The sequence below is a fragment of the Polypterus senegalus genome, chromosome 7 (genome assembly GCF_016835505.1).
Source record: "Polypterus senegalus isolate Bchr_013 chromosome 7, ASM1683550v1, whole genome shotgun sequence".
NCBI lineage: Eukaryota > Metazoa > Chordata > Cladistia > Polypteriformes > Polypteridae > Polypterus > Polypterus senegalus.
In genome coordinates, this window is record NC_053160.1 from 189176227 (window position 1) to 189464584 (window position 288358).

Sequence of the window (288358 nt, forward strand, 5' to 3'; positions counted from 1 at the left end):
AGCAGCTGGAGCCCATCTGGGTTCCTATAAAAGGGGCCACCTCCCTCCAGTCAGGGGCGAGAATTGGGTGGAAGAGGACGGAGCTGAGAGAGAGGACTGGAGGCGGCCAGAAAGGCATTGAACTTGTGAGGCCTGGACAGTTGGGGGAACGGTGCTGGAGGCACTGGGAAGTGCACTGAGTGAAAATATTGTAAATATTGTGTAAATAAACAGTGTGTGGTGGAACCAACGATGTCTGTCTGCCTGTGTCCGGGTTCAAGTTCACAATAATATATATATAATAATCTATCTAATAGATAGATAGATATTTTAGTCTAGTTGGCAGGATTAGATAGATTATTGTGCGCAAGTATGAAGTTCACTTACTCCATTCATGGGACAGTAGCACAAGTAGATTGACAGACAGATCAATATGAAAAGTGTTTTAGATATATTTATATTAGAAACATTGGAAATGCACTAACTGCTGTCTATTAGATAGATACATAGAGGACAGCACAATATCAGACACATAGTCAGACCTCCAGGGTCATTTCTGGCCACATCTCCTGGTGTCAGGTAGTATCATGATGTTTCCAGCCTTCAACACTCTCTGGGGCCCTTTGGTGCCCCTGCACCCCCAGGGTTTCTTATATCCTTTGTGGACCTCCTGCCAGTCCTTAAAAAGCCCACTCTTATGAATGAGCTGACTGGCCCAGTATTCCCTGCAAGTGGCTGCATGCTGCCACCTGTTTCCATCCAGGTACTCCTCACAGCTCCTTCATTTCTGCATGAAGCACATCATTTTTACAAACGTAAGACAGATTAGCGTCAGCGTAGATGGTCGGTGGTGTGGGAGGGCCACCAATGTTTTTATTTTTTTTCTGTTTTTAGTTTCTTCAGATTTCTTTTTCATGACTTAATAATAAGACGCACAGCTGTGTGAGAACAAAGCTTGTGTATGAATGTGCCTGTGCACTGGTATGTCTGACATTACAACGATTTTGGCAGAAGTTGTAAGTACAGTTGGCACAAGTCCAGTACAGATGGTCAATCTGAAGTGACTGAAAGAATATCCGCCAACACTGAACTCCTGTAATATTAAGGGGGGCACAGTGCTTAAAATTCATGAATCTGGGGCTGGGTTTGCCATCTGGTGGAGTCTGCATGTTCTCCCTTTGTCTGTGTGGCTGCTTTCTCCTACACTTCCAGTCAACCCCGCAGCAAACCCGTCATTGTGAATTTCTCCTTGGGATTAATAAAGCATCTATCTATCTATCTATCTATCTATCTATCTATCTATCTATCTATCTATCTATTATATAGTGCCTTTCATATCTATCTATCTATCTATCTATCTATCATATAGTGCCTTTCACATATCTATCTATCTATCTCAGTTATATAGTGCCTTTCATATCTATCTATCTATCTATCTATCTATCTATCTCAGTTATATAGTGCCTTTCATATCTATCTATCTATCTATCTCAGTTATATAGTGCCTTTCATATCTATCTATCTATCTATCTATCTATCTATCTATCTATCTATCTGTCTATCTGAGTCTTAAGGTGACAGGGTTATCTAAATTGGCTCAGGGTGGGCAAAGGTAGGTTTGTACACAAGTGTCCCCTTCACTATACTGGCATCTCCCAGTGTTCTGTTACAGCCTTAGTCGACCTAAACGCCAGCTGGAGTTCACATCTGTTTTTTAAATTTTTTTATGTTAACATTGTTGTTCATCTTTATTCCAAAGTTTATTTTTCTATTTATTGTGTGTTTGTTTTACAGGTGGCCCCGCAAAAGCTGCAGCCACCTGCACATCACAGTCACATCTGTTGGAATGTGTTTTGCAATGTACAGTGGGTATAAAAAAGTGTCCCCCCCTTCGAAATATTTCCATTTTTCTTTTGCTTTACAGCCTTAAATGTACAGTAAACACCATCCATCCATTATCCACCGCAGCTGCCTAAGAAGGGAAGCCCAGACCTCCCTCTCCCCGGCCACCTCTTCCAGCTCCTCCGGGAGGACCCTGAAGTGTTCCAAAGCCAGCCGGGAGATATAATCCCTCCAGCGTGTCCCGGGTCTGCCCTGTCGCCTTCTCCCAGTGTAGCTTGCCCGGAACCAGATGGTGCATCACAAGGCACATCACAAACATTTGTAGCAATAAAATGCATTACATGTTTCATTCAAACAGATGTCATGTCATTCTCTGACCTGCTTTATCCAGATCAGGGTCGGGGTGCTGGAGCCTATCTCAGCTAGCTTAGGGCACAAGGCAGGAATAAACCCTGCACAGGGATTCCAACAGATGACACACACACCACAAACATTTTAGTAATAAAATGTATTGCATTTGCCCTTCCAACAGATGCTTTTACAAATCCCATATCAAATGGCATATAGCAGGAACAAGTACAGCGACTTGCAGTAATGTTTGTCCCCTCAGCTGGGTGACCCCCTCTGCCTTTCACATGGGAATAAGTGCAGATTACATGAAAACAGACAGGTCAGAGCATACGTTTTTATTTAAGGAAGTGCTGGATGGAGTGACGTGTGAGCGGAGGGCTTAACGTGAGCCGTAGCCCCCATTGACTTGAACAGTTTAGGAAGGCTTTGAGCAGGTGGGTCCAAACCAGGCAGGTGTGCCTCTGTGATCAAAACAACAACACAAGAGAAAAATAATCAAAGAAAGCATCTGTCATGGATTAAAGAGAATAATCTTCTTATAAAGGCCTGGAGAAATGAATTCTCGGGTCGAATTAAAGCACACACCATCGACACGGCGATTTAATCTCGGCGTCTCTTCCGGCGGGCCACATTTTTGAACTGCAGCTTTAACCATTTCAGTTCTGCTGAGAACATCTTTAAAGACGCAAGCACAAAAATCCGGTAGGAAACTGTAGGAAGCTGCAATAGGGAAACCCTCTAAAGTGTGCTAGATTTCATTTGGTAGTATAAGGCTCATTACAAAGCAACACGACATAACAAGGGCAATTAGAAAATAATTCTTGATGGCCACACATCTCTCCTTTTTCCTTGAGCCAATTTTTTTAATGTATGGGGTGGAGAATTTCATAATAGCATCGGGTGCAAGGCAGCAATCAACAGTAGGTGTCCCTGTTGGTCTGTCTGTGCAGGAGTCCTGCTGCAGGACACACTTTTCCTGCAAATTTGAGTGATAAGCTTTAAGTCTTGATGAGAAACACACTGGCTATGCCAGAATGGTAAGTGGGATACCACCAGGGGGCGATAGTTTTATTACTGTTGGCAGATTGGCTTACACTTCCTACTGGTTTACAGGGTCCTTATTGTCACATATACTGTAGAGACTACAGTGAAAGTCCTATTGCATGTGCTAAATCTAATACATCACACCATTACTCACAAGCACCATGGCTAGATATAAAAAGTGCTTTAATGGACAGAGAGATGTGAAAGGTACTTTATAATAAGATAGATAGATAGATGTGAAAGGCACTATATAATAGATAGATAGATAGATATGAAAGGCACTATATGATAGATAGATAGATAGATAGATAGGTAGATAGATAGATAGATAGATATGAAGGGCACTATATGATAGATAGATAGATTAGATATGAGAGGAACTATATGATTGATGGTTAGATAGATAGATAGATAGATAGATAGATAGATAGATATGAAAGGCACTATATGATAGATAGATAGATCTGGGGTGAAGTTGTGGCTCTGAGACGAAGGATCTGTGCTGATATCCAGAAGGCTGCTGGTTTGAATCCTCATCACTGCCAAAAGAGATCCTACTCTGCTGGGCCCTTGAGCAAGACCCTTGACCTGTAATTGCTCCAGGGGCGCTGTACAATGGCTGACCCTGTGCTCTGACCCCAAGGGGTATGCAAAAACTAACACATTCCTAATACACGAAATTGTATAAGGCAAAATAAAGAACAAAAAAGAAAATAAAAATCGATTGATAAATAGATATTCTTGCAGAATAAATCCTTATTAGTGCTGGGGACTGAGCTGTCAACATTATCCACTACGGCTGACACTGCACTCCGCCCGTCCCCGATCTGATGATGAGTTGTGGCAGCTAATACTTTATCGCAGATGACTCTGTCTATATGTAACTCTCGGCCGTGACACAGTGTAAACCGCTTATTGATCTTATTACTGTCAATGCACATACAAATAAGAACAAAGAACATGAATAGTTTAAGAAACGAGAGGAGACCATTCAGTCCATTGAGGTCACTTTATTGGTTCGTGACTTGTTTGTCGCAGCATCTCTTACAGACACCTCTGCCACCGTCTTTTGTCTCGGATTCCATGTGTTTAAAGACAGTTTGCCTTAATTCAATGGTGCACGTACTTCTCCCTTTCTTCCACTAGGTGTCCTCATTCTCACGATTCAACTTTACGCACATGAATGACTTTTGCGGCTGAGCTTTCTCGACACCTTTAAGAATTGCGCAGAGCGCGATGAGGTCCCCACGTCGTCTTCTTTTTCAGAGATTGAAGCAGTGTAATTCCTATGGCCTGTCACAGTCGGATATGTCTTTTAGCATCAGCGACACGCAAGATTTATTCCTTTCTTTATTGTGTGTAAGCACAGAAAAAGCCACGTATCCATGATGGATGACAATACTCTTAAAAACGGAGTCTGAGAACGCAGTATTGAAGTTCCTAATCTCCTACGTGCAGTAGACTTCGTGTTTGTTCTCCCAGTTTTCTGAGTGACGAGTGAAATAAACGCTCGTGACGTTCGGTGCAGCGCTCCGCTGAATTGGTGGTACAGCATGGAGGCTTTGTCGAGCCCGCTTAATCCAATGTGAGTTTGTGATTAGTGGGAAACGAGGGACAATGCAAACTCCACACAGAAAACGACAGCACTAACCACTGTGTCATCGGGCCTCCCCGCACCACACTTCTCAATGCGAAAGAATCTGTGGGGTCTTTAAAGGTTTGTCCCCTTGTTGTGTAGTCCTGTCCTAGAATGGCCCTCACTACCAGGTCTGCATATCTGCGAAAATACAGTATGCGGTTTGTTGATGGGTTTCTTTTAGTAATTTATATTTTGCACATTTTTTCTTACTCTAATCCAGAACCTTTTCTTTCATGTGCTAATCTTTTATTTGATTATTTGATATCTATTATCTGCGGTGGGTTGGCACCCTGCTCGGGATTGGTTCCTGCCTTGTGCCCTGTGTTGGCTGGGATTGGCTCCGGCGGACCCCCGTGACCCTATTCGGATTCAGCGGGTTAGAAAATGGATGGATGGATGGATATCTATTATGTAGCTTCTTTCATATCCGTCTGTCTTATAGATAACAATGAAATGTACTGTGTTTAAGAGGTGGATATGAAAGGAGCTATATAATATATATGAAAGACACTATGAAAAGAGTTTTATGATAGATATCTATGCAAGGCACTATACAAGATAGATATTAAAGGAGCTAGATAATAGAGGTGCAAGGCACTAGATAAGATATATAAAAGGAGCTGCATAATAGATGTGAAAGTCATTATGCAGAATAGATAAAATGAGCTTTAAGACTGATAAGACAGCTAAGAAATGAACTATATAAGATATATTTAATGAGTTATATTATAGATGCACAGGGCACTGCATAAGATACATGTTAAATGTGATATATAATAAATATGAAAGGCATTATATAAGATAAATATTAAATGTGCTCTGAGATGGATAGCTGTGCAAGGCACTCTATAACATGGATAGGTGTAAAAGGAGCTAAATAATAAAGGTGAAATGGACTTTAGCCCTGCGGTGGGCTGGCGCCCTGCCCGGGATTTGTTCCTGCCTTGTGCCCTCTGTTGGCTGGGATTGGCTCCAGAAGACCCCCGTGACCCTGTAGTTATAGGATATAGCGGGTTGGATAATGGATGGATGAAATGGACTTTACAAAATATATAAAAGGAACTGTATAATGAATGTGATAGCTGTGTAAGAGGTGTGAGAGGTAATTTGAAAGATGAATTGAGCTGTAAGATAGATAAGATATATGAAAGGCACTATATGAAATAAAATAGATATGAAAGCTGCTATATGAGATGGATATGAAAGGAACTGTATTATAACTAAAAGGTGACGCGTAATGCATAAGTAGATAGATTGATAGAATGATGTGAAAGTCACTATATAATAGACACAGTGGCTAGAAAACGCTCGTTATGATAGATAGGCGCTTCTCCTATATTTCTAAGATAGTTGGATTGAAAGAAAAACGGACACAGACGTGAAAGGCACGATATAATCGATACAGAAGACAAAAAATGTCCTTTATGATAGATAGATAGATAGATGAGAGGCACTATAAGATATGCATGTAAGGAGCTATATTAGATACATATAACTGTATTCATCCTTGAAGCGATATTTACTAATCTAATGTATGATTTTCCTTTTTATTCAGTGTTAATTAATTTGATCATGATATGTGATTTTATTCCTTTGGTGCAATTCTGAATATTTGTGAAGCGTTTTGCGAGTGAGAACGGCTCTATATACATAACATACATTATTATTATTTATTTTTGTATTCGTTTTGCTCAGAAAAGCTCGATCTTTCTCCTAAGCGACCTGCTCCACCGCACACGTCACAACGGCACAAGTGCGCCCCCTGCCGCTTTAGCGTTCGCATGGCGCATTGGAGGCGGCGCAGCTGTCGCTCCAGAAGGTTGCCGTGCCACTGCAGCCCTGACGGGACCCGCCAGAGGGGTAGGTGGCTTGTCCCCTTTATGAACGGGGCCACGCGTGTTCGTCGTCAACCGCAGCTGCACCATGGTCAGCCCAGTGACCGCACGCGGCGGCTTCAGCTTTCGTCGCTTTGTTTTGTTTCCCTAAACGAACTTTTCCCATCCCTGACGCGCCATCCGAGGACTTTCGTGTTGTCTACAGGGAGGAGGAGGAGGAGGAGGAGGAGGAGGACGTCGTCCTTACAAATTATAAGACGCCGAGACGCATCGGTGCAGCACCATGGAGAAACTGAACGGATTTGAGGTTGAACGGATGGAGGCTTGGCTAGACGACCACGGAGACTTCGCTCATTCTTACTTTGTGAGGAAAGCCACGAGGTAAGTGGCGCGGCTTGTGGGCACTTCGGAGGGCTGTGAGGTGAAGAGGCGCACCTGCACCTGAGCGCTTCAGGTCAGCCTAGGCGGACTGCCCCTTGTAGGCAGACGTAACACTGCGATGTCTCCGAGTCCACAGGTCGAGTGTGCGAGACGCACTTTGGACTTTTGGTGTCCAGTGCCACCGCTCCTCGCGTGCGTCAGGAAGCCGCCGTCGTGTGACAGCTGTGCTGTTCGCTTTCAAATTATATTTCTGTAGTGCCCATGACCTTTGTTTTAGATTCTAGTGACCGCCATGGTCTCTATGTCGAGATGCGTGTAGGGTTCGGTTTAATTGTCCAGTAGCAGTGTCGCTGTTCGTCACCTCAGAAATAGCAGGCGCGCTTTGCTGGACCAAAATCGGGAGCCTCAAACAAGCGGTCGTCCACCTCAAACCTTATTTGTTTCGTGAATGTCAGCGCTCAGCTTTATTACTGTGTGAAGTTTTAGGGAAAGGAAAATGATGGCTTGTTGTAATTTGAAGCTGTTAATGTCACCGCAGGCATTATCGGGCGCGAAGTGGGATTCCAGTGTGGAGGGATGGCAAGAAAACGAAGTCGATTTAAGGCGGGCGAATTCGGAGCTCAAACTCACTCGTGTCGTTGTGTTGTTTTCCAGTCTCATTGTCTTTATTCTGGTATTCCGAAGAGACGACCATGTCAGGTAACCCCAAACTGACAGCCTTCATCCTAGTGGACCCCCGGGTGCAGCGACCTATAATTTGAAATTACTATTAGATGGACTTCTTTATCTAAGACCGCTTACAATATTTCAGATACACTTGTTTCCATTTCTATTGTTTTCTCAATTAGAGTACAAGCAGGTGAAAGTGACTTGCTCGGGGTCACACAGTGGCTAGTGGGGTTTGAACCCGCAACCTCGGGGTTTTTCAAGGCTGTAGATGAAGTCGTGCGACATACAGGAGACTGTTAAGAAAGAAAAAAGGCGCCACTTAATGATGTGGCATTTGACATCCAGCGCCCGAACAGGACATTAATATTTGATTGAACATGGCAGAGCCGGCTAGGCCACCTGTTAGCACTTCGATTGATTTGCGCGAGAGGCCGAGAGAGCCATCGGGCGACGAGCCGTTCGGCGGCCTGCTGCGATGGACTCCGGCTGTGTCCGTGCCTATCAGCCCAATTAACCATCTGTCGGAATAACAGCGACCGCTGCTTTAAGCGTCGACAGCAGCCATTAGTGTGGGATTAACCGCATGCAGTCACACTGAAAAAAGTCTAACATTGATGTTGTTCATTCAATGTAAATTTACTCTTTCAAGCAACTTAAGATTAGTCATTTAGTGTTGCAGCTTGAAATATTTGGTTTCAGATCTCAATCAAAGTAAAAAAAATTGTTTGTACCAAATTAAGTTATGGTGGAGGGAATAAACATAAAAATCCTATTTCATTTAACTTAATATTTTAGGTTGTTCATGTGCTGTGTTTGAGGGGCCGTTTGTATATTCTTTTGGTCGAACTTTCCAGTTTGATGGCTTTCCAACTGCCCAAAAAGAAGAACAACTTAAAAATAGATTTACTTCAGTAAAAAAACAAGTGAATTGCACCCAATCACTCTAAATGATTTGCCTCAACTTAAAAATTGTGGGATCAATAAGCTAAAAAGAATTATATTGGTTCAGATTGAAAATATTAAGTGTGAATCATCACATTTTTTTTTTCAGTGCAGTGCGTGTGTGTGTGTGTGTGCGCAGCAGCATCCAACATACGTACTGTCCACACACACGAGCCAACATCTGTGTCTAAACTGCTGGGACCATAGAGGTGGCCGGGGTTTTATATCCATACGGTTATATAACCACCATCTAGCTAGCTGATATATAATATGGTGCCTTTCACATTTGTACATTATGCTTGTTGTTTACTGCCCTTCACATTGATCGACCCATAATATAGAGCCCTTCAAGTCTATCTGTCTGCCTATCCCATAACTTAATAAAGCGCCTTTCACGTCTGTCTGTTATATAGTGCTATGTATCATTAGGGGCCATTCAAGTCTATCTACTGAATCTATGAATAGTGCCTTTGCGATCTTTCTATCAATATATCTGTTATATATTACCTTACCTATCAATTTACTGTATTTAATTTATAGAGCCTTTCATATTTTTTATACTTTTAATTTGTACCTATATTACAGTACTCAGTATGGGTCTTTGTACAGGTATATAGTGCTTTAATATCTATTTTACATAAATAGGAAAGGTACTATTTATCTGTTTAATTTCTTTTTATTTCTGTAAATGTGACAATAATTACCCTATAAACCTATAGTAGCTATCTACTGTAGCTACTATATTATACAGTGCCTTTCACATCTATCTATTGATCTATAGTGCCTTTCACTTTTATCCATCTATCTATCTATCTATCTGTCTATCTTTCTATCTATCTATCTATTATATAGCGCCTTTCACATCTATCTATCTGTTTATCTATCTTATATAGTGCCTTTCATTTCTATCTATCTATCTATCTATCTATCTATCTATCTATCTATCTATCTATCTATCTATCTATCTATCTATCTATCTATCTATTATATGATGCTTCTTACACATAACTACTGTATTGTGCCTTTCATATCTCTGTATCTATTTGCCGACTAAACATCCCTCCATCTTTTCATTTTCTTAAACCCGCTATCCATCTATCAATTATATAGTATTTTCAGATTCATCTATCATGTATATAGTGCCTTTCACCTATCTATCTATCTATCTATCTATCTATCTATCTATCTATCTATCTATCTATCTATCTATTATATAGTGCCTTTCACATCCATCTATCTATCTATCTATCTATCTATCTATCTATCTATCTATCTATTATATAGTGCCTTTCACATTCATCCGGCTACAGTGTCTGATTTTGTGCCTTTTCTTTGTACTGATTTATTAAGTGCCCTTCAGATCTTTCTGTCCATCTCTATATCTCTCATATAATGGTTTTTCTATCTGTCTACTGTATGTATTTTAAAGTGCTTTTCGCTATCTCCCTGTCTGCCTGTCTGTCTATATTATATAGTGCCTTTCACATCAAACTGTTTTTCTTTTACGTCGTGCCTTTCATTCCTCCTGTGTTGTGCTCTCCTTGCAGTTCTCGTCACACATCTTTCCTGTGCTCTTTCTTTGGCAGTCTCACACTGATGGGCCCCCAAGCCCGCAGTATCCCAGATATTTAATTTGAGGTTTGGCGTGCCACTCTCGGTACCCCAGGTCACTTTCCTGCCCAGGTGGCTGTCACTGGAAGTTGCCACAGTTGGTGTGCCATGGGCTGTGACGGGCTGTTTTTTCTCGTTGTCGTGTTCTCTTTTTGTCTGACACTCACATGGCTGTCACAAGCCCAGACTGACCATTTACATGTCGCGATGTCCCACACACTGTTTGCTGTTGTCCTGTCTGGACGTGTGGTCAAAGGCACCTTTCCTTGAGTTGCCTGCTCTTGGAGTGAAGCATTTCAGTGCTCACGTGACATGCGCCGTTAAACAAATGAGAGCTGTGAGTCTGGACTGTCTGGATGGTGTCTTATATGTTGTCGTGACCAAAGGGGCCCATTAACCTCCGAAGAAACTTCCTATAAAAATGAAATATTTATTCAGTTTCTGATTACCGGAGGAAATTGAATGTCACAGCCTGGCATTTTCGCTCAATGACTCACTTTTGCCTCTTTTTCTAAGCTCCCTTTTAAAGTGTTTGACGCTCTGTTCTATCCACGTGTTTTTATGAAGTTTATAAATTACAACTTCAAAAAAAGTGAAGTGAAACTCCTACTAAGTTATAAAAGACAGCATCTGAGGCCCAGAGGCACGTGTACTGTGCACTGCAGAAATGCTCAACTTCCACAGGTTCAAATCCCAGCCTGGCCACACCCTGGGTACACGTTGCAAGTTCTCTCCATGTCTCTGAGGGGTTTCCTCCATCCTCTCCAGCTTCCTTACACATCCCATAAACAAGCAGTCTCAGTTAACTGGGCATACTAAAATCACCGGCGTCCAGCTCAGGGCTTCACCAGTCCTGCACCCACCAAGTGATGGCCTAATGGCCCTCAACCAGCTTGAAAATGGACATATGAGAGTCCATGAGGAGCTTCAGACCGTTCAGACCAGAGTGGAGTCAACCTACTTGGGTGGAGCAACTCAGGTGACACGGTGAAGAAGAAAGTGAGAAAAAGCAAAAATAAAAAACAAAACGAACAAGAAGAGGAGGAGAGCAGCCGGTGGTGTCATACAAGAGCAGAGAAACGCATGTTTCTGGAAAGTTCTTAGAGCCAAAAGTTATTAGAGTGCCAGGACCTTCGTGACAGAGTGAGGCAAAGCAGACTTTACTGAGCCGCCGTGAGCCGAAGAAAAAGAAACAAAGGAGCAGCCGAAGGAGCAGGATGGGAGACGAGCTGCTTGGCCTTTAGGTGTGCGCTCTGTGGATACTGACGTCGCTTTCTGGCTATTGACCGATTAATTGCAAAGCTCCTTTAGTATCTGCTTACTGTATATAGTGCCTTTCAAATCAAACTGTTTCATTTCTGTCCATTATTTAGCTATTTTAATATCTATTATATAGTGCCTTTCTATCTGTCTATATCTATCTATCTATCTATCTATCTATCTATCTATCTATCTATCTATCTATCTATCTATCATATAGTGCCTTTCTATCTATCTATCTATCTATCTATCTATCTATCTATCTATTATATAGTGCCTTTCAAATCAAACTGTTTCATTTCTGTCCATTATTTAGCTATTTTAATATCTATTATATAGTGCCTTTCTATCTATCTATCTATCTATCTATCTATCTATCTATCTATCTATCTATCATATAGTGCCTTTCATATCTATCTATCTATCTATTATATAGTGCCTTTCTATCTATCTATCTATCTATCTATCTATCTATCTATCTATCTATCTATCTATCTATCATATAGTGCCTTTCTATCTATCTATCTATCTATCTATCTATCTATCTATCTATCTATCTATCTATCATATAGTGCCTTTCAGATCTGTTTCCAACAGGTAGTGCCTTTTACATCTATCTGTCTCCTTGTCCTGTCTATTAGGTACAACCCTTTAACATCTTTCTATCTGTTATATAGTGCCTTTCATTTATGTGTGTCAGTTTGCCCATTATATAATACCAGTAACGCACTGCTATAACGATAACATGCAGTGAATACACTTGACTTGACCATTCCTAGTTTTCAGACGCTCTCTTTCTCTGTACGTTCATCATTCCTTCTCTCAGAGGTTGATGAGCTTGCTGCTTCCTGATCAGCTCTTCTTTTTTCCACTCTAGCAGCCCGCTTCGTCTCTTCTTTCATCAGCATCTTTTCACGTTAAGACTGATTAAGTCAAATCTTGCGTTGGAATTACTTAGTACATTTTCCTTAATTTTTCACTTAAGCTGGCACTTAAGTGTTCAATCTGCCTCAAGAATGATTTAAGATATGAAGTGGTATGGTAAGTGATGGCGAAGGTGGTAGGGATGAGAATGACGCCTGTACACATGTGCCACACGGCAGCTGAGAGTTGATTCTACAATAAAATAAAATAAAAATATCTATCTATCATATAGTGCCTTCTATCTATCTATCTATCTATCTATCTATCTATCATATAGTGCCTTTCACATCTATCTATCTATCTATCTATCTATCTATCTATCTATCTATCTATCTATCTATCTATCTATCTATCTATCTATCTATCTATCTATCTATCTATCTATCTATCTATCATATAGTGCCTTTCATATCTATCTATCTGCTCATGTAAGATTTATCTGTAATTTAGACCCAATAGTGAAAAGCGGCCTCTTCCTGTTTTGTATATAGCGCCTTTCCAAGTGAGTGGCACCCAAGCCACTTTACAAGTCCCGTGTATCTGTTTTTTCATTTTCCCAGTAGCGGATGCTGGTTGCTCATAGTTGTCTGTAGTCAGAGATGAACTGACGTTGTCTGGCCTAGCGAGGCGTTCAGGTGGGCTCTGTTAGCCAGGAATGTTTCAATTCATTTCAGGACCCCTGTAGCTGACTGGCTGTGTGCAAGTCCACCTGTGACTCTCATTTAAAGTGCCTTGTTACCTTAACCTGCCCCAACCTGCACAGACAAGGATCAGGTGGGGGGGTTTGAACCTGGGATTCTGGATGTGTGACACTGTAATATGATAACCGTTTGAGAAAGGGGATGGATGTGGTCAGTAATACTGCTTATGTACGCTGTGGCATACTTATTAGAAGGCTCAGTTGAGTGCCAGGAAAGGTGGCACAGTGGTAGCACTACTACCTTACAAGAAGGAGCCCAGGGTACCCCTCCCCGCATGGTCTTTGTATGTTCTTCCTGTGTCTGCGTAGTTTCCTCTCACAGTCCAGACATGCAAGTTTTGTGGTTTTGGCGATGCTAAATTGGCACCAGTGTGTGTGTATTCACCTTGTGATGGACTGGTGCCCTGTGCAGGTGCTGTCTGGGATTGGCTCCAGCTGCCCAATAGCCCTGCTCAGGATAAGCAAGTTTGGAACACTGGCACACCTTCATGTGACCAGTAGTGGCCCGCCAGTGCAGTATGGATCTGTGGGTGGCCACTGAGGTTGGTCAGGTGCTGCTCTTCTACTTTTCAGTCATCCAGTTTTTGTCATCACAGACAGGAGCGAACCTCAGTGTGGTCATCGGCTGCTGTGGGGTCTGGCGTGTGGTGGGTTCACAGATGCCCTTCTGTTAGCCTGACCGAGTCTGGCCATTCATGTCTGTCATTAACAGACCTGCACTTCACTGGATGGTTCTCGTCTGTGGCACCATTCTGTACACCGTAGTGCATGAAAACCCCAGGAGGGCAGCCGAGTGTGTGTGTGTGTGTGTGTGTGTGTGTGTGTCCTTTAATAGCTTGTGCTCCAGTGTCACCTCGAGGTCTGTGCCATTATTAAGATCTGTTAGGAACACAACTCGCCTTCCCCGTCATTAAAAGCACACTGGATGTTGACAAACAGGTGCGTGTGGCAGGCCATCGACAGAGAGTGTCAGCTCAGCGCAGAGGGTCTTTTATCAAAGAGAAAAGTGTTGAAAAAGGGAAGACGGAAAGAGGACGGATTACGACAAGCAGCAGCTAGCCAGGTGATATCGGCGCGGTGGTCATTATTTAGGGCAGAACTCGTTAATTAGAGTCTCCATCATTATAGTCCATCAAATACGGATCCAGATTACGACCAACTAATGTCACATATAATGATACAAATAAAGCGATTGATAGGAAAGGCACTGCATGGAACATTCCAGACGCCATAACAGGTAGAATGGCACCCCAACTGGACTGAGGGGTGATTCGTAATGGATGGGCACGATGGAGGGTTCTCGATTGTTATCCCAGACAGGGTGCACGTATAATGGATGGCCTGGTGGGGGGTGGGGACTGTCTGTCAAAAAGCAGTTCCTTCTCCAGTATGATAGATAGCACCATCCCAGTATGGACACCTGTAGGGTCACATGGCACTCATAGTCCAGGATGACAGCCCTGTCAGGGTCCTTGGTTTGGGTGGCGCAAGTGGGCGCTGCTGGGAGAAGACCTCCCTGTTTTGTGGTGTTTCTGTGTGACCCTGAATGCAGTCCAGTGACGTTGGCACCAGAAGTGCTGCCGGGTCCAACATAAAGGAAGAGGCAGTCAGAATCGGGAGGAGGAGGAGGACAAACAGCACGTGGGAGGAGAGGACTCTGTTTGTGTTGTGATGGCTGCAATGAGGAACCTGTTAATAAACATCTGGTATTGTGTTGGGGACATTGTGTCTGGGAGTTTGGGGCTCAGTGTTGCCCCCTACTGGCCGCAGTAGATAGGACAGGTACTATATAATAGATAGATAGGCAGATAGATGTGAAAGGCACTATATAATAGATAGATAGATAGATAGATAGATGTGAAAGGCACTATATGATAGATAGATAGACATGAAAGGCACTATATAATAGATAGATAGATAGATGTGAAAGGCACTATATGATAGATAGATAGACATGAAAGGCACTATATAACTGAGATAGATAGATAGATGTGAAAGGCACTATATAATAGATAGATAGATAGATGTGAAAGGCACTACATTAATAATATATATGAAGGGATCTATAGATAGATAGATACCATTCTGTGAAAATATAAATGCACCTCATGGAAACTGTTGACTTTTTCAACATATTTGAACTGGCAAACCCACAGGTAAAGGTGGTCTACTTGAACAAATGACACGTCAAATCGACATGGTGTATTTATTCTCATAATCTAAATAAACAAAAATGCAGACTTGTCATATGGAAAAAGTGAGTGCGCCCCTCCATTGATCACAACTTCAGATTCATCCAATTAGTCTCAGGTGTTCCAGGTGAGGTTTCCATGATTAGAGCCTTGTCAGGGAGTCTGTAGGCAGACCTGACTGTCGTATTTAAACCTTAAAAATATCGAGGGTCCGGTGTTTGGTTGCTGTTGATGTGTGTTGAATTGTGTCTCTCTCGCTCTCTCTCTCGCTCTCTCTCTCGCTCTGAGTCCCCGCCCCTTCTGTCAACGGCTCTTTTTCTGATTCTCTACCCCTTGTGACCCCTCCCTCTTTCTTTCTCTGTCTGAGGCTCCACCCCTCTGACCCCCATTTCCATGTGGCCCCATTAGAATTTGTAGTGAAGTGGAGACACAAACACGGCCAAATGGTCTTGAAGCCTCCAGAATGACCATAAAGCAGGCCAGCTCATCAGCAGCTGACGTCAGAGCAGTTCATTCCTGACAACTAACAGGCGACTTCCAGCCTAGCAGGCCCAGGAATGAGAAGCTGGCTTAGAAAATTCCCAAAGACTACATGAGCCTCAAAGTATACAAAAATGCCTTATAAGGGAGAGGAAATTGTGAAAACTCTGGCTTGTAATGAAAATCCCAAAGTGCAATCTTTGTTTATTTACACAAAACAGAAGCAATGACAAAAATACTTTGAATAGCAGGAAGGATTGGGCCTTAAGAGCCCTAATTTGAAAACCACAAGCAGATTCCAAACACAGAAGCAGAAAATATCAAAGAAAACAAAACGCCTTTGTCATCTCCCAATGATCCACAAAAGTGTTTTGTTAAAAAACGGGAACTAACTGTTAGATTTCCTAATCAGTAGAGTGTTGTACCGTGTTAGCCATAGATTGATACAGGAGAAAGTAGGGTGAAGTGACACCTTTTATTGTCTAACGCAATAGATTACAAATGCAAGCTTTCGAGGGAGCTAATGACAACACAAAGTGCAGGACCCTGGGCTCGCCGCTCGCTGCGTCTCCTCACCCAGCTTGAGATGGCTCTGGTAAAGATAAAAGACGGCCATAATCATTAAGGATCTGAAAGTTTAAATGCCGGCGATTAAAGGCTTTAGACTCATTAGTAGTAAATGAATCGACACGCCGAGATGGAGATGAGCCGCATGAATTATTGATCATCCCTGGAGGGTACCAGCAGAATGCTGAAGCAGCTTCGTTTATTGCGTCCTCATATTCTGTAACTGCACACTCCCTTTCGTGAGATGATGGCTGTGCTTTTAATTATTTTGTTTTTATGTGCGTAATTGCCAGATCATTTGTGACGGGTCTGCATTCACCAAGGGACTCATTCATGCTGTGTATAAAAGTGTTAAATCATTCATTTATTATATGTAAAAATTACACTTTTACTCTTTAGGAAATGACACAATCAAGGGAAGAATACAGTGGAAAGGCAGCCCACCCTGAGTCGAGTCGTACTTAGCGCAGGCTCCAGTCCACCAGTAGTGGATAAAGGGATTTTCTGGAAATTTCCCAGCATTTGAACCCGCTTCTGTGTGGAGGCCGCCTGAGCTTCCAGTGCCAGATGGACTGGTGACGCCACGCTACTCCGGGGTCATGGAGTGTGGCGAGGTCAGCTCAGAGAGGAATGAGAGAAGGTGGGCAAGTAAATCCAAATAACAGGGTGGGATTTCATTGTGAGATATGTTAGAAATGAATGAAAGGGTTATATGATAGAATGAGTGAGACAGTCAGGTGTGAAAGACAATATAAAATAGATAAATACAATGAAGACAATATATAAATGACAGACGGGAACGGCGATAGATAGATAGACAGATGGATAAGAGAGACACTATATAATAAAGATAGATAGATAGATAGATATGAAAGGCACTATATAATAGATAGATAGATAGATAGATAGACAGATGGATAGAGATGAAAGGCGCTATATAATAGATAGATAGATAGATAGACGTGAAAGGAACTATATTATAGATAGATAGATAGATCGGGAGAAATTTGGCTTTTCACAGAAGTTCAATAATTCTTCTTATTCTTTTGGTTGCTCCCGTTAGAGGTTGCCACAGCGCATCATCTTCTTCCATATCGTCCTGTCTTCTCCATTTTGCTCTACCACAACTGTCACCTGCATGTCCTCTCTCACCACATCCATAAACCTTCTCTTAGGCCTTCCTCTTCTCCTCTTCCCAGGCAGCTCCATCCTTAGCATCCTTCTCCCAATATACCCAGCATCTCTCCTCTGCACATGTCCTCACCAACGCCATCTCGCCTCTCTGACTTTGTCTCCCAACCGTCCAACCTGAGCTGACCCTCTAATGTCCTCATTTCTAATCCTGTCCATCCTCGTCACACCCAATGCCAATCTTATCATCTTTTACTCTGCCACCTCCAGCTCTGTCTCCTGTGCCACCATCTCCATCCCATATAACATAGCTGGTCTCACTACCGTCCTGTAGACCTTCCCTTTCACTCTTGCTGGTACTCGTCTGTCACCAATCACTCCTGACACTCTTCTCCACCCTGCCTGCACTCTCTTCTTCACTTCTCTTCCACACTCCCCGTTACTCTGTACTGTTGATCCCAATTATTTAAACTCCTCCACCTTCGCCAACTCTCCTCCCCTCATCATCATCACTCCACTGACTTCCCTCTCATTCACACACATGTATTCTGTCCTGGTGGTCCTACTGACCTTCATTCCTCTCCTTTCTTATCTCCACCTCTCCAGGGTCTCCTCAAACTGTTCCCTACTCTCCCTACAGATCATAATGTCATCAGCAAACATCACATAGTCATATAATTTGATTTCATTGCATAACAGATAAGCAGGTGCCAAAGATATTACGTAATAGGCAAACCGATACAGTAAATGAAAGGCTCTATATAACAGGTAGATGGGCGTGAAGACCCTCCTGACACGGGGGTGTTTTTTAACGTCGTCTTTCTGCTCACGTCTGACGCCCGTCTCCTTTGCTATCCTCGTCTTTTCTTTTTATTTTCCTCCGTCTTTGATTAATGACGGCGGCTCGCTGGTTTTCCGGCTCTGCCATCTGAAGTGCAGGTGGCGTCTCTGGCACAAAGAACGCCGATGTATGCTGGAGTGCACTTCACGGCGCGCTTCGCGTGTTTTAATTTCCGAAAGCACCCGAGGTTGTTTTTAATGCACATCCTCTCAGAATTCTTGACGACAAAACATTTCTTGCAAAATTCTATTGATCTTTTCAGCGTATATAAAAAGTGAAGTCTGCAAACATGAGGAGCGTGTCATTAAAACGGGATCAAAAGCCGAAGTCACGGGCTCTCAGCTGGTGTGCTTGTGTGTGTCTCCTCTTTTTAGCTCCTACAGATTTGCTGGGATTTCATCACATTTTCTTTTTTTCAGCGTTTTTAAGGTTTTTAGCGTCACGGTTTGGACACAATACAATACAATTTATTTTTTGTGTAGCCCAAAATCACACAAGGAGTGCCGCAATGGGCTTTTACAGACCCTGCCTCTTGACAGCCCCCCAGCCTTGACTCTCTAAGAAGACAACGGAAAAACTTTGTTGGGAAAAATGGAAGAAACCTCCGGAAAGGCAGTTCAGAGAGAGACCCCTTTCTAGGTAGGTTGGGCGTGCAGTGGGTGTAAAAAGAAAAAGGGGGTCAATACAACACAATTACAACACAATACACAGAACAGAACAAATCCTCAATACAGTATAAAAATAAAAATTTTAGAAGTACGGAGTAGAATTTAACAGTAGATGATATCCCATAATATGAGTCCTGGAGACCTCATCCATCAAGCTGCCTCCCCCATTTGGCCATTCCACAGCTGAAATAGCGCTAATCCAATGAAAGGACCCCTCTACCCCACGATTCCTGCGATCCTCCATCAGGGATGACTTTACCATAGGCAGGCAGAACAAACTTGGCAGGTGGGCCGTGGGCACCGAGTGCCACATTTGAGTACCAAGAAGAGAAACAGAATAGGTGAGGGTTAGTCACAAATTATAACTATCATGTTACTTCTGTTTTAATGACTGACAACAGAGATGGAGTCTGTAGAGTTAATCAGCAGCTCTAGTCAGGGTGTGCTAAACTGAAGTGGTGAGTCTTCAGCCTGAGAGTGAAGGGGGCATCTCTTATTGTAGCAGGCAGACCACTCCACAGTTTAGGGGGTCCTGTAACTAAAAGCTCGACCTCCCTCTGTTATTTTATTAATCCTTGGAATCACAAGCAGACCGACATCTTGAGATCTTAATGTGCGCTCAGGTTTGTAAGTCATGATAAGTTCAGACCAGTAAGCCAGACCTCAGCCATTTAATACTTTATATGTTAAAAGGAGGATTTTGAAATCTGCCCTAAACTTAACTGGGCGCCAGTGTAAGGATTTGAGAACTGGAGTTATGTGTTCGTACTTTCTAGTTCTTGTAATAATTCTTGCAGCAGCATTTTGGATTAACTGTCAGCTGAATTAAGAACAGTTTGAACATCCAGTGAACACCGCATTGCAGTAGTCAATCCTACTAGAAAATATCCATGAATTAAATTTTTGAAATCAATCCTGTTAACAACATTTTTAAGATGTAAGAAACCTGATTTGTACAACTTTGTGATGTGCGCTTTAAGTGACCTGCTAGAGTCAAAGAGAACTCTGAGATTGCGGGTGACTCAGTAACATTAATGGAGACTCCAACTGAGTTAAACGATGACAGAATATCGTTGTGATCAGCGTCACTCCCTCCAACAATTAACATCTCTGTGTTTAAAGACAAGTCGTTCTCATCCATCCACTCCTTTAATTCACTAACACAACTAATTAAAGATAACATCGGAGAAACTTCATTTGATCTAAAAGAAAAGTAGAACTGGGTGTCATCTGCATACGAGTGAAAATGAACATCTAATGAGAGATCCCAGTGGAGGCCTGTAAAGTGAGAACAGTGACGGTCCGAGTACTGAGCCCTGCGGGACACCATATTGGACTTCTGTGTAATGATGGAGTCCTGTCAGCACATTTCTGTACGTATTGGAATCGATTTGATAAATAAGAACTAAAGCAAGCGAGCACGGGGCCTGTGAGCCCAACGTCATTTTCTAGCCTGTGCAGTAAAATCGAATGGTCAGTGGTGTCAAACGCTGCGCTTAAGTCTAACAACATCATTACAGTGGAGTTTCCTTCATCAGAGGATATCAGAATTCCGCGTTAGTGCCGTTTCTGTGCTATGACCAGTGCAGAAACCGGACTGGAATTTCTCAAATAAATTGTAATGCGTAAGGTGTGACTGAAGCTGACTGGCGACTACTTTTTCTAGTATTTTAGAGAGAAACTGTCAATTTGAAATAGGCCTGTAATTGTTTAGTATGTGTGGGTCTAGGTCTGACTTTTTAAGTAATGGTTTAATGAGCAAATGACACCATTTTGTCATTTGTCCCCTCCCTAATCTCCTCAGCCCTTTGGACAAAATGCAATGTGAGAGAAAGGAGACCTGAGGGGACACAGCATACATACAGCTTGTAAATCTGGACCTTCTTTATTCAAGTTATCCAACACTTCTGTCAGCCGTGTGAAAAAGTTATTGCCCCCATACTTGACACTCCTTTAACACTTAGTATAATCTCATCTCCGTCTTTCTCATTGCCCAATCGACTTGGCAGAACTGTGTTCAGTCGGACGCCTCAGTAGGTTTGTGAGCGGCCACTGCTCACTTCGGGTCCTCTTTCTGGTTGAGGACTTTGGTAGACCACTCCAAAACTTCTGAGCCGTTCACTTGTAGACGTCCTTTTGTGTTTTGTCTCCTTGTCCTGCCGCTTAATCCAAAGACGCTTCAGTGTCAGGTCATGGAGTGGTGAGGGGGCATCCTCCTTAACTCTTTCAGGGTGGATGTCGTCATTTGTCGAAATTCAGGGGTAGAGGATGGTAAACAGCCGTAAATGGCGACAAAACTCGCTGATCCGTTTTAGATTGACTCTTGTTCCTAGAAGGAAGGTTCGTTTTGTTCATTGCCTTTGCGTGAATGAGTAGCGAAGAGCAAACATCCTCTAAAATGGCATTGACATATGGCGAGAGACCAAAGCAAATGTGCAAAGCAAAATGCTCCGCGGGTGACATTTTGTGTGTTACCGTTGAATTGTACTCTGATTTGTTGGACTCGAAAGTGAATTTGAGGTGCCAGCATTAGCTGAACGCAGTGCTAAACATGTTCACGTAGCTGATGTGCCCGTTAAGGGCAACATTTGCTTAGGAGGATACTGGGGCTTACGATGACAGGAGGTACAAATTAGACTGCATTGCACTGCCACTGCCGCCATCACACAAGGATAGCCAGGCAGCCGGCCCGCCACGGCATTCCCTCTGGCCATTGAGCTGCTGCCAGAGACGACAAACAGGCGCCGACAGCAGCCACAGCACACAGCAGCAGACATTTTAAGTTGATTAGCATGTGAAACCATTGCTTTGTTAGCTTTTTATTTTGGAAAAATATTCATCCCTCAAAGAGTTAATCCTTCAGTCTTCCAAAGGACCCCCACACCCTGTCACAGCGGCACCTCTATGTTTGATGGTTGGTCTGATTATTCCTTCTGTTGACCACCAGACATAAGAGCCCTATTGTCATCCATAGATTTCTACTTTGGACTCGTCTTCCATTATCCCGAAAGGCTTGAGGAGCATCCCAGCATTTCTACGCACAGATGCTCCTCTTGGATAGCAGAGGTTACCACCTTACTTTTCTCCCATTCCTTTCCTCCATCTCTGTCTTAGTTATGGACTCCTGAACGCTGACCTAAGCTGAGCGTAGCTGCGTTTATCCAAAATGACCAAAGTTCTACAGCTTTAGCACACTTCATGGGATTCTGGCCAAAGCCTGACACGTTGAAATGATTCCACAGACACAAGCATCTTCGTTTTTAAAAGCTTTAGTAAAAATTCAGAGGAAAACGATTCACATAAAAATAGGGAAAAAGTTGGTATTGCAAAGTAAAGAGAAGTTCTGTTTACGGCTTATATACAGTATTTTGTTTCATTCTTTAAGTTTTCCCATACAGTTGAAAAACTGCAAATGGGCCTTTCAGTCCCTGCTAGCAATGAGCCAATGAGCCAATATCAAACACACACTCACTTAATTAACACTGTGGACATTAGGGGGCACTGCTGCCCCTTTCAACCCAAGAGACAGACACCCAGGACACAGGGTACAAGCAATGAGAAGTATTTGAATGTCCAAAAGCACCACAGCCACAATAGACGAGCAATTCAATAATAATAATAATCAATCAATCAATCAACATTTATTTATATAGCACATATTCATACAAACAGTAGCTCAAAGTGCTTTACAAAATGAAGAATAGAAAAATAGAAGACACAATAAAAAATAAACATAAGTCAACATTAATTAACATAGAATAAGAGTGAGGTCCGATGGCCAGGGTGGACAGAAAAAAAAAAACTCCAAAAGCTGGAGAAAAAAAATAAAATCTGTGGGGGTTCAGACCACGAGACCACCCAGTCCCCTCTGGGCAATCTACCTAACAAAAATGAAACAGTCCTCTTTGTATTTAGGGTTTTCATGGAAGGACCTGATGATGATGGTCACGTAGACTTCTGGCTTTCAGTCCATCAATGTTGGAGCATCAGGATGCCTTGAGTAGGTGGAGGTGGCGCAGGCCATCAGAAAAAGAAACAGAAAAGAGAGTTGTGGTCAGTACAGATTTTAGAGCCACCATGAATAGTTATTATGATGAATTGAACATACAGAGTATCAGGATTAAGTTAAAGTGAAGTTATAAAAAGGCCATGTTAAAGTAATGTGTTCTCAGCCGTGTTTTAAACTGCTCTACCGTATCAGCCTGGTGAATTCCTATTGGCAGGCTATTCCAGATTTTGGGTGCATAACAGCAGAAGGCCGCCTGCCTCACCACTTCTTTTAAGTTTAGCTTTTGGAATTCTAAGGAGGAAGATCTGAGGTTACGATTTGGAATATAACGTGTCAGGCATTCCGATATATAAGATGGAGCGAGATTATTTCAGGCTTTATAAACCATAAGCAGTATTTTAAAGTCAATCCTGAATGACACCGGTAACCAGTGTAGTGACATCAAAACTGGAGAAATGTGTTCGGATTTTCTTTTCCTAGTTAGGATTCTAGCAGCTGCATTCTGCACTCGTTGTAACTGATTGATGTCTTTTTTGGGTGGTCCTGAGAGGAGTGCGTTACAGTAATCTAGTCGACTGAAAACAAACGCGTGAACTAATTTCTCAGCATCTTTCAATGATATAAGAGGTCTGACTTTACTTATGTTTCTTAAGTGAAAAATGCTGTCCTAGTGGTCTGATGAATATGCGATGTAAAATTCAGATTACAGTCAACGGTTACCCCTAAGTTTTTTACTTCCGTCTTAATTTTTAATCCTAGTGCATCAAGTTTTGAATCCATTATTGCCAATTACTAAGATTTCAGTTTTCTCTTTATTTAGTTTGAGAAAATTACTATTCATCCATTCAGAAACACCAGTCAGACATTGTGTTAGTGAATCGAGAGAGTCGGGGTCATCAGGTGCTATTGATAAGTACAGCTGTCTGTCATCAGCATAGCTGTGGTAGCTCACGTTGTAACCTGAGATAATCTGACCTGACGGAAGCATGTAGATTGAGAATAACAGCGGACCAGGATAGAGCCTTGTGGACCACCATATCGGATATCATGTGTAATCAACATGAATGACTACAATTCTCTCCTCCACACCTCCCAGCAAGCTCTGTTCTACTCCTCCTGACTCCGTCTTCCTTGCTGGGTCTTCAGCAGCATAGACATAGAATTACTAGACGCCGCATGACCAGCAGCATCGTACATCAACGTCGCCGCCATATTGCGAGTGGCACTGCTGTGGAGTGAAGTAATGAATAAAGATCCATCCATCCATTATCCAACCCGTTATATCCTAACTACAGGTCTGCTGAAGCCAATCCCAGCCAACACAGGGCGCAAGGCAGGAAACAAACCCCAGGCAGGGCACCAGCCCACCGCAGATATTATATTATATTATATTATCCATCCATCCATCCATTTTCTAACCCGCTGAATCCGAATACAGGGTCACGGGGGTCTTCTGGAGCCAATCCCAGCCAACACAGGGCGCAAGACAGGAAACAAACCCTGGGCAGGGCGCCAGCCCACCGCAGGACGCACACACACACAATTTAGGATTGCCAGTGCACCTCACCTGCATGACTTTGGACTGTAGGAGGAAACCCACGCAGACACAGGGAGAACATGCAAGCCTCCATGCAGGGAGGACCCGGGAAGCGAACCCCGGGCAAGGTGCCAGCCCGCAGATGAATAAAAATGCCTCATGCATGTGCTGCTTGGGATTGTGCAGACCGCTGTACGCTCCAAACCAGATCCCGGGGGATTGCATCTCATAGGTAAGCCTGAACAATTGTTTTGGTTATATTTGGCCATTAGAAAATCCCGCTTTATAATCTTAACTTTAGCTACGCCAGGCTAAGCTAGCAATGTGCTCAAATGAGCCTCCAAACAGCATTTTGGCTAAACGTATTTAGTCACTAACTATGTAGATTGTTATTAGCTGTTAACATTTCTCAGACTTTGAAGGTTTCCCAAAGAAATCCACCTCAGGAAGCAATGGGAGGTCAGGTAGCCCTTAGACAGGATTTTGAGAAAGCCGCCCTGTGACGTGTGCCATGCTAGTTTGGTAACATACGCTGTACTGGCATCATATGATCAAAGCTACCACTCCCTCACATTAAAAAACAAAGGAGGTTTGATGATTCCTTTCTGAGGGTCCAGTCAAGGTGGTCAAAGTAGCTGAGCGTGTTATCTAACAGTCGACATTCGGGCAAGCTGTCAGCGTATCGTTGATCAATCAGTTTGTTCGGGCTGAGACTGGTTCAGATGAAGGAGCACATCAAGGAAACACAGTTTGAAATTGACAGCCATCATTTTATTTTCATGTCTTTAGATGTGTCTGTCTTCCACAAACTAAGGCTGCACCACATTGCCAGACTGAATATTCTCAAATGACAGGATCTGAGTGAGCGAGAGGAGTGCCAGTCTGGAGGAGATCAGTGAGGTGTGGAGAGCTTTAAATGTTCAGAGCGGTATTTAGTATTGTATTGTGTGGTGAACAGGGAGCCAGTGAAGTTGAGAGAGAATCGGTGTGATAGTCTCTTTGGATTTAGAACAGCAGGTTATTATACTGGCAGCAGAATGGTGAAGATGTTGTAAAGGATGGATACGTTTTGGGGGATGCCAGATAGAATAGCATTACAGTAATCTATATGTGAGGGCATTAACCGATACTTCAGTACTGTGTTGTGTAAGAACTGGACAAAGTCTAGAAATGTTTCAGAGATGGAAGAAGGCAGTCTGAGAAATTAGAACATTAGAACATTAGAACACTCTGGACGAGAACAGGCCATTCAGCCCAACAGAGCTCGCCAGTCCTATCCACTCATTTCCTCCAAGAAAACATCAAGTCGAGTTTTGAAAGTCCCTAACGACTTACTGTCCACCACACTACTTGGTCGCTTATTCCAAGTGTCTGTCGTTCTTTGTGTAAAGAAAAACTTCCTAATGTTTGTGCGAAATTTCCTCTTCACAAGTTTCCAACTGTGTCCCCGTGTTCTTGATGAACTCATTTTAAAATAACAGTCTCGATCCACTGGACTAATTCCCTTCAGAATTTTAAACACTTCAATCATGTCACTTCTTAATCTTCTTTTGCTTAAACTGTAAAGGCTCAGCTCTTTTAATCTTTCCTCATAATTCAACCCCTGTAGCCCTGAATCAGGCTAGTCGCTCTTCTCTGGACCTTCTCTTGTGCTGTGATGTCCTTTTTGTAGCTTGGAGACCAAAACTGCACACAGGACTCCAGATGAGGCCTCACCAGTGTGTTATAAAGCTTGAGCAGAACCTCCTGTGACTTGTACTCCACACATCAAGGCGCTATATAACCTGACATGCTGTTAGCCTTCTTAATGGCTTCTGAACACTGACTGGCAGTTGATAGCTTAGAGTCCACTATGACTCCTAAGTCCTTCTCATAAGGTGGACTCTCGATTTTCCGACCGCCCATTGTGTATTCAAATCCAACATTTTTACTTCCTATGTGTAATTCTTTACATTTACTGACATTAAATTTCATCTGCCCAAGCCTGTCTGCTATCCAAGTCCTTCTGTAATGATATAACGGATTTCAAATTATTTGCTAATCCACCTATCTTGGTATCATCTGCAAACTTAACCAGCTTGTTACTTATATTCTTATCTAAATCATTTATATATGTTAAAAATGTTACTTATATGAGAAGAATTATTTAATAACTAGGCTGACCCGCCTTTTAAGGAGACCGACTTTTAAGTTGACCACTTCTTAAGGCGATTCAATATGTCGATCAATTTGATATTTTATACAAACTCATTAATTTGGTTATATTGCATTTGGGTGGTATTACTTTAATGCTCGTAGTTTCTGTTATTTTTCTGATGAAATTCAAACTTTTTTTCTATATTGTGGTCGCCTTTTTGAACCCCCCTGATATTTACTACGCGGTGAGGCATTTGTACTCCATCAACATTCATTTCCAGAGACATAATTTCGTCTATTTTTCCAGCACATCTCGCACAAAAGCAAGGGAACGATAGGAGCACCAGAACTCTGCTCACATCGCGTCGCTTCGTACCGCAGGCTGCAATTAGTAAGTCTGTGATAAGTGGGATACCACTACGCTTTCCACTCACGGGACGGAAGGACAATCCCGACCGCTTTTATATAGTAAAGAAGATAATAATTATTATTATTATTTAATAATTGCCATTATTAGTGTATAAATGGATATAAATAATTGCGTGTAAACGATTCTCTAAAATCTGTTGTATGTAAACGATACCGTTTTAAACGTTATTGTTTTTTCATCAGAAAACCCGGTTTCCACATCTACCGATATTAGTTTAAATGGAACTTTTGCCACTTGCAACATGGCGGACGTGCTGATGTATCGTGTCGACTGGGCAACACACTGAATGCGGCGTCTATCTATATATGTCTATGTTCAGTAGTCCTTGACCCGGAAGTGCTTCTGTTCTTCCTCCCACATGACTTGCCAGCACTTCCGGGTCAGCTGGAGAATTCAAGTTCTTTGAATCAGCCCGGAAGTACTTCAGGGCTCCTGCCCACGTGACTTGGTAGTACTCCTGGGGTATGGATGAGGCATGGCTCCTCCGGTCCTCTCACAGCTCCTCCTGGTGGCACCCACGGTTTCCCAACAGGGCTGAGCAACCAAACTCCAAGTCCCAAGATGCCGCTGCACCGTTACACTCCAGGGGAGCTACCATCTAGTGTTTTGGGGGTGGCAGTGTCCTGGAATATCTGCCTTCCCCCATCCTTCCATCGCAGGGGCGTCCCGGCCGGCTGTCTCTTATAACACACTGTATCACAGGTATTGCAAAGAAACATCGACCTCATATTCACTTACAGGGTTGAAGTCTGTACCGTAATCTATCTCTATAAAAGAAAATTAATATTCTATTGCAACTAAGCAAACACTAATACGAGTTTAATTTAAAGCATTCACTTTCTAAGGTTGGCTCTTACAGTGAGGCTGGGCAGGCATGCAGTTGTCTGGATGTTCACCTGGCATCCTCTGCCATGTGATGAGTGAGTTGTCGCTGTGCCCCTGGGGTCATTTGAGAAGGGTGGCCTTACCTGAGAAGTGTTCCCCGCTATTCAAAATGTTCTCCATGTGGAGTCCCAGAGCGAGCCTTAGAAATGGAAGTGGCAAGATTCCGTCATTTTATTGTGCTTCTCTTCCGGCATTTCCTTCTGATTGAGGCCTGGTGTTGTGATACTTTCTTTTTGTAGAGGCCGGTGTTACCATTTAGTTTCATCTCATCTCTTCAGCTCAAATCAGTTCTCCTGGTGAGGCCAAACAGGTGGGTCGAGACTTCCCCGTCCGCAGCTGTACATTCCAGCTCTTCCAGGAGAATTCTCGGGCGTTTTCAAGTCAGCTGAGAACTATAATCCCTCTAGTGTGTCCTTGATCAGCCTCAGGGTCTCCACCCAGTGGGACATTCCCAGAGCAGCTCCATCATATCACCCTTGCCTAAACCACCTCAAGTACGTCCCCTTGATCTGGTGGTGCAGCAGCTCTACACTGAGGCTTGTGTTGGCTCAGTAATCCTGCACATTGCTCTCGTGATTTCATATATTTGCTGATTCTTGTGGTGACCTCTTCACTCTTGTGGAGAGCTTCGGATTCCACCAGGGTTGGCTGTCAGTGGAATCTAATGGTTAGTGAACTAAGGGGGCAATTACTATTTCACACATGCTTTACTGGTGTTGAATAACTTTAGGACTGACATACAGTGGATTGATTGATTTATTCAGACCCCTTCACTTTATTATGTTATAGGTTTAATTTTTATCTTGGACAAATGTGCCAGTTTAGCCCATCCGTCTACACTCGATAACCCATCGTGACAAAGTAAACACGTTTTCAGAACGTCTGCCAAATCCATTAAAAATCCTGCAAGTATTCAAACGCCTTTGGCAGCAATTCCAGCTTCAAGTCATCTTGGTGAGTCGCTACAAGCTTTGCACACCGGGATTTGGGCAGTCGCTCCCATTCTTCCTGGCAGATCCTCTCAGTCTCCCATTCGCCTGCATGGTAAACTGCCTTCCTCAGGTCTCGCCACATGTCTGAGCGTTGGCCTGGCCGTTCAAGAACACTCCGAGACTTGTCCCAAAGCTGCTCCAACGTTGTCTTGGTTGTATGTGTCAGGTCATTGTTATGCTGAAAGGTAAACCGTCACCCCAGCCTGAAGTGACGTGCACTCTGGAGCAGGTGTTCTTCAAGGACCTCTCTCTGTTTGGCAGCATTCATCCTTCACTCGATTCTGACTCTGGTCTCCCTGTCCCCACAGTTGTGACGCTGACACCACTATCCACTATAGGGATGGCGTCAGGCAGGTGGTGAGCAGTGCCTGGTCTTCATCAGTCATAGTGCTCTGAGTTTTGCCCAAATTTATGTCTCCTCATTTGTCCAAGCAGGCCTTTTACTCAAGAATGGCTTCTGTCTTATGATGGAGTGCTGATAAGATGGACCGCCATCTCAGCAATGGGCTTGGAGTGACCATTGGGTTTTTGGTCACCTCCTTGACCGAGACCCTTCTTGTTGGGTTACTCATTTGGGCTGATAGGAGAGTCCTGGTAGAGTCCTAAACATCTTCCATTTTGCAATTCTTCAGGCCACCGTGATCCTGGAGTCACTCGAAGCTTCACAAATGGTTTTATCAGCTTGTTCTGATGTTTGCCTCATCACAATTTGATGGCAGACGTCTACAGAGAGTCCTTTGCATATCATGGCTTGGCCTTTGTCCTGACTTACATTTACATTTACATTACATTTACATATTTGGCTGACACCTTTACCCAAGGCGACTGATGACATTTATGATACAATCGGTTACTTTTCTTTTGGGTTTCCAGTGACTTACTCAGGGTCACACAGAGTCAGGAGTGGGATTTGAACCCAAAACCTCAGGGCTTGAAGTCCAAAGCCTTAATCAGTACACCACACTATGAGCAGTCTTCTGTACAAAGGTACACGTGTGCCTTTCTAAACTGTGTCCAGTCATTTCAGAGGTGGACTCCAGTCAAGTTCAGGACATATCTGAAGGAGAAATAAAGCAAACAGGAGGCACCTGAGCACAGTTATGGAGGCCCACCACAAATGGTCTTTCACAAATACCTCAAGGGATGAAAGTTCTCACTGCTGGATTTTTAATACATTTAAAGACCTTTAAAAAACATGTAAACATGTCATCACTTTGCCATGATGGGGTACTGAGTGGAGATTGTTGGGTGAAAGTGGCAAATATATCCATTTAAAATGAAACCAACAACACAATAAAGTGGGCAGAACTTGAAGGGGTCTGAATGCACTCGGAGTCAACTGTATATTAAGGAGAAATTCAGAAATGGGCTTCTGAGTCTCCTGTGGCTCACTTGAACTGTCATGACATTCTGTCCAAAGATCTGAAGCCATTTATTGTGACAAAGATCTAAAAATAGAGGATCTCAGGAAGGGGGCAAATATTATTTCACAGCACTTTCTATCTCCTTTCATATCCATTTATCTTGTATAGTGCCTTTCACATCTATCTATCTATCTATATATCTATCTATCTATCTATCTATCTATCTATCTATCTATCTATCTATCTGTCTATCTATTATATAGTGCCTTTCACATCTATCTATCTATCTATCTATCTATCTATCTATCTATCCTATAATGCCTTTCATATCTATCTATCTATCTATCTATCTATCTATCTATCTATCTATCTATCAAAGTGACCTGCGGAAGCAAATCACATCAGATTTTGATCTTCGTTTCTTAAAGTTATCCAAGTGTCCAACTTATCATCCATCCTTCCATCTATCCACTTTCTTTTCTCATCCCTCCGCTTCCTAATTCAGTTTGCTATTTAAGGGCCACAGGGGGAACCAGGGCCTACCATAGAAACACTGGGCAGCCCTGGATAGGACACCATTGCATGGCAGAGGACATCAACACACACCCACCCAGATTCACTCATACTGGCCAGGGATACACAGTATGGGGCCCCTTGGGGAAAGTGGGACCCTTAAAGTGCTTCACTTACTCTCATGTGGCCACATGAATAAAATACATCAGTCTGTGTTGAAGGGACCCCCACCCCCAAATCCCAATGCAAGGTAAGGGTGGTCTAAGGTGCATCACCCTGTCTACAAGGGGGAGAGTACAGTGGTGGACTAAACATGATAGATAGATAGATAGATATGAAAGGCACTATATAATAGATAGATAGATAGATAGATATGAAAGGCACTATATAATAGATAGATAGATATGAAAGGCACTATATTATAGATAGATAGATAGATAGATAAACTCGTAGATAGATAGATAGATAGATAGATAGATAGATAGATAGATAGATAGATAGATAGATAGATAGCTGTGGTGGGTTGGCACCCTGCCTGGGATTGGTTCCTGCCTTGTGCCCTGTGTTGGCTGGGATTGGCTCCAGCAGACCCCTGTGACCCTGTGTTTGGATTCAGCAGGTTGAAAAATGGATGGATGGATAGATAGATAAATAGATGGATAGATAGATAGATAGATAAAAACTGTAGACATGCCGGCTGGCCGGCCGGCCCCTGGTGCTGAAATACGGCAGCACTTCTGCTCTTCCCTTCTCAGCAGTTGGGGTTATTTGAGCTCCGTTTTCCTGCTTTCAGCAAACAGTCATGTCGTGCTGTGCTGACTTTTGCACTTTTAGCGTTGTTGCTCTGTTAAGGTCAGCACACTTCAGGCTGCCTTCGTCTGCTCGCCTCCAGCGATTGTCTTACGACATTTTTCAGGTTATCTGATTTAATTGCCCTGCGTTCATCTCCTGTTACTTCAGACACGCATTCCGTGACCCCTGGTATCAAATTTGATTACAGAAGCTTACTGAACATTGAGGAGGGATTACTGGATTAGGATCAAATCGTATTAGCATTGAGAATTTATCTTTAAAACCATTAAGTGTGAATGAAATTCTAAAGAAAAGACAACATTTTGTTGTCACTGTACTGCTTCATTTTTGTCATTGCTTCAGATTAATTGGTCTGGGATGTAATAGAAAATGGACAGGTATGACTGAACGTTTGAGGTGCATCCACCTTAATAAAATGCCTGGTTGCTGTGTCTCTGTCATTCCAACAGATGGTGCATCACAAACATTAACCCTGTTTTTACAGATTCCATACCAAGTGGCATATTCCAGACATATGCATTTCATTTGTCATTCCAACAGATGGTGCATAACAAATATAAACACTTCTTTTATTAATACCATATCAAATGGCATTTAACAGAAGCATATGCATTTCATTTGTCATTCCAACAGACGAGGCATCACAATCATTTGTAGTAATAAAATCATTTGCATTTGTCATTTCAACAGATGGCGCATCACAAACATTAACACTACTTTTACAAATCCTTTATCAAATGACATATACCAGAGACATATACATTTAATTTTTCATTCCAACAGATGGTGCATCACACATATAAACACAGTTTTTATGAATACCATGCTCAATGGCATTTAACAGAAACATATGAATTACATTTGTCATTCCAACAGATGGGGCATCATAAACATAAACACTTCTTTTATGAATACCATGCTAAATGACATATAACAGAGACATATGCATGTTATTTGTCATTTCAACAGGTGGTGCACTGCAAATATTAATGCTAAAGTCAACATTGAAAGATGAGGGTGTGAAGATGCCAGACTGCTAGCATATGACGAGACCTGCCCCAGTATTCTGGCACAGTAGGGAGCAGCATTAACATAGCTGTGAAAAAGTGTTTGTCCCCTTCCTGATTTCCTCTATTTGTACTTATTCCTAATTGCTTTTGACCTCCATGCAAATTCCTCTATTGCCCATATTTTAAGATCATAAACAATCAAGTGTTATAAATAAGCAAAACTAGAGGAAATCATGAAGGGGGGCAATACTTTTTCACATCACTGTAAACTGGTAAGGTGACAAATAAATGAGGAGTATCGTAACAGACGGAAGAACTTATCAGTTGCGTGGGGCCAGTACTGGATTACGCCTGGTTTATACTTGACACATCTGTGGGGTAAAAGTGACGTCAAATGCAGAGGACCCCAGACCACCCAACAAACTAGGTTTCCGCGCTGCATTTTTGTCGCTGACACAGCGACGTGAACACGGCACAGTGTATCCAGAGGCTGGTGGCTGAAGTGAGATGTTAAAAAGCAGTTTGGGGTGGGGTGAGAAGAATATCCCACCCGTTGTAATTGAGTTGGGTGGGTCATCCACTCAGCCAGACCCAACTTTTCTTCTGGCCGCTTCGAGCTCCATCAGCCTCAAGTGTAGCCATCTCTTGCTGAACAATCTGGTAAACAACTCGGTTGTTATGTGTTCGGGATGGATGTCCAAGTGTTACCATTTAGTTTCATCTCATCTCTTCAGCTCAGATCAGTTCTCCTGGTGAGGCCAAGCAGGTGGGCCGAGTCTTCCTCGTCCTCGGCTGTAGATTCCAGCTCTTCCTGGCTTGAACTATAATCCCTCCAGTGTGTCCTTGGTCTGCCGCGGGGTCTCCACCCAGTGGGACATACCCAGAGCAGCCTCCAGAGAAGAGCCGTCGCGAGGGGCATCCTTGGTGGTCAGCCCAGCGATCCTGCACATTGTTCTAATGATTTCATTCTTTTGGCGATTACTCCCAGACTGCTCAGGACTGGCGGTCAGGAGAGTACACAGTGAGTGACCCCGACTCACTCAGATTATGTGGTGTGACAGAGCTTACGTCTACCCCAGAAGGTAAAGAGACCCCTCTACAAAGTGCAGTCATGGAACGTATTCAATTCCGATTCAGGGTCTGCACAGCTGGGTGCAAATCCAATCCAAATTCCAATTCAGGATCCGTGAATTGAGTCAGGGTTTGCCACGCATTCTCAGTTCCATTCAACTGTGGGGTCTTGTGGCCCCCGGGCAAAGCAGTGCACTACACAACTACGCAGCAAGTCACAACAACATACATAGATTAGCATGGGGCCCCTATGCGTGTGGGGACCCCCAGGCAACTGCCCAGCGTGCCCATGCATTAAGATGGCACTGGGGGGTCTTCAGCTTCCATGGACTTAACTGGATTGTCTGCCTCTGAGTCACAAGGCAAAGAGGAAAAAATAAAAAGTCTGTCAGAACGTTCCGGAAGACATTCCTGCTGCCAGTCACACTTGGCATACTGCGGCATTTCAACTTCATAAATGGACTAGAGAGGAACAGCACATTCCACAGTGTCGCGTGGTGCTTGTTTTCTGCTTCCTCATCACCAACTGTTTATTCATTTTGATCCCGGACTGTCATGTGAATCACAAAATACCCTTTTTTGGGAAAAAAAAATGAAAAAGTAGGCATTTATTAGGAATGAAAAGCGGGAGAGAAATTGCAGTAGAAGAGCACATGCAGGAGTTAAGTGAATTGGCAGAGCCCGCTGACAGCTTGGCTCCTTGCAGTTTTTTGGCCTCGGCTGCAGCTCTACAGCAGGGAGCCCAGCGGGTACCACAGATGGCATCACTCGTCGTACCCTCCTGACCTCTTATGTCACACTGCTGGTGGACTTTGCCTGGCGAGCTACAGCAGACATGCATGGTAGTGTGGAAAGATGAGATGAGATAAACTTGAATAGTGCCAGGGGCACATTTAGAAGCAAATAGCATTAGAAATTTCTATATATATAAATATAATTATATATAATGATTCAATCAGAATCGTGAGACTTATTCTTAGGTAATGATGAATTGTCAAATCAAATGAACAAGAATCCTGCCCCAAAACAAAAAGTGTCATCTTATTTTGTGCAAATTGTTTTCTGATAATGATTCAGTTCAAGAATCAAGTGAATGAAAATCGTGTGCCTCATTCTTAGGTAATGATTTGTTTGAACGAGAATTGTGAGACTCGTTCTCGGGTAATAATTGAGTCCACGAATCAAATGAATGCGAATGGCAGGTTTTGTTCTTGGGTAATGAGTTATTAGGCATATAATAACATAAGTATATAATAACATATCAATTGTTAAATTATATATTTTTAGTGTGATCAGAAAGGACCCCCAAGGAGCACCAAACCCCATCCTAACAAATTCTACCAATCAAATGAATCTGAAGAGCTGAGTCACTTGAATGGTTAGTTTGAAAGAATCAAATAAATAAAGTGAATCGAAACGCCAGTCACCAGATGATGTGTCCCAGCACACAGCTGGCTATTTATCGATGCCCTGACTTGACTTTTGGGACCCCCCCCAGCAATCAGCCATCGTATCATGGCCTATGAGAAAACAAAATGGTGGCACAGCTAATCCAAAACGAATGATGACTCATTTCTATTATTCAAAACCAACGTAATCAATCCTCATATTCATAACCTTAGAAAACTGACCTGGAAGTCTGTAAGAAGAAGTCCTCAAATGACCAAAGTCCTGAAAATGATAACTTTTGCAAACACCAAGCGTCAAAGTCCTCACTTTTCCTTTTTATTTTTTTTCGCAGAGAGATGATTAACGCCTGGTTTGCTGAAAGAGTCCATTCCATCGCCGGATCCAAGGAAGTCATAAAAATCCAAGCCGAGCTCAGCCCCGTGCATCAAACCTCCCGGTCAGAAAGCACGTCTCCCGGAACCCCCACCAGAAAAATCTCCGCCTCGGAATTCGATAGACCCCTGCGGCCCATTATAGTCAAAGACTCTGAGGGCACCTTGACCTTTGTTAGTGACTCTGAAAAAGTGCCGATGCCCCTAAAAGCACAGAGGATCGGAACGGGGGACAGCCAAGTGACCAACCGGTGTACAAGGCTCTTGGATCTGGTGAAGGATATTTCGACCCACCTGGATGTCGCGGCGCTCTGCCACAAAATCTTCCTCCACATTAATGAGCTCATCGACGCCGACCGCTACTCCCTGTTCTTGGTCTGTGAGGACAGCTCCAATGAGAAGTACCTGGTCAGCCGGCTCTTTGACCTCGTCGAAGGCTCCACGATAGAAGAAGCGTCAAACAACTGCATCCGTCTGGAGTGGAACAAGGGCATCGTGGGCCACGTCGCGGCAACCGGGCATCCGCTAAATATCAGAAATGCTTATGAGGTACTCTGGGTGGGGTTTGTTATATTTCTGGGGTTAAGGTGATGTGGTGGGTCAAAACCCCAGGCCGGTCATTGTGAGTTTTCAGGATCTTCTTGCAACCCTAACCCTAATCCCAAAATGTGTCCTTCCCCTTTCGCCCATCCTAACCCTAAAAGTTAGTTTTTGAGGCCCTGATGTTAATTATTACTCGGGTCCCTAATATTAATGACGCCTTTTCAATATAGCTCCCATCCCTTCTTGGCGCAGTGGTGGCTCTGAGTCTAGGGATCTCCACTGGCAATTGGAAGGTTGCCGGTTTGAATCCCGTAAATGCCAAAAGTGACTCTACTCCGTCGGGCCCTTAACCTGCAATCGCTCCGTCCTGGGTATGACGTTAATCTGCATCCAGCCCTGCAGCTAGGCCCTCCAACCTGCAGGGAAAAACCTGGGGTTTGGTGGCAGAATTGGCACTCCGGCCACCATTAAAAACCTCCCACTGTTCCACTCCAGATGAAGTAATGTGGTGCTGAGATGTCACCCATTGAGGGCTGCACTCGGTCCTAATCTGGGATCCTGAGTTGCTTTGTCACGTGGTGGGTGCGGCAATGCACTGTATCAGCGTCTGCTCTTAACCGCTAACCTTCCCTTCTCCCTATCCTAACCCTAAAAGTTTGCTTTTTTTAGGCCCTGATGTTAATAGTTGACTTTGATCCCTAAGGTTAATGACACTTTTCCCTATTCTTAAATGTTTTGTAACCCTTATGTTCCTTTACTGTCATGACCTTTGCCCTTACCCTGATCTTAAAGTTTGTGTTTTCCCGGCCAGATGTTAATTACTACACTCAGGGCCGTTTGGTTCTTTGTAGCCCTAAGATGTAAATGAGTATATTAGGGCCCAGGTCTTAATAAAATTGCTTTGGGTCTTAAGTTTTATCCCCCGTTAGGATATCCAAAATATAATAATTATAATACTATTTATAAACTTTTATTAAGGTTTTATTTACTTACACTATTAAAGTCCTGTGGTGGGCTGGCATCCTGCCCGGGGTTTGTTTCCTGCCTTGTGCCCTGTGCTTGCTGGGATTGGCTCCAGCAGACCCCCGTGACCCTGTAGGATATATAACTGACTATTAAAGTCTTTTTTATTGTTGTCTTTTAAAATACCTGTAAAATATATTTTATAATTTTATTAACTATATTTTAAAGATCTGGAAGACTTTTAATAATTTTAGCTTCTGGATATTAAAATTCTATTTATTGTTTTTAGAAAATTGAGTATGAATATTTTTATATAATCTTATGTCAGCAATGATTAAATAACTTTTTAGTAATATTTATCTATTTAAGTTAGTATTATATGTCCTGGTTGGTTCAACCTAATATAATATTATATGTAGATGAGTGTGCCCATGCCCTAGTGTCCCCTAGGGGGCAGTAATCTCCACTACCCTAACCTAATCCCAAAATGTGTGCATTAGGCTAATTGGTGAATTTGGGACAGAGGTTCCCAACTTCAGTCTGGTGTGTTAGACTGGCTTTCATCCCAACCTGTGTCACAATCAGGGAGTCATTTAGCCTTTAATCAATTGAACTTCAAAAACTTGTGCACCCTGTGAAGGCCAAAGCCTGCCTGTTGTATTTTGGGTTAGGCTGCCTCTGGTAAGGCCTACCTGGGAGAGCAAGACCTGTTTTTTTTTGTTCTTTATTTCGCCTTATACAATTTCTTGTATTAGGAATTTGTTAGTTTTCGTATACCCCTCGGGGTCAGAGTGCAGGGTCAGCCATTATACAGCGCCCCTTGGAGCAATTACAAGTTAAGGGTCTTGCTCAGGGGCCCGGCAGAGTAGGATCTCTTTTGGCAGTGACAGGGATTTGAACCAGCAACCTTCGGGGCACCAGCTCAGATCCTTAGGCAAAGGGCTGGTCTGGCTTGTGGATTTTTAAGGCCCACACGTCTCTTTTTACTTCATTGTGGCAGGGATTCAGCCGCAGACCCCCACAGCTGTGCAGTCAATTTGCACCCTTCCGACGTGGCTAAGGCGTTACACGTCAGTGATGTTACACAACAACATTCATTTCTGTCGCACGTTTTCATACAAATGATGGAGCTCAAAGTGCTTTACAGGATAAAGAAAGAAAACAATATAAAAGTAAAATTAGGCAATAGTAATCATCAAAAAATAAAGTGAAGTCTGAAGGGGTCCTGAGGCCTCTAGGCATTCAACTTAACATAAATGACCTCAATCAGTCCTCAGGGTGTCCAGGCTTCATGTGGAAAAATTAGGTGATGACGGTCATGTGGACCTCTGGCCTTCAATCCATCAATGGAGGGACTGCATGGCGCCCTGATCAGGTGGTGGGGGTGCAGATCGGCAACACAGAGAACTGGAAAAAGAACAGCAGAGAAAGTAGGGTTAATGTGGAGTGCGCAGACCATGATAGAAATGATAATTAAATGTATGTACAGACTGTGGTGGGCTGGCGCCCTGCCCGGGGTTTGTTTCCTGCCTTGCACCCTGTGTTGGCCGGGATTGGCTCCAGCAGACCCCCATGACCCTGTAGTTAGGATATAGCGGGTTGGATAATGGATGGGTGGATATCAGGGTTACACTAAAATGAAGCTATGAGGAAGCCATGTTAACATAAAGTGTTTTCAGCAGTGTTTTAAAGTGCGCCACAGCATTCGCCTGGCAAATTTCGATCAGTAAACTCGTATTCCAGATTTGAGGTGCCTAACAGCAGAAGGCCACCCGGCCGCCTCACCACTTCTTTTTAAGTTCAGCTCTTGGAATTCTAAGCAGAAGATCTAAGGTTACGATTTGGAGTGTAAGGTGAGAGACATTCTGAGATATGGGATGGAGCAGATGATTGAAGGCTGTGTAAACCGTCAGCAGTGATTTAAAGTCAATTCTAAATGGCACCGGTAACCAATGTAGTGACGCTAAGACTGGCGTGATGATGTGCTCCGATTTTCTTTTCCTAGTTAAGATTCTGGCATCTCCATTCTGCACTCGTTGTAATCGATTGATGTAATTTTTTGGGTGGTCCTGAGAGGAGTGCGTTACAGTAATCTAGCCGACTAAAAACAAAAAAAGCGTGAACTCATTTCTCAGACTCTTGCAAAGTTATAAGGGGGGTCTAACTTTTGTTATTTTATTTAGGTGAAAAAATGCTGTCCTAGCAATCTGATTAATATGTGATTTAAAATTCAGGTCAGAGTCATCCATCCATCCATTGTCTAACCCGCTGAATCCGAATACAGGGTCACGGGGGTCCGCTGGAGCCAATCCCAGCCAACACAGGGCACAAGGCAGGAACCAATCCTGGGCAGGGTGCCAACCCACCGCAGGGTCAGAGTCAATAGTTACCCCTAAATTCCTTACCTCTGTCTTGACTTTTAATCCTAATGCATCAAGTTTTGTTTCTAATACCCTCATTATATCCATTTTTGCCAATCACTGACTGACTAAGATTTCTAATTTCTCCTTATTTACAACACACTCAATCCTTGTCGTCTTACTCAACATGCCCATTCAAGACGTACCTCGTGCATCGTTCATCTTTACGCCGTGGTTAAGGCCAACACTGTGAGAGGTGATCATAATCAGGAGTAATGGGGACTATCAAGTGGGCGTGTCTTGTAATATGCATTTCCTGTAATTGGATGGTGTCTTGTGGTGGGTGTGTCTTGTAGTGCTGCGTGCCACAGTCAGGCCCTTCTCGACATTTCTACTGTGCTAATCATGTGACAGAAACATGAAATCTGATTGGCTGCTCAGCAGAGCTCTGGTGTCAGGCTCTTCTCAACTCAATACCATTGGCCCTGATATGTCCGTTACTTAAAATCTGTTTCAATAAAATAAGATTTTGGGGGGAGTGAATGTCCTAAGAAATAATTGATCTGCTCAGGTCCAGCTACAAAACATGTTATGGTCAAAAAAGAAAATCAGAAAAAAGAAAAACTTAAAAAGGTCTGATATGGAAGAATCACAGCATTAGCAGAATTAAATTAGGAGTTTCATTAACAGTTAAATGCTAGGGAGAAGGAGACCCTTGAGCTTACTGGCTGTCTGTTGGCTTTCCTCGTCTCCCATTAGATCAAAATAAAAGTCGAGGTAAGAAAATGGTGGGACACTGTAACGTTCAGGTGCATTCAGAGATGTAGTTAATAAGAATCAAGTTCTTTCTTCTCAGACATGGCGTATATGCATATGAAAAAGTTTGGGACCCCCTCTCAGCCTGCATAATAATTGACTCTCCTTTCAATGATAACAGTGGTGTGTCTTTCATTTCCGAGGAGTACTGCGGTGTTTTCTGAACAAAGATTTTTAGTGCCTCAATATTTAGTTGTATGAAATTAAATCAAATGTGACAAACTGGCTGTGCACAAATGTGTGCCCCCTTGTCATTGTGCTGATCTGAATGCCTGTCACTGCTCAATGCTGATTACTTGATGAGCTCGTCAAGCCTTGAACTTCATAGACAGGAGTGTCCAGTCATGAGTGGTCAAAGGTATTTAAGGTGGTCAATCACAAGTTGTGCTTCCTTCCCTTTGACTCTCCTCTGAAGAGTGACAGACAGCATGGGATCCTCAAAGCAACTCTCCAAAGATCTGAAAACAAAGATTGTTGAGTCTCCTGGTTTAGGGAAGGCTACAAAAAGCCATCTCAGAGGTTTAAACTGTCAGTTTCAACTGTAAGGAATGGAATCAGGAAATGGAAGGCCACAGGCACAGTTGCTGTTAAATCAACTCAGCAGGTCTGGAAGGCCAAGAACAATACAGGAGTGGCATATGAAGAGGCAGGATTGTGAGAATGGTGACAGACAACCACAGATCACCTCCAAAGACCTGCAGGAACATCTCGCTGCAGATGGTGTATCTGGACATCGTTCTACAATTCAGCACATCTGTATGGCAGGGTGAGGAGAAGAAGCCCTTTCTGCACTCACACCACAAACAGAGTCGCTTGTTGTATCAAATGCTCATTTAGACAAGCCAGATTCATTTTGGAACAAAGTGCTTTGGACTGATGAGACACAAATGGAGTTATTTGGTCAGAACAAAAAGCGCTTTGCATGGCGGAAGAAGAACAAGAAAAACACCTGCTACCTCCTGTCACATTTGGTGGAGGTCCCATCATGCTGTGGGGCTGTGTGGCCAGTTCAGGGACTGGGGCCCTTGTTAAAGTCGAGGGTCGGATGAATTCAACCCAATATCAACAAATTCTTCAGGATAATGTTCAAGCATCAGTCACAAAGTTGAAGTTACTTAAGCAGGGGTTGGATATTCCAACAAGACAATGACCCAAAACACAAAGGCATTCACGCAGAGGGAGAAGTCCAATGTTCTGGAATGCCGTCACAGTCCCCTGACTTGAATATCATCGAAAATCTATGGGATGATTTGAAGCAGGCTGTCCATCAAATTGAACTGAACTGGAGAGATTTTGTATGAAGAATGGTCAGAAATACCTCCATCAGAGTCCAGACACTCATCACAGGCTACAGGAGGACAGCGTCGAGAGGCTCAAAGGAGCAAAAGGAGGCTCAGCTAAGTATTGATGTCATATCTCTGTTGGGTGCCCACATTTATGCACCTGTCTAATTTTGTTATGATGCATATTGCATATTTTCTGTTAATCCAATAAACTTCATGTCACTGCTGAAATCCTACTGTGTCCATAAGGCATGTCAGATATTTAAAGGAAGTTGTTACTTTGAAAGCTCAGCCAATGAGAAACAAAAATCCAAAGAATTAAGAGGGCTTCCCAGACTTTTTCATATGACTGTATATACATTTGCCACGTGCCAGAGTTAAAAAACACAGAGCCTGTCCAATGGAGGCTGTGGGGCACGGAGCCCACACAGATAACAAAAGCCTAAAAACTTTCCAGATGCGTCCGTTTTCAAGCCCAGACCGCTGTTGAGCATTGATTTGTGTCTTGCGATTACTCACACACTGTTAAAGAGCGTATACATTTCCTCCAAACCAAAAGTAACACCAGTAATATGAGATTCTGCCATTTCAAAAGAAGCGTTTTAGAAGAATGGTCTTTTCTGCAGCCACCTTGAGCTTTTCTCTTGAAAGATCAAATCACAGAAAACCGTTTGTACCACGCGGCTGGCGTCGTGTTGATTGGCTCCCATATTCACGTGAGAACTCCTCCGCCACACAAGTGAATGGGACGCGTATCCTCACCTCGGGAAAAAAAACAGCACCAGGAATATTCAATAAAACGATTATTTCCAGGCACCTTGTGTTGTCACAAACGTGCGTCAGAAGCACAGAAGGAATGTTTTCTTGTATCGAAACTTTTGCCACTTCAAAATGGACATATTTGGTACGTTTTTATGCTTTTATTTTCCGTTGCTGCCCTGTACCACAGAGCCTCCATTATAAAGCACCAGTACGGGCAAGATATTTTATGAAATTTCTAGAGAACACTTAACTTTAGAACACAATTTCGCATGGGAAATGCATAAACGCCACGTTTGAGAAGAATGAGCTTCAACTTGAAAAGCCAAACATTCCCCTTAACTGTTTAGAAAGTTGGGGCATTTTCAAAATGTCTCATTACTTTAGCATCAAGTCCGTTTGCACAGTTTATGACAGCGAGTCCTGTTAGAAATGGGGATGATATGAAGTCATTTGACATATTTGTAGAGTGCATGTAGACAACATCATATGGCTGTGTCTGTGAGTCTTCATCTTGATATTAACAATCCACCTTAATAAAAGGATAAGCGTCTGTCTGTCTGTCTGTGTGTCCATCGAGCTGCTATGTCTCTGTCATTCCAACAGATGGCACATCACAAACATTGACACTGCTTTTACAATGCCCGTCCCAAATGGCATATAACAGAGACGTACGCATTGCTTTTATTATTCCAACAGATGGTGCATCACAAAACTCTGCATTTACTAATTCCCATTCCAAATGGCATTTATCAGAGACGTAAGCATTACTTTTGTTATTCCAACAGATGATACATCACAACATATTTTCACTGCATTTACTAATTCCATACCAAACAATATATAACAGAGAAATATGCATTGCATTTGTCATTCGAACAGATGGCACATTATTAATGTTAACACTCCTTTTTACGAATTCTATACCAATTGACATATAACAGAGACATACCCTTTGCACGTGTCATTCCAACAGATGGTGCATCACAAACATTTAACACTTCTTTTATGAATCCCGTATGAAATGGCATATGACAGAGACACATGTATTGCATTTTGCGTTCCATCAGATGGTGCATCATAGACATTTGTGGTAATAAAATGCACTGCAGTTATCTTTCCAACAGATGGTGCGTCACAAACATTAACTCTACTTCTATGAATCCCATACCCAATGGCATATAACAGAGACATAGGCATTGCATGGTGCATAGCAAACGTTAACGCAGAGGTCTACATTCATTATTTAGATTTCATCCTGTCTTAAATGGGTAGCACAGCTAGTAATTAAATAAATTGATTAATAAAAATTGTTCCAACAATAAAAGAGAGAGAGAGAGCTCCTGTAAAAGACAGCCTCAAGCGCACTGCCCAGAAGCTTAACTGGTGTATCACAGGCTTCACACTTGTTTTCAGATTCATGGCAGTCAATGGAGTCTTTTCATTGTATTTTTGCACATTTTAATGACGCCAGACTGTTTTGCCAAAGAGGAACTCCAGGCGCGTCCTCACATGTGTAAGCTGAGGTTTTCTAGAAAGCAGGTTTCTGCCTTCACTGGGCTACTCACGTTATCCCGGCGTAAATGCATGCATTGAGAGCTAATGTGTGCAGAAAGTGCAAAACACTGCATTTCAATAAATAGTTCAATAGATCCGAGTACCTTACAGTCGGTGCCTTTGGGTGCAAATAAATAAATACTTTTAAATCACTGATCTCCTGCAGGATGATAAATCCACACAAGCAGACCACCTCATCCTGGTCCACTATGCAGACCCAAACCGCCACTTCAGCTGGTGATCTGCAGCTCCCAGGGCGCCTGGTCCTTCTCTGGGTGTCGCCATGTTGTGGATCTGCCTGTGTCTCCGTATACTCTCTCTGTCCTCATCTGTTTCTCAGTCTGCCACACACCAGAACCTCCTCTCACCCAGCGGTCCTGCTGCCTTCAGAATGAACCGCAGAGCCGATGCCGCCTGCCCTTCTCACCCACCATGCAATAAGCCAAAACGAGCGAACATTTTCTTTCCTTTTGTTTCCTTTCATTGTTTTCTCTCCTTTCATTTCTCAAAATGTCTCCTTATCAAAAGCTTCTTTGTCTCTCTCTGCACCAAGCCCACCTTCTTTAAGCCTGCCTGTCTCCCAGCTGGCTAAACGGTAATTACTCAATTACCTGTGACTCTCACACCTGCTGCCAGGTTGTTCTAAATTCAATTAATAAAACCACTCATACATTACGGGTGGCACGGTGGCACAGTGGGTAGCGCTGCTGCCTCTCAGTTAGGAGACCCTTAAAGGTTCACTTCCCAGGTCCTCCCTGCGTGGAGTTTGCATGTCCTCCCCGTGTCTGCGTGGGTTTCCTCCCACAGTCCAAAGACATGCAGGTTACGTGCACTGGCGATCCTAAATTGTGCTTGGTGTGTGTGTCCTGCAGAGGGCTGGCACCCTGCCCGGGGTTTGTTCTTGCCTTGTGCCCTCTGCTGGCTCCAGCAGACCCCTGTGACCCCATGTTAGGATATAGCAGGTTGGATAATGACTGACTATCTATCATATAGTGCCTTTCACATCTATCTATCATCATATAGTGCCTTTCATATCTATCTATCTATCTATCTATCTATCTATCTATCTATCTATCTATCTATTATATAGTGCCTTTCACATCTATCTATCTATCTATCTATCTATCTATCTATCTATCTATCTATCTATCTATTATATAGTGCCTTTCACATCTATCTATCTATCTATCTATCTATCTATCTATCTATCTATCTATCTATCTATCTATCTATTATATAGTGCCTTTCACATCTATCTATCTATCTATCTATCTATCTATCTATCTATCTATCTATCTATCTATTATATAGTGCCTTTCACATCTATCTATCTATCTATCTATCTATCTATCTATCTATCTATCTATCATTATATAGTGCCTTTCATATCTATCTATCTATCTATCTATCTATCTATCTATCTATTATATAGTGCCTTTCACATCTATCTATCTATCTATCTATCTATCTATCTATCTATCTATCTATCTGTTATATAGTGCCTTTCACATCTATCTATCTATCTATCTATCTATCTATCTATCTATCTATCTATCTATCTATCTGTTATATAGTGCCTTTCACATCTATCTATCTATCTATCTATCTATCTATCTATCTATCTATCTATTATATAGTGCCTTTCACATCTATCTATCTATCTATCTATCTATCTATCTATCTATCTATCTATCTATCATCATATAGTGCCTTTCATATCTATCTATCTATCTATCTATCATCATATAGTGCCTTTCATATCTATCTATCTATCTATCTATTATATACTGCCTTTCACTCTATCTATCTATCTATCTATTATATAGTGCCTTTCACTCTATCTGTCTATCTATCTATCTATCTATCTATCTATCTATCTATCTATCTATCTATCTATATAGTGCCTTTCACATCTATCTATCTATCTATCTATCTATCTATCTATCTATCTATCTATCTATCTATCTATATAGTGCCTTTCACATCTATCTATCTATGTGGCATGGTGGCGCAGTGGGTAGCGCTGCTGCCTCACAGTAATGGGTTCACTTCCCAGGTCCTCCCTGCGTGGAGTTTGCATGTTCTCCCCGTGTCTGCGTGGGTTTCCCCCCACAGTCCAAAGACATGCAGGTTAGGTGGACTGGTGATCCTGGTGATTGTCCCCAGTGTGTGCTATAATAGATAGATAGATAGATATGAAAGGCACTATATTATAGATAGATAGATAGATAGATAAACTCGTAGATAGATAGATAGATAGATAGATAGATAGATAGATAGATAGATAGATAGATAGCTGTGGTGGGTTGGCACCCTGCCTGGGATTGGTTCCTGCCTTGCGCCCTGTGTTGGCTGGGATTGGCTCCAGCAGACCCCTGTGACCCTGTGTTAGGATAATGACCTACTGACTCCTAAATGACTAAACACCCCCTGGTCCCCTCCCAACACAGGCCCAGTTTACGGCGCCTAATTAACACATCAAGTGCACATCTGGGAAGCAGCAGGAAACCCAGAGCACTCTGGGAAAGGGGGAACAGGCCAGCTTGACAGAGCGCATTTGAACCCAGAGCTCTGGAGCCCAGCAGCCCTCCATTCTGAAACAGCAGTCTTTTACATTTGACCATAAAAAGCTGCACATCCAGATCCAAAGGAGGGAGGCTTTTGGACGTTCACCAAGTGTGCTCTTAACAACGAGGCCGTGATGGATGAACAGAAGGAGAAAGCATAACAAACGGACGGAAACGTTAGCCGTCTCGCATGTGCCGTTAGCCAGAGGGATTTATTTCATCCCATCCTCGCAAATCCCACACAGACACGTCTTCCGACACTCAAGTGCAGGCGCCACGAGTTTTAAACAGACTTCAGAAATCCACAAACGTAGAAAGTTTACACAATCCACCTGCTTTTCCATGAGTTTTCACAAACTTCTTTTAACAGTCAAAGCAAAAAGTATGTGAACCCCTAGGAATTCTCTCTAATTCCCATATAAAACCTGACGTATCTTCATGTCAGTCCCACACACCGTCTCCTAGAACTGAAGACACACAGATTTTCAGAGAATTGATGACCGTATTGAATAAATCATTCAAACTGTGAAACCGAAGGTTGGAAAAAGTAAGTGAACCCCAAGCGAAGGACTTTTTAAAAAGCTCACTGCAGTCCATATTTAGCACACGTGGAGTCCATTTAATGAGACGAGTTCAGAGGTGCGGCCCAGAATGACTTTGATTGCTCTGTTAAGCTTGACTTGCTTGTATGGAATGTGATTTGATTTTAATAAAATCAATAAAATGCAAAACAAAAAAGAAATTAGAGTCAAATAACTATACAAGTATCGAGACTCTTAATTTTCTATTTTGTAGAAATCTCTGTTGGCAGCGAGTCCATCTTTGAGTCTTCTTGGGTAAGTCTCTGCGAGCTTTGCACCCCTGGATTTGGGCAGGTCACCCCGTTCTTCTTGGCAGATCCTCTCCAGGATGTGAAGCGTCTGTAGACGGCCATCTTCAGGTTTCTCCACAGACGCTTTAAGTCATGGGTTTGGCTGAGCCTCTCCAGCGCCATCTTGGCTGTGTTCCTCAGGCCACGGTCGTGCTGAAAGGTGAACCAGTGATACACCCACTTGATGGCCTTCATTACTCCACCAACAACCGTAATCTTAGCCCCAGGCTAAGGTAGTTCTTGTTCTGCCTCCATGGGACAGAGAGATTTCAAAGTGAAGGGATCAGAAGAGGGCAGCAGGGTCAGTGAGAAGCCAAAGTCGTAACCAGAAATCAAACCGCTCAATCATCACATTTAGATTGATAAGCAAAATCTGAAAGAAAGTTTGATAACCAAAACGAATTTCAAAAAGCAAGAATATACACTAGGGCGGCATGGTGGCGCAGTGGGTAGCGCTGCTGCCTTGCAGTTAGGAGACCTGAGTTCATTTCCCGGGTCCTCCCCGCGTGGAGTTTGCTTGTCCTCCCCGTGTCTGTCCAAAGACATGCAGGTTAGGTGCATTGGTGATCCTAAATTGTCCCTAGTGTGTGCTTGGTGTGTGTGCGTGTGCCCTGCGGTGGGCTGGCACCCTGCCCGGGTTTGTTTCCTGCCTTGCGCCCTGTGTTGGCTGGAATTGGCTCCCCGTGACCCTGTAGTTAGGATATAGCGGGTTGGATAATGGATGGATGGATGAAGAAAGTACACTGAGTGGCATAGTTACCCAAGTCTTGAAAGTTTGCGCCAACTATGCCACGTTTGTGGTTTGTGGGTAAATTACGTTAGCAACGGCCGACAGGACTTCAGAAAAATAGGAGCACCGATAAGGAAAACAAAATGGCGTCACAGAAGGAGGAGGAGGAGATTGGGAGCACCCACCACATGACAGACCACCCAGATTGATACCTGGTGCCCATTGCGTCACAGGAGGGCATGGAAAATTTGCAACTGACTGCCACACCGATATGAGATGGAATTTCAGTTAAACGTTGGTACAAAAGGAATGCGTTATTTTCTGGGATTTTTTTTTTGGCCCGCTGTTGTATTGGGACCCCACCTCTGCTAAATTCACCTCTGTGGCAGCCCCCATTGTAAAGGCCTAGTGGTGTGTTGTCAGCCTTATTAAGCCCAAGCAAAGCATTTTGAGATGCACCTCAGCTCCTCCATTTCTCAAGTGTTGCCCCCTTCTTTCTTTTCAGGACCCCAGGTTCAATGCGGGCGTTGATCAAATCACCGGCTACAAGACCCAGACCATCCTCTGCATGCCCATTAAGAACCACAAAGATGAGGTAAGCTGGGGGGCTTCTTGACTGTTTTCTCTTTTTTCTTGCCCACGTGACTGTGACGCTCCTCACCTGGCATTATGAGATGGACTCCTACCCACTCGGTCCAGTTCATTGTCTTTCCGTTGTGCAGTTTAGAGACAACAATGGGAAAGAAATCCAAGACTAGCAGGGGATCAGGGGAAAAGTGGAAGAAGTACCCTGAAGATCTCAACTTCAATAGTAATTCCCATCAATCAGGTGACGAGAATGGAGACGTAAAGCTGGAACCTGGCATTCTAGACGCCGAGATGGTTTGGGCAGTGACCCAGCTGCCAACATGGAAAGCACCCTGGCACCGATGGAATTCCAATCTGAATTCCTGGCGTCAATGCCAACTAATGTTTAGCCATGTCTCCACCAAGAAATACGGAGAACCAGAGACTGGTTTGAACACACTGGAGAGGTGCCATCAAAAACGACCCTGGTGTGAGTGTGCAGTCGCTAAGGGATGCCACTCAAGACAGGAAGTCATGGAGGAAGCGGCCCAGAGAGTCGCCGGAAACTGGAAACGACGAAACGGAAAAAACTCCCATGAAGTGTGCGTCTTGGCTGACCTGCCACTGTGGGTCAGCTCAGCGCCACCAGTGCCTGCGTCTGCCATGATGTGACTCCTGGCTTTGCTTTTGCCATCCACTCTTTGGTCATTTTATATTCTTTGTTAATCACATTGCCTCAGATGTTTTTACACTTTCATTTTGTTCATTATCTGCCATTTCCTTTTTCTTTCATTTCAGGTGGTGGGTGTTGCTCAGGCCATCAACAAAAAAGGTGGACACACTGGCACTTTCACTGAACAGGATGAAAAGGTGGGCATACTGGCATATTTCTGTGTTTGTGTCACGTGCAATTTTACGCTTTATTTTTGAACTCTGCTCTCCTTGTATTATTTCGCTTGTGTCCGTCTGTGCTCCATATAAACTGCTATAGCCCCCCGCAACAACAGCGAGGAATCCTGGCAGAGGTTTGCTCTTAGGCTTATCTTCAATTCTTCAGTGTCACCCATTATCGACTTGTGGCGTTTGACTTTGTTACTCACCGAAACTGCATTATGACACCACCATATTACACCACCTCTTTTGTTCACTTCAAGGTAAACCCATCCATCCATTTTCTAACTCGCTGAATCCGAACACAGGGTCACGGGGGTCTGCTGGAGCCAATCCCAGCCAACACAGGGCACAAGGCAGGAACCAATCCTGGGCAGGGTGCCAACCCACCGCAGGACACCCACCAAGCACACACGAGGGCCAATTTAGAGTCGCCAATCCACCTAACCTGCATGTCTTTGGACTGTGGGAGGAAACCCACGCAGACACGGGGAGAACATGCAAACTCCACGCAGGGAGGACAAGGGAAGCGAACCCGGGCCTCCTAACTGCGAGGCAGCAGCACTACCACTGCGCCACCGTGCCGCCCGTCAAGGTAAACCTCTCGATAAAATGAAAAGGGCACATACAGAGTAGTGGCGACCAACACAAACGGCCTCGGGGGCCAACGCACAGAAGCAGAAACATCGACATCACGCCAGACCAACCAGCACGGGTGAGATGCCTTAGAACAACAAAGACAACGGGCAACAAACCACAGAGTGACATTAGCTGAAGATCAGCAGGCAGCAAGTCTCGTACCCAGACAGTGAACGAAAAACGAAGCTCACGCACGACCCTTCTGAAGAGACAACGAGAAACAACTACAAGTCATTCCCTTTATATTACGCCGTTTAGCATATTGTGCGACTTATCGGCAAGACAAACATTTAATGACGGCGGAGTTTATTTGCCAGGCCCTGTTTTTACCCGTGGCCGTTTCTACATGACATTTTCCAGAGAGTTACATCGAAACCCGAGGTAAACGTGCAGGTAATTGCGGGTTACTCACGGGGTAATGTTTTCGCTGACAATAACGTTTATTGAAATGAGTTTCTGGGGGCGGTATGGTGGCGCGGTGGGTAGCGCTGCTGCCTCGCAGTTAGGAGACCCGGGTTCGCTTCCCGGGTCCTCCCTGCGTGGAGTTTGCATGTTCTCCCCGTGTCTGCGTGGGTTTCCTCCCACAATCCAAAGACATGCAGGTTAGGTGGACTGACGATTCTAAATTGAACCTAGTGGGTGTGTTTGTGTGTGTCCTGCGGTGGGTTGGCACCATGCCCAGGATTGGCTCCAGAAGACCCCCGTGACTCTGTGTTCAGATTCAGCGGGTTGGAAAATGGATGGATGGAAATGAGTTTCCCTTAAAGATTGGGTGAGACGCTCAGTCATCCGGGAGGAGCTCCGAGTAGAGGAGTCAGATGAGGTGGCTTGGGCGTCTGATCCCTGGCGAGGTGATTCGGGCACATCTAACTGGGAGGAGGCCCCGGGGACGACCCAGGACACTATGTCTCCTGGCTGGCCTCGGATTCCCCCGGAAGAGCTGGAAGAAGTGGCCGGGGAGAGGGAAGTCTGGGCATCTCTGCTCCAGCTGCTGACCCCACGACCCGACCTCGGATAAGCGGAAGTGGATGGATGGAATAACGTTTATTGCAACAAATTGCGTTTCCTGTCAATTCTTATAGACGTCGGTCTCTTACACTTCACACATACTGACTTACAGGCGCCCTGCGTTTCCCTTCTTCTTATCCAATATGTTGTGTTAAGCTGTTTATGTGACACTTTGCATTGCTGTAAGTGACTATAATGACATCCCATACTAATCATGTGACTGTTCTAATAGTCTCAAGTCACTACTTATTAAAATAATCTCCTTTCTTACTGTAACGTGTCATGTTCTTCTCTCCCTCATCATCATTTCATTAACACTTTGATTCTTGCGACATTTTCGCCAGCACAGTTTGCTAGTATTTGTTGAAGGTGGCTCAGTGGTTAGAGCTGCTGCCTCACAGCAACAGGATCCTGGCTTCAAAGTCACAGTTGGCATTCGGTTTACATGCCCACCCTGTGGTCGACTGGGTTTTTCTCCTACTTTTCCAAGCTATGTTTTTATCAGGGTGTGAGTAAGCGTACCCTGCGATGGTCGGCCACTCTGTCGGCGTCCCGTCGAATGATCCCTACGCTTTCCTCACGTTTTACCAATCTCTGTGTCTGCAAGTGCAGCGCATGTCCACACTTTTTTGGTGTGTGGATTTTATTTTTCACTTTTACTTTTGTTTTTTGTTTTTTTGATAGTAGAATTTGAGGAAGTCACTTTACATTTTCCCTTTGCACCTTTCATCAATAAAGTATCTGTCTATCTATCTATTGGGGGCGGCACGGTGGCGCAGTGGGTAGCGCTGCTGCCTCACAGTTAGGAGACCCTAAGGGTTCACCTCCCGGTCCTCCCCGTGTCTGAGTGGGTTTCCTCCCACAGTCCAAAGACATGCAGGTCAGGTGAATTGGTGATCCTAAATTGTCCCCTGTGTGTGCTTGGTGTGTGTCTGTGCCCTGTGGTTGGCTGGTGCCCTGCCCAGGGATTTGTTCCTGCCTTGCGCCCTGTGCTGGCTGGGATTGGCCGCAGCAGACCCCCGTGACCCTGTGTTAAGATATGGCGGGTTGGACAATGAATGACTGACTGAGTTTTAATAAATTTGCACACCCAAGTGGCTGGACCAGGCCAAGGGGATGCCCACGTAACACTTGGCTGCTGCAGATAGAGGGTCATTTCTGGAGGGTCTGCCTGGGTGGGCTCCCAACCAGGATCCGGAGCTGTTTTGTCGTGTGGTAGGTGTGACAACCCGCTGTACCAGGACAGGCTCCCCAACCTGACGTGACCTCTGAAAACCTGGTGTCATTTTGTCATTATGGGTTATTGAGTGTAGATGTATGGGCAAAAAAATGGTAAATGTGTCTGTCTGGCGCCCTGCCTGGGGATTTTTCCTGCCTTTCACCCTGTGTTGGCTGGGATTGGCTCCAGCAGACCCCCGTGACCCTGTGTTAGGATATGGCGGGTTGGAGAATGACTGACTGGCTGACCTTTCTATTGTAAGGCACTAGGGGTCGCTGTTGCCCCTTTAACCCCAACAGATAGACGCTCAGGACACAAAATAAAAGCACTAAGAAGATATTTCATTGTTTTCTTCTTAACAATTGTGCCCTCAAAGCACCACATCCACAATAACACAGGCAAGTCCCCACAGTGCTTCCGGGTCAGATGGAGAATTCAAGTTCTTTAATACTTCTGGTCTGTAGGGAAAGCACGTGTCCCCAGGTCCTTCGACAGCTCCCCCTGGCAGCACCCAACAGGAACTGAACTCCAAGTCCCAGGATGCCCTGCTGGAATTCGGGGAACCGCTACACTCCAGGTAAGCTGCCACCTAGCGTTTTGGGGGAGGCGGTGTCAACAACTAGCTGCCTTCCCTCATCCCTACATCTTTGGGGCGTCCCAGATGGGTTGAACTGCCAGCCGTCTCTCGCGCTATGTATTTTCTCTTTGTGAAATCTCCATGGGGGACCCCCCACTCCCCAAACTGTATTCACCCCATTCTATCACTCTCCAATTTCCAAGGGTGGCCCCCCTGGTCTTCAGTGGTCTGTGCCTAATCCAAAATGGTGTCGCTCGATCACACGTGTAGCATTTTGAGGTCACATTTTTCACGACAACATAATATGATGCAGCCTAACCCTGGCATATGACATGACGTGACATCATTAAATAATGTGGCATAACATGGTACAGTATAATATGACACGACATAACAAAACATGAGATATAATACTTAATGATATGACATAACATGACAACTTTATATAATGTAAATGTAAATGTAATGTAAACCACCACCTTCTCAAATCGATTTGATCCAATTCAGGAAATGGAAGAAGATCTCGCCAGACAATAGCCAGAGGGTCTTTAATCTAACCTGTTTAAACACAAAATTTCAACCCGTGTGCTCAGTGCCGCCCCTCCGAGGCTTATACTCTCCACAGATTCCGCCGCCATAAACTCAGTTTCATAGCATACTGAATAAGATGACAAATTTGGGACAATCTGGATTTGATTCACTGTGAACGATGAATCCCCGGACTTATTTTCCGACATCTACGGTCCGCTCCATGTTTGTGTTTGTGGATGAGGTGCTTATGTCTTATTTGCCTGTTAATGGGGGCACAGCAGCGCCTTCACTTGCTTGAAGCTGCACCATCTGGAGTGCCAGCGTGCCATGTGCTTGTGAAGAGAACAGCTTGGCTCTGATGGTAGCCTTTGGACAAAATGTTCCCGGGATCTGGAGGCCCACACATCACACTCGGTGCTTCTGAGGAGGTGCCTGGTCTTCAGGGCTGAGCCTGCCACGGTCAGTTGCCATATTACAGGAAATCCTAAAGACGAAATCTAAACTCCAGGTAGGGTGACCTGGGAGGTTGATGGTGACAAGTTCAAGCTCAAATGTGATGTCCTATAAGTGCAGAGTGGCACCGCGGGGTGGCCCTGGCACTGCAGTACTCCTTCATGCGCACCTTCATGTTGTACTAAGTGACTTGAAATCCTGTGACCTCTTATGTGGGACACAAGCCACAGCAGGCAGTGGACATAAGACCCTCACAGTTGATGGTCCACTAGCTGTCTACATAATACAATCTTTATTTATACAAAATATACTCACTGATACTGTGTAGCCACTTTGAGACCCTGCGATGGACACACACTCCTTCCATAGATGCTGGCACAAGCTTCTCCAAGCAGTCCACGACAGACAGATTTGGGTTTGAGCCATACTGTCCTGTTCAGGGTCACAATGCAAGGTACACTAGAGTGGCATCCGTTCTGCCTGAATAAAGCTGCTGGGACAGCACGAGGCCTTGTGACTCTGATCTGTATTAGATGGGTGTGACGCTGCAAAGACACGGACTTGACGGGGATGAGGACTTGTGCCATCACGTATGCTGTGCTTTATATTTGGACCGCAGTTCAGAGATCTCATTAAAGCGTCGTTTTTGGTCCATCACAAAAGCCAAATGAAGTCCACTGGGCTTCAATCTACTCTCTTTATATATAAAATCCTAACCCTAAAAGTGCAACGATTTGATGTCACAATTTAATCTCACGTTTTTAGTCGTGCTTTAAATCGGGCTTATTGTACAGCCTACATATATATGTTTGGTATCATTCTTTTATTATTTTTTTTTTATTACACATTATTATTCCCGAAGGAAATTACTTGGTTTTCGCATACCCCTTGGGGTCAGAGTGCAGGGTCAGCTGCGCCCCTGGAGCAATTGAAGGTTAAGGGTCTTGCTCAAGGACCCAACAGAGTGGCAGATTCGAACCGGCAACCTTCGGGATACCAGCGCAGATCCTTAGCCTCAGAGCCACCACTCCGCCTTTTCAGAATTTATTGAACATTAATGTGATGTTGTTAGATTTTCAGATTTTTATTCCGTTTTTAAATTATCCATCCATCCATCCATTATCCAACCCGCTATATCCTAACTATAGGGTCACGGGGGTCTGCTGGAGCCAATCCCAGCCAACACAGGACGCAAGGCAGGAAACAAACCTGGGCAGGGTGCCAGCCCACCGCAGGTTTTTAAATTATAAAGTAAAATATCAAGAAAGTCGTGGTTTTTATTTTTGATCGAATAAACTGTCTTTCACAGGGACAAACTATTAAAAAAAATGATCTACTCATAACACCAGTGTTTGTATTTAGGTGGTTTAGTTAGCTGAAAGTTGAGGCGCCAAAGGTGCCAGGGGGGCTTGCCCCCATAGTATTGTATAGCAAGAAAATGGGAGAACGTCCAAGGGGGTGAAGACTTTTTATAGGCTGTGGATGCCTGGACGGTCCACGAGAGGGACGATATCTCCCCTGGGCCACATGAGGGTAGCCGCCCGGGTCTGCTTGGGGGCCACTGGAATATGGAGCTGGGAAGCTCATCCCTACGGGAGGATGTGGCCACTGCAAGGGGGCGCCCAGACGGTTATGGAACTGCCACACCAGGAAGTGCTGCCAGAACAACAACAACAACAACGACATTTATTTCTATAGCACATTTTCATACAAACAGTAGCTCAAAGTGCTTTACATATTAAAGAATAGAAAAATGAAAGACACGATTATAAAACAAAATAAATCAACATTAATTAACATAGAATAAGAGTAAGGTTCAATGGCCAGGGGGGACAGAAAAAACAAAAAAAACTCCAGACGGCTGGAGAAAAAATAAAATCTGTAGGGATTCCAGACCACGAGACCACCCAGTCCCCTCTGGACATTCTACCTAACATAAATGAAACAGTCCTCTTTGGATTTAGGGTTCTCACGGAAGGGCTTGATGATGATGATGATGGTCACGTAGACTTCTGCCTTTTAATCCGTCCATTGTTGGAGCATCATGAAGCTTTGAGTAGGTGGTGGAGGCGCAGGCCATCACCACAAAGAAACCCGAAAAAGAAACAGAAGAGAGAGTAGGGGTCAGTACGGATTTTAGAGCCAAAGAAGAAATTCCAGGGGCACCCGGAAGCACCCTGGTGCTCTCGTGACACTTCCGCCACACCTGGAAGGGTCGTCAGACGGAGCACCTGGAGCCCATCCGGGTCATTATAAAAGGGGACGAGCCGGAGTTGTGAGGAGGGGAGTGGAGGTCAGAGAAAGAAAAGAGACAAGACCATTGGTGATAAGGCGTTGTGGTGCTGTGTATTAATACACGGGTGTGCTTTGGACATCCTGGTGTCTGTCTGATCCCTGGTGTCCGGGGGCTCTCTTTCCACAAGGCACTGTGTCCATGTACAGCGGGGAAAATAAGTGTTGAACGCGTCAAACGTTTTTCTCAGTAAATGTATTTCTAACAGGGCTGTTGATATGAAATTTTCACCAGATGTTGGTAACAACCCAAGTCATCCACACATACAAAGAAATCAAATCATCATGAAGTTATGTGTGATAACAAGTAATAATAAGTTTAGAGCACGTGAAGAAAAGGAGGTGCAGAAAGGCCTGGAAAGCCATGAAACCAAGTGATGTCCTACTACAGACTCCTCAGTCAGACATCTTGTGAGGAGCCCCTGGTCGTGGCCAGTTTGGGGTGAGATGATCTTCTTTCCACTTCCGGGTTACGGTGCTCAGTGGAACATTCAGAAGTGCGTCAGTCACCAACGCCATCGACAGTAAGGTTGTGAAGGTCTTGAGAGAGCTCTGTGCTCTAAACCATCATGAGATGCTTCTTGTGTGACACTTTGGGAATGACAGCGGCGGATATTCATTTGCACTGATGGAGGGGCTATCAGGATTGGCAGACGTCAGCTGCTTTCTCGGCTTTCCAGGCCTGTTTGCACCTCCTTTTCTTCACGTGCTCTAAACTTATTATTACTTGTTATCACACATAACTTCATATGCGGACTTATTTGCTTTGATTTCTTTGTATGTGTGGATGACTTGGGTTGTTACCAACATCTGGTCAAAATTTCCTATCAACAGCCCTGTTAGAAATGCATCTGTACTGAGAAACACGTTGACGCGTTCAGTACTTATTTTGCCCGTATGTTTGTTCTTTGGGATTTTAATTTCTTTCTGCACTTTACAGTAAATTGGCTCAATAGATGATGTCATTGTGACCTTATCTCCTCCATTGTAACATTTTCTACTTTTCTGCCTGCAGGACTTTGCCGCCTATTTGGCTTTCTGTGGAATCGTCATTCATAACGCCCAGCTCTACGAGACGTCGCGGCTTGAAAACAGACGCAGCCAGGTAGGTCATCGGGCAAACAGTGGCTTCGTCACAGCCAACGAGAAGCATAGGAGATGATGAGGCCGCCGAGTTTTGAGGTGGCTTCTCCTACAGGAGACTTCTGGTAGAACTGGGGGCGCTGGGCACCAATTGCATCTTGAGCTCCGTGTTCCTCCATATTTTGGTCTTGACATTCCTCACCTTGTCTTTGATGATCCGCCGCCCTACACGAGTCCTCTTTCATTACTTAGGGACACTTCTGTGGCCTAATGCTGCGTTCCGTTTACCTCTGAAGTCGGATGTCAGAGCTGGGAATGACGTCACACAACAACGTGAAAAGGTTCGGGGCAGCACCCTGGTGACCCTGTTAGCACAAAACCAAAAGTAACACAAAAAAGTTCTTCTCAGACTTGAGTTTGGAATCAAAGTAACTCCAGGATGGTCAGACTGCTGGTCATATGGTTTCCAGGCAGGAAGGGGAGGATCCAGGAAGGTGGGCAACAGAAATGACGTCACAGGTGGAATGACTTGTCACTCTTCTGTTCTGCAGAAGGGGAGCAGAGAAGACATTGTGGCACCACCAGTGGGGAACCAGCCACCCAACCTGACACAGACAGACGCAGAGGCACAACTCCAAAGCACACATCCATCCATCCATTATCCAACCCACTGTATCCTAACTACAGGGTCACGGAGGTCTGCCGGAGCCAATCCCAGCCAACACAGGGTGCAAGGCAGGAAACAAACTCCAGGCAGGGCACCAGCCCACCACAGGGCACACACACACACACATCAGGCACCCAGACACAACAGGGATCATGGAGCCGACTCGAACCATCACACAATTCACCTGACCTGCATGTCTTTGGACTGTGGGAGGAAACCCACGCAGACACGGGGAGAACATGCAAACTCCACACAGGCAGGGAGGACCTGGGAAGCGAACCCTTAAGGGTCTCCTAACTGAGAGGCAGCAGCGCTACCCACTGCGCCACCGTGCCTACCCCCCAAAGCACACAGAGCTTTTAAATTTCTTTTCCCTTGTGGGAAACGCTTTCCCCGTTCCTATGGGGAAGTATAACACAGTCCAAAGCATAAATACTACAAAACAAAATGCTCTTCTTCTTCTTCTTCTTCTCTTTTCTTTTCTTTTTCTCCTCCTGACTCTGGCTCCCCCAGTAGTGTCCGCTCTCCCCTTATTTAAGGCACCCGGAAGTACTCCAGGTGCTCGATGATGGACTTCTGGGTGCGGTGGAAGTGCTGTGCTCCAGGGCTGTGCGTCTGCTGCAGTGCCCCCCTAGTTGCGCCCATGGACCCCAACAGGGCTGTATCAAACTCCAACTCCCATGGACCCCTGTTGGAGTCCCGGTCACCGCTGTCATCCAGGGCGGCTGCCACCGAGAGTCCCGGGGAGGTAATGTTCTGGCCACATCTCCTCCCCTGTCCCATCTGGAGTGGAGGCGTCCTGGCCGTCCACGACAACATTAACAAACAGCACCAACGCCTGCTTCTGCGGGTATCTACCATCACCTGAGCCCTGAAGCTGTCTCCCAGTCTCACACTTGTGACGCCACATTCCAGTAAAACATTTGAGAAACCAATATGGACGCATCCAGGAAAAGCTTTGTTCAGAATAAACAGCAGTTGACCACAAGACATTATGTGGTGCTCAGCATGTCCAAACACCATAACAACATGTCCACAGGGAGAAGCTGGACAGGCTTAATGAGACACAAGCAGACAGAAGTGCTAATAAGCAGCACACTACTACCGCTGTCACTGAAGTTTGAGGTGCACGTCCCCATTTTGGATTGATGACATAATCTGAAGTCAGACTAAGAGTTGGAAATCCAACTTAAACGGGCTCTCCAGTTGAAGGTTTCGACCAGCAGCTCAGAAATTCCTGACTTTAATTGGAGCGCAGCATTATATACAGTTAGACTCCGCCTCTAATTTGGCTCCTCCCCATGGACAAGGGACTGTGGCTGAACTTGGAAGAAAAGAACTGGCGGTGTCCCCTGTTGTTTTGTCTTCATTTGGCTTCTCCTCCTACAGAAGGTTGGATTAAGACCCCCCTAAAACAGAACCCTGGGGGTCTGATCAGATCTTTAACGATGCGGCACACGGACACCGAGTCGTTACTTTAGATGTTGGCGTGAGACTCGACTGCTTTATTGTCACATCCCTTCCTCTCCTGGACCCCGTGATTATTTTGGCTACTGGATAGTCGATCGTTTTATTGAGAGACCCCCCTTTGATCGTTGAAGTGCACACATACTTGATGATTTCATTGAGTGGTAGGGGGGTTCCCCTTACTCATTTCATGGAACACTTTAGCCCCCAGAATGCCTTGATGGTGGATCCAGCCCTTGCACCTACACATATAATGTTCTTCATTCAATGCTGATATTACAGTTTCTTTAGGGACAGAGGAGTGGTGGGGTTGGGAGTTCAAAAGCTCCGGTAAAGGACAGGTTTTCTTTGTAAATACGGGTTGCTATTGGGGCGAAGTGCCTTAACGGCCCACTGCAAGCACCAGGCAGAGGTGAGGAGTCCATTGGGGAACCTGATTTGTGTTTTCTGTTACATAAACTCAAGTTCTGAATTGTTGCCCACTCTGGGATGTGGTGACGTGTTGCAGGTTGGTCAGATGTGGGATTTCACAGGGTTGGTCCCCAAAGCTGCCCCTGTGGCCTAACACTGCTGCCTCCCAGTTTGGTGTATTCACAGCTGACCTGTACGTCTGCTTGTGGTTCTCCCGTCCACCATCTTGGCCTCTGCCCAGCAGCTCAGGCCTGTCTTGAGACTTTTGTTTTTTAAACAGGCTGCAGTGCGTCCCGTTCTGCTAAAAAAGGCAGAATTAGATCCTGGAGTTTTAGCCAATTTTTACCCGATTTCCCAATTGCCATTTCTGGCTAAAATATTAGAAAAAATGATTTATAATGAATTGATTGATCACCTTAACTCCAGTTATTTACTTTGAGATCTGCCAGTCTGGCTTTAGGCGTTATCATGGCGTTGAGACGGCCCTCCTGAAAGTATTCAGTGACATCTCTATTATTACTGACTCAGGTGGCACTGCAGTCCTTGTCCTCCTTGACTTGTCCGCTGCCTTTGACACTTTGCTGTTGCGGCTGAAACATCTTGTTGGGCTTAAAGGGGCCGCTCTTAACTGGTTCAGGTCCTATCTAACTGCTGGACACTTTTCAGTGACTTTAAATTCCTCTTTCTCGTCTACTGTCCTCTCAAATACGGTGTTCCTCAGGGGTCCATTTTGGGTCCTATCTTATCCTTTGTCCTACTGGAGCGATTTTTAGGAAATGTAACATTTCTTTTCACTGCTATGCTGATGATACTCAGGTTTATATTCCCGTCTGCAACTCTGCAATGAGTCAAGAGCACAACTCGTCTCTCTGAACTACGATCCTGGATGGCTTATAATTTCCTTGATCTGAATACAAAATAAAACGGAGGTGCTAAAGTCCAGATTGGTCTTGGACTTCTCGGCTCTTTCTCTGTCAAGTCCACAATCCTGGTGTTATCTTTGACAGTAACCTCTCTTTTGAGTAACAGATTCATTCTGAAGTTGAGTTGCTTTTTCCAGCTTCGTCTATTAGGTAAGATCGGGCCTTTTTTGTTATCTTCTAGGGATCTTGAGAAAGCTACTCGTGCTTTTATCTTCTCTCGCCTCGATCACTGCAACTCGCTGTATTCTGGGATTAGCAAACCTCTGATCCGCAGGTTACAGTTGGTCCAGAATCCTGCCGCTCGCTTTCTGGTTGGGACAAGAAAGTCTGACTCTGTTTCTCCAATATTAGCTTCTTGTCACTGGCTGTTGCCTGTCAGTTTTCAAATTGATTTCAAAATCTTGCTGCTAGTTTTTAAATCTTTACTTGGGCTCCCTGCTGCCTATTTATCTGAATTTTGTGCTTTACACCAGCCATGTAGAGTGTTGAGATTGTCTGGTCGGTTGTCTCTCGTTGTCCCTCATAGCGAGTGTCACACTAAGGGGGACAGCTGTGGCACCTCATCTGTGGGACTCTTTACCTCGTCACATAAAGGAGTCGTCGACAATTCAAGATGAGATTAAAGACGCATTTCCGTGACCTTCAGTAATACTGATGGTTTCCTCATGGTGATTATGTGACATTACTTCTGTTTATTATTTATTTTATTTCATGTTAATTGTAGGTTTTTCTTTAATTCTATTATTGTAAAGCACTTGGCTGTGTGCTGTGAATGGCCGCAGCATTCCTATGTTGCTTTAAATGTGCTATTTAAATAAAGTTGACATTGACATTGACTCAGCTGAGTGGCTCCCGTGTTCTGTCGACGGGCCTCCCTGGGTAACATTTAGTACGGTGGCGTTATGGAGCCGCAATACTACGAGAGCAGGCCCGGCCTTAGGCATAGGCGAAGTAGGCGACCGCCGGGGGGCCCGGCCCCCCACCCCTCCCCTCGCATGTTTAAATCACGTGGGCCAGCGGGGGCGTGTCCGCGTGGGCGGCTGTCTATAAAAGCGGAGCGGTTTGAGTCAAGATCTCTATGGGTCGAACGTCCACATCAGTGAATCAGCCCTCATCATCATTCGTCGAAGAAGAAAGAAGAAGTCAAGATCTCATAAATCGTCAGTGGCAGCAGGTGGCATGGGAGCGGGAAGGCAGAACCGCAATCTGGGTTGCGAGAACGAACGAAACCCCCTGTCTGTCAGTATGTCCTTGAAGCGTAAATACGAATCTGGAGCAGCTAAGCGAAAGAAAAAAGCCGATACTGATGCTTTCATTGTGTCTCAGAGAGGAGCTTTGCTCAATTTTGTGAGAGTTGGTGCTGGTTACAGCAGTAGTCGCAGTATGGAGAGCAATGAAGGCCCAGGCCGAGGCCCCCACAGAGAGAGTGTAATTTTCACGCATTTCGCAGAGATTCCAGGGGGGCTCTGGACCCCATAATACCTAAGACCGGGCCTGACGAGAGGAGTCCTTTTACTTCATTTCTCCCGTGTTCATTGAGGTCGTAGCTAAGCAGCCCCCACATCTCATCCTGACCCTTCTTAAAGGTTCTCAAGGTTTCTTCTCCAACTCCATGTCCCAGTCGTATGTTCCAGATTCCCACAATTCTTTACATAAAGAAGCATTTCCTGGCCTGAAATCCCAATCTCATTTCCACTGCCGTTACAAGCTGATGGCCTTGTTGACTTTCCTCTCCCCGCTGTGCTCTTTAATTTAGGTGCTCTTGGATCTCGCCAGCCTGATTTTCGAAGAGCAGCAGTCCCTGGAGGTGATCCTCAAAAAGATAGCAGCGACCATCCTGTCCTTCATGCAGGCCCAGAGCTGCACCATGTTCATTGTGGATGGAGACACAACAGTAAGGCTTGAAACATTTCTGTTTGTTGTCATTGATTCTTTTTGTCCGTCGCAGCTTAATTGTTGTCATAAACACGACAAAGAGCCACACAAACAAAAAAAAAAGGTTTGGGGCCGCCACCCGTATGTTGTTCCTGGCTGCAATGGATAGTTGTTAGGGTCAGACTTGTACAGAACTGACTTGCTGGCACAAAGATGGCGGCTTTAAGGGTGAGCGGAGGAAGTGGCATCATCAGTGGGGCTGGAACCGGGAGTGGCATCATTGGACCAGTCAGGATTTCCTGTAACTATTACAATACAATACAATACAATTTATTTTTGTAGAGCTCAAAATCACACAAGAAGTGCCGCAATGGGCTTTAACAGACCCTGCCTCTTGCCGGCCCCCCAGCCTTGACTCTCTAAGAAGACAAGGAACAAGTCTTGTAGGAAACAAAAGGAAGAAACCTCAGGAAAGGCAGTTCAAAAAGAGACCCCTGTCCAGGTAGGTTGGGCGTGCAGTGGGTGTCAAAAGAAGGGGGGTCAATACAATACAATACAATACACAGAACAGAACAAATCCTCAATACAGTACAAAAATAAAAAATGTAGAAGTACGGATCAGAATTTAACAGTAGATGATATCCCATAATAGGATTTGGATTTGTTTAGAGTCCTGGAGACCTCATTCATTAAACCTCCTCCCCCTATTGGCCATTCCATAGCTGAAACAGTGCTGGGCCAGCCAATCCGATAAAAGGACCCCTCTTTCACATGATTCCTGTGATCCTCCATCAGGGATGACTTCACCTTAGGCAGGCAAACAACTTGGCAGGTGGGCACCGAGTGCCACATTTGAGTACCGAGAAGAGAAACAGAATAGGTGAGGGTGAGTAACAAATTCTAACTCTCATGTTACTTCTGTTTTAATGACTGACAACAGAGATGGAGTCTGTAGAGTTAATCAGCAGCTCTAGTCAGGGTGACCTAAACTGAAGTAGTGAGTCTTCAGCCTGAGAGTGAAGGGGGCATCTCTTATAGTAGAATAAGAGATTATTATTATAAGAAATTAATTCATGCATTTACCTCTAGTAGGATTGACTACTGCAGTGCGGTGTTCACTGGATGTTCAAACTGTTCTTTATTCAGCTGACAGTTAATCCAAAATGCTGCTGCAAGAATTATTACAAGAACAAGAAAACACAAACACATAACTCCAGTTCTTAAATCCTTACACTGGCGCCCAGTTAAGTTTAGGGCAGATTTCAAAATCCTCCTTTTAACATATAAAGTATTAAATGGCTGAGGTCCGGCTTACTGGTCTGAACTTATCATGACTTACAAACCTGAGCGCACATTAAGATCTCAAGATGCCGGTCTGCTTGTGATTCCAAAGATTAATAAAATAACAGTGGGAGGTCGAGCTTTTAGTGACAGGACCCCTAAACTGTGGAGTGGTCTGCCTGCTACTATAAGAGATGCCCCTTCACTCTCAGGCTGAAGACTCACTACTTCAGTTTAGCACACCCTGACTAGAGCTGCTGATTAACTCTACAGACTCCATCTCTGTTGTCAGTCATTAAAACAGAAGTAACATGAGAGTTAGAATTTGTTACTCACCCTCACCTGTTCTGTTTCTGTTCTCGGTACCCAAATGTGGCCATTGATGCCACGGCCCATCTGCCAAGTTGTTTGCCTGCCTGTGGTAAAGTCATCCCTGATGGAGGATCACAGGAATCATGGGAAAGAGGGGTCCTTTAATCGGAGCAACATTTCAGCCGTGGAATGGCCAAATGGGGAGGCAGCTTGATGGATGAGGTCTCCAGAACTCTAAAAATATCCAAATCTTATTATGGGATATCATCCACTGTTAAATTCTGCTGCGTACTTCTAAACATTTTATTATTATGCTGTATTAAGGATTTGTTCTGTTCTGTGTATTGTGTTGTATGACCCCCCTTCTTTTGACACCCACTGCACACCCAACCTACCTGGACAGGGGTCTCTCTCTGAACTGCCTTTCCCAAAGTTTCTTCCATTTTTCCCTACAAGTTTTTTTTTGGGAGTTTTTCCGTTGTCTTCTCAGAGAGTCAAGGCTGGGGGGCTGTCAAGAGGCAGGGTCTGTTAAAGCCCATTGCGGCACTTCCTGTGTGATTTTGGGCTCTACAAAAATAAACTGTATTGTAAACTGTATTGTATTATAGCAACAGGCAGACCAGTCCACAATTTAGGGGCCCTGTAACTAAAAGCTTGACCTCCTACTGTTATTTTATTAATTCTTGGAATCCTAACCAATCCAGCGTCTTGAGATCTTAATGTGCGCTCAGGTGTGTAAGTCATGATAAGTTCAGACAAGTAAGCCGGACCTCGGCCATTTAAGGCTACTTGCCTGCAGAGAAATGAGAGAAAGAAGTCAGGGCACTCTGCCACCCCCGGGTCTTGCATGGATTTACTCTCCTTCAGGCCCTTTCGCTGCCTCCCATGCACACACGTGTGTGAAATCGTACAAAACATTTATAACAGAATCCGGACCCTGATGACTCCTCCCTTCAACTGCTCACCCCATCCCGAGTCACGGAACAAACTTTCGAAAGAGACTAAGAATTGAGAGCAGGAGAGCACTGAACTAATGGGGACAAGTAAAAGGGGACAGAAAAGGGACGGCGTGAGCGAGGAGCAGGCTTGCAGGGTTTAAAGGACCAGACACCGGTGGAGCGGCCCTCTGCAGTGTGCGTGGATGCTGTGGTGATTCGAGATGCGGAGAGCTCCATACTGTATGTAACACACTGAGAAATGAAGAGACCCACCCCATTATTATTAGTGACACTCATGGGGGATCACTAAACGTGAAGCAGGGAGGAGGCGACTGCAAAGGAACACGCATCATATCTGTGTATATAGCGCCTTCCATTGCCTTTTATTATCAGTCTCTTCTAAGGGGAAATTTACTTATGGTCAAATAATTAAGGCCACAGCCCTGATTGAGTCGGAGCATTTGGATTTTATTATGTACCAGTTTTACACGAGACACCAAAGCTCATATGTGTTAGCCAAGCACCTCGACAGCATCCTACAGCAGGGCCCTTCACCTTCTGCACACTTCACCGTGTCGTGAATTTGATGTTAAATGAGTTTCAGTTTCTGCGGTCGGCTGGCGCCCTGCCCGGGGTTTGTTTCCTGCCTTGCGCCCTGTGCTGGCTGGGATTGGCTCCAGCAGACCCCCGTGACCCTGTAGTTAGGATATAACGGGTTGGATAATGAAAGGATGGATGGATCAGTTTTGCCCGTCGATCTACACTCGATAACCCACTACGTTTTCAAAAAGGTTTTCAAAAACTCAAATCTCTCATTTCTAGAAACGGGCAACGCAGGTAGTCAACTAGGACGCCGTCATGTGAGGGGCGCCATTTCTAAAAGTAAAGGGGTGCGTACTCTGGACACTGAGGGGGACCAGTGGGCCATAGGTGTGCGATAAGAATGTGTGTGGTTTGTACACAAAGGCACACACACTCTGGACATCGAGGGGAAGGCCGTCGAACTCCGATGATACCCGCTGGGTGTCGTCTATGAATGTAAAAATGCGCCTGCTCCTTTCACCAAGGGCCACGCGCTCCTTATAGTCCATGGTAAATGCACAATATGGCGCTGTCTGTGCTGCTGAAGGGGTCCATGCTCTGGACACTGGCCCCCCAAAAAGTCGTCAAAGTCTAATAACACCAACAGCCTGCTATGGACAACGAGGGCCAACATCTATCAACCCCACCTAGGGCTCCAAATTGGCGAGAAGTATGCAGACCCTTTGCTGTGGTCCTCCAAACTGTGCTCAGGCGCCTCCTGGCTGCTTTCATTCTTCTCGAGATGGGTCCAGAACTTGAATAGAATCCATCTGACATTAAAGAGTCTTTTTTTCTTTTGGTCAGTTTCCAAAAAAACTAATTAGATCCCCTGCAATTCAATGTTGCATAACAAAGAAAATGTAAAAATTCCAAGGGGGTGAATGCTTATTATCGGCATTCGTACATTTTTACATTTTGGCCATTTTTGAACCCAGAGCTGAACTTTAGGAATGCCAGTAACCTTGCAACCCAAGTGAACAGAACGACAGGCGTCAGTGGTGCTAATCGAATTGCAAAGGTTTCTCTAATAACCAGTTAGCTTTTATAAGGATAAGCTAAGGGAGTTGACTGAAGGAGACTGAAGGAATTGCTGCTGCAGCCAAACGTGAATACTAAACTAAAAATCATTTGTTTCAAGTAGTAGTAGCCATTATAGACAGTGGTAAGGCGTTGCCTGTATTTTTAAATCAATTTAAAGGTACCTTGATAATAAAATGTGTCAAAAAACATGAACATTTCGGAGTGAATCCACATTAGTGTATGTATTGTATGCTTATTTTTAATGCCTGTTTTCTCTGGGTGGAGTCCTAGGAGGTGGGGCCACAGTGACATCAGCACTAAGGGACCGCCCTCCCTCTGCCTTTACAGCTCACACTGAGGAGGGCGGACCTCAGAGGTTCATTGATTGTTGTGCAGGATGAGGATGAGGCTAAAATGTCTTTTTCGATCTTCTAATAAATCACACAATGAAAATTTTGTGTATTTTTATTTTTTTAGAATTCGTTTTCCAGTGTGTTCCATATGGAGCATGAAGAGTTAATTGAGTCATCAGATTTCCCAAAGAGGTATCATTCTAAAATCTGTTGGAAATAAATTATGAAGAGGCCTAAGATAATACATTAGATATAAATGTGTATAAAATTGTTTTTATGTAATGGCAAAATGAATGAATGGCAGAAATTAAATGTACAGTATGTAAAATTTCCTTTTTTCATATATATATTCAAATATATCATAAAATATAGTTTACATTTACAATATTACTTCTAAAATAAATGTGTATTTTACAGTAAAAAAAATACATATACATTCACTATCAACGTTTATCTACCGTAATAAAAGGACAAGTTGTCTATGTGTCTGTCTGTGTCCATCCAGCTGCTATGTCTCTGTCATTCCAACAGATGGCACATCACAAACATTAACACCGCTTTTACAAGTCTTATTCCAAATGGTATATAACAGAGACATAAAAATTGCTTTTATCATTCCAACAGATGATGCATCACAAAATATGATCACTGCATTTACTAATTCCATACCAAACAATATATAACAGAGAAATATGCATTGCATTTGTCATTCCAACAGATGGTGCATTACAGATGTTAACACTGCTTTTACGAATCCCATACCAAATGACATAACAGAGACATATCAATTGTGTCGGTCATTCCAAAAGATGGCGCATCACAAACATTAGCACTGTTTTTTACGAATCCCGTAGCGGATGGTATGTAAAAGAGATATATATACTGTACATTGCATTTAACATTCCAACAGATGGCGCATCACAAACAATAACTCTGCTTTTAAGACTCCCATGCAAAATGGCATAACAGAGACATATCAATTGAATTGTGCACTGCAAACATTAATGCTGAGGTCTACGTTGATGACTTAGATTTCATTGTGTCCTAGACGGGTAGCACAGCTGGTTCATGTAGGACAAGACATGTAGTCCTGCTATTCAAGAATTTAATTTGATTCCAAAGATTAAGTCAGAAATTCAACAATATGCCGTAGCGCCACTGCAGTGCTCACCAGCAGCAACCCAATGAATTTTCGCTCTTCAGACGGCTCTTTTAGGTTCCTCGTTGTCCACTTGCTGTTGCCGCACTTTGGCAGGCATTTTTAGGCTCCTCTCCTTCGGCTGGCACTGAAGCTGCTCATTTGCATGACGAAATGCCAGCTTGTACTTTTGGTGGCTCAGTGCGTCACATAGCCCCCCTTTTGAAGTCGCTGTCCGCAGCTCCTCGCAACAGTGCACCAACTCTTTGAAATAGCAGGGTGGTCTTTGTTTCCACAGCGGTTGTGGAGCAGCAGAGGTGTCAAGTGCAGTATGCCGTGTGGTGATCTGTTGATTATATGCGAGCAGGTGACCCTTCTTGTGTGGAGCTGCAGATCTACTGGTCTCACTGGACCAGGACACTGCATCTCCACAGCTGCTCTGTAATGCCACCGCAATCTGCTTCGTCCTTTGCCTACACCGCCTTGTCGCTGGCGCTGCCACGCACTGCTAACCTGGGGTCTGTGGCATCTCAGTCTGGCGCATCTTGTCTCATCTCCATGAGCTTGAAGCTGCACCCGGGCCAATAGACTTTGATAGACGGAGAGTGTGATGATGACGCACATTTTATTTTGCTCGATGATTTTGTACCAGGAGGATTTCATTCTGTAAATTTATTTGGAATGTTTTCGCTGTCATTTTGTTGTTGTTGGTTTTATTCTTTAGTTGTCTTTAGGCTCCCAGGAGTATTTTTCAGTAGTTATCTTATTTTTTGGGCTTCTGTTTAACGTTTTGCAGTGTATGCATTAACGTGTATATTTACAGTTGGTTTATACGCCATTTTGTGACGTTGATGAGATATGGGAACATCTTAGCTATCGGCTAAACAAGTGAGCTTGGTAAGGTGGCACAGTGGTAGAGCTGCTGCCTCGCAGTAAGGAGACCAGGGTTGGCATGTTCTTCTCGTGTCTGTGTGGGTCTCCCCCCACAATCCAAAGTCGGGTGAATTGGCAATGCTAAATTGTGTGTGTGCACTCCTGCCATGCGCCCTGTGCCAGCTCTGTTAGGCTCATCCTGGTCTGGACTGAGCAGGTTAGAAAATGACATGACGAGCTGGACAAGCCGAGTGGTCCCCGCTCATTTGTCAGACTTCTTGGGGTCTTGTGTTCTCACGCCTGTTCTCCTAGTTGGGTAAAGACTTGAATAATGAACTTGGATTGTCTGTGTGTTGTCTCACCCAGGGAGTGCGACGCAAACCAAATCAACTACATGTTTGCTCAGTACGTGAGGAACACCATGGAGACCCTCAACATCGCTGACATCACTAAAGACAAGAGGTTTCCCTGGACCGTAAGTACAAATATTGTATACAGTAAAATAAAATACAAGACTTGGCTTTTTACTAGGACATTTTTCAAAAATGTCACCTGTCACACTAAATGTAGCTGCGGGTGGGTAAGGCAGGATCAAGCACGGGTAAAACCTGCACCGAAAGAAATCTCGGAGTCCAGAAGTGTGTTTTAAAAGATTGAGTGAAAATTCAAAGCAAACAGTCCACCCAAGAATAAAAAAAAAGATTGTTACACACGTAGAATAAAGGGCGGAAAAAACGTCTCTTCTCTAAACTTAGCTTTTCTTGTTAAACCTCAGTTGTTTCTATACTTAAAGATGCTTCACTTCATCTTCAGTGCGCTCTAACGTACGGCGCCGCACATTCAATGGAGCGCGTTAACTTTCATACAGTTGAGCACGTAATGGCCCTCCATGCCTTACACACACCAAGGCAGGTCACTAACTGAGACCAATCTATAGTCAGATGGGCAAGAAGTAGTTAGACCACCAATTCAGTTCAGCTTGTGAGGGTTATAAGAGCCTCCCATAGACTATGCACTAATCTAGACTGTAGGCAAGTATTTAATGTGACTTCAGTAACTGGCAAAGGCCTCTCATTCTGCACGTTTTTGGATGTGTGGCCTTTATTGGGGGCAGGTAGACGTGTGCCCGTTTCCTGTGTCCCTTATGTCCATCCATCCAGTATCCAACCCGCTATACCCTAACTACAGGGTCACGGGGGTCTGCTGGAGCCAATCCCAGCCAACACAGGGCGCAAGGCAGGAAGCAGACCCCGGGCAGGGCGCCAGCCCACCGCATGTCCCTTATGTCTGATCTTTTATTTGCGATCTGCACAGCGGATTCAGTTTGTATTCAGACCTCTTCACCTTCTGCACTCTTTACTGTGTCGTAAATTTACAGTCGTATGAAAAAAGTCTGGGAAGCCCTCTTAATTCTTTGGATTTTTGTTTCTCATTGGCTGAGCTTTCAAAGTAGCAAGTTCCTTTTAATATCTGACATGCCTTATGGACACAGTAGTATCTCAGCAGTGACATGAAGTTTATTGGATTAACAGAAAATATGAAATATGCATCATAATAAAATTAAACAGGCACCCCAACAGAGATATGACATCAATACTTAGCTGAGCTTCCTTTTGCTCCTTTGAGCCTCTCAACGCTGTCCTCCTGTAGCCTGTGATGAGGGTCTGGACTCTGATGTTGGTATTTCAGACCCCATTCTTCATACAAAATCTCTTCAGTTCAGTTCAATTTGATGGACAGCCTGCTTCAAATCATCCCATAGATTGTTGATGATATTCAAGTCAGGGGTCTGTGACGGCCATTCCAGAACATTGTACAGTGGAACCTCGGGTCACAACCGTAATTCGTTCCAAAACTCTGGTCGCAACCTGATTTCATCATGACCTGAAGTGATTTCCCCCATTGGATTGTATGTAAATACAATTAATCCATTCTGGACCGTACAAGCTGTATGTAAATATATATATTTTTTAAGATTTTTAAGCACAAAAATAGTTAATTATACCATAGAATGCACAGTGTAATAGTAAACTAAATGTAAAAACACTGACTAACACAGAGAAAACCTTGAACACCAGAGAAAACTAACCTTGCGGTCCCTTTAAAACCAAGTCTGGTGCCTTCTTTAACTGCCTTCTCGCTCGCTCTCTCTCTCTCTCTCGCTTGCTCTCTTGTGCTCTCTCTCTCTCTCGTGCTCTCTCTCTCTCTCGCTCGCTCGCTCTCTTGTGCTCTCTCTCTCTCTCTCTCGCTCACTCTCTTGTGCTCTCTCTCTCTCTCTCGCTCGCTCGGCTCTCTCTCTCTCTCTCTCTCTCTCTCTCTCTCTCTGCTCTCTCTCTCTCTCTCTCGCTCTCTCTCTCTCTCTCACTCGCTCTCTCTCTCTCGCTCACTCTCTTGTGCTCTCTCTCTCTCTCTCTCGCTCTCTTGTGCTCTCTCTCTCTCTCTCGCTCGCTCGCTGCAGAGGGAGAGACTGAACACGTGCGGAAATCATCGGCGTGTACGAACAGGAAGTGTGTGGCCGTGAACAGATGCACAAGTTTGGCAAACTTTTCGGTTGTATCCCGATTTATACGTGTTCAGAGACATTCATGACCCGAGGTTCCATTGTACTTCTCCCTCTGCATGAACGTCTTTGTAGATTTCCAACTGTGTTTTGGGTCATCGTCTTGTTGGAATATCCAACCCCTGCTTAAGTAACTTCAACTTTGTGACTGATTCTTGAACATTATCCTGAAGAACTGGTTGATATTGGGTTGAATTCATCCGACCCTCGACTTTAACAAGGGCCTCAGTCCCTGAACTGGCCACACAGCCCCACAGCATGATGGGACCTCCACCAAATGTGACAGGAGGTAGCAGGTGTTTTTCTTGTTCTTCATCCGCCATCCAAAGAGCTTTTTGTTCTGACCAAAGAACTCCATTTGTGTCTCATCAGTCCAAAGCTCTTTGTTCTTAATGAATCTGACTTGTCTAAATGAGCATTTGATACAACAAGCGACTCTGTTTGTGGTGTGAGTGCAGAAAGGGCTTCTCTCTCCTCACCCTGCCATACAGATGTGCTGAATTGCAGAACGATGTACAGATACACCATCTGCAGCGAGATGTTCTTGAGGTCTTTGGAGGTGATCTGTGGTTGTCTGTCATCATTCTCACAATCCTGCCTCTTCATATGCCACTCCTGTATTTTTCTTGGCCTGCCAGACCTGCTGAGTTGGTTTAACAGCAACTGTGCCTGTGGCCTTCCATTTCCTGATTCCATTCCTTACACTTGAAACTGACAGTTTAAACCTCTGAGATGGCTTTTTGTAGCCTTCACCTAAACCAGGAGACTCAACAAGCTTTGTTTTCAGATCTTCTGAGAGTTGCTTTGAGGATCCCATGCTGTCTGTCACTCTTCAGAGGAGAGTCAAAGGGAAGGAAGCACAACTTGTGATTGACCACCTTAAATACCTTTGACCACTCATGATTGGACACTCCTGTCTATGAAGTTCAAGGCTTAATGAGCTCATCAAGTAATCAGCACTGAGCAGTGACAGGCATTCAAATCAGCACAATGACAAGGGGACACACATTTGTGCACAGCCAGTTTTTCACATTTGATTTTATTTCATACGACTAAATACTGCGTCACTAAAAATCTTTGTTCAGAAAACACTGCAGTACTCCTAGGAAATGACAGACACACCACTGTCATCATTACTGGTGAAAGGAGAGTCCGTTATTCTGCAGGCTGAGAGGGGGTCCCAAATGTTTTCATATGACTGTAATTGTAAATGAATACATTTGCCACCCCCCCCCATCAGTCTAAACTTACAAACCCATAATGATAAAGTAAGGACATGTTTTCACGTCTCATTGAAGTGTTCAGACCCTTTGTTGTGGCACACCAGATTGTGCTCAGGTGCCCCCGGTTGGCTTTAATTTTCCATGAGATGTTTGTAGAGCTTGATTGGAGTCCACCTGTGGCAAACTGAACTGACTGGGCATCATTTTGAAAGGCTGTAGAAGGTCCTTCAATTCACACTGCATGCCAGGACTGAAACCAAGTCCGAGGAAGTCTCCGTAGTCCTCGGCAATCAAATTGTGGTGAGGCAGAGATCAGCACAAGGCCATCAAAGCCATTTGTAAAGCTCTGAGAGTTCCCAGGAGCACAGGGGCCTCAAGAAATGAGAATTTAAAGAAGTTTGGAACCACCAGGACTCTTCCCAGAATTGGCCATCCAGTCAAAGTGAGTAATGGGGCAAGAAGAGTCTTGATAAGGGAGGAGACCAAGAACCCAGTGGTCACTCTTGTAGAACTTCACAAAGTCCTCTGCTGAGAAGTCCAACGATCTGAGCATCAATCGTGCATTTATGGTAGATTGGCCAGATGGAAGCCAGTCTTGAGTAAAAAGGCTTTTGACAGACCACTTGGAGTTTTCAAAAAGGCACCTGAAGACTCTTGGACTGTGAGGAACAAGACTCTGTGGTCTGAAGAAACCAACATTGAACTGTTTGGCCTCCATTCTGAGCATCTGGAGGAAAGCAGGCACCACTGATCACTTGTCCAGTACCATTCTGACAGCGAAGCATGGCAGTGGTGGCACCATCATTTAATTGGAGGCTAGTCTGGGTCGTGGGATTATCTGGAGGCTGGTCCGGATTGAGGGATCAATTGGAAGTTGAGTTTTGAAAGTCCCTAAAGTCCTCCTGTCCTCCACACGACTTGCTCACTTATTCCAAGTGTCTGTCGTTCTTTGTGTAAAGAAAAACTTCCTAATGTTTATGCGAAATTCCCCCTTCACAAGTGTTCTTGATGAACTCACTTTAAAACACAGCAAAGTACAGAGACATCCGTATTGAAGACCTGCACAGAGTGCTCTGGACCTCAGTTCAAGGGTCAAGGGTCACAAGGAAAACACAACACAGGAGTGGCTTACGGAAAACTCTGTGAATGTCCTTGAGTGGCACCAGCCAGACCGGAGACCTGAACCCACTCAGACAATAGCCGTGGTGCCCCATTGGTCTCCATCACACCTGGCACAGCTTGAGGGGATCTGCGCAGAAGAATGGCAGAAAATCCACAAATCCAGGCGTGTCAAGCTTGTTGAGTCAAAACCAAGAGGGGTCGGAATGCTTGTGTTCGATGGGATATTCCAGATTTCTTGATTTTTAATAATTTTGTAAAACCAAATCCTTTTTTTAATTTTGTCATTCTGGGGTATTGGGTATTGCTTGATGAGAGAAAAAAATGAATGTAACTGTTTTGCAGCATAAGAAAATGTGAAAAAAGTTATTAGAGGGTGTTAGGTTTGGGGGGGGGGCACTATATAAGAATGCATTAAATTACGTGCCTTAGATAATTTGCTTATGTGCTACTTAGATGACAGATGGCACCACACAAGAATACGTTCATTTGAAATATTAGCCTTAGGCAGCTTGCTTAGACGGCCTCGATTTTGGGGCTATGTGATAAACTGTCCATACATCCATTAATAACCCACTTATCTAGGGCAGGGTCACAGGACAGCAATCTGTGGGCAAAAGGCAAGAACAACACCGGGACTGGGCGCCAGAAAGTGTGATAAATTAGAATAAAAGGAATAGAACCACCAATCGGTCTTCAAAGCCGGAGCGGGGTCTTGAGAGGATAGGACCAGGAGGCTCAAGTCGTTTATTTGTGCTGCCTAGATGATGCGGGGCGCTATAAAAGAATGAATTGAATTGGAAGACCAGCCTCAGATGATTTCCTTATTCTGTCTTAAAACATTAAGTCAAAGTCAAAGCGAACTTTATTGACATCTCAACCATATGCAAGTATACAGACAGACGAAACTGCGAAGCTCCGGGTCCACAGTGTAACAACATGAAGTGCAGATAAACAATTAAACATTAAAATTTAAAATTTTAATTTAGGGTGGCGTAGTGGCACAGTGGTAGCGCTGCTGCCTCGCAGTTAGGAGGCCTGGGTTTGCTTCCTGGGTCCTCCCTGCGTGGAGTTTGCATGTTCTCCCCGTGTCTGCGTGGGTTTCCTCCCACAGTCCAAAGCCATGCAGGTTAGGTGGACTGGTGATTCTAAATTGGCCCTGGTGTGTGTGTGTGTGTGTGTGTGTGCCCTGCGGTGGGCTGGTTTGTTTCCTGCCTTGTGCCCTGTGTTGGCTTGGATTGGCTCCAGCAGACCCTCGTGACCCTGTAGTTAGGATATAGTGGGTTGGATAATGGATGGATGGAAGAAGTTACATATAAGCAACTTGATCGTGGGAAGAGGGCTATGTAAGTAAAATGTTTTATCATTAAACAAAGACAAGGGTGGCGCAGTGGTGGCGCTGCTGCTACACAGTTAGGAGAGCTGGGTTCACTTCCCAGGTCCTCCCTGCGTGGAGTTTGCATGTTCTCCCCGTGTCTGCGTGGGTTTCCTCCTTACAGTCCAAAGACATGCAGGTGAGGTGGATTGGCGATCCTAGATTGTCCCTAGTGTGTGTGTGTGTGTGACCTGCGGTACGTTGGCACCCTGCCCAGGATTGGTTCCTGCCTTGCGCCCTATGTTAGCTGGGATTGGCTCCAGCAGAGCCCCGTGACCCTGTGTTCGGATTCAACGGGTTGGAAAATGGATGGATGAATTTAAATTTAAAAATGAAAACACAAACAAGACAAAGAAATAGCAGCAATACTGACGTGTAGTAAGCAATATGAACACGGATGCAATGTATGGCATTGTGCAATCTAGATACTGTGATAAAAGGCGCTATATAGGTGCCCGACCTGGCACAGACTCACACTGAGGCACGTGTAAAAAGACACAAAATCTTTATTCTTCTTCAGCTGGAGGGCACGTCTTCCCCATGAAGCCCCCCAGCCACAACACAGCCCAAGTAAGCACAGTAGCCACAGCAAACACTCTTCTTGAACCAGCACACCTCCCGACTCTGGCCATTGAGTGGTGGTCGCTGGCCCCTTTTTATTAGGCACCCGGGTGGGGCGAAACCAGCGCCCAAAAGAGGCCAACTGCTCCTGCTGCAGCGCCCCCTGGCGCCGCCTGTGGAACCCCACAGAGCTGCACAGAACTCCAACCCCCATGAAGCCCCGGGGGGGTCCGAGGCTCCTCTGCAACCCAGGGAGGCTGCCATCTAACGTCCAGGGGGAGATACTGGGCTTCCCACCCTTGTCCCCCTGGCAGATGTGTAGAAGGGGCGTCCCGCCACAATACATAAATATAGTCAATAAATATAATAATAATATAATAAATAAAAGATAATACAGCACAGTGTGAGGCAGTGACAGATGTTCAAGACGTGTAAACAATGACAGGTCAGAATGTTTCACAGCAGAAGGATATCAGGAGGGTCAAAGTGCAAAATCCTTAAAGGTCAGTCTGAGATTTTCAGTTCTTTTCCACCTGAACACTCGTCTTTGCAGGACAGTAGCTGGCATGTATAAAAGTTCTGTTTTTAGGGGTGGTTGAGGCCGTGTGGAAGGTCCCAGGGAGCAGCCTGGTGTTAAGGAGTGCGACATTGAAGTATTAGGGCGCTCTCGACGAGGACGGGCCATTCAGCCCAACAAGCCTCACCAGTCGTATCCACCTCATTGTTCAAAATAACATCAAGTCGAGTTTTGAAGGTCACTAAAGTTTTCTTATCCACCACACTACTTACTCCAGGTGTCTCAGGAAGAACTTCTTCATGTTTGTGTGTCATTTCCCCTTCACAAGTTTCCAACGGTGTCCCCGATGGTCTCATTTTAAAGTCACCGTCTCGATCCACTGGACTAATTCCCTTCATCATTTTGAACACTTGCTTATTTACAGTAGATGATGAAGTATTAGTTGATACTCCATCTTATTTTTTTTTTCTTTTCTCTCCCTCATAATAGAATGAAAATGTGGACAATTCAAATAAGCAAATGAAGAGTTTGCTCTGCACACCAATTAAGAATGGAAAGAAGGACAAAGTGATCGGTATGGACCTTTTCTTCTCTTCTTCACTGACATTTCTATGATGAGGAATTGTACGTTGAGTTCATACTGTTATTGTAATTGCATGTGGATATTATAAATGGCATTGCAGTGTGCCACCTTAACCTGGAACAAAGAGTGCCAGGGAGTCCATTTTTTTTTTCAAAAATCTGATTAATTAAATTAAAAGCCTACAAAGGATGGCAGACCAACGGGCATAAGGCAAAAGCATCAGGTCAGACAGACTACTGAGGACAATGCTGGTTGCCACCTGAGAGCTGCCTGTTGAAGGCATCCAGTGTGGAACATTAGAACACTCGAGACGAGAGCAGGCCATTCAGCCCACCAGAGCTCGCCAGTCCTGTCCACTCATTTCTTCCAAAAACATCAAGTCGAGTTTTGAAAGTCCCTAACGTCTTACTGTCCACCACACTACTTGGTCGCTTATTCCAAGTGTCTGTCGTTGTTTATGTAAAGAAATGCTTCCTAATGTTTGTGTGAAATTTACCCTTCACAAGTTTCCAACGATGTCCCCTCATTGTAAAGTCACCGTCTCGATCCACTGGACTAATTCCCTTTATAATTTTAAACACTTCACTCGGGTCTTCTCTTAATCTTCTTTTGCTTAAACTGTAAAGGCTCAGCTCTTTTAATCTTCTGTCATAACTCATCCCCTGTAGCCCTGAATCAGCCTAGTCGCTCTTCTCTGGACCTTCTCTTGTGCTGTTATCTCCTTTTTGTAGCCTGGAGACCCAAACTGCACCCAGGACTCCAGATGAGGCCTCACCAGTGTGTTATAAAGCTGAGCAGAACCTCCTGTGACTTGTACTCCACTCGTCAAGGCGCTATATAACCTGACATGCTGTTAGCCTTCTTAATGGCTTCTGAACACTGTCTGGAAGTTGACATCACCTGTGTGACAGATAGGAGGCGCTATCGCTCCCTCAAACCCTCTGAGCAGACACCAGATAAAAGTCCAAATTATTAATTTATTTGAACTAAACAGTGTACAGAGCACCCTCCTCTCCACAATACTCATACAATTCTCAATACAATAAACCAATCCTCCACTCCCAGATGCGTTGCCACCCTTCCACCCAGCTCAGCTCAACATCTGGGATTTATATTGTCTGACCCAGAAGTGTTTCCTACCCTTCAGTCCATGTGATTTCCTATCACTTCCGGGTCAGATAAAAAGTCCTCTTCTTCATCCTGGAAGTAGGCCATTTCCCCTGTCGCTTTGTCTACGACGTACTTCCGGGTTATGGGGCACATACGATTCTCTTGTCCTCCCTGCAGCGTCCTTTGTTGGCATCTGTGGTATCCAGCAGGGCTGGAAAGGAAAACTCCATTGTCCATGACTCCCTGCTGGTATTCGGGGCACCTCCATGCTGCAGGGACAGCTCCACCTGGCGGCCTGGGGATATTGGCCGGGATGACAAGCCGGCCATAGACCACATCTGACATTCTGTTAGCCTTCTTAATGGCTTCTGAACTCTGTCTGGCAGTCGATCGTGATGCGTCCACTACGACTCCTAAATCTTCTCATAAGGTGGACTCTTGATTTTCTGACCGCCCATTGTGTATTCAAACCTCACATTTTTACTTCTTATGTGTAATTCCTTACATTTACTGACATTAAGCTGTTAAAACTTTCAACTCCTTCAATCTTTCCTCCTAACTCATCCCCTGTAGTCGCTCTTCTCTGGACCTTCTCTTGTGCTGTTATGTCCTTTTTGTAGCCCAGAGACCCAAACTGCACGCAGGACTCCAAATGAGGCCTCATCAGTGCATTATAAAGCTCAGCAGAACCTCCTGTGACTTGTCCTCCACACATCAAGGCGCTATATAACCTGACATTCTGCTAGCCTTCTTAATGGCTTCTGAACTCTGTCTGGCAGTTGATAGCTTAGAGTCCACTATGACTCCTTCATCCTTCTCATAAGATGTACTTTCAAATTTCAGACCTCCCATTCAATATTCAAACCTAATGTTTTTAATACCTACATTGTTATACTTTACATTTACTAACATTAATCTGTTAAAACTCCTTCAATCTTTCCTCCTAACTCATCCCCTGTAGTCGCTCTTCTCTGGACCTTCTCTTGTGCTGTTATGTCCTTTTTGTAGCCTGGAAACCCAAACTGCACACAGGACTCCAGATGAGGCCTCACCAGTGTGTTATAAAGACTTGAGCAGAACCTCCTGTGACTCGTACTCCACACATCAAGGCGCTATATAACCTGACATGCTGTTAGCCTTCTTAATGGCTTCTGAACTCTGTCTGGCAGTCGATCATGATGAGTCCACTACGACTCTTAAATTCTTCTCATAAGGTGGACTCTCGATTTCAGACCTCCCATTGTGTATTCACACCTCACATTTTTAGTTCCTACATTTAATACTTTATATTCACTTAGGGATAAACTCCCTTGACTTGTACTCCACACATCAAGGCGCTATATAGCCGAATATCCTATTAGATGTTTTGATCACTTCTCTCCTCTGCCTACACATAGACAGTGACCAGTCCACTATGACTCCCAGGTCCTTCTCAATGGAGACCCAAACTGCACACAGTACTGCAGATGAGGCCTCACCAGCATGTTTTAAAGCTTAAGCAGAACCTCCTGTGACTCGTACTCCACACATCAAGGCGCTATATAACCTGACATTCTCTTAGCCTTCTTAATGGCTTCTGAACTCTGTCTGGCAGTCGATCATGATGAGTCCACTATGACTCCTAAATTCTTCTCATAAGGTGGACTCTTGAGAACCGCCTGTGATTTATATACATTAACTCAAATCCTAATATCCTCTGTCTGGCTTTAATATGTTTTTGACTTTGTTTGATGTGATTGATTCATTTTGCACAATAATCAATCAACATTTATTTATATAGCACATATTCATACAAACAGTAGCTCAAAGTGCTTTACAAAATGAATAGAAAAATAGAAGACACGATAAAAGATAAACATAAGTCAACATTAATTAACATAGAATAAGAGTAAGGTCCGATGGCCAGGGTGGACAGAAAACAAAAAACTCCAAAGGCTGGAGAAAAAAATAAAATCTGTGGGGGTTCCAGACCACGAGACCACCCAGTCCCCTCTGGGCATTCTACCTAACATAAATCAAACCGTCCTCTTTGTATTTAACGTTTTCATCGAAGGACCTGATGATGATGGTCACGTAGACTTCTGGCTTTCAGTCCATCAATGTTGGTGCATCATGAAGCTTTGAGTAGGTGGTGGTGGCGCAGGCCATCAGAAAAAGAAACCGGAAAAAGAAACAGAAGAGATAATGACCTCATTTCAGCCCTCAGACTACATCTTGTCTGTCTGTGTATACACCAACTACGCAAAAACAACCAAAAATGTTCACAATTGGATGTGGGTTGCCGTTAGTCCAACTTAAAGTGCAGGCCATGTGGTGTTTCAAACATTTCATCATGGAGGGTGGCATTGTAATGGAGGAGACACCGAGAAACTACGCATTAGGCTGTGTTCTTATTGCTGTAGTTTCAGGTCCATAGATACGCGTGTGTGTGTGTGTGTGTCTACATGCACGTCTGTTTGGTTTTTTTGTTGATTTTATGATTTTATTGTTTCTATGGTGTCCTTGGGTGTTTAGAAAGGCGCCTTGAAATAAAATGTATCCTTAAAATCAATTAATTATTATTAATATTATTTCATAATGGCCGAGTTCTTATTCAAATTTAGCATATAGAATGAAGCTGAGCCAACTTAAAAGTCGTGCTGCATGGCGTTTCTAAAGTTTCATTGGGAAAGGTGGCAGAAAAATACGTCACTCCAAAACGACTAAATTGAAACTTTGCGACATATTTTTGTTGATTCAACACAAAATCTCGACTTTAAAGCCTTTCGATTGTTCAAATCGAGAAAAAAGGCCGTGATGTTTTGGAGGTGAGGGACGCATAACCAAATCCACATCATCACGCTAACACAGTTCACCCAATGGGAATACATTTGCCAACTCGTTCAGGTCTGGCCCAAAGTTGTGTACCACTTATGTCGGAGTTGGGAATGGCGTCACACCCGAGTTGACCGCGTTGCAGTAAAACATTCGGAGAACTAATATGGACGTGTCCAAGAAAACATTGTTGCAGATCCAAACACCGTAGCAACATATCTACAGAGAGACGTTGGACAGTACTGTGTGTGCGATTGAATATGATTTACTAGGTGTTGTACCGTGTTAGCCATTATGAGTGTAGTGAGACGTCAGGCAGAACGAACCCTTTTATTGGCGAATTAAAATGATTACAATATGCAGGCTTTCAAGGCAACTCAGGCCCCTTCTTCAGGCGAGATGGAATACAGAAAGTGGAGTCTCCTGGGCTTATCTGCACATCAGGACAAGAAACAACAATGGAAAACCTTGAAGTGAGAAATCTTAAATGTGAAAAATTAATAGACCTCCTCTGGCTAAGATTCATTTAACAAGAGAGAAGAACAATGGATGGTCAAGATCTTTGGATAAGATAACTGTCCAACAAAGTCTTTTGAGGTTTCTAATGTAGATAGATAGATATATAGATAGATAGATAGATAGATAGATAGATAGATAGATAGATAGATAGATAGATAGATAGATAGATAGATAGATAGATAGATAGATAGATAAAGGCACTATATAATAGATAGATAAATAGATAGATAGATAGATAGATAGATAGATAGATAGATAGATAGATAGATAGATAGAAAGGCACTATATGATAGATAGATAGATAGACGTGAAAGGCACTATATAATAGATAGATACTTCATTAATCCCAAGGAGAAATTCACATAATCCAGCAGCAGTATATACTGATACAAAGAAACAATATTCAATTAAATAGTAATAAAAATGCATGTAAAAGCAGACAATAACTTTAAATAATGTTAACGTTTACCCCCCGAGTCTCATAGTGTGGGGTCTCCTCAGTCTGTCAGTCTGTCGCTGAAGCTGCTCCTCTGTCTGGAGATGATCCTGTTCAGTGGATGCCGTGGATTCTTCATGACTGACAGTTGTCTGCTCAGCGCCCGTCGCTCTGCCACAGATGTCAGACTGTCCAGCTTTACTCCTACAATAGAATGATATAATTTACTGATATAACGGGGCACAAAAAGGCAGAAGTGTTAATAAACACTTTAATACTGCAGCTCTCATTAAAGTTTGTCATGTAGGTCGCCATTTTGGATTGACGTCATGATCAGAAGTCGGACAAACTTGCACTTGACAGACCAGCCCTGAGTTTCTGAGTTGGAAGTCCGACTTAAGGTGATGTTTCAGTTGAAAATTCCGAGCAGGAACTCCAAAATTCCAACTTCCCACTTCAGATGGAACACAGCACTACTTAGAGCTATGGTGGCGTGCCACGTCAGTGATTCAGTGTGGTGTGATGGGGGACCAACACAATAATTGCACATTTACTCAAAAACGGCAAACTTTTGTGTTCACATGATTGATCGTGACGTTTAAACTGTTGTGTTCGTGGAGATTTCACTGAGGAGTAATAATGGGTGAGCCAGCGCCAATAAAACTACGTATTGCTCCATTACCACAACACAGCCGAGCAGACGTTCAAAAAGCGTTACGTGTTTTTTATAGTTAACCCAACTTAACATAAAGAGTTCACGGAGTTTCAAACGTTTCATCTTGCACAGAAGGAACAACACAAAGAAGCTTTCATGAACCATTCATTTATTCCACAGGCCGTCCAGTTTATTAATGAGGGATTCTTCAGGGAATACAAAGACGTTAGTGCCCTGCGGTGGGCTGGCGCCCTGCCCGGGGTTTGTTTCCTGCCTCGCGCCCTGTGTTGGCTGGGATTGGCTCCAGCAGACCCCTGTGATCCTGTAGTTAGGATATAGCGGGCTGGATATTGGATGGACGGATACAAAGAAGTAAAGTTCATGGTGCCAGCCCAGCCAAGGCTTGTGGCGATGACGTGCTGCCCTTTTAAATGTTCATCCACCCCTGGTACTTTGTGGGTGGCCACCCTGACATCACCGCTGCTGCGTCCTCCCTGTGCCTTTGTGCTCAGGTCAGAGATGAGGACCCAGCAGAGGGTCATTGAGTTTGGAAGGAGCTCTTACTTGGAATTATCGTTTTTGTGGTGTGGTTTAGTCGCTTTGGACTTTGATTTCGTGTTGTGGATTGCAGTATTGTTTGCTCTTGGATTGCCTTTTAGGAAGACGCTTTTGCCATATTTGCGTCTTTTTTTCTTACTTTTCTGTCCTCGCTAACAAATCTTCAATGGTCCACTTTCTGTTCTTTGCCTCCTTTCACTTTCCCACTCTGTGCGTTTCCATCCTCTCCCTCATTTCCCGATCCTTGTCGCTGCTGCAGAGTTTATTCGTTAACATCGGGATCTCTTTCTGTGTTCAGGTGCCTGTCAGCTGGTGAACAAGATGGATGAAATCACCAGAAAGGTCAAAGCCTTCAACAGGAATGATGAGCAGTTCATGGAAGCCTTTGCCATCTTCTGCGGGCTGGGAATCCAAAACACGCAGATGTATGAAGCTGTGGAGAGAGCCATGGCCAAACAGGTGGTCACACTTGAGGTGAGTGGGGGCCGCCGGGACGCCTCTCCAAAGGGGGGCCATTTGCCTGATATGGTGCCATACTGGTAATTAGTTTACTTGCTCCGGCCCAGGGGCAGGACAGCCTCAGGGGGTCTTCTTTGTTGAACTTGACACGTCTTCAGGTCCCTCGGGTTTGTCACAGCCAATTATCTGAATGCAAAGAGTGATTTCTCAGCATCATTCCCTGCCAGCTCAGACACGCACTCCTCTCTTAAGGTCCGTCTCAAACGAATGAACGGGACCCGCCGCAGAGGGGTGGATGGAAATCTCTGACGTCTGCTGGACGTGCAAACGCTCGGGTTTCAGCAGGCGGAAGGAAGTGCACTTTCTAGTCGAGAGCTTCCAGTTTTGAACTGGCACGCTCTGCTAGTCTTCTCCCTGCCGGGGGTCAGCCGTGTTTCCTCCTGGGTTTGTTTCTTTAATTGAGATCCAATTTTCCATAACAAATCAACCAAAGGAAGCAAACTGTAAAAGTGCAGGTGTGAAAAAGGTAAGGCGAAGAGTTCAAAAGGGAACGAAACTTGATGAATATAAACTAGAGACCCCTCCTCGCCACCTAACCTTTTCTTACCCCTGAAACAAACACTCGGGGGGTATAAGTCAGTGTATTATCGTAGTATTTCCCTCTACTTGCCCTTTACCTGTTTTCTCAAGGGTAAGTGTACTCGTCAAGTTCGTTATCGGGTTGGGCTACCGTTTCACTTTAAGATGAAGACACAGACCTAAACACACCAGTGCCCCATGAATGACACACAGACAGACAGACAGACAGACAGACAGGCAGACAGACAGGCAGACAGACAGGCAGGCAGGCAGACCCTAAACACAACCACAACCACAACTGCAGTTACGAAGAATAAGGAGAGCAGATATTTTGGACCTCACAGACAGAAGAGAGGCTCGCCTATTGGATGTCTTGTGCTTTACGTCCCACGACAGAATAGAAGAATGGACACCAAAGGAGGGCCAAGCCTGTTGCTGAACTTACTGAACCTGCAAAGCGTCCAATACAGCACCAGCTCTGTCTGGCAGCAGGCTTATTATTATTATTATTACCGCATGTACTCGCGTTTACGTTCTCCCGTGGATAAGTCTGGGCTTGAGTTTACCATAGAACTTCTGCTATTTTAGAATGTCGGTCGTATACGTCGAATGCGGAAAATTCACGCTGTTGGTCCTAGAGATTGTGATCTGCTAACACCCACCTGAGAGAGTAGCCACGGGGCACACTGCCTTTATTTTCTATGTATTGTGCCTGCATGACCACACGGTAATACCTGAACTATTCTGAAGCGACGTCTGCACTGCTTTGTGTTTCTCACACCCTCATACTCCTTTATTGTAAGAGCATCCCTTACCTACGATGGAGCGTTCGATCAGAAGGAAATATGAAGCTGGTTTTAAAATGAAAAGTCGTCGAAGTGGCAAAAGAAATTGGTAACTGAGCTGCTGCAACAAAATACGATGTGTCTGGTATGAGATTGGAGGAGGCAAGAGGATTAAAAATAAATAAATAAATAAATAAATAAATAAATAAATAAATAAGTATTTTTGAACAAGCATATAAATTGGGGTCTGATTTTATGATTGAACTTTTTGAGTTTCAAGACCCAACTTATACACAAGTAGATACAATAATTTGAATGTATCAGTCAGGTAGAGGGGTCCTTTCATCGGATTGGCTGGCCCAGCGCTGACTCAGCTGTGAGATAGATAGATAGATAGAAAGGCACTATATAATAGATAGATAGATAGATATGAAAGGCACTATATAATAGATAGATAGAAGAAAGGCACTATATAATAGATAGATAGATAGATAGAAGAAAGGCGCTATATAATAGATAGATAGATAGAATTGAAGAGTCGCATAGTGTGGGGTCTCGTCAGTCTGTCAGTGGAGCAGGATGGTGACACCAGTCTGTCTCTGAAGCTGCTCCCCTGTCTGGAGATGATCCTGTTCAGTGGATGCAGTAGATTCTCCATGATTGACAGGAGTCTGCTCAGCGCCCGTCGCTCTGCCACGGATGTCAAACTGTCCATCTCCATGCCCACAGTAGAGCCTGCCTTCATCACCAGTTTGTCCCTCTTCTTTATGCTGCCTCCCCAGCACACCACCGTGTAGAAGAGGGCGCTCGCCACAACCGTCTAGTAGAACATCTGCAGCATCTTATTGCAGATGTTGAATGACGCCAGCCTTCTAAGACAGTATAGTCGGCTCTGTCCTCTCTTGCACAGATCATCAGTGTTGGCAGTCGAGTCCAGTTTATCATCCAGCTGCACTCCCAGGTATTTATGGGTCTGCACCCTCTGCACAGTCTCCTCTGATGATCACGGGGTCCATGAGGGGGAGAATGGCCAATAGGGGGAGGCAGCTTGATGGCCGAGGTCTCTGGGACTCTAAACAAATCCAAATCGTATCATCAGATACCGTAATGGCGCACTGTTATAACGAGAATGTGCAGTGAACACACTTGACTTACTGTATTGTCTTCATTCTCTTTCTCTGTACATTTAGCATTCGTGTGCTCAGAGGTTGATCTGATTTTTGCTTCCTGAGCAGCTCTTCTTCTCTCCACCTTAGCGGTCCGCTTCTGCTCTTCTGTCGTCGGCATCTTTTCGCGTTGAAACTGATTAAGTCTGTGTTTGTGTTGCAATTACTTAGTACATTTTCCTTAATATGTCACTAAAGCTGGCATCTGCCTGAAGAATGATATGAAGGGGCTGGAGAACTGATGGCAAAGGTGGACGGGATGAGAACGGCGCCTGTATGCATGCGCCGCCCAGCCCGAGAGTTGATTGTACAATAAAATAAAATAAAAAACAAGAGAAATAATTCCAAAACTCTGCGGTGGGCTGGCGCCCTTCGCGGGGTTTGTTTCCTGCCTTGTGTGCTGTGTTGGCTGGGATTGGCTCCAGCAGACCCCCCGTGACTCTGTAGTTAGGATATAGTGGGTTAGATAATGGATGGATTATTATTATTATTATTATTATTTTAAGGTTTAAACTATAAAAAATGTTTATTTAAATGGTCTTTCTATATTGCGGATTTTCTCCTGTTGCTGATGGGTCTGGAACGTAACTTTCATGACAGGTGGGGGGTCACTGTAATTTTCCCCCCATGCTGGGCTTGTTCCTGCCTCACACCTGACGCTGCTGGATTAGGCTTCATGTGATCAGCTATTGGGGTTAACAATAGAAACTCCAAATGAAACTTGAGGTACACGGCAGCACAGTGAGGGTTGAAGCTTCCTTATGGTAAACTGGTAATTGCTGAGGTAATGAAGGCTGGAAACAGATGCGCTTAATGGGCCTCGGAGTCACAAGGGGCTTGTTTGTTTTCTTTCAGGTCCTCTCGTATCACGCCTCAGCTGCCGAGGAGGAGACTAAGGAGCTGCAGGTAACCGTGGTAAATTCTCTTTTATTCACTTCTTCTAATTCTAATCTCGTCGTAGGTGCTTCTTACGTGCGTGTCGCGGCACATCTCTACTCCAGCAGTCGAGCAGTAATGGAGGACAGAGGGCTGTTGGGCTCTGTGGGGGTCAAAGCTGGTGGTCCTTCTTTCATGGAGCTTCCCTGCCTCCCATAAGGCCTGCCTGGTCGCCATCTGTGCTACATGTGCATGTTCTCCTGATCAATCCGCCATTTATCGTATATAGCGCCTTCAGACAGTCTGCAGACCCCCTGTCACTTTTGTCACATTTTCTAATGTCGCAGCCTTGTGCTGAATTTTGTTCATTTTTTTTTCCCCCCTTCGAGCAGCACTCCATACAAAGCAGAAAGCGGATTTTAGGAATTTGTCCAGATTTGTCTAAGTAAGTGGCCCGTTGACACAGTCACACAGACCGTTAACTCGGTTCCTTGGCAGCCATCTCATCCTGGAGTCTCCTTAGATCAGACTTGACAAGCTTTGCACTTCTGGATTTGGGGAGTCTTCTGCCATTCTTCTCTGCCGATCCCCTCAAGCTCTGTCGGGTGGGATGGAGACCACCGGTGGACAGTATGATCGTCTTGCTCTCCATCTTTTTTAATTTGTCTTAAGCCTTAATGACACAGTGGATCTCCGCCATCAGGATGTAAGCAGCTCTGTACCCTCAGGGCGCCGCTCCGTAGCTCCCGGGGGGCACCCTGGCTAATTATTTCCTCCATGACTCTGTCCCATTGACTCAGTTGGCAGCGGGGTATTTGTTTTTTAATTCTGTGTGCTCCTCAGAGATCTCAGCTGGATTAAACCTTAAAGAGTTTGTCTTAGGACCCGATGCTGCACTTTTAGGTGGTCTTCAGATCTGTCCATCCACAGCTTTGATAGGACATTGTGGGGTCCAAGCGGGTGGCCTCAGCTGTCTTGCGTTGCCTCCCTGCCCCCCTTTGAAGTCAGGATGCCGGCCCACCACATCCAGCCTGTAAGTCCCGTCACCTGATGAATGTGTCTGTATTGCAGATGGCTGTAATTGGGTCAGGAGGAGCAGAATGGAGAAGCCCCCCTTGGGATGGTGCCGTGCATTAACGTGGCAGATGGCAGCTACTCTCCTCCGCCGTACAACAATGGCTCTTCTTAAGTTACTCCAGCACTTGTTTTCCCCATTGCTGAGGGTCTGTCTAAAATACTAGGAGTCCCCTGAGAGACCCTTGGATCAAAGCAGAGGGGGCCTGACAGATGCCCTAATGATTGGACCCGTGGTGCCAGGTCAGAACTCTCAGACAACTCCTGCAGTCCTTGAAGAGAAAAACGACGAGAAGCGTAAGAGGATGGAGCCGACTCTGTGGGAGGTGGGCAATGTGACTGGAGACCCCTGAATATGTCAGTTAACCTGCCTGAGCACCAAATGGATAAGATGGGTGGAGAGGATCCAGAGGCTCTTCTGGAACGTTAAGCAGGTGCCAGCTGTAAGAATTGACCGACTCTGAGAAGACAAGAAAGGTTGTGGTGCCACCCTGGTAGCCCCGCTTAATAACACATGAAAATCAGCCACAAATGGCGCAAAGATAAAGCACACGTACAGTAAATCAATTCATCTTTCTGGCAGGGGTTAGCAGCTGGAGGTCTGTCTTCTGGAATAGTCAGCTGGGCATCTGATGCCATCTTCTGGTAATGAGCCAACAGGAGGGGGCGGGGTTTTTTGGGTGGGGTGGAGTCAATTGTCCCTCTTGGGTGCGGTAGAGGAAGGAGATGATAAGACTTGCGTTAGCGCCCCCTCTTGGACCAGGGTGGTATGCACCAGATGGTTTCTAAACGTGTATGCGAGACGCAGTCCACCACTCTCTCCCCCACTGAGGTTACTCAGAGTCACCCGTCCGCCTACCACATGCAATTATGGGACGAGGAAAAGGAGACAGAAGTACACGGACATGAGGAGGTCATGGGGAGGTGAGGCAGAAAGTGACCGGGGAAGGATTTGAACCTGGTGGGGATATACTGGTACAGAAATGTAAGGCACGTGTGTGTGTGTGTGTTATTATATTCTGTTCATCACTCCCCCGGTGGTCATCCCTGCATCCACGTTTGGTCAGAGGTGTAACTGGTTGACCCGTACTGCTTATATAAAGTATAGACGCCAGATAGGTCACCCCTTCGTCCCATCTGCAGCTTTCTCTTTTTATCTCCATCGTTTTCCAGTTCCCATTCTGTTTCTCCACAGGCCGCCACGGTGCCCTCAGCGCAGTCGATTAAACTTGTGGAATTCAGCTTCAGCGACTTTGAACTCTCGGACACTGAAACGGCCCTGGCCACCATTCGGATGTTCACTGACCTCGGCCTCGTGCAGAATTTCCAGATGAAGTATGAGGTACGGAGAAGGAGTTCATAGAGCCACAAGGAAAAGTCGTCGAGAAAATCTGTTGATCGGTTGTTTTGATAGGTGAAAGGCACCATAAACAAGAAAAAGAGGCTGACAGATGATAAGAAACACACTACTGTATATAAAAGAGAGGCGGCACTCTAGAAATGATCAATAGCTAGATAAAGATGAAAGACACTGCATAAGATAGATAGGAACAGCACTATAAATAAGGAGAGATCAACAGCTAGAAAGATATGTAAGGCGCTATATAATAGACTGACTGATAGATGTGAATGGCAGTATATAATAGATAAAGTAGATAGATGTGAAAGGCACTATATAACAGATAGATAGATAGATAGATAGATAGAAAGGCACTATATAATAGATAGATAGATAGATAGAATGAAAGGCACTATATAATAGATAGTTAGTATTTGGTGTAGTAGGCAGGATTAGATAGATAGATAGTGAAGGGCACTATATGATAGATATATACATAGATACATAGAATAAAAGGCACTATTAATTGATAGATAGGAAAGGCACAATATATAAATGTTAGATAAAAAGGCACTATATATTTAGGTAGGAAAGGCACTATAATAAGGTAGATAGATAAAGATGAATATTGCGCCTTTGCCCCGTACTTTTCAACAAGATTCTTTATTTATTTTTTTTTTAATCCGTCCCCTGACTTTGATTTTTTATTTTCTTCTTTGGCAGAGTCTGTGTCGCTGGATATTAAGCGTAAAAAAGAATTACAGGAAAACGGTGGCCTACCATAACTGGAGACACGCGTTCAACACGGCACAGTGCATGTTTGCTGTGCTCAAGTCAGGGAAAATGCAGGTAGGCTGGTTGGCTGGTAGGTGAGCTGGCGGGTCTGCTGCCCGTTTTTCTTTAGTCTGGTGGGCGGCTGCCCCCTTTGACTACTCATGCGGGTTCCATTTTGTAAATTATTGTTTCTTACCGAGTTGGGCTGGGTACTGGGTGCTGGTTTTAATTTGGTAATTTCACAACCTCTGTTTTCTTTAGATGGCACTGTGCTGCCACGGTTAGTCGTGCTGCCTTAGGGGGTCTTACACTTGCTGGTTGTTGCCCATGTGGCGTTTGCTTGTTCTCTTGTGGGTTTTAAATGTGTATGTTGGTCATCTAAATTGGACCTGTGAAGTTTTAGCTGTGAGTGGATGTTATTGTGGAGTGGCATCCCACCCGTGACACCCAGTGCTGCCAGCATGTGCCCCAGCGTGGCTTTGGTGACTTTAAAAACGCTACGTTCTGTTTCAGAGCACAGCAGTGTCGACTGTTAACCGCCTTGTGACGCACTTTCTTTTCTTGACAGGGCAAACTGAGTGAGTTGGAAGTTTTAGCTTTGATGATTTCCACTTTATGTCACGACTTGGACCACCGAGGAGTCAACAATTCATACATAAAAAGGTAAAAGAGAATACGTCTTGCTACCGAGGTCACCATGTGGCTCATTGCTGACTAAACAATTGGGACATGAATGACAATGTGTGGAGTCACGTATGACAGTTTGATATGCTGTATAGTAAACGTTTGTCTATGTGGTAGAAGAGCAACCTGAATTGTGTTCTTAATGACAGCGGATTCACAACGTCTTCAGACGCCTTCGCTTTCTGCACACTTTGTTTTGCAGATTTCATTTTAAATGAATACAATTGACATTTTCCCATCAATCTGCACTTAATATCCCATAATGACAAAGTGAACACACATTTACAGAATGGCTCATAAATTTATTAAAAATTAAAAACTGACATTTCTCCATCATAAACCTATTCAGACCCTTAATTCAGATGTTTGCAGAAGCCCCTTTGGCAGCAATTCCAGCCGTCTTGGCTAAGTCTCTACAAGCTTTGCACACCTGGATTTGGGCAGATGACCCCATAATACCCAGCAGATCCTCTCAGACTCCCTGAGATTGGATGGGACGTGTCTGTGAACTGCCATCTGCCATCAGGGGTCTACACACGTGTTCTATGGGGCTCACGTCTGGGGTCTTCAAGGACATTGTCCTGAAGCCACTCCAGCGTTGTCTTGGCTGCATTAGTCACCGAACCACCAGCCCATTCTGAGCTGGCAGATTCGGTTCAAGGACCTCTTTGTATTTAGCATTCATCCTTCCATTAATTCTGACCAGTCTCCCTGCACCCATAAAATGATGGCTGCCACCATCTTGTTTCACCATAGGGGTGGCATTAGGCAGCTGATGAGTACGGCCTGGTCTTCTCCACACACGGCGCCTGGATTTCAGAACAAAGAATTCAGTTTTTGTCAAATCAGCCCAGAGATTCTGTCTCCTCATTCTCTCGGGGTTCAAGCAGGCTGTCATATTCGTTTTAGTCAGGAGTGGGCTTCTAGCTAGCCATCCCACCATAAACGCCTGAATGATGGAGTGCTGCAGATAAGGGTGTCCAACAGAGGACATCTGAAGCTCCGTCAGACTGAAGGCCATTAGGTTTACCCTGAGCCTCACCTTCACCTTCTTACCTGGTAACTCAGTTTGGCTGGACGGCCAATTGTAGGGAGAGGCCTTGTGGGATAAAAGACGTCACGTCAATTATGAACCTGCTTAATTCAGACCAGAGGCGGGTGGAGGGATATCATATGATCTAAGAAAATGATATTTAGATTTCAAATGTAGGTTTAATGTCCTTGTGCGTCAGTGTGTGTGTCTGTGTGTGTGTGCTTATGTGTTCACCCAGTGGTGGGCTGACACCCTGTTCAGGTTTTGTTCCTGCCTTGTTCTCAATGCTTGCTGGGTTAGGCTCCAGCTTCCCCACCACCCTGCTCTGGATAAGTGGGTTTGGAAGATGGATGGATGGATGGATGGAGGTTCTCTGGACATTTTCTGATGAATTTGAAGTGTTTTTAAACCAGACTGACGGGTTTATTTTTTTCATCTTCATTGTTCCTTTACCTCCTCAGGAGTGAGCACCCCCTTGCCCAGCTCTACTGTCACTCCACCATGGAGCATCACCACTTCGACCAGTGCCTTATGATACTCAACAGCCCAGTAAGTGCCGTGTGTCACCGTGTCCCTGTGCCTTGTGTATGTGATTTAAAGTTGCTAAGATCAATGCAGGTGCCATTCCTGGCCTGGTTGTTGTTGATGTGGAGTCTCAATGTCCTCCCTGTGTAGATGAGGTGATGCAGGTGCTCAGTGCTGTTGTCTCGCAGCTCCCGACTTCTCGGATATTCAAGTCAAGTATATTTTCACACGTAGGCAAGGCAGCCGTCCATCCGTCTTCCTGACCCGCTCATCCAGGGCAGGGTTGTGGGGCGTCTGTGCCATCAATCGCCTGGCACGAGGCAATAATAACTTCTGGACAGGGTGCTGGTCTATCACAGGGTGAACACACACACACACACACACTCATTAGTGACAGTTTAGCATCACCAGTCCACCTAACCTACATGTCTTTGTGTAGTGGGAGGAAACCAGGACACCCAAAAGGAAACTCGCGTGGACACTGGAGAAACTCCACGCAAGGGGGGCACGGGGCACACAGATCCTGGTCTCCTTGTCACACAGCATTAGCAGCGTTACCACTGTGCCACCGTGTCGCCCCACAAGTGCTCAGTACAATGAGAGTCTCCTCTTAAGAGCTGACCATATTAGAAAATTAACAAAAAGACCCACACACAGTAAAGGATAAATAGCCTCTGTGGTCGAGGGAAGAGTCGAAAAATGTTGGGGTGCCAGCCGGGTCACCACATTTAATATGATCTCGAAAACACACAAAGCTGAAAACAATAGAGAAGGGTTGCCTCAAAACAAGCATGGCTTGCTGTGTGAGTGGGTCTGGTGTGGCGTGGCGTGGCATGGCATGGCTTGGTGTGGCAGAGCTCCATCCTGCAGTCACCTCTGGTCCAAGTGAGACGCCTCCTTCCAGTACCAGTCGACTTTTATAGGCCTCTGTGGGCGGGAGAGGCGGAGTCAGTTGCCCTCAAGGGGTGCTAGAGAGAGATGACGCTGTTCGTGAGAGTGCCCCCTTGTGTCCCAGAGTGACAGTACATATCTTTGACAAGCCTGGGAGGCAATCCCCCGACACACACGCATGGCACGTGTAACATAAATAACATATTGTGGTCGTTGGAAGAACTGCAGGTTCACACGACAGAAAATATTAGCAAGCCAACCTTGTCATCCTGGCATAATAAATGCGAGTCCAACAAAACATTTGCTCGAGGGTCCTAAACAAACGAACGAGAGTGGCATCCCGTCGACCCTCATAAAGTCACAATAGATTGGAGGTCCGTCCTGCGGTGTGTTCTCACAATGAGAGGCGCCGTCTTCTCAGAACCGTGGAGGGCGAAGCAGAGGATAAGGTTAGTGCCAGCGCCCCCTCTCAGCCCAGGGTGGAAGTTCATACCTCAGAAAATGGCCAGAAGATGATCCACAGAAGCACATGTGTGACAATACTGCATTCCTAAGTGTCAGGGCTTGAGAATGTCATTTGATGTTCCCCTTAACACCCGAATGTTTAGTTCCTCGTTGATTTTAAACTGGAATGGAACTTTTGTGGGGACCTGAGGTAGACTGGCACCCCATCCATGGTCAACTCCTGTCTTGTGTCCAGTGCTGCTGCCACCTGAAACCCTGAATTAAGTGAAGTGGGCATTAAAATTTGGTTTATAAAAGCTGTGGGCTTCTACTGCACATCACCAGAAGCTTCTAGAAAGATTGTGACAAACGCCCGTCCATCTGTTCCTTTTCTTAAGTCGGTGCGTCCACAGGCTCGTTAAAAAGCTGGGCACAAATCTCTCTTATCTCCCTACAGTGCCCCCCTACTGTAGGATGACAACGTGACAACTTTTCATGAGCTGACATAATTAACACTCACCATTGTCTTAGTTTTTTTTGAGTCCTCATTTCCTTTTTTTTTTTTTCCAGGGAAACCAAATTCTGAGTGGCCTTTCCCTGGATGAGTACCGGACCTCCCTGAAGATGATTGAGAGGGCCATCCTGTCCACCGACCTGGCAGTCTACATGAGGTGAGCTGCCCCGTGGCGCGGCGTGGCCAGCTGTTTGGCGTCTGAGGTTACACTTCAGGGGGACTCGTAATGCCTGTCACGCACACACACGTGTGTTTAATTTGCTTGAGTCGGCCCTTGTCTGTCGTTTGTCACTTTTTAAAGGAGAACTTTTTAAAGTTATTTCTTCGCCATCAGATCGTACACTCGATGCCATTCGCCGGATGGAACTTCATTCAGACGCAGACTCATTTTTTGGTGCCCCCTCACAAAAAAGCAGAACCCACAGTTGTCTCTGAAAAAAATCCCGGAGAGAAACATTAGGGCGACGAGACGCGATCTTCAGGTTAAGATCACAGAAGACGCTTAAAAGACCCGCGAGACTAGAGAGATCGGCCATGGAGCGTCTCACAGGGACCGTAAACATGAGACTTTGTGCCAAGAGATCGACCGTCTCGCGATGACGTAGAACACGAGATTCTTACAAGACACGCCATACTTATAAATTAATAAGAGCTCAGGCAGCCAACAAACACACGCAGTCGTGTAAAGGATTTGAGCCGACATAGTGAGGGCTCTCAGCGCATGTGAAGCGTTATAAGGACAATACGTTATAAATGAAACGTAGACGACTAAGTGAAGAGGAAAGCAGTGCAAAGAAAAGACACTCAAAAGCGTTGGAGAGACAAAAAAGAAAAAGAATAATCAGGGTGCAAATTCAGAAAATAAGGAAAGTAACTGAACAAGTGGAACTGAAAAGAAAAAAGAAGGTCCAATCGGGCTCAGAATTAAAAGACAAAGCAGAACTTCATAAAGACGTTCACAAACGTTGGCGCTAAACACATGCAGAGCAGCTTAGAGATTATGAAAGCAGTGGAATTCGTGAGGCTTTAAAAAAAAACGTTGGCATGATGGAGAAAGTTAAAGAATATGAAAGTAGGAAAATAGAAAGTATAAAAAAAAAGAAAGTAAAGATCGCAGGAGCGCCAACAAATGGAAATTATTACTCAAAAAAAGGGAAAATAATCACCACAGACCAGGAGTCATTGGAAAAAACAGCAGGACAAAGTGAGATCAGAAATAAAAGACAAAGAGTAGAAAACAAAGTAAAACGTCATAAAGAGGTTCAAAAAAACATGGGGGCCAAACACGTGCAGAGCAGGTTAGAGAAAATGAAAGCAGAAAAAAAAGACAGTGAAAAAAACAAAGAAAGTAAAGATCACATTAGCGCAAAGAAAGAGAAATGAATACTCGGAAATAACGAATAGAGATCAGATATGTGGACACAGGTGATATGTCAGAAGTATTGAAATATTGTAAGGCTTTGAAGTTTAAGTCAGAGAATTTCAAAAACAGAGTTTACCTCACATGCATTTATTGGTTATTTTACAAAAAAAATGATGAACTGCTGATGATGAAGATCCTCGTGTTGTCTGTGCTGAAATTTCAAACGGAGACACCTGTCCTGAATTAGGGTACAAAGTCATTAAACACGTGTGTCACTGACCTCGTTTAAAAGATTCAGCATGTTGGGACTCGAAAGATCCCAAATATTGATCTTAACGAAGTTCTGAAATAAAAGTGAAACTAACGAAATAGCAACAATTCAAAGAAAAAAAAATCTTAAAAGATAACAAAAACGGGGGTTGGCGAGCAAAGTGAGCGGGGGGGTGAAGCCCCCCAGTTCATTAAAGATATTAGGCAGACTGTGGAAAGTCAGGGTGTGTAGTAAACGTGTCTGCAAACCAAATCTGTTCTCTCCGCTCTAAACGTAACGTTCTTTATCAGCCACATACGGTGCATCTGGAAAGTATTCCCAGCGCATCACTTTCTCCACATATTCTTATGTCACAGCCTTATTCCAAAATGGATTAACTTCATTTTTTTCCTCAGAATTCTACACACAACACCCCATAATGACAACGTGAAAAAAGTTTACTTGAGATTATTGCAAATTTATTAAAAATAAACAAACTGAGAAATCACATGTCCATAAGTATTCACAGCCTTTGCTCAATACTTTGTCGATGCACCTTTGGCCTTGGCAGCAATTCCAGTCTCAAGTCTTTTTGAATCTGATGCCACAAGCTTGGCACTCCTATCCTTGGCCAGTGTCGCCCATTCCTCTTTGCAGCACCTCTCAAGCTCCATCAGGTTGGATGGGAAGCGTCGGTGCACAGCCATTTTAAGATCTCTCCAGAGATGTTCAATCAGATTCAAGTCTGGGCCACTCAACCACATTCACAGAGTTGTCCTGAAGTCACTCCTTTGATATCTTGGCTGTGTCCTTAGGGTCGTCGTCCTGCTGAAAGATCAACCGTCGCCCCAGTCTGAGGTCAAGAGCGCTCTGGAGCAGGTTTTCATCCAGGATGTCTCTGTACGTTGCTGCAGTCATCTTTCTCTTTATCCTGACTAGTCTCCCAGTTCCTGATGTTGTCACCACCATGCTTCACTGTAGAGATGGTATTGGCCTGGTGATGAGCGGTGCCTGGTTTCCTCCAAACGTGACGCCTGGCATTCACACCAAAGAGTTCAATCTTTGTCTCATCAGACCAGAGAATTTTGTTTCTCATGGTCTGAGAGTCCTTCAGGTGTCGTTTGGTAAACTGCACCCCATGTGCCTTTTACTAAGGAGTGGCTTCCATCTGGCCACTCTACCATACAGGCCTGATTGGTGGATTGCTGCAGAGATGGTTGTCCTTCTGGAAGGTTCTCCTCTCTTCATAGAGGACCTCTGGAGCTCTGACAGAGTGACCATCGGGTTCTTGGTCACCTCCCTGACTAAGGCTCTTCTCCCCCGATCGCTCAGTTTAGATGGCCGGCCAGCTCTAGGAAGAGTCCTGGTGGTTTCGAACTTCTTCCACTTACAGATGATGGAGGCCACTGTGCTCATTGGGACCTTCAAAGCAGCAGACATTTTTCTGTAACCTTCCCCAGATTTGTGCCTCGAGACAATCCTGTCTCGGAGGTCTACAGACAATTCCTTTGACTTCATGCTTGGTTTGTGCTCTGACATGAACTGTCAACTGTGGGACCTTCTATAGACAGGTGTGTGCCTTTCAAATCATGTCCAGTCAACTGAATTGACCACAGGTGGACTCCAATGAAGCTGCAGAAACATCTCAAGGATGATCAGGGGAAACAGGATGCACCTGAGCTCAATTTGGAGCTTCAAGGCAAAGGCTGTGAATACTTATGTACATGGGATTTCTCAGTTTTTTGATTTTTAATAAATTTGCAAAAATCTCAAGTAAACTTTTTTCACGTTGTCATTATGGGGTGTTGTGTGTAGAATTCTGAGGAAAAAAATTAATTTAATCCATTTTGGAATAAGGCTGTAACATCACAAAATGTGGAAAAAGTGATGAAGCGCTGTGAATACTTTCCGGATGCACTGTATGCGCCTTACTGACCGATGTGTGTAAAGAATGAGATGAGATATGAAACATAACCAGTAGGCAATGTGCACGCTGGCTGCCAAATGAACTGTGAACCAGCGACTCTTTGGGGTTCATATATTTGTAAATCTGACTCTGAAGGAGTCACCAGCCATGAACCTCACCGCACGTCACCGACCCCACGGCACATCTGTCTGCCGCTCCAAGCCATAGCAGAACTTAACCACAGAAGAGGGAGAACTGCAGAGACACACAGCCCGAAACATCAGGGATTTGGTGAAGAGGGGATGTCAACGCTTGACCCACAACTCCCGGCGTGAGCGCAAAGCTCAATGTTACCTCAAGAAAACCTCTGATCAAATCTCTTACTTCCTCTTCACGTTCATCTCAGGCCCGTTTTGTTAAATCAGAGCCTCTTCTCCCTCGCAGTTGACTTTTGTTTTCACAGTGGGACCCCCCAGTACCCTTAACCTCCATTATAAACGCAAGTACATGTTATGTGTTTTGTGGAATTGATTTTAACTCTTTCAGGGCTGATGTCGACTTTTGTCGAAATTCAGAGGTGGAGGACGGTAATCGGCTGTAAACTACGACAAAACTCACCCTTGCGTTTGACTCTCTTTGCTACAAGTAAAGTTTAGCGGCTTTGTTGATTTAACCTCGATTCCCTGCATGAGTAGCGAAGAGCAAAGATCCTCTAAAATGACATCGATATCTGGTGAGAGACTAAATACTCCGTGGATGTTTTACATATTATCGGACTCTGACTTCTTGTTGGACTTGGAATTTGACGCAAGTGATCAGAAGATGGACATCAAAAACAAAAGTGAGGTACCAGCATCAGCTGATCGTGGTGTTGAACACGTTTGTGTAGCGGATACGCCTACAGCAGTGTTCAACCTGGGAGGACCACCGCTGTTGATGACAAGAGGTACAACCCATATTGTGTCACACTGTGACTGCCACTGCTGCCCAGCGGATGCACGAAGACAGCCAGGCAGCCGACCCGCCGTGCATTCCCGCTGGCTATCGAGGTGCCCCTGCGCAGCCACTGCTGCCAGAGTTGCTGAACGTGCGCCAACAGCAGCCATTTTTTTGGGAAAAATATTCAGCCCTCAAAGAGTTAAAAAATGCTTCACTTTAGAATGCACTTCGAGTGGCAGACTCATATATCTAGCTGTGTCTTAAGGGACCCCTGGGCACGGCCATCAGCAGGGTGTCTGTCTGCAGAGAGAGTGGCGACCGCGTCATTGAGAGGTTTACTGACATTGGCAGTGACAGTCATGTCTTTGTATGGATTGGGAGAGCATGAGGGGTCAGAAGGTCACTGGAAAGGGGTGTGTGGTGCCCCCCAATATCTCTGTAAAAGGACGAAGGTCCAAGTCTTTAGAGTCCTGGTGCCCCCTGTTTGTGACACATGGATGAAGACTCGACTCCTTCATGTGCGTCTCTTCGGAGAAGCCTTGGGTCTCACTGGTTTGACTTTGTGTTGCTCACGGAGTCCCAAATGAGGCCCATGACCTGCATTGTGAGGGAGCGTCAGTTATGACACTACGGCCATGTGGCGTGATTACCCGAGGGTGACCCTCATTGGTGAGTGGCTGGACCAGGCCAAGGGGATGCCCACGTAACACCTGGCTGGTTATTTCTGGAGGCGGAGACTGGACTGCGTGTCTGCCTGGGGGGCTGCCAAACAGGATCCTGAGCTGTTTCACCATGTGGTGGGTGTGGCGATTTGCTCCCCAGCCTGACCTGCCCCCTTATTCGTGGATTATACGCTCCAAGACCTACCACGGATGCCCAAAACCGCAGATAATTGTCATCCCTGTATATGAGTTGCTTTTCGTTTACATGATAAAGTTTAATTGATAAATTACACACAATAAGACGTTACTAACACTAAATAATAATCAAATACATAGTATGTTATGTCGGCGGCACGGTGGTGCAGTGGGTAGCGCAGCTGCCTCACAGTTAGGAGACCCGGGTTCTCTTCCCGGGTCCTCCCTGCGTGGAGTTTGCATGTTCTCCCCGTGTCTGCGTGGGTTTCCTCCCAAAGACTTGCAGGTTAGGTGCATTGGCGATCCTAAATTGTCCCTAGTGTGTGTGTGTGCCCTGTGGTGGGCTGGCGCCCTGCCCGGGGTTTGTTTCCTGCCTTGCGCCCTGTGCTGGCTGGGATTGGCTCCAGCAGACCCCTGTGACCCCGTGTTAGGATATAGCGGGTTGGATACTGGATGGATGGATGGTACGTTATTATACAGGAACACGGCGGTTCGCCCGCGCAGTTTTTGCCAAATGTCGGTCACAGAATGCACTGATGCCGACCCGCTGCCGTTTATCCAAAGTGGTGAAACAACTGAAACTTAACAATCGCTTATTTCTAGAATGTCTGTCAGTCAGTCAGTCATTGTCTAACCCGCCATATCCTAACCACAGGGTCACGGGGGTCTGCTGGAGCTAATCCCAGCCAGCACAGGGTGCAAGGCAGGAAAGAAACCCAGAGCAGGGCGCCAGCCCACCGCAGGGCACACACAAACCAAGCACAATTCAGGATCGCCAGTGCACCTAACCTGCATGTCTTTGGACTGTGGGACGAAACCCAAGCACCCGGAGGATTTAATGCTGCGCTCCATTTGAAGAGGGAAGTCGGAATTTCTGAGCGCCACCGTGCTGCCCTTTCTAGAATCTTCTATTTATTATTTTTGGACCACAATAAACCGCGGATAATTGAAACCACGGAAACCAAACTCGTGTTTACGGGGGGGAGGGGTTCTAACACATTATGATTAGGAAGAAATAAGTTCAACTTGAAAAATACCAAACTTATCATTTAAATAGAGACAACGCACAGGCAGGAGTCGGGCACCAAAGTGACAACATGTGACATCAGACTTGAACAGGCACCCTCAAAATTCATCAACTGTTTTATTTTTTAACGGAATCTGTAGGCGCCGCAGCGAGTTCTTTGATCTCGTGAAGAAGAATCAGTTCACCTGGGAGGACGACGGTCACAGACACTTGCTAAGGTAAACGCTGCCTCCTGTTTGTCACTTCGTGTCGCCGCAGTCTGCCGATATTTGCTGCTTCATTCGTTTGCTTGACCTTTCAGGGCGATGATGATGACCGCCTGTGACATCTCGGCCATCACTAAGCCCTGGCCCGTCCAGCGGAGGGTGAGTACGGCGAGCCGTTTCCTGCTTGACCTTGGTATGCGTGTTTCATATCCTTTATTCAACTAAATTGGCGAGGATTTGAGGCGATCGTAACCGCTACGCTTCACTGAGCTTATAGTGATAAATTAATGTCGAGCCCAAACTGTCTTCAGACCCCTTCCCACAGCACCGAAAATGACATCCACTAATCAAAGTGTATTTTACACAAATGACCGAGAGAAAAAAAGGTCAGTCATGACTGATATGCAATCCCACAAACTCCCCGGATATAAGCCGATTCTGAAAAAAACATAAGACAATAAACAAATACCATAAAATCTTCTTCTTCTTGTTTCAGGTCTTCTTCCATATCTTCCTATCCTCGTCATCTTGTTCTGTCACCCCCGTCACCTGCATGTCCCCTCTCACCACATCTATGAACCTCCTCTTAGACCTTCCTCTTCTCCTCTTCCCTGGCAGTGCTATCCTTAGCACCCTTCTCCCAGTATACCCAGTATCTCTCCTCCTCACATGTCCAAACCAACGCCATCTCGCCTCTCTGACTTTGTCTCCCAACCGAGCGGACCCTCTAATGTCCTCATTTCTAATCCTCGTCACACCCAATGCAAATCTTAACATGTTTAGCCTCCTGTGCCACCTTCTCCTGCCTATACAGTGGTGTGAAAAACTATCTGCCCCCTTCCTGATTTCTTATTCTTTTGCATGTTTGTCACACAAAATGTTTCTGATCATCAAACACATTTAACCATTAGTCAAATATAACACAAGTAAACACAAAATGCAGTTTTTAAATGATGGTTTTTATTATTTAGGGAGAAAAAAAATCCAAACCTACATGGCCCTGTGTGAAAAAGTAATTGCCCCCTGAACCTAATAACTGCTTGGGCCACCCTTAGCAGCAATAACTGCAATCAAGCGTTTGTGATAACTTGCAATGAGTCTTTTACAGCTCTGGAGGAATTTTGGCCCACTCATCTTTGCAGAATTGTTGTAATTCAGCTTTATTTGAGGGTTTTCTAGCATGAAGCGCCTTTTTAAGGTCATGCCATAGCATCTCAATTGGATTCAGGTCAGGACTTTAACTAGGCCACTCCAAAGTCTTCATTTTGTTTTTCTTCAGCCATTCAGAGGTGGATTTGCTGGTGTGTTTTGGGTCATTGTCCTGTTGCAGCACCCAAGATCGCTTCAGCTTGAGTTGACCAACAGATGGCCGGACATTCTCCTTCAGGATTTTTTGGTAGACAGTAGAATTCATGGTTCCATCTATCACAGCAAGCCTTCCAGGTCCTGAAGCAGCAAAACAAGCCCAGACCATCACACTACCACCACCATATTTTACTGTTGGTATGATGTTCTTTTCTGAAATGCTGTGTTCCTTTTACGCCAGATGTAACGAGACATTTGCCTTCCAAAAAGTTCAACTTTTGTCTCATCAGTCCACAAGGTATTTTCCCAAAAGTCTTGGCAATCATTGAGATGTTTCTTAGCAAAATTGAGACGAGCCCTAATGTTCTTTTTGCTTAACAGTGGTTTGCGTCTTGGAAATCTGCCATGCAGGCCGTTTTTGCCCAGTCTCTTTCTTATGGTGGAGTCGTGAACACTGACCTTAATTGAGGCAAGTGAGGCCTGCAGTTCTTTAGACGTTGTCCTGGGGTCTTTTGTGACCTCTCGGATGAGTCGTCTCTGCGCCTTGGGGTCATTTTGGTCGGCCGCCACTCCTGGGAAGGTTCACCACTGTTCCATGTTTTTGCCATTTGTGGATAATGGCTCTCACTGTGGTTCGCTGGAGTCCCAAAGCTTTAGAAATGGCTTTATAACCTTTACCAGACTGATAGATCTCAATGACTTCTGTTCTCATTTGTTCCTGAATTTCTTTGGATCTTGGCATGATGTCTAGCTTTTGAGGTGCTTTTGGTCTACTTCTCTGTGTCAGGCAGCTCCTATTGAAGTGATTTCTTGATTGAAACAGGTGTGGCAGTAATCAGGAAATTGAACTCAGGTGTGATACACCACAGTTAGGTTCTTTTTTAACAAGGGGCAATTACTTTTTCACACAGGGCCATGGATGGGTTTGGATTTCTCAGTGCCAGAAGACTGAGAAGGTGCAGGGCGATTCAACGACATCGTGTGCGTTTAAGAAGAACAAAATGGAAAACACGAGGACACTCCGCTGGAGACGCGTCACAGGGCAGCAGCCAGTCATCAGCAAGGAGTAATGAAGAACACTCTTGGATTGGCTGCTTTCACCATCCCAAACCGCGTTTCCCTCGGCGGAATCGCATTGCCACAAAAAATTGCGGAGGATGTTTGCGCTTTCCGCTAACAGTTAATAGTTAGGTTCTAAGGAAAAATCTGCGAACGACTGAGTCCGCGAACCCTGAACCTCGACATCGCGGGGGTCTACTGTATAAACAAATACTATAAAATCACGTACCCAAAAATATGCCACAACGTCCACTCACTTTAGTCTCTTTATAAGATAATCGTATCTCCCAATACTTCAGACGTGCCAGTCCCACAATAAAAGATGATTTGTTGCCCACCCTGATCCCATCCACTGTCTCAGTCTATCAGGATTCTTCGAGGTGGCCACCCCCAAACTCTCCTGGCCTTAGGTGGGTCACGTCCTTCCCCTCCGCCATAAAGCCCAGACTGTCGTTCCTCTCTCTTCCTGTCTTCTCGCGCTCCGTTTCCATGGCAATCGCAACGACAGCCCCATTCCTCACCAGGGTCCCTCCCGATTTTCATAATCCAAGCCGCCCATCTCATGCTATAGTTGTGCTCAGACGGAGACAGGAGTCACATAGAGAGACGTGTATGTGGCACTGCTACTGAGTTGTCACCCACATTGTGGCGCTTATGTAAAAGTCGCTCCGCCACACAGCAGTGAAACAGGACAGAAATTAAAAAATCAATTCAAAAATAAACAACAGAATGTAATCATTTGTATAGCTTTTGTATCTGAGGGCCGCCTGATATTCAATATTTTTGGTTTTGCTATCGGGGTGAGAATGCGGCTGTGATCTCTTTGCCAAAAATATAAAAAGTTATCAGGGTATCTTTGGCCCAGCGAAGCGGAAGGAAGGTACACTCTGACGTCAAATGCTGGCACTGCATCTGATCGTGTTCAGAGAGCGCCCCTCACATCTCTGCCAATCAGCAGCTACCCTCTAAAACACGCGGAGCTCTGATCTCACACTCTCAAAAACGTCAAACATCACTCCTTAACGATCTCTAGATGATAATGTCTGCTGAACGAACGGGTATCACTAGCTCAGAGGAGGCGAGGTGCGCTCCAACATGTGGCGTGAGGCACAACGACTTGAACAGAGGCTGGCGCGTGAGTGAGGGGGGCCCTGCCCACTTTGCCCCCTCCCCTTGGCACGCTGTGTGTCTCTCAGATTCACGTGAATAAACCGGTGCCACAACCAAACTCTGATTCTTTGCGCAATGAGAGAAGTCGCAAAATCAACCGGAATGTTCAAGCAAATTCTAGAAAAAAAAAAAACAATCTTAAGTCCGTGAAGTTGTTCTCTCGTGAAAAGCAGACGCACAGACAGACAAGACAGGGTCACGGGGGTCTGCTGGAGCCAATCCCAGCCAACAGAGGGTGCAAGGCAGGAACAAATCCCCGGGCAGGGCGCCAGCCCACCGCAGGGCACAGACAGACGTTGGATTTTATACACATACAGTATAGAGATGAGACCTTTATTAATCATCATTGTTGCCGTTCAATATATTTTATGCAAGTTTGTTTGTTACATTTCATTACTTTTTCCGAGTCATCCCCAGTTTTCCAAATAATAATATTGAGAGTGGTCCATGGAGGTCAGCTTACTGGTGCTTTCATTGGGGGGGTTTACTCCCACTTGGACTGGATAATGAAGACGTCCAAAATCCAATGGACACCCTTAACTCAACCTGAGGATCTGCACTTGGCTGATGAGTTGGCCCTGCAGTCTCACACCCACCTGACAGAAGACGAGGTGAACGCCTCAGGGGCAGCTGGTCTCGGCCTAAACAAAGAAAAGACCAGCGTGCTGTTGGCCGAAGCCTTTATCTACATGGGAAGTGACATTAGGGGTTTTCCCACTGCAGGAACGTAGTTTGCAGGAACCAATGAGCTCCTGTATGATGTTGGCCCTGGGCCACTTTCCAGTCCCTGGCCACTTCCACGTGTTGCGTTCCCACTGCCAGATTCCATTTCAGATGGCACATCGCAGATACAGTATTTGTAGTAGTAAAATCTATTGCTATGAAGTTATGTGGTGCATTGAAATGACAGATACAATGCAATTTATTACTATATACTGTAATGTTTGTGATGCGCCAACTGTTGGAATGACAAATGAAGTGCATTGTATTACTAAAAATGTTTGTGATGTGCCAACTGTTGGAATGACAAATCCAATGCATTTTATTACTACAAATGACAAATGCAACACCATTTCGCATGGGGATTCATAAAGGCAGTGTTAATGTCTGTGATGCGTCATTCGCCTATCAAAAGTCTTCAGCCCTCTTGGATGTTTTCCCATCTTCTTGTCATACAACATTGAATCCCAGTGGATTTCAGCTCTTTAATTTCTTAAGTGAAAACAGATCTCTGCAATGCGGTCCAAATGAATTACAAATATAAAACACCAAATGATGGACCCCTTTGTAATATGACACCCATAAGTTGCCACTTTTAGATTTAGAGGTCCCATCATTAGTTCAGTGGAGGTCACCTGTTTGGGGTTTCAGCTGATGGCATCAGGAAGGCTCACCTTGTGGTGAGTCCGTATGGTGGTCAAACCAACACAATGATGAAAAAAGACCCCCCCAGAGAAACTCCATGACAAGCACATGTCAGGGGATGGACACCAGAATATCTCCAAGTCCCCGAAGCAGAAGGAGAGGCACACAGTGCTAACTTCCTGACGGCCCCCCAACGACTCCACGCTCTCTGCTTGCGTCAAACCCACCAGGCCAGTTAGTGACATCTGAGGACCCTCGGCTGGAAGTTTCTTTTTGATGTTCTGCTTTTTAGTTTGTTGTGTGCGAGTCTCTGAGTCCTTCCCTGTCACTCGTGTCTTCCTCATAAATTTATTTCTTTATTTCCCCTTCTTCTGCAGATAGCCGAGCTCGTCGCTACAGAATTCTTTGAACAAGGAGACAAGGAGAGAAAGGAGCTGAACATCGAGCCCATCGTAAGTGTGAAGGCGCTATAAAACCTGCTCTGTGAAGAGCCAGCTGTGTCGCCCGCTGACGTGTCACTCCTGCTGTGTCATTTCTTCTAGGACCTGATGAACAGAGAGAAGCGAGATCAAATTCCCAGCATGCAAGTGGGCTTCATCGACACCATCTGCGTTGAGCTGTATGAGGTATGGCCTTATGTGACCCCCATTCCAGTTTTTGACCACAATTCCGACCCCCTTTGCTGTCTCGCCAGATCTTATTATAGTTGAGTCCCCACCCCGCCCCCGCTCTGTCCTGAGGACCACCGGGGGCTTCTCCATCAGTCAGTCCCGACTCTCGATTCCTGATGGACCCTCGTCTCTGTGCACTCCGTGCGCTCATTGAGCTCCTGTGTAAGTCACTCGGCCCCCAGCCTTCATTTGGCCTCCTGAAATATCCGTCCGGAAAATGAGGAAAAAAAAATCTGATTTCCAGAAATAGATCCTCCCAGAAGACTAAAGCAATTTTTCCAAAAAACATCTTCCAGGAAAAACCCTTCCTTAAAGACTAAAGCAATCCTCTCAGAAAACAGAATTCCAAGAGAAAATCATTCTAGAAGTAACCCAGAAAAGTCAAGCAAATCTTACAGAAATTATAATTCAAGGAAAATCTCCTTCCTGAACACTGAAGTGATCCTTGCAGAATAGCAAAGCGATCCTTTAAAAAAATATTTCAGGAAGAGGACACTTCCTGAAAATGAAAGCTATCCTTCAGAAAATATCATTCAACGAAAAGATCCTTCTAGAAGTTAAAGCAAACAAACCTCCAGGAAGGTATCTTTCCCGGAAAAGACCCTTCCGGAAAACTAAAGCAATCTTCCCAAAAAATATTCCAAAAAGAGATCTGTTAAGAATATCAAAGAGATTGTGTTTGAAAATATCAATGACAAGGACAAGATCCTTCCAGAAGATATCATTTCAACAAAAGATTCTCCCAAAACATGAAAACGATCCTCCTGGAAAATATCATTCCACAAAAAAGATCAGTCCAGAAAACCAAAGCATTTTTTCCAAGAACATATTCCAGTAGAGATTCTTCCAGAAGAATACAATTCCAAGAAAAGGTCCTCCTAGAAGTTAAAGGAATCCTCCTGGAAAATATAATGAAGAGAAAAGATCCTTTCAAAAAACGAAAGCGATCCTTCTGATAAAAGTTTCGGCAAAAGACACTTTCGGAATATTAAAGCAATCTTCTCAGAAAATATATAATTTCAAGAAAAGATCTTTCTGGAAGTTAAAGCAAACTCCTTGGAAGATGTCTTTCCAGGAAAAAATCCTTCCAGAATACCAAAGACACCTTTTCTGAAAATATCATAAGGACAGGATCCTTCCAGAAGATATCATTTCAACAAAAGATCCTCCAAAAACATGAAAACGATCCTCCTGGAAAATATCAATGCAGAACAAAAGATCCGTCCAGAAAACCCAAGCATTTTTCCAAAAACATATTCTAGTAGAGACCCTTCCAGAAGAATACAATTTCAAGAAAAGATCCTTCTAGAAGTTAAAGGAATCCTCCTGGAAAATATAATGAAGAGAAAAGATCCATCTGGTAAAGGTTTTGGAAAAAGACTCTTTTGGAATATTAAAGCAATCCTCTCAGAAAATCTATAATTCCAAGAAAAGATCTTTCTGGAAGTTAAAGCAAACTCCCTGGAAGATGTCTTTCCAGAAAAAAGAACCTTCCAGAATACCAAAGAGTTATTTTCTGAAAACATCATATCTAGGAAAATTTCTTTCCCAAAACAGAAAGGTTCCTTCTGTAAAACGTCCCTCCAGTTGTTAGTGTGGTCTTCCTAAACGGGACCATTCTGGTGCCGCCCCCTCGCTCTGTGTATTCATCGTGTGCGTCTGGCAGCTTCTCGTGCCCTACAAGGGTGTGAACACTGAGCTGCCGTCCCATCCAAGGTGGGTTTCCTGCCAACCCTTGCCCTCAGGACTGAAATGGTGGGCCGTAACCCCACCCGAGGTTGGATTTTGCAGATCTGAGCACGTTGTTGTCTTCTGTTGCGCTCCGTGTTGACGGCTCTGACTTCTCTGTCTCCACCACAGACCCTGGCCCACCTGTCAGAGGGCTGCTCGCCGCTGCTTGAAGGCTGCAGGAAGAACCGGCAGAGCTGGAAATTACTGGCGGACCAAGGAGAAGCAGCGACGCTAGTTAACGGGAACTCATAAGGTGGCGAGGCGTCCATCGACCAAACGAAAGCCGGGCAACTTTCTGTCCGAGTCTGGATGCTTGGGGCGGCGGCGCCTCCGTGTCACGTCTGATAGCTGCGTCTGAACAGCTGCTTTAGGTCACTGTCAGCTTTGGGCATTCAAGAGGGGTTTATTTTTTATATGTTTTTATTTTTTTACAGAATACGTGTAATATGTAGAAAGCCAAATATCAGCAGTTACGGAAAATTAGTCTGATGATGTCACTGTGTTTTTAGGGGTGGGAAAGCGATGTCACGTTCCTGTCACAAAGTAGCCCTGAGCTAACGCAAATGTAAGGTCCTCTGTCTTTACTAATAATGTATAAAGATGAATGAGGTGGCACATTCATGACGTGTAGGCTGCTTTGTCGTCGCCATTTACCGACATCTGGACATCCAGACTGGGAGAATTGGTGGGCGAGTGCCTGTCGAGGTGGGCCCTGCGCTGGACTGGCATCTCCCCGATGCATGAGCTGGAATTGGACAATGTGGACTTGAGGACGGTGTTATGTCACCTGTTTGGGCCTGTGGCCCCACTCTCTCAGGCAGAGGGTCCAATACTCGTAGCACTTGCAAGGACAGCAGGCCACAAACACATGAAGCCCCTCAGAAAGAACCTTCTCAATCACCGAGCAAAGGCAAAGCTCCTGGACTGCCTGGAATTGAGCCCCCCAAACAACAGAATGCCTTTTCTATCGATCTAGCGCCTTTCATTCTCCCCAATGCTAGGACATACAGGTAAGACTTTTTCTGTCCTGTGCACACATGCCAGTATTATACGGTGGTGTCTATTATATAGTGCCTATTCATAACAATCCACTTCGTTATTGCTCCATTACTGCTCTGTTCATATCTATTACAGTTTATAGTGCCTTTCACTCCTTTGCACAAGTGACAATCTTATACTATTTATCATAGTTCCTTTCATAACTGTCTAATGGTTGCTCTATAATATAGTGCCTTTCAACCTTAAGACTTTCTTTCCCATGCATAAATGACAATATTAAACTACAGTATCTATCGCAGAGTGCCTTTCATAACAGTTTATCTAATTGCTGTTCTATATAGTGCCTTTCCTATCTCTCAATTATGTACAGCCTTTAACTTTTCAGACTTGTCCTGTTGTCTGTACATACGCCAATATTATACCATCTTTCATATAGCGCCTTTCATGTCTATTTATATAATATATAGTGTGTCAAACTTTTGGGGGCGCTGTTGCCCCATAAAAACCCAACAGATAGACGTAGACACGGTAAAAGCAATAAGATCCATCCATCAATTATCCAACCTGCTATATCCTAACTACAGGGTCACGGGGGTTTGCTGCAACAAATCCCGGGCAGGGTGCCAGCCCACCACAGGGCACACACACACAAACAAAGAAAAATTTTGAATCGCCAGTGCACCTGACCTGCATATCTCTGTACTGTGGAAGGAAACCCACACAGACACAGGGAGAACATGCAAACTTCACACAGGGCGGAAAAGCAATAAGATGATCTTTTTAATTCTTCTTTTTCCTTTGTAGTGCCTCCAAAGCACCCCAGCCACAATAAACAGGCAATACGATAAATAAACCCAAAAATTCTCTCCTCCACCCCAGCTCGCTTGCTGAGTCTCCACCAGTCCTTGTCCCTGAAGTGCTCCTGCCCTTCCTCCCACGTGACTTGCCAGCACTTCCGGGTGTGATGGACTTTTTAATCAGCCCGGGAGTACTGTGGGACTTTCATCCTCATGATTCTCCAGGACCTTTCACAGCTCCCCCTGGCGGCACCCATCAGGGATGAGAAAATGTCCCAGGATGTCATGTGGGAATCCAGGGCACCGCTACACTCCAGGGGAGCTGCCCTCTAGTGTTCTGAAAAAGCTGCCTTCCCCCATCCTTTCATTTCAGGGCATCCCGACCAGGATAATCTGCCGGCTGTCTGCCACAAGTGACGTTCTGTCCTCTGCACACGTGCCCATGATATACTCTGTGATGCAGTGCATTTCCTATCTCATATAGCGCCTTTCATAGCAATCCATCCGATTGTTGCTCCATAACTTTCCTATCTGTTACAGTATTTGGGGTCTTTCACTCTTAAGGCTTTTCCTCTCCTCTACACACAGCACCGTTCATATCTAACATAGCACCTTTCATTGCTGTCTAATTGTTGCTCTACATACTGCCTCTCCTATCTATTATGTGGTGCCTTTAACTTTTAAGACTTTGTCTGTCATCTGCACACATCACATTATTATACTGTCTAATATAGTGCCTTTCATAACAACCTAATTATCGCTACGCTGTCGGTGCCCGTGGTCCTTATTGTGCGCCTTTCTTAGCATTTAGCAGTAGATCATACTGAATAAGAAAAGAGAAATCAGTGGGCGGTGTGGTGGTTAACGCAAAGGTTTCCTTCAACTTTCTTTTAGCCCAAACCTTATACAATGTCTCCATTCTTCGTTTTCATTAAGGGTTGGCACTTTGTTGATCGATTCTTAAGGCACCTCCAAATATCTACTCCATTTGTTGCGTGAAAACGCAGATATTCAACTCCCTTGTAACCGAGAATTTACTTGCCTTGCTGATTGGTCGAAAACTCCATCTCGCTTATTCAAAAAAAATGTCGACTTGCCTTGCTCGAAAGTTAGGGAAGATTAAAGAAAACTCTGTGTGGCCTATTTATAGGACGACCTTTACTTACTTGCCGTAATCAAAACTATAAAACCCTAATTTGCCTACCTGTGGAATAAGAAGGTATAACAAATTCTGAAAACTATTGTAAAGAATAGTAATTTCCTTGAAATGGTAATTTTGGCACAACAATGACAGAAATAAAAGGATTAATGACTATTTGATTTTATGGACAAGCCAACAGCCCACTACCCCAATCAGCACAAATTAAAACATACAAGCTTATAAATACGTTTAGTGAACAATTATAAAATTTCGTTTATTGCGATGTATAATTTTTTTTTTCCTCTTTGCATACACGCCTTTGCCGTTTGCGCATTTTTCAGGTCACCGGAGAATGTTACAGGTGATTCATTTATTCCAGGAAATAGAAAAATTTGACAACAGTGCCATCTGCTGGTCTTCATCATATGTGACACTTATTCTTAGTTCCTGTGTTGTCTGCAGGGGCACAGCAACTCCCCAAAACCGAGCCAGACAGACAACAGGCACAAGTTCAGCAACGCACACAGGTTTTATTCAGTGGGAAACACTTCTCAAATCATTTGCCACAGCACTTTTCTTCCTCTCTCTCTCTCCCCCCTCTTCCACCTCTGGCAAGGTTTGCCTTCTTGCTCCTGACTCTTAACAGCACAGCTAAGTAAGCACACTTTAGATTTAGCCTCGACTGAGTGGCACATCGATGACACAACACTAAATACACAAGAGGCCCACGTCACCACCCTACAGTGACCCCCCCCTTCAGATAGGACATCCAGGCCCAAAGGTCCCCGGGGTGCAGCACTAGGTGCCTAAATCTCCAAAGGGTAGCAATGCCACTCACTTATGGTTTTAAGTGAAGGCCCAGGCCCAGTTCCTCATGTATAGTTCCCATATAAGACTTTAGGATTAGTTCAGAGCGGACACCAAAGATGACAAGGTGGTCTCATCTTCACAGAGCAACTTATTTTTGACATTTTTTTTTTTTTTTGAAAACTTCCACCCAATGAATCCCATCTTTAAAACAACAGCAGCATCAACGATACAATTTCAGTAAAATGGTGCAGTTTCAATGTTTGCTACAGACCCAGGCCCCCCACTGGCAGATTTACATTGTTAGTTAGCAGCAAGGAGGCAGCATTCATACTGGGGGGGTGGGGTAATAAGTTACAAGGCTCACCATTTTAGACTTGACTCAAAGAAACAATCCGTTCACGTCAAGGGGGCAAAAACTGAAAGCAACAAATTGTGGCCCCTCATCCCCCAGGACTGACTTCCAACTCTCGAGATATATTTCACCCAAACTAGGGGACAGTTGGGGTCTCTAACAAGTCACTCTATCTGCCCCCTGCCAAAGACCACCCTAAAAAGCAGGTCACAGTGGTCCTTGTAAATGCATAGGACTTTGTTTTGGGCCTGCGCCCTCACGGTACATGCAGACCTCGTACTTCACCCTGAAGAAATCATAAAAATGTGAACAGAAATGAAGTCACAGGAGTCACCGTGAATGGGAAAAAAAGCTGAACAGCCCTTAGTGCCAAGGTTAGGGGGTTTGGGAATGTAACCTTGTACAAAAAAAAAAAAAAAGTTTTCTCCACTTCCACAAATGGGCTTTAAAAAGGAAAAACAAACATTTTTGTGCTTAGATTAATATTACAGCCGTAAACATCAATGGCGATTACCGAATTTAAATATGAAACCACTTTGAGAATGAACCTCACAGATGGCATCACTTTGGAAAGGCTGACCCTCAGAAACCAAGCACAACAAAAACATGGCTGTGTAATCCATAAACTCCTCCTACTTTATATAAAGATTTCTTTAACGTAGAAATGACTCACAGGTTCAGGATTCAACTAGAAACAAAAGAAAAAAAAAAATCCATAACACTTGCAGTTGGACGCTCAGAAGCAATTGCAACCCAAAACCTTTGCATGTTTGGTTTTTATATTGATAAAAGTCAAGTACTCCATATCATAAAAAGACAAAAACACAAAACAAGCTTTTCACACGATGGTGGCTCAAATAAAGACTTAAACAATTGGAGAACTCAAAGAGAAACAACAAACAGAGAAGGAGTCGTCGGAGAAATATGTACAGAGTGGGGATGGGGACAACGATAAACTAAATAGTATCAATTTTTTTATAAGCCACCATGCTATTCACTTTGTGGATGGTTGTAGTAAAGGAACGAAGGCGGACTTCTTCTGAATTGTTGACCATCTGAGGGCCCGATTCTTCCCATTTTTCTGGTACCTCCAAATCTTTGTCGGTGTAAATCAGTAAATCAAATGCACCTACATAAAGGGGGAGGGAAAAAAAAAATAAAATTAAGACTGACGGATATGAAAACATTTGCCAAAAAAAAAAAGATGACGGAATACTCGGACATCTACTATATGTGTGTGTGCAGCTACACGGCCCACACTGAGTCAGACAAATCCCTGGCCATTTGCCGATAACCCCAAGGATATTTTTTTTTTTTAAAACGAAGCTTATATCAAGTTAAAAAGTGTACAAAAAGTAAAAAAGTTTCTCATACACTCGTAAAAAAAGGTGGGTGCTTTTCAATCAACATTATAAAAAAAAAACACTTAAAATCTTAGCAAGTGCCCACATTTTATTTTATGATTGATGTTTGAGAGACTTTACTTTTTAACTTAATACAAGTGTGACTTTTAAAAAGTATATATATTTTCAACTTTAGTCTTAGGTTTGTTTTAGTATAATTTTGGAATCAATATTTTAAACACTTCCTTTAATATTTCTATCCATTACTAGCACCATCTATTAGTGAAATCTTGACCTATTCTTCATATGAAAATTTCATTTCTTAATTAACATTAATTGATCAATCAGGAAACTGATTATTGATTCATGTATTGTCATCAGATGCGAGTCAGTGAGCAAAATTTCAAGTACTTTGGACAACAGAAGTGGGTTAAATATCAATTACAAGATTTGTACCAGACAAACAAACAGGTGAAGTTAAAAGCAGCATGATAATAAAAAGAATGGCTCACACTGAAGGATCAGCCTTATGGTCGTATACATTAATCACTGGAGGTATTTCCATTACAAGGATTAACAAGTGTAAATGTGGTGACAATTTAAGGGTGTTTCATGTGCATACACATTTGAGGATCCTCAGCCACACCTGTGCATGTTTTACTTTCCAGCAGGTGATTTGCATGAGCCATTTGACAAAGAGATTTACAAATCAGCTCTATCCGATACACTGTGTGTGTGTGTGTGTGTATGTGTGTGTGTGTGAATACATAGCATGATGTTGATACATACAGAACACCATTTCCTTACATTTCATGACATGCAGCAAGTCAGATTACTTACATGCCGTTTCAAGAAGGGGTAAAAATGTCACGCTGGCAGTGATCTGACGGATAACTGAACGGATTTCATCCTGAATTACTTTGATAGACTTCTCTCTTGGAGTACTGAGGCAGGGGAAAAAAAATCCAATGAATTACGAAATATTGAAGAAAATAAAAAGATGAATTTTCAAAACACAAAAATATTCACTCAAGGAAAAGAAAAAAAAAAAAGATACAGGATTAGATTTATGATTTAGGTCAAAATGTCACTAGAGAAACAGGACAGATTAGGAGAAGCTGAGCCTGGGGTGGAGACCGTAGGAAGCCAAAACAAAATATTTGTGCCTGCCTGGTTTCCATACTTGCTTCACAGAAGAGCACAAATAAATAATGTAATAAAAATCCACCCACATTTCCTCAGTGCTGCTGAAATGGGAGACCAGCCTCATAATGATGGGTGACAAGACTTTCAAAACACAGAGAACCATGCCAAGATACTTCAATTGTTGTGTACGTTTTGTAGATATATAAAGTAGACTGTCATGTGTTTTTGCTTTTAATTGGTATTCATATAAATATCACATTGACAATTAAGTCAGTCATCCAATGCTATACCCCAGTGGCTCCCAAACTCGTTCAAGGAGACCCCCTGCGGCTGCAGGTTTTTGTTCCAACCAGATTCACAATTGGTGAGAAGGATCGATAACAATGAATCTCAATTAATTAGATACTTTATTAATCCCAAGGGGAAATTTACTGGTCTTTTACTCTTCTCTTATTCTGCATTCTGAAAAACTGTGTTTTTCTATATCTATAAGACATTTAGAAATACTTCTATTTTTTTTCTAAAGCTATAAATGGTTAACTCTTCTGTCGTTTTCCATTTTCCTGTGTAGCTTCATTTAACCCTAATCGTGACAATTAACCAGCATAGCGACTTCAGTGTCAGACCTGCTAATTAGTAAAGAATCAATAAAATAACCAGAACATCTGGAAAAGCAGAATGAAAATTAGGTTGAAAATACTGTTAATGACTTAAACTATATTCCACACAACTGCTTATTATATTTTAATAAAAATCTACCAAACTTAGTTTTTAATTTCTACAGTTACTCCTAAGCACAGAAACTGAGAAATAATGAGTTGCTTAATTAGGCTAAGAGTCCAATGAAAAATGGGAGTTGGTTAGAACAAAAACTATCAGTCACAGTGAGGGTCCCCAGGACTGAGTTTGGGAAGCAAGGCCACACCCTATTCAAATGAAATCCAACATCCCCAGTCCTACCAATGCAAAGAGTAAGAAATCAAAATATTGAATATGAAGTAACAACTCTGTTACACTGAGGCACTCTAAAGCTGGTGTCACATTACACGACTTCCAGTTGGAGGGGACGTCAGACTTGACGACACCTGCAGTTGATGATCTTGTCGTCCAAGAATGTCAGATTACAAGACTAGAAATCACAAAGACAGACAAAGTTTCACTTTTCCTAGATATCCTTCACTCACCCCTTTCTCGGACCGCTTTTTGACAGAGCCAATGCTGCATGAATGCTTTGTGGGTTCAGCCTCAGTGTTGACTCCTATTTTTCTTTACTCTAACATAGTACATCACCCAGAGAAGCCCCCTCTCCTGCTCGCACATTCCTTACAACTCGTAGTCACATTATGCCACTTCTGGCCGTGCACCCACTGGTTCCCCACACAGAAACACTGAAACTCTGTGACGGTGCGTCTTAGTCACTTTTTTTATTCAAAGGCAAAAGCAGACATTCAGTTGTCAAAGAACGATTGTTTTACTTGTACTAATTCTGGCATTGTGTTATTCCAGGCGCACTATGCAAACCCACAGCATTTTACTGATCTGTTTTTGCACTTCACTTCCATAATCAGATTTTCTGTAATTTTTAAATGGTTGACTATCTTTATTCAGAAAACTTACCAAACTCAGACCCCTTCACAAAAAACACACATTGGCACTTTAATCTGCAAGCGTACTCTGAAATTTTTCTAACTGCTCCTCAGGTGGCCTAAAAGTATTTTGCATCCGATTCAGTCTCATTCACTCCAAACCTCCATGACCGTTGTTTAATGCTATGATCTCATTAAAGCTAATGAAAAATAACTTCTGTGATTTTGATTCTCCTTTAACAACAATGCTTTAAATCCCAAACTTTAAAGAACCTCACCACACAACAATGTGTCCCACAATTAGTCTGTATGTCTTACGTGACTGCTGGATTGACACACAAGGTCTAAAACAGGGGTGTCAAACTCAAGGCCTGGAGGGCAGCATTGGCTGCAGGTTTTCATTCTAACCATCATCATGGGTGACCAGTTTTCTCTGCTAATTAACTCCTTTTCCCTTCATTTTAATAGGCCTGTTTTTAAGGATTTAGTCCTCTGAATTGGTTTGTTTCATCATGAAATGGCAACCAAACAGAAATAAGACGTGAAACGAGCCAACAGATGAGCAGCTAAACTGGAATTACAAACTCCAACCAATCTATTAATGAGAAGCTGATTCTTGCTGTTAATTATGCCCGTTATTTAATTCTGTGGCCTGTTGCTGCTCTCATTCTGCCACAGCAGACATTTCCAAAACTGTTGATTTTCTGTTCGTCAAAATGTTTTGGTGACCCAAGAGAAAACAACCTTACTGAGGCCTTCACTTTTCTTTATTTTCAGATATTGTGTAATGGGTGCAGGTGAGCTGGTCATATGGCGGCTTATTGTCTCATTGTTTGGCTGCTAATTAAAAAAAAAAAAAGACAACTAAGGGTCCGAGTCAAGCTAATTAAAACTAAAGCAAAAGAAGTTATTTAGCAGCAAAAACTGGTCACTAATGAAGAAAATCGTTAGAATGAAAACCTGCAGCCACTGCGGCCCTCCAGGCCTGGAGTTCGACACCCGTGGTCTAAAACAACAATGTGTAATTAAAAATATTCAGGTCATCTGTATTCAAATTTTTTTACATCACTAAAGGAGAGAAGAGTACACGGATTGTGCAGACCCAGACTACATACTGCAACAAGCCACACAGGAGCCACTTCCCTGGGCAAGTCCAAGGTGTTGAATGGATTTTCTCTCCCTTGAATGCCACAAATTAAATGGCACCCAGTCTATGCCCAGTGGGCACCTCAAAAAGCCTGCCTCATTACTACACTCGCCAGTCTCACTCTGTCACTGTCTTACTAACTCTGCTTGTGCCCATTTGGCAGCAAGAAACATCACAGGACCCCAGCTGAAAATAACAGTGCAGTGAAGCACAGTGCCATAATGTGCGGCTCATAAGGATTTCAGCTCCTTCTTGTGGTTGCTTTTATGGCTCGTTATCGTGAGCACTTTCTCTCCCAACCATAAGTACTTGACTGCAGATATGGCTCTTAGAATTAAATAACAGTTGCACAAGTAATGCTAGATTTTTTTTTTTGCTGTTTGTGTTTGTTCTGTGGCTGTCAGTGCTGCTATTACCATAATACAAATATATTAAAAAAATCTGCACAAACCTATATGTAGCATCCAGAATCTTTAACATAATATGCCCTTTAATTTGAATGTTCAAACCTTATTTTTTCTGTGGTGGGCTGGTGCCCTGCCTGGTGTTTGTGTCCTGCCTTGCACTCTGTGCTGGCTGGGATTGGCTCCAGCCGAGCCCCCGTGACCCTGTAGTTAGGATATAGCAGGTAGCATAATCGATGGAGGGAACCTTATTTTTTGGCTAATCTGACAGCCCTAGTCACTAGGGTTATCAAACTATACAACTGGGAATAATGGGAGTATGCCGTGAGTCCAGCTTCCCTAAGATTATGTAAATAAAGCCTGTGCTTGAAAAACTGCTGGAAGTGTCGTGTAATGTGACAGGAACTTTAAGGTTAGTGCAAGTTCAAAACAATTATTAACAAATGTCTGTCAAATTTTTCAGAAGTTTTGAAGAGGCACTCAGAAAGTCAAATTTGAAATAAATAAAACAAGTAAATAGGCCACCCTCTTCTCCACTGCATGACCGTTAAATAAGGTAGAATGCTAGCCACACAGTGTAAGATGACACAGTAGATCAGTTCATTAAGCAGATAACTTGAATCAGGTGATACTCCAAAGATGCCAGACAGTAAACGATTATTGAATGAAAATCTAATACAATTAAAGAAAAATGTTATTTCAATAAGTTTTGGGCAAGGCATTTCCAAAACATGTGACCTAATGATGTACACGACAGTCTTGACGCAGACCATTATGCACAAAATTTTTTTTTTTTGGTAGCCGAGTTCCATTTATTATTTAAAATTCCATTGGAAAGATGCAATCTTATTGGGATTGAAAAGAATGGCAAACTTTTAGGGACATCTTTATATCAATTATGTTACATGGCTATAGGAGAAACAGAGAAGGAGAGGAAAGTCTACCAGGATTTAGAAAAGTCTCCAGCTTTCATGTAGTAAAAGAAATGTGTTAAGATTTTTTTAGAGATGTAGTTATTCAAAGGATGTAAACATATTGACCATACTAAAACCTTCAAAGACCCTAATGCCAAGCACCTCGAACATGTTTAAAACAATGCATAGCTTAAAGATGAAGAGAACAGGATTGTAGAGGTGCATTTTAAGATTTTAATTTCTACTAAAATACATTCAACTTACAGGGAAAACTAGGGAGTTGATGGCAGGACTGGCACTCCAGCAACCGTGTTTTTAAAAAAAAAAAAAAAAAAAGAGTTCCTGTGTGATGTTAAAGTGTCAGCTGCTACACTGGGGTGCCAATCCAGGTGGCTCATTATGTGGTGGGTGCAGCAACGCACCATCAGCATGTGCTCCCATTAAAATGCCTCCTGCACTGATGTCACGTAGTGAGTGGGTGATGAACTATCAGACTACCGACTGCTTAGTTGACAATAATTAGTGGTGACTGGAATGCAAAGCGTAGCACAATTAGGACATGGTTTCCTCTGCATAGATAAAAGCTGTTACCGTCTAATTTCTTCTCCATTCCATGCTTATTATTCACTACTATGCAGTGTTGTTGTAAGTTCTCAAAAGTATCAAAATATCTGTGTTGCTGCTAAGCAAGAACTAATGGTGTATACAGAAGGGGGCTGCTGGAAGCACACAAAACAAAGTCCACAATAATGCATAATGTTCTGTAGAAAGGGAGACCGTCCTCGTTAACCATCTGGACAAAGATTTCACTCTGCAACAAAAGTGCTCAAAAAGCAGTAAATTTTGCAGTCCGAATTCAAATGATGCTTAAGAGACTTATGAACTTTCGTCTCTTAAAACAGGATTTTGGAGAGTTTAATGAATCATTGCAAGTTTGAAAAACCAATTTATTTTTAAAATTAATCCAAACACTTACCTATTTTCTGTTGCAGTTTTGTCGCATTCAATATCAAACTGCCATCGCTCCAAAACCTCGTTGGTTTCCAAACTGGTAATAACTACAACCAGTTTCTGTACCGTACACTGGAACAACCATTCTAAAATAGAAAGCAACATTATGAAGACCAAATTGCTTATCTGCACTTTACCATATCTATACAGAAACAAGTCCAACAGGCATGGTTGGAAAAATAAATTAAAATAACATTTGACAGTAAATGAGGTTTTAGTTTACTTAAATGAAGATCTCAAAAGTGGACAAGCACCTACACTTAAACTATGTTTCATATTAATAGCTAGTGTCACAAAACACAAAAGAAAAGAAGCAGAAAACAGTAATATTACCTTTGAGCTGAAGTACAACATTGTTCAGGTAACTTTTCAATTTGGGATCTGTAGTCACAAATATGCTCAGATTGTACTGAGTAACACGGGTGAAGGTTTCAGGTGGGTAAATCCCTCGCTGATACAAAATGCTATTGATACCAAAGGCTGCAAAAGTTAAAGGCTTAAATTAGAAGAAAACACACACCCCCACTCTTGTATTGTTGCACACTCAAATGTTTTAAATGAAGGTAAAAATTTTACATATTACAATTAGCTTCTCAAAAAACCTTTACCTGAAATCATGCATGTTCCTCATCTGGACACATTTAAAAAGATTTGAATGAAAATAAAGAGAACCTGAGCACAGAGTGGAACTCAGATTATGTGATATCCAAGTGAGCTCGATGGACTGAATGATCTCCTTCTGGTCACCGAGCTGCCAGCGCTCAAAAGTCATAGCATTTCATGCTGGGACCTTCAGGTGAGACCACCAGCCTGTTTAAAAACTACCGAAGCCTGACAAGGCAAGGAAGCCTATTAGAAACCTCTGCATTACAAAGCTGACCTCTGTGATATTACCCGATTATTGAGAAGGTGAAAACCATAGAAAAATCAGTGGCAATAATTGTTTTATTTTCAAGACACACACCAAGATTTACAGATTACCTGCTGTTGTCTGTCCAGTAAGAAATCTATGATCACACTTCCTTAAATCAAATATTTGCTAACATCAGATGGAATATTGTTTTTAAATGAAGCTCTTGCTGTAAATTTCTCAAATAGACGTGGCTAGCAAGAAAAAAGCAAGAATTTTAGGTAACAATAAAGGGGAACACAGTATTTTTTTTTTTTTTAAATGGGCTGTCTTTATCACCATCATTAGCATTTAGAAATATCCACATTACCAGATAGATAAAGTTTTTTGTCCCAAGAGGGAAATTTAGCTTTTTACAGAAGCTAAATAAGTAAATATGATGACAAACAACAAACCCACTCTCAAATACACAGCATTGGGATTAACGAAAGAAAACCAGACTTGGATGAAGATAAAATAAAGCAGTCACAGTGAGGTATTATGCAGGCATATTGCCATAGGAATAAATGATTGATGGCGTTTATTTGTATCCAAGGGGAAATTTAAACTTTACAGATGCTCAAAATAGAGAAAAAATATTCGATATACACTTGGACTGAAAAGTTTACATTTTAACACGGCCACACGTACTAAATATGACGGACCACGATTTTTACCCTGTGAACTTTCATACAAGTTAATTTCAGTCATCAACTTGGAAATTCTGAGTAAGCATGGACGTTGTGGCCTTTTGATGAGCCGGAGTCCAAACTCATCACTGGTCACCTGAACTCCTGGCTTAAGAGTGGACGGGTGGATCTTCCACTTCATTTATTAGCAACTCTTTTATGGTTTATATGACATCAAAGCTTTTAAGCCTCTGCAATTTTAAAACTTTTGTCAGTGTGGCACAGGCATGGAAAATGTAAAAGTACGTCAAATTATCTCTGGGAGAAACCCACAATCACCAAGATGTCTTTAACTTAAGTCTATTTAAGAACAAGAAGGATTTATAAACCGGAGGGCAGAAGACAGGGAGGCTACGCAGTAAAAGCAAATAATGCAACTTTATTATAATTGACTGCCTTCTCTTTTACTACAATGCAACACGGCGTTTAAGTCCCTACTGGTTGACTTTACATATGGGAATTAAATTAATTGTACCACAAAGTTAAAAACATATCCACATTAAAAATTCACGTCATATCGTATTTACAATTAACTTAAACTTGTAAAACTCGGAGCATCATGCAGCCAGCCTAATAATAATCAGCATCGCTCATTGTACAGATCCATAGATGCCACGACAAGGCTGAAGGATTCAAAAAACTGAAGAGCGACACTTCCGCTGTGGGCGGGGTTTGTTCGCATGCATACCAGTGGAGTCGGCCCGGCTGGGCTTCAGGCTTCGCCGTTGTTCTAAACGGGAGCAGAGGCCCAAACGTTTTCAGCTGAATCAGCAATGCAACATAGTTGTTAAATTTTTAACAAGAATATCACAATTCAAAACTTTTTTCCCGAAACACTTTGCACTAGTTTACTGCAATAACCGGAAAGATACTTTTTTTTTCTTTCAAACATGTTTGACACAGTATTCGTTTCGGCGGCGTTTTAGATAACCAAGTTTCCCTCTACACGCCCAAAGTAAAAGAAAATTATGATAACTTACAAAAAAACTCCGCCACGAGCTCGGCGCTTCCTTTCAGGGTAATCCCTGAGAGAGTACCTTGTTTAGCCATAACAAATGGCGTACGGCCGCTTTACCCGCCAGTCCGTTTGAAATCTGCAGGCGAAGTCGCGGATGTAGTCGCTCAGCACGCACTGCGCGTGTGCGCTGGATGTTGTCTCGCACGAACTTAATCCTCGCGACACAGAGACGCGACTGAGGGGCGGGGTTATCCATTTCCATGGCGGAAGTACATTCTCAGAACTTGTCTTGTTAAAGCGCTCTGTTATTCTGCCTTAGTCTCGCCACGGATTTCATGATTTAGGATGAATTAAAATATTCGCATATAAAGGCGTGATCACAAAAAAATAGATTACTGGCCGAAGAATGGTTTGATACATCATAAACCGTCTGGACGCCGTTCCTTCAGGATGCTGACTTGAAATAAAAGATGTAATGTAGTTCAAGTTTATTTTCACCTGTAAAGAATGCGATGAAATTCAGATGAATGGAATGTCCAAACACCTGTTGAACTCCATAAATGAAATACTGTATAAGGTAAGGAGGGATGGAATACAGGGCCGGATTAAGACGAAATTGGGCCTGATGCTGCAGCGCAAAAAGGCCCATTTTTTCTCGGCATTGGTGCGTGCGGCACTCACCGCACATGCGCACTCAGACCGACCGCGGAGCCTTAATTGCTTGCGACGCAACCAGTCAGCCTTTATTGAACATGAATAATTATAACGACATAATATCGTAACAACTCGAGATTACCATCAACATTCAACAGCAATTGTCTGAAAAGTGCACTTAATGCAGAAAACCTAACAATGAAATACACTAAATTTCGCAATTCTCTTACGAAACAGAGAAAGAAAAAATGACTTTGCAGAGACATTGGGTCAAAGTGACTCAGTTCAGGCTCATGACCACGATTTAAATTTCATAATAGACCAGAATCCTGTCAAGGATTTTAAAAATTCTAAACATCCATGCCAAGACCGCAGGCCGGCTTTTAATTTTACCTTTACAGATAACCATTTAAGTAGCCATCGATTTTTCCTGTACAACTAACTTTCAAGGTGAAAAATTGACTACGTGGCACTTATCGAACAATAATAAAGTGGCAAAAATCCCCAAGGTATTGCAAAAAAACGCAGCTAAATTACTAAGTAAACTGTTTAACATAAAATTGATAGCATTAACTTGAAATCTTCGGTTAACAATAAACACAACAAAATTATAGTTACGTCACTCCAAATTTCATTCTAAGAATTATTTTGAGGTTAATATAGCAAAGGAAAACTGTTCAGCTTCCGGAAAATTCTCGTCTGTTTTCACCTGGGCCTATTTCAGGAATGGGCCTAATGCTGCAGCATCAATAGCACCCACCTTAATCCGGCCCTGATGGAATATAAAATAGCGGTGCTTCAGAGAGGGTCTCTACCTGAACGTGTCTCTAAGCGAGTTGTACACAGATTGGTGATAATTATTGATAACTGAAGCACAAAGTAGAGTATATAGGGAGGAATTCAAAGAAGACTTTCTTTCCATTACTTTCTGTGTCATCTAATCCACCTTAATAAAAAGATGTGTCAGTGTGTCCTTCTGGTTGCTGTGTCCCTGTCATTCCAACAGATGGTGCATCCTAAACATCAATACTGCTTTAATGAATCTCATACCAATGGCCATATAACAAGATGTATGCGCTGCATGGCGTATTGCAAATGTTTAACACTGAAGTCTAAGGTGGTTACTTTGATTTCAACCCATCTTAAATGGGTAGCACCGCTAGTTGTTTCATACAGTATACTCACAACCCAGCAGTAAAGCTAGAAGTCGGCTAATGTCCTGCGCTTCCAGTCTTTCATTCAATCAGCCAAAGTAGGCACATGTCACTGCTCACTTCACATCACTACCCTGGCTTTCCCTATTAAGCTCAAATCCTTGTCTGCTTATCTACAAGTTGGATTTTGTGGACACAACAAGCTGGACCTGTGGAACATCTGGACAGGTCTCGCCATCCTGCTACCACCTCCAGCCCTGTTATTAACAGCAGGTGCAGCAGCAGATCGTCTTCATTATCCAAGCTACAACTTCTTATGTCAGTTTAGGGTGGTGTTGTTTGTTTCTTATTAGAGGGAGACACACAGATACACACCAATCAGCCACAACATTAATACCACCTGACTAATATGTGTAGGCCCCCTTGTGCCACCAAAACTGCTCTGACCTGTCAAGGCCTGGACTTCACAAGACCTCTGAAGGTGTCCTGTGGTATGTGGCACCAAGACGTAACCAGCAGATCCTGTAAGTCATGTGCTGAGGCCTCTATGGACCAGACTTGATTTTCTCCGGAACATCCCAGAGATGCTCCATCGGATTGTGATCTGGGAAATTTGGAGGCCAAGTTCACAACTTCATCTCTTTCTCAAGCTCCTCAAACCATTCCTGGAGAATATGTGCAGTGTGGCAAGGGTGCATTATCCTGCTGAAAGAGGGAGGATGTGCTCGGCAACAATCTTTAGATTGGATTAGATTCAATTACATTACATTAGATGGGACTTTGTTAATACTATGGGGAAATTCAAAATACTGTAGATATTCAATTAAAAATGTTGGTAGGTGGTACATACCAAAGTAATATTCACATGAATGCCAGGAGCAAAGGTTTCCCAGCAGGACATTGCCCAGAGCAACAGACTGTTTCTGCCGGCTTGCCTTCTTCTCTTAGTGCATCCTGCCGCCATCTCTACACCAAGTAAATGACACACACACACCAGCCGACTGCATGATCTAAAAGAAAACGTAATTGATCATGCCATGCCACCTTCTTTCATTGCTCCAAGGTCCAGTTCTGATACATTTGTGCCCGTTATAGGGGCTTCAGCAGTGGATAAGAGTCAGCATGGGCACTTGGACCGGTCTGAGGCTGCACATCGAGCTGTGATGCACTGTGTGGTCTGACTTGGCCATTGTTACGTTTTTCAGTTATTTGTGCTTCAGTCGCTCATCTGTGGGAATGCACAAACCTGGGCGAACCTTCACTACTCACCAGTTCCAATGAGTCTTTGGTGGCTACAACCCCATCAGTCACCAGCTGTCCTGCCCTGAACCACGTTTGGTAGGTACTGACCACTGCAGAGCAGGAACACTAAACAAGATCTGCCATTTTGGAGAGCTCTAAACCAGTCGAGTAGCCATCTATCTATCTATCTATCTATGAATCGTTATATAGTGCCTTTCATATCTATCTATCTATCTATCTATCTATCTATCTATCTATCTATCTATCTATCTATCTATCTATCTATCTATCTATCTATCTATCTCAGTTATATAGTGCCTTTCACATCTATCTATCTATCTATCTATCTATCTATCTATCTATCTATTATATAGTGCCTTTCACATCTATCTATCTGTTATATAGTGCCTTTCACATCTATCTATCTATCTATCTATCAGGCAAATACAGTGGAGCAATTTAAAACACTGCTGAAAACACATTACTGTAACATGGCCTTTTTATAACTTCACTTTAACATAATCCTGATACTCTGTATGTTCAATTCTTCATAATAACTATTCATGGTGGCTCTAAAATCCGTACTGACCCCTACTCTCTCTTCTGTTTCTTTTTCCGGTTTCTTTGTGGTGGCGGCCTGCACCACCACCACCTACTCAAAGCATCATGATGCTCCAACAATGATGGACTGAAAGCCAGAAGTCTACGTGACCATCATCATCAGGTCCTTCCATGAAAATATGATGATTTATGTTAGGTAGAATGCCCAGAGGGGACTGGGCGGTCTCTTGGTCTGGAACCCCTACAGATTTTATTTTTTCTCCAGCTTTTGGAGTTTTTTTTTGTTTTTTCTGTCCACCCTGGCCATCGGACCTCACTCTTATTCTATGTTAATTAATGTTGACTTATGTTTATTTTTTATTGTGTCTTCTATTTTTCTATTCATTTTGTAAAGCACTTTGAGCTACATTTTTTTGTATGAATATGTGCTATATAAATAAATGTTGATTGATTGATTGATATCTATCTATCTATCTATCTACTGTATCTATCTATCTATCTATTATATAGTGCCTTTCACATCTATCTATCTATCTATCTATCTATCTATCTATCTATCTATCTATCTATCTATCTACCTGTGTGTCTACCTAGGCCTGAATTATTCACTTTTTAGAATATTTTTGGAAAATGTAAATATTTGGGAACAGACTTAATTACCATAGAACGTATATTAGGACAGTGTTGGCAATAAAATGTACCTAAATATTGATTTGGTCTTTTAAAAGTGTTGGACTTTTGGATACTAGTATGATGATGATGATGATGGTGATTTTTCGTATTTTTAGTATTATTAGTATTATTAAGACATTTCCCCTTAAAAGTTCGGCTTTGCTGCTTTGCAGCCCGAGTCTCCGCTGTGGCCTCCCGGTCAGTAGGTGGCCCTAGTGCACGTTTACCGTTACGTTGTTTTGCCGACCACCATGAGATGGAAACGGGTACTGGCGTATCGGTTAAGTTTGACAAAGATTATATAAAAAGACGAGGTGAGTGCCAAATACATAAAAACCAATGAATGTGTACAGCCTTTAAAAATTGGTATTGCTGCACTTTCTGGAGTTTTCACATTTAGTTGACGGATCGGCCGCCGTGCCCTTTTTATTTTCCTTAATGTAAACATTCGTTTTTAACCAAAAAATGAAATCCACATAAAAGATGCTACACTTTTTAAAACGTTTGCCAAGGTGTCATTATTTCTTACGTGCTAGTAACAGAATTTTAATTCAGATTAAGTGGAAGACGTCCGCAGTCATGCAAAGCGCGCTCTCGGCTGCGTCACAGCAGCTCCCGCCTAAACTGAGCTCATTTCCAGACATCCATCCATCCATCCATCCTCTTCCGCTTATCCGAGGTCGGGTCGCGGGGCAGCAGCTTAAGCAGAGAGGCCCAGACTTCCCTCTCCCCGCCACTTCTTCCAGCTCTTCGGGAGAATCCCAAAGGCGTTCCCAGGCCAGCCGGGAGACATAGTCCCTCCAGCGTGTCCTGGGTCTTCCCGGGCCTCCTCCCGGTTGGGCGTGCCCGAACACCTCACCAGGGAGGCGTCCAGGAGGCATCCTGATCAGATGCCCGAGCCACCTCATCTGACTCCTCTTCTCTACTCTGAGCCCCTCCCGGATGACTGAGCTTCTCACCCTATCTTTAAGGGAAAGCCCAGACACCCTGCGGAGGAAACTCATTTCAGCCGCTTGTATTCACGATCTCGTTCTTTCGGTCACTACCCATAGCTCATGACCATAGGTGAGGGTAGGAGCGTAGATCGACTGGTAAATTGAGAGCTTTGCCTTACGGCTCAGCTCCTTTTTCACCACGACAGACCGATGCAGAGCCCGCATCACTGCAGATGCCGCACCGATCCGCCTGTCGATCTCACGCTCCATTCTTCCCTCACTCGTGAACAAGACCCCGAGATACTTGAACTCCTCCACTTGGGGCAGGATCTCTCCCCCAACCCTGAGAGGGCACTCCACCCTTTTCCGGCTGAGGACCATGCTCGGATTTGGAGGTGCTGATTCTCATCCCAGCCGCTTCACACTCAGCTGCGAACCGATCCAGAGAGCTGAAGATCACGGCCTGATGAAGCAAACAGGACAACATCATCTGCAAAAAGCAGTGACCCAATCCTGAGTCCACCAAACCGGACCCCTTCAACACCCTGGCTGCGCCTAGAAATTCTGTCCATAAAAGTTATGAACAGAATCGGTGACAAAGGGCAGCCCTGGCGGAGTCCAACTCTCACTGGAAGCGGGCTCGACTTACTGCGGCAATGCGGACCAAGCTCTGACACGGTTGTACAGAGACCGAACAGCTCTTATCAGGGGTCCGGTACCCCATACTCCCGAGCACCCCCACAGGATTCCCGAGGGACACGGTCGAATGCCTTTTCCAAGTCCACAAAACACATGTAGACCGGTGGGCAAACTCCCATGCACCCTCCAGGACTCTGCTAAGGGTGAAGAGCTGGTCCACTGTTCAGCGACCAGGACGAAAACCACACTGTTCCTCCTGAATCCGAGGTTGACTATCCGACGGACCCTCCTCTCCAGAACCCCGAATAGACTTTTCCAGGGAGGCTGAGGAGTGTGATCCCTCTATAGTTGGAACACAACCTCCGGTCCCCCTTTTTAAAGAGGGGGACCACCAACCCGGTCTGCCAATCCAGAGGCACTGTCCCGATGTCCATGCGATGTTGCAGAGGCGTGTCAACCAAGACAGTCCTACAACATCCAGAGCCTTAAGGAACTCGGCGTATCTCATCCACCCGGGGCCCTGCCACCAAGGAGTTTTTTGACCACCTCGGTGACTTCAGTCCCAGAGATGGGAGAGCCCACCTCAGAGTCCCCAGGCTCTGCTTCCTCATTGGAAGGCATGTTAGTGGGATTGAGGAGGTCTTCGAAGTACTCCTCCCACCGACCCATAACGTCAGTGAGGTCAGCAGCGCACCATCCCCACCATATACGGTGTTGACACTGCACTGCTTCCCCTCCTGAGGCCGGACGGTGGACCAGAATCTCCTCGAAGCCGTCCAAAGTCGCTCTCCATGGCCTCTCCAAACTCCTCCCATGCCCGAAGTTTTGCCTCAGCAACAACGAAGCCGCGTTCGCTTGGCCTGCGGTACCTATCAGCTGCCTCCAGAGACCCACAGGACAAAAAGTCCTATAGGACTCCTTCTTCAGCTTGACGGCATCCCTCACGCGGTGTCCACCAACGGGTTGGGGATTGCCGCCACGACAGGCACCGACCACCTTGCGGCCACAGCTCCGGTCAGCCGCCTCAACAATAGAGGCACGGAACATGGCCCATTCGACTCAATGTCCCCACCTCCCTCGGGACGTGGTTGAAGTTCTGCCGGAGGTGGGAGTTGAAGCTACTTCTGACAGGGGACTCTGCCAGCCGTTCCCAGCAGACCCTCACAACACGTTTGGGCCTACCAGGTCTGACCGGCATCTTCCCCCACCAGGTGGTGATCAGTTGACAGCTCCGCCCCTCTCTTCACCCGAGTGTCCAAGACATATGGCCGCAAGTCCGACGACACGACCACAAAGTCGATCATCGACCTGAGGCCTAGGGTGTCCTGGTGCCAAGTGCACATATGAACACCCTTATGCTTGAACATGGTGTTCGTTATGGACAATCCGTGACGAGCACAGAAGTCCAATAACAAAACACCGCTCGGGTTCAGATCGGGGGGGCCATTCCTCCCAATCACGCCCTTCCAGGTCTCACTGTCATTGCCCACGTGAGCATTGAAGTCTCCCAGCAAAACGAGGGAATCCCAGAAGGTATGCCCTCTAGCAACCCCTCCAGAGACTCCAAAAAAGGGTGGATACTCCAAACTGCTGTTCGGCGCATACGCACAAACAACAGTCAGGACCCTTCCCCCCACCCGAAGGCGGAGGGAGGCCACCCTCTCGTCCACCGGGGTAAACCCCAATGCACAGGCTCCGAGTCAGGGGGCAATAAGTATGCCCACACCTGCTCTGGGCCTCTCACCGGGGCAACTCCAGAGTGGTAGAGAGTCCAGCCCCTCTCAAGGAGATTGGTTCCAGAGTCCAAGCTGTGCGTCGAGGTGAGTCCGACTATATCTAGCCGGAACCTCTCGACCTCGCGCACAAGCTCAGGCTCCTTCCCCTTCAGAGAGGTGACATTCCACGCCCCAAGAGCCAGTTTCTGTAGCCGAGGATCAGACCGCCAAGGTCCCGCCTTCGGCCACCACCCAACTCACACTGCACCCAACCTCCTTGGCCCCTCCCATAGGTGGTGAGCCCATGGGGAGGAGGACCCACGTTACCTCTTGGGCTGTGCCCGCCGAGCCCCATGGGTGCAGGCCCGCCACCAGGCGCGCCATCGAGCCCCACCTCCAGGCCTGGCTCCAGAGGGGGGCCCCGGTGACCCGCGTCCGGGCAAGGGAAAACGTTGTCCAAAGTTTTTACTCTTCATTGGAGGTTTGTTGAACCGCTCTTTGTCTCATCCCTCACCTAGGACCAGTTTGCCTTGGGTGGCCCTACCAGGGGCATAAAGCCCCGGACAACATAGCTCCTAGGATCATTGGGACACGCAAACCCCTCCACCACGATAAGGTGACGGTTCAAGGAGGAGAAGAAGACGTCCGCAGTCGTGCAAAGCGCGCTCTCGGTTGCGTCACAGCAGCTCCCGCCTAAACTGAGCTCATTTCCAGACAGCAACGCTGAGTTCAGCCAATGGCCAGCAGAGGTCGCCAGAAGACTGGGATATTAAAACTGTGACGGGGCCGGGAAACCCTTGAATCGCGTGACCCTCTTGATTTCCATTTACAGCTGTTGTTTGTAATGTGGCGGTGTTGTCCCCTGTTGTGTATGTTACTGTTGTTATATGCATGGCTGTAATAGCAAGGCAACTTTTTAATAACTCACATCTCTGTCATTGTTAGTCAGTAATTCTAAACAGGACACAATTTGCTGTCCATGTTGCACACCACGACATTGGGGTGCAGGAGATGGAGGAATAGAATTTGTCTTTTGACACCGATTGTTGGCGAATGGTCCTGAAAAGGACCATTGGCAACTTCAGTGTTGTTTCTGCTCGCCACGTCACTCACTCCCACCTGCTTGTCCCTTTGTCCCTTCATGCACGCCTAGCTCCACCTCAGATGGTGTCAGAGACGAGGCGTATGCCACCCCTCTCTACCCAAGTCCGGGGTTCAATCCGAGGCACGGTTTCCCGAGGTTACTGGATCCTTGATTTGACTCTCCATATGCGGCCAATATGAAGCACACTTAGTTTTTTTGGTCCCTTACCTAGGAGTGATTTGATGTGATCCTGCTGGCATCTTTGGGCTGTGACCTTAGACACACACACAGGGGTGGTTAGTGTGATGAAGATCAGCACCTTTGATCTGAGGTTACTCATTGTTCTCAACCAGAGAAGGGTGGAGTGCCCCGTCCAGGTTGGGCAGTGGGTGCTGCCTCAAATGGAGTTGTTTAAATATCTGAGGGTCTTGTTCACAGGTGAGGGATGAAGGAAGCAGGAGATCGACAGGCAGATGTGGCCATTGCTTTGGTCAGTTGCGGTGAAGATGGAGTTGAGCTGAGAAGCAAAGCCCTCACTTTACCAGTCAATCTGCGTTACCAACCTCGCCGATGGGCCGTGACCACAGATACAAGCGGTGGGCCTGAGCGTCTATCACAGGTGGTGGGGCTCTGAGGAGTGAGGGGTGCAGACATTCAAGAGGAGCTCAAAGTAGAGCTGCTGCTCCTGGGCATTGAAAGGAGCCAATTGAGGTGGCTTTGGCATGGATGCCTCCCTGGGGGACTGGAAGGAGACCTTGGCACAGATCCCGGACACGCTGTTGAGACGGTATCTCCCGGCTGGCCTGGGAACCCCTCGGTAACCCCCAGGAGGAGCTGGTGAAGAAAAGGGCTGTCTGGCCATTTTTTGCATTGATTGCTGCGCACGTGACCTGAACACGGAGAAATGGCAGAAAATGGGATGTGCATAACGTCAAGAAAGAAGCATAAAGATTTGGGGAGCCTTCCCAGTGTAATGTCTGGACTGGTTGTAATGAATACAGCGGATAACAAAATACACACTGGGTGGAGATTTGATCTTGAAATGGCGGGGAGGAAGTTAAGAGAATTGAGGAACTGGAAATGTCATTATCGACGGAAATGTAAGTGATGTCATCTGAAGGGGGGGGCAGACGTGATGTCATCGATTGGACCCGGAAGTGACATCGTCGGAGGGAAGCCGGCAGTGACGTCGTCTGATTGGGACAGAAGTAGAGGAGAACGATTATTCTTGCATTGTTCTGTCGAAAGAGGGAAGAAAACCCCTAGTGCTCGTGTCCAACCCCTTATCTCTTGTACTTTCATTCCCGTTTGGACCCTTTGGCTGCCCCCTGATCGCTCGTGGGCGACTATATATATCTATAAATATATTACATTCTTAATATTGAATCGCGTTGTGATTATTTCAGTGGTTACCTACCTAGCAGGTAATGCTGTACTCTGATTGTCACCCTGCCAGATAAGCGAAGTGGCCACCGTGGTGTGACATCAGAGGCTCCGCCCCCAGGTGCTGACGTCTGAGGTTCGATCCCCGTGAGGAGAAGCAAAAGTGCGTCCACCTGAGAGCCCCAAAAAGGGCGACACACGGCTTGTGTACTCGGTGTATTATTTCACAGATATTGTATCACATAGGGTGGCACGGTGGCACAGTGGGTAGCGCTGCTGCCTCACAGTAAGGAGACCCATCTGGGTTCGCTTCCCGGGTCCTCCCTGTGTGGAGTTTGCATGTTCTCCCCGTGTCTGTGTGGGGTTTCCTTCCACAGTCCAAAGACATGCAGGTGAGGTGCTTTGGTGATCCTAAATTGTGCTTGGTGTGTGGGTGTGCCCTGCGGTGGGCTGGCGCCCTGCCCGGGGTTTGTCTCATGGTCTGGAATCCCTACAGATTTTATTTTTTCTCCAGCCGTCTGCAGTTTTTTTGTTTTTTCTGTCCCCCCTGGCCATTGAACCTTACTCTTATTCGATGTTAATGTTGATTTATTTTGTTTTATAATTGTGTCTTTTATTTTTCTATTCTTTATTATGTAAAGCACTTTGAGCTACTGTTTGTATGAAAATGTGCTATAGAAATAAATGTTGTTGTTGTTGTGTTGGCTGGGATTGGCTCCAGCAGACCCCCATGACCCTATAGTTAGGATATAGCGAGTTGGATAATGGATAGATGGATATTATATTATATTATATCATATTATATTACTGCGGTGGGCTGGCGCCCTGCCCAGGGTTTGTTTCCTGCCTTGCATCCTGTGTTGACTGGATTGGCTCCAGCAGACCCCCGTGACCCTATAGTTAGGATATAGCAGGTTGGATGATAGAAGGTTGGATGGATATTAAGCTCAGTTTGAAATGAAATGAAAGTGTTTTTGGGGGGCATATTTAGGGTTTAAACAATAAAAATAGGCATTTTTTTTTGACTACATCCAAAACTCCCACAAATTTCGGGGGTCGTCTGCATTGAAATTCCCTTAAATTGCACATTTAAATGACGTCTGAATTGTCTGATTTATAATTTTAAACTGTGGAGCAGAGTGGGGGTGGTCAGTTCCAAGAAAAAAATGATTTAATTGTCCCAAACATTATGGAGGGCACTGACTGTGTGAATCAAGGCTACCAGTTTAGGAATTTCTAGTATTGTCCACCAGTAGAAAGAGAACCTCGCAGGTTAAGGTGCCTTTCTTGGGCGATTTTATGGCACAAAACACCAGCCAGGGCCCTTACCCGGCCAGGACGCCCTGATTATGGAATGACCGGGGGGAGAGAGTACCACCGGGACCGACAGAGGGCAGGGCCGCGGGTCATGAGCATGGGAGCTCAACTCTGCTGGGGACTGTGGCCACCGCCATGGGGGCACATGGACATTTTTAGGGAACACACCCAGAAGAAGCTCGTTGGGCACCTGGAGTCGTTCCAAGTGTCCTATAAAAAGGGACCGGTCACCAGAAGTCGAATGTCAGAGGAAGAGGACAAAGCCTGAGGAGGACTGGAGGCGTAAGGACTGACGGAAGAAGGGACAGAGTTGGGATGTGAGTCTCGTGTCCACCGTATAAATAAACCGTGTGCTGGGTGCCAATCCTGTCTGTGCCAGGGTGAAGGCAGCTGTACCCACCGTGGGTTTTCACACCACCTACAGGCTTCCCCTTTTTTGACTTACCTCTCATGTGGTACTTTTTCCAAAGCTTTTCGAAGTGCCAGGTAAGTAACGTCACTGATATTACGAGCATTCAAAATATAAAAACAGGCAGAAGCGAAAGGCCTCATGAAACCAGTAAGACAAAGCGGCCCACTGGCTCTCCCTGGTTTTCATTTCGTTTTACTACTGCTGTGTGTTGTCGGTGTGATGTGACAGCCGGCCGGGCGTCGGCTACTGAGCCAGGTTAACAAGTCCGTCTCGTGTCCCGAGAGCCAATCAAAATGCCGGAGAGACTGACACGGCACGCTCAGTTATTCCAATGCCGCTAACTAACAAGTCAGTTTCCTTTTCGCTCGCCCAACACGTGTGCCGCTGGACGTCTGCGTCATGGGAAGGATTTCACCAGTGAGCCTGGAAAAGCGGCACAGAGCAGTTAGGGTGAAAAAGGGGCAGAAAGAGACGATGACGAGCGCCACGGTCGCCAAGTGTGACTTCACTCGAGCGCCGAGGCCTGAACTCCCTGCAGTGCTGCGTCGGTCGTTCAACAGCAGCGGCCTTTACTGTTGGCGTGGAGCCGCTGTCGCCCTTTCAGCCCCCCCACCCCATTACTGAACCTGCTTTAGAAACGCTGAGGGGTCTCCACTGCCAGCACTTGGCACCAGACAGGAGGCAACCCGAGACAAGTCTTAACACAAATGGGCCCACTCATCCAGGGGGCTTTTTAACTTGGCAAGGTGGGAGTGGTGGATTCGGAAAGTGCCTCAGACCCCCCTTCACTATTGTGCACACACAGTCGTAGCAGATGGTCTCAATGCTTGTGTCAGTCTGATAGTTCGCTTTTTATTTGAAATACATTTGTTTTCAATTTGTCATTCTGGGGCGCTGAGTGTGGCTTGATGAGTGAAAAAATGAATTGAAATGATTTTAGCACACGGCTCAGGTTTAGGTTGGGGGGTCTGCACGGGTAGAGCACATTGCCGCACCCATCACACCACACGATGAAACAGCTCGGGATCCTGGTTGGCAGACACGCAGTCCAATGCCCACCTCTATCTGCCGCAGCCAGGTGTTACATGGGCGTCCCCTTGGCCTGGCCCAGCCACTCAGGTCCTCAACGACGAGCCGGATCACCCTCGGGTAATCGCGCCACATGGCCGTAGTGCCGTAAATGCAGGTCAAGTGCCTCATTTGGGACCCGATGAGCTACACAAAGTCAGACCAGCGGTGCCCAAGGACCCTCTGAAGAGACATACATGAAGGAGTCCAGTCTTTGTCTCAGGTCACTGGATGGCGTCCATGTGTCACAAACAGGGAGCACCAGGACTCTAAAGACTTGGACCTTCATCCTTTTGCAGAGATATCAGGACCACCACACACCCCTTTGCAGTGACCTCATGACCTTCCATGGTGTTACATGGGCATCCCCTTGGCCTGGTCCAGCCACTCAGGTCCTCAACGATGAGCCGGATCACCCTCGGGTAATAGCGCCACATGACCCGTAGTGCCGTAAATGCAGGTCATGTGCCTCATTTGGGACCCGATGAGCTACACAAAGTCAGACCAGCGGTGCCCAAGGACCCTCTGAAGAATCACAGCACTGAAGGAGTCCAGTCTTCATCTCTTTGGGCCAAGGGTGTGAAACCTACTGAAATGGGGGGTCCGTGTCTAAAAAAGTGTTGTAATTTCGACAAGTTGTGACCAAAATGTATTGAATTGTTGAAATGTTTGAATTGTCTGATTTGTAATTTTAAACTGTGGAGCAGAGTGTGGGGGGGTCAGTACAAGGGAAAAAAAAGTGTCATTGTCCTAAACATTATGGGGGCCACTGAATGTGCGAATCAAGGCTACCAGATTAGGTATTTCCAGTGTTAACTAGATAACTTAGCAGGTTAAGGTGCCTTTGTTGGACGGTTTTATGGCACAAAACACCAATGCGGGGGACTGCCAGGGCCCTTACCCAGCCGGGACGCCCTGCTTGTGGAAGCACCAGGGGAGAGAGTACCTCCAGGGCCGACAGAGGGCAGGGCTACAGGTCATGAGCATGAGAGCTCAACCCTGCTGGGGACTGTGGCCACCGTCATGTATGGGCGCATGGACGTTTTCAGGGCCCTGGTGTTGCAGATGTGCAGCTGGAAGAAGCTCGTTGGGCACCTGAAGTCGTTGTGAGTGTCTTATAGCAAGGGGTCAGTTGCCAGAGTCGGGAGGAAGAGCAGAAAGGCTGAGGAGGAGTGTAGGTGGAAGGACTGGCAGAAGAAGGGACAGAGTTGGGCTGTGAGCATCATGAGTGTTGGTGAACACCAGGTCACTGGATAGCGTCCATTTGTCACACACAGGGAGCACCAGGACTCTAAAGACTTGGACCTCCGTCCTTTTGCAGAGTTATCAGGACCACCACACACCCCTTTGCAGTGACCTCATGACCTCCCATGGTGTTACATGGGCATCCCCCTGGCCTGGTCCAGCCACTCAGGTCCTCAACGATGAGCCGGATCACCCTCGGGTAATCGCGCCACATGACCCGTAGTGCCGTAAATGCAGGTCAAGTGCCTCATTTGGCACCCGATGAGCTACACAAAGTCAGACCAGCGGTGCCCAAGGACCCTCTGAAGAGACATACATGAAGGAGTCCAGTCTTTGTCTCAGGGCACTGGATGGCGTCCATGTGTCACAAACAGGGAGCACCAGGACTCTAAAGACTTGGACCTCCGTCCTTTTGCAGAGTTATCAGGACCACCACACACCCCTTTCCAGTGACCTCATGACCCCCATGGTGTTACGTGGTCACCCCCTTAGCCTGGTCCAGCCGCTTGGGTCCTCAACAATGAGCCGGATCAACCACGGGTAATCGCACCACATGGCTGTAGTGCCGTAACTGACACTTCCTCACAGTGCAGGTCATGTGCCTCATTCGGGACCCCATGAGCAACACAAAAGTTAGACCAGCGGGACCCAAGGACCCTCTGAAGAGACACAGCACATGAAGGAGTCCAGTCTTCATCTCACGTCACTGGATGGCGTCCATGTCTCACAAGACAGGAAGCAGCAGGACTCTAAAGGCTCTTTCAGAGTCTTCAGGACCACCACACACCCCTTTCCAGTGACCTCATGAGCCCCCATGCACAAGGCTGCAACACAACAAATGTGTGAATTGAAGGGGTCTGAAGATTTGCTGAAGGCAGTTTTGAGTCCAGTGAGCTCATCGTCATGTTCAGGAAACCAGTCTGAGATGATCTGAGCTTCGTGACGCGGCGAGTTATGGTACTGGAGGTGGTCATCAGGAGATGGCGGTCATAAAGGGGCGGACATGATCAGCAACAAGACTCAGGTGGGCTGTGGCATTTAAATGATGCTCAGTTGGTACTAAGCAGCCCGAAGTGTGTCTAGAAAAGATCAGAGACACCATCACACCACCACCAGCAGCAGCCTGAACCGTTGACACATGACAAGATGGACCCCCTGCTGTCATGTTGTTGACCCCACCTTCCAAATATCATAGCAGAAATCGAGACTCGTCAGACCAGGCAATGTTTCTCCAATCTTCTGTTGTCCAGTTTTGGTGATCCCGTGTGAATCGTAGCCTCAGTTGCCTGTTCTTAGCTGACAGGAGTGTCACCCGGGGTGGTCTCCTGCTTCTGTAGCCCACCTGCTTCAGGGTTTGACGTTTTGTGTGTTCAGAGCTGCTCTTCTGCACACCTCGCTTATTTGAGTTCCTGTTGCATTTCTAGCAGCTTCTGACCTCTGGCATCAACAAGACGTTGAACTGACCCCTCACTGATACTTTTCCCTTTTTTCGGACCACTCTCTGTAAACCCTGGAGATGGCTGTGCAGATCAGCAGTTTGTGAAATACTCAGAGTAGCCCGTCTGTCACCAACAGCCATGTCACGTTGAGAGTCACTTCAGTCCCCTCCCTTCTCCATTCTGATGCTCAGCGTGAACTTCAGCAGGTGGTCTTCACAACGTCTACAGGCCGAAATGCGTCGAGTTGCTGCCCTGTGATTGGCTGATTAGGCGAGCAGTTGAGCAGGTGGACCTAATAAAGAGTGAGTGTGCGTGTACAGGATACGTTCACATGCATTTAATACAAAGTTTCACTTTAGAGAAATGGATGGATGAACAAAGTTCTTACTCAAGTCGTTTTCCTGCTACAAAATACTCTCTGGATCGCATTAGCACACGCGCTGCTAACTTTGTTACAAAACCGTACTGTGCCGGCTTTGTGTTTCCACAATAATGAACATCTGGGATCATAAACAATACACTCCCATGAGTGCGGAGAAGCAGAGTATCTGATTCAAATTAGACGCCCTGCCTCTGACTAGCACACTGGGGCAAATGGCGAGGTGCCTCGTGGCTTGGCCTGCTCCTTCAGCCTCACCACCTGGAGGTTTGTCTAAGGCCCTGGGGTGAGATTTGCACTTTTTGGGGTCGAATGTCACAACGTGGCACAGTGCCGCAGTGCTTAGCACAGATGTCACCCAGATCCAGTGTCCAGTATTCATATCCCAAATATGCGAGTAGTTTGTGTGGACTTTTCATGTTCTATGTGTGCATGCGAGTGTGTGTGTGTGTGTGTGTGTGTGTGTGTGTGTGTGTGTGTGTGTGTGTGTCTTTGCATTTTTCCAGTTTTCTTCCCACAGATCCAGATGTGTACATGCAGGCCAATTAGTAACTTTAGAATGTGGGAGCGTGAGTGAGTTTGAGTGTGGACACGAGGGTCCCTACGATGAACTGTCACCACCATTCAGGTCCGAATCCTGCATTATGCCCAGAGCTGATAGAATGAACTCCAGCCCTCCATGATAGACAGAGAGAGAGAGAGAGTGTAAAACAAGAAGCAGACACAGAAAGAGGTCTGGGGAACGTCCATGACGCCGTATGATGTTAATAAATCAAGAAGGAAAGAACTCTTTTTACAAAGATATGAAGATGGAGGGTCTGATACTGAACTGACTCGAAGATGGCTGAACTGATGGTCACAGGGACTCCAGCCAGGAAGGGGCAGGTCCAGGAGAGCAGATGGAGGCGGCCTGGCCGCCAGTCTTCTGTTCTAATGAGTGAGGACGAGAGAAGGTGTTGGCACAAAGCGCCAGCCCCTGGTTGGGGGGCTAATAACCACCCCAAGAGCCCTTAAGCTATCTCCCATGTGAATGCATGTCACAATAGATGTACTTAATTTGTCCCCAAGGGGAAATTAAAACTTTACAGAAGCGCCAGAAAAAAAGATATATAAAAGGGTAAGTGTCTGTGTGTCTGTCCAGATACTTTGTCTTTATCCTTCCAACGGATGACCCATCACAATGCATTGCATTTCTCATTCCAGTAGAGAGCACATCAAAATCACTAAAACTGCTTTTACAAATCCCATGCCAAATGGCATATAACAGAGACACATGCATTGCATTTGTCATTCTAAAAGACGGCACATCACAAACATTGGTAGAAATGCCTTTTTTTACTACATTCCAATAAAGGGTGCACTGTAAGCGCTAACACTGAGGTGTACATTGATTACTTAGATTTCAACCTGTCTTACATGGGCAGCACAGCTAGCAAACATACATACATATAGATAAATAGATGTGTATGTGTGTCTATATACAGTATACAGTATATATATGTATGGAGATATACCTACACAGTATATGTATATAGATATGCATGCTGGCCAGTGCCCATGCTCGGTCGGGACACCCCTGCAGCATATTTTCTCAGGGAGCAAGGATGGGAAACCCAGTATCTCCCTCTGGACACTAGATGGCAGCCTCCCTGAGTTGCAGCGGTGCCTCCGATTCCCCCAGGGCTTCATGGCGGTTAGAGTTGAGTGCAGCCCTGTTGGGTTCCGCAGGCACTGCCAGTGGGTGCTGCAGCAGGAGCTGCTGGACCCTTCTGGGCATTAGTTTCTCCTCACCTGGAAGTGCAGCCGGATGTTGGCAATCAAACACCTGGAGCACTTCCAAGTGCCCAATAGAAGGAGCCTGCAACCACCACTCAGTGGCCAGAGCCGGGAGGAGGAGGACAAAGCTTGTGGAGGAAGAGTGGTAGAAGAGAGGAGTGTGGTGCTGTACCTTGTGTGTTTTAAGAACTGTGTTGTGGCTTGGGGGACACTGGGAAGACGTGCCCTCCAGCTGAAGAAAATAAGCAGTTTTTTTATTTTTATACGTGCCTCTCGTGTCCAATCTGTGTTGGGTTGGGTGCTTATATAGCGCCTTGTTACAGCTTGCATATATATATATATATAAAACTGCTCAAAAAAATGAAAGGAACACTTTGAAAACACATCAGATCTCAATGGGAAAAAGAAATCCTCCTGGATATCTATACTGATATAGACTGGGTAATGTGTTAGGAACGAAAGGATGCCACATCGTTTGATGGAAATGAAAATGATCAACCTACAGAGCCCTGAATTCAAAGACGCCCCAAAAATCAGACTGAAAAAATGATGTGGCAGGCGAGTCCATTTTGCCCAAATTGAATTGCAGCAACTCCAAATTGTCCGCAGCACTTTGTATGGCCCCTGTGTTCTTGTATACATGCCTGACAACATCGGTGCATGCTTCTAATGAGATGACAGATGGTGTTGTGGGGATCTCCTCCCAGATCTGGACCAGGGCATCACTGAGCTCCTGGACAGTCTGAGGTGCAACCTGGTGGCATTGGATGGACCAAAACATAATGTCCCAGAGGTGTTCTATTGGAAAGTGTGGTGGCCAGTCAATGGTATCAATTCCTTCATCCTCCAGGAACTGCCTGCATACTCTCACCACATGAGGCCAGGAATTGTCGTGCACCAGGAGCCACTGTACCAGCATAGGGTCTGACAATGGGTCCAAGGATTTCATCCTGATACCTAATGGCAGCCAAGGTGCCTTTGTCAAGCCTGTAGCGGTCTGTGTGACCCTCCATGGATATGCCTCCCCAGACAATCATTAACCCACCACCAAACTGCTCATGCTGAATGATGTTACAGGCAGCATAATGTTCTCCATGGCTTCTCCAGACCCTTTCACTTCTGTCACGTGCTCAGGGTGAACCTGCTCTCATCTGTAAAAAGCACAGGACGCCAGTGGTGGACCTGCCAATTCTGGTATTCTATGGTGAATGATAATTGAGCTGCATGCTGCTGGGCAGTGAGCCCATTAGAGGACATAGGGCCCTTGGGTCACCCTCATGAAGTCTTTCTGGCTGTTTGGTCAGAGACATTCACACCAGTGGCCTGCTGGAGGTCATTTTGTAGGGCTCTGGCAGTGCTCATCCTGTTCCTCCTTGCCCAAAGGAGCAGATACTGGTCCTGCTGATGGGTTATGGACTTTCTATGGCCCTCTCCAGCTCTCCTAGAGTAACTGCTTGTCTCCTAGAATCTCCTCCATGCCCTTGAGACTGTGCAGGGAGACACAGCAAACCTTCTGGCAATGACACGTATTGATGTGCCATCCTGGAGAAGTTGGACTACCTGTGCCACCTCGGTAGGGTCCAGGTATCTCCTCATGCTACCAGTAGTGACACTGACTGTAGCCAAATGTGAAACTAGTGAAGAGACAGTCAGAAAAGATGAGGAGGGAAAAATGTCAGTGGCCTCCACCTGTTAAACCCTTCATTCCTGTTTTGGGGGTCATCTCATTGTTGCCCCTCTAGTGCATCTGTTGTTAATTTCATTAACAGCACAGCAGCTGAAACTGATTAACAACCAAAGGTTTGGGGCAGCCATCCATATACTTGAATAAAGCTGCAAAGAAATGTAAATTGGTAGTACAGTCGTGTACAGATTGAGTCCAAAACAGAACTGAATTCACAAGTGGAAGTTGACTGGTATTTAAGGAAGGTTGGCGAAAGTGATGTCAGAGCAGCCAGAACAGGAAGTGACATCATCAGTCCAGGAAGAATTTCCCGTGTTTGGTCTGCAGGAATAAAAGAGAGAAGTTTACTGCACCCCACCACCCTTTGGCTTGGCGTGGAATTACTTCTTTTGGTCCAATTAGCTGCATTACAATATATACAGTAAAGATAGAGAAATATATATATATATATATATATATATATATATATATACTGTATATATACAGGGTGGTCCAGATCTAATTATGCAATTATGAAAAGGTGAACACATCGCACCCGCTGTTCAGCTGACAACAATCTTCCCGCCATTTTGGAATGCAGGGCAGGTGCTGCCATCTATCGGCAACAAAAATAATTTTTTGTGAATTCTCTATGTAATAAACTTAAGTTATAGCATAATTAGATCTGGACCACCCTATATATATATGTGTGTGTGTGTGTGTGTGCGTATATGTATTTTTATATACATGATATTCTATTGTGAATAAAAAGCTCTATTTTCTGTCTGCCTCAGCTGTTATATGTCCTCCTCATTGTCCAGTCCGTCCTCGGTTTCATGACGGTCAATGTCCATGTTTAAAGGAGGTGATGCCAGCTGTGGGCAACCCGGGCATCCCAAGTCTTTTTTAGATGGCAACAGTGACCACCTCAAGTGTGTGTGCTCAGCTGTCTCTCTCTCTCTGTCTCTCTCTCAGCTCTGCCATTGTTCTCCATTCGTCTTTCCAAACTGCTCAGAGTCTGTCAGGTCTCATGGTGAAAGTGAGTGAACAGCTTTTTCCAAGTCCAGCTAGGAATCCTCAATTGGATGGACACCCGGATTTTGACGTGGCCACTCCAGGACACCCACTTTGTGGTTATGAAGCCATCCCTTATGCTTGTCCTCGTCTTCTGCCCAGGCTCAGGTTTCTTGCTGACTGCATCAGGTTTTCTTCCCCGTATTTTAATGCGTTTATTTTACCCTCACAAGCCTTCCTGGGCCTGCTGTATTGAGGAATCCCCTCAGGCTGATCCTGCAGCCACCCTGCTTCACAGTGGTGATGGTGCCTTTGTGGTAATGTGCAGTGTTCAAACATGGCATTTAGCCTGGTGGCCATAAAAGCTCCCTTTTTGGAGGGGACCTTCTTCCAGCTGACTTCAGAGTCCCCCATGTACCTTCTACCGAGATGTCTCGTGTGTTTTTTCTCTTTGCCAGTCTCCCATAAAGCTGCGACTGGTGAAGTACCTGAGCAGTAATAGTTGCCTGCCCAGTCACTCCATTCTGAGCCACTGTAGCTTGTGACTCCTTCAGAGGTCTCTCGATGCCCTCCCTCACTTGTCGTCTTCAGCCTGCCCTTGGCACATTTACCGCTGTGCTGTTCTCTTTTCCTTAACTGTATATTCATCTGTCCATCCATCCATTATCCAACCTGCTATATCCTAACTACAGGGTCATGGGGGTCTACCGGAGCCAATCCCAGCCAACACAGGGCACAAGGCAGGAAACAAACCCCGGGCAGGATGCCAACCCACCGCAGGGCACACACACACACCAAGCACACATTAGGGACAATTTAGGATCGCCAATGCACCTCACCTGCATGTCTTTGGACTGTGGGAGGAAACCCACGCAGACACGGGGTACACACTATTTTCTTGTCTGGTTTGGGCTACTCGTGGAGTTGCTTGGGTGGTCTTTTCTTTCTTCATTGTGTTGGTTAGACCACCATACTGACTCCCCCACAAGTCGTCCCTTCCACATACACTCAGGGGCATTTGTACTTCAGACAGGTGCTCTCCATTGAACTTATGATGTGACTTCTAGACACCAGTGGGCCGTGCCAGGGAGGGTTTAGGGGTGAATACTCGTGCAGTGTGGAACAGAGTGACTAGTTGGGGTGCCAACACGGCCACCCCTTTTACTTGTGAGGCAACACAAAATGGCACAGAAGAACACAAACCAATGGGTCTTATATCAGCTCTCTTCAGGTGACAAGTGAGACCCTTCCTCGTGGAAGGGGGTGGAGCTTTTGGGAGTGATGGAGGTGTGGCCAGCCGGCCTCCTGGGGTGTCTTCTCTGAACTGCCGAGGATAGTTAGCGATGGCGCCCCCTCTCACCTTGGGGTGGCACTGCGGGCCTCATCAGAGCTGCCAAGGTGACCCCTGGAGGTGCGTGTGTGGGTGACAGCTCTCAATGATTTGGTGCTTTAGATTTGTAATTAATTTAGGCCATTTTGCAGAGATCTCTTGTCTTTTTCAGTTGATTGGTCTCAAAAGACATCAAATGAAATCCCACTGTGACTGAATATCTAAACGTCTACGTGTGTGCGTGTGTGCGTGGAGTCGGGGGTCCGCCTCCAAGAAAACTCGCTTAGCCGCTAATAACACAAGCGAGGCGAGCAGGCCAGCAAAACGAAACCTCCGAAGAAAGACAAAGTCGCTTAGCCGCCAACATCGGTATAAACGGCACGCCTTTTACTTTTCCTCAAGCGAGGCGAGCGCGTCGGCAAATCGAATCCCCCCAGGAGAGAGTCGTTCCTTTCAATTTCCTGACATCTCTACATTTCAGTTTATTTTTCTGACGATTTCAGTAGTTTCTAGGACCCCAGGCTTTTTACAGCACGGCTTACACAGCGAGTTGTATAATAATAAAATGTTAAAAAAGGGGACGAGTACTCTTACAGGCGTTGTATTTAGCCCCCTAATGCACGCTGGTGGACGGCGGTTACTCTCCATTACTTTGAACTACTTGAGCGCATTCAGCCAAAGGCCTCAAAAGGCACAACACCCAAACATCAGAAACCCTCGAGCTGCGACTTCATCTTCCTTGACAGTTGCGGCACAGGTGCTGTTTCATGTAATTCATAGTTATGGCCCCCTCGAGGCAGAGTGGACCCTATAGAGATGTTGGAAGGCCTTCACGTCCTCGTTTATGGCCGGACTCGCTCTTTCCACGTCTGAACGCTTCACCATATGCGAGTCAGTCTGCTAAACTCTTAAAAGCTTTGAAAATCGATGTGAAGAAAATTGTAAACCCCCCGCTTGGCTCACAGGGGGCTCGTTTAAAAAGAGCAGGCTTTACACGTGTGCAGGGTGAGGCCCCCGGTCAGAAACTCGGAACATCTCAGAGCGGCACCTGAGCTTCGTCTCGTCCTTTGATGTAGAAAATCTCTTTATTTTTGTGTTTGTATGTGGACAGTGTGACAAACTCGACTGAGAGCCAAAGCAACGTTTGGGACGGCCACCCGTTTATTATTTACTGGTGGCAAAACTGAAAACAAGTGATAGCACTGATCAGGTGGACACATCGGAGTCCAAAACAGAACTGAGGGGACAGGGGGAAGGTGGAGGCCAGCAAAGGAAGTGACGTCAAAGGGGCCGGACCGGAGGGGTCTTCACCCATAGGCTCGGGCCCGGAAATGACATCAGAGGGGACGGCACCGGGAGGCTTGGACCCGGAAATAACATCAGAGGGGATGGCACCGGAAAGGTCTTCACCCATAGGCTCGGACCCGGAAATGACATCAGAGGGGACGGCACCGGAAAGGTCTTCACCCATAGGCTCGGACCCAGAAATGACATCAGAGGGGACGGCACCGGAAAGGTCTTCACCCATAGGCTCGGAAATGACATCAGAGGGGACGGCACCGGAAGGCTTGGACCTGGAAATGACATCAGAGGGGATGGCACTGGAAAGGTCTTCACCCATAGGCTCGGACCCAGAAATGACATCAGAGGGGACGGCACCGGAAGGTCTTCACCCATAGGCTCGGAAATGACATCAGAGGGGACGGCACCAGAAAGGTCTTTACCCATAGGCTCGGAAATGACATCAGAGGGGACGGCACCAGAAAGGTCTTCACCCATAGGCTCGGACCCAGAAATGACATCAGAGGGGACGGCACCGGAAAGGTCTTCACCCATAGGCTCGGAAATGACATCAGAGGGGACGGCACCAGAAAGGTCTTTACCCATAGGCTCGGAAATGACATCAGAGGGGACGGCACCAGAAAGGTCTTCACCCATAGGCTCGGACCCAGAAATGACATCAGAGGGGACGGCACCGGAAAGGTCTTCACCCATAGGCTCGGACCCAGAAATGACATCAGAGGGGCCGGCACCGGGAGGCTTGGACCTGGAAATGACATCAGAGGGGATGGCACTGGAAACGTCTTCACCCATAGGTTCAGACCTGGAAGTGACGTCAACAGCACCAGGCGAAATTTCACGTGAATGGTCTGCAGAAAAATGAGAAAAAGAGTCCCGTCCCAGTCTGGCTCGGAATTGCCCAAACTGAAGCCCTTTAACTGCCTCTCCTGTGCACGTGTGTGTGACAGCAGTTATTAGGATTGCGCCTTCTTTGGTACGTCTGCGCCTCATGCTGTGTTTGCATTACCTGATCTGAATGACTGTGCGTGTGTCTACGCTGTTGTCAGTTTCTGCTTGAGATCACCAACTGCTGGCTTGCGGTTGAGCACCAGTCTGTTGAACGCTTTAGCAGGTCTGCCGAGATCGTTACAGCCTCACGTCTTGGTTTTTTATCTAATTGTGAATCTCTTTCAGATGACATTTCAAATGAATGACAACGTCATGTTCTGCACTGCGCATTCAGCCAGGGAGACTTGGATCTTCTTCTCTTCACTCCACACATCTCCGACTATAAATACAACATCAGTTCAGGTCGCTTGCAGAAGTTCGCAGATGAGATACAACAACAACATTAATTTCTATAACACATTTTCATACATATGGTGTGTGTGTGGGGGGGGGTCCCTGTGAAGACGTCACTTCCGGTCTCGGCCTTTTAAAGCCGCCATCTTTACTCACTCAGATCAGTTCTGTTTTGGACTTGAACCTGAACACAACTCAGCAAGTGACACCCATGTTGGAGCCAAGGCATAATATATTTGTCTGCCCCAAACCTTTTTGATGTCTCGGGTCAATCCCTGCCACAATAAATATATGTATATATGGGGGGGGATGGAAGGACTGAGGGCGAGAGTGTGCACATGGCTTGATGGCAGCCCCCGACCCAAGGGGCTGCAGCAGTGCCTCAGATTCCTGCAGGGCATCATGGGACTCGGAGTTCTTTGGCTCAGCCCGTCCTGTGGGTTTCCATGGGTGCTGCCAGGGGATACTGCAGGGACTACGTAAGGGGGCTCCAGCCTCGCCCGGAAGTGCTTTCGGACCGCGTGTACAGAAGACCAGAAGTACTCCTGAGTGGGAGACGGGACGGGCCAGAGTAGAGAGGAAGGTGGACAGTGCATGGAGGACAAATAGAGTTGTGCTGTGCAGTGTGGCTGTGGCGGTGGGAAGCGTTTGTGAGGACTGATTTCCCACAGTGAGCGACTCTTTGCCTTTTGTTCTTGTGTCTGTGCCTGATTGTGTTGGGTGGCTGGGGAGTTAGAGCGCCCCCCGGTGTCCACAATATATAACAACTCCCACAAAACACAACAAGTGGGAAAACATTTAAAGGCACAACACACAAATAACAAATTTAAAGCAAACCTAAACGAACTGACAATGAACTTTAGGCGGAAACATAAGCACCCGGGGTCCTGCCATTACCAGGGAGCCTTCGATTGTCGTAGCCGTCCTTAGTGTGGCCCCTCATCACAGAACGGACAGACTCGTTCAGTTCACAGCGGTCGGCGCCAAGCGCAGCACCATTGTGGGTTTCCACAAGCCCCCTAATGCACTTTTCACTGTGTTTAGATAGGTGGGTCTGCTCATTCCATTTTGCTTTGTAATGTGAACAGCTGTCCTTAACAGTATCTGGCCATCTCGGCGTATTGAGAACAAGTAACAATGAGACTCTTCTAATGACTCAGCCAGGATTAGTTGAAGAATGGACCCCCCAGGGCCACATCATCTACAGGTTCTCATCCTTAGCCAAACTATTCTGGAAGGCGACCTTCAGTGACATCCCTGCTGGGTGTTTTTATAGCCTCGCGTTCTCAGATTTTAGTATTTATTGTAAATGCAGTGCTAGAAGAACTCAAATAAGAAAGGATCTGCAGAGTCGTGGGGCGGCCCGGTGGCGCAGTGGTGGCTCTGCTGCCTTGCAGTAAGGAGGCCAAGGATTTGCATCCCGGGACCTCCCTGTGTGGAGTTGGCATGTTCTCCCCATGTCTGTGTGGGTTTCCTTCCACAGTCCAAAGACATGGAGGTCAGGTGAGGTTTGGTGATGCTACTTTAGCCCTGATGTATGTGTGTGTGTGTGTGTGTGTTTGCCCTGGCACCCTGCCCTGTTCAGGTCTTGTTCCACCCCATGGACCCTGATGACTTTTTCAACATTGCATTTGTAGCTCCAACAGATGGCGCCTCACAAAAAATGAACACTGCTTTTACGATTCCCATACCAAACGGCTTATAACAGAGACATGTAGCATTTTTCATTCCAACAGATGGCACATCACAAACATTTCTTTTAATGTATTTTATTACTACAAATGTTTGTGATGTGCCATCTTTTGGAATGACAAATGCAATGCATTATATCTCCACACGCATAACAAAATGCATTCCAACAGATGGTGCACTGCAAATGTTAACATTGAATAAATCCCACTGAGCTTAAATGCTGAAAAATCATAAATCAGCTTATTAAATTTCAACCCGTCTTAAACAGGTAACAGCGCTAGTAAATACATTATATAAAAATACAAATCTGTATCCTACTTAATACAAGGATAAGGTGTCTGTGCATCTGTGTGTCTGTCCAGCAGCTTTGTCTGTGTCATTCCAACAAACGGTGCATCACAAACACTGATAGTAATACATTTTGTAAAATAATAGCAAAAAGTACAATTGACTTGGCCGTTTTGGAATAATGTGCAGTTTTTAGGATTGCCCCCCCATTACAACCACCTGCCCGCTGAAGTCACCATATTGCCTGTATTTGTAATGAGGCCAGTGGCTTCCTACATGCAAACTTTGGGGAAAGTCACTTCGGCCATTTCTGCTTGATTATCAAAGAAACAAACGGAGAAGTAAACAGGCAAGCAAAAACTCAGGACTGAAATGTGTGTGAAAAATACGTCAGTAAGCCAAGATTATTTCATTAAACAGTCAGAGGATAGTGCAATTGTATTTCTATAAAAGATATAATGTATATATTTATATATGAACATCCACCTCAATAAAGGTATCAGTGTATGTGTATCTGTGTGTGTGTGTGTCTGTCTGGTTATGTCATCGTCATTCCAACAGAAGGCGCTTCACAAGCATTTGCATTTCTTTGATGAATCCCATACCAAATGGCGTATAACACAGACATATGCATTGCATGCTCCATTCCAACAGATGGCATGTCACAAGCATTAGCTGTAATGAACGTTTGCTCTGAGTGTGCCATTCCTACAGATGCAGACATCTCGACTAATAAAACACATTACTACGTGACCATCTGTTAGAATGACAAATGCAATGCACTACACGCATAACAAAATGCATTCCAACAGATGGTTCACTGCAAGCATTAACTCTGAGGTCCACGTCGATTATGGAGATTTGAACCCGTCTTAAATGGGTGGGTGGGCTAGTAAATAAATAACAGAATAAATTGAACAACATGTTCTCCCCGTGTCTGCGTGGGTTTCCTCCCACAGTCTAAAGACATGCAGGTCAGGTGCATTGGCGATTCTGAATTGTCCCTGGTATGTGCTGGGTGTGTGTGTGTGTGTGTGTGTGTGCCCTGCGGTGGGCTGGTGCCCTGCCTGGGGTTTGATTCCTGCCTTGCACCCTATGTTGGCTGGGATTGGCTCCAGCAGACCCCCGTGGCCCTGTAGTTAGGATATAGAAGGGTTGGATAATGGATGGAACAAGAACACAGGGAACAATGGGAGACTCCACAAGATGTCAGAAAGGGTCTGTTTACACAAAAGACAATAGATGCGTGGTGTAAATGGCCAACTAGTGTTTGTTGTTCATCCCTGGGGCTTGACGGACCTTTCAGTATCGGATTTTGGAGAATTTCAGTGAATGGGATTGGCAGGCTCTTGGGGCCGAATGGCCTGCTTGTCTCAAAACTGTTCAAGTGTTCCCTTTGAGTAAAGCAAGGAGAAAAAAAAAATACAATTTCAGGTTCATTGTCCTCAGTGTCTATGCAGCTGCACCAAGGAATCGACAGATCTTTTGGTGGTCCGCCATGCCCTGCAGGCACTTCAGTTGTTCTGTCTTGAACTGATCCAGGTGCAATGGCGACACGGCTAATTGAACAATTTTGAACGAAGTCCAATCCTTTCTACTTCACGGTGCTCATTAGAATTCCTGCTCAACGCTTTGAAATCGCCTCGTCGATGCCTTCTGACTCACCTGTGCGGGAAAAACCCCCACAGGTGACACGCAGTTTGACTTGTCTGGATGGCTTCTTATGAAAGATGTTGAGCTTTCAATCCATTTTTGTCTCTCTTCACCCTAAAATCCCTAAATTTTTAGTGCACCCTTACGATGAAGAGTAGACCAATAGGGGTCTTCATCAAAAGTGATCAGGAGGACTTGAACTTGTGTCAGCCACATGAAGCATCCATCCATCCATTATCCAACCCGCTATATCCTAACTACGGGGTCATGGGGGTCTGCTGGAGCCAATCCCAGCCAATACAGGGTGCAAGATAAGAAACAAACCCCGGGCAGTGCGCCAGCCCACCACAGGGCACACACATACCCACACACACTAGGGACAATTTAGAATCGCCGATGCACCTCACCTGCATGTCTTTGGACTGTGGGAGGAAACCCACGCAGACACGGGGAGAACATGCAAACTCCACGCAGGGAGGACCCAAGAAGTGAACCCGGGTCTCCTAACTGTAAGGCACCAGTGCTACCCACTGTGCCACCATGAAGCATCCTTAATGGAATACAAGGGTGGGGGGGCCACAAAACCTAGAAATATTAAAATCATTAACATCGGCCTGTGGAGTGTCGTTTTTTGCTGTTTCGAGGTTGCTTAATGTTTTCTGACCATTGGGTACGACTCTGTGCTTGAATTGTCTTTCCCAGGATTTTTTTTCCATTTTTGTTTCTTTTGTTTTTCTTGTCTTTTAAGGGAGTCCAGGTGCCTGCTAAAGCCCATTGCAGCACTCCTTGTGTGACTTTGGACTTTACGGAAAAATAAAATGCAGTTGCTGCTGCAGTGAATGAAACTTTAAGAAATGTAAGCTGGATACTTAACGGCACACGTGAGACCTCATAGACAAGACGTTTTCTTTTTTGCGTGTTTTATCATCCTTTTTTTTTTTTTTTACTTGTATGAATTGTTTGCTTTGAATTCCGCTAAAATCTTTGTAGAGAAAAGCCAAGCAAAATGACACCTTTTATTAGCTAACTAAAAAGTTCTTGTTTTTTAGTTAGCCAATAAAAGGTGTGTCATTTTGCTTGGCTTTTCTCTACGTTCATAACGGCTAACACGGTACAACGCCCTAGTGCTACTGCTAAAATCTTTCAGATGAAGACTCTGGAGTATTTCATTTTATTTCTTTTACTTTCTTGTATATGAAGTATAGGGAAAGTATTGTAATCGTCCAAAGATTCGATGTCGACGTTTTGATGAATCTCCATGTTTTAAACCTACAAGTCTGAAAATACCGTTTTTGTAATTCTGTGTGTAAACACGATAACCTGAGTTCGCTTTCACTGAGGTCAACCAAATTTTGCATGATTGTACTTTTTACAAGTATCAGGTACAAAATTTACATTTCGATCAACTTTTGAGCTCTTTCCGCTAACTGGAAGTGGCACTTTACCTATTTATAGTCTGATTTATTCAACTTTACTTTTATAATAACGCTGGTCAACAAGCGGGCGGCACGGTGGCGCAGTGGTAGTGCTGCTGCCTTGCAGTTAGGAGACCCGGGTTCACTTCTTGGGTCCTCCCTGCGTGGAGTTTGCATGTTCTCCCCGTGTCTGCGTGGGTTTCCTCCCACAATGCAAAGACATGCAGGTTAGGTGGACTGGCGATTTTAAATTGGCCTTGGTGTGTGGGTGTGTTTGTGTGTGTCCTGTGGTGGGTTGGCACCCTGCCCGGGATTGGTTCCTGCCTTGTGCCCTGTGCTGGCTGGGATTGGCTCCAGCAGACCCCCGTGACCCTGTATTCGGATTCAGCGGGTTAGAAAATGGATAGATGGATGGTCAACAAGCATTTTGCTTCTGGGATTCTTTCATCTGTACTTTAACAAATTTCACTTGCTGACTCCAAATCTGAAAAACGTTCTTATCCAGCAGCACGTCCCATTTTTTAGTTATGATGTTCCAGGTCTTACACGACTAGGGTTAGTTACAGGACCCTAATCTGTGGAGTGGTCTGCCTGCCACTATAAGAGATGCCCCTTCGGTCTCAGCTTATGCCGTATGCCATAGAGAGGGTATGATAGACTAACATCTAAAATAACATTTTTGGAATTCAACGCGATCTACCTGCACTACGTTTCCAATCTACATTTTGGGCACCCCTGCCCTAAACTGTGGAGTGGTCTGCCTGGCACTATAAGAGATGCCCCTTCACTCTCAGGCTGAAGACTCACCACTTCAGTTTAGCACACCCTGACTAGAGCTGCTGATTTACTCTACAGACTCCATCTCTGTTGTTAGTCATTAAAACAGAAGTAACATGAAAGTTAGAATTTGTTACTCACCCTCACCTATTCTGTTTCTTTTCTCAGTACTCAAATATGCCACTCGGTGCCCACCTGCCAAGCTGTTTTGCCTGCCTAAAGTAAAGTCATCCCTGATGGAGGATCACAGGAATCGTGGGGTAGAGGGGGTCCTTTCATCAGATTAGCGCTATTTCAGATGTGGAATGGGGGAGAGGGGCCTGATGAATGAGGTCTCCAGGACTCTAAACAAATCCAGATCATATTATGGGATATCATCTACTGTTAAATTCTGATCCGTACTTCTAAATTTTTTTATTTTTATACTGTATTGAGGATTTGTTCTGTTCTGTGTATTGTATTGTATTGTATTGACCCCCCTTTTCTTGTTGACACCCACTGCACGCCCACCCTACCTGGACAGGGGTCTCTCTTTGAACTGCCTTTCCTGAGGTTTCTTCCATTTTTTCCCTTTTTTGGGAGTTGTTCCTCGTCTTCTTAGAGAGTCAAGGCCGGGGGGCTGTCAAGAGGCAGGGCCTGTTAAAGCCCATTGCGGCACTTCCTGTGTGATTTTGGGCTACACAACAAATAAATTGTATTGTATTGTAGGGTGACTGGACAGTAAAGGCGATGCATTTCAGCGTTTAAGAAATAAGTTTGGTCTCGAGAAATGTGAAGCCCAGATGAAGGAAGGTGTTTGTGTTGCTCCTGAAATCTGTGAACTGGTGCTTTGACGAGGAGTTCAAAAGGACACTGAAGCCCACTGAATCAGCCCCCTCATTTGTGCGGGTTGTCCAGAATTTTCTTGAGAGTCACAGTGCAGAGAACAACGCTGAGCTTGTGGAGAACCTGCTGAAAGCGTATCGGCTTACGGGAGCCCGCATGTCACTGAAGACACATTTCTTTGCATTCTCATCTCGACTTTTTTCCACCAAATCTAAGCGATGTCAGAGCTGGGCAGGGGGAGAGATTTCATCAGGATACAAAGGTGATGGAAAACTGATAATTCACTCCAAGCTTGATGGGTGACTGCTGATGGTTCTTGAAAAGAGAGACGGACGTGCAGTACAAGCGCAAAACCGAGGGCCTCCAACCTTTTTGGGCACGCTGACCCCACTTTTATATCGAAGTAAATTGACATAAATATGCTTTAACGTGGGGTGGCATGGTGGCGCAGTGGTAGTGGAGTTTGCATGTTCTCCCCGTGTCTGTGTGGCTTCCTCCGGGTACTCCAGTTTCCTCCCACAGTCCAAAGAAATGCAGGTGAGGTGCATTGGCAATCCTGAATTGTGCTTGGTGTGTGGGTGTGCCCTGCCCGGGGTTTGTTTCCTGCCTTGCGCTCTGTGTTGGCTGGGATTGGCTCCAGCAGACCCCCGTGACCCTGTAGTTTGGATATAGCGGGTTGGATAATGGATGGATGGATATTATATTATATTATATTATATTATATTATATTATATTATATTACTGTGGTGGGCTGGCGCCCTGCACGGGTTTGTTTCCTGCCTTGCGCCCTGTGTTGCCGGGGATTGGCTCCAGCAGACCCCCGTGACCCTGTAGTTAGGATATAGCGGGTTGGATAATGGAGGGATGGATGCTTTAACGTGTCTCTGGTATCGTCTTCTGGTTTGTTTTCAGAATAAACACATCAAAGCAAACTCCAGAGATCGTGTTGATATGTTATATTAATATTCAAAAGAGTCAAAACAGCTATGATGTGTATTTCAAAAACCTGACGTGCTTGCTAAATTCCAATTTCATTTTTGAAATCAGTGTAAACAACTTAATAAAGAGCTGCTCTGAATATTTTTTTGTAGACCAGAGTAATTGCTCAATATGTTACTAACGCGCCATCCCCGTGGCTCCACCTGTGTATTAGTGAGACAGGACAGTGACGAGGCCCCGCCCAGCTCTCTACTCCTGAGGCCCCACCCACTCCCCTCGGCCCCGCCCCTGCTCTCTCGGGTTAGACAGCGCACTCTGATACTTAGTGTGATGAGAGAAGTTGCAAAATCAACCGGAATGTTCTAGCAAATTCTAGAAAAAAAGAAGCCCGATCGAATTCCATGGAGTAGTTAAGTGGAGACAAGGAACACGCCCTGAGGGTGGAGCTTGAGTGAGGAGGGCCCCGCCCCACTGCATGTCTGTCTCTCAGATTCGCGCAAATAAATCGGTTACCGCAGGCGAACTCTGATACTGAGCTCAATGAGAGAAGTCGCAAAATCAACCGGAATGTTTTAGCAAATTCTAGTAAAAAAAAAACCCAATCGAAATCCGTGAAGTAGTTCTCTCGTGAAAGCGGGCAAACGTACAGACAGATGTAGGATTTTATATTTCACTAGCCGTGCCCCGTGGCTCCACCCGTGTATTAGGGAAACAGGACAGTGAGAAGAGTCCTGCCCGGCTCCCCACTCCTGACGTCACTCTAACCGCTCCCCTCGGCCTGCAGCCTCTGTCTCAGATTAGTGCGGATATATCGCTCCTGACAGCGAACTATAAGAGGAGTCACAAAATCAACTGGAATGTTCTAGCAAATTCTAGAAAAAAGAAGCCCGATCTAATTCTGTGAAGTAGTTAAGTGGAGGTAAGGGACACGCCCTGAGGGTGGAGCTTGAGTGAGGAGGGCCCCGCCCCACTGCATGTCTGTCTCTCAGATTCGCGCAAATAAATCGGTTACCGCAGGCGAACTCTGATACTTAGCTCAATGAGAGAAGTCGCAAAATCAACCGGAATGTTGTAGCATATTCTAGAAAAAAAAAAACCCAATCTAAATCCGTGAAGCAGTTCTCTCGTGAAAAGCAGACAGACAGACAGACATTGGATTTTGATATACCCTGTGGCTCCGCCCACTTAGTAGTGAAACAGGACAGTGAGGAGGCCCCTCCCCACTCCTGACATCACTCTTCACCCTCCCCTCGGCCCACAGCCTCTCCCTTGGATTAGCGGGAATATATCACTCTTACAAGTGAACTCTGATACTTACCTCAAGGAGAGAAGTCAACCGGAATGTTCTAGCAAATTCTACAAAAAAAATCCTGATCTAAATCCGTGAAGTAGTTCTCTCGTGAAAAGCAGACAGACAGACAGACGTTGGCTTTTATATTTATAGAGATAGATGTGATTTGTTGTTGATGGTTCTTTAATGTGCAGAATATAAAAATTCAATCCCTGTCTTGCGGTTTACTCCTCAAATATCCGTCTCCATATCTGAGGATACGAGGAGATCGAGGGGAGAGCGCTCCTGATTTTTTCTTTCTTTCTTTTTTTTCTATGGCTGACGGCCTTTGTGGTGTCTGCATCTGAATTATTATTAACTGTTTTAGAAAACGCATCCACAATAGCGGTGGAGACTATTTAGACTCCAAACATTTAAAGCGAAGCACGTGTTTGGCTGTGATCGATAGGCAGCCTTGACATTCTTTTTTCTGGTCGGAGTAGACAATAATGTCCAGCAGAGACGTCATCAGCCCTTTAACAAGCCGCTGGGCCTTTGTCCAGGTTTCAGGCAGCACACCATCATGGCAGTCCATATCAGTCTCAGAAAGTCCGATCGACATCGCCTGTTCACCCGCGGCTGTCCTGGAGCTAGGTGAGATGTATCCGTCTGATCACCATTAGCGGGGACGGGGGAAGACCTGGCCGGCCCTGGACACTGGAATACGCTGTCTGCCTCAACGTCTGTAGACCAGAGACTGTAATCAGGCCGGTCATTAACAAACCACGGGTCAGCTTCTTGGTTGTCCTGAATGCATTCGATCTCCCTGGCCGAGTTATAGAGTTGGTAAGATTCAGGTTTTGGAGCCTCAGGCGGGACACCCGCGGTTGTTACCCCGACCTCCGTCATTTCAGAGTCTGTAGCTGCCGATATGCGGAGAGCTTCAAAAGCTTCAACGAGTTCTGAAATTGCTGGGTCCTCGATCTGATCAGGCGGAGTATTTATGGTAAAAGGGAGGGCCGTGGCGTAGAATAAAGCTGGGGTTTCCATCTCGTCATCGCTCAACTCTAGCTGTGTTTCAGACAACTCGTCCACCGCTTCAGCTTGCCGACTTCATGCCTTGATTACTAAAGGTGGCAGGCGTTTTTTTTTTTTATCGTCATCGCCTGATTCTACCCGTGTTTCGCACGACTTAGTCCGACCCTCATCTGCCGCTTCAGCTTCAAGAAACTCGGGCAACAAATGTCTTTTAATCCCTTTGAAACGGTCCTTCAAATAGGCCCTGCGTATCTGACGCTTCACTGGGGCATTGGTGACAGTTTCCATTTTTAACAGAGTCTTTAGAGCCGATGAAGATGAACCTTCAGAAGGCAGGGGGCTTATTTGAACGCGTTCCGTTCACCTGTCAGAGGGAGGCAATTCATGCCGGGACATGTCGATCTGGCCGGCAGGGTATGGACAGGAACATTTCTGGACATGTCCTCGGGAGAAGGGGCAGAGAAGTGGGGGACCCGCCAACAAGCAGGTGTTGACAGACCGGGGGCCATGCAGAGGCAACATCCATCAAAAATGCTCTTGACACATTGCATAACCAAGCAGGTGGTGGGCTGGGAGTCTGGGCGGGACCGACATCCATCATGCTCTTAACACAAAGGATGGCCAATCAGGTGGAGGGGGAGGGGTGGATCATTTAAATCCACCAATAAGGTGGAGGGGCGGGATTAAGGGGCAAGGGCAGGGACAGGCTGTAATTCACCAATCAACCTACAGGGAGCGGGGTACATCATTTAAATCCGCCAATCAGAGGAAAGGGGGCAGGGCCATAAAAGTCATGATTGACAGTTTGACAGAAGGTATCTGACATACTACTACTGAGATATTCGTAGCTCCTCTCTGATCTCATTAAAAAAGAAATATGGCACATGCCTTAATTGCTCAGCGTACCTGATTTGTATAAAAGTTCACACAAAGTTTAATTCTAATAAACGTTCCTGATAAGTTTATATCTACTTGTGCTAATACATGACGTTTTGTTTTCTATAGCTGGAGCTTCTAACTCCATCCACGTTTGGCTTCACAAATCCACGTCATCCGTCAAAGGCCGCCATTGGCTCGTCTTTCCTTGTGTCCCCCATATCCATGAACATCATTCCAAGGGGTAGGTTGAACAGGGCTGTGGGCAGAACGTCACCCCATCATAGGCCATGTTTAGTGTGGCACTGGACATCCACGTGCTTCCTAATCCATCCATCCATTTCCTTTACCTCCTCATTAACCTAAAAGATAGATAGATAGATAGATAGATAGATAGATAGATAGATAGATAGATAGATAGATAGATAGATAGATAGATAGATAGATAGATAGAAAAGCACAATGAGACAGATAGATAGATACTTTATTCATCCCAAAGGGAAATTCCCATACTCCAGCAGCAGCATACTGATAAATAACAATATTAAATTAAAGAGTGATAACAATGCAGGTATAACAGACAATAACTTTGTATAATATTAACGTTTAGCCCCCCGGGTAGAATTGAAGAGTCACATAGTGTGGGGTCTCCTCAGTCTGTCAGTGGAGCAGGATGGTGAAGCTGCTCCTCTGTCTGGAGATGATCCTGTTCATTAGATTCTCCATGATTGACAGTTGTCTGCTCAGCGCCCGTCGCTCTGCCACGGATGCCAAACTGTCCAGCTCTGTGCCTACAATAGAGCCTGCCTTCCTCACCAGTTTGTCCCTCTTCTTTATTCTGCCTCCCCAGCACACCACCGCGTAGAAGAGGGCGCTCGCCACAACCGCCTGATAGAACATCTGCAGCATCTTATTGCAGATGTTGAAGGATGTCAGCCTTCTAATGAAGTATAGTCAGCTCTGTCCTCTCTTACACAGAGCATCAAAAGTCTAAACCGGTGGCACCAGACACAAGGCTGGAGATGGCATATTAAAAGAGAAGCCAGCCGCTCACCCACATGCCGAGCAGGAGTCTGGATTCATTTAGGGCTTCCAAACAACCTGACAGGAAGACACTGAAGTGCAGGAGAAGAAACCACAACATGCAAACTCTCCATAAGTGCAAAAATCTTGGGAATACTGGGAGAGATTCCAAGCCTGACACAGGAGGCACCCAGACGCTAGTTAGGCTGAGCCCATCGCGCCCGTCTCTAGTGAGGCACCAGCTGTCGTAGTTCACATCTTCAAGTCTTAATCACGTGTGAGGCCGGCTTTACCACCCATCAGCATGCATGGGAACCCATTTCACGGCATCTGCCAGCCATCAACACTGAAAAAGCCCACCCATTAAAATGTGAATGATGGGTGAAAGCAGTGCCACGGCCAGCAAAATGAAGCACGTTAAGCCCGTTAAAAATTTATAGAATTAAAACAAGCTGGGTGGAAAGAAACTGACTAGGGTAGAGAAAAAGGAATTTTATACAGTAATGGGAAAAATATGTACAACTTGTGGAAAAACAAGAAGCAGACTTTGCAGATTGGGCACTTAACGAGTGCACTGAACCATTTCGCTTTCTCAGAACTTCGTTTAGTGAAGGAACCAAAACAGAGAAAATCACACAAAAAAAATAAAACAAACTTAAGGTTCTCAAACCTGCTTAACCCTATCACGTGTCGTAGAGAGCCGGATCCCATCCTGCCCACAGTGGGCACAAAGCAAGACACACACCTGGATGGGGTGGCCAGACTACCACAGGGCCAGATTCTTTGCTAACACACTTTAGTTACAGACGCATTGCATTTATTTCAGGCTGACAGAGATGTCGGGCTACAATATCCACAATAATGAAAGGATCAGTGTCTGTGTGTCTGTCTGGTTGTGATGTCTCTGTCATTCCAACAGATGGCGCCTCACAAAAATGGGTAGTAACAACAGACATTGCATTTGTAGTTCCAACAGATGGCGCATCACAAAAATGGGTAGTAACAACAGATATTGCATTTGTAGGTCCAACAGATGGCGCCTCACAAAAATGGGTAGTAACAACAGGCATTGCATTTGTCGTTCCAACAGATGGCGCCTCACAAACATGGGTAGTAACAACAGACATTGCATTTGTCGTTCCAACAGATGGCGCCTCACAAACATGGGTGGTAACAACAGACATTGCATTTGTAGTTCCAACAGATGGTGCCTCACAAACAGTGGTAGTAACAACAGGCATTGCATTTGTCATTCCAACAGATGGCGCCTCACAAACCTTTGTAGTAATAAAATGCATTGCATTTTTCATTCCAACAAGTGGCACATCACAAACCTTAACACAGTTTCTACATGACCCATACCAAGAGGCATCAATACCATCCATTTGCAGCCTCTTTGCAGCATACGTCACAGAAGGGCCTAGACCAGCAGTTTTAGGGCAGATGATAATTTTAGGGGTTACTGTGGTTAGCATGTAGTATAAATGGTAAGGGGTAAGTTAAAGTTAAGGGTCATGGTTATTAAGGTAAGGGGTTAGTGTCGTTAGTGTGTACTGTAGATGTCTGGTGACGTCACTTCTGTCCTAAATCTGTTGGTCCAGAACTGCTGGCGTAGACTTGCAGTAATGTATGGTAACGTGGCTTTGCAGATGGATATATCTCAATGGCTACAACAGAGACAGATACATTGCGTTTGTTGTTCCAATAGATGGTACATCACAAATAGTAGTAAGAAAATGCATTGGATGTTTCATTTTAACAGATGGCGCATCACAGACTTGGCCAACAGTCTGAGACCAGCAGTCTTAGGACAGACCTTAAGATTAGGAGTCATTCTGGTTAGCGTGTGCTGTAGATGTCTGGTGACGTCACTTCTGTCCTGAAGCTGCTGGTCTAGAACTGCTGGTGTATTAGCCTGTGTTAATGTATGGTGGTGCAGCTCTGTAGATGGATACATCTCAATGGCATATAACAGAGACAGATGCATTGCATTTGTCATTCCAACTTTTGTAGTATATGTTTGTGATGCGCCATCTGTTGGAATGTCAGACGCAATGATTTTGATTACTACGCATGCATTACAAAATGCATTCCAATAGATGGTGCACTGCAAATGTTAACACCGCGATCCACGTTGATTGCTTAGATTTCAGCCCATTTTAGATGGGTGGCACAGCTGGTACTTTAGATGGAGGTAAGGATGCTTGCTATTCATGGCAATGGGCAGTGGTGACGTGTTGCATGCTGATTATCACATGCGAGTAAAGATTTAACTGTATATGTGAAAATAATGACCCTATAAACCCTAAGAATAAATAGTGCAGAATTATCAGCGGCACTTAAAATGTAGGGCTGGGGTGGTCAGCAACTATCTGCCAGCATCAGGCAGGAGCCAGTTTTGTATGGACCACCAGACGATCCCCTCGTCCACACACCGCACGGAGACAGTTTAGAGTTGGCATATTGTCTGAATTGTATTTAACTTGGGGTTGTGGCGTCAGTTTTCAGAGGAAAACCAACAAAAATGCCAAGACTACCCACAAGCCCCGGAGCTGCCATGACTGATTGTGGACAGTAGTCCTTGTTGCTCAGTCTGTGAGGCAGCAGCGATGGCCATTGTGCTGCCTCAAGGTAATGAAATACCAAAGCATCATGGGAACCTGCTTAATCCTGAGGAGGGTCGTGGGATCTTGGGACTAATCCCAGCAAGCACTGGGCACCAGTTCGTCACAGAGTGAACACACACACACACACCAGTCTCACTGTCTGTCCTGCATGTCTTTGGACTGTGGAAGGAAATCCATGCAGTCATGAGAAGAACATGCAGACTCCACACAGGGAGGACCAGCGACTTGAACCCGTGTCTCCTTCCTGTAAGGCCGCAGTGCTACAGCTGTGCCACCGTGCCACCCGATCATGCAAACTTCCGCGAACTTTGACTCAGGCATTTTGAAGTGTTGCGCCCCGACCCCTCCACTAGCCCATACTTTAGGTTTGACCAACGCCAACCTAAATGCCACATTTTGTGATGGCTGATCACATTTGGCACATGCAGTATGCTGTGACTCCTCAAACCGAAACTACTGTTGACTGGTGTCAAAGTTTGACCTCACTCGGGATTTAGTTACCATCCCTACATATGCAACTTCTCACCCCAGGATGGCATCCCAGTAAAGGAAGGGCTGTGGCATCATCAGACCAGACCATGACCTGAATGACGCCTGCTGCTTTTGATCTTTTAGAAAGTAAACTGAAGTGGAAACCTTTTACTGGTGACACAAAATAGGAGACACTAGCGGCCATCTTTAAAGGAGGATTCACTGATTCTGATGGAAGGACCGAGCTGAGTGAACTGACGAGCGCCCGTGAGAGAAAAGGAGCAGAAGTTAGCAAAGACAAAGGGAGAAACAGCAGCTAACGATCAAAGAAACTGCACAAAGACCGGAAACACCTGAGGAAACAGGGAATACAAACCTCCGGAAAACAGGTGTCTCTCCACGGGGTGACCAGCGAGTCAACTCAGTGTCCCACCAAGCTGAAGGTCACGAATCAGAGTGCCAGCCCAGCTGCCTGTTGCTGCATGTCGGCTTCTGTAGTGAGCAGGAACTGGCAGTGTCATAATGAATACTCCGTACTGCGTGCCAGCCGGGCTTTGTGACTGACGTGTCACTTCTGGTTATCGTGTTTATTAAACACCTGCACTGCATTATTTGAGCTGTGAGACCCGATGCTTACAGGTACTAACATTCTGACTCAAACCAGAGAAAAGCTTCAATGTTATATTATAGGTTATATTTAGCCAAATCAAAAAGTCAAATCAAACTGTATTTGTCACACACAAATTAGAAATACAATATAGTGAAACGCTTAATATGCATTAGCCAAAAACCTTCTGGAATATTCTGGATAGATAATAATAATAATAATAATAATAATTATAATACATTGTATTTATATAGCGCCTTTCCCATGCTCAAGGCACTTACAGAATATAAGAAAGAAGGCAGGGTATACAGTATATAGCATTGTACAAACGAAATAAATTAATAAATAAAGAAGATTAAGACAGTAAATTCAGAGAAAAGCCTAACAGACAACATAATTGGTGGTGTAGCACACACACACACACACACACACACACACACACACACACACACACACACACACACACACACACACACACACACACACACACACACACACACACACACACACAGGTCACATGACATCTTGACAGAAAGGTAAACTGAGAGAAGGTAATAAAGTCAAGTGGAGCTGAAAGTCTTCCTGAACAGATGAGTTTTAAAAGAATTCATGGAGTCAGCTGACCTGATTCATTTCTTGAGGTCATTCCAGAGTCTGGGCACTCGCCATACAGCTGAAGGCCCTGCTGTCACCCATGGAGTGTAGATCAGTGTGGGGCACAACAAGATTGGCAGAGTCAGAGGACCTTAGTGGGCGGACAGGCACATAGTGATGGAGAAGGTCACTGATGTAGTTTGGCGTGAGGTTATTTAAGGCTTTGTAGGTTATTAGTAGGATTTTATATTCGATTCTGTAAGACACAGGGAGCAGTGAAGACGGAGCAGGATGGCTGTGATGTGCTCGCTGCTGCTGATTCGAGTCAGGACTCTTGCAGCCGAGTTTTGAATAAGCTGGAGCTGTGATATAAGATTAGAAGGGGCACCTGCCATTAGGGAGTTACAATAATCTATATGGGATGTGATAAAAGCATGGACAAGTTTCTTAAAATTAGACAGATAGATGTGTGAAAGGCACTATATTATAGATGGATAGATACGTGAAATGCGCTATATGATAGATAGATAGATATGAAAGGCGCTTTATGATAGATAAATACATGAGTGAAAATCGCTATATGATACAGTAGATAGATGCATGAAAGGCATTATATGATAGATAGATGGATAGGAGAAAGACACTATATAATAGATAGATAGATAGATATGAAAGGCGCTTTATGATAGATAGATGCATGAAAGGTGCTATATTATAGATAGATACGTGAAAGGTGCTACATGATAGATAGATAGATATGAAAGGCGCTTTATGATAGATAGATAAATAGATGAGTGAAAGATGCTATATGATAGATAGATAGATGCATGAAAGGCTCTATATGATAGATATATACGTGAAAGGCACTATATGATAGATAGATATGAAAGGCGCTTTATGATAGATAGATAGATAGATAGATAGATAGATAGATAGATAGATAGATGAGTGAAAGATGCTATATGATAGATAAATAGATGCATGAAAGGCACTATATGATAGATAGATACGTGAAAGGCGCTATATGATAGATAGACAGATGTGAATGGTGCTACATAGATGGATTTTGACTTCTAAGACCCCCCTGTCCCTCTGTCACCAACGCCCCCTGGGGCTGGACTGGTGGTACTAATGTGGGCCGCTCACCGACTACACTGGGACTGGGAGAGTCTAAACCACACCAATCCGGTGTTATCATCTTGACATGTAACTCCTCTTCCCGATTTATGTTAACGGCGCTGATCACATTTAACGTAACGAGTCTAACATTCATTACAAACACTCTTGCAGTGGAGACGGGGGTCCCTCTTGGAGGGGTTAACCTTTGTGTCATTGTAGTATTTTGATGCTGTGTTTCAATGACGGCTTGCGCAGGTCTGTCGTTGTAAATAGTGCCCGTGTAAACAGACTCCCTGCAGGGTCTTGTGGCTGCGTCTCTGTTTTATTCTTTAGACGTTAAGAGCAAACGTCTCTGTTGTGAAGAAATAATATTGAGTAAGGAGTCCAAGTGTTATTTGTCTTATTTGACATTTCCAAATGCAGGAGAGCAGCCTGGCAGTAGAGTGGTGGCACCAAGTGTCACATTAAGATACCAAGAAGAGAAACAGAATAATGGAGGGTGAGTAACGGTTCCAGATATTTTAGCACTTCTACATCTGCACAGATGACTGACAGACAGACAGAGATGCAGTGCGCACAGCCAATCAGCAGCTCTAGTCAGGGTGTGCTGAACTAAAGTTGTGAGTCTTCAGCCTGAGACCAAAGGGCCATCTCTTATAGCGGCAGGCAGACCACTCCACAGCTTCGAGATCCTGTACCTAAAGGCTCGACCTCCCACTGTTATTTTATGAATCCTTGGAGTCTTTAGGCCGACATCTTGAGATCTTAATGTCAGCCCTGCTTTGTAAGTCATGATAAGTTCAGATCGTAAGCAGGCTGTCAGCCATTTAAAGCTTTCTAAGTTAAAAGGAGGATTTCGAAATCATCTCTGAACTTAACTGGGAGCCAGTGTGAGGACCTGTGGACTGGGGTCATGTGTTCATGTTTTCTGCAGCAGCATTTTGAATTAAATGAAAGCTGCCTAAAGAACACAGTGAGAGACACATTGCAGTAGCCGATCCTACTAGAAGTACATGAATACATTCCTCAGTATCCTGCATATTTGGAAAGCACCTTCATTTTCCAACATTATTCAGATGGGTTAAAGGCCCCAAGACAAAGATAAAGATTTGGGGCAACTCTGCGTTCCTGTATATTGTGAAGACATAAATATAATGAAATATTTCAGCTAAAGAGTCTCAAATTAGACTATCCCAGATGGGGACACTTCCAGTTAAATGCAGGCCAGGCAGGAAGAGGTGGATCCAGGTGGAGGGACACCCGGAAGTGATGTCACAGGGGGGTTAGTCAGCCATCTAGTCTGCAGAGGGAGGAAGAGAAGAGGTGTTAGAATACAGCGCCACCTTGTGGATCATTGAGGACTTACCACCACCAGAGCCTTTCAACTGTCCCCAAGGTGCACGTGTGTGACAGAGGGGGAAAATAAAGGAGGTTTTGGATGGGTTTGTAACGTGTGTCTTAAAAGGCATGTTAGTGTCAAAGGTTACACCTCAAGTGCCTGCTGATTCAGTGAAGTCCCAGAACTCCTCAAAAATACTGGAGGGAAATGACAGCTAAAGCCTGACTAGACACAAAAAGGCCAATGAGGGATCTGTAAGAAATCAAAAGACTTGTTTTCACAAAAAGGTCTGTGGGCGCAGTGGGTAGCGCTGCTGCCTCGCAGTTAGGAGACCCGGGTTTGCTTCCCGGGTCCTCCCTGCGTGGAGTTTGCATGTTCTCCCCGTGTCTGCGTGGGTTTCCTCCCACAATCCAAAGACAAGCACGTCAGGTGCATTGGCGATTCTAAATTTTCCCTGGTGTGTGCTTGGTGTGTGTGTGCCCTGCGGTGGGCTGGCGCCCTGACCGGGATTTGTTCCTGCCTTGCGCCCTGTGGGGAGGGATCCACTAGGACGATCACACAGCAATGTCGATTAAACTGCCCGTGAGGACCCATCGGCAGACGCTAAGCAAACTGTTGTCACGGACCCCGGCCAGGACGCCTCTTCGCTGTATGGACCAGGGGATCAAACCTGCCCGGGACAGTAACTCCTCCAGAACACTAGATGGCAGCCCTCTTGGGTTGCGGTAATGCCTAGGACTCCCGCACGGCTTCATGGGAGTTGGAGTTCAGTGCAGCCCTGTGGGCGCCACCAGGGGGTACTGTAGCTGCCACTGGAGACACACCCAGCAGTGCTGCCGAAATTTGGTCTTCAAGCACCTGGAGCACATCCGGGGGTTTATAAAAGGAGCCGGCAGCCCCCTACTCTGGAAGCCAGAGTACAAAGCTTGCCCGAGAGGAGTGGAGGAGAAAGAGCAAGTAAAGTATTGAGATTGTGCTTGTGTTCGGGACTGTGGGAAGCGGGAAAGATGTTGCCCACAGGTGAAGACAAAAGAAAATAAAAATGTCTTTGCTTCATCAGTGTGCCTCTAGCGTCTGTCTGTGTTGGGTTAAGCGCTGGGATAGCGTCATTGTCACATGGGACTCCTCGCCATATAATGCAAGGACAGGTGGGTGACGACTCTGCACAACCCAAACAAAGGCAACCCACCCAAAATAGTCTGAAGAAACTACCACGAAAAGCGGTCTGCTGCTTCATTTTGTTATTAAGAGGATCAGTACAGGAACCTAATCAAGGACTTTGTTAAATGGTGCGACTCAAACCACCTACACCTGAACACCAGCAAAACCAAGGAACTGGTGGTGGATTTTAGGAGGACCAGGCCCCTCATGGACCCCGTGATCATCAGAGGTGACTGTGCAGAGGGTGCAGACCTTTAAATACCTGGGAGTGCATCTGGATGGTAAACTGGACTGGACTGCCAATACTGGTGGTCTGTGTAAGAGAGGACAGAGCCGACTATACTTCATTAGAAGATTGGCGTCCTTCAACATCTGCAATAAGATGCTACAGATGTTCTATCAGACGGTTGTGGCGAGCGCCCTCTTCTACGCGGTGGTGTGCTGGGGAGACAACATAAAGAAGAGGGACGCCTCACACCTGGACAAACTGGTGTGGAAGGCAGGCTCTATTGTAGGCACGGAGCTGGACAGTTTGACATCCGTGGCAGAGCGACGGGCGCTGAGCAGACTCCTGTCAATCATGGAGAATCCACTGAACAGGATCATCTCCAGACAGAGGAGCAGCTTCAGTGACAGACTGACAGACTGAGGAGACCCCACACTATGTGACTCTTCAATTCCACTCGGGGGGTAAACGTTAACATTACACAAAGTTATTGTCTGTTATACCTGCATTGTTATCACTCTTTAATTTAATATTGTTTGTTATCAGTACGCTGCTGCTGGAGTATGGAAATTTCCCCTTGGGATTAATAAAGTATCTATCTATCTATCTATCTATCTATCTATCTATCTATCTATCTATCTATCTATCTATTATATAGTGCCTTTCATATCTATCTATCTATCTATCTATCTATCTATCTATCTATCTATTATATAGTGCCTTTCACTCTATCTATCTATCTATCTATCTATCTATCTATCTATCTATCTATCTATCTATCTATCTAAGGTGGCACATGATAAAGGCGCCCACTGTAACTTTTGTGACCGCTCTGGAGCCCACCCCATATCAGCCCATCACTTGTCTCCAACGCACCTTTAATAGGCTTTGGCACGTTACACTCGCCCCGTTTCCCAAAATAAACTCAGGCTAAGTGTCAAGAGCGGAAGGCATTAAGGCTCGTGCTCACCGAGATGATGGATGTTTAAGTTCGTCAATTAAACTCAGTCTGTACGGCTGGTGAAACGCTGCCAATCCAGCGCTGTTGCTCCGCCAGTAAAAAAAAAATAAATGAGAAGAAAAGCCAAATTGATAGCCGAAGTTGCTGAGAGGCACTACAGGGGTAGTCGAGGTGTTCTGTGTAACCCCAATACAGACAGAAATGTGAACAAACACGGCAGCCCCCAGAATAAGTGGCTTGGGAAAATGGAGGGATGGCAGAAGACGGGCACAGGTGGCATGTTTCAGCCAGGGTGCCTCCTCTGACTGGGGTCCAAATGCTTGGTCTGTGTCGCTCAATTTTGACTCTTCTGCTTATGTCACTTTGTGTCTGTGTATCTGCGCACAGATGTGGACAGATGTGTCGGTCCCCTCACAGCTCATTGACAAAGTCCTGTAAAAGTGACAAAATGACAAGCAACCGTCCCCTGTGTAACTGCATGCCTTTGATACATATGTCATCGAGTAAAGCACGGCAAGTGTGACAGGACCTCAAGTGCTGCTTGTTCTGCATCGATCTTCTAAAACGGCCTGGACACATTTGTTGGGACCCCCTAGACGAAAATCCTAAATAACTGGATGTGAGTGATTTTACAAATCAGCTGTTTTCTTGAATTCGTGTCACACACGTCTCCAATCGTGCACTCCGTCATTCGGCCCATTTAAATGGAGAAAATGTGTCAAACTCTGCTGCTTTGGTGTCATCGTGTGGACCAGAGAAAGCAAAGGAGAGAGTCGTCTGAGGAGATCAGAACAAATAATTTAATATCAATTTGAACTCTCCATGTTACGTGTCTGTCTAGTCTCTGTGCACTCGTATATCTATAGTGTGTAATGGAAGCAGGCTGTCAGTGAGCCCCAGACCCTAAAACGACACCTCAGAGAGTCCCAGGTTGAAATGATGGGTGCTTTATTCACCACAAAACCTCCAAAATTGTTGTGAAGTCACAGGTTCTCTCCCTCTGTCCCCTCTCACCACCACACTGCCCTCCTCCAGTCGGGTGTTGCCGTCCGTCCTCCCAGCTCCGACTCACCTGGATGAGGCAGTGCAGCCCCTATCTGGGTGCACTTCCGGTGCCAGGGCCACTGCCCCGATGGAAGAACTTCCAGGTCATATTCTGGGGAGTAGCATCTCCCCACAGGACTACAACTCCCAGCATTCTCCGCTGGTTTCCAAATGAGTGCCGATTAGGTGGGCTGCTGCCATCTAGTCCTTGGGGGAAATAAACATCCCCCAAGAAACAGTATTTCCCTTTCCCTGTCCCCTTCTTCTGTTGTGGCCAAGGGAGATATGAAGTCCATGTCCGGTCGGGACGCCTGGGGCCAGGCAAGGAACAGTGACAGTGCCCTAGATGTCCGTCCACCCATTAAGGCTGCCTAGTCCATGTGTGACTCCCTTTCCTTTCTTGGCTGGGATGCCTTTATGTTCCCATGGGGCCTCCCATCTGGGTAAGGGGTCTTCTGGGCTCCTGGTCCATCCTGTGTGCCTCCTACAAGTGTCCGCATCTGCACATAGAGGGCAGCTTAGGGGCTCTCGTGATTGTAATTCCCCTCCACTCCAGGAGCTGGCGCTGTGTCTGAATGCCTCGTCTCTTCCTCCCTCCACAGACCGGATGATGGACGGCAGTAACACCTCTGACGCCACCTCTGCTGTCCATTTTACCCGGACCCTGCCTGAAAACTGGAAGAAGCTCTGCCATCTTTGTTAGTTCTGTTGTGAACTGGCATCTAGGAAGACATTTCTGCAACTTAACAGCGTGCTTTTGTTTTTGTACAAACCTTCAGTTATAGGGGGTCACTAGGTGGGTACCCCAACTCTTTATCAGTGTCTTGCCCTTCTTTTACAGTACGTATTTATCATACTTCTATAATCCTTGTATTCATTCATCATTTGTACCTGCATTTTTCAGCTTCCTTTTTCACTGTTGTAGGATTCAGGTCTCCGGCCTTTAGGATCGTATCAAGATAACTGGGACACATTTGCTTAAAGGAACAGAATAATACAGGGTGGCACAGGGAAACAGGAACTTTTGGAAGTAGATGTTGGCGACCCTGTGACCTCATTTAGGACCCCTTGCCATCAATTACAGTATGATGGAGTGGTGCGCGGTAAGCGTTCGCTGTGAAAGCCTTTGATAAGAATGGCAATAGTGGGCCTGCTGCACAAAGGGAATTTCAGCGTCATTACCAGTCAGGACGTCACGGTCATGTCCCGTCTGCGCATGCTGTTACAACATGGGTGCGTAATTACAAAGAAAAAGGGTTCAGCCTTAAAAAAGAAGTCGGTAGGTGGAGTCACTTCACATACTGCTCGACAATCAATGGCAGCGATTAGACGGTTGTTTAACATGTGCAGTGCACCGTCTGCTGGAATATATTTTGTAATGCATGTAATAATAAAATGCACTGCATTTGTCATTTCAACAGATGGTGCATCACAAACATCAGTAGTAATAACGTACATTGCATTTGCCATTCTAATTGCACATCATACACATTTGTACGAATGCATTTTATTACTACAGATTTTTGTGATGCACCATCTGTTGAAATGACAAACGCAATGTATTTTATTATAACATGCATTACATAACATATTCTAATAGTGCACTGCAAATGTTAATGCTGAACAAAACCTAACATGCAAGTAATCCATCTTAATAAAAGGACAAGTGTGTGTCTGTCTGTGTATCTGTGTGTCCGTCCAATTGCTGGGTCTCTGTCATTCCAACAGCTGGCATGTCACAAACTTATGTAGTAATAAAAAGATAGATACTTTATTAATCCCAAGGGGAAATTCACACACTCCAGCAGCAGCATACTGATAATAACGATATTAAATTAAAGAGTGATGACAATGCAGGTATAACAGACAATAACTTTGTATAATGTTAACGTTTACCCCCCGAGTCGCATAGTGTGGGGTCTCCTCAGTCTGTCAGTCTGTCTCTGAAGCTGCTCCTCTGTCTGGAGATGATCCTGTTCAGTGGATTCTCCATGATTGACAGGAGTCTGCTCAGCGCCGCTCTGCCACGGATGCCAAACTGTCCAGCTCCGTGCCTACAATAGAGCCTGCCTTCCTCACCAGTTTGTCCTTCTTCTTTATGCTGCCTTCCCAGCACACCACCGTGTAGAAGAGGGCGCTCACCACAACCATCTGGTAGAACATCTGCAGCATCTTATTGCAGATGTTGAAGGACGCCAGCCTTCTAATGAAGTATAGTCGGCTCTGTCCTCTCTTACACAGGGCATCAGTATTGGCAGTCCAGTCCAGTTTATCATCCAGCTGCACTGCCAGGTATTTATAGGTCTGCACAGTCACCTCTGATGATCACGGGGTCCATGAGGGTCCTGGTCCTCCTAAAATCCACCACAAGCTCCTTGGTTTTGCTGGTGTTCAGGTGTAGATGGTTTGAGTCGCACCATTTAACAAAGTCCTTGATTAGGTTCCTGTACTCCTCCTCCTGCCCACTCCTGATGCAGCCCACCATAGCAGTGTCGTCAGTAAACTTTTGCACGTGGCAGGACTCCGAGTCGTATTGGAAGTCTGATGTATGTTGGCTGAACAGGACCTGAGAAAGTCCAGTCACCTGCGGCGCTCCTGTGTTGCTGACCACAATGTCAGACCTGCAGTTCCCGAGACGCACATACTGAGGTCTGTCTGTAAGATAGTCCACGATCCATGCCACCAGGTGTGAATCTACTCCCATCTCTGTCAGCTTGTCCCTAAGGAGCGGAGGTTGGATGGTGTTGAAGGTGCTAGAGAAGTCCAGAAACATAATTCTTACAGCACCACTGCCTCAGTCCAGGAGGGAGAGGGATCGGTGTAGCATATAGATGATGGCATCCTCCACTCCCACCTTCTCCTGGTATGTGAACTACAGAGGGTCGAGGGCGTGGTGGACCTGTGGCCTCAGGTGGTGAAGCAGCAGCCGCTCCATGGTCTTCATCAGATGTGACGTCAGAGCGACAGGCCGGAAGTCGTTCAGCTCACTAGGATGTGACACCTTTGGGACTGGGGTGATACAAGATGTTTTCCAAAGCCTCAGGACTCTCCCTGTTCTAGGCTCAGGTTTGAAGATGCGCTGTAGAGGACTCCCCAGCTCCAGCGCACAGGCCTTCAGCAGTCGTGGCGATACACCATCTGGACCCGCTGCTTTGCTGGCACGAAGTCTCCTCAGCTCTCTGCTCACCTGCGCTGCTGTAATTGTGGGTGGGGACGTCTCACCTGTGCTGGTATCCGCAGAAGGATGGGTGGAAGGTGCAGTACTTTGAGGTGAGAGTGTAATGCATTTATCATTCCAACAGGTGGCGCATCACAAACTGCCAATCAATGCAATGCATTTTATTATTACATGCGTTACAAAATATATTCCAGTAGACGGCGCACTGCAAATGTTAACTCGGAGGTCTACTGCCGGTTGATTACTTTGATTCTGAACCATCATAGACTGGTAGCCCAGCTAGTAATTCCGTGAGACGCCCTGACATTAAAAACCTCGTAAACAATTAAACAGACACCTGAAAATAAATGTATTCTCATCTAATTTGTAAAATGAGTAATTCTATGGATGGGAAATGTCAGCGTTGGATTCGAATGCTGGTGCAAACCTTTCTGACGTGTTTTCACTTTGCCATTATGGGTTGTTAACTGTGGATTGATGGGACTTTCTCATTCCGCCGCCTTTCATTTATTTCTCGTGTTTGACGTCTCCTGACGTTCGGCCGGCTCGACTTCACCAGTACGCTGCAGGACTTTAAGTGAGGGGGCTTCTTGTTCATTTATTCTCTGAAGCTGAAGTCCTTACACAAAGCCGTTGACTGATATCCAAACGTCTCGGTTTTATTTTATAGCTGATTCTTTTATTTTTTATTTTTATAGTTGCAGAGGGTCCCAGATTCTCGCCCCTCCGAGCCCATCAATGGAGGTCTTTCAGCTCCTTCTGTGTAGATTAAGCGTTTGCCTGTTTGGCGAGAACAGAAGCCATTCATTTCACGCACAAGTTCTTAGGCGGGAGCTCGGATGAAGTGCACAGCAGGGGTGGGGTTCATGAATTTTCGTCAAGTGAAGTCCCAATGCGTCCCTCTCAGCGAAATGAGGAAGGCCACAGCGGAGCGAGGCGACGCCGGGGCTGCAGGACCTCTGCTGACCGCTCACAATGGGAGTATTTCAAGTGGGCCGCTGTTTGTTCTCCCCCTGGGCATCGGGGTCATCTTACAACACACCGGCCAGTGTCTGGCGGCTCGGCGGCATAACAGCCCCACTGTTAGTTTGGCACCCGGCCGCTTTTTTCCCAGGTGAACGAAGAGTTAAAAGCCTGCATGCCGGCCTCTCCGTATGGTGGAGGACAAGGGGAGACATGTGGCTTTAATTCTGGGGAACTCGGACACCCTGGGGGGGAGAGAAGGCCCTCCTCTGACTCCTCCATCGGGTCATCGCTGAGTGCGATGCCAGTGGGCACAAAACACACAAAGCGCACAGGAAGTGGCCGCTGTCACCCCTCGAGGAGTTCACGTCAAGTGATGCGCTTCGAAACGCCGGCGCCTCCAAGTGGATCCAGCTGGGGGTTTGCGAAACGTGAGAACCTGAAATTAAGAACATGTTAAAGATGCGGGAGACGAGGGACAGCAAGTCGAAGAGGGACTTATTATATATATATATATAAAAAAAAAATGTCACGGGACATTGTCAGGGTCCAAGGGGGCTGCAGCCTCTCTCAGCAGCTTCGGGGGCAAGGCAGGAGCTTACTGCTTGAAATGGAAGTTGTGAAGGCTGCTTTAGGATACTCTGGAGCTTTTATTGTTCATCAACAATAATATTTATTTCTGTCGCAGCATTTCATACAAATGAAGGAGCTCAAAGTGCTTTACAAGGAGTGAGGAAAGAAAAATATAAAAATAAGATTAGGCGATGCTAAGGAACAAAGAATAAAGTAAAGTCCGATGGCCAGGAAGGCAGAAAAAAACAAAATCTGCAGGGGGTCCGAGGCCACAAGAAACATTAATGATCTCAATCAGTCCTCGCGGTTTTCAGGCTTCATATGGAAGAATTAGATGATGATGATGATGGTCAGGTGGGCATCTGGCCTTCAATCCATCAATGGAGGGACTGCACGGTGCTTTGATCAGGTGGTGGGGGGCCGCAGATCACAACCACAGAGAACTGGAAAACGAACAGCAGAGAAAGTCGGGGTTAATGTGGAGAGCGGAGACAATGAGAAGTAAACGCAGAACACCAGGGTTACGCGAACATGAAGACACGAGAGCGCCATGTTACAGTGACGGGTTGTTAGCGGTTTGTTAAAGTGCTCCTCCGTATTCGCCTGGCAAATTTCTCTCCGTAAACTCGTATTCCACATTCCGGGGTGCGGTGGAAGTGCTGCAGACCAAAGGCTCCGGAGCTGTCCAGGTGCCCCCTGTTGGTGACCATGGGCGCAGCAGGGATAAGCTTCTAAGCTCATGGCCCCAATGCAAACCAGGGGGGCTGCCCTCTTGTGTCCCGGAGGAGGTGCTGCTGTTGACATGTCCTCTCCTCAGATCGGCGTCCCGACCGGGTAAGACCCCCGGTGGTCTGACACAATATACAGAATATCAGGGCTTCACTACGAGAGCGCCATGTTACACTAACGGGTTGTTAGCAGTTTGTTAAAAATGCTCCACCGTATCAGCCTGGTGAATTTCTATCAGTAAACTCGTATTCCAGATTTGAGGTGCCTAACAGCAGAAGGCCACCCGTCCGCCTCACCACTTCTTTTACGTTTCGCTCTTGGAATTCTAAGCAGACCCTCATTTGAAGATCTAAGGTTACGATCTGAAGTGTAAGGTGACAGGCATTCTGAGATATGGGATGGATGATTGAAGGCTTTGTAAACCGTCAGCCGTATTTTAAAGTCAATTCTAAATGGCACCGGTAACCAGTGTAGTGACGCTAAGACTGGCGTGATGTGCTCGGATTTTCTTTTCCTAGTTAGGATTCTGGCAGCTCCATTCTGCGCTCGTTGTACTGATTGATGTCATTTTTTGGGTGGTCCTGAGAGGAGTGCGTTACAGTAATCTAGTCGACTGAAAACAGAAAAGCGTGAACTCATTTTTCAGCATCTTGCTAATTTTTGAGAAGTCCAACTTCTATATACAGTGGTGTGAAAAACTATTTGCCCCCTTCCTGATTTCTTATTCTTTTGCATGTTTGTCACACAAAATGTTTCTGATCATCAAACACATTTAACCATTAGTCAAATATAACACAAGTAAACACAAAATGCAGTTTTTAAATGATGGTTTTTATTATTTAGGGAGAAAAAATCCAAACCTACATGGCCCTGTGTGAAAAAGTAATTGCCCCCTGAACCTAATAACTGGTTGGGCCACCCTTAGCAGCAATAACTGCAATCAAGCGTTTGCGATAACTTGCAATGAGTCTCTTACAGCTCTGGAGGAATTTTGGCCCACTCATCTTTGCAGAATTGTTGTAATTCAGCTTTATTTGAGGGTTTTCTAGCATGAAGCGCCTTTTTAAGGTCATGCCATAGCATCTCAATTGGATTCAGGTCAGGACTTTGACTAGGCCACTCCAAAGTCTTCATTTTGTTTTTCTTCAGCCATTCAGAGGTGGATTTGCTGGTGTGTTTTGGGTCATTGTCCTGTTGCAGCACCCAAGATCGCTTCAGCTTGAGTTGACGAACAGATGGCCGGACATTCTCCTTCAGGATTTTTGGTAGACAGTAGAATTCATGGTGCCATCTATCACAGCAAGCCTTCCAGGTCCTGAAGCAGCAAAACAACCCCAGACCATCACACTACCACCACCATATTTTACTGTTGGTATGATGTTCTTTTTCTGAAATGCTGTGTTCCTTTGACGCCAGATGTAACGGGACATTTGCCTTCCAAAAAGTTCAACTTTTGTCTCATCAGTCCACAAGGTATTTTCCCAAAAGTCTTGACAATCATTGAGATGTTTCTTAGCAAAATTGAGACAAGCCCTAATGTTCTTTTGCTTAACAGTGGTTTTGCCTTGGAAATCTGCCATGCAGGCCGTTCTTGCCCAGTCTCTTTCTTATGGTGGAGTCGTGAACACTGACCTTAATTGAGGCAAGTGAGGCCTGCAGTTCTTTAGACGTTGTCCTGGGGTCTTTGTGACCTCTCAGATGAGTCGTCTCTGCGCTCTTGGGGTCATTTTGGTCAGCCGCCACTCCTGGGAAGGTTCACCACTGTTCCATGTTTTTGCCATTTGTGGATAATGGCTCTCACTGTGGTTCGCTGGAGTCCCAAAGCTTTAGAAATGGCTTTATAACCTTTACCAGACTGAGAGATCTCAATGACTTCTGTTCTCATTTGTTCCTGAATTTCTTTGGATCTTGGCATGATGTCTAGCTTTTGAGGTGCTTTTGGTCTACTTCTCTGTGTCAGGCAGCTCCTATTGAAGTGATTTCTTGATTGAAACAGGTGTGGCAGTAATCAGGAAATTGAACTCAGGTGTGATACACCACAGTTAGGTGATTTTTGAACAAGGGGGCAATTACTTTTTCACACAGGGCCATGTAGGTTTGGATTTTTTTTCTCCCTAAATAATAAAAACCATCATTTAAAAACTGCATTTTGTGTTTACTTGTGTTATATTTGACTAATGGTTAAATGTGTTTGATGATCAGAAACATTTTGTGTGACAAACATGCAAAAGAATAAGAAATCAGGAAGGGGGCAAATAGTTTTTCACACCACTGTATATAATTCACTAAGGCAAGACACTCATGGAAAGCACGCCGGAAGTTTCACTTAGTGGATTCACTAAGCCGCCGACAAGTAAGACACCTATGGCGCACGCAGGGAGGAGCCACACCCACCAACTCCAAGACCATTGGATACGACAGACAACTCACAGAGCCACGCCCACCAACTCGGACGCGACGACACAGAAAGAACGACGTCATTTATATTCGTCTGTCGTAGAGGCAACATGCCCATGCTGACTGTTCATAGAGGTGTGTTTCTCTCGGAGGTGAGTCGCCATATGCAGCGTGTTAAACGGTTTGCGAGGGGTATCCCATGGGATCCTTAAAACAATCCTTTACAACTGAGGTTAAAACACAATGAAGTAAGCTTTAAAAACCGAGTTTTCGGTTACGACGCACAACCGCGTGCACCATAGCAAACTGTTTTACACGCTACATACTAGCAATTCACATCCACGACAAACATGCGTGCGCCACTTTTCAGTCACGGACGATTGTGTGTTGGTTCGTTCCGTGCATTGTTACAATGTTGCTTTTCTTGCTGATTTATTACATTACCGATTTTTCAAATGTTAATGTTCTCCCTGTGCTTAAAAATCATTAAAAAACCGGCCTGATTATTCGGCGTATGGTACGCCGCGGGTGTCCTAGTTCGTTATATTTCTTTAACAAAAAAATGCTGTCCTGTTGATCTGATTCATATGTGATTTAAATTTCAGGTCAGAGTCAATAATGACCCCTAAATTCTTAACCCCTGTCTTGACTTTTAATCCTAATGCATCAAGTTGATTTCTGATACCCTCATTGTATCCATTTTTGCCAATCACTAAAACTCCCAATTTCTCCTTATGACTACTCATCCACTCAGAAACACAAGTTAGACATTGGGGGTCAGTGAGCCAGGAGAGTCGGGGTCCTCAGGCCCTGTTGATAAGTACAGTTGTGTGGCTCACGTTACACCTTCAGATAAGCTGACCTCATGGAGGAGCATGGAGATCGAAAAGAGCAGCGGACCCCGGAGAGACCCTTGTGGACCACCATATAGAATATCAGATGTCTTTGAAGGATAACTACCACAACTAACAAAGAATTTTCTACCTGTCAAGTAAGACTCAAACCAACTGAAGACTCTGCCAGCGAAGCCCACCCACTGACTGAGAATCTGCACTTGCATACCGACAGACGCCTTGTCTTGGCTGTGGCTTTCTGGTCTTTGTCACATCGAAAGGGGAATCGTCACCCCAGTCTATAAGGCCACAAGGAGATGTCTGGGCAGACAGTGATGGAGCTTAAAGGGTGAGGACACAAACAAAAGTGGAGACCAAAAGAGCACAACTATCCATCCATCCATTCTCTAACCCGCTGAATCCGAATACAGGGTCACGGGGGTCTGCTGGAGCCAATCCCAGCCAACACAGGGCACAAGGCAGGAACCAATCCTGGGCAGGGTGCCAACCCACCACAGAGAGCACAACTATCATGCCAGAAAACAAAAATCAGAGCCTAAAGGACGAAATATTAAAGAGTGTCACAGTGATGACATCACAGGACGAGACTCCCAGGACACGCCCCTGACAACCAGCCGTGACGACACCCATAACAAAATAAAGTGACACTGTAAAGGTCACATTAAAATAAGACAAAATGGCAAAATAAGAACTTTATTTGTCCCGAGGGGGAAATTAGGGCTTTTACAGAAGCTCTTTAAATAAATAGATAGATATGAAAGGCACTATATAATGAATAGAGAAACAGATAGACGTGAAAGGCACTATATAATAAATAGATAGATGTGAAAGGCACTATATAATAGATAGATAGACTTGAAAGGCACTATATAATAAATAGAGAGATAGATCGACATGAAAGGCACAATACAATAAATAGATAGATGTGAAAGGCACTATATATTAAATAGAGAGTGTGGCCCCCGGCCGGGGCTGGAGCCCGGCCAGGACGCCCAGGAGGACGTGAGGAGGGCTTGTGCCTCCTCCAGACCGCGAGGGGGTGTCCGTCCTGGTTCTGTTGGGAGCCACGGGTCAAGGGCATGGAAGCCCTACCCTGTAGGGGCCTGTGGTCACCGCCAGGCGGCGCCCCGATGCCAGTTTATCCCGTACGGTCCTCGGCTGGGGCTGGAGCCCGGCCGGAATGCTTTGGAGGACCAGAGGAGGGCGAGTGCCTCCTCCAGACCGAGTGGGGGCGTCCGTCCTGGTTATGCAGGGGGCCTCGGGTACAGGGCTTAGAAGCCCAGCCCTGTAGGGACCCGTGGCCACCGCCAGGCGGCGCCCCAGAGCCTACTATTTCGGGAGCCCGCACTTCCGCCACACCAGGAAGTGCCGGGGGGAAGACGACCGGGAGACACGGACGGCTTCCGGGTGCGCAGCCGGCACTTCCGCCACACAGGGGTGTGGCCATCGCTAAGTGCCGGGAAGCAGCTGGAACCCGTCCGGGTTCCCATAAAAGGGGCCGCCTCCAATCAGCGGTGGAAGTCGGGAGGCAGAAGGACTGAGCTTGAGGAAGGACTGGAGGCGGCCAGGAAGGCACAAGAAACTGTGGGCCCTGGACTTTGGGGGATTCAGTGCTAGCAGCACTGGGGTTCGTGGGTGCACGAGACTTTTATAGTTGTGTAAATAGTATTGTAAATAAACAGTGTGTGGGTGCAAAATATGTTGTCCGTCTGTCTGTGTCGGAGGCAGCGTTCACAAGAGATAGATAGACATGAATGGCACTATATAATAAATAGATAGATAGATAGGGTGAAAGGCACTATATAATAGATAGATAGATATTTATATCTCTGACGCCACTTCCAGTGTCCTGCCTCTTCCTGCCGGGAGGACATATAACAGGATGTTCGGCCATTTTCAGTTGTCACACACATGCGCATGGCAGACAGCTAAAGAGCTCAAAAGAAAGTAATTCCACGCCAGGCCAGGGGGTGGCAGAGTGCAATAATCCTTTTCTTTGCTATTCCTGCAGATCAAACACAGGACATTCTGCCCGAGTCCAATGATGTCACTTCCAGTTCCGGGCCCGATGACATCACTTCCCCTGACCGACCTCAAAGCCCCCTGCCATCTTTCCTCTGTTAATCAGCTCTGTTTTGGTCTCATTCTGCACACAGCTGTGAATCCTGTTTTAATTTCAGGTATACATGTGGCTGCCCCCTTATTTTTTTATTTGTGTCAAGGCTGATTAGTTCACAGAGTACATTTCACTGTGGAGGTCCCGTCTGACATCCTTTGCTATCACCTCTTATTTCTCTGCTTTTCAATTATATGGGGTCACCCAGTGGTGCCCCCAACTCTTTAACACGCTCTGTCTACTCTGTCACACACCGTTCTGCTGAAAGTGACGACGTAGCCATTTCAGAAAGATGCCGGAGCAGGACGTTCAATGTTGTCATCACATGACAAAACAAAGTTGTGACTGCGAAGCTAAAGATTCTGTCATCGTAACCCAAATCATGGTGGGAATTTCAGAGCCCAAAGATCAGCGACCAGAGAAATGTCGAAAACACAAACAGAAAGGGACTTTCTGCTCCCCAAAGCTAGAAGAGGAAACGGACACCAGAGTCGACCTTTTAACCTAACGAGATCACAAGTCACGACCTCTAAGGCCACACCCCCCAGCAACCAGGCGTCACATCCTGACAACAGGACTCACAAAATGGCTGCGTCTTAAAGAAACCAGAAGGGTGTTGATGGCGGCGCCAAATCATTTTCAACACTTTATACACATATTAAGAAATAACCCGTCTCTATACAGGTATATATAAAATCCAATGTCTGTCTGTCTGCTTTTCACAAGAGAATTTTTTTCTAGAATTTGCTTGAACATTCCGGTTGGCTATAGTATTATAGTTCAGCCGTGGCACCGATTTATTTGCGCGAATCTGAGAGACACGCAGTGGGCAGAGGGGGGCGGGGCCTCAGGAATATGGAGCTGGGCAGAGCCCTCCTCCCTCACGCGCCAGCCTCCATTTGAGTCGCGCTACATGTTGGAGCGCATCTCACCTCCGCTTTGCTAGTGATACCCGCTTGTTCAGCGGACATTATCATCTAGCGATTGTTAAGGAGTAACGTTTGACGTTTTTGAGAGTGTGAGATCAGAGCTCCATGTGCCCCACTCATTAGCAGCAAATGGAGCCTGAATGGAGTGAGGCGGCTCCTTTTTAGCTGGTCCTGGGAGTGTAACAGGTGGCAGATGTTGACGAGAGCCCAATGTAGTGCCCTGCAGCTCCCCTTGGCAGCCCCCAACAGAACCAAATGGGGCTGTGCCAAACTCCAACTCCCATTATGCCCTGCGGGAATCCGTGGTGCCACCACCGCCCAGGAGGTCTGCCCTCTAGCACCCTGATGCTCTCACACCCGGCTCTTCCTTCCAGCTGGCATTCCACCCTTTGCACAGTCCTTTTTATGTTTTACAAACAGTTAATCCTCGACATTCACGGGGCGGCGGCACAAGAGTCGAGAACACGTGGAATTTGTGTCTGATTATGTCGTCTCTTTTCATTTTTGTGTTTAAGTTTCAGTGCCTCCTCCGCTATATTCCATGTGCTTGATGGGTGGTCCCTCAGAGAGCCGATCATTGTCATCGAACTGCCGCCCCTCCTATAAATTGTAGGGTCTCCCGCAGCTCCTGGCAGCTCGTTTCAAATGTTCTGTGGAGTTTTTGGTGAGTTCTTGTGTTTTGTTCTCTGCTTGTGTCTTTTTGATATCTCTGGATTTGTCACCTTTGTCATCTGTGTTTTTATTTATTTATTTTTTTGGGACTTTGCCTTAGGATTTCTGCATTGGGATTGTTTTTACCCTCGCCTTTGTTTTTAGGCCACTCCATTTTGTCTTTGTGCTCTTTGGAACTCCGCATCTTTTGTGAAGACTCAAGTCCTTTCTATTTTTATGAAGTTTCTGTGTTTGCCCGCCGGGGTTTTGCAGTATATCCCCCTCTAGCGGGCATTATTGGAAGTGCTTTTTGGGACTTGTGCGCCTTGTAAATCCAGTCCAGGGAAGCCTTGCAGAATTGTAACACAAGCCTTAAGAGTCGGGTGACCAGTGTTGTGGATGCCCAGGGCCCTTGCCCGGTGGGGTCGCCTCTGCCATGGAAGAACCAGGGAAACAAGTGTGGACAGAGCGCTACCTCCCCCAGAATCAATCAATCAATCAATCAACATTTATTTATATAGCACATATTCATACAAAAAAAATGTAGCTCAAAGTGCTTTACAAAATGAATAGAGAAATAGAAGACACAATAAAAGATAAACATAAGTCAACATTAATTAACATAGAATAAGAGTAAGGTCCGATGGCCAGGGTGGACAGAAAAACAAAAAAACTCCAAAGGCTGGAGAAAAAATAAAATCTGTAGGGTTCCAGACCAAGAGACCGCCCAGTCCCCTCTGGGCAATCTACCTAACATAAATCAAACAGTCCTCTTTGTATTTAGGGTTTTCATGGAAGGACCTGATGATGATGGTCACGTAGACTTCTGGCTTTCAGTCCATCAATGTTGGTGCATCATGATGCTTTGAGTAGGTGGTGGTGGCGCAGGCTGCCACCACAAAGAAACCGGAAAAAGAAACAGAAGAGAGAGTAGGGGTCAGTATGGATTTTAGAGCCACCATGAATAGTTATTATGAAGAATTGAACATACAGAGTATCAGGATTATGTTAAAGTGAAGTTATAAAAAGGCCATGTTAAAGTAATGTGTTTTCAGCAGTGTTTTAAAGTGCTCTACTGTATCAGCCTGGCGAATTCCTATTGGCAGGCTATTCCAGATTTTAGGTGCATAACAGCAGAAGGCCGCCTCACCACTTCTTTTAAGTTTAGCTTTTGGAATTATAAGGAGACACTCATTTGAAGATCTAAGGTTACGATTTGGAATATAACGTGTCAGGCATTCCGATATATAAGATGGGCGAGATTATTTAAGGCTTTATAAACCATAAGCAGTATTTTAAAGTCAATCCTGAATGACACAGGTAACCAGTGTAGTGACATCAAAACTGGAGAAATGTGTTCGGATTTTCTTTTCCCAGTTAGGATTCTAGCAGCTGCATTCTGCACTCGTTGCAAATGATTTATGTCTTTTTTGGGTAGTCCTGAGAGGAGTGCGTTACAGTAATCTAGTCTACTGAAAACAAAAGCGTGAATTAATTTCTCAGCATCTTTCAATGATATAAGAGGTCTAACTTTAGCTATGTTTCTTAAGTGAAAAATGCTGTCCTAGTGGTCTGATGAATATGCATTTAAAATTCAGATTACAGTCAACAATTACCCCTAAGCTTTTTACTTCCGTCTTAACTTTTAATCCTAGTGCATTAAGTTTATTTCTGATAACCTCGCTGAATCCATTATTGCCAATTACCAAAATTTCAGTTTTCTCTTTATTTAGTTTGAGAAAATTACTATTCATCCATTCAGAAATACCAGTAAGACATTGTGTTAGTGTATCGAGAGAGTCGGGTCATCAGGTGCTATAGATAAGTACAGCTGTGTGTCATCAGCATAGCTGTGGTAGCTCACGTTGTAACCTGAGATAATCTGACCTAACGGAAGCATGTAGATTGAGAAAACAGCGGACCCAGGATAGAGCCTTGTGGAACACCATATCGGATATCATGTGTCTTTGAGATTTGATTACCACAACTCACAAAGAATTTTCTCCCTGCCAGGTAGGATTCAAACCAATTTAAGACACTGCCAGAGAGGCCCACCCATTGACTAAGGCGATTTCTAAGAATATTGTGATCAATGGTGTCAAATGCAGCACTCAGATCTAAGAGGATGAGAACAGATAAATGGCCTCTGTCTGCATTTACCCAAGTCATTTACTACTTTAACGAAGTGCAGTTTCTGTGCTGTGATTTGTTCTGAAACCTGACTGAAATTTATCAAGAATAGCATGTTTATTGAGGTGGTCATTTAACTGCATAATGACTGCCTTCTCTAGAATTTTACTTAAGAAGGGCAGGTTAGAGATGGGTCTAAAATTTTCAAAGGCAGAGGGGTCAAGATTATGTTTCTTAAGAAGGGGTTTAACTACAGCAGTCTTAAGACAGTCTGGAAGACCCCGTATCTAATGAGAATTTACTATGTCCAGAATATTGTCAATTAGACGCCTGATATTTCTTTGAAAAACCTGGTTGGTATTGGGTCAAGGACGCAGGTGGAGGGTTTCAGTTGAGAGATTATACTATGTAATTCAGGTAAATCTATCCTGGTGAAAGCATTTAATTTGTTTATAACGGAGTACCGGGGCTTTGGAGGTTCTGCAGTGTTGGGGAGATATACTATGTTATCTCTAATATCATTAATTTTTTGAGTGAAAAATACAGCAATGTTCTCACAGGTTTCACTGGAAGTATTCTGGGGGCATTCCTTTGTGTTACCTGGGTTTAACAGACGGTCAATTGTTGAAAATAAGACTCTGGGATTACTAGCATTGTTATTTATAATATTAGAGAAATAGCAGCATCTCAAGACAGACAGTGTGATTGTATTCTGTTATTTTAACTTTTAATATTTCATAGTGGATAGTTAGTTTAGTTTTCCTCCATTTACGCTCAGCTCTACGACATGTTCTTTTAAATCAGACACTCTTTGGGTCTTCCATGGAATAACAATACTAGAGGATTTTTTAACTGTCTTTTCAGGTGCAACTATGTCAACAGCAGTTCTTACTTTAGAATTAAAGTTTTCCACTTTACTATTTACATTATCCTCGCTATTATAGCTGGCATTATAAACGGACTGATTGCTTAGAATAGTTGTAAGTTTTAAAGCTGCTGATGAGTCAAAGAAGCGTTTTTTAACAAAATGCTTCTCATGAGCGCTTTTTATCTTTATTTCTATATTAAATAGTAGAAGGAAATGGTCTGATAGACCGATATCAGTGACCTGCTTTATATCAACTTTAAGTCCTTTAGTAATCACTAAGTCTAACGTATGACCTGCTTTATGTGTAGGCTGATTTACGAGCTGCCTCAAATCAAAAGAGTCCAGGAGGTTCATGAATTCCTTTACCTTTTGGTCACACTGATTGTCGACATGAAAGTTAAAGTCGCCGACTATTAAGAGTGCGTCATAGTTTGTAACTAAAATTGACATTAAGTCAGAGAATTCCTCAAGGAAAGACGCGTTATATTTAGGAGGTCTATACACGGATAATACGAGAACGTGAGAATCTCCATGAATAACAACGGCGAGATACTCAAAGGACTTAAATTTACCAAAACTAACATCTTTACATTTTAATCGCTCGAGTAAATGTTTGCCAAACCGCCCCTTTTTCCCTGGCGGTCGCACGAGTAAAACTGTAATCCGAGGCAGATTCATTAAAACTGCCGCCCCATTGGAATTAAGCCATGTTTCATTTAGCAATAAAATCAATGTTTCTATCACTAATAAGATCGTTTATAAAAAATGTCTTGTTAGTTAAAGCTCTAACATTTAATAGTGCCATATTTAATGTTTCTGAAGGGCAGAGCTGAATTTTATGCGTGTTATCGGTAATCGGAACAAAAATTAAGTTATTTTTGTTAACGCCGCTCTGTGTGTACTTTTTATGTAATCTACAATCCGTTTTTATAGTCTTAATGCAGTGTTGATCTGAAGTAGTAATTTCAATTAAATTATTGGTGTTTTTGCCGCACTGCCTAGATTTTTTACGTGCGTTAAGATTTGTTATTAGATTATTAATGATGTGCACTTTAACGGAAGACTCTGTTAAGCCATTATGTCCTATCAAACCAGTAGCATTACGTAAGGGGTTAGCAGTAGAAGTAGACAGTCAAGATAGACGAATTACCTTAGCGATGTTTTCGGAGAGGACCCGGGCGCCAAATCTATTCGGATGCAGTCCATCCCGCTTGAAGAAGCGCGGCCTTTCCCAAAAAAGATCCCAGTTGTCTATAAACCCGATGTCTTGATTCTCGCAGAAGCCTCTCAGAACACTAGATGGCAGCCGTACCTTGGATTCCAGCAGGACTTCATGGGAGATGGAGTCCAATACAGCCCTTGGGGTGCCACCAACGGGCACTGCAGCTGTTCCTGAGCCCGTGTGGGTGATCCTTCTGCCAGGTGCCTTATATAAGGGGTCAGCAGACAGTACTCGGTGAGCCAGAGTCGGGAGGAGGGAGACAAAGCTTGTCAAGGTGGAGTGGAGGACTAAAAGAGAAACAGAAGAAGAATTGTGTGGAACTGTACTTGTGGGAGTGCGTTGTAGGGGAACGGGGAAGGCATTGCCCGCAGGTGAACAAAAGAAATACAATACAATACAATACAATACAATTTATTTGTTGTGTAGCCCAAAATCACACAAGAAGTGCCGCAATGGGCTTTAACAGACCCTGCCTCTTGACAGCCCCCCAGCCTTGACTCTCTAAGAAGACAAGGAACAACTCTTGTAGGGAACAAAAGGAAGAAACTTCGGGAAAGGCAGTTCAAAGAGAGACCCCTGTCCAGGTAGGGTGGGCGTGCAGTGGGTGTCAAAATGAAAAAGGGGGAGCAATACAACACAATACACAGAACAGAACAAATCCTCAATACAGCATAAAAATAAAAATTTTAGAAGTATGGAGTAGAATTTAACAGTAGATGATATCCCATAATATGATCTGGATTTGTTTAGAGTCCTGGAGACCTCGGCCATCAAGCTGCCTCCCCCATTTGGCCATTCCACAGCTGAAATAGCGCTAATCCGATGAAAGGACCCCTCTACCCCAGGATCCCTGCGATCCTCCATCAGGGATGACTTTACCTTAGGCCGGCAGAACAAACTTGGCAGGTGGGCACCAAGTGGCATATTTGAGTACCAAGAAGAGAAACAGAATAGGCGAGGGTGAGTAACAAATTCTAACTCTCATGTTACTTCTGTTTTAGTGACTGACAACAGAGATGGAGTCTGTAGAGTTAATCAGCAGCTCTAGTCAGGGTGTGCTAAACTGAAGTGGTGAGTCTTCAGCCTGAGAGCGAAGGGGCATCTCTTATAGTAGCAGGCAGACCACTCCACAGTTTAGGGGTCCTGTAACTAAAAGCTCGACCTTCCCCTGTTATTTTATTAATCCTTGGAATAATAAGCAGACCGACATCTTGAGATCTTAATGTGCGCTCAGGTTTGTAAGTCATGATAAGTTCAGACCAGTAAGCCGGACCTCAGCCATTTAATACTTTATATGTTAAAAGGAGGATTTTGAAATCTGCCCTAAACTTAACTGGGAGCCGCTGTAAGGATTTAAGAACTGGAGTTATGTGTTTGTACTTTCTAGTTCTTGTAATAATTCTTGCAGCCGCATTTTGGATTAACTGTCAGCTGAGTAAAGAACAGTTTGAACATCCAGTGAGCACCGCATTGCAGCAGTCAATCCTACTAGAAATCAAATTTGTGCGTTTTTTAAGTGTGCCTCCTGCGTCTTTCTGCGTCGGGTTGGGTGGCTGGTACGCCCCCTAGTGGTTCTGTCATACCAGTCATACCAGTTTGACGTTTTTAATGCCTCGTGTCCCAGAATTGAAAAAAATGTCCCATTTGTCCCAGCTTGTCACAGATTAAGGTGCCCAAAATCCCGAAGTGGGACTCGCCCCGGCGATCAGATTACAATATGAAGAAGGTCGAGGGGGCCTGAGCTGTGCAGAGGTCTTCTTGAGGTGTGAAGTCCTTGGGGGTCCTGGAGTTCCCCTTCTTTGGCACTGGAAACTCATCTGTAAAAGGGAGAGCGAGGACAGGCACTTAAAGAGCGACAATAACAAAGCTGAATAAAAGTCGCCATCACCTTTTCCCCTGTCATCAAGTCACATGCTGTTCACATAAAGATGAGGCCACGTGTCTCACACCTTAGTCTTCCTCACAGACTGATGTAGACATGTAGGACCAGATAAAGCCCCCAGTCAGACGGTGGGCCGGAGCGCAGTCATGTTGTAGTCCTGTAACTCTACTCGCAGACTTCAGGGACATGTGCCAACTGAGCAGTGCCCGCTGCGCCACCCCCCTCCTTCAAATGCAGGGTCACGTCTGCGATTTTACTGAGCTGCTGTCTTGGAAATTCTTATCAGTCCTCCCCACACCCCCCATATTGGAAGCCCTTCATACTTTTAATTATTTTCTAGTCAATTAGCCAGCTGGATTCCTGTCCAAGAGGCCCACTCACTGCGAGGCAGACGAGCCGCTTTACAATGCTGCCCTTTTTGGATTTTCCTCCAGTCTGAAACTTAAAACTCCAGAGACAATAAAAGGCCATTGTCTGCTGTGAGCGCTTCCACTGGCCAGAGACACCTAAGCAGGTAGGCAGACGGCGGCCTTCACGAGGCCCAATCTCATTCTTCTCCTCTTTATTTTTAGCAGACGCTCCACATCTTCTCGGGCGCTTTAGGATTTGACCATTTAGCGCCTTTGGCAAGACGGATTTTTCTTTTTCCCTAAAATTTGAGCAATTAAATGTGACTTAAATACCAAAAGCAACAAGTCATTATAACCGTGAAGTGGAGTCGAGTCTAATTACCGCACGGTGTAATGCGGCTCCGAGATCCCAAGAGCTGCGTTGGCCGTAGACCAGCTTGAGAAAAAGGAATTGGGCACTAGGGTAGCACAGAGGCCGTTCTTAGGAACTCAGTTTGGGATTGTGATATGTTTTTTATTGTTATAGTGCCCAGTGCGATGTCCACTCTGGCTGAGGAGCTGGCCAGGCACCCAGCAGAGACGCACTTAAATCGGCCGATTCGGAGGGGAGACCCTCAAAATGGGAAACTGGCCCGAAGAGTATGAGTCCCCAAAAACCTTAGCCAATGGCCACGATTAAGAAATAGTAACCGTCCACTGGTCCGGGTGGGGCGACGAGGCAATTGATTCAGGGGACACCCCCAGGCCCTAAGACAGAGAAGACCCTCAAAATGGGAAACTGGACCGAAGTATGAGTCCCCAAACACCTTAGCATATTCAGACAATGCAGAAACAGTAGCCATCCACTGGGCCGCTGTGTCACGTGAGGTGATGAGGCGATGGACTCAGGTGGCACTTTAGTCAGGGGGGCCATTTTCATGGCAGCTGTTTTTAGTTTTTTTAAACATTGTGAAAGAACAATACCATATATAACCAATAAAAAGTTAGGTGGGAAGCTTCAGAATGATATGCACATCCAAGCCTTATTTAAACTGTATAGTGCCTTGCAGTTTGCGCCATTATTCCACACGCCGGCCCTGACCGTCAACCTGGCTGTATATAAGAAGCAGGTGAAGAATCTTTATAAAGTAAAAGGAGATTTTATTCTCTCAATAGCTTTGAAATGAAGAAAACAAAAGGCATAAAGCAGGAGCCTAAAGAGCAAACAATGGCCCAAGTCATAAATCCAAGGAGAAAGGGAGCAGTCAAAAATAAAAAAAAAAAACAAACATAAAGCAAAAAGGGTCAAAATCGAGAAAATCACGAATAGCAATCACAAGTCACGAGAGGAGTCACCAACACCGCAAATCACAAAATCAACTGACGTGAGCAGTCGGCCTCCACAGGCTTTATAGGGCTAGGGGCGGGTCAAAGAGCAAGACGGACAGGTGGCCCCGCCTCCTGGGGAACCACCCATAAGGCACCGGACAAAACAGAATTACATCAGAGTGAAATGTTAAACACAAACCATAAAGAGATGAAATCGACATATAAAAATACTTTAAATTAGAAAGCGGAAAATACAGAAAATACGACACATCAGCTGGTCAGCGTATAACACTCGTGATCTCAGATGGCAAAGCGAATACGCAGCTCAGGAGAGGCTCATCTGTAGAACAGCGCGGGCAAAAATCTGACAATATACACTGGGAGGTTAAAAACTACAGAATACAGTCAGGCAAAAGTTCAGAGCAAATGTCGTCAAATTAAAACTCAGATGAAATGTTGTCAGGGTGAAAATCAGGCAAAGCACCGGTAGGTTCAAAACTGTACAGAATTCAGTAAAGGCTAAAATTCTGACTAACTGCCCTTTCCAGTTCCCCACACAGTCCATGAATCTGGTTGACTGGCGGGTCTCCCACTGGCTTGGCATGCATGTGCCCTCCGACGGGTCCAAGCCTCAGTCCGTACAATGGTTTCTGCCAGTGTCCCTGCCAGCTTCTTCAAAGGGCATCCAGTGGTTTAATTGTGAACACATGCAGAGTAAGTAAACCCAATCAGCATACAAGTAAACGGAATCACATGGAAATGAAATGTTTACAGGTGTCGGCCAAATGTCAGAGGAAATAAATAAATGGAAGACTTCAGGAGGTCATGAAATGGGGGCTTCACAAAGGGAAAACGTGGCTGTGAGGTCCCCAAATGTAAGCTAAGGAGCAACTAACCTGTCTAGGAGAGACGGGTCCAAAGCTCAGCCAAGTCCTCATCTTGAGTACTGTGTGCAGTTTGGGTCTCCAGGCTACAAAAAGGACAAACCAGCACAAGAGAAGGTCCAGAGAAGAGCAACGAGGCTGATTCCAGGTCTACAGGGGTTGAATTATGAGGAAAGATTAAAAGAGCTGAGCCTTTACAGTTTAAGAAAAAGAAGATTAAGAGGTGACATGATTGAAGTGTTTAAAATTATAAATTGAATTAGTAAAGTGGATCGAGACTTGTATTTTAAAATGAGCTCATCAAGAACACGGGGACACAGTTGGAAACTTAAGGGGAAATTTCACACAAACATTAGGAAGTTTTTCTTTACACAAAGAACGATAGACACTTGGAATAAGTTACCAAGTAGTGTGGTAGACAGTAAGACTTTAGGGACTTTCAAAACTCGACTTGATGTTTTCTTGGAGGAAACAAGTGGACAGGACTGGCGAGCTTTGTTGGGCTGAATGGCCCGCTCTCGTCTGGAGTGTTCTAATGTTCTAATGTTCTAAAGTCCCAAACACCACCTGTTGGCAGTCCTACAAGAGGGAGGATAACCATCAACCCCTGGCTTGTGAATCAAAAGGGCAGCAGATGTCATTACAGACATAGCAAATAAGGACAAAATGCTGGATATAGTTACAAAAGAGAAAATGTTATTTTCCTAACAAGGCAATCCTCATCAAACAAGTCCCACTACAGGGTCCAGAAAAATAATCAAATAGAACAAGGCAAGAATATCAGAAAGCATAAAAAAACAAGTACATCCAAACAGAAATAGCAGTACTCACATAACACCATGACAAATGAATGACCTCCCACTCCTGAGCCTTCTCAGTCGACTTCAATAGCCAAAGGGAGGAGTCTGTCCAGGTGACATCCAAGGTGGCCCCGCCTCCTGAGACTCGACTCACAAAGATCAAGGAACATGAGTAAAGTTAAAGAGGCCGCACATAATCAGCCAATACGCAAATCACAATAAAACACATAAGTGTCTGTTAATATTTAACAGGTGTCACCTCTCGCCGAGATGGCATGCCCTATTCCTGGAGTTGCCACCTTCTCCTTGTATTATCTGCATTTCCTCTGACCTTTACAGTTCCCTGCACAGTCCATGTGCACTGGGCGACTGGGAGGTCTCCTACTGGCTTGACATGCATGTGCCCTCCGACGGGTCCAAGCCTCAGTCCGTACAATGGTTTCTGCCAGTTTCCCTGCCAGCTTCTTCAAAGGGCACCCGATGGTTTAATTGTGAACACATGCAGAGTAAGTAAACCCAATCTTCATACCAGTAAATGGAATTGCATGGAAATGACATGTGTACAGGTGTCGGCCAAATGTCAGAGGAAATAAATAAACCGAGGACTTCAGGAGGCCGTGGAAGGGTTTGGTGACGCAATCCGAGGAAGTGCATGCGAGGAGCCCATTTACTGGGAAAAATGACAAAACCATTTCAGAAATTCACCTTGATTGTCTGCCATAGTTGAAAAAGCCTGCCCAGAAAAGACCAAAGCTGACATCCTTCACATCTTCGACAACTCTGTGATGGCCAGTGTGCTGTGCTGGGTGGGTAACATCACGTCAACTGCAGACCACCGAATCAACAGACTGATTAAAGGGGCAGACTCCAGTACTGTGGACCCCCTAGAGGTAGCAGAGGAGGAGAGAATGAAGACAAAACTGAGTGCCGTTATGAACAACGCTGCACTCGGGACATCAAGACTGTCACATTCACCGGGCCGTCTGGTCACCTTAGTAAATGATGTGATCTGCACATAATGGAGGCGTCAGGCTGGTTTAGTAACACAGAGCTAATGTTTGTTTGTTTGTTTGCTCTGTCCAGGACGCCACCGGCTACTCCGTTCATATCTACTGTACATAACATCTTGTTGTGCTTCCTTGCATTTTATACTTTTGCGGTTTGGAAGTTCATTTAACTGACGTGTAATGACTTGAAGCATCGAGAGCAGTGAGACACATTTGCTCTTTTCTGCTTGCACTCCAGACTTGGTAATACGAGGGTGTCGTGCCGTGTTCGCCGTCCTGGGTGTAGTGAGAAGTCAAGCAGAATCACAGCTTTTATTGGCTGACTAAAAAGCTTACATCTTGGCTGAAGAAGGGGCCTCGACTGCTCGCATATTGTCATCTTGTGAAGATTTCATGACAAAGAAACAACTTCCTGATGCGGAGGTTTCAGCACACCCGGCTGGACTTGCCGATTGGAGGATTTGCATCCCAGTGACAGCAACTTTCTACCTGCAAATACTCAACGTGTTGGTGTCTTATGAACTTGTACTGGGGATCTGTTTGCCGTCAGTAGTGCTTATCATATACAACACAACACAATTTATTTGTGAATAGCCCAAAATCACACAGGAAGTGTCGCAATGGGCTTTAACGGGCCTTGCCTCTTGACAGCCCGCCAGCCTTGACTCTCTAAGAAGACGAGAAAAAACTCCCAAAAAAACTCCAGTAGGGAAAAAATGGAAGAAACCTCCGGAAAGGCAGTTCAAAGAGAGACCCCTTTCCAGGTAGTTTGGGTTGCGCAGTGGGTGTCAAAAAGAAAAAGGGGGTCGATACAATACAATACACAGAACAGAACAAATCCTCAATACAGTATAAAAATAAAAATTTTAGAAGTACGGAGTAGAATTTAGCAGTAGATGATATCCCATAATATGATCTGGATTTGTTCCGAGTCCTGGAGACCTCATCCATCAAGCTGCCTCCCCCATTTGGCCAGTGCTGGGCTGGCCAATCTGATGAAAGGACTCCTCTTTCCCACGATTCCTGCGATCCTCCATCAGGGATGACTTTACCATAGGCAGGCAAAACAACTTGGCAGGTGGGCCGTGGGCACCAAGTGCCACATTTGAGTACCAAGAAGAGAAACAGAACAGGTGAGGGTGAGTAACAAATTCTAACTCGCATGTTACTTCTGTTTTAATGACTAACAACAGAGATGGAGTCTGTAGAGTTAATCAGCAGCTCTAGTCAGGGTGTGCTAAACTGAAGTGGTGAGTCTTCAGCCTGAGAGTGAAGGGGCATCTCTTATAGTGCCAGGCAGACCACTCCACAGTTTAGGGGTCCTGTAACTAAAAGCTCGACCTCCCTCTGTTATTTTATTAATCCTTGGAATCACAAGCAAACCGACATCTTGAGATCTTAATGTGCGCTCAGGTTTGTAAGTCATGATAAGTTCAGACCAGTAAGCCGGACCTCAGCCATTTAATGCTTTACATGTTAAAAGGAGGATTTTGAAATCTGCCCTAAACTTAACTGGGCGCCAGTGTAAGGATTTAAGAACTGGAGTTATGTGTTTGTGTTTTCTTGTTCTTGTAATAATTCTTGCAGCCGCATTTTGGATTAACTGTCAGCTGAGTAAAGAACAGTTTGAACATCCAGTGAACACCGCACTGCAGTAGTCAATCCTACTAGAAAGAAATGCAGGAATTAATTTTTCAGAATTCTGTTTATTTAGAAAGTGCCTTAATTTCCTAACATTTTTAAGATGTAAGAAACCTGATTTGGAGAACTTTGTGATGTGCGCTTTAAGTGACCTGCTAGAGTCAAAGAGAACTCTAGGATTGTGGGCTGATTCAGTAACATTAATGGAGACTCCAACTGAGTTAAACGATGACAGAATATTGTTGTGATCAGCGTCACTCCCTCCAACAATTAACATCTCTGTGTTTAAAGACAAGTCGTTCTCATCCATCCACTCCTTTAATTCACTAACACAACTAATTAAAGACAACATCGGAGAAACTTCATTTGATCTAAAACAAAAGTAGAACTGGATGGATGGATGGATGGATGGATGGATGAGTAAATAAGCAAAACTTTGGCTATTGATGTCAGAGGGGGGACATTTTTGTTCACTGTGTCATTCCATTTCTCTCTTAGGAAAAGAAACATGCAAATATTACATTTAAAGCCCAGCAGATGAACAGGCAATAGGCACCCATTGTTGGCAGTGGGGGTGAGAAGTTAAAAGGCCGTCTGCAGATTGTAGGTATTTGCTGGATTGCATTGGAGTCACCATTTTGAAGTTTATGGCTGGTTGGGATTTACAAACAATACCACGTGTGATAACCGAATTGCTGCTTCCTTGGAGGATCCTGGATAATCCAGTTACTGATTGTGTCAGGATTGTTTGTGTAAGTATCAGCTGTCTTGCAAAGGAGTCGCCGCTTTGAAGTCTGGCCTTGGAGGATGTCTGGATTTACCTGACTTGGAAATATTGGTTTCTAAACAGCAGATCTGTACTCATTAATGGTTGGTAACAATACATTTTGTTAACTCGTGTTTCCATTATTTGTTAAACCCAGGAAATTTAGATGTGCCATCGTTTAATCTGGTTGTCCAGAACTGATAATTGCAGGGACTGAAGGAGATTTAATCTCTGGCCAGGAGAAGGCAGGGGGAACAGTCCACAGAAAACGCTGCCAAGGCACTCGGACAGAGCACAGGGGCTCGCAGGCTGACAAGGGTACGTGGCTGGCACGACGCGAGGCACAAGGACGGCAATACCTCCAGGGAGGAAGAGACAGCTCTACAAGGAGACGCCGGTTGTGGGTCCAGCGAGAGAGGGAAGCCGCATGATAGGACCGAGCAAAGCTGGCAGACAAGAAATAAGGCGTGCCGAGGTCACAGCAATGCAAGGAGCCCAGGGTGGGAAAAAAAGGAACGACGAAGAGACGGCGACAGGGATTCCACGATTTTGACAAAACTTCTCTTGGGAAACGAGTGTCCGGTGAACAGAGTGCATCCGTGGATAGTTGAACAATTAAGTGTTGGGGTAACACTGAGAACAAACTGGACTTGGCACCACTACAGCTTGTACCATCCAATTCTGTTTTGAATGGACTTTTAGAGTCTGCACTGTGTGCTCTCCTTTCTAAAAAAGAAATTGTCTTCATGATACTGTTAGATTTGGTTTATGTTCATTTATCTTTTGAACTCTTTTAGGGCTGATGTCGACTTTTGTCAAAAGGAGGAGTTTACAGTGGCAATCAGCTGTAAACGGTGACAAAACCAACCGTTATGTTTCAGTTGGACTCTCGTTGCTAGAAGGAAAGTTAGCTTCACTGGTTTGACTAAGATTTCCGGCGCTCATGTGAGTAGTAAGGCGCAAGCCACGGCAAAAATGGTACTGACATAATGGTGAGAGATCAAAGCGAATGGATAAAGCAAAATGCTCCGTGGACAACGTTTGGCCTGTTATCTCTGAACTGGACTATGAGTTGTAAGACTCCAATTTTGATGCAAGAGATCAAAAACGAACGTGAGGTTCCAGCTTCAGCTGACTGGTCCCCAGCTAATTGTGGTGCTGACGATGTTCACCAGGTAGGACTGCCACTTAACAATGCTAAGAGGTAGAAACCAGATTGCAATGCACTGACTGTGACCAGCCACGCGAAGACAGCCTGGCAGCAAGCCTGACGCACATTCTTGGCAAACTGGCAGACATTTTATGTTGATTTCTGGGTGAAACCATTGCTTTTTAGAAAATGTGTTTTTTGGAGAAAAAAAAATCTTCAGCCCTCAAAGAGTTAATGTACTTATTATTGTCTGGTGTGGTAGACGTTACTGAAATGACTGTTGTGTCTTTCATTGTGTGTTTACTCACCGCCCAATTTAAAGAACCCTGGGTGCTATGATTGGTAAATTTCAGGAGTGCCCGGTCTCTTGATAAAACTGGGTGGCGTAGTCGGATATTTCAATGGTGTCTAAGTTAGATTACCTGTAAGTGTGAGCAGACACCTGTTACATTGGGCTGAGACCAACCCTCGTGAACGTCATTAGAGACCCCCGCACAGTGAGCACACGTGTTACAGTTTGGTGCGCCGTTGCAGAATTTGGCATTGTAGGCCCTTCCTCTTTGTCACTTCAGAACGTCACGTTGAAATGCTAGAGAACTGGAAGAAATGGATGTGGTGGACGCCACAGGATGGAGCAACTGCTCGGAGGGCCAGCGCGGAGATCCATGCATGTTTTCTGGGAAAAGCTGATGCCGGGTGGCCTTCACGTTGGCCTGATCTCGCTCCGATTGATTTCCTCTCAAATCGAGGGTCTACACACACCGACCTCAAAACCTTGAAGCCCCACAAAGTTGCCGCTATTCCCCCCGAAATAGCCAAACGACTCACGCGGGCGTTCAGAAGTCGTCTCGAAGAGTGTTTCACTAATGATGGCCACCACCTTGAAGACGTCATGTGAGAAAAATCTATTTTGTGTCCCCTTTCTTGGGTCATAATGATTTTATTTTATCTTGTAGAATCTTCTTCTTTCGGCTGCTCCCGTTGGGGTCACCACAGCGGATCATCTTCTTCCATCTCTTCCTGTCCTCGTCATCTTGCTCTGTCACCCCCATCACCATCATGTCCTCTCTCACCACATCCATAAACCTTCTCTTGGGCCTTCCTCTTCTCCTCTTGCCTGGCAGCTCTTTCCTTAGCACCCTTCTCCCAGTATACCCAGCATCTCTCCAAACCAACACAATCTCACCAATCTCCCACCTGAGCTGTCCCTCTAATGTCCTCATTTCTAATCCTGTCCATCCTCGTCACCCCCAATGCCAATCTTAACATCTTTAACTCTGCCACCTCCATCTCTGTCTCCTGTGCCACCATCTCCAACCCATATAACATACCTGGTCTCACTACAGTCCTGTAGACCTTCCCTGTCACTCTTGCTGGTACCCGTCTGTCACAAATCACTCCTGACACTCTTCTCCACCCTGCCTGCACTCTCTTCTTCACTTCTCTTCCACACTCCCCATTACTCTGTACTGTTGATCCCAATTATTTAAACTCCTCCACCTTCGCCAACTCTACTCCCTCATCCTCATCACTCCACTGACCTCCCTCTCATTCACACACATGTATTCTGTCTTGGTGGTCCTACTGACCTTCATTCTTCTCCTCTCCTCTCTTATCTCCACCTCTCCAGGGTCTCCTCACCCTGCTCCCTACTCTCACTACAGATCACAATGTCATCTGCAAACATCACAGTCCATGGGACTCCTGTCTAATCTTGTCTGTCAGCCTGTCCATCACCATTGGAGATAAGAAGGGGCTGAGAGCCGATCCCTGATGTAATCCCACCTCCGTCACTCCCACCACAGTCCTCACCACGGTCACACTTCCCTCGTTCATATCCTGTGCCACTCTTACGTACTTCTCTGCCACTCCCGACTTCCTCATTTAATACCACAGCCCCTCTCAGTCACCCAGGTCCACAAAGACACAATGCAACTGCTTCTGTTCTTCTCTCTAAACTTCTCCATCAACATCCTCAGAGCAAACATCACAGTACGGCTGTGGAGCGCTGGAGCAGAACGTGACAAAGTGAAGCTCATCTCCGCTGCTGTGCAGTCGACACTGCCTAAGACGGAAATGGAAACTGAAATCGGGCAGTTTTAGCTCCAGAACCCCGAATAAAACCTGACCGGAGTATCTCCAGTCACGAGACATCAGCAACGGCTAAAGCTGATGGCTAATTGTGGTGCTTTGTCAGTATAATGAGGTGGCAGAGAAATGCAGGATCCTTCTAATCCGCAGTTTCTAGTGTGCAGTAAGGTGCCTGCTGAGCTTGTGGATGTTTAGAACTTCTCGTCTTCTGCTCATGTCTGCATGAGTACGGTGACAAAGCTCATGTCATTCGTCCACTTTGACTTCGGGCAGCAACAGAAGTGAGCCGGAGTGACCGAGGTTAACACAAACCAGCACCACCCGTGCAAATCTAGAGGCGGTGCAATGTTTGCTGTCCAGGACGAGTAAAGGGAGAAATGCTACAAGAAATACAATCTGACGTAAACCCACAAGCGTGAACTCACACGTAGCTGAGGCCACCCAGGATGCTGCTCTGTTTTCAAACAGACGGAATTCGAAATATTTGACAACACTTTTCCGTGGGAGTTTTTGAAATTTCAGACGTGTACAGCCTGCTGTGTTTGTGATGTCTCAGATGAGGCCGACCTTTCTTACAATGCAATACAATTTATTGTTGTAGGGCCCAAAAAGCACACAAGGAGGGCCGCAAAGGGCTTTAGCAGGCCCTGCCTTTTGACAGCCGCCCCCCCCCAAAGCATTGACACTCTTAGGAAGACAAGAAAACCCTGTTAAGGAAAAAAATTGGAGAAACCTCAGGAAAGGCAGTTCAAAGTGAGACCCCCTTTCCAGGGAGGTTGGGTATGCAGTGGGGGTCAATACAACACAATACGCAGAACAGAACACAATAGTCCTCAATACAATACAATACAGTACAATAGAAATATGACAAGTACAGAGCACAATTCAACAGTAGACATCCCATAATACAATTTGGATTCTTTCCTTTCTTGACAAATGTGCTTACACAGAAGCAGTCTGTTTTGGGGGGCAAGTCGTTTCATAGGGATGGTGTTGCTCATGAAACCCAAATTGAGGCATAACCTCCTGAGGTGGACCTCAAAGCTCCTCAGAGCCCAACTGTCACCCCCTCCGGCCTGGCCAAATAAAAAAACTTTGTAGGTCGTAATGTGCCTTGGGACTCCTAGTCATAACATTTTCTGCTCTTGAGTTCAGCTCATGGGGACTCATTTCATCGAGCAAGGGTAGGACCACCCCCCCCGAACCCCCCAAACTCCCCTTGGTCTTGACCCCCCTTGGTCTTTTCAAGGTGTGGACCCCACCTTGGACTTTTCAGTGTGTGGACCCCTCAATTTATCTTTTCAAGGTGTGCACCCCCCCTTGGTCTTTTCAGCATGTGGATCCCTCCCCCTTGGTCTTTTCAGCATGTGGACCCCCCCCTTGGTCTTTGCAAGGCATAGACCCCCTTAGTCTTTTGAGCACATGGATCCCCCCTTGGTCTTTTCAAGGTGTGGACCCCCTTGGTCTTTTCAGCATGTGGACCCCTTGGTCTCTGTAAGGCATAGACCCCCTTAGTCTTTTCAGCACATGGATCCCCACCTTGGTCTTTGCAAGGCATAGACCCCCCCCTAGTCTTTTCAGCACGTGAACCCCCTCCAACATGTGGAGGATTGTTTGTTTCATGATATCACCGGATTGGTAAAAAGGACCACTGATGGCAGACCTGCCCCTGTGCTCAAGAGCACAGAAGAAGACCCTTGAATGTTCTCAAAGGCCCCACTGCATTCCTTCACACATCACTGATGGAGCAGCAGCTGTCCGCTCTCAGTGTTTGCAACAGCGGACGACGTTGAGAGGGCCGAGACCCCATTTATGATCCTGAACCATTGTTTGCTTTTTTTTTTTTTTAACATTTTCTTCAGTTGACTCATCATCTGGCAATCCATCCGCTTGTTTTCCATCATAACAGAGGGGTCACACATTCCAGGTGATTAGGGCTGAGCCCTCCGAATGTCTCCCTTCTAAAAGGTTTATGGTTTGAAGTGAAAGATGACACCTGGGGGTGTTTAGTCCTCGGGCTCCTCTTCTGTGTGGTGGTGCGGTGATTAGCAGTGGGAGTCCATCTCTTTGTTAAGAGCTCATGTTCTCCCAGCTCTGTAATTTGCTTTGACTTTAAAAGGTAAACTTGTTAGGCTGACTGGTGACTCAGACATGCAGGAAAGACTAGGAAGTGACTGGACAGATGGCTCCTGAGCGAGGGGCACCGATCTAAATGAAGTCTTCAGTTGGGTGCCTTGTGAACGCCAGCTGGCCTCCTAATTTAAGATCATGTGACCCACTCAGGGTCACGGGGGGCTGGGGGCACTGGGCACAGCCACACATGGGCACACCAGTCCATCACAAGGCCCTTTCATTTACACACCCACAAGGGGGCACTGTAGAGTTACAGCTTAGCCCTAACCTGCATGTTTGGGAAATGGAACAAAAAAGTGCGCGCCCAGCAGACTCCAGTGACCCACGGACTGGGCATGAGATCTGAACCCGGGGTAATGGATCTGTGAGACAGCAGCCACCGCATCACCCCTTTATTCGGTGTGTTTTATGGTTAAATATGAGGCAGTTTATTGATTTCAAGTATGAAATGGACCAGAGTGTGAACAGGAAACATGATGTTTTAGCCAGGTTTGCTGCCCGGAATCAGCTGTCATTCTTGTTTGTTTTATATCCTGGTTGTGCTACCCATCTAAGATGGGCTGAAATCTACATTATCAACATACTGGCATACAGTACCGCTGCATATTCAGCTTTAACATTTTGCATTGCATCAGTTGATCGAGTTGCCCTGTAGGACATCCCCTCGAGGTGGCTGGATATCATGGCTGGTCTGTTCACTGGTACTGTGAGTGCTGTGCAGAGTGGAGGCAGGACCTCGGCGTTTTTCCCAGTTGATTCTGGGGTTCATCATACGTGTGTTCTGCTCCTACTCTGCTCAATGCTTGTATGGACTGTGTGCTGGGCAAGGTTGTGGGGTCCAGCGGCTGTGGGGCATCAGTTGGTGAAGAGAGTTTCCCGGATCTTGACTTTGCTGACAATGCTGTGATGTTTGCGGAGTCGATGGAGGCTCTGATCGGGGGTCTCAAGAGACTGAGTGAGGGGTCAGAGTGTCTGGGCTTGCGAGGGTCCTGATAAAAACCAAAGAGCCAGGACTTTAATGACCTCTTGGGCACGGCCATCAGCAGTGTGTCTGTCTGCAGAGAGAGTGTCGACCTCGTCATTGAGATGTTTACTTACCTTGGCAGTGACATTCATGTGACTCTGGTGACTCTTCCTGTGAAGTCAGTTGACGGATTGGGAGAGCATGAGGGGTCATTAGGTCACTGGAAAGGAGTGTGTGCCGTCCCTGATATCTGCAAAAGGATGAAGGTCCAAGTCTTTAAAGTCCTGGTGCTCCTTGTTTGTGAGACATGGGTGATATCCAGTGACCTGAGACGAAGACTGGACTCCTTTGGTACTGTCTCCCCGGAAAATCCTTGGGTACCGTTGGTTTGACTTTGTGTTGCTCATGGAGTCCCGAATGAGGCACATGACCTGCATTGTGAGGGAGCGTCAGTTACGGCACTACGGCCATGTGGCGCATTTCCCCCCGAGTGTCATAAGCTCATAAGATCCTCATTGTTGGGGACCCGAGTGGCTGGACCATGCCAAGGGGTCACCCACGTAACACCTGGCTACAGCAGATAGAGGGTCATTTTCGGAGGCTAGGACTGGACCGCGTGTCTGCCTGGGGGGTTTGCCAGCCGGGATCCCAAGCTGTTTCGACGTGTAGTGGGTGCAGCAACACAGTGCAGCAGTGCATGCTCCCCAACTTGACTTAACTTGATCATCTATTAGAATGTATTTTATAATGCATGTAGTAATACACCACACTGCATTTTTCATTCCAACAGATGGCGCATTACAAACTTTTGTAGTAATAAACCACATTGCATTTGTCATTCTGACAGATGGTGCATTATAAACATTGGCAGTGCTTTTACAAATCTAATACCAAATGCCATATAACGGAGACATATGTGTTGCATCTGTTATTCCAACAGATGGCACATCACAGACATTTGTAGTAATAAAATGCATTGCATCTGTCATTCCAATGGATGTGTAATTGCGGCCCACAATACCCATGAGGTCCTCCACTTAATGACTCAACATCACAAAACCCCCACGACGTCAACACAATGGTTAAGATTAGGGCTGTGTGAGGGTCATCTGACTTGAAGGGCATTTCAGGACTGACTTGGACATTATGTGACCTGCGTATTCCAGGCTGCAGTTAGACCCACCTCATTCTTTTTTCAAATCCCATACCAGATGGCATATAACAGAAAGATAGCAGCTGGACGGACACTCAGATACACAGACAACTGTCCTTTCACTATGATGGACTATATGGGTATAGTGTTTTGAATTCTGTCTTTTGGTTTTGTTCTTTCTGTGTTATTTTCTTCTGTGTTAGTAATTGCATTCCTCCCTTACTTCCATAATATGGTGTTGATGTTCCCAACTCACTTGCAACTGTATATGTTGTGACTGGGTGGACAGCCAAGAAAGTATCAGGGCAGAAACTGGATAATCCCATTTAATCTGCAGAAATTCAAAAAGGCAAGAGAAACGGTGCACACCGGCACCGGAGGAGCCTAATAGGGTCCTCTCCTAAAGAAGGTTCTGTTACTGGGAGCTCTGGCCATGCAGAGAGTGGGGTCCATACTGGGATGCCACCTTCCAGGGGCGTCCAAGCGGAAAGGGCGAGGCTATGGGTGTCTTCTGAGAACTGTGGGTGAAAGAGAAGAGACAGTTAGTAATAGCACCCGCGCTCATCCCGGTGTGGTATCGCCAGGAAGCTGGTCCTCAGGTGCACATGCATGACAATATATAGAAGAAATATACAGTATACTGATATATATATATATTATATAGTGCATTTCATATCTATCTGTCTATCTATTATAGTGCCTTTCACTCTATCTATTTATCTATCTATCTATTATATAGTGCCTTTCACATCTTTCTGTCTATCTATCTATCTATCTATCTATCTATCTATCTATCTATCTATCTATCTATCTATCTATCTATCTATCTATCTATCTATCTATTATAGTGCCTTTCATATATATCTATCTATCTATCATATAGTGCCTTTCACTCTATCTATTTATCTATCTATCCATTATATAGTGCCTTTCACTCTATCTATTTATCTATCTATCCATTATATAATGCCTTTCACATCTATCTATCTATCTATCTATCTATCTATCTATCTATCTATTATATAGTGCCTTTCACATCTTTCTATCTATCTACAGTATCTATCTATCTATCTATCTATCTATCTATCTATATTATATAGTGCCTTTCACTCTATCTATCTATCTATCTATCCATTATATAATGCCTTTCACATCTATCTATCTATCTATCTATCCATTATATAATGCCTTTCACATCTATCTATCTATCTATCTATCTATCTATCTATCTATCTATCTATCTATCTATCTATCTATATTATATAGTGCCTTTCACTCTATCTATCTATCTATCTATCTATCTATCTATCTATCTATCTATCTATCTATCTATCATGTAGTGCCTTTCACACCTATCTATCTATCAATCTTTCTATTATATAGTGCCTTTCATCTATCTCTTCATCCACATATCAATCTGAATTGACCTTCCTCTTGTTGCAGCTCCCCAGATCTGCGCAGACTCCGAGGCCGACTTTTCTTTATTTGCTTTTCTTTAACTTTTACTCTGCAGTTGTTCTCCTCTCTCAGACTGCGCTCTGCTTTGTGTCGTGGTATACAATGAAGTGAAGTCTCGTGGTTTTTAATGAATGAGTTACAATTAGAGAGGACTAACCAATGAATGAGAGGTGGAGGCGGGACTTCAGTCCCAAACCTCAGCCTCATTGGTGTAGGCCCCTCTTTTGTGCATCAGAGAATTTTCTGGAAGTAGTTTATGTAGCATCCTTAGCATCCATCCATCCATCCATCCATCCATTATCCAACCCGCTATATCCTAACTACAGGGTCACAGGGGTCTCCTGGAGCCAATCCCAGCCAACACAGGTCGCAAGGCAGGAAACAAACCCCGGGCAGGGTGCCAGCCCACCACAGCTCCTTAGCATTATGAATGAAAAAAGTTACTTTTTTTTTTCAAACATATTTTCTACGTATAAAAGACAATGTCAGTACCAAAATGTCCACTTCTTTACAGTAGGGGAGGTCTGTGGCGTGCCCACTGCTGTACTGTTGCAGATTGAGCACACGTGAGATGTCACCATCAGAACACCAGACGTGTGTTTCGTTGCACACTTTTCTTTACATGTGACACGGCTTAATGCCAGTGCCTGATCCGCATGATGGACGTGTCCCTTGTGTTTTTGTGGGCTACCACAGAGCCAGGCTTAGGGACCTCCAGATTTCCCCTGACGGTTTCTGCATTGTGAACGGTGCTTCGGGGGCTAACGTCTTTCTCGTCCTTGTCCTTGATCACAAACATTTTGCCTTTTTTTTTTTTTTTTTCGCAGCACGGTGAAGCTTCACGTAACCGAACTCACCAGGCACATCATGGCAGGTCATGCATCAGTTTCAGTCACCGTGTCCAAGCCTGATGAGCAGTTCCCATTGTCATCACCGTCACTCCATTCAAGCAGTGGTTCAGCGTGAGTTTGTTCTAAAACGGCTCTTACCGCCTCTCGTTTACACGCCGGCGTGTTTCGGTTGAAGGCTCCGCCCCTGTCATGAATATTGATGAGTTACCTTAGAGTGACAAACTGCATTGAAATATTCCGGATTTTGGGCAGCCTGATGTTACTTGCTGCACCCACCAGGTGGCGGCAGACTGAGAGTCATTTGAAATTAAAGCTGCAGAGTGGATCGATTGGCCTCATGCAGTCCGTACTGTACAGGGTGGTCCGGATCTAATTATGCAGATCCAGATCATCTGGATGACTTCGATTTATGTGGGGACGATTCCTGTTCGGTAAGAAGACGATTCTTCATGTCGTCAGTTCACACACACTTTTCGATGGTCCGGGATTTTTTGGGTCTATGTAATAAACTTAATAAGTTGAAAATTGCATAATTAAATCTGGACCACCGTATAGAATTCGAAGCCAGAGTCGATGTTTGGGACATTGTGACCAACAGATACCGGACAGTTGTATTATGTGACACAAATGATCTGACATTTTGTTTTAATGGGTGCTGGCATCAGTTGTTTCAGGGCCCTTCTTAAGGTCGGTTCCCCATGAGATTTTTCTCAGCCATCACAGCAAACAACCCAGTAAGTAACTGATCAACGACTACAGTGCTTATCATTTTCGGGTCCAGTGGTCCTTTAATTATTTTTTAGCTTGATTTCAGTTGCGGGATGCTGCAAGAGCGCCCCCTATCTCTCCCAGGGCTCAGCTCTACGGAGTACACATATGAATTGTTTCCTAGGATTAAGCACATCTGCTCGGCTGTCATCACTCTGAGAGCTCCACGGTTTGTTAATAGGATAGAAAACGCACAAAGAAACCGAATATCTCCAAGTGGGGCCTGCGAGTCTTCATCGTTCTCCAAACAAAAAAAAGAATAAAAGAAAAAGTCGGTCCCTTGATAAAAACAAACAATCAACCAAACAGCCGAACGCCGCGCAGACAGAAGATCGACTTCATTATTTCCAGATGCCGAAATTAGAGACCCACTGCGGCGCGGGGTCCAAAATGCCATCTGTTTGCATCAGCAGACCAACCTGTGACACGTGGGACGCGACCGAGATGGCCAACTGGCTAAAAGTGGTGACATCACAGCGGGCTCGAACCCGAGTCTCACGTACATCCCAAGTCCATTTCAGGGGCCCCATTGCAGCCCAACATCGGGAGGCCAAGCATCAGGGTGACGTCAAAGTGTCTGCACACGAGGGGTCCTGAGGAGCAGGTGGTGACGGGCGCCTGGATTTATTGGCCCCTTCCTTTGTACTTTAGGATTAAGGCGAGCCTGGCATCACTCCGAGGGGCTGCCCAGAATGAACAGCTTGAACAGATGACATGCAGGGCCGTAGCTTTCTTAACAGCTCATTTCCCACAGAGATGTCGCGTTTCTCACAGCCGAGCGAGGGCCGGGGGACAGCAGGACGGCCACAGACGCCCTTATCTGGGACTCCTGCGCAGCCCACCGACCGGGAGCACCGGCGCCATCACTCTGATCAACATGGCAGGGCCTTTCCTTCCTCTTCTCTTAATGTCCTCGTCATTTTCATAATGAGCACCGGGGAAACAGCTGTCAGCTCACATGAAGAAGACAAATGAACAAGTCCATGGATGAGATTGGAGCCGACTTACTGACGCAAACGCGGGCATTGCTTAGTCTGAGGCAGCGTGGCAAAGTGGGCTTCAAACCCTGAGGCTGTGGGTTCAAATCCACCACTGTGTGACCCTGAGCAAGTCACGTGACCTCCGTCTGCTCCAATCGGAAAAAGCAAAAAAAGAAATGGAACCAATCACATCATAAATGTTGTAAGTCGCAAAAGAAGTAAATGTAAAGATAGCCTTGGAGGGCACAGAATAACAAAATAACATCACATCTGCAAAGCTGCTTCATCCAAAAAAAGGCCACGAGGTGCTGAAGTCTACAAAGCAGAGTTAGATGTTGGGCAGGAGACGACCGGGGGCAGCATGAGAAGGGGCAGCCGTGCACTGCGGACTACAAGCCGCTTCTGTATACACAGACGTGAAGCCTCCGTCTAATACGGACAGAGATAAGAAAGGCGCTATATAACTGAGATAGACAGATAGATAGATATGAAAGGCACTATATAATAGATAGATAGAGATGTGAAAGGCACTACACAACTGAGACAGATAGATATGAAAGGCACTACATAATAGATAGATAGATAGATAGATAGATAGATAGATAGATAGATAGATAGAGAGATATGAAAGGCACTATATAATAGATAGATAGATAGATAGATAGATAGATAGATAGATAGATAGATAGATATGAAAGGCACTATATGATAGATAGATAGATAGATAGATATGAAAGGCACTATATAATAGATAGATAGATATGAAAGGCACTATATGATAGATAAATAGATAGATAGATAGATAGATAGATAGATAGATAGATAGATATGAAAGGCACTATATGATAGATAGATAGATAGATAGATAGATAGATAGATAGATAGATAGATATGAAAGGCACTATATAATAGATAGATAGATAGATAGATAGATAGATAGATAGATAGATAGATAGATAGATAGATAGATAGATAGATAGATAGATAGATATGAAAGGAACTATATAATAGATAGATAGATATGAAAGGCACTATATAAGACATAAATAGTGAGCAGCGCTACCCATTTGCCACCATGCCGCCCATCCAGTGTTTCATTTGTTTAAATTAACATAATGATTTAGAAAATGAAGTCTGGAGAAGACCCCGTGACCCTGTAGTTAGGATGTAGCGGGTTGGATAATGGATGGATGGATGAAGTCTAGAGACGACACACTTCCTTCCCTGTCATATGTGTAAATATGTCACCTTGGATATATGGAAGTCACCTTGGATAAAGATGTCAGCCAAATAAGTGATTGTAAACACTCATCTTTTTTTTTTACCCCTTCACTATTTTCCTTACCAGAGACACCAGAGAGCGGCCGCCTTCAGGTCCTTATGCAGACCACCCCAAGTACGTTTCTGTGCAACCTCTAGCCTCCACCCTGGAGCTCCAAACAGGTCTCGTTGACTCCAATGGGCGCTGACCGACTCCAGCTGCAGACCTCCAGAGTAAGGCCCGGATGCCCTGAGAGGCTCATCTGACTCAAATAATTAACGGCCATCCATGAAATGAACTCCGGGTACATGGAGCTCCAGGGTGGAGGCTCCAGGCTGCTGACACTAGACTCGACCACCATATAGTTTATGGTCCCCATCGCCATTACTTCTCACCAAATCACTAAAGTTTCTTTTATAGCTGACTTTAAACAATTTAAGGTCTGCTCTCATTTTCTAAAAAAAAGAATTTTAATAAAGCATTTTCAAGCCCAAACCCCAGTCCAGTCCAGTCAGGGTCACAGGCAGGGGTCTGCAGGGTCTCCCCGTGTCTGGGTGGGGATTTCCTCTGCAGGTTAGGTGTGGGTGTGTGCGTGAGTGGGCTGCCTGCTCCACTGGTGCTTTACAAATAAAAATAAATCAAATGGTGGCTAAGGAGGAACTTGAAGAAACGCTTCACTGTGTACCGAAGTACGGTGGTCTATTTTTATGCCAGGCCCGTATAATTACCGCAAATCCCTGCTTCCTTTATGACTGCACAGGCTCGAAAATAAAAACTTCATCCAAAAATAAAGAGCGCCTTTTGTTTGACGCCTTCGTTCGCTCTTCTTTTCTGCGCCAATGCGCCACCGCTTTCTCCAGACACGAGTGGGCCGTCGTGATCGTCTCGTGACGATCCTCTTTGTCAGGACACTTGTGGTGGTCGAGTCCCTGCGTCCTGCTCAGCCTCGCGTGGCTCGAAGGCTTCGATAAGCTGAACACGTGCGCGGTGTGCTTCGGTCCTGCAGGGCCAATTTAACGATCTACTTCCAAAACGGCGTTATGAAGTAAAGTGGTGCGCGAGCTCCACGAAAAAAAGAAATCCGTTTAAGTCTACCGAGGCAGACCCCCTTGGGCTGCTTACGACTTCATCTTTACTTACTCTGTTGAGCTCCTTGTGATGGTGTTCATTAGGAAAGGCGCTATATGACAGAGGCCACATAACAGAACATGAAAGTTACCTTAGACATGATAACATAATCCGCCTGGTAAAACAGATAGACAGACGAATTGAAAGGCGCTATATAAATCAGACTGATAGATAGATTAGATAATAGACCTGGTAGTCACTAAACACGTTTGACGAGTACACATTAAAAATCACTATCTAATAATTAGAGCTGTAAGATGCTATTAAGGTTAGATAGATGGACTTTTGAAAGGCGCTATATACATTAAGGGCGGCACGGTGGCGTGGTGGGTAGCGCCGTTTCTTCCCACAGTCCAATGGTGTGTTTGTGTGTGTGTGCCTTGCGGTGGGCTGGCGCCCTGCCCAGGGTTTGTTTCCTGCCTTGCGCCCTGTGTTGGCTGGGATTGGCACCAGCAGACCCTCATGACCCTGTAGTTAGGATATAATTAAATAAATAAATATCTAAATTTGGATATTAGAAAGTCCCTCTATAAGAGATAAAGTTGAAAGGTGCTATAAACGTTAGTTGGATGGGTTCTCGAAAGGCACTATATAAATTAAATGGTTAGACATACTGTAGATACTGATAGATTTAAAAGGTTAAGTAGATAATATAAATACAGTATTTTAACTGGATGGATACATAATTAGATTGACAGAGAAACGCGACATGGACTAAATATTAAAATGATAGATAAATTTGAAATGCGCTATATGACTTAGATAGATTAGATTAGATAGTACAAAATGGCACTACGTAAGTTAAATGGATAAATAGTTTAGATAGACTAATCTTTAAATTATATACATTAGATGAATACATAAGTAGATAGACAGAAACTATTTAATTTAAATGGATAGACTTGAAAGGCACTATATAGATCAAATAGAAAGACACTATATCAACGTGATGGGCACATAGACCTGAAAGGCGCTATATGAATTTGGCTTACAAGGCGTTCTATCAATAAGGCCGACTTGAAAGGTTCTGTTTAAATTATATAGGCTTGAAAAACACAATGAAAGATGGACAGAAATGTAATGTGTAAATTAGATGGTGTGACAGATAAACATGAAAGGCACTATATAAATTAAATAGTACACAGGCTCTATATATGTCACATGGATTGAGAGATTAGATAAATTTCAAAAGCACTACAGTATTTAAATTTAATGGATAGACTTTAACACTATACAATTTAGATAGTAGAAATGGACCTTATAAATTATATAGTTAGATAGGTAGACTTGAAAGGCGCTGTATCAGTCAGAGGAATTTGAAAGACACTGTTTAAATGGGATAGACGTAAAAAGAGCTACATAAGATAGATAGAAATGCACTGCGTCAATTAGATGGTGTGACAGATAAACATAAAAGGCACTATATAAATTAGATGGATACACAAATGAGACAGACAGACTTGAAAGGAACTATATAATAGAGATAGATTTGAAAGGCACTATATAAATTAGACAGACCCCCGTGACCCTGTAGTTAGGATATAGCGGGTTGGATAATGGATGGATGGATGGATATAAATTAGATGGATGCACAGACAAACTTGAAAGGAACTATATCATAGAGATAGATTTGAAAGGCACTATATAAATTAGATGAACACAGAGTTTAGTTAGATATATTTCTGTTTAAACTGGATAGATTTGAACAGCACTCTATAAGACAGATAGTAAACAATGCACTGTGTAAATTAGATGCTTAGATAGATAAATCAACTTGAAAGGCACTATATAAATTAGGTATATTTTTTAAAAGGTACTGTTTAAATAAGATAGACTCGGGCATCACTTGTTAAGGTGGTCTCCTGTTCTCATTGGCACCGCCCCTTCTTCTCACTAATGAATGGTAAACGAGCGTCACGCAGCCACGTGTCACCTTGTACATTGAGAAGCGCTCCATACGCTTGATTTATTAGCTAATTCATTAATTGATTATTTTTTTATTTTTACTCATTCGGTCTCTCGAAGTGCCCAAGCCTATGTCGGTGCCAACCCCGGATGGGACGCCCGCCCGCCCGTCCTCCCGCCCACCGCCTGGCCAGCTGCTGATATTGTTAAAGCCGATAGGGTTAATACGACTCGCGTCACGTGTGCTGCAAAACTCGCGACCTCCGCAATGAAAAGGCTTGGAGCTTCACCGACCGCCCAACCTAAAGACCGGCGGTTCATTTGGAGGCGCAGCGGGAAGGAGGGCAGCGTGTGCTCGTCTCCAGTGCGACCTGGGAATGGGTCGGGTGGGGGTGGGAGTGGGTGTAGGGGGCACCAGCGCTGCGCTTTTACTCCCGAGAGAATTTCAAGGAGAAAGGCTGAGTTAGACGCCAGGAGCGCCGATCCTGTGCGGCAGAAAGTTGCGAGCTCATCTGAGTCTCACTGGGAAAGAATGGCGATTTGCTGGAAGGTGCTGAGTGCGCCGAGCAGACACTTGTAGGAGAAAACAAAAGAGAAAAGAAAAGGAGAAGATCTGGCGGAAAACCAGGGAGGCATCTGGCGGCGTGAAAGTTCTAATGGGCACGGCTGACTGGCAGGCAGCTTCAGCGCTTCTCATATGCGGTAACTCACAGGTGCTGTCAATATGGCACCAACTCGAAAGAACCATCTGGCGGCTCCTGTGAGATGACTTGTCCAGCATCTGGCCGCCTCGATCGTCACTTCTTCAATGGCACTCCGTGCCGTGCTGGAACTTCTTGACATTATTAAGATGATAGCCCTGGGCGTTCTAGCTGGCATTTCCTTTGTCAGTATACTGACCTACGGATACCTGTCGTGGGGAAACCTCAGCGCCAGGGGACAGGGCAGAGAGGACAACGACCTGGACAAGCCCACCTCGCAGCCGCACATCGTATTTATCCTGGCGGATGACCAAGGCTACCGAGACGTCGGCTACCACGGGTCTGAGATCCAAACTCCCACTCTGGACAGGCTGGCCAGCCAAGGGGTTAAACTGGAGAACTACTACGTGCAGCCCCTCTGCAGCCCATCGAGGAGCCAGTTCTTGACGGGCAGGTAAGCGGGCATTAATGTCGTTGTGTGACGGGGGTGTGGGGGTCTTTTTGTGTTCAACTTTGTCCGCTTTTGCTTAGGACTCGTCGTTACTTTTAAAGTATTAAATATGGTGCGTAATGCCAGGACGCTGCACCGGCATTGCGGAAATAAAGGCAAGGATGTCGCAATTCTATTAATGCATTAAACGTGACGACCAGTCCGGGCTTTGTAATCCGCCGCGAACCCAGAAATTCAATTCAAATTCAAGCGGATCACAACGATGGATGAATGGGAAACAACGAACGTGCCATACGAATACAGAGTTAACGGTGAGCGACATTTTATGATTCGTAGTAATAGTATTATTATTTGGCTGACACCTTTCTCCAAGGCGGCTTACATTTAAGATAAAATTGGTTCCATTTTTATTGTTTTATTTTTTCAAATTTAGCACAGGCAGGTGAAATATTATATAGCGCCTTTCACATTCATCAATACATCCATCTGTAGTCCCTTTCACATATGTAGGTATTATCTATCTATTATATAGCACTTTTCACATCTATCTATCATATAGTGCCTTTCACATTATCTATCTATCTATCTATCTATCTATCTATCTATCTATCTATCTATCTATCTATCTTATATAGTGCCTTTCACATATATGTACCATATAGTGCCTTTCATATCTATCTTATATAGTGCCTTTCACCTATATGTACCATATAGTGCCTTTCATATCTATCTTATATAGTGCCTTTCACATTTGTCTGTCTGTTATATAGCGCATTTCATATCTCTCTATTACATACTTCCATTCATATCTGTTCCTCCATCGATCTTACAGTGCCTTTTCCATGTAACTTTCTACCTAATGTATATAGCACCTTTCATGGCTATCTACCATATAGTGCCTTTCACATATACCTATCTATCATACAGCACCTTTCATAGCTATCTATTATATAGTGCCTTTCCCCTTCATTTATTTATTTGGCTGACACTCTTGTCTAAAGTGACTTATAACATTTTAGAGATACAGTTGGTTCCATTTCTTTTTTTTTTTTATCCCCCAATTTTAGCACAAGCACGTGAAGTGACTTCCTCAGGGTCACGTGGGGTCAGTAGTGGGATTTAAACCCACACCCTCAGGGTTTCACATTCTCATTCACTGTGCCTGGAAAATCTAAAATCAAGGCAGGAACAAAGCGTGTACGGCAGTTGAGTCCAATGCAGGGTGAGTTTAGGGTGGTCCCGACAAGTGAATTGTGTGTCTTTGGATTTTGGAGGGTCAATGAAATTCCCAATGGCAGCACAAATTGATGTTTTAGTCTTTGTTTTGTATCCCGCCATTGGCATTGTGCCTCCTCAAACATCTCATTGAAACAAGACGACGAGCAGCCTCAGGCTGAAAACCCATCAGAAGAATATTCAGATTCTGAGATGAAAGCAGACAAGTGGAAGAAGGTGCTACAGATGGCACAGTGTTTAGGGTCCAACATCATGAGTTCAAAACCAGTGCCAGGCTGTCGTCCATGTGGAGTCTGGATGTTCTCCCTGTGTCTCTGCTCACTGGCCGGCTGAACCGATGACTCCAAACTGGCACATGTATGGTAGTTGGGTGGGTGTGGACCCTCCAGTGGACCGGGGTCCTGCTCTGGGCTGCTTCCTGCCTTGGGCACAGTAGGCTCTGCCACACATTCACACACACTTGGCAACCCTGATTTGAGATTAGAATGTCTGCCAAGTACAAAAAAAAAAAAAAAGAGTTCAGAAGAATGGAAGGAAACGTCTGAGAAAACATCTGAGTGAGGAGGTCTTGTGTCCCGGCAGAAATCGAGTGTTTATATGACTTCAGCAGAACGGTTAGGTGTGTGCCACTCTTTGTTCAGTCGCCCGTGGAGACCCTTCTGACCTCCGAGGTCACATGGTCATGGTGTATGGTGTACATCAATCACAAGCCTGCTTTTTATTGATTGATAGATTGATTGATTGCAAGCACCAAGTAATAAGAGGACGGAGTGAAGTGGACCCTGTTTGCGATGATCCTCTTGTCATGTTGCCCCGTTCAGATGGTCAGACAAGATCTCTCTTGGAATGACACATGCAGTGCATTGGTCTCTCTTATATGTCATTTGGTATGGGATTCATAAGATCAGTGTCAATGTCTGTGATGCACCATGTGTTGGAATGAAAAATATAATGTTATTACTACATGCATTACCAAATACATTCCAGTAGATTGTGCACTACATATGTTTGTAATGTGTCATTTAGGCATGACGGGGACATAGTAACTGGACGAACAGGCAGACACACACACACACACACACACACACTTATTTGTAGCAATAAAATGCATTACTACAAATGTTTTTGATGTGCCATCTGTTGGAAATGACACATTCAATGCATATGTCTGTATTATATGCCGTTTGGTATGGGATTTGTAAAAGAAGTGCTAAAGTTTGTGATGCACCATCTGTTGGAATGCCAAATACAGTTTATTTAATTACTATACGCATTACAAAATACATTCTAACAAATGACACAGTGCAAAACGCCATTGCTGAATATGCTAAGGTTTACATTGATTACTTAGATTTCAACCTTTTTTAGACGGGAAGTGCAGGTGTAAAATAAAATAAAAGTACAATAGCACGTGATTTTGTCACATATTTCTTATTGTATTTCAGGGATGGCACACAACTTAAATAAGCGATGAAATGAAAGCTGTCATTTTTCACCCGTTAAAGCTGAGAGGGCGAGCTCTGGTGAGTACTGCGTTTTCATTGGTGAATCGTCGGCCATCGAGCGCCACCTTTATAGCCGACTCTCCAGCCACAGACATCTGGAGCTTCTCGAATCCGAGTCGCCCCCTTTGTGCAGTCAATTCCAGCCTGCGTTTCTTGCAGTCGTTTCTGTCACAGACCCGCACAGTCACAGCGTAGAGCGTGTGCGTCCCTGATGATTCACCAATGAAAATGCTCCTCTCGCTTGAGCCCGCCCCACTCCACTGTCACCAATGGGTGCGCTTCGTGTCACGTGTGGTGTGCCTTGAATAAATAAAAAGGAAATCACATTTTATGAACCATTTAATTATTTATGCTGTGTGTCCATCCATTATCCAACCCACTATATCCTAACTACAGGGTCACAGGGGTCTGCTGGAGCCAATCCCAGACAACACAGGGAGCAAGGCAGGAAACAAACCCTGGGCAGGGCGCCAGCCCACCGCAGTAATATAATATAATATAATATAATATCCATTATCCAACCCACTATATCCTAACTACAGGGTCACAGGGGTCTGCTGGAGCCAATCCCAGACAACACAGGGAGCAAGGCAGGAAACAAACCCTGGGCAGGGTGCCAGCCCACCGCAGGGCACACACACACATACCAAGCACACACTAGGGACAATTTCGAATCGCCAATCCACCTGACCTGCATGTCTTTGGACTGTGGGAGGAAACCCACGCAGACACAGAGAGGACATGGGAAGCGAATCCAGACGGGTCTCCTAACTGTGAGGCAGCAGCGCTACCCACTGCGCCACCGTGCCGCCCTGACACATCATTGTGTTTTTATATATTTATTGTCACTCTTCACAATACACGGATGTACTAGCAGACTTCTTTATTTAATTTTGCCCCATATATTCCTCCATTCTTTGCCAGGAGGGCTCCTTGCGCTCAGTTGACTAAGTGGGCTTCTCCCTGCCGAGGGGTCTTTTCTTCACAGTGGGGTCACTTCATCTGAGCCCAGCTCCAGTTTCAGCACCTTGACAAAGTCACTTTTGTGACATTTTGTGACGTCGTAGCCTTGTGCTGAAATTGTTTCAGTTCATCTTTTTTTGTCCCCATCAAGCTAAACTCAACACCCCAGAATGACAAACTTCAAACGGCACTTAAAAAATTTTGCAAATTGACTAAACACGAAAAGCTGACATATCTCGGTGACACAAGGAGCTTTGGCTCAGGTGCGTCTCATTCTATTAATCATCACTGAGATGTTTGGAGACCACTTGTGCTCAATTCGATTGACTGGACCTGACTAGTAAAAGCACCCAGGGGTCTATAGAAGGTCCCACAAGTGACAACAAGCAGGCCAATGAGGTCCAAGGAACAGCCATGCAGAACGTAGAGACTGGTTTGTGCCAAAAGATTCCTGCAGCATTGAAGTTCCCAGGAGCAGGGTGGTCTTCATAATTCATAAATGGAAGAAGTTTAGAAGAACTCTAACTCTCCCCACAGGTGACCACCTTGCCAAACTGAGCCATCAGGGGGGAGAGTTAGAGTTCTTCTAAACTTCTTCCATTTTTGAGAAGAGAGGTGACTAAGAACCCAATGGTCACTCGGGCTGAGCTTCAGAGAAGCTGTGTGAAGAAGAGAGAAACTTCCAGAAGGACAACCCATCACCACAGCCCCTCCACTGCTCTGAGCTTTATGGCAGAGGGGGCAGATGATACATGAAGACCTGCCTTGAGGCACTTAAAGGACCCTCGGACTGTGAGAAACAAGACCCTCTGGTCTCGTGAAATTAGAATTGAACTATTTGGCCTCAATTCTCAGGGTCACGTCTGGAGGCAGCGCTCATCACTGGTGCAATACCAGTTAGACTGGTGGAGCATAGTAGGGTCAGCAGCACTGGGAGACCAGAAAGTGATGAGGGGGAGCTGAACGGAGCAAAGTCCAGAGACCACCTCAATGAGAACCTCCTCCAGAGAGCTCAGGACCTCTAAACCATGCTAAAGGGTCACAAAGCGAGGACGGCACATGAGTGGCCCGAAGACCCCTGTAGTAATGTGACCCAGCCAGCCAAAGCCTGGACTTGATTCAGTGGAACATCTCTGGGTAAGACCTGAAAAATGGCCGTGTGAGTGAGTCACCGATGGCCTCCGTCCATTTCGATGGTGAAGCAGGGTGATGGCGGCAGCATCAGGGACTGGCAGACCAGACAAGGCTGAGGGAAAGACGAATGGAGCAAACAGAAACCCACCGAGAGCACTTCGGACCTCCCAGTGGGCCGAAGGGTCACAAAGCAAGGATGGCACAAGAGGGGCTTAGGGACAACTCTGTGAACGTCCTTGAGTGGCCCAGACTTGAACCGAATCGAACCTCACTGGAGAGACCTGACAATAACCGTCGGACCACCGATGACCTCCACCCAACCTATTGAGAGCATCAGCAGAGAAGAATGGCAGAAACCCCCCAAATCCAGGGGTGTAAAGCTAATTGAGTCAAACCCAAGGAGACTCCAAGCTGGAATGGCCGCCATGACAAAGTGCCGAGCAAAGGGTCTGAATATTGGGGTCAATGGAATATTTCAGGTTTTTTATTTGGAATACATTTGTTAAATTCCTGCGTTGTCACCCCCAGGGTATTGATGAGGGGAAAAAATAAATTTGAAATGATTTTTAGACTGCAACACAAAAAAAGGTGACCAAAGTGAAGGGTTTGAAGACTTCCTGAACAACAACAACATTTATTTCTGTCACACATCTTCATACAAATAATGAGCTCAAAGTGCTTTACATGACGAAGAAAAGAGAAATAAAAGACAAAGTAAAAATTAAAATAAGAGAACACCAATTAACATAGAGTAAAAGTAAGGTGGTCCGATGGCCAGATGGGAGGACAGAAAAAACACACCAAAAAACTCCAGACGACTGGAGAAAAAATAAAATCTGCAGGGGGTCCGAGGCCATGAGACCACCCAGCCACCTCTAGGCATTCTACTTCACATCAATGACCTCAATCAGTCCTCGTGGTCTTCAGGGTTCTCATGGAAGGACTTGATGATGACGGTCATGTGGACTTCTGCCCTTTAATCCATCAATGGAGGGACATCACGGTGCTTTGATCAGGTGGTGGTGGCGCAGATCACAGAAAAACGGAAAAAGAACAGAAGAGAAAGTCGGGATGGGTAAGGATTGTGGAGCCAACCATGAATAGTTATTATGATGAATTGAACATACAGAGCAACAGGATTAAATTAAAATGAGGTTATGAGAAGGCCATGTTACAGTCATGTGTCTTCAGCAGTGTTTTAAAGAGCGCCACCGTACCGGCCTGGTGAATTCCTATTGGCAGGCTATTCCAGATTTCTGCCCGAACCTCACCACTTCTTTTAAGTTTAGCTCTTGGAATTCTAAGCAGACACTCATTTGAGGATCTAAGGTTGCGATTTGGAATATAAGATGTCAGACACTCCGATATATAAGATGGCGCAGATTATTGGAGGATTTATAAACCATAAGCAGAATTTTAAAGTCAGTCCTGAATGACACCGGTAACCAGTGTAGTGACGCTAAGACTGGGGTGATGTGCTCGGATTTTCTTTTCCTAGTTAGGATTCTGGCAGCTCCATTCTGCACTCGTTGTAACTGATTGATGTCTTTTTTTGGGTGGTCCTGAGAGGAGTGCGTTACAGTAATCTAGTCGACTGAAAACAAACGCGTGAACTCATTTCTCAGCATCTTTCAATGATATAAGAGCGAAAAAATGCTGTCCTAGTGGTCTGATGAATATGCGATTTAAAATTCAGATTACAGTCAACGGTTACCCCTAAGTTCTTTACCTCCGTCTTGACTTTTAATCCTAATGCATCAAGTTTATTTCTGATAACCTCATCATATCCATTATTGCCAATTACTAAAATTTCAGTTTTCTCTTTATTTAGTTTGAGAAAGTTACTATTCATCCATTCAGAAACACAAGTAAGACATTGGGGGTCAGTGAATCAAGAGAGAGTCGGGGTCATCAGGTGCTACTGATAAGTACAGCTGAGTGTCATCAGCATAGCTGTGGTAGCTCACGTTGTGCCTCGAGATAATCTGACCTGACGGAAGCATGTAGATCGAAAAGAGCAGCGCACCCAGAATGGAGCCTTGTGGACCACCATATAGAATATCAGGGGTCTTTGAAGTATAATCACCACAACTTACAAAGAATTTTCTACCTGCCAGGTAGGATTCAAACCAATTTAAGACCCTGCCAGAGAGGCCCACCCACTGACTACGGCGATTTCTAAGAAATCGGTCCTGGACACAACATAGTGACTCCTTTGTGTCACAAGGAACTCCAGACATGAACAGAAACTTTATGGTGGCACAAACTTAGCAGAACCCACATAACCATTCGAGTACAGGCTGCTCCTCGCTCTTTGTTTATTGTTCAGATCACGAAAAAATGAATTTATTTTTAAGCCCACAAGTTCAGTTCAGTCTCTGGTGGGGGTCTCGGGTTTGGGGGTCTGTCCTGGCAGGGGGACCAGCACCACACCACCGTCATGTAATCTCGTCTGTAGGTCTGCCATCACGGGGACCGGGCGGTGACACTACTCACTGAGCCACCATGCTGTGCTACTAAATGTTACATCATCAGTGTCCAGTAAAGTGAAGATATTTCATTATAAGGCTCGGATTTCAAGTGAAACTCGATACAAATGCGTCGCGTCTTTTAATTTTAATTTTTATTTTACTATCCGCTTTTAAAAAGCCATCTGGAAACTGACATTTAGCTAAAGTGCTTCCTGCCGCCTCTCGTCGGCGATGTGTGACTGGCGTACTCCAAATATTTGGATTTCATGTTTACCGAGTGAGTCATCGCTTTGGGAATTTCAGATAAGGTGTGGATTTCATTTGGAATTAGTGCAAAGTTAACAGGGGGACCTCCAGGACCACTCAAAGCAAGGTGGGGGTGGGCGGGGTTGACATTTGGTCTTCTTCACCGCGGCTTGAATGTCTTTCTAGTGGCATCTGCAGGATTTGGATGCATTGATCTTCCTTTTGTCAATCAGTTTAGTTTGATGGCAGCAATAAGCAGATCGGCGCCCATTGCAGAAGACAAAAGGACCAGTTCTGACTTTTATTCATGTGATGTTTGAGACGGTGGAGCCGACGCTCGCTCACGACACAGATGGGATCACCTTTTCATTCTGTCACGAGCCAGGGGCTAAGAGAGTCGGAGCAGATTCCCTTAAAAGACTTGAGCCTGGCAAAGGCGCTATATCAATTATGTGTATAGTAATAACGTTAGCTGTCTCAGACCTGATCAGTTCAATTCAGCATCACAACACGTCACGCAACACAACAGGGCAGAACATATAAAACATAAAATAATAGGAAATGACCTGACATGAGAGCGGCACGGTGGCGCAGTGGGTAGCGCAGCTGCCTCGCAGTTAGGAGACCCGGGTTCGCTTCCCTGTTCCTCTCTGCGTGGAGTTTGCATGTTGTCCCTGGGTCTGCGTTGGTTTCCTCCGGGTACTCTGGTGCCCTGCCCGGGGTTTGTTTCCTGCCTTGCGCCCTGTGTTGGCTGGGATTGGCTCCATTAGACCCCCGTGACCCTTTAGTTAGGATATAGCGGTTGGACACTGACTGACCTGACATGACGTAACTTAACACTACCTCACTACCTCAAACTGCATGGCCTAACATAACAAGACACAGCGTAATACGACACTACGTATCATCACACAACTAATATAGCAAGACCAGGCAGCACTCATCACTGGTGCAATACCAGTTAGACTGGTGGAGCATAATACTGGAGACCAGACAGGGATGAGGAGAAGCTGAACGGAGCAAAGTCCAGAGACCTCCTCAATGAGAACCTCCTCCAAAGGACTCCGGTCCTCCAACTGGGCTGAAGGGTCACAAAGCGAGGACGGCACATGAGTGGCCCGAAAACCCTTTGTACTAATGTGACCCAGCCTGCCAAAGCCTGAACTTGAATCTATTGAACGTCTCTGGGTAAGACCTGAAAATGACCGTCTTGAGTGCGTCACCGATGGCCTCCATCCATTTCAGTGGTGGAGCATAGTGGGGGCAGCATCAGGGACTGGGAGACCAGTCAGGGCTGAGGGAAAGACGAATGGAGCAAACAGAAACCTGCCAAAAGCACTCTGGACCTCCCAGTGGGCTGAAGGGTCACAGAGCAAGGACGACACAAGAGACGGGCTAAGGGGCAACTCTGTGAGTGGCATAAGTGACATAAGAGAACGTGATAAGACGTAACATGACAGAACCTCACATCATGTGACGCACTCTAACATAACATTACAGACCCTAAAAGCTAACGTGTGATGAAGACCCGGCATTACGTAACATAACATCACAGTTCATAAGGACACATAATCTAACATGTCATAGTGGAATAAGACAGAACGTCACCTAACCCAGTGGTGTAGACAAGACGACATAATCAGACGTAACATAATGTCACAAGACGTAAGGTAACATAGCCTAAGTAGTCCAGATGTAAAAATCTTAGCATAATAAGAGAGAACATGTCGTAACATTCTTCTTCTTCCTCTTCTTCTTCCTCTTCTTCTTCTTTTGGCTGCTCCCATTTGGGGTCTCCACAGCGGATCATCTTGTATAATCTCTTCTTGTCCTCGTCATCTTGCTCTGTCACCGCCACCACCCTCATTCATGTCCTCTCTTACCATCTTTTCTTAGGCCTTCCTCTTCTCCTCTTGCCTGGCAGCTCTATCCTTAGCACCCTTCTCCCAATATACTCAGCATCTCTCCAAACTAACGCCATCCCGCCTCTCTGACTTTGTCTCCAAACTTGAGCTGACCCTCTGATGTCCTCATTTCTAATCCTGTCCATCCTCATCACACCCAATGCAAATCTTACCATCTTTTAACTCTGCCACCCCCAGTTCTGCCTCCTGTGCCACCGTCTCCATCCCATATGACACAGCTGGTCTCACTACCGTCCTGTAGACCTTCCCTGTCACTCTTGTTGGTACTCGTCTGTCACAAGTCACTCCTGACACTCTTCTCCACCCTGCCTGCACTCTCTTCTTCACTTCTCTTCCACACTCCCTGTTGTTCTGTACTTTTGATCCCAAGTATTTAAAGTCACCCACCTCCCCTCATCCTCATCATTCCACTGACCTCCTTCTCATTCACACACATGTATTCTGTCCTGGTGGTCCTACTGACCTTCATTCCTCATTCCTCTCCAGGGTCTCCTCAACCTGCTCCCTACTCTCTCCACAGATCACAATGTCATCAGCAAACATCACAGTCCACGAGGACTCCTGTCTAATCTCGTCTGTCAGCCTGTCCATCACCATTACAAATAAGAAAGGGCTCAGAGCCGATCTCTGATGTAATCCCACCTCCGTCACTCCTACCGCAGACCTCACCACGGTCACACTTCTCTCGTTTATATACCCTGTGCCACTCTTACGTACTTCTGTGCCACTCCCGACTTCCTTATTTAATACCACAACTCCTATCTTGTCACCCTGTCATTTGCTTTCTCCAGGTCCACAAAGACACAATGCAACTCCTTCTGGCCTTCTCCATGACATTACAGATCTCAAATTGCGTAACATCAGACAACATAACTTCACAAGACATAAGGCAGCATCACCTAACATGTCATGACATAACCAGGAAGGACATGATGGGGCAAAACGAAACATCAAGAACAACATCGCATAGCATAGCATAGCACGCCATTACGTGATGAGACGCCAAGCGAAGTGACCTCGGCGATTGGCTAACTGAACAGATTACAATATGAAGCTCTTGTGCTCTCCTTCTTCGGGCGAGATGTAAGGTTAGGGGCCGGAGTTGCCTTGAGAGCTTCATGTTGTGATCTGTTCATTTAGCCAATCGCAGGGGTCATCTTGCTTGACTTCTCACTACATCCATAATGGCCAACACGGTTCAACACCCCAGTCCTACATGTCATTTCATAATTAGACACATCAATATCAAACCTAAAGTCCACTTTATTACACATCATTTCATTTATGGACTTGTGAGGATCACTGGGGTTGTCACCAACATCTGGTGAGTCTTTGTTGGGCTGAATGGCCTCCTGCCATCTAGATTGTTCTATCCATCCATCCATTATCCAACTCGCTATATCCTAACTACAGGGTCACGGGGGTCTGCTGGAGCCAATCCCAGCCAACACAGGGCGCAAGGCAGGAAGCAAACCTTGGGCGAGGCGCCAGCCCACTGCAGGGCACACACACACACACACCCACCCACAGACACCAAGCACACACTAGGGACAGTTTAGGATCAGCAATGCACCTAACCTGCATGTCTATGGACTGTGGGAGGAAACCAGAGCACGAGGAGAACATGCAAACTCCACGCAGGGAGGTCTCTTAACTGTGAGGCAGCAGCGCTACCCACTGTGCCACCGTGCCGCCCTAGATTGTTCTAATAATGTTCTAAAAAATGTCACATTAGAGTTAGTGTTGACGCGTTCAATCCTTATTTTCCCCGCTGATGGCGTAACACAACACGCCATGACATCACACCGCTTGACGCAGTGTAAGATGACAAGGCCATATGTCATTATCCAGCGTGACGACATTAGGCAGCGTAACCTGATTACAGAGCACCTAACGTGACATGACATCATGTGTTGTTAACAAGCCAACGTGGCATCACGTAAAATAACAGAAAATGGCCAAATGCAAGGTCAGGTGATTTTGGAACCCGCTCAGTCCAGACCGGGGTCACGAGGTTCACCTAACCTGCATGTCTGTGGACGGTGGGAGGACACCTGAGCACCCGGGGCAGAACATGCAACCTCCACACACACGGGGGAACACGAAACACTGGTCTCATTACCCCATGAGGCAGCAGCATGACCACCGTGCCACTCTGTCACTCCATCACGGCACAAAGTCACACAATAAAACCTAAGATGTGACATCACCTGTGCTGACTGAGCTGACACAGACGTCACATGATGTCACCCGATTGGCACAGTTCAGGCTCTTTAAATACCTGCGGCTAAACTGAACTACGTGTTTTTGGGATGTGGGGGGGCGCTGCGATGTACCTGGAAGAATCCCACAAGGATGCGGGGAGAACATGCAGACTTGGCACAGCGGTAACCACCCATGAGATTTAAAAGACACGTGAATGCTGGCCCTGTGTGGCAGCAGCACATCCCGCAGTGCCATCGTGCCACACCCTCGCTGTCAGATCTGCCATCGAAAGTGGGTTGGCTTCCCCTTTTATGTTACCATCAGGATGTGGCCATGTAGGGTCGTTGCTCCCATCCCAGCACTTTTAATGCCATGCTGTCATTTTCCTGCCTCATTTGATGGCCCACCTCACCTGCAGGATCGATGACCACAAGAAGAAATCTGCAGGATGGCGATCAGTGGAGATGAAAGAAAAAAGGCACCAAAAGGTGGGCACAGCAGTGGTGTAGTTCACCTGAGGCCCGCAGAGGATGGTCACCCTGAAGTGCCCCCTCACTGCCACCTCATTTGCTCCAATGGTGGTTTTGCTTGGTGGCGTCGATGAGCGCAGTGACAGCGGCGGGCACTTCCAGGCACAGATGACGCCTGACGCTCCACCGGGCCGCGGACGCCGACTTCACATTTGCCTTTTAAATAAGCTGCCTCATCTGTTCCAGGAGACGCCGCCAAGTTACTGTCACTCCTCTCCAAACAAGCCGCACGCCTGATGTAACGCAGCCTTTGTGCCGCTCCGCTCAGCTGTCAAATCGTGAAGACGGCCAGGGGTACATTTTTCTTTTTTTTTTTTTCTTCTTCATGTTTTTGCAAGTCAGACTTTAATAAAATACAAGGAGGACCTCTGGGTGACTCCTCGTCAGGTTAGCTGGCTTTGCTGAGCCTGGTAAAGAGAGAAGGATCAGTGAGGAGGAAAAGAGGAGGGGAACGAAAAGAAAAGAAAAATCAACGGTGAGGTGCGAGAGTGAGAAGATAGGAAAGGCACTATAAGAGAAAGAGAGAGTTGTGACAGGGACAAGAAGTGTCACCTCATGTCACTCTCTAACCCAGACCGGGCTCATGGAGGGTGCTGGAGCCCATCTGGGTGCAAGGCAGGAGCAAACCCTGGAAAGGATGCCAGGCCTTCGCTGCAGGGTCTCTTACATTTCTTAGCAACCCAATCTTGACCTTCTTAGCAGATCTTCAAGACAACCGTCAGATCTGTCACACTTGGAGAATCCCCTTGACTGTTTAAATGACCCACAGCCACCCATCAGAAGACACAAACACGAAACGAACCCTTCAGTACGTACAAAGACGAGTCACAACCCAAAGTGTCGTCAGCCCTGGTAGCCCTGCTGCCTCGCAGTGAGGAGATCAGGCTTCACGTCCTGGCTGCTCCCTGCGTGGACATTACATGTTCTCCCTGTGTCTGGGTGGCAGTCCTCCAGGTGGTCTGGTTTCCTTCCAGAGGTCAAAGAAGCTAAAGTGGCCCCCAATGTGAGTCTGTGGGTGTTTGTGTTGTTCGTGCCCAGGATAACTGGAATAAGAAAATGATAAATAGATAAATCTGAAAGGCACTATATATATATAGATATAGATAAGGCACTGTATGAAAGATGGATACATAGATGGTTAAGGCACTATATAATAGATCTGAATGGCACCATATATACTGTATATAGATAGATGTGAAAACACTATATGATAGATAAGCAGATCATTTGTGAGGCTCTTTGATATGAGGCACTGTGTGATACATACATACAGGTAGATAGATAAAACACTACGACAAATCTGAAAGGCACTATATATATATATAAACTGCTCAAAAAACTTAAAGGAAGACTTTTAAATCCGATTATAGCATCAAGTCAATGACACTTGTGGGCTGTTGATCTGCTCAGTGAAGTAGCAGAGGGGCTTGTTCTCCAGTTTCAGCTGCTTGGTGTACTGGGGGCAACAATGAGAGACCCCCAAAACAGGAATGAATGGGTTAACAGGTGAAGGGAGGCCACTGACATTTTTCCCTCCTCATCTGTTTTGTCACTCGTTTTGCATTTGGCTACAGTCAGTGTCACTACAGGTAGCATGAGGCCATACCTGGACCGTACAGAGGTGGCACAGGTAGTCCAACTTCTCCAGGATGGCACATCAATACAGGGCATTGCCAGAAGGTTTGCTGTGTCTCCCAGCACAGTCTCAAGGGCATGGAGGAGATTCCAATAAACAGACAGGCTGTCCCTCTAGGAGAGCCTTAACCCATCAGCAGGACCCACCGCTATCTGCTCCGTTGGGTGAGGAGGAACAGGAAAAGCACAGGCAGAGCCTACAAAATGACCTCCAGCAGGCAAACAGGCCACTGGTGTGAATGTCTCTGACCAAACAATCAGGAACTAACTTCATGTGGGTGGCCTGAGGGCCCGACAATGTCCTCTAGTGGGCACCGTGGTGTTCGATTGGCATTTGCCATAGGGTACCAGAATTGGTGCCCTGTGCTTTTCACAGATAAGAGCAGGTTCACCCTGAGCACAGGCACTATCTGTTGGAAACAGATCTGAAAGGCACTATATAATAGATAGATATATAGATGTGAAAGGCACTATGTAATAGATGGATAGATAGATAGATGTGAAAACACTACAAGAGATGAATATGAAAAGCACTATATGACAGGTAGATGGACAGGAAAGGCACTATATGATAGATAAGCAGATCATCTGTGAGGCTAATTCATGTATGGAGCAAACAAAGCAGCCAATTGGTGTCCATAAAACACAAAGCAACTGTAAATGAATGAAAAAGATTATGTGGATTTGACTGTTTTAATGTGTAAAATTATTTTATTTATTGCAGTGGCTGTAATGATGACCTCTTTGCTTTTTTTTTTTTGTTTACACACCGGGACTGCTCAAATCAATAAATGATATTCTTTAATAAGTACACTTACACTTGCACACTGGAGGGTAGCAACCAGTTGTGTGTTGATTACAGCACATGCAAAGAAGAATGTTACTGGACTCTGTACATGTGACAATCGGGACACTAGGATCTAGCCCCGCCTACCATGCTGCCACGTAACCATCTAGCCCCGCCTACCATGCTGCCACGTAACCATCTAGCCCCGCCCAGCTGCTGCCACTCAGGTCTCTAGCCCCACCCAGCTGCTGCCACTTAGTCCTCTGGTCCTGCCTAGCTGGCTGCCACTCAGGTCTCTAGCCACGCCCTCTCAGCTGCCAATATTAAATTTATAGATATTAAATTATATAGTTGTTACTACTGGTAACACTTAAGGGGGTCATCTTGCCTAAAAGTGTGACCCCTATGGGCTAAAGCATTGAACTGTAAACCACTGACTTAAAAGACAAACACAATTCATTTAGGGTCTCGGGGCCAAAGCCTGTCATGACAATGTCAGCCACAAGACGAGAACCAACTCTGGACAAAGTGCCAAAGCTCGAGTCACACACACACACACACTGGAATGCCTCAATAATCCTGTCTGTTGCTGTTTAAACAATTCCAGGCATGTTTAACATTTCTCTCAAAAATGTCAGCGCCAGAATGACAAGTCCCCAGTTCACGTATCTTCAGAAAACTGCGTGTTTAGGGCCCCAAGGTTGTGTCTGTTAATTAAGTGATGTCTTTAAAGTCAAGGCAGGATTGGAATTAATGAAGAGCGCGGCCAGCTTAATATCATGGAAGACCAGAAATGCAGGGCTGCACAACTGCTGGGAAGAAAGAGCGAGAGATTCATGTCTGTGTGGTGCATTTCACTTTTATATATCTATGTATTATACGGCGCCTTTCAGGTCTAACTGTTACGTAAAGACCTTCACCATCCATCTGCTAGAGAAAGAGAAAGAGAAAGAGAAAGAGAAAGAGCTCTGCTTCCTGTGACTTTAATAAACTGCAGGGTCTGTCCAGCTCTGTGCGTCTCATACAGGACAGTGACGTCCTTACCTGTCTGGCTAATAATATGCAGCACCTGTACATTTATCTGTTTATTAATTAGTGTCTTTACTGTCTAATTATGTAAATCTTATAGATAGATAGATACTTTATTAATCCCAAGGGAAATAAATATATATATATATATATATATATATATATATATATATATATATATATATATATATATATATATATAGCGCCTTTCACTCCTATCTATCTATCTATTTATCTATCCATCCATCCATTATCCAACCCGCTATATCCAATCTGTAAGGTCACAGGGGTCTGCTGAAGCCAATGCCATCCAACATGAGGCGCAAGGCAGGAAACAAACCCCATGCAGGGCGCCAACCCACCGCAGGGCACACACACACACACACACACACTCACCAAGCACACACTAGGGACAGTTTAGAATTGCCAATGCACCTAACCTGCATGTCTTTGGACTGTGGGAGGAAACTGGAGCACCCAGAGAAAACCCACGCAGACACGAGGAGAAGACATGGGGAGAACATGCAAACTCCACGCAGGGAGGACCCGGGAAGCAAACCCAGGTCTATAGTGCCTCTCATATATATCTATCTATCTCTCTATCTAGCTCTGTTATATAGTGCCTTTCATATCTATCTATCTATCTATCTATCTATCTATCTATCTATCTATCTATCTCTGTTATATAGTGCCTCTCATTATCTATCTATCTATCTATCTATCTATCTATCTAGCTCTGTTATATAGTGCCTTTCATTATCTATCTATCTATCTATCTATCTATCTATCTATCTATCTATCTATCTATCTATCTATCTATCTATCTCTGTTATATAGTGCCTTTCATATCTATCTATCTATCTATCTATCTATCTATCTATCTATCTATCTATCTAGCTCTGTTATATAGTGCCTTTCATTATCTATCTATCTATCTATCTATCTATCTATCTATCTATCTATCTATCTATCTGTTATAGAGTGCCTTTCATATCTATCTATCTATCTATCTATCTATCTATCTATCTATCTATCTATCTAGCTCTGTTATATAGTGCCTTTCATATCTATCTATCTATCTATCTATCTATCTATCTATCTATCTATCTATCTGTCTCTCTATTTAAATTAAAAATGTGAAATGTCCCACCGACTCCAGCCTTCTGCCCCACTGCTATGGCATGTGATCTCAGTTCAGTGGCCCACCCAGAGTTGTTTGCGCCCCTCGTTTGCAGTCTTGCTGTGGTCAGTTGAGCTGGCCGGCCCGGTCAGTAACACCACACGCCTGCTGTATCTATAGAAGGTCCAACAGGTGAGCAAAGTCCCAAGCCATGAGGTTGAAGGAACTGCCTGTGAAGCTCCCAGACTGGCTGGTCCCTGAGGAAGACTCCGGCTTTGAAAGTCTCCAAGAGCACGGTGGCCTCCATATTTCCTAAACTATTTCCTAAAATTTCTGACCACGACTCTGTCCAGAGATGGCTTCCTGGTTCAGTTCAGCAATCGGAGGAAGAGGGGCCTTCAGAGAAGAGGTGACCAAGAACCTGATGGTCATTTTGACTAACTGAGCTGCGCAGAAACTCTGTAGAGATGAGAGAAATGTCCCAAAGGGCAACCGCCACTGCAGCACTCCCAGCAACGTGCGCCTTGTGACCGAGTGACCCGATGGCAGCGTCCCCTCAATAAAGGACACGTGGAAGCCAACATGGGAGTGAGGCATCTAACGGACTCCAGATTGTCTGGTCTGATGGCACCTGAGATGAGCGTCACGTCTGGAGGACAGCAGTCAGGATTAGGGGAAAGCTGAACGGAGGAAAGTCTAGAGATGTCCTTCATGACACCCACTCAGAGAGCTCTGGACACCAAACTGGACCGATGGCTCACCTTCCAAAAGGACAAAAAGCAAAGGGACAACTCTAGGAATTCAATCAAACCTCTCTGGAGAGACCTGGCAGTGCCAGTCCACGGAGGGTGTCCATCCACCCAGAAAGGACTGGACAGGGTCTGCAGAGAAGGAGTCCTGGAGCCCCCAAATCCAGGTGTGTGACTCTCGTCGTGTGAAACAATAAAGCGCTGACTTAAGGGTCTGAATCCTGGTGACACATCTGCACACGTTCCTGAAGTCCTGTTGTCACTTTGTCACTCTGGGGGGGTTTGAGTGTTCCTTGATTACTTGATGTGAGAACAAATGAATGGATGACTGTGACACGATAACGTGAAATAAGTGAGGGGTCCGAGGACACCCTGCAGGTGCTGTTTGACCAGAAACAGTAAGAACTGGAGTTGGGGGTCCACCAAGTACTGAACCTTGGGGGGATTGGGTGCTACAAATGGGTGACATTTCAGTTTAGGAATTTCATTTTTTTTTTATGATTTTCTTTCTTTTTGGGGCAGCACAAGAGTGTGACTCTGATTAACAGACCATCGTTTATATGAGCAGAAGCGTCTTTTGGGGGGCTGAAGACTTTGTCAAGGCGCTATATACATTAGATATACAGTAGCTGCATATGAAAGAATAACCCACCTGCCTAATGAATCCCGAGTTCCATTGATTGTTGAACTTTGCTCCCCATTGATTGTCCACGTTGCCCACTTACCCAAGCAGACCTCCAAGGATGGATGTCCATGTGCCCCCCTAACTCGGTCTCTTTTTTCTTCCTTAGGTATCAGATCCACACGGGTCTCCAGCACTCCATCATCAGGCCCACTCAGCCCAACTGCCTGCCTTTCGACCACCCGACGCTGCCCCAGAAGCTCAAGGAGGTGGGCTACTCCACGCACTTGGTTGGCAAGTGGCACCTGGGCTTCTACAGGAGGGACTGCCTGCCCACCCAGAAGGGCTTTGACACCTTCTTTGGCTCCCTGCTGGGCAGCGGCGACTACTACAGCCACTTCAAGTGCGACAGCCCCGGGCTGTGTGGCTACGACCTGCACGAGGGCGAGGGGGCCGCCTGGGAGCAGGACAACGGGGTCTACTCGACGCTGATGTACACCCAGAAGGCCGTGGACATCCTGTCCAGACACAATCCCAGGAAGCCCCTCTTTCTGTACCTGGCGTTCCAGGCCGTGCATTCGCCCTTGCAGGTGCCCCGCGTCTACCTGGAGCCCTACAGGACGATCCCCAATCTTCACAGGAGGAAGTACGCGGCGATGGTGGCCTGCCTGGACGAGGCGGTCCGGAACGTGACGCTCGCCTTGAAGAAATATGGCTACTATGACAACAGCATCATCGTGTACTCGTCGGACAACGGAGGGCAGCCCCGGGCAGGGGGCAGTAACTGGCCACTGCGGGGGACCAAGGGGACATACTGGGAAGGGGGCATCCGAGCGGTGGGATTTGTCCACAGCCCCCTCTTGAGAAACAAAGGCACCTCGTGCCGGGGTCTGGTCCACATCACGGACTGGTACCCGACCTTGGTGACCCTGGCGGAGGGCCAGCTGGAGGAGGACCTCGACTTGGACGGCTACGATGTCTGGGAGGCGATCAGCGAGGGACGGCCGTCACCTCGGCTGGACATCCTGCACAACATCGACCCCATTTACACCAAGGCTAAGAACGGCTCTTACCACGCCGGCTTTGGCATTTGGAACACGGCCATCCAAGCGGCCATCCGCGCCGGGCACTGGAAACTGCTCACGGGCATCCCGGGGTACAGCGACTGGGTGCCCCCCCAGACCTTCTCCAGTCTGATGACCCACCGGTGGCATTACGAGAAGGTGTCGTGGGACCAGGGCAAGTCGGTGTGGCTCTTCAACATCACTGCCGATCCCTACGAGAGGGTGGACCTGTCCCGCCGGTACCCCCGCATCGTCAAGAAGCTGCTGCTCATGCTGGCTCAGTATAACAAAACAGCCGTGCCCGTCCGGTACCCGCCGAAGGACCTGCGCAGCAATCCCAAACTGAACGGTGGGGTCTGGGGCCCCTGGTACAAAGACGAGGAGGAGCAGGAGAACCAGAAAAAGGCGTCGGACAACATCATCAATAAGCACCCTGGCAGGAGAAAAGCAGCTGGTAAAGTAAAAAGGAGGAAACTCGTGGGCAGGCGGGCCAAAGCATAAAGCCAGGCGGGCATCTCAGGGAAACGACGCACACAACAGAAAGCACGACGACGGAGAATGTAACCCGGTGCCACTCTGGGGAAGGAAGGGGGCACTCTGGCCAGACGTGATGAAGAAAAGGAGAAGCCAGAATATACCGGAAGGAGAAAGGCTGGAATGTTCCGGACTGAGCCGTGTGTCGCAGTCGGTGAGTTCGCCAATTCAAAGAGCACAAAGTATGGATGAGGTGGGCACCTAATTTAATTTATTTAAGATGGTGGTCGCTGTTCTGGCTTGACGTCGCTGTGACAGGCCTACCCGCGGCCACCTCTGCTGCCGACTTGTCACGCTGGTCTGGGACCAGTTAGTTTTCTTACGACAAATGTAAATAAACGACACCCATTGTGTCTTTACGAATCTCGTTATTCTTTTAAGTGCTGACCGGCGGGTATTTGTTAAGGTGGCAAAAACGGAAAGGAAATCAAGCGATTTGTAGGAAGAAGGGGCGGGGCCATCCGGCTAACTCCGCCTATTGCTAGAGAATCCTGCTTGGCTTAACGGAACGGAACGCGACACCCATAATGTGTTACTATATGAAGTACCCGCCGTTGCCCGGGTATATTTGTGCAATCGGTTAAGGAGTGAGAGAACAAAGATTTATGAGTTTCTGACTTGGTGACCCTGTTGTCACTGCCCGCCGTCCCATCCATCTTCCGCACTGCATCTCTATCGAGGTCTCAGCACTTGTGAGTCAAAAATTGGTTCTTTTTTGGGGGTCTGGTTGGATTCCAGAATTGGGGTGAGTCCCTGCTGGATTGTAACCGTGAAGGCTGTCATGTCCTCTTAGTCCTTAGTGCTTAAATTACGATAAGCGGCTGACAAAGTGGGCATTGGGCAACAACCCTTTGATCCTCCTTTGTGTTGCGCTGCACTTCCACTTCCAGGCCGAGCCTCACCCAGCACCCCCTGCAATGGCGGACGATCCTTCATGGTATGTGACAGCAGCACAGGTGGTCTTGTCCAGGTAAGTCGTGGTAAGCTCAGCTCATTTTGTCTGTTCGTCTGCCTTCAGGATCTAGACAGACAGACAGACAGACAGATGTATAGACAGATACTTTATTCATCCCAAGGGGAAATTCACACACTCCAGCAGCAGCGTACTGATAATAACAATATTAAATTAAAGAGCGATAACAATGCAGGTATAACAGACAATAACTTTGTATAATGTTAACGTTTACCCCCCAAGTCGCATAGTGTGGGGTCTCCTCAGTCTGTCAGTGGAGCAGGATGGTGACAGCAGTCTGTGGCTGAAGCTGCTCCTCTGTCTGGAGATGATCCTGTTCAGTGGATTCTCCATGATTGACAGGAGTCTGCTGAGTGCCCGTCGCTCTGCCACAGATGCCAAACTGTCCAGCTCTGTGCCCACAGTAGAGCCTGCCTTCCTCACCAGTTTGTCCTTCTTCTTTATGCTGCCTCCCCAGCACACCACTGTGTAGAAGAGGGCGCTCGCCACAACCGTCTGGTAGAACATCTGCAGCATCTTATTGCAGATGTTGAAGGATGCCAGCCTTCTAATGAAGTATAGTCGGCTCTGTCCTCTCTGGCACAGGGCATCAGTATTGGCAGTCCAGTCCAGTTTGTCATCCAGCTGCACTCCCAGGTATTTCTAGGTCTGCACAGTCACCTCTGATGATCACGGGGTCCATGAGGGTCCTGGTCCTCCTAAAATCCACCACCAGCTCCTTGGTTTTGCTGGTGTTCAGGTGTAATCTGAGCCAGCAGGTGGCACTGGTGGGTGTGCAAAGTGTAACACACTAATAAAACAAACCCACTTGGACCCCCAGGGTCCACATTTTAGATTCCAAAGCGGTCTGTCTTGTCTGTGTGGTGGAAGAAACAAAATGCAAAATTATTTGTTAGGTGTGTGGGTGTGTTTGTGTGTGTCCTGCGGTGGGTTGGCACCCTGCCCAGGATTGGTTCCTGCCTTGTGCCCTGTGTTGGCTGGGATTGGCTCCAGCAGATCCCCGTGACCCTGTAGTTAGGATTCAGCGGGTTTGAAAATGGATGGATGGATGGATGGTTCGCCTATAGGCACTTATGTATATGATAGATAATACATATTTATAAAAAGCACTATAGATGGATGGATGGCTGTGAAAGGCACTATATAATAGATTCCAAGCGTGCTATATACATTAGGAAAAGGAAGTGTAAGATGGACAAATGAATAGATTTGAAAGGTGGGCAGTGTGGTGTAGTGGTTAAGGCTTTGGGTTCGAGTCCCACCACTGACACTGTGTGACCCTGAGCCTGTGCTTGAAACTCCAATTGAAAAAAAAAACAAAAAGAAATGTAACTGATTGTATCTCAGACTTTGTGAGTTGCTTTGGATAAAAGCGTTGGCCAAATAAGTAAATGTAAAAGTAATAGATATGAAAGGTGCTATATCTATAGAGATGTGAAAGGCACTATAGATGGGTGGATGTGAAGGGCACTATATAATAGGCGGACTTATGGATGTGAAAGGCACTATATGGTAGACAGATCTAGTGTGGCGCAGTGCCTATGGCTTTGGACATTGGAGGCTGTGGGTTCAAATCCCACTAGTGACCCTAAACAAGAATTTATTTCTTTATTGCGGATTCATCTATCAAGATACAGTTAGTAAGAAACTTGGCCCCTTTTTTCACACTTACAGTAAATCCTCTCTTTGTCCCCTCACTTGCTCGAGCCCACCCTCGGTTTACAAACAACAAGATGCCCGTCGGTGGCCGAGGCTCCAGGCACTGCGATAAGTTCAAATACTAAAATGAAGTTTATGGCTTTTTCTGCACATTACCTGCTGAGGCTGTGCCCCTCTGACCCTTAAACCAAGAGGGTCCTGAAACCGAATCGGAAGGCTTAATTAAATACGTACAGTAATCATAAAAAATACATCAGTGTGTCTGACCCCAGCGTATCCATGTACTGATAATCACGCCGTTCGGGTTCAAATGAAGCCACGTCTTCCTTGAGTGGGGTGAGCAGACCCTCACAGTCCCAAAGCGGCCTACTTGTTCACAGGCTGACCAGATCCATTTGTGGTGTCGAGCGCCTTGCTGTCCTTCCTCCTTCATGTTCTGGCCTCCTAAAAACAGAACCGCATGGGACCAACCGGGCATTATGTTCAGTTCTTGGGACGCTGTTGGCAGAAAATGGGACGCGGAGCCTGGAATCAGAGGAGTGTTCCGGTCAAAGCTGGACATCCGGTCGCCCCCTGCTTCTCTTGGGCTCCACAGACGGGCTGAGCGCATATCCAGTAGGTGGTCTGGCCAGCCCGACTAGAAGGTTTTGCATTTCTCCTTCTGTTTAGACAGGGAAGTCAGGATTTGCCCTTCAGTTGTTTTCAATCGGCCGTCACCTTGTAGGCAGACACGGTGGGCGGACGTAATGCAAACAGATGCCAATCCACCCCACACTCTTAAAAATCTCACTTAATGGCACTTGACTGGGTTGTGGGGGTCCAAACCAATTCTTAACAAAAAACGCTTCATTCTGGGGAGACTTCATTTTATACGAAGTGGACTCTTTGGGCCTTTTGGGCTCCGTGGACAACATGGAGATGCTTCCTGCATGGCAGGCTGCCAAGTAAATGTGAAGTTAGTCGGACAGCAGTGCCAGTTGAAGCCCACTTGGAGCTCTAGGCAGGGCGGACAAGTCGTTACAGTTCATTGTCCATAGTGGATAGTCAGTATTATTAGACTTTGAAGACCTCTGGGGAGCGGGGGACAGCGGCCCCCCTTGGTGTCCAGTGGGTGGGTCCCCTTTGTTTATACCACAGACTCTAAGGAGTGCATGCCCCCTTGTGTACAGAGCATGCACATTAATGGTGCCCAGTGGGTGTCAGTGCATACTCAGTGTCCAGGGCACATACTCCTTAGTGACCACCATCCGGGTCGGCAGCCCAACCTGGACTCAAATCAAGTGTTTCAAAATGAACCACAGTGGGACAGGTCATTAAAACCCACATACACGGCTACTCACGACAGGAGAATTTGAGTAACTGGGCATCTTGAACTGGCATACAGGCAGCTGCCACATCTGCAAAATGCTCTTTCTATTACCAAACCTAAAAATTTAAAAAATAAATAAATAAATAAATATATATATATATATATATATATATATATACAGTGGTGTGAAAAACTATTTGCCCCTTCCTGATTTCTTATTCTTTTGCATGTTTGTCACACAAAATGTTTCTGATCATCAAACACATTTAACCATTAGTCAAATATAACACAAGTAAACACAAAATGCAGTTTTTAAATGATGGTTTTATTATTTAGGGAGAAAAAATCCAAACCTACATGGCCCTGTGTGAAAAAGTAATTGCCCCCTGAACCTAATAACTGGTTGGGCCACCCTTAGCAGCAATAACTGCAATCAAGCGTTTGCGATAACTTGCAATGAGTCTTTTCAGCGCTCTGGAGGAATTTTGGCCCACTCATCTTTGCAGAATTGTTGTAATTCAGCTTTATTTGAGGGTTTTCTAGCATGAACCGCCTTTTTAAGGTCATGCCATAGCATCTCAATTGGATTCAGGTCAGGACTTTGACTAGGCCACTCCAAAGTCTTCATTTTGTTTTTCTTCAGCCATTCAGAGGTGGATTTGCTGGTGTGTTTTGGGTCATTGTCCTGTTGCAGCACCCAAGATCGCTTCAGCTTGAGTTGACGAACAGATGGCGGACATTCTCCTTCAGGATTTTTGGTAGACAGTAGAATTCATGGTTCCATCTATCACAGCAAGCCTTCCAGGTCCTGAAGCAGCAAAACAACCCCAGACCATCACACTACCACCACCATATTTTACTGTTGGTATGATGTTCTTTTCTGAAATGCTGTGTTCCTTTTACGCCAGATGTAACGGGACATTTGCCTTCCAAAAGTTCAACTTTTGTCTCATCAGTCCACAAGGTATTTTCCCAAAAGTCTTGGCAATCATTGAGATGTTTCTTAGCAAAATTGAGACAAGCCCTAATGTTCTTTTGCTTAACAGTGGTTTGCGTCTTGGAAATCTGCCATGCAGGCCGTTTTGCCCAGTCTCTTTCTTATGGTGGAGTCGTGAACACTGACCTTAATTGAGGCAAGTGAGGCCTGCAGTTCTTTAGACGTTGTCCTGGGGTCTTTGTGACCTCTCGGATGAGTCGTCTCTGCGCTCTTGGGGTAATTTTGGTGCCGGCCACTCCTGGGAAGGTTCACCACTGTTCCATGTTTTTGCCATTTGTGGATAATGGCTCTCACTGTGGTTCGCTGGAGTCCCAAAGCTTTAGAAATGGCTTTATAACCTTTACCAGACTGATAGATCTCAATTACTTCTGTTCTCATTTGTTCCTGAATTTCTTTGGATCTTGGCATGATGTCTAGCTTTTGAGGTGCTTTTGGTCTACTTCTCTGTGTCAGGCAGCTCCTATTGAAGTGATTTCTTGATTGAAACAGGTGTGGCAGTTATCAGGCCTGGGGGTGGCTACGGAAATTGAACTCAGGTGTGATACACCACAGTTAGGTGATTTTTAACAAGGGGCAATTACTTTTTCACACAGGGCCATGTAGGTTTGGATTTTTTCTCCCTAAATAATACAAACCATCATTTAAAAACTGCATTTTGTGTTTACTTGTGTTATATTTGACTAATGGTTAAATGTGTTTGATGATCAGAAACATTTTGTGTGACAAACATGCAAAAGAATAAGAAATCAGGAAGGGGGCAAATAGTTTTTCACACCACTGTATATATATATATAAATGATGAGCATTCAGAGAAGGTCAGTGTGCTGCTCATCAGCCAATGCAAGCCAAGTGCTGCAGAGACACGCCCCGCCCTGGACTGGATTAAGCAGGTAAAATGGGGGAGTGGCTGAGCTCTGCCTGCTGCGCGCCGGTCCGCTGCGCTCTCACACAGTCTACAGCGTTATACTCTGCTGCCATCTAGTGGGCCTGAATACAGCCAAATTAGAAAAAGCCTTGAATTTGAAGTTTATTGGTTTATAGGGTTTTACTATTGTCAGGTGTACCGAGAAATTTTTACTTACATGTGCTGATCAACGTGCAACACACTGCCACTCACTGGCATAGTGATTAGTGGTAGACAAACGTAAGAGGCGCTATATAAAGCAAAGGGCTTTGTGATAGAAAGACAGATAGATTGTACCGTATTAGTTTTATTATTATTAGATAGAAAAGTGGTATATAAAATGTTTGCATGATTCTTAATGTGAAATGTGGCACAATGATTAGTTATAGAAAGATTAATAGGAATGGTGCTAAATAATCTGTAAATAAATAGACGTGAAAGTCACAATATAATAGTTTTATAGGGTTCTTATTGTAACACATTGCCACACTCCTGCTCAATGACTGATGATACATAGATACAGTACATAGGAAAGGTGATACAAGATAGAGAGATATGAAAGGCACTATGTAATATACAGAAGGAAAGGCTTTATAAACAATTTACACAATTAGATTGAAAACAAACCATATAATAAACAGTTAAATGCCAAAGGTGCTGTATATTCTGTAGGTGGGTAAAAGGGCACTGCGTAAGATGTATAGAGCTTGATAGACCCTTATATAAAAAATAGCTGGTAAGGTAAGAAAGGAACTTTAGAATTGATAGATAACTAGAGAGGGGAACACACTGTAGATATTCAATATATAGGGAAGGCTCTGCCCGGGGTTTGTTCCTGCATTGCGCCCTGTGTTGGCCAAGATTGGCTCCAGCAGACCCCTGTGACCCTGTTTTAGGATATAGTGGGTTGGAAATTGACTGACTATATAATACATAGAAGAATAGATTTGAAAGGTACTATATATTAGATGTGTAGGGCACTATAAATTAAATAAATAGGGAGGGCACTTTAAAATAAATGCATGATGGCTTCCCAATCTGTGATGTAGTGCCTTTCACTTCTACCTAGATATTATGTAATGTCTTGCTTATCTATCTATTATATAGCACCACACACACACACACAAACACACACCCACACACACACACACAGGCCACTTTAGCATCACCTAACCCACAAGAGGAAACCCACAATGACACAAGGAGAACATGCAAACTCTACACAGGGAGCACCCGGGATGCAAACTCTGAATAGTCTGTGGCAGTAGCGTGCTACCACTGTGCCATCCTGCCATCCACAGTGCCTTTATAATCTAATTCATAGATCGAATGGTGGTATCCACTTTGCATGCATAAATATCCATCCATTAATTATCCAACCCGCTATATCCTACCCTAGAGACAATCCCAGCCAACACAGGGCGCAAGGCAGGAAACAAACCCCGGGCAGCCCACCGCAGGGCACACACACACACGTACACTAGGGACAATTTAGAATCGCCAGTGCACCTAACCTGCATATCTTTGGGCTGTGGGAGGAAACCCACGCAGACACGGGAAGAACAAGCAAACTCCCCGTAGAGAGGACCCGGGAAGCAAACCCAGGTCTCCTAACTGCGAGGCAACAGCGCTACCCACTGCGCCACCATGCCGCCCCATGCATAAATATACACACATTACATAAATAAAAGCAAATACACCTTAAAGTCCACACAAACATGCATGCACACTGTTCAATATACTGTATATATATAAATACAGTATAGATACAGTGTATATATATATATATATATATGTGTGTGTGTGATATAATACCTGCCAAATAATACAAAGAGTACACAACATGTTCCGTAAGGAGATGCAAAAGTGCGTCCACCTGACGAGCCCCAATAAGGGTGAAACACGTGTCGTGTACTCTTTGTATTATTTGGCAGATATTGTATCACATGTCTATGATCTGCTTCTCTCAACTGAAAGGATGTGGCAGATGTTTGCCGACTGGCTGACCAACCACAAGTGCTACCTGGTTAGGTAAGCACCTAATAATCAGATTGTGCTTCAGACTCAAAAGAATATCTATATATAGGTAGAAGTACCTGGAGAAGCCAACCATGAAAGGAGCCCAGCATATATATATATATATATATATATATATACAGAACAGTCACAAACATGACCATCACTTCCAGAAAATATCCCAGAAATGTGGACGAAGGGGCGGAGTCTAACCTGTGTGTCTATTCTCTCCCAAGAGAAGCAGACCACGCCCTCTGGCTTCTGCCCTGGCGCACAGAATGCCGCCCTGGCCCCGCCCCTCGCCCCGCCCAGTCTTCTTGTGCCGATGCCGGTGTTCTAACAAAACATCCTACCCATCGAAATGATCTAGTCACTGATACTACGCATGTGCAGACCAAAATTACGCAACTTTTCCCGAAGCTTACCAACTGATTCGTAATATGTATGCTTTTCTTAGCCTCACTACACTAATGCATTTATTACAGTTTACTGCATAGGTATTTACTGTCAACATTTTATAAGTTGTATATTTTGCATGTGTGACTTTTAATCTCGTACAGGCCATTGTATCCATGCACGAGTAATGACCGTCTTGTGAAGTCTTTGCATCAGGCTGTGTCTCTTTCGGGCATTAAATGATGCATAAAGAATAAATTGAGAAATGTTAACATTTCCATAAATTTGATAGACGACTTCTAAATACAACAAATAAACTACGGTAGGATACTTCGACAAAGTTGGACAAATCGTCAGAACACCGGCTGTCGGCTGTTTGCTTTTCTGATCTCCAGCTCACACACAGCCAAGCGTCCTTTTCTTTTTTTTCTCCTTTTAACTTTCATGCTTCATGCCAGTAATTGAGGACCTGAGTGGATCCCCAGCACTTCTTCTTGGACTGTTTTTTTTTTTTTGCTCCGCCATTGTCCACGTCACACGCATGCAGATAGGATCAGAGCCTTTGTGGAGATCCCTGTGTCCACCCCCTTGTGTGCTGCTTTTGACTTGAACTGAAAAACAAGTTTGGGAAGAAGCGAAGAGACAGAGAGAAAGGGCAGGGGCATCCTGTGTGTGACTTATTGTGTATATGCAGAAAAAAAGTTGAAATTATGTTGTACACATAACAATAAAACAGAGCGTTAATGCGCCAGGTTCATTCAGCAGACCCTTCAGCCGGTGCTTTAAATAAAAAAAGGCTTTATTTTGCCGTCTGTTAAACATTGAAACTTTTTTCTCCAAGCTCTTTAAACCACTGGGAGGCTGGGGCCTGTCCAGGCTGCACTGCAGGAAACAGGGACGCGCGGTCAGGGGAGACACGTAAGGCATCATAAAAAGTAAAAAAAACTAATAATGATAACATAAAATATAAAATACATTTGTCAACTGGTCTATGCTATACATTTGTTTTCTGTATGATTCCAATAATTTTGATCATTTTATAGTCAAAATCGCTGAATTTGAGCATTTCCTGTTCAAATACAGGGGAGAAACGCGAGGTGCAGTAGCGACGAGTCTCACCTCACCTCGGACTGCACTCTCCCTCACACACTGACGGGGTTGCTGCCTGCGATTGTCGCGTGCCTGTCGCTGTCTCTCTGTATGTCGCCAATATAAGGTTTGCAGACACGTTTATTACACACCCTGACTTTCCACAGTCTGGCTAATATCTTTAATGAACGTGTGTGACATATTTAGTCTCGCTGATCGGACATAAAGCCGCAGTGAAAAGGCACAAGGTGAGTGAGGCAGACAGTACCGTGCCGTCCTGAAGGGGGCGCATGTGAGCCAAACAGGTGCTCGTTGCTGCTGTTGTTCTATGCAGAGCGCCAATAAGTTAGCGACATCAGAAAGTCAAGTGCACTGCAGCGGGCCGCTTTTTATTTTTATTTTTTGTTCCGACTCACTGTCAAAATGGAAGATTAAGATTATTAAAACTAATGGAAAATAAGGAGGACTTTTACAAGAAAGTGACAGAGATGTTCGTGGAGAAGGGTAGGCGCATGGACTTCATTTACAAATAAAGGTAAAGACCATAAACGGTTTTCAATTTTATAAAACAAAATGGGATCAGACTAAGAAAAAAAAAAATCCAATATTTAAAAACTAAATTTTGACCTTAAATAAAATGTTCTTTTGCTTCTCTCTCTCTCTCTCTCTTGTTGAACATTCTATTAAAATTGACTAAAGCATCGCAATTAAAAGCTTTTAAAAACAACTAAAATATTTCAATTACGGTCAAAACTGAAATTCCATTTTTTTGTACACCACTCTATACTTTCATTTGTGTTGAATGAGTGTGAATTGTGGAATCGCGACGGCAAATTTAGAACACGTGGAGGGTGAGGAGCAAATGCGCTCTCTCGCCGCTATTAACGTAACGTTCTTTCTCAGCCAAATATGCGCCTTACCGATCGATGTGCGTGTAAAGAATGAGATATGAAACATAACCAGCAGGCTAGAGGTTCTCAATCTGTGGGGCGCGAAGTAAGAGAAAAGGGGGCACGAAGATATGAGAAACAGAAAACAAGAATCAAAAATCTGAAAAATACATCTATTGAAACCAAAACAAATGAACTTAAACTACATTCTGATACTAGAAAAATAAAAATAGAGTTAGATAAATGTCAATAAAAGTTAAGTAGGTATAATAAAATATGCATCTATGATATAGCCATCCATCCATTATCCAACCCGCTATATCCTAACTACAAGGTCACGGGGTCTGCTGGAGCCAATCCCAGCCAACACAGGGCACAAGGCAGGAAACAAACCCCGGGGAGGGCGCCAGCCCACCGCAGAGCGTCTAAAAAGAACAAATTGGTATTAGTGGGCTCCTTTCAAAAAAACGTTAGGGGGGGGTGCAATTAAAACTGTTATGAAGACTCGGGTCGCAAATACCTAAAGGTTGAGAAACGCTGCAGTAGTCAATGGGCACGCTGGGTGCCAATTGATTAGTGAATCAGCGACTATTTGGACTCTGAAGGAGTCACCAGCCATGAACCTCACCGCACGTCACTGGCAGGAAAGCAGCCCCGGATGGGATGCCAGTTCATCTCAGGGTTTGCCATCACCCCTCCTTATTCAAACGGGGCCAATTCAGAGTGGGCTGGTGTGCCCAACCCGCACGTCCGCTTTGTAAAAGTCGCATTACTGGAATGATCCTGGCATGCAAATCTCCCTGGCTGATGTTCTTGCCGTGTTTCTCTTTGCTCCATCAAGCGTGCAGCATGTAAAGTCGTCTGAGCTGCGGGCGTCGAGTAACAGCAGACCTACAGCGGAGCCCGGAGACGACTGCGAGGATTTGGGGAATGGCACACCATCCTTTTGTGAAGACCCCAAACGGCAGCGAGGAAGAGTCAGCTGTCGTGGAAAACTGGATTTGGGTGAAACGGTGAAGAAGACACACACACGAGTAGTTAGTGTTATATACTGTACAGTATGGAATAAGTTATAATGGACCTGAGTGGGACACATTGCTCAGGGGGTCTCCGGACTGGACAAGCCGACTGTAACAGGAGCCCAAAGCAGAACGTGACGGGGGGCCTCAGGCAGACGGGCTCACCTTACAAGGGCTTTGCTGCTAAAGTCAGTTGGCCTTAGGGTCGAGGAGACCACCAGAGGGTCTCCAGGAGGACCTTGGAATTGGAATTTGAGTGAGCTGAGGCAGATGGCATTGTGGCCAACCACAAGTGGGCAGTGTGCTGCAGTACAGTCGGACCCACTCTTTTTGGTGCCCCTGGGCTATGATGCCCTTTGCCGCCCCCCATACCTACTCCCATGAGGGAAGGATAAGATAATGAGATGGAAAAAGAAAAATAACAAGCAAATGATGGGGAATATCACAGAAATTGTTGAGCCAGGTGTCTGTTTTGTTCTGCAGAGGAGATGGAGAATGAAGAGGAGTAGGAGGAGGAAGAGGAGGATGCTAAATCTGAATGCCCATCTGTCCTTTCCAGATTCCCGACCCACGTAGAGCTGGAGCCCACCCTGCCAAAATTGAGCCCACACACACACACACACTGGGGGGACAAATTGGGTTTGGACACCAGAGATCTCAGGATAAACCCACCTGAGCACAACGAGAGCTCACCACCTCTGCCAGAGTGAGGCGCCATTCACAGGTGGGCACCCTGGTCTACTTACTTTGTGCTTCAGGATTCCTGAATGTGCCTTGTCCTGTCAGGGTGGTAGTGCGCCTGTCCCCCATCGGACCCGAGTCAGCATGGGACAGCAGAGCCTCAGTGACACATTCAGAGCAGCCCAGACTTACCGGTTGGCCTGATACCCCCTGGCATACACCTCAAGTCGGAAACACCATCTCCAGTACCATCACACGGAGCACTGGGGGTCCTGCCGAGGCTGGTGAATCTGTTCGCTCTGCTGACTCCCACCTGCTCATCACTGAGTTTTGTGGGTGACACGAGGGTGGGGGTCTCATCAGTCAGCTTACAGACTGGAGACACAACAACTGGTTGGCCTGGGCAGGTGGACAAGAAAAGGCCCGTGGGCAGTTGGGCAACAGTGGCAAACTCCTTGGTGTGCACCTGGCAGCCGACCTTACATGGTCATGTGACGCCACCTCCATAGCCAAGGAGGCACAGCAGCGTCTCCAATCCCTTTGGTGGCTGAGGAAGGCAAGTCTGACTCCCCCCAACTCTCACCACCAAGCTGCTCTCTGAGCATTAAGGTCCTACAGCAGAAAAGATCGCTGGGACCCCTCAGTCGTCCATTAAAGACAACTTTCTAAAGTGATGCATGCACACAGCCCGCCCCTCTATGGTCTCCTTGACCCACTTGCATCTGGCAGAAGGTGCTGTAGCATCCACAAACCCACAACGACGTCAAGACTGTCAAACTATAAAGCAATTGTTTCACCATTCAAATAATTTCAGGGAGGGATGATCACAGGGAGGAATGTAAAGTAAGCAAAAGAGAAAGCTTGAAGCCCCCATGGGTCGTCCTTATAAAGTCTTACTAACCGTCTAGAAGGTTTTTCTGGCTCTTCCATCTGCCCACCAAAGTACAACAAAGTATTCCAGAGAGTGACCCCCCCCCGACCCCCTCTCTACCACCAGCCAGTTAAACCCTTGCCCTGTCCCACCTCCCACATCTGAGCTAAACTAATGGTGGGGTCTGAATCCTCATGCTGGGGTCACTTCTGGCCTTTCAAATTCATGGCTGACACTATAAAGTCCTGGGGTCACCACACCACCACCACCAGTGTACCCCTCAGCCTTCCACACACCCCCAAAGTACCAATTGTTCTTCCAGCTGCCTTACTTGACAGGGTGAAACCCCCCACCCTTTGCTACAGGACTGTGTGTGACCACCCGGCTGAGCAATGGTGTTGTCATTCCCTGTATGCCGGAAAATTCTGGGATTGCTCTTCAAAATGGCTTCTTGTTGAAAAGCTAAGCAGGCTTTGGCCTACACGGGCCCAGAAAAACGACAACCACCAGACCTTCAGTAAATGACCTTCTGGGCTAAAAGTTAACAAAGAGGAAGAAAATAAAAAATGGAAAGAAATGCCCCAAGCGGGCAGCAAGTCAGAGGGACCCTGGCGCTGTTCAGCATGAGCCTGGCATGAACCTGGCCCCAAACTCAACAGCCTGGCTTCAAGGCCGGCCAGGCCCAAAATGGGGTTCAGGCTCTTAAATAATACAGTTCTCAAAAATGTTCACAGCAATGGCGAGACATTGTGATGTCACATCATGAAGCTTCGGCTGGGGCTGGAATGCCAGCTGTTTTATGAGGGGGCACCGCCTCCTTGGGCTTCACATACAACACAACATAGAAAGTGCAAAGCAAATGACACAATTAAAACTACATAAACACAAACAGCTGCAGTGGGCTGGTGCCCTGCCTTGTGCCCTGTGTTGGCTGGGATTGGCTCCAGCAGACCCCCATGACCCTGCAGTTAGGATATAGCGGGTTGGATAATGGATGGATGGATGGATAAATACAAACAGAATGAATAACATCAAATAAACAATAAATAATAAACAACAACAACCATCAGCCACCCCAGCCAGGGCACCAGCCCATCGTAACCCTCCTTCATGCCAGGCTCATGCTGTACAGTACCAGGGTCCCTCTGACTTGCTGCCAAGCCACTAACAACCTTTGTTCCTCCCTCTTCTCTAATCCTCTCTTGCATGAAAGGCGTCCGTGACACACTAAGCAGCCGAGCTGGCCCTCCAGTTCCACTCCCTCCATTTTAATCCTGAAAGGCTAAAGTTTCATTCCAACCCCGCATTCATCGCCTTTGTCCTAATCCTCAGCTGTGGGTTTGGCACAAAAGGCGCACAAAGCACGCCCTTCAGGTGCCATCCTCTCCCGGATTTGGATTTGACTTCTGGGTCGACGCCTGTCTAAACTTTGTGAAGTAAAATACCATACTGTGCCATTCTCTGACCTGCTTGGGTTGGCACTGGGCACAAGGCAGGAAACAACCTTGGCTGGGGTGCCAGTCCACTGCAGGACCCACTCGTGCACACACCTGCACAAAGTACAATGAAATCATCAGTCAACCCAACACACACACCCACACACACTCCTAATAGGAAATAGAAGGAGAAAATAGAAAATTAAATAAATAAAATAAAATAGAAAATAGGAGGAGGAAAAGCCACACAGACACAGGGAGAACATGCCAACTCCACACTGGACTGTGCACCAAACTCGAATCCAGGAGGGTGGAGCCGTGAGGCGACAGCACTAATCACCGTGCCACCCTAAAGTAAACTGAGGGGGGCAACTGAGATGTTCCAAGAGTGACAACTAGAGTGTAGAAAAGCAGTCAGAACAATGAAAAAGGAAAACATAATATGAGGAAGGGATGAGCAAAGGGTGCAACCTTCACCATAAGGAACCACCAAACTGGTCCATCCTTTATCACGCCTGCTGTCCAGTTTAGGGCTGTGAAGTTCAGAGCTTAACTCAGCACCACTGGGCAGAAGGCACAAACCAACCTTTGAAAAGGATGCCCCTTTCTGGGTGATGGGGAGTTAGTGTTACTAGCCCTGGCATAAGGAAGGAGCGAGCCTGAGGTGGGATGCCGTAGCTTTGGGTCATAGGGAGCTGGTACTAGATGAACTGTGCTTGAGGCAGGAACCACCTGGGAACTGCCAAGTGATGGGGAGTTGGTGTTGGCAGTCCTGGTGTAAGGGAGGAGCCAGCCTGGGATGGAAGGTTTTTGGGAGCCAAAGCAAAACCTAGTAACAAACGGCATAAGGCAGGAAGCAACCCTGGAAGTGATGCCACACACCTGGGTGACAAAAAGCTGGAACTATTTGCACTGGACATAAAGCAAGAACAAACCTGGGATGGGATTCCACAATCAAGGGTCATGGAGAGCTGGTATTTATCCAAGTAGCACTGGGCATAAGGCAGGAAGCAGCCTGTGATAGGATGCCATATTCATGGGTCATGTGGAGGCAAAGCACATCCCAGTAGCAAAAGGACACAAGGCAGGAAATGGTCCTGAAAGAGATGCCATGCCACTGAGTCATGGGAAGCCTGGTACTAGTAGCACTGGGCGTAAAGCTGGAACCAACTTGGGATCAGATGCCATGCTCATGGGTTGTGGGGAACTGGTATTTAGCAGCCTGAGCATCAAGCATAAGCAATTTCAGGAGGGGATGCCACACTTCTGGGTTATGAGGAGCTGGTGATAGTAGCCCTGGGCATAAAGCAAGAAAATCTTACATGGGAAACAACACTCCTCGGTCTTGCAGTGTCTGAGCTTATTCTGAAAGTAAAAGGGCAGAAGGAAGGAGCAGACCATGGAAGGAATGCCATGGACTGGGTCATGGGGAAGCTGGTACTAATGGCACTGGGCATAAAGCCAGCATGAGATTGGATGCCACTCACATGTAATGGGGCGTTGGTGCTAGTAGCTCTGGCGTAATGCAGGAAGCAACCTAGGATGAGAGAACATCACATGTGTGGGTCATGTGAATCTGACATTATCATAGTAGTCCTGGGTACAGGGCAGGAACCGGAGCTAGACGACATGCCACATAAATGGGCCATAGGGAGCCAGTACATAGTCTAGCAGCACTGGGCATAAAGTAAGAACCAAACCAAAAAGGGACATCACACTCCTAGAGCAACAGGAGCATAAAGCAGGAACAAGCCTGGTAGGGGATGCCACACTGATAGGTATAGCAGAGCCAGAGCTTATCCTGGTATCAAAAGGCACAAAGCAGGAACAGGGTGTGGAGGGGGTGCAACACTGTTGGGTCAGAGGGAGCTGGTGTTGTTAGCATTGGGCAAAAGGTGGAGACCAAACTGGGATAGCATGCCACATTCATGGGTAATGGGGAGTTGGTATTTATCCCAGGATCACTGGGCACAAAGGAGAAACCAGACCTGGATGGCATGCCACATAAAAGGTCCATGGGGAGCCAGTACATATCCTAGCAACACTGGACATTATGCAAGAAAAAGGGTGCCACACTCCTAGGGCACAAGAAGTCGGTCCTAGTAGCACTGAGCATAAAGCAGAAACCACCCTTGGATGGGATGCTACAGTTCTGGGGAGCCGCAGCTTACCCAGGTTTTAAAAGGCACGGGGCAGGAAGCAACCCTGGAAGGAGTTCCATGTTGCTGGCGCACTGGTACTGTTAGAACTCACGAGTTATGGTAAGTTGGTGCTAGTAACCCTGGCATAAGGAAAGAACAAACCTGGTATGGGGGACTCAACACTCATGGGTCATGGGGAGCTGGTACAAGTAGCACTGGGCATAAGGCATGAACAAGTCTGGGAAGGGATGGCACACTAGTGAAAATGCAATGCTCAGAGGTAGGCACGTTTACTTTTAAAGGGCAAATTCTGTGCTGCTAATAAACCAAATAGAAAGGCACTGGAGCACCCACAGAAAACCACAGAGGCAGCGAGCAGGCTGAGATGTGAACCCGGGTGGAGACTGTGAAACGGAAGTGCCAACCACCATGCCACCGTGCTGCCATTTACCAAAGTTAAATGCAGAAAGGCTGTGAAAGGAATCTTAACCACCATCTGCAGCACAACTGGGGAACTTTGATGCGATTCTTCATGAGTTTTCTTCTACAACAGAATGGCTGTTGGTAAAACCTCGCTTTGTGTCGTTGAGGGCACAGCAGATTTTCATGTTTAATCCTTCATTTGTTTCTGTTACTAACATTACGTTCTCACACCCGCGTGTTGCACTGTGTGAGGAATGGGCGTCTTCCGACACAATTGAGCACAAACCCGGGCGGGGAACGAGCCCATCCAAGAAGGAAAGGGGCAGCGCGGGGTACTCATTTGTCCATCCTGTGACGAACTCATACCAACATCCGTGGTGACGATTAAAGGGTCAGTCCCCACTCGCGCAGGCAAACAAAAATCACAATAAGCGGACAGCCGCACTCATCTAGCCGAGCAGCAGTCCAAGCATCCGCACACACTTCTGGACTTGTGACCGCGCATGTGCGGTAAACGACACGCGTACGTACGAACGGGGACGCGCGCGGAGACTAGAGATACAGCTGTGCCAGGCCGTTCGGTGCTTCGGGCTTCTTTTTCGTTCTTTTTGTCGATGTTATGGTGATATTAATACGAGAAATCATTAACGGAGAGGGGCGCGGAGGAAACCGAGCACTGCGTATGCAGAGTGAGCGGTACTCGTAAACAGGGACGTAGCCAGGAATTGGTTTAAGGAGGCGGGAGTGAGAAAGTCCGGTAATCAGAATTCCGCCTACGATCACTCAGCTAGAGCTGCCAGAAAAGATCTTTTATTACGTTTATTTTTATCCCTTTAGCTTGCCCCCCTCCCCCTTATTCTATTAAACGTGTAAGAAGTGACAGTCTCTCTCTTGGCATTTTCGGTGGGCCTGAGAGCTTTATTGCTGCTGAAGTACTTGGAGCCTCAGGGTCGCCAGTATTGATACGTTTTATTTATATAGCGCCTGATTTCAAAGCAATTGAGGGGGCGGGATGGGAGAGGGGCTTTGCCTGATCTTTATGTCCATATGATACAGCCTTTGATCCATCGTTTTAAAAATGATGAGTCGCGACCCACTGAACAACCTTTTGGGTCGGGCAGGGTCGTGTCTCACAGTTGTATTCAGTGGGAAAGGATCGCGTAAGGTTTGCGAAGAATCTCGCGATGGCTCGGCGCAGCCAGCGTAATCGACATGGCTCCGCTATGACTGCAAGATGCTGTTCACAAGGGGGTCCACCGGCACCATCCCAACATCCCCCATTCCGATGGTCGTCATGAACTGATGCTGGAAGACACAAAGATGAGCGGGATTGGGGAAACAAATATGAAAATATGAAAGCCGCAAGTGGCCTAACAGACACCCCGAAACCCCCAATGCCTCACCTTTAGATTCTGATTGGTCATTTGATTATATTCAGTTTTAGCCTGATTAATTAACGTAACTGCGATTGAGTAGTTGTGTCTGGGATTTGGGGTGATACAATGTCCCTTAGTGGTCACTCTATCTATCTATCTATCTATCTATCTATCTATCTATCTATCTATCTATCTATCTATCTATCTATCTATTATATAGTGCCTTTCACATCTATCTATCTATCTATCTATCTATCTATCTATCTATCTATCTATCTATCTATTATATAGTGCCTTTCACATCTATCTATCTATCTATCTATCTATCTATCTATCTATCTATCTATCTATCTATCATATAGTGCCTTTTATATCTATCTATCTATCTATCTATCTATCTATCTATCTATCTATCTATCTATATATAGTGCCTTTCACATCTATCTATTATATAGTGCCTTTCATATCTATCTATCTATCTATCTATCTATCTATCTATCTATCTATCATATAGTGCCTTTCACATCTATCTATCTATCTATCTATCTATCTATCTATCTATCTATCTATCTATCTATCTATCTGTTATATCGTGCCATTCATATCTATCTATCTATCTATCTATCTATCTATCTATCTATCTATCTATCTATCTATCTATCTATTATATAGTGCCTTTCATATCTATCTATCTATCTATCTATCTATCTATTTGTTATATCGTGCCATTCATATCCATCCATCCATTGTCTAACCCGCTGAATCCAAATAGGGTCACGGGGGTCTGCTTGAGCCAATCCCAGCCAACACAGGGCACAAGGCAGGAACCAATCCTGGGCAGGGTGCCAACCCACCGCAGGACACACACAAACACACCCACACACCAAACACACACTAGGGCCAATTTAGAATCGCCAATCCACCTAACATGCATGTCTTTGGATTGTGGGAGGAAACCGGAGCGCCCGGAGGAAACTCACGCAGACACGGGGAGAACATGCAAACTCCACGCAGGGAGGACCCGGGAAGCGAACCCTTAGGGTCTCCTAACTGCGAGGCAGCAGCGCTACTACTTCGCCACCGTGCCGCCCGCCATTCATATCTATCTATCTATTGTTTAGCTCTCAGGAGGAATGTAAAAAGTAATAAATAATGAAGTACTGTACACGTCGGGTCTGCCCTGAAACAAGTGAGGTCCTTTAAAAGAGTTGGTGCGTCTCAGCCAGTTTCGTGATGGACTTCAAAGAAGTTGCATTCCAGGGATTCCTCGTGTGTTGAAGTGCCATCGTGTGCTGACATGCACTAAGGAGCTGTGTCTGTTTTTTATTTTGTTTGCGCTGCTGTGACAGATGTGCTCAGAGATTTCCAGATAAGAAGAACAGAACCTTCAAGGTGGGGCTGATCTGCGGACTCGCATGTTGTGGAGCAGCACAATGGCGGCGTGTTGCATGTTGATTAGCAGGAGCAAGTAAGACTTTCACTCCACTCTGGGCACGTGACAATAATGGCATTGTACTCCTGTTATATAGTGCCTTTCACATCATTCTATCATGTAGCACCTTTCACGTCTCTCTCTCTAACTATTATATAGTGACTTTCATGTCTGTCATTAGTGGTCCTGGTGTTGTATGTTCATTAGCGCCTACAAATAAGAATTTCACTCCAGCTCTACACATGTGACACTAATGAACCCCTAAACCTTCAGTGTACTGTGACACGTTTGAAGAAATTGACTGCCATTAATGGCACATTGATAACATATAACTCTACAAGTATATCTGAATGCTCCTTATTACTTCTTACATGGTGACACAGAGGTTAAGGCTTCTTTCCAACAATTTCCAGCATCCTGGCTGTGATTTTCTGTGGCATTTGCATGATGTCCCCGTGTCTGTGTCGGCTTTTCTACCACATCTCCAAAGACGTACAGGTGACTGGAGATTCCCAACTGGCCCTGGGATGTGTACAGGAGCGATAGCCTGGGCTCTTTCTTGTAATGATCCAAGTGTCTGTGTGTCCATCCGGTTCCTATGTCTACATCTCTGTCATTTCAACAGAAGACACATCACAAACATTTTCAGTAATAAAATACTTTGCACTTTTTATTCCATCAGATGGCACATCACAAACTTTTGTAGTAATGCATTTTAATGCTACAAATGTTGGTGATGCATCTTCTGCATTTTAGTACTACGTGTATCAGCAAATACAGTCCAATAGATAAACACACTGCAAATATTAACGCTGATATCTGCGTTCAGTGCTTTGATTTTAACCCATCTGAGATGGGTAGCAAGCTAGTAAAAGACTAAATGTCTGGGTATCTGTGTGTCTGCAGTTGTCTCTGTCATTCCAACAGATGGTGCATCATAAACATTACCCCTGCTTTTACAAATCTCATACCAAATGGCATATAACAGAAACAACTGCTTATTGCATTTGTTATTCCAACAGATGGTGCATCACAAACATCAACACTGCTTTTATGAATCCAATACCAAGTGGCATATACCTGGGCATTGTATTTGCGATGTGCCACCTGTTGGAATGACAAGTACAGTACAATGCCCAGGTCTCTGTTATATGCCATTTGTTATGGAATTCATAAAAGCAGTGTTAATGCTTGTGATGCGCCATCTTTTGGAAAGTATTATATGCCATTTGGTATGGGATTTGTAAAAGCTATGTTAATGTTTGTCATTCCAGCAGATGGCGCATCACAGACATTAACAGTGCCTTTACGAATTCCATACCAAATGGCAAATAACAGAAACAATTGCATATTGCATTTGTTATTCCAACAGATGGTGCATCACGAACATCCATCCATCCATTATCCAACCCACTATATCCTAGCTATAGGGTCACGGGGGTCTGCTGGAGCCAATCCCAGCCAACACAGGGCACAAGGCAGGAAACAAACCCCATGCAGGGCGCCAGCCCACCGCAGGGCGCACAAACACACACACACACACACCCATGCACATTAGGGCCAATTTAGAATCGTCAATGCACCTCACCTGCATGTCTTTGGACTGTGGAAGGAAACCCATGCAGACACGGGGAGAACATGCAAACTCCATGTAGGGAGGACCCGGGAAGCGAATCCGGGTATCCTAACTGCGAGGCAGCAGCGCTACCCACTGCGCCACCGTGCTGCCCATCACAAACATCAAAAACTGCTTTTATGAATCCCATACCAAGTGGCATATACCTTGTCATTGTATTTGTGATGCCCCATCTGTTGGAATGACAAATACAATGCCCAGGTCTCTGTTATACGCCATTTGGTAAGGACTTCATAAAAGCAGTGTTAAAAATGTGTGATGCACCATTTGTTGGAATGACAAATGCAATATGCAGTTGTTTCTGTTATATGCCATTTAGTATGGGATTCGTAAGGGCCATATTAATGTTTGTGATGCGCCAACTGTTGGAATGAAAAACATTAACATGGGTTTCACGAAACTCATACCAAATGGCATATAGGAGTATTTCAAACATTAACACTGCTTTTACAAATCCTATACCAAATGGAATATAACAGAGATGTAGGCATTGCATTTGCCATTCCAACAGATGGTGCATCAAAATCATTAGCACTGCTTTTACGAATCCCATAGCAAACGGCATGTGACGAGACAAATGCATTACATGCTGCACTGCAGACGTTAACGCTGAGGCCTATGGTGATTACTTAGATTTCAAACCGTCTTAGACGGGTAGCACAGCCAGTAATAAAAGTCATAACAATACAAAGTGTTGCCGTGCCTGACAGTGGCAGGAGGGTCCAGTTTTTAATTGAGGGCCGGGTCCTGTTTTCGTAGGTGGCCATTAGCTCTGTGTTCAAGTGTTGAGAGGAGAAGCGACATCCTGAGAGATCTTCACCTAACAAGTCCGTCAAGTTTTTGTAGCCTAAAAAAGTAAAAGTGAATGAACTGGAACGGTGCCCAAAACCTCAGCTCCAATCACTTTAATGTTTTAACTTCAATATTCAGTACAAGCAGCAACTGTGCCTTCAAATATCCAGAACTATGTGAAATATAAGGCTTTGCTCTTTACGCTTAAAAATCTATTGAAATACGCCCAAAACGTTTATCCACTTTTGTGTTATTTTAAAGCATATGATGTTAGCTCCAATTATTTTATGCAATGCAAAGAGTAACACAACGATCTCCAGCCTGCGCCATCCAAGTCAGGGTCTCATTGGCGCCAGGCAGGATCCACTCGGGCACAACATTTCAATGTCTTTGAGACTCAAACCAATGCACAGACGGGGAGAGCGAGGAGACAGCGGACTCGATTTTGACCCCCGACTTTGAATCTGGGAGGAAGATGCGGCAAACGGCGCACCCCCCGTGCAGTGATTGACCCACAGCGCCTTCAGGAAGAGGACCCTTTCGAGACTATGGCGCTGAACCACCACGGATGATCTCAAGCCCGGCTGTGAATGGCGGAGTGCCAGCACCACTGCCCCGTTAAAAAAAAAAGAAAAAAAGTTGCTTAACCATTAAAACCAACAAAATCAGCATGAGAGCTACGACCATTTGATGATGGCGCTGGAAGAAACCCACCAGGGTGTCAAATGTCCGAGCAGTGGACTGCCCTCACTGCCAGAGCCTCCAACACACAGACGAGAAACTGGGCCAGCTAGTGCAGAAACAGAACAATTGATCTCATCGTCTGGACATCTTGGGCATCAGTGAAATTGTACTGGACGGGCAACGGAAAGAAGGTCACACAAGAAGGAAGGACAATCCGGTGTGCCAGTCAATGCCCAACGACACACACATCCCGAGCAAGGGAGTGGCAGGTACGCTCATCAGCTGGAAGCAGTGATGTCCTTTTGGGGGCTTCCATGACTTTTGGCCATGACCTCAGGCTTCCAGCCCCCCCCTATCATCTAGAGCCCCCCCCCATTTACTGGTGTCCACCACTGTCAGGTGTCCGGATCTTTTGAGAAGCCAGCCCCCCCCTTCATTGTCATATTTAAGAACGACTTACATGAAACTCTACTGGGGAACCCCCCCCCCCACTACTGATGTGACAAGCTTCACTCCGAGTCCCACCCCTGGATTTGATGATTTCCTGCCACTCTTCTCTGCAGACCCTCTCAAGCGCTGCCAGTTCGGATGGAGCCCATCGGTGGTCTCTCCAGAGACGTTCACTTTGGTACAACTCTGGGCTCCAGTTGGGCCATTCAAGGACATGCACTTTGTTGTGACCCATTCCATGTGTCCCTGGGGTCTTCTTGGGTTTGACTCAACAAGCTTCACTACCCCTGGATTTTGGGGGGATGTCTGCCATTCTTCTCTGCAGATCCTCTCAAGCTCTGCCAGGCTGGATGGAGACCATAGGTGGGCAGATATTGTCGGGTCTCCCCAGAGATGTTTGACTGGGTTAACATCCAGGCTGTGGGTTTTTCCAGTGTCCTCCCTCAGCCACTTCTGTGTCATCTTTGCTTGGTCCTGATGGGGGGCTCGAGCCCTCAGCCCGGGTCCTGGGCACTCTGGAGGAGGTTTTCAGGAAAGATTTCTCTGTACTGTTCAGCTTTCTCTCAACCTTGACTCACCTCACAGTCCCCTGGCATTGCCACCACCCTGCTCCACTCTTGGACTGGTACTGCACAGCTGATGAGCACAGGTTTTCCCCTGATGTGACGATTAAAACTGAGGCCAGACAGATCAGTCCTGGATCCATCAGCCCAGAGGGTCCTGCCCCTCACAGTCTGAGAGTTCTTTAGGGGCCTTTAGTACAATTCAGTCGGGCGTTGATGTGTTGTCTGGTCTCTCTGACATAAAGCCCAAATGACTGCAGTGTTGCAGTGCTGATTGTTCTTCTAGACGAGGGGGACCACTGTGGCTGCAGGTTTTCATTCTAACCACTGTGGCACCAACAGTGGGCATGCCAGCCACTCTACCCGACACAGACAGACGCAGGAGGCCCAAGTTCAAAACACACGCACACACACACAACTTTTATTTTATATTCCTTGTGGGAATCGCCTTCTCCGTCCCCACAAGTCAAACACAGTCCAGCACAATCACTATACAAAAGTCTCTTCCTCTTCCTTCAGGCAAGCTTCATCCTCAACCTCCCGACTCTGCCTCCTGGAGTAGCGGTTGCCGGCCCCTTTACTAAGCCACCCGGAAGTGCTCCGGGTGCTTGATGACCTACTTCAGGGTGTGGCAGAAGAACTGCCCACGAGGGCTCAGCAGCTGCTGCAGCACCCCCTGGCGAAGCCCACAGATCCCAACAGGGCTGCACCAAACTCCAACTCCCATGGAGCCCTGCGGGAGTCCGAGGCACCACTGCAACCCAGGGGGACTGCCATTCTAGAGCTCCGCGGGTGGTAACGCTCTGGCTGCGCTTGCTCCCCCGGTCCTCCCAGTGTGGTGACATTCCCGCCACACCATCTTCTTAATTAGTGACCAGTTATTTGCTGCTAATTAACTTCTTTTACCTTCATTTTAGTTAAGTTGACTCAGACCACGGGCGGCACGGTGGTGCAGTGTGTGCGCTGCTGCCTCGCAGTTAGGAGACCCGGGTTCGCTTCCCGGGTCCTCCCTGCATGGAGTTTGCATGTTCTCCTCGTGTCTGTGTGGGTTTCCTCCTGGCGCTCCGGTTTCCTCCCACAATCCGAAGACATGCAGGTTCGGTAGATTGATGATTCTAAATTGGCCCTAGTGTGTGCTTGGTGTTTGTGTGTGTCCTGCGGTGGGTTGGCACCCTGCCCAGGATTGGTTCCTGCCTTGTGCCCTGTGTTGGCTGGGATTGGCTCCAGCAGACCCCCGTGACCCTGTATTCGGAATTCAGCGGGTTAGACAATGGATGGATGGATGGACTCAGACCCCTTAGTTGTTTCTAGTTCCTTTATCAAAATGAGCCAAAACAGTTCACGCTCATCTGGGCCCATCACAGAACATCTGAAAATAAAGAAAGGTGAAGGCCTCATTAAAAACATTTTCCCGGTGTTCTTAGAAAAAAACAGAAAATCAGCAGTTTTGGAAATGTCTGCTGTGGCAGAATGAGGGCCGCAACCGGCCATTAAATTAAATAACGAGTTTAATTAACAGCAAGAATGGGCATCTCATTAAGAAACTGGTTGGAGTGAAACTGGCTGGAGTTTGAAATCCCAGTTTAGCTGGTCATCTGTCGGCTCGTTTCCTGTGTTATTTCTGGTTGACTGCCATTTAATGAAGAAAAGAATCAATTCAGAGGACTGAATCCTTAAAAATGATTAAAATGAAGGGAAACGGAGTTAATTCGCAGTGAAAACTGGTTAGGGAAAAGGTGAGAATGAAAACCTGCAGCCACTGCGGCCCTCCAGGACCAGAGTTGGACACCCCTGGTCTAGAAGTTTCTCCCGTCTCCACACACAGGTGGCGCAGTGGTAGTGCTGCTGCTTTGCAGTAAGGAGACTGTGGAAGATTGTCGGTTCAATTCCTGGTTCCTTCCTGTGTGGACAGCGCTTTGAGTAATGAGAAAAGCGCTATATAAATGTAATGAATTATTATTATTATTACAGCTCAGCCAGAGTGACCAGCGGGTTCTTTCCTGGTCACCTCTTTTACCAAAGTTGCTCTGCCCCGATCGATTGGTTTGGCCAGGTGGGCAGCCCTAGCTGTCTTAATGCATGGGCACGATGACAAGTTGCCAAGGGGCCCTCACAAGCATAGGGGCCCCATGCTAATTTACAGCATGCATGTTGTGACTTGCTGTCCATAAAAAAATACTATGAATATTTGTTATTGTGTTACAAGTGAAAATTGGCATTCACTTCTGATTTAGTATCACGATCACCTGTATATGTATGGCGGGGTCATGCGGTCAGGGGAGGCAAGTGAGGCAGAGCCTCACCCGTCATCATCCATCCATCCATTATCCAACCCGCTATATCCTAACTACAGGATCACAGGGGTCTGTCTGAGCCAATCCCAGCCAACACAGGGCACAACGCAGGAAACAAACCCCGGGCAGGGCGCCAGCCCACCACAGCCAATCATCATGAAAAGTAAAAAAAAAACTGTTAATGATAACATCAAATATAAAATTAATTCGTCAACTGGTCTGTGCTATAAATTTGTTTTCTGTTTGATTCCAATAATTTTGATCATTTTTACAGTCAAAATCGCTGAATTTGTGCATTTCTTGTTCAAATACTGAGGAGAAACGCAGCAATGAGCCTCATCTCCCCTCGGACTGCGCTCTCCCTCACACACTGACGGGGTTGATGCCTGCGATTGTCGCGTGCCTGTCGCTGTCTCTCTGTATGTCGCCAATATAAGGTTTGCAGACACGTTTATTACACACCCTGACTTTCCACAGTCTGGCTAATATCTTTAATGAACGTGTGTGACATATTTAGTCTCGCTGATCGGACATAAAGCCGCAGTGAAAAGGCACAAGGTGAGTGAGGCAGACAGTACCGTACCGTCCTGAAGGGGCGCATGTGAGCCAAACAGGTGCTCGTTGCTGCTGTTGTTCTACGCAGAGGCGCCAATAAGTTAGCAACATCAGAAAGTCAAGTGCACTGCAGCGGGCCGCTTTTTATTTTTATTTTTTGTTCCGACTCACTGTCAAAATGGAAGATTAAGATTATTAAAACTAATGGAAAATAAGGAGGACTTTTACAAGAAAGTGACGGAGATGTTCGTGGAGAAGGACAGGCGCATGGACTTCATTTACAAATAAAGGTAAAGACCATAAATGGTTTTCAATTTTATAAAAAATAGAATCAGACTAAGAAAAAAACAATCCAATATTTAAAAACTAAATATTGACCTTAAATAAAATATTCATTTGATTTTTTCTCTCTCTTTTGTTGAACATTCTATTAAAATTGATCAAAGCATCGGAATTAAAAGCTTTTAAAAACAAAACTATATTTCAATTACGGTCAGAATTGAGATCTTTTTTTTTTTTGTACACCACTCTATACTTTCATTTGTATTGAATGAGTGTGAATTGTGGAATCGCGACGGCAAATATAGAACACGTGGAGGACGAGGAGCAAATGCGCTCTCTGCGCTCTCTCGTTCTCACCACTGTAAACGTAACGTTCTTTTTTATCCAAAAATGCGCCTCACCGATGTGTGTGCAAAGAATGAGATGAGATATGAAACATAACCAGTAGGCAAGGCGCACGCTGCCAGTTTAATAGGGAATAAGCTACTCATTTGGTTTGATAGATTTGTAATTCTGACTGTGAAGGAGTCCGTGCCTCACTAGCCATGAACCTCACCGCACGTCACTGCTTAGAAACATCTCATATACAGGGTGGGCCATTTATATGGATACACCTTAATAAAATGGGAATGGTTGGTGACCATTGTTTTTCTTGTGAAATTCCCAATAAGTTTGATGTGTCACATGACCCTCTTCCTATTGAAAAAACAAAAGTTGGATCCAAAATGTCCGACTTCAAAATGGCCACCATGGACACCACCCATCTTGAAAAGTTTTCCCCCTCACATATACTAATGTGCCACAAACAGGAAGTTAGTATCACCAACCATTCCCATTTTATTAAGGTGTATCCATATAAATGGCCCACCCTGTATATATACAGTATATATATATATATATATATAGTATATATATATATATATATATATATATATATACCTGTATAGTGATAGTATAGTATATTCTGGCAGGGACGCCCCTGCTGCTTATGTTCCGGGGGAGCCATCATGGGCAGTCCAATATCTCCCCCGGGATGCTTGGTGGCAGCCTCCCTGGCCGACGGTGATTGCCCAACCACCCGCAGGGCTCCATGGGAGATGGAGTCCTCCACAGCTTGGTTGAGGCCCAGGGTGGCCGCTAGGGGGGGGCTGTCTGCTTCCAACAGCCCAGCTGGACAAGCCTTCAGCCCCACCCAGAAGTGCAATTAGGACCAGGTGGTCAATCACCTGGAACGTTTCCGGGTGGGCTATAAAAGGGCCCAGCCACCACCACTCGGAGAGCCAGAGTTGGGAGGAAGGAGACGAAGCTTGAGAAGGAGTGGTGGCAAAGGAAGAAAGGTGGTGTTGCTGTGTGTTGGACTGGTGTTTTGTGGGACTGTGTATTGCCTGTGGGTCACGGGGAAGACGTGCGTCCACGGGTGAAGAAAAATAAAAGTCTTTGTACTTTTATACGTGTCTCCATGTCCATCTGTGTCAGGTCCAGCGCCTATATAGCTCCTTTGTTATATATATATATATATATACACAGCATTCGAAGTCTGAATCACAATCTAATTGTACACCCGTTACCTGGTAGGTAACCACCCATACAATCAGATTGTGATTCAGATTTCGATGCTATGTATGTAATTACCTTGATCTCCAGGCTGAACGAAGTAAAACAAACCACACGCTGTGGTGCAATGTAAAGAGCCTTTGTCTCTAACGTTGACGTCCAAGGTTCGAACCCCAGTGAGGGGTGCCTGATGGTGTGTATGCCTGATGAGCCCAAAGTAGGGCTAAACACGTGTTGCGTACTCTTTGCATTATTTGACAGTTAACTATGTAATATATATATATATATATATACTGGAGAATATAACTTGACAAATCCACTCGAACAGAGCACGTGGACCTCAAAAGCGGGCCCCTCTGGTGAAGGTGCCCCACTTGCCACCTTCAACCGCCGCTCTTGCATCCCAACGAACAGTAGAAGGGGATGAACCTGAGTTTCAAAACTTTGTGTACATGTGATATGTCTTTATTTCTTAATAAATTTACTATACTTTCTAAAATCCTGTTTTTTCTGACATTTTGGAGTAGTGAATTTAGCTTGATATCAGAGGGAAAAAATAATTTTAATGATTTGAGCACAACATAATAAAATGTGAAAAAAGTGAAGAAGCCTGAAGACATTTCGATTGCACTGTTTAATTCGTGTAAATACAAAACTGATTTCTTATTTCGTTCAGTTGGTATTTGTTTAAGAGAAAACAATGAAAGGCACTACATAAACCACGTAAAGTTTAAAAGGTCATTTTGCCAGGCTGTGTCATCCGAAGTGCGCCTGAGCTGATGTCGGCGATCTTGCTCTGCGCCGCCCTGCTTTGGCCGCCAGCGGCGTAGCGTGCGGCGGAGGCGACAGGAAAAGAAAAAGCGAAAGGCGCTCGTGAGTGGCAGCTAGAGGGAGGTGTGGTGCAGACTCTCAAATCAGGAAGGGCTCGGGGGAGAGAGAGAGAGAGAGAGAGGGGGGCGAGCGAGCAATAGAGAGAGAGAGAGAGAGAGAGAGAGAGGGGGGGGAGGGGGGGAGAGAGAGAGAGAGAGAGAGAGAGAGAGAGAGAGAGAGAGAGAGGGGGACGAGCGAGCAATAGAGAGAGGGAGGGGCGGGTCTCAGCGGAGCTTTCCGTCGTCTCTGCTCGCTCGCGCGCGCCGTGGCACAGCTGCTGAAGCGCACTCGAGAGCGGAGTGGAGTGTGTGGCTCTCTGTCACCTTCTCAAGCACCCTACTGCGTGAAGGAGAACTAGGGCGACAAGTGGGGGTCAAGGCGACAGCGCAAAAAGCACAGAAAGTGCTTCCTTCCTTCCTTGCTCCCTCCTTCCCGTCTTTCACTTTCTCCAGTGCAGCGCTTCTCTTATCAGCGCGTTCGCCCTGTCACCGGTTATCATGGCTTCAACGACAACCTGTACCAGGTTTAGCGACGAATACCAGCTGTACGAAGAGCTCGGGAAGTAAGTCCTACTCTCTGTCTGGGGGGGCGTCTTGATTAAGGGGCGCGTTTTTCAATGGAGAGGGCGCGCTTGTTGAATTACATCGCTGCTGGCTCGCGTGTTCGCGGGGAATATTGTAATTAAACGGCGAGTGGACAAACTTAGCGCGCGCGCGCGCCTCGCTGTCTGCCTCTGTGTGTGGAGTGCGGGGGCGGAACGCAACACCTGTACCTGCGTGCAGCGCTTCTCTCCGCTCCGCATCGATACGTGGTACGACTACACATGGAGCCGCAGTTCGCTCGTCTTATAATCCCGATGATGATGATATTAGTAATAGTTATAATAATATTTAAACACTGGCGCCTTCCGGGACTGGAACGGAGCCGCTCCACGGGCCGTGTGTGCGGAGACCTGCCCTCGGCTTGCGCAGTCCACCAGACTCGCGTATCGCTCAGCGTGTCCAGGCTTGCGGCTTGGAATGGGAATCCTGAGCATTTACAAATGGAGAGTGCCGCCGGCTTTACTTTTACTTCATCCCAGTGTGCGTGCGTGTGCGTCAGCATTACTAGTAATAGTAGCAATTGTGAATCCCGTAATCGTTTTTTCTTCCTTCCAACAGCACAGTGTAATCCAGCTAAAAATAATTCTAATTATCCGTCCATTTTTCTGTGCCAGTTATTTGCAGCACGGGGTTGGTGGGGACTCCTGGCCTGAAAGCTTCCAATGAAAAGCCTTATAGACAGAGAGACCGTCCACACCGTAATAATCTTATAATAATAGAATGGTTATAGCAGTATGAAGGAAAGCAATAAAATAGGTGATATTCATAATACAATGATGATAATAGTAATATGATAAGAGACATAATAATAGATATGATAGTCTCATAATAATGAAGAATTAAACAGATGACCCAACTAGTGATGATAGTATAGTAGGTAGAGTAATAATATTTAATAGTACCAGCAATAATATCTAATAATTAGAAGATGATACATAATTTCTTGTATAAGATCTTAGAACATAGCCAAGTGCTAGTAGTGAGCAGCATCGAGGTGCAGTGGCAGTGCTGCTGAATGACAACAAGGAGGCCAGGGATCCAGTCTTGGATGCCCCTGCCAGTTTGCATGTTCTCCCTTTGTCCAGTGTAGTCTTCCCCAGGGTGCTCTTGTTTTTCCCCACAAGCTGCAGACATGTGGGCTTGGTGGATTGGTGTCACTGAATTGACCCCTGATGTGTGTGTGTGTGTGTGTGTGTGTGTGTGTGTGTGTTCATAATGCAGTGGCGCCTGTCCAGGGATTGTTTCAGCCATGCGCCCGATGCCTGCTGAGGTAGGTGGAAGCTGCGTCACGACCCTCCTCTTGTTAGGAGACATTAGAAAAATGGGTTATAATAATAATAATAATAAATAGGTGGTTTACCTGGTAATAAACTTACAATGAATAATACCACTACTACCAATAATAGAAATAATAATAATAGATGGCATACTAATAATTTATATTAGACAACATTACTACAGCTAATAATAGTAATGCTTTTAAGAATAAGAAAAATAGGTTATTGATAGACAATGCTACCACTGCTAATAATTGAAATAATTATAGTAATATGATAAATAGGTGGTTTACCTAATAATTTATAATACACAATACTACTGCTGCTAATAATAGTAATAATAATAAAAACGTGAATATGCCTAATAATAAAATTATATTAGACAATTCTACTACAGTTAATAGTATAATCAAAAATAAAAAAATGAATAAGGGGTTAACTAGACAAAACTACTACTGCTAATAATAATAATAATAATAATAATAATAATAATAGTGATACAAGAAATAGGTGGTTTACCTAATAATATAATTATAATGTACGCTACTACTATTAATCATAAATAGTATTGATGATAATGATAGGGCGGCACAGTGGCGCAGCGGGTAGTGCTGCTGCCTCGCAGTTAGGAGACCCGGGCTCGCTTCCGGGTTTGCATGTTCTCCCCATGTCTGCGTGGGTTTCCTCCCACAGTCCAAAGACATGCAGGTGAGGTGGATTGGCGATTCTAAATTGTCCCTAGTGGGTGTGTGTGTGTGTGTGTGCCCTGCGGTGGGCTGGCACCCTGCCTGGGATTTGTTTCCTGCCTTGCGCTGCAGCAGACCCCCGTGACCCTGTAGTTAGGATATAATGGATGGATGTAATGTGTGGATGGATAATAATGATAGGTGGTTAATAGACAATACTACTACTGCTGCTAATAACAATTATAATAGGAATACAATAAGTAGGTGATTTACCCAATGATAAATTTATAATATTTGCTACGACTACTGTTAATAATAGTATTATTAATAATAATAATAAGAAGAAGAAGACAGGTGTTTAACAGAGAAATACTACTACTGCTAATGATAAAAATAATAAGTAGTTACTGTATAATAGTAACATGATAAATAGGTGGTTTATCTAATAATAAACCTATAATTCTTTATACTGTACTACTGGTAATGATTATAATAATAGTAATAATTAGAAAATGTAGAGGGTTAATAATATACAATGCTACTTCTGAAGATAATAATGATGATAATAATAACATAAATAGGTGGCTTACCTAATAATATATTTGTAATAGCCAATACCAGTTCTGGTAAAAATAATCGGAATAATAATAGAATAAATAAAGGGTTAAAAGACAATACTACTATTGGTAATAATAATAAGAAGAATAAGATGAATAGTTGTTCACCTAATAGTAAACTTATATTAGACACTACTATTACTGCTAATAATAATGATCATAAAATAAATTGAGGGTTAATAGACATTTCTATTACTGAGGATAATAGTAATTTAATAATAGTAATAATGATAATAATAGAGTGATCCCCCGATATATCGCGGATTTTTCTGTGGAACGTATCTAATTTTATACGTACATTGTACACTACAGTAGACAAAGAGTTTCGCGTTACACTACCCAGATGATTTCTTACAAGGCCCGTTACTGGCTGAAAGAGGAGACCAATCAGAGTGGGATTTTCATTCTCTTGGACTCTGATTGGCTGCCTGCTAACGTGGTGTAACCCGCGTTGGGTCCCTGACACATCTCAGTTCTCTGCGTATCTCGTACCTCGCTTGTGGTCCGACTGTTGTGAGCAAACGTTTTGTGAACTTTTCATTTTATTTTAAGCCCTACGTTGGCTCCCAAGCGTCCTGCATCATCTAAGCCTTCCGGTGGTAGTGAGCCTCAGCGCCAGAGGAAGTCCTTGACCATTCAAGGAGAAGGTAAAACTCCTGGATATTCTTCAGGAAGGAAAGCGTTACACGGACGCCGCTTGCCATTACAAGTTTACATGTGTTTAAAGTGTGTGGGGGGTATTTTAAGGCTTAAACTATAAAAAAATTGTTGGTTTATATGGTCTTTCTATACCGCAGATTTTCACCTATCGCTGACGGGTTTGGAACGTAACTTTCGCGATAGGCGGGGATCACTTAATAGCATAAATTGGTGGTTCACCTAATAGTAAACTTATATTAGACACTGCTATTATAGCTAATAGTAATGATCATAAGATAAATCAAGGGTTAATAGACATTTCTATTACTGAGGATAATAATGATAATTGCAATAATAGTAATAATAATAGCATAAAATGAATGGTTCACCTAATAATAAATGTGTATTGGACAATACTACTACTGCTAATAATAATCATAGCAATAATAATGATAAGTCAGTGCGTAGCCCACCTGGTAATAATCTACCCACCCGTTTTTTAAGCCTTCTCCTCACGTCATGTTCCCCGGAGCCAACGCCTATCATGGCAGCATCAGGCTCAAGGCAGGGGTCATTGCTGGACATTGGGGTGGTCTTTGTCGTTTGTTTGCTACTCCCTCATATGGCAGTCATAATCCATCGATCCATTTTCTCTTCCATCGTTAGTGTGGTGCTTACGTCTGCCATAAGCTGCAGCACACATGCCCTGGATGGAGTGCCAGTCTTTTTTTTTTTGGGGAAGATTGGGGAGACCCTCAGCCCATGTCCTAGTTGCCTACATCCAAGTTGCCCAGACCCTTTGGTTTGGTTGGGTGGGTCATGAACGTGGACTGGTTGTGTTTATCTGTAGTGCTGATGGTTCCTTTCCAGGCCGGGATACCATGTCAGACCTTACCTACCATTGTGTATAAGGGTCACAGCTTCCCAGCCTTTATGAGGGGAAAGGTGGGCAGTCATGATGTGATGGGTATTCAAAGTGAATTCTGTAGATTTGCCTTCATTATCGGGGTCATTTCAACACAGCAGGACCCCTAGGGTGTAAGTAAGGGGCGTTTATGTCACAGGCTGCTCTGTGCTTTCTTCTACTGCCGTGCTCTTCTTTGGCTAATGTGGTAGTCTAAGTTGGCCCTGTTTGTGTTTGGGGGTCTATGATCGGTTGGCCCTCCTGTCCAGGGTTTATCCCTGCCTAACCCCTGAGGGGTGGGTAAGATAATTTAGTTAGAGGGGCTGGGGTTAAGCAGAAACGAGATTTGGCCACTTTATGTGACGCAAGCCCATCTTCCCAATCCTGACTTTCTGTTGTTCTGTTTTATTTTCAGAGGAGCCTTCTCAGTTGTGAGGAGATGCATGAAGAACTCAACGGGACAAGAGTACGCTGCCAAAATCATCAACACCAAAAAGCTCTCTGCCAGGGGTATGTCACCGCCGCCGTGCCACAGTCGTGAGTGTGTGCCCACACGTTCAAGGGGGCTGCTCTGTGTGAGCCCACACGTTCCTGCCAGTCTCTTTGATTACCAACACAGCAGCCCCTTGGTCTTTGGGTTGGTCGCTTTTGAGTGTTCATCAAGACTTTGGGTGTCTTTTGGGTCGAATGTGTGAACAGCTTGTTGATGACCATTTAATGTGTGGAATCGTCATGGAATTATCACTGGGTTAGGAGCTTCCAGAAAGAAGACCAGGGCCTCTCACTTGTGGTGGTCTTGATAGCAGGAAATGGGTGGGCAGAAATGGGAGTGGTGACCTCGGTGCAGCATGGAGGACCTGTGCATTGATTTTGGTCTGTTGGTTATACTGTGCCCTTCTGTCTATCCATTTTATAGCGCCTCTAAGATAGTTCTGGTATGCAGTATAACACCTATCCTATTGTATATTTATTGTATAGTGCCTTTACCATCTGTATCTTATATATAGCGCCTTTAACATCTGTCTGTCCATCTTAAAGTGCATTTCTATCATATAGCACCTCTTCTGGCTATAGTGCCTTTAACAGCAATCTAGACATCTTAGTCTTTCATATCTATCTATCTATCTCTCTATCATATAGTGCCTTTCATATCTCTCTATCATATAGTGCCTTTCATATCTATCTATCTATCTATCTATCTATCTATCTATCTATCTATCTATCTATCTATCATATAGTGCCTTTCATATCTATCTATCTATCTATCTATCTATCTATCTATCTATCTATCTATCTATCTATCTATCTATCTATCTATCTATCATATAGTGCCTTTCATATCTCTCTATCTAATCTATATTTATCTGTCTGTGTCTTTATTTTCCATTATCCGTGATGCCCATGTAAAGTAAGAGGTGGCCATCAGCTCCTGAGTGTCTTCATGGCCTACTAGCTGCTGTCTGACGGCCACACATGAGGAGTCTCCTTATGGTGTCTCTGTATCCGTGGCTGAGATGGACTTCATTTCCTGCTTGCTTCTCAGATGGCTGTCTTGCGCACCTTCATGATGTGTTTATTTTAAAAGCTGTGCAAAGCTTTGCAGTCCAAGAGCAGAATGTACTGTGACAGTGACAGTAACTCGGTTTTCAGCCGAGGGTGGTTATTCTTGTCCTACGTGGGTGTGTGTTGAGGTGTGAACAGTAGAGGGCGCTCTTGAGCCAAAGGCTTTTTCATTCCAGATCGGGCCCGGGTTGGCTCGTTTCTTGAGCTCATGCAGCAGCAGCCGATGGCAGGTTCTCTGGCTGGCTGTCTGTAGAGATGCCACGTCCCTGCCATCTCCTACAGGTGATGAAGCAGAGGAGGGGAAGGGCGTCGTGCTGCTTATCAAGCATAATCAGGGCATGTTGGAATTTTTATGTGCTTTCTGAGCCCAGGCAGGTGAGTTGACTCATTTAGGTCAGATGGTGGCTCAAGGGTGGGGTTTGTTGCAGCAGACCTTTGTAATACCACTAATGCCCTCCACTCCCTCAATGTTTGTGTCTTCTTTCCCTCCTCCCAGCAGCTTGAGTTGGACAGCCCAATAGTGAAAAGGGCCCTTTTGAGCCCCATCTATGCTTCCGAGTGACCCCAAGGAATTTATTTCCAGGGTTATAGAAGTCAGGCAGGAGTTGTAAGGTCATGTGTTTTGAGCTTCTTTTGGTGGGCTCAGGTGCTCCTAAAGTCCATTGATTATTAAAAGAGCCAGACCACCACCAGGCAGCAGCCTGACTACTGTGAGAAACAGGAGAGCAGGAGTAGAACACAGGAGGGGCTGCAGCCTGCACATCCCATCATCACATTGTGGTCCAAGGGACAAAATAGGAATGAGTCCCAAAATATGTCGGGCTGCCAACCAGGCTGCCCCCTTTTAAAGCTGGCAGCAACAAAAGAATCCAAAGAAATAAACTGGCACACGATGGCACTTCAACACAAAGGGTAGGAGTCCACCTAAATCAGACGGCTCAGGCTTTGGGTGGTCTCTGGGCTGCTCTGGTCCAAAATGTGACGCCACCTTCCAGAGACATCCAGACCTCAAGGGGCGGGGCTTCTCTCGCTCAGTTGTCCTCATTGGGTGTTTTTTGCAGCACTGTGAGGGGTAAGCAACGGTGCCCCCTCTCCCCCCAGATTAGCGATGGCCAGTTGACAACGGAAGTGAGGAAGACAAGAAAAGCATCAACAGAGAAAATACGGCCACAGTCCCGGAATGGAGACCTCGGTCAGCTGGCTGCACGCCCCCTACCTATCATTCTACTGTATAAGTTTGTGCGGGCCATCTAAAGGGGCTTCCCCACCACAGGAACCAGGGACTTTTTAGAAATTCTGGAACTCGGGCCATTTGTAGTTCCTGGTACTTTTTTTTTTTTTATTAGCTCCTCCTCCAGTGTTCGTACTTTTCATCCAACCAGTAAGTAATTGTGGGTGGGGCTTGGGTGATGAGTTGCGCCGATTGGTTGACCACAAGCACTGGCGCCGCCTAACAAATCTGGTTGTAGTTTGGGGTTTGAAGAGTTACTGGTGAGGATGGAGCACCGCACTTCACAGCGCATCACTCTTCAGAGGTGCCCCCCCCTGCTGTTCCATGCCATGCACTGCATCAAAGCGGTAATCCCCCCCCCAAGAAGTCACGATCACTTCAAGGCTGGGGCTGGGGTGGGGGGCAGTGGTCCCCTGTGAACGTCCCGTACGTGCCACACTTGACATTGCATCACTCTTCATAGTCACATCCCCTGCAGCACATCACACCAATCTTCATGAGGTCCCCCCCGTTAATTGGACATTGTACTTGGGGGGGCGGGGGTTAGGGTGTTGTCTCCCCTGTGAACTCTCGAACGCTCCTTCATAGCTGCTGCACTAAAACAGTAAGTTGGGGTGGGGGTTACCTCGTGTAATCAAGATGGCTTCAAAGCAATGAGGTGGTGGGGGTCCTTCAAGAACTCCCCTCATTTTGCACCACATCACTCATTTTAGTTGCCTTCCATTCAACACATCAAATCAATAAGGGGGGGTCTCTTCAAAACAACGTTGGGTGGGGGGGTTTGGTCCCCCGTGAACGTCCCACATGTGCCACACTTCAGTTTGGTCGCCTACAGCACAACAGAGCAGTCTTCACAGGGTCCGTCTTCCAGAAATTAAATTGGAGATTTTCATTTTGTCCTTGGCTGCCTCTTTGGTGCTCTGCATTGTGCCCTGCTTCAAAATAAGTAGTTGGGATTTAGGGGGCGGGGTGTACCCCGTGTAATTAAGATTGCTTCAAAGCAATTAGACGGGGGGGGTCCTCCATGAACTCCCCTCATTTTACACCACATCACTGTTTTTAGTTGCCTCCCATGCACCACATCCAATCAATAACAGGGGTCTCGTGAAGTCAAGGTCGCTTTAGTGCAGGTCCCTTGTGAACTGTCCAGCGCGCCTCACCTCGCACCGTGTCACACCTCTTTGCACCTCACGTATTTTGCACAAAGGCTACAGGAACACAACACACGAAAGTGACCTGTGACCACCTGTGGCACCCAGCATACTGTACAGGGACCGCCTGAGGCACCCAGCATACTGTACAGGGACCGCCTGTGGCACCCAGCATACTGTACAGGGACCACTGGTGGCACCCAGCATACTTACAGGGACCGCCTGTGGCACCCAGCATACTGTACAGGGACCGCCTGTGGCACCCAGCATACTTATAGGGACCACCTGTGGCACCCAGCATACTTACAGGGACCACCTGTGGCACCCAGCATACTGTACAGGGACCACTGGTGGCACCCAGCATACTATACAGGGACCACCGGTGGAACCCAGCATACTTACAGGGACCGCCTGTGGCACCCAGCATACTTACAGGGACCACCTGCAGCACCCAGCATACTGTACAGGGACCACTGGTGGCACCCAGCATACTGTACAGGGACCACCGGTGGCACCCAGCATACTATACAGGGACCACCGGTGGAACCCAGCATACTGTACAGGGACCACCTGTGGCACCCAGCATACTGTACAGGGACTCGCTGGCTCCTGAAAACAAAGTGGGATAACGGCGTGTTATGAAGATGGAGTCTTTTCCTCCTTGTACATATGTGAATATTGAGGTGTGTGTGTGTGTGTGTGTCCTGAGGGCCAGATCTTCGCAGCATACGTCTGTATGTTTGGTCAGATAGGCTGATTTTAATTGGTGGAAACTGAGAGGGTCCTAGGGTGTTAGGATTAGGGTAGGGGATATGGCCATCAAGGCACGCCCAAGTACAACGATTCCTGATATTAAAAATTTTTTAATTTTTTATTTTTGTTTTAGTCTACCCCCGACTTTAAAGAAGGAATAAATAAATAAATAATTTCTTGTTTAGAATAAAAATTCTTTAATGTTAAAAGTTATATAGTTCACTAAAAAAGTAGTTATCCCCTTAAATAATTAGGGTCACTTGGCACACCTACACCAGTTGATATATGGGGACACAGTAGCCCGACACTACCCAAAGGGGAGGACTTGGGGGTGTGCCATTGCCATGTCATTTTGTTTTTTTTCCCTCCCAAGTGGTGGCTCTGAGGCTTAGGGATCAGCAATCAGAACTTTGCCAGTTCGAATGCCATACACGGCAGAAGTGACTCCACTCTGTTGGGGTACTTGAACAAGACCCTTAACCTTCAGTTGCTTTGTCCTGTTTGTGACATTAATCAGCATCCAGCCCTGCAAGCTGGTGGCAGTAAAAAGAGGTGTGGTGCTGAGGTGTCACCCGCTGTGCTGGGGTCCCAATCCAGGTGGTTGGTCCTGTGGTGGTGGTGGTGGGTGCAGTAACACGCTATAAGAGCATGCTCCTCACACACCCCCTTGGGACGGCCGACCTCCTCTTCTCGTCTCCTCTCTGGTTGATTCACTTTGCTGGGGTCGGCCGATTCGAGTTGCTTTGTGACAGCAGCCCCCTTTTTTTGTCAGCCAACCTTTTCTTGCTTCTGCAAAGATCTGCAGATGTCGTTGGGCTCCCCTCCCTCGTCGTCTTCGCAGCTCGCTATCTCTCACAAATGCCTCCGAGTTTGCTCGGTTGCTGCTTTGCATGCAAAAAAGGAAGTTCGTCGTGTCATCGCTCGCCTCGCTGAATAAACACGGCCCGCCGGAGATAATGACTGCCACTCCTATCATTTGTTACTTTCATTGTGCACTTCGCAGCTATCTGGGGCTGGAAGACGATAGCAATTAGGCAGACACTCCGGCCCGGCGTGCGCACCTCCTGCACTCTCACGCTGCACAAGTCGCTCTCTCTAAAGCGCGAGTGTCTGCGTCTGAAACGGGACGGGCCTCCCTCGGGGAAACGCGCTGAGCCCCGTGGTGCCTGCAGTGTTGGTCTGTAGGCACGGTTCACTCGCTCCAGTGAGAAACGACGGTGGGCTCCGCACGTGTCAGGTGGGCTGGCAGTGCTGTCCTCTTTTTAAAAAAACTGTCTGCCTTCGTTAAATGAACATCCAGGTAGGCTAATGTGAGGTTAGGACCACTGGGGTGCCGAGGCTGGACTGATGAAACACTGGCTGGCTGGCTGGCCGGGCTTTTAGCCCACGAGGCTGGCGTGAAGGAGTTGCAAATAGAAATACGGTGGGATCCAAAAATATTCGGACACCCTCACAGCAGCCCCCTTCTTATTCTCCTGACGGCTGTCATTCTCGGTATCCTCCTCAAGCATGGCCGATGCAGAAAGTATTCTGACCCTTCCACTTGATTGTGCTGCAGAGCTCATTTTAAATGGAGAAATCAGCCATTTTAGCCCACCAATCAATCTGCTGTACACCCAACATCCCATAATAACAAAATGAAAAGACGTCCTCGGAAAGCTTTGCAAATCGAATACAAATCCAAAACTGAAAACTTCCATCCTCAGACGTATTCAGACCCCTCATTCAGTTCTCTGTAGAAGCTCATTTGGCAGCTTTGAGTCTCCCTGAAGTCTCTACAAGCTTTGCACCCCCGGACACTGAAATCTCTCATTCAGCTCCTCAAACCCTTCGCCGTGGCTGGCATTCCAATATGCCCCCTCCAGATGTTTCTAGAACTTGATTGAAGTCCAGCTGTGGCCACCTGAATTGACTGGACACGTTTAGAAAGGTACAAGTGCACCCATGGAAAGAAGGTCCCACTATTCACCCTACTTGTCAGGACATAAACCGAGCCGTGAAGTCCAAGGGGGCTCTCTGTAGACCTCCATGATGTACAGATCGGACCATGGGGATCCAACCTTTACTAAAGCTTTAAATGTGCCCTGGAAATTGACTGGAGTCCACAGATGGCCACCTGAACAGACTGGATGTCATTTAGAAAGGCACTCTTGTCACTGTTGTAGAGCAGGTCCCACAATTCACCCTGCACTTCAGGACATAAACTGAGCTGTGACGTCCAAGGGGCTCTCCGTAGACCTTAGAGATGAAATTGAGGTGATGTACAGATCAGAGCACACAGATACACAACCCTGACTAAAGCTTTGAGTGTGCCCTCAGACTTGACTGGAGTCCACATGTGGCCTCCTTAAGTTGACTGGACACGTTTAGAAAGGCACTCTTGTCACTGTTGTAGAGCAGGTCCCACAATTCACCCTGAACCTCAGGACATAATCCGAGCCGTGAAGTCCATGGGAGCTCTCTGTAGACCTCTGTGATCTGCTGATCGGAGGACGGAGATCCAACCTTTACTATAGCTTTGAGTGTTCCCTGGAAATTGACTGGAGTCCACAGATGGCCACCTGAACTGACTGGACGTCATTTAAAAAGGCACACGTGTCCCTGTTGTAGAGCAGGTCCCACAATTCACCCTGCACTTCAGGACATATAAACCGAGCCATGAAGCCCATGAAACTCTCTGCAGACCTCCGTAATCAAATTATAGTGAAGCTTAGATCGGGGCAAGGGAAGGTGTTGGGTGCTGGATGCTAAACCATTTGTAAAGCCTTGCATATTCCCAGGAGCCCAGTGGCCTCAAAAACTGAAATCGAAGAAGGACTCCTCCTAGAGTTGGCCATCTGGCCAAAGTGAGTAATGGGCAATAAAGGTCTTGGGCAGGAAGGTGATGAAGAATCCAATGGTCGGTCTTACTTGAGCTTCATAAAGTCCTCTGATGAGATGGAAGAACCTGCTGGAAGTGCAACCATCTCAGCAGCACTCCGTCTATCGGGCGTTTGTGGCGAAATGGCTGGACAGAAGCTGCTTTTGGGTAGAAGGCTTGTGGAACTCTGAGAGCAGGACAAGAGAGATCCTAACAAATGGATCTCTTTGGACAGAACTTTGTGAAGACCAGGCACTGCCTGTCACCTGCCTAGGTATGGTGGTGGCTTCCTCATGCTTTGGGGATAGGGAGAGACTGGTCAGAATTGAGGGGAGGATGAATGCAGTCAAATCCTGAGTGGTTCTGCTCCAGAGTGGACGCCACCTGGGGTGATGGTCACCTGTGACAATGACCTGTAGCTTATAGCCATGCCGGTGCCGGAATGGCCAGAGGCCAAGTCTGTGAGTGGCCCATCCAAAGAACATCTGAGGAAAGATCCTGAAGATGGCAGTTCACAGACGCTTCCCTTTGTAGAGTTAAAGTGAGATCAACCGCTCAAATCCAGGTGTGCAAAGCTTGTAGAGACTTCCCGATGAAGACCTAAGGCTGGAATTGCTGCTGAAGGGGCTTCTAGAAAGTACTGAATTAAGGGTCTGGATGCTTACATGAAGCAGAGATTTCAACTTTCACTCTGTCATTATGGGATGTTCTGTGCGGATTGATGGCCACGATCGATCCATTTAAAATGAAATGTACTACGCCATAAAGGAGTATTTTCTGAATCCGCCGCTCTTGAGGACAGTGCTGAGAATGACAGCCATCGGGAGCTTAAGAAAGGGGGTTGGTTTCTGGGCTGCAGTTACTGGACATGACAGTTGGCCCCACTGTGAGAACCATACAGGAACCAATCACGCTGCTTGTGGTCGTAGCGAGAGGCAGAGAAAAGGGAAGTTGGCTTGTTGGTCGCCTGCGTATATGGGGGTGTTATGCACGGTCACGACACATCACAGCTGGATCTGGATATTCTGTTCAGTTTAAGTGACTCACCTGGGGTTGTTTACCTTCAGGACCCCAGTGGCTGCAGGTTTTCATTCTAACCCTTTCCTTAATTAGTGCCCTGTTTTTGCTGCTCATTAACTCCTTTTCCTTTCATTTTAATGGACTTGTTTTTTAAGATTTGATCCTCTGAATTTCTTCATTTCTTTCCTTAATTGGCACCCAAACAGAAACGAAATGTGACGTGAGTGAACCAACAGAAGACCACCTAAGTCAGGGCCTCAAACTCCAACCAATTTCACTCCAACCAGTTGCTTAATCAGGCGCAGAGTCTCGTTAATTAAATTCCATGGTTTCTTGGTGGTCTCACAGTGCAATGGCAGACATTTCCAAAATTGCTGATTTTTCTCTTTTCTAAGAGCTCTGTTAAAACGTTTTGGGGTCCTGAGCAGATCAACAATCCTGAGACCCTCATCTTTCCTTATGTTCAGTTTGCTGCTCGGGTTTTGTCTCATTTTGTATCTCGTTCTTGTTTGGCAGCTAAGTAAGATAAAATGAAGCAATTGAAGGGGGTCCGAGTCTTCTAGCGCAAGTCAATTACAATGTTAATTAGCAGCAAAGACAGGTCACTTATTAAGAAAAGGGTGAGAATGAAAACCTGTGGCCTTCCAGGAGCAGATTTGGGGACCCCTGATCTACACAAGAATTCAAGCGGACACCCGATGCGTGAAAATTGGGCTTCTTGGCTGCCGGACCACCCTGCCTTGTAACTTCTTGAGCTCTGCCATTTCTGTCCACTCTGCCAGAAGAATCCCAGGCTGCCCTGAACCTCCACGTCGAGGTCTACGAGAGTCCAGAACTGTACATCGACATCCAGGAAAACGGCGAATATCGTTAGTCGACCAAAAAGGTAGGAGAGGGAAAGCGGATTCGTAAAAGTGACCCTTGGTCTCCTCTCGACCTCTCCGCCGTGCACCGTGTGACCAAAAGTATGTGGACGTCCCTGTGAATGATGGAGTTCAGGTGTTTCACCCTCGCACCAGATCAAGCACCCGGCCGTGAGGACTTAAGAAATGTGACAAACGAGATGAGCCCATTCAGTCCACGCTCTCTCCATTGGTCGTACCGCTGTGGTCGGTGACTATAAACATGGCACTGTTATAGGGTGCCCCACCTTTGACAACAAGTCAATATGTGAAGTCCCTGCTCTGTGATATCCGCCCAGGTCATCCAGAAGTGCCATCATTGTGAGGTGGGGGCAACAAATAGCAACGACATCTCAGCCCTGAGGTGGTGGGCACAGAGTGCTAAGGTGTGTCAAAATGGCCTGTCTTCTGTGGCATCACTCACAGAACTTCCAAACTGCCCCTGGAAGTAACATCGGCGCAAGAACTGTGCTTTGAGCTTCACGAAATGGCTGCCATATTGACCCCTTAAGTGCAGTGCCAGGTGTTGAAGCATGCCACTCACCATTTGCCCCCGAAGCGGTGGACATGCGTTCTCTGGAGTGATGAATGGTGTTTGACTACCTGGCACATTGATGGCCCCAGTTAGGTTTGATGGATGCCAGGAGAACACTACCTTCTGGACTGCATGGTGCCCACCATCAGGTTAGGTGGAGGCAGGGTAATGGCAGAGTTTGGGCTTGGCCCCTTGGTGCCATTGTAAGGGTCCTGATCATGCCATCTTACACAATTCTGCACTTTCAGTTTGAGGAGGGTCCTGGTCTCTGGTCCATAAACACATGGAGGAACTCCAGAGCCCTGACCTCCACCCTACTGAACCACCTTAGGGATGAATTGGCGAGCCAACGTCAGTACTTGACCACACAAAGGGGCACAGATTCCCACAGTCAGATCCCGGAATCTCACGGAAAGAAGAGTAGAGGCTGTTATATGCGGGCGCAATCCCGTGGATTTTAAAATGTTCAGCAAGTTCCTGTAGGTGTGATGGTCAGGTGTCCACAAACTCGTGATGGACTTGATGTTCATTTTGGTATTTCGACAGAGCGGCTTTGTGAATGGCGCACAGCCACACGTCTCCAGCTCAGCCCGGCCTTTTTATTTGGTTTGGTAGTTCGCCTCATTCTGGTCAAAATGATTTACGTTTGAAACTCTGAACCGGACGACCGTGGAACGCCTCTGTTGGGCTTTAAAGCATCTGGATAATGGATCAGGCGTCATGGCGTCATCGCGGAGAGCGCCTGGGAAACTAGAAGTCTTGGAAATCTGTTTGCCCCCGAAGTCGGTCATCTCGCACCACTGGGAAGATGAGCTGTGGGTTATGGTAACTGAGTCAGAGGAATGGCCCTCAGTCCAGGGGTTTGGGGGGGCCCATCCGTCCCTGTGTGCTGTGCTCAGGTGAACCGCGCAGATCAGGCCCTGCATGTCGAAAAATCCGTAGAGTCGCAGAGAAGTTTACAGAAATGACGAGGAAAAGGGGCGGCTGGTCCTTAAGCACATCGTGTGAGTGCCGCGTCGACACCGGTCAGCAGGTGAAGACCCTTCAATGTCAAAGTGACCACCACCTTCACTTGTACAATTTGTACGTATTTTCTGAATTTAGTGCCATTTGTTGCTGTCTGTGTCTATATAGCGCCTTTCCTATCTGCTATATAGTGCCCTACAAATCTGTCTAACAATCATTAATGTGCAGTGTTTCATTTCTATTTTCTCGATTTTCGTAGTTCGGGCTAAACGAACGACAAATAAAAAACAGAAAGGTGTGTCCGCTGAATAAGTGGCATGAAGGGGCTGAAGGCTTATATCAGAGGAACCGTCCACGGGGCGAACACGTTTGTATGGGCGCGGAGTATACAGTATTACACACGCGGGGCTGGGGGTCTCCACGACCCCAAGTCTGACTCACAGTCACCTGTGTGCACTTCTATATAGTGCCTTACGTGTCTGTCTAGCAGTCCTTTTATATGGAATGATTGTCTTCTGTATTAGGTACCCCTTTTATCTGCTTGTTAAACTGCGCAGTGCTTTATGTGTCTATAGAGTGCCTTTCTTATGTATTATATAGCGCCTTACATAGCTGTTTAACAGTCATTTATGGGGCTCTTTATGTCTGTTTGTTTTCTCTCTTTAGTACCCTTTCTATCATACAATGTCTTTCCTGTTAGTGTATTATATAACGCTTTATACATCTATATAGTGCCTTTCGTATAGTGCCTTACACTAACAATCACTGATGTGGAATTTGTACGTTTGTTTTCTGTATTCAGTATGATTTCTATCTATTAAACAGGGCCTTTTCTGTCTGTGTTATATAGTGCTATGTACATCTGTATAGCGCCTTTCCTATCTATTATATAGTGCCTTACGTATCTGTCTAACAGTCATTTATGTGCAAGTTTGCCTTTGTATTTGTTTTCCCTTTCTATTATACGGGGCGGAGTGGTGACTCTGAGGCTAGGGATCTGCGCGGTTCAAGTCCCGTAAACACCAGAAGTGACTCTACTCCGTTAGGCCCCTCAGCAAGACCCTTAACCTGCCATTGCTCCGTCCCGGCTACGACGCTAACCTGAAGCAGGTCAGACAACTTAGGGTTGGTGGCAGGATTGGCACTCGGGGCACTGTTCAGTGTGATGCTGAGGTGCCACCCTTTGCTCGGATCTCGCAGTTCAGCGCGTGGTTGGTGTGGCAATGCTTTGTAAATGGTGAATCTATTATATAGTGCCTTTTCAGTTACTGTAATATACTGTATGATGCTTTATGTAACTATTTAGTGCCTTTCCTATCTATTATGTAGTGTCTAACATATCTGCCTAACAATCGTTCATGTAGAATATGTATGTGTTTTCCAAATTTAGTGCCATCTCTATCTCTGGATAGAAATGTGCTTTGTGTGTCTGTATAGTGCATTTCCTATCCTGTTATACAGTGCATCACATATCTCTCTAACAATCATTACTGGAGTTTTTCAGTTCTATTTTCTGTATTTGGTACTCTTTCTGTGTGACTATTATATAGTGCCTTTCCTCTGCATGTATTATATGGCGGTTGAGAAACTGAACGAATGTTTCTGCACAGCGTCCTTCCCATTCCTCTGACAATTGTTCATGTGCAATTCATATGTCTCTTTTTCATTTCTATTTGTTTAGTGTATGTAGTGCCCTTTCTCTCTGTCTGTCTCTTATATAGTGCCTTTCCTATGTTTCTCGTATATGGTGCCTTTCCTTAATGAATGAATCAATCTGTATGGTGCCTTTTCTATCTATTATATAGTGCCTTACCTAACAGTCATTTCTGTTTGTTTACTATATGTAGTGCCCTTTCTCTCTTATATAGTGCCTTTCCTATGTATGTATTATATACTGTAATGCTTTAGATAATGAATGAATGAATCTGTATAGTGCCTTTTCTATCTATTATATAGTGCCTTACATATCTGCCTAACAGTCATTTATGTGGAAGTTTTCATTTCTATTTGTTTAGTGTATGTAGTGCCCTTTCTCTCTGTCTGTCTCTCATATAGTGCCTTTCTTGTCTATAATAGAGTGCTCTAGCTGTCTAGCAGTTGTTTATGTGCCATGTTTCACGTCAATTTATTTTCTCTCTCTCGCACCTTGTCTGTCTGTTTATCATATGGTGCCCTTCCTTTGTATGTTCGTATCCCGTAATGAACGTCCCATCTCGGTCGGTAGTGTTCTTCAGCTCTCTGTTATGTAGTGACTTCCATATCTGTCCACCTCTGTATTATTTATAGCACCTTCCACGTGTTTGTTTAGCTACCTGTCCTGCATGTCACCTGTCATAGCCATCTACCTATCAGCCTTTTATAGCGCCTTTCATTCCTCCGTCTATGTTCCCTCCTTGTTTTTGCTCCTTTGTGCCAGTCTGAATGTCTGAGCCTACGCAAGTCTGTGTTGCCTGTTGGTCTTTACCGTGCCACATCTCTTCCTTGGCTCTCAACCACAGGCTCCTCTTTGGTTTATTGTGCCTTGACAGCCCCCTTGGCATTAGGGTCCCTATGCTGACCCCATGTGCCGTCATGCCTGCTGTGCCCCCCTCATTGCTGTCCTGTTTCTTCCACCGTTTCCTTCTGTAAATTCTATCGAGGCCTCTATGGATCGGCTTGTCACTTAATAATTTTAAACTGATCTGAATGCTCTCCTCAATGCTGGGCACCACATGCTGGCACTATGCCCACCTGATGTCTGATGCAGCTTCGTGTGTCCCTTTAAGGTGCACTTTGAGCTCTGCATGGTTGGTGAGGAGAAAGCCTGGATGAAGGAGAGGTGCTGGCAGGCGTGTTGGCATTTGCCCGTCTGCCCCCCACTGCGGCCAGGACTTTACCCATATGGGCTCGCCTCTGGTTGTAGTCTCAAGATTTGTCTTATTTCTCTTTGATTATCGCCTAGTGATAGCAGACGAGTGGACCACCTCCAGCAGGTCGAGGGTATCTTTTTATCTGCTTTTCCCACGTTGGTTTGTTCTCCAGCGTTGGCACACAGCTACGGTCGTTTTGGTTTGTTGTCATCGTTACCACCTGGCCGTCTCCCAGTGATCCCTAACATCTACCTGCCCGTTTATCTAATGTCAATATTGAGCTCCGTCATATCAGATGGCGAGCTGGCCGATCATTCCCTACCCAGGGAGGGGCATTGAGAGTGCGACCCACCGCGTCACCTGTGTGTTTGTGCAAACATGAGACTCCCTGAGTGCCCCCTTCATAAAGCGAGTCTCCGCCAATCACGGCTTGGTGTGCCAGTCCTGCCTGACAACTTCAGACATTTTAGGGTTACATCCTGGCAATGTGTGTGTGTGTGTAAGGCAGCCTTGTGATAGACTGGCACCTGGGCCGGGGTTGCCTCCTGCCTTACATTGGATGCTGCCAAGGTTGGCACTGGCATGCTTAAGTTTGGTTTTCTCCTCTTTTTGGATATTTTTATTGTCTTTGAAATATTTTTTTTACATGTGTTTTTTTTTTTTTATTGTTAGGCATGTTAACATTGCCAGTCGTGTGAAAAAGTAAGTGCACCCCATAGAAATGACAATGTTTTCAACATATCTGAACAGGCACACATGATCCCTTCATACCAACTATCCAATAAAAACACAAGGAAAATGGACCTTCTCGACCATTTTTGCCAAACGTCCTGCATAAATGATAGGATTTTATATTTGTGATTCATTCAGACGAGACTATCGCCGAATGTACCGAATCAAATGAGTCGTTTCACTTAAACGGGTAGTCAGAATTGTGATTTGAGGTGCCACTTCGCTAGTTGTGGCCGCACTCAGACTGTTTTTCTGTCACTGGAAAAGGGGTGTGTGGTGGTCCCGAGGTCTCTGCAAAAGGACGAGGGTCCAAGTCTTTAGAGTCCTGGTGCCCCCTGTTTGTGACACATGGACGCTATCCAGTGACCTGAGACGAAGACTGGACTCCTTCATGTGTGATTCTTCAGAGGGTCCTTGGGTACCGCTGGTTTGATTTTGTGTTGCTCATGGGGTCCCGAATGAGGCACATGACCTGCATTTTGAGGGAGCGTCACTTATAGCACTATGGCCATGTGGCACGATTACCCGAGGGTGATCCAGCTCATTTTTGAGGACCTGAGCGTCTGGACCAGGCTAAGGGGATGCCCACGTAACACCATAGGGGGTCACGAGGTCACTGGAAAGGGGTGTGTGGTGGTCCCGATATCTCCACAAAAGGACGAAGGTCCAAGTCTTTAGAGTCCTGGTGCCCCCTGTTTGTGACACATGGACGCTATTCAGTGACCTGAGACGAAGACTGGACTCCTTCATGTGTGATTCTTCAGAGGGTCCTTGGGTACCGCTGGTTTGATTTTGTGTTGCTCATGGGGTCCCGAATGAGGCACATGACCTGCATTTTGAGGGAGCGTCACTTATAGCACTATGGCCATGTGGCACGATTACCCGAGGGTGATCCAGCTCATTTTTGAGGACCTGAGCGTCTGGACCAGGCTAAGGGGATGCCCACGTAACACCATAGGGGGTCACGAGGTCACTGGAAAGGGGTGTGTGGTGGTCCCGATATCTCCACAAAAGGACGAAGGTCCAAGTCTTTAGAGTCCTGGTGCCCCCTGTTTGTGACACATGGACGCTATTCAGTGACCTGAGACGAAGACTGGACTCCTTCATGTGCGTCTCTTCAGAGGGTCCTTGGGCACCGCTGGTTTGATTTTGTGTTGAACGAGCAGGTGGTCTCAGAGTCTTAAATGAAACACATGACCTGCACTGTGAGGGAGCGTCAGTTATAATGCTACGGCCATGTGGCACAATTACCCGAGGCTGACCCTCATCATTGAGGACCTGAGCGGCTGGACCAGGCCAAGGGGACGTCCACGTAACACCATAGGGGGTCACAAGGTCACTGCAAAGGGGTGTGTGGTGGTCCCGATATCTCAGAAAAAAAATGAAGGTCCAAGTCTTTAGAGCCCTGGTGCTCCCTGTTTGTGACACATGGACGCTATCCAGTGACCTGAGACGAAGACTGGACTCCTTCATGTGTGATTCTTCAGAGGGTCCTTGGGCACCGCTGGTTTGATTTTGTGTTGCTCATGGAGTCCCAAATGAGGCACATGACCCGCATTGTGAGGGAGCGTCAGTTACGGCACTACGGCCATGTGGCACGATTACCCGAGGCTGACCCTCATCATTGAGGACCTGAGCGGCTGGACCAGGCCAAGGGGACGCCCACGTAGCACCTGGCTGTGGCAGATGGTGGGGTGGGACTGGATTGCGTGTCTGCCGTTGCCAAGCAGGATCCCGAGTTGCCAAGCTCCTCACCCTGACCTGACCTGACCTGTCCTGTCTTTGGTCCAAAGTGAACTATTGACAACATGGCTTCCAAACTCCACACACACCCCAATAAACTGTGCAGGTCCACCGTCTCCTTTTATCTCGTCGTCTGAGGAGCCCCACCCACCTCCACCTGACATCCAGCCTTTCATTTACATATTGAGTCCGCCCTCTGGCTGAATCTGTAATCCTGATTGGTCCATTGGGCATATGCAGCCTCAGGCCGACTGCCCCTCTGGTGTTCCAGTGCTGTAATTCCACTGGCCCCACTGGTCCTGTAACGATTGTACCGTACGTGCCAGTACCTTTATACTGGTATCTGCCAAAGCCCTCTGAATGTTGAAGTTTACCAGATGGGTTTCTGATGTGCATTTTGTGGCCGTGGTGCTCACTTTTTTTTTTTGGTCCCATTCATGGACGATATGATCGAGTTAAATCCAAACATACAAAGTGCAGTTAAACTCCAAAGCCCCCCGCCGTTTGTACCTGAATGTTTGCTACGTTTGTATTTTTATATGTTAATGGAAAAAATGAAGAGCAGCAGCCATTGTTGGAGTGACATTTGAGCCTTCATTACTGAAACAAAAATAAACAAAGCGAATAATCGGAAAGCAAAACAGGACAGCAAGAACAATAAGAGGAAGACAGGGGGCCGTTGTGCAGACCACCTCGTCTCGTGGCATTGTCCTCTCATTCCTGAGCAAGCTGCTGGCCATTGCCAAGGCAGACGGGCGCATCTCCGGGTTACGGCTGAGCGGCATTCCAAGTATAATGAGGGTCCGATTTGAAAAAGCCGAACTGAAAACTCCTCGACGGCGATGGCTGCTAAAGTGTTGAAACTTTTTCACATGGGTGACTGGTGTCGGGTAACTTTGCTCCTTGAATTTGTTCATTTTGTAAGTTCGTTCAGGCGCCCCTTCTCTTAAATGGCATGTCGTCCAAAGGGACTGAGGGGGGCCCGTTCATTGTGTTTCGTAGGCAGAGGGTAGTAGCAGGAGGGGGCAAATACTTTTTCACAGTTTCACTCACTGTTTTGGATGGCAACCTCAGACCCGACGGACCAGAAAGCCTGCAGACGCATGTCAGCTTGGTGCGGCTGCACTTACAAAAATACCCGCTAGCCTGATATGCATCTCCACGTCGGTGGCCTGCACAGTGGCAGCCATGGCTGAAATTTGATCGAAGACGATTTTGAAAAGAGGAAGGCAAATCAAAAAAAAAAAATGAAGGCAAGTCAAAAAAAACATAAATGAATGAAAATCCAAGTGAGGTACACAAAGAATGTTTAACTGGTTTGTGAAGAATGAGCTGGGCACACTCCAGCGGGCTGTGCGTTGTTGGTAGCCACGGGCATCTCTGAACTGACTGCCAGGGGATCTTTCCTCTAAAGGGTCTTTTGTCCTCCTGCTATGCCTGCCCTGCGCTCCTTTTGGACTGTCGTCTCTCTTGATTCCTGTTGATGCCCAGGAAGATGCCAGCACCTCTAAAACTTGAACCCAGGGCCATCCCCACGTGATGGTCACCACAAGTCACTGATGCAGCTCGTTATACTCTGAAAACTGGGGGCGCCCATCCATTCATCCCTCCATCCGTTCCGTTAACCCACCCGACCTCATCCAGTTCAGGGCTGCTGGTTAACTGGTCCAGTTTGTGTACTGTGGCCTTCTGCAGGGTCAGAGGCTACCCAGTGTGTTTTAAGAGTGGCATGGGGCTTGACGAGGGGGCTCGGGTTCAAAATGTATGTGGATGGGCTCTCTGCGTGGTGTTCTTCTTGTGTTTGTGTCCATTCTTCCTGAAATGTCCAGTTCAAAAATGTGCCCCCCACCCCACCCTGTGTGTGTGTGTACGGCTGTTAAAGGTGAGTTGGGCCAGTCCTGGGCAGGACGCCAACCCCAGATGGAAATGCCAGCTAGAGAGTCCTTTTGAATTATTCAGGGGGCTTGAGGATAATGGAAGGACAGTGGGAGGGGAAAACACAACAAAAGGTGACACACGTCTGGAACTGCTGGCAGCGGGAGGTCCTAGTCAGGGTGGTCTGCCCATTTATATGACCTGTACATTCCTTGAATAAGTCAAGCGACTACTTCACCCGCACCTCCATCTGGCCTCCCGTCCAGGATGTGTTCCAACAGGCTTGGACAAGGCTACTTTTACACTGCCTTTACAGCAGCACTACTGGGACAGCCTCCAGTTGCTGGTATCCCTGTAATGGGAACAATGGGATCAGATAACAAACATTATGCGATTTAAGAAAAGCCTTTCTGTCCATTCTAGGTAATGAAGTCGGGCGCGGGTGTCACTCTTGATCCCGGGTCTCTCCTGGTTCTTGACCACGGTTTCTATGGCAGCCATCAAATCTGTATATATATATATATATATATATAAAATTCTTTTCGCGTTTGAAACGGAAATTACGTATGACCACAGAACATATTATAATACAGGAACTAATCACTTCGTTTGCGGACGCCATTTTTATCTCGTCTTTACGAATTGTTATTATTTTACTGATATTGATAAGAAGTTAACACAAACACGCCGATCTACTGTATCCCATAGAAGTGCGCCCGCGTCGCCCTCTCCCAGCCCTCCTCTCTGGACTCCAGCGCTCAGCTGTCCGCCGGCAGGCGCGTTCTGACAGAGACGTTTTATTTATTCGTCCACGTGACTGTTGCGGGCACTGCCACATTATAACTTTTTTTTAATTGGCAATACTTGATAGTAGAAGAGATGAAGAAAACAGCTTTGCATCTTTCTACTTTTTAACTGCGCCGAGCTGTAAACAATGTGAAGACGAGACCACCTTCAGTGGCGAGGGGTCGTGAAGCAAAGTGGACGCTCGGGGGCGCGGAATGTCGTGCTGCTCCGCCGGGTCGAGAGCTTCGCAGTTTCGGGTGACGTTCTCTCTTCTCGCACTGTTTGTGACACTTCGAGTGCCCCGTCTGATCCTGGGAGAGTGGAAGTCTTTGTGAATGAGTGCGATCGCCGCCATCGAAGCAAAAGTCTGTTTGTAAATTGCGCTGCACAACAACTTACTGTCCCTTAAGGTGAGTTCGGGTCACTAAAACCCTGCAACATCGTGATGAATTCTTTTAAGAAGATGGAGGGTTTACGTCTAAGAAGATGTACCGACCTCTTCATGTGAAGTATTGGACTTGGGAATTGTTTGGACCTTCTGCCCGTTAAGCACAGCGGCGTCCACATTTCTCAGAATCATTTTTCTCTTAAATCACAGGCACGTAGTGCAAGGTTGTCGGGCAGAAATTTGCAGGGTCACATAGAAAATGTAATTTCTATACCACAGCGGTCGTGTGGCGCCTTTCACAAGAGATCTGCTACTGAGAGATGATCCAAATACATTTAAACTGCTGTTAGTGCTACTTACCTGTTGTGTTATAGCGCCTTTAAAATGTTCTTTATCTGAAAGCACTCCAGTCCTGCTCAATGTATCTTCACTTCTTACATGTTCATGTTTTACTCTTTAATCATTTACATACTACATTTCATTTTTTTCCCCTGCACTCAGTGAGTGAAGCCGCTGGGTAATCAGCTAGTGATATATACTGTACTGTCTAGCTGTTGACTTACACCTTTTTAGGTGCATTTGTGTGTGTGTGTGTGTGTCTGTATATACTGTATATGTCCTGTCTTTAATTCATGGACACACCATTATGGAAATGATATTTTTTTTCTTTACTGCTCACAACACAGCACAAAATAATTTCCATTTAACTGTTGAGGTCAACCCCATGAATAGGCAGATCCACAAAATGCAAACCTGCAACTCACAAGGGTTGATTGTGTTTTGTAATGCATGCAGTACGATGGGTGTGGCACCGCGCTATCAGTACATGCACCCAACCTTAGTTAGCAGTAATAATATGCATTGCATTCGTCATTGCAACAGATGGCGCATCACAAACATTTGTATTAAAAAAAAAAAGTACTACATTTGTCATTCCAACAGATGGTGCATCACTAACATTTGTAGTTAAAAAAAAAAAACGTACTACATTTGTCATTCCAACAGATGGCGCATCACTAACATTTGTAGTTAAAAAAAAAAAAGTACTACATTTGTCATTCCAACAGATGGCGCATCACTAACATTTGTAGTAAGGGTTGGCACCCGGAAAGGTATCTAGCTGATAAAATCACGCCAAAACCTCTGTTGGAGAAGCTATAGCTAAAGATGAGGAGAATTCATTAGTACATATTTTTATGTTCCACTATCTGTAGGAATGACCAATGCAATGCATTTTATTATTACACATTTGTGATGCACCACCTGTTGGAATGGCAGAAATAAACCAACTGGAATGATCCACAGACACTGAGACACTTCTCCGTTTCACTAGCTGTGCTACCCTTTTAAGGTAACATTTGTAGTGCAGCATCTACTGGAATGAATGTTGTAATGCGTGTACTAATAAAACTCATTGCTGTTGCCATTCCAACAGATGGCACATCACAAACATCTGTAGTAATAAGATGCATTACTACAAATGTTTGCGATTGTGCCATCTTTTGGAATGACAAATCTGATGAGTTTTGTTATTACAAATGTTTGTGAGGTGCCATCTGTTGGAATGACAGATACATAGCAACTGGACGGACACACAGATCCACAGACACGGCGACACTTCTCCTTTTGCTGGCTGAGCCCCCCATCTAAAATGGGTTGAAATCCACAAAGAGTTCCGCATTAGCATTTGCAGGGCCACATCTTGTTGGAGTGTATTTTGTAATGCATGTAGTGATGAAATGACAAATGCGCCGTCTGTTAAAATGCATTGCATCACAAGCCTTTGTAGTAATTAAATGCATTAAAAATGTTTGTGATGTGCCATCTGTTGGAATGACAGATGCAATGCAGTTCAAATCTGTTTTAGGCCCTTCAGTGCCTTGAAGTTGACACCTTTTTGGCTGAGGGTGGCCAGGTGTGTTTTTCTAGCAACAGGTAGGCGCGCACTTGGAGGCCAACTCAGCTTTGAGAAGACATCAGACTGCCCCCCGACCCCCCAGTTTAATACATAACCAGTGTCCTGACCTCAGAGCTGCAGACCCCACCAGTTCAAATCGCAGCCCAGTCGCAGCGTTGTACGTTCTCCTTGTGTTCCTGTGCCTTTTTCTCTTCATTCCATTGACGTCAGTGTTGGGTTCATAAATTGTCTCACTGTGATTGGTCGAGTGTCTCCAGTGGTGGACTGGCACTTCTGTACCGCGTTGGTTGTTTGCTTGTTTGCCCCCAGTGCTGCCAGCCCCTGTGATTCTCTCGTTTTATTCGGTCACGGTGTAACATGGTGGCCCAGTAGTTGCCGTTCCTCAGCCCAGTCTCAGTCTTGCATGGTCTCCCTGTGTTCCTGTGTCTGTGTCTCTTTATTCCATGGACATCAGTGTTAGGTTCGTAAATTGGCACTCCGTTCGTTGTCTCCAGTGATGGACTGGCACTGTGGTACCAAGTTGCTTGCTTGTTTGCCCCCAAAAGCTGCTAGCCGTTGTGATCCTGTCCTTTAGTTTTGAGGTGTTTCACTGATTGGGTAGCATGGTGGCTCAGCAGTTGGTGTGTTTTCCTCACAGCTGTAGTGCAAATCCCAGCTCATTGAGAATCTGTGTGGAGTTTTGCATGTTCTCTCCGTGTCATCCTGCCTTTTTCTCTTTCGTTCCATTGGTGCCTTGAAGTTGAGCCTCATATGACCCAGGGTGGTCCGGAGTGTCCATTTTATTTTTTTCCATAAACATCTAAGGTAGGAGCAGACACAAAGGCTGACATCACTCTCCTCGTTTAATACGTAATATGGAGGATGAGCATCGTGAGGTCAAGTACATCAACGCGTCGGCTACCCTTGTGAGGTGCTGCCATGGACATTCAGATGACCTTGGATGTCTGCTTATCCAGGAGGTCTTCTCCATTTCTAGAGCGTGGACTCCAAGGTTACCGAGGACATTGGTTGAACAGTCGAGAAACTCGTTGGTTTCCCAAAGTTTTCCGTCTCTTTTGGTTATTGGCTCCATCTTCCCTTGCGCCATTGCTCATGCCCAGAAAAGTGGGCATGAATATTCCAGAAGGATTTTTGTCCTTTCTCTCTCTCTCTCTGGAAGCAGGCAGACTTCGGAAGATGGAGAATGGAATTCCTTCCAGTTCCTAAGATGCATTTTGTGGAGCGTGGATTTCCATAACATGGGAGTCCATCACCGTTGTTCTGGTGGGCTGCCAGATTTGCAGGATTTGACTTTTACCCTTAATTACTGAATAATACCACCCATCTGTCTGCCCATTTTGTGTCCCAGGTCATAATGTTAAGAAGCAGATTTCCCTTTTCCCAGGAAAAAATTCTGTCTTCTCCTGAGGGATTCCCAGACCAGCTGTGTGATAATACCCTTAATTAAAGTCCTAATTGAAGGCTCGGTCAGACAGAGCTGCAGATGCCGTCACCAGTTGCTCGACTCGCAGTAATGTGTGGACGTGCAGCAGCAGAATGGCGCCTTTAGGCAGAATTCCACAGATATTTGGTATCCTCAGTTGTGTCCTTGTATGGAGAAATGCACTGGTGGGACTACTGGCCACTGATTCTTCTGGAATATTCTAAACTTCTAATGTAGGACTAACTGATTGAAAAACGTGCTGTGTGGTATGAGATGGGGACCGTGGCCTCCTGTTTGCCCGTTTTGTCCCGTGGACTGATTGCACTGACCACCAGTTACTTGCATTGGCACATTGAAGTGGGGCTGGCGTGGTGGCACAGTGATTAGCACTCTTGCATCACAACTCCAAATCCTAGCCGAGTCACTGAGTGTGGGGCGGATGAATGTTCTCCTTGTGCAAGTGTGGCTTTCCCCTGCGATTTTAACTCTATAGTGGTCCGATGCCAGTGTTTATGTGTGATTATGTGCCATCCAGGGCTGGAGTCTAGAGCTTTCACCAGCATGAGCCGTTTACTGAAATCCACATGCACCGGAATCACTCCGGGCATCCCTGGAATTCTCATCCGTCATCTTGCCGGGTGTGGCGGGAGTAACTGTTTCCTGAGTCCCACGAGGCTTGAGGCGCCCCTGGCGGTGGCCACAGGTCCCAACAGGTTAGAACCTCTTTGCTCCTCTCCCGTGGTCCTCTCCTAGTCCAGGGCAGTTGCCCCCTCGTGACCCGGAGTATAAAAGTGCCACATCCTGGTCCTTCCAGGTGTCCCGGCTGGGTAAGGGCTCCAGCAATCTGTGACTCTGTCTGTCTGTCTGTCTGTCCGTCTATCTATCTATCTATCTATCTATCTTATATAGTGCCTTTCACATCTATCTATCTATCTATCTATCTATCTATCTATCTATCTATCTATCTATCTATCTATCTATTATATAGTGCCTTTCCTATCTATCTATCTATCTATCTATCTATCTATCTATCTATCTATCTATCTATCTATCTATCTATTATATAGTGCCTTTCACTCTATCTA

The 288358-nt window shown here is 45.5% G+C and overlaps 4 protein-coding genes across 16 annotated transcripts in view; 3 read left to right on the forward strand and 1 right to left on the reverse strand.

The window, feature by feature from the left end:
* Positions 1-6658: 6658 nt before the first annotated feature.
* Positions 6659-108787, forward strand: pde5ab (phosphodiesterase 5A, cGMP-specific, b). Of its 2 annotated transcripts, none has more exons than XM_039759740.1 (21): positions 6659-7071; positions 35558-36146; positions 48552-48641; positions 49412-49483; positions 57239-57328; positions 62531-62668; positions 67260-67327; positions 69513-69621; positions 76991-77075; positions 83475-83650; positions 87021-87080; positions 89311-89457; positions 90178-90303; positions 90797-90891; positions 92407-92494; positions 94376-94476; positions 100802-100879; positions 100963-101026; positions 106144-106218; positions 106309-106392; positions 108298-108787. In XM_039759740.1, the coding sequence occupies exons 1-21, from the start codon at positions 6974-6976 to the stop codon at positions 108418-108420; spliced, it is 2556 nt and encodes an 851-aa protein (XP_039615674.1). In that variant the 5' UTR covers positions 6659-6973; the 3' UTR covers positions 108421-108787. The 2 variants fall into 2 exon arrangements, with proteins under 2 accessions (XP_039615674.1, XP_039615675.1); XM_039759741.1 differs by having other exon boundaries at positions 87021-87071.
* A 4181-nt stretch (positions 108788-112968) lies between these two features.
* On the reverse strand, positions 112969-122562 carry mad2l1 (MAD2 mitotic arrest deficient-like 1 (yeast)). The gene is made up of 5 exons (XM_039759742.1): positions 122377-122562; positions 120152-120298; positions 119784-119904; positions 114451-114554; positions 112969-113396 (listed from the first exon to the last, which is right to left on the reverse strand). Exons 1-5 carry the CDS (start codon positions 122444-122446, stop codon positions 113224-113226), a joined length of 615 nt encoding a protein of 204 aa, XP_039615676.1. The 5' UTR covers positions 122447-122562; the 3' UTR covers positions 112969-113223.
* An 87418-nt stretch (positions 122563-209980) lies between these two features.
* On the forward strand, positions 209981-230920 carry arsj (arylsulfatase family, member J). The gene is made up of 2 exons (XM_039759743.1): positions 209981-210809; positions 229133-230920. The coding sequence occupies exons 1-2, from the start codon at positions 210463-210465 to the stop codon at positions 230526-230528; spliced, it is 1743 nt and encodes a 580-aa protein (XP_039615677.1). The 5' UTR covers positions 209981-210462; the 3' UTR covers positions 230529-230920.
* A 29159-nt stretch (positions 230921-260079) lies between these two features.
* Positions 260080-288358, forward strand: part of LOC120533088 (calcium/calmodulin-dependent protein kinase type II subunit delta) — a 145034-nt gene continuing 116755 nt past the window's right edge. For 6 of the 12 annotated variants that reach the window (XM_039759744.1, XM_039759749.1, XM_039759754.1 and 3 more), the window contains exons 1-2: positions 260081-260415; positions 264994-265088. In XM_039759744.1, coding sequence (XP_039615678.1) covers positions 260351-260415; positions 264994-265088 — 160 coding nt within the window. In that variant the 5' untranslated portion in view covers positions 260081-260350. Of the gene's footprint in view, positions 260416-264993; positions 265089-288358 lie in introns of all 12 variants that reach the window. The other 6 variants (XM_039759752.1, XM_039759750.1, XM_039759753.1 and 3 more) reach the window with 2 other exon arrangements.

Excerpts from the sequence above, each read along its gene's own strand:
- pde5ab (XM_039759740.1), top strand. The coding sequence starts at position 6,974 with ATGGAGAAACTGAACGGATTTGAGGTTGAACGGATGGAGGCTTGGCTA. Across the intron at positions 77,076-83,474 it reads AAAGAAGGACAAAGTGATCG|GTGCCTGTCAGCTGGTGAAC; the intron begins GTATGGACCTTT and ends TTCTGTGTTCAG. Across the intron at positions 94,477-100,801 it reads GACCTGGCAGTCTACATGAG|GCGCCGCAGCGAGTTCTTTG; the intron begins GTGAGCTGCCCC and ends CGGAATCTGTAG.
- mad2l1 (XM_039759742.1), bottom strand. The coding sequence starts at position 122,446 with ATGGCTAAACAAGGTACTCTCTCAGGGATTACCCTGAAAGGAAGCGCC. Across the intron at positions 120,299-122,376 it reads GCTCGTGGCGGAGTTTTTTT|CCTTTGGTATCAATAGCATT; the intron begins GTAAGTTATCAT and ends TAACTTTTGCAG. Across the intron at positions 114,555-119,783 it reads AAAACTGCAACAGAAAATAG|TACTCCAAGAGAGAAGTCTA; the intron begins GTAAGTGTTTGG and ends CCCCTGCCTCAG.
- arsj (XM_039759743.1), top strand. The coding sequence starts at position 210,463 with ATGGCACTCCGTGCCGTGCTGGAACTTCTTGACATTATTAAGATGATA. Across the intron at positions 210,810-229,132 it reads AGCCAGTTCTTGACGGGCAG|GTATCAGATCCACACGGGTC; the intron begins GTAAGCGGGCAT and ends TTTCTTCCTTAG.